Source organism: Lontra canadensis, unplaced genomic scaffold (assembly GCF_010015895.1).
Source record: "Lontra canadensis isolate GAN:19392208 unplaced genomic scaffold, GSC_riverotter_1.0 scaffold25, whole genome shotgun sequence".
NCBI classification, from domain to species: Eukaryota; Metazoa; Chordata; class Mammalia; order Carnivora; family Mustelidae; genus Lontra; species Lontra canadensis.
In genome coordinates, this window is record NW_022631019.1 from 6,756,565 (window position 1) to 7,005,982 (window position 249,418).

A 249,418-nucleotide genomic window follows, 5' to 3' on the forward strand; every position below is an offset into this window, starting at 1 on the left:
TCGGTATGTCTCTATGTGCTCCTTTACACGGTCTTGCTCATGGTATTTTCTTGGAGGAACAGACCACTCAAAATTCGACAAGACAGCATGAAAAGAAATGCCACAAGACCAAAGCTAATGGACTGAGATTTTACCTGTTTGCTCATAAAGTACAAATGCTCCTTTCCTGAGTAAATATGACACAAAACATTTAAATAAAGGAGTATAAACAATGAGGTTTATAACCCAAATCAGTTATAATCTACCAAAACCTAGATTAAACTTGATGTAAAACTTGTGATAAGAAAGTTTCTTTTCTTTTTAAATACACGAAGTAGTAAATAAATAGAATCTTTAAAAAAAAGTTAAAAAAAGGGGGGGGCACTTGGGTGGCTCAGTGGGTTAAGCCTCTGCCTTTGGTTCAGATCATGATCCCAGGGTCCTGGGATTGAGCCCGGCATTGGGCTCTCTGCTCAGCGGGGAGTTTGCTTCCTTCTCTCTCTCTGCCTGCTTGTGATCTCTGTCTGTCAAATAAATAAATAGAATCTAAAAAAAAAAAGTTTAAATACATGAAGTAGTAAAAGCACCAAATTTTCTAAGATCATGGTCAAATCACAGGGTTAAGGCAATCGGGTATAATCTAATCTAGGCCAAATACTTGCTTTTACCTAATTACCTACTTTTTTTTTAAAGATTTTTTTATTTATTTACTTGACAGAGATCACAAGTAGGCAGAGAGGCAGGCAGAGAGAGAGAGGAGGAAGCAGGCTCCCCGCTGAGCAGAGAGCCCTAAGCGGGGCTCCATCCCAGGACCCTGGGATCATGACCTGAGCCAAGGGCAGAGGCTTTAACCCACTGAGCCACCCAGGCGCCCCCACTAATTACCTACTTCTTTGATTACCATGGCAGGTAACAACCTCAGTTTCAACTTGGTATGGTTTATGTGTGTTGGAGGAGTGATGTCAGGCCTGAAAGAACCAGGTTTTCACATAAGCAAAAAAAAAAAAAAAAAAAAAAATCCTTAAATTCTCTTAAGGAAAAGAACAGCCTCACAATGACAATTTAGCAGTAATGAAGACTACTCAGATGGTTTAGAGTAAACATACATAATCGAGATAACCTAAGCTCTTAAATCATGTATTGAAATTATGACTGTAACACAAAGTCACAGGTTCTTGTGGGAAGACTTCCAAAGTTCCCAAAGTGGCCAGACACTGAGGGCAGAGATCTGTGGCTGGTGCATTATCTTAGGGAAAACCCTTACCTAATCTTCCTCTTTACTCAAAACAAAAACAAAAACAAAAAACCCAAAAAACAAAAAACTGGTGACTCTCCTTAACCTTTTTTTTTTTTTTTTTTTTTTAAGATTTTATTTATTTATTTGTCTGAGAGAGTGAGGGCAGAAGCGAACACAAGCAGGGGGAGTGGTGGAGGGAGAAGCAGGCTCCCTGCAGAGCAAGGAGGCTGATGCGGGACTCGATTCTAGGATCTGGGATCACCACAGCAGATGCTTAACCGACTGAGCCACCCAGGTGTCCCGCTCTCCTTCACCTTCTTTACAGAAAATAATTTTACTTGCTTAGTTATTTTTAATTACAGTCCATTGTGAGGCCATAAGGAATATGGTCTTTCCCAGAGGAAAACCACCAAGCACTACGAGGCTTCCAGCGGACAGCCTCAAACCTCCCAGCTTCCCTGTGCCTCTGCGTGGACAGCAGACTCTCTGCCGAAACTCTTGAGAGTGCAGCGGCGCGGTGGGCAAGAGGCTTTCAGCAGCTTAGTCTCCTTGCAGTAGGGCAGGGAGAGAGACTTCAAAAACAAAGTGAGTTAGGATGTCAAAAGGCCACACTCCAGGGGAATATCTAGAAGAACCATATTTTTAACCTGTTTTTTGTAATTTAATGAAAATATTAAATACTAGTTAACCCAGTTTCTAAATCTTTTTAATTCCAGGGCTAAACAGAGTGGAAGCAATTCCCATGTGTTCATGGGGGTCTGTGGGAATGCTGACAGTTTTAATTTACATATTAATGCTGAAAAACATTTTGAGACGCAAAGAAGGGCATTCTTTGGCCTTAGTAATGAATAGAGTAAGGGGAAGGGGGGGGGAGGACAAAAAAACCACCCAGACAGGAAAGTGGTTGAAAAGCCCTGGGCAAAATGGTCTGGGTTTATTTTTTCTGTAATAATTTCAAACTATCCATCACTCACTGTAATAAGATACCAACCAGTGGTGGATTTGTACAGTCTTTTATTTTGCCTAAGATGACTGTTCTTTGGCAGAGCCGTCTTCAAAAAAATGCCTAACAATCAAAGTTAACAATCTATCTGTCTCAACTCCAACTCCTTCCTGGGAACAATTCATTCTACTGCTTGGTTTCCTCCTTTACCACCCACCCACCCAGCATACCTATCTTACCACTCACAGGAAAACACAAAGGATTGGAACATAGAAATTTTCTTTTTTTAAATTTTTTTAAAGACTTTATTTTAAAGGAATGTTTATACCCAATGTGGGACTTGAACTTATAAACCTGAGATCAGGAGTCGCACTAGACTGACAGGTGCCCCTAGAAATTGTTTTAATTTATTAACTTTTATTAAACAGCCCAGTTGTACACTTGCTCATTGGAATTTACTTTTGCTTCAACCCCAGTTCTTTGAAAAATGCAGGAATTCTTTTCATTAAAATATTAGCTTGACCTAAGGATAGCAAAAAGTGAGCTGCCTTACCATTAGTTATTGCAAACCTCCCAAGAAGTTGAAAAAACCAGGAAATTAAATATAGTAAAATATGAACAGGAAACATGGTTTGCAAATCATTTAATAACTATAATTATACAGAATTTTCAAATTATTCATTTTATTTTTCTGAATTATACCAAATTTGTGGAACAAAACCTATCATATGGCCCTTGAAAGAACTGTTTAACAGTAGATTAGCTCCAATGCAAAACTTTTTTCTGCATTAAGGAAGAGAGGGGAATCCACAGTAATCCTATGTGGTACGTAGGTCCTACCCACTCATCCCCATGGAACAGAAGAGGAAAATGAGGCTCGGAAAGATTAAGTGACCTACCAAACGTCGCATGGCCAGGAATGACAGTGTCTTGCGAGGCACTGCAAACTTGGCGACTTTTTTTTTAACTTTGCAACTTTTAAAGGAAGATTAATTTTAAGTTGAGTACTAATCATTACTTACAAAATGAATACACTAATGTGATTAACGATAAAACATTTCACTGATGTTAGTCTTACAGAAAGTGTAAGAGAAACCAAAATTAAGGACTCTGGATTCATGGAGGCCCTTTTCAAATACCAAATATTCCTAATTTTCCTTATCCTACTACTGGAGGGAAAGGGGGAATCATGTTATGGCTTAAAAAAACAAAACAAAGAAATCCCTCCAAATACACATACAGACAGCAATTCCATTCCTAGGTATATACCCGAAAGAGCTGAAAACAGGTATTTAAACAGAATTACACAGATGTTCATAGCAGTACTATCTGCGATAGCCAAAAAGTGGGAAAAAAACAATGTTCAAGAGATAAATGGATAAGCACAGTGTGGTATCCATGCAGGGAAGTATTGTCAGCCATTAAAAGGTATGAAGTGCTGTATGTGCTACAACTTAGATTAACCTTGAAAGTACGACGCTAAGTGATAGAAGCCAGACACAAAAGGTCCCATACTGTAGGACCATTGCTACGAAATACCCAGAATAGGTAAACCCAGTGACAGAGTCAGAAAGCAGATTAGTGGTTGCTGGAGGGCTAGGATAAAGAGGAGGGCACGGGGTCTCCTTTGGGGTGGTGAAAATGTTTTGGGAATGAGATGGTGATAGTTGCACAACATTGTGACTGTATTAAACACCCTGAATTGTACACTTTAAAATGATGAATTTTATGTTATGTGAGTGTCACCTTGATTGAAAAAAAAATTGTAGAATAGGGGTGCCTGGAAGGCTCAGTCAGCAGAGTGTGCGACTCTTGATCTCCAGACCATGAGTTCAAGCTCCACATTGGGTGTAGCGATTACTTAATAAAACAAACAAACAAAAAAATGCCGAATAATGAAATGATGATTGACCATAATGTCCTAGATGAATAGCAGATCATTTGCTTCTTCTTGGTTTGTCACAATTTCAATGAGTTTTTGACTGGCGTAAACCCATATATAAAAAGTTACCCATTAAAAGTTCCAAATAAGGCATTAACGAAGCTGAGGTCCCTAATTTGTCCAGTTGGCAGAGCACCTAGTAGAGTTTACAGTATACAAGAAGCTTTAAAAATGTTTTAAATTTGTATAAAGTGCAAAGAAAAAGAAAACTGAGAAATATATGAAAAAATATAAAGTGGCCAGAGGCTAGACTATAAGCTAACATACACATGCACGGGGAGATCTCCGTATTTGAGCATGCAGAGAAACATAAACTCAAGAGTACGCTTTTCCTCGTAACTTATTTTGTGTTACTCCGCAAACTCAAGAGTAATAAGTAATAGTTTACAGTCACCACCTTCTGGGTTTCAGCAAAGAGGTCACACACATGGAGGGCCTCTAGCTGCCACTCTCAATTGCTTCCCTGGTGAAACAACGGGCAGGAGGTTAAGTTACTCCAGGAGACTCTCAACAGGGCTCCCATTGTTCCAAGCTCAAAACTCAGAGATACAATGGGCCCCATTCATAAGGAGGCCTCACAGGCTGGGGAAAGGTCCCTTAGTGACAACTTTCTGTTGGGACATTGAATTTTTCATAAACACAGACTTGCCCAAATATGTGTTAATTCGTTTTTAAAAACAGCACAAAATACAGAAATAAAACTCAATGGACACAAAGCTGAGAGTCAGAACACCCAAGTCTTATCACCAGCTTTGTCTTGGATGAGACTTGGAGCAAGTCAACTTGTTCTTTCTGAGCCTCAGCTTTCTCGTTTATAAAATGAAAAGGATTTCTAAGATCACTTAGAACTCAAATTCTATGAACACACATGAGGTCGACTGATGTTGGTACACTCTTCACTCCAATAAGTGGGGATAAATTATAAGCAAAAATAATCCTTAGTTCACATCTTTTCATTTACTGTCAGCACTTAAAAACAAGGAAGCTTAATAAAAACAGGCAGAGAAACTGTTTTCTGTTCTCTCTAAAGAAACACACAAGCCATAATGAATAAGGTCTAACGGGTCTCTCATCCCAACAAGTCTGGGATGACTGAGGCGGGCAGCCCTACACAAAGCACAATGATGAAGGGTATAACCAGAAGCCACAAGTATGTTTTCCTGTCACCTTTTCTTAGGTTATCAGTGCATTTCAAGAATCTGTTGATTTCTTTGCAATGATTCAAAACCCCTAGAAGACAAATGCCATTTACAGCAAGAATGTGATCAGTGTCTCAAGCCTCCACACCATGTCATTTCTTTGTTTTTTCAACTTCAAAACTTGCCAATGCAAGAACTTTGTCTCCGGAGCCTAAGGAGAAAGACACGTGATAGACAAAAGGTTATTTCATGTGCATTTATAATTGTAGGTACCAAGGGGAAAATCTCTCCCATAGATAATGAAACAGGAAATGAAATTAGCTTGAATTATCAGAGCATTGCCTCAAAACCTTCCCAGTGAAATTAGCTTGTATTACCAGAGCATTGCCTCAAACCTTCCCAGTGCCGATTCCCAATTGCTTTCTCCTGCACAAACATCTGACATGCATGAGGTGATTTACTGCCTACAAATCCTCATTCTAGCTTTAAATGAAAAATGGAATATATAAAATTTGAGTTTACTTTACTTTTATATTTACTTTTAGTTGACAAGTATTTTTAAAATACTAGGTTATATTGATTTAATTATTTTTAAGTAAAAAGTATTAGGAAATAAACCCAATAAAAGGGATTTATAGAGAAAACACTTCTGGTTTTACCTTTTAACTCAAGAAAAGGCCATCCTGTTATCTCACCCATGGTATACAGTGACCTGGAGCAGTAACACACGCTCGGCTTGCACAACTACGAGGGTACTCACCAAGGTCTGTGGAGACTTTCTCAAACTGGCTGAGTATAGCACCTGCATTTGCTGACAGGAAGGCCTCATCGTCCGAAGTCAGCTAAACCAAACAAAACAAAACTAAGCCCATGGGAGTGGATTCAAATGTTAACAAGTGGTTCTAAGAAACACGGTTAGGAATGTCTCAGGACCACAAACTGGATCACAGATCAAGAAGTTCTGTACCAGACACTTCATACCTTTTAATTTAATATTAAATTAAATACAGGTACCTTCTCTCCAAGTTTCCTGAGAGCTGTTAGTATCTCCACTTTCTGTTGCATGTACAGGCCTCTGTCCAGCTTCCCTACCATGAGATCTCTGTCCATCTGAAACGGATGAATGCAAAGTACATGGTACTTAAATTAAAAACACTCTGCCCATAAAATCCAGCTTTTCAGATCTACTACTGCTACTTTTTTTTTGTTGTTAAAGTAATCCCGCAACCCAATATGGGGCTCGGACGCACAACCCTGAGAGCAAGAGTTGCATGCTCTTCTGACCAAGTCAGCCAGGTGCCCCCAGAATTACTACTACTACTTCTTCTTCTTCTTCTTTTTTTTTAAGATTTTATTTATTTATTTGACAGAGAGAGATCCCAAGCAGGCAGAGAGGCAGGCAGAGAGAGAGGAAGGGAAGCAGGCTCACTGCTGAGCAGGGAGCCCAATGTGGGGCTCCATCCCAGGACCCTGGGATCATGACCTGAGCCGAAGGCAGAGGCTTTAACCCACTGAGCCACCCAGGCATCCCCCCCTTTTTTTAAGTTAAAGATTTACTAATTTTAGGTGGGGAGGGAGCCCTGCATCTGGCTCCCTGCTCAGCAGGAAGCCTGTCCCTCTCCCACTCCCCCGTTCTTATTTCCCTCTCTTGCTGTCTCTGTCAAATAAATAAATAAAATACTCTTTATTTATTTATAATATAGATATAAATGTAATATATATAAATATAACTATAATATATATAAAATATAAAATATTATTTATTTATTTTAAATATTTTATTTCTTTGTTTGACAGAGAGAGATACAGCGAGAGAAGGAACACAAGCAGGGGAGTGGGAGAGGGAGAGGCAGGCTTTCTCTTAGTGGGGAGCCTGACATAGGTCTTCATCCCAGGTCCCTGGGATCATGACCTTAGCCGAAGGCAGACACTCAATAACTGAGCCACCCAGGCGCCCCTAAAGTCTTTAAAAAAAAAAAAAAAAAAGCTTCCCAAGGTCACCTACCTTCACAGTAGAGCAGCAATACCAATCCTGCCAGTCTGACCTACGTTTGTGCTCTAACCACTACGCTACTGAATTACCAGTGGTTGCAAACAACTTGTTAATGTCTTAATTATATTCAAGTCTATAAATAGACTTTCTCAAGTACCAGGTTTATAGAGATGTTTGAAATTCTTAGATAACAAAGGCCACGTACACAGAGAGCAATATCGCTAATGGATTCTTGCTGGAATTTCAATTCAGGGCTCCAAGTGCATGGTAAAACCTTAAAGGTGGGGTCCAAGTAGAAGCAGTTAGTAGCACTTTTAACTGTCATATGCTGTTTAAACCTCCATATTCATTACCAATAATAATTGCTCTAAAGACTAATTCTGTCAGAAAACTATGCGTTGTGGCTCTAAAATCAACTGATCAGGGGCCCCTGCAAGGCAAAGTCAGTTAAAGGCCTGACTCTTGGTTTCGGCTCAGGTCATGATCTCAGGCATGTGAGATCAAGCCCTGCGTTGGGCTCCAAGCTCAGGGAGGAGTCTGCTAAGGTTTCTCTCTCCCTCTGCCCCTTCCCACATTCTCTCTCTCTAAAATAAATAAATAAATATTAAAAATAAAATCGGGGGCACCTCGTTGTCTCAGTCCATTAGGCGTCTGCCTTCGTCTCAGGTCATGATCCCAGGGTCCTGGGATCGAACCCTGCATCAGGCTCCCTGCTCAGTGGGGAGTCTGCTTCTCCCTCTCTCTCCCCCTGCTTCTACTCTCTCTTTCAAATAAATAAATAAAATCTTAAAAAAAAAATCAACCAATCAATTTTTTTCTAACAGACTAATTTTTTCAGAACAGTTTTAGGTTCACAGTAAATTGTGTGAAAGGTACAAAGATTTCCCGTACACCCCTCACATCTGCTCAGGCATAGCCTCCCCATCATAAACATGCCCCACCAGAGTGGCTCATTTGTTACAACAGCTGAACCTATGCTGACACATCATAATCCCCCACTTCCATAGTGTACACATTAGGGTTTACTCGTGGTGGTGTTACACATTCTCAACTGACTGATTTTTAAATTTCAGAATAACATAATGAAATTCTGGAGCTGAGAAAACAAATATACCCAGCAATTAAATAAAATTGAAGAAACTTTACCTCTGCTAACCTTGTCCGAAGCTGACCTGGTTGTTTCTTTGCAAATAACCTGATGACCTCTGGGGTTTTAAAGGCCTGGCTGATAGCTGCCTGGATAGCCTAGAATACAGAAAGGTAAAAACTGAACAAAATAGTCCAATGAATTAAATATTACAATAATTGATTGGCGAGTCCTCAAGTACAAATAGGTCTTCCTTGTTCATCAAATATTGTTATAATTTTAGTTTCCACAAAAGCAAAAATGAACTAAAAAGCTGCACAGCAAAGGAAATAGTCAATAAAACCAAAAGGCAGCCTGCAGAATGGAAGAAGGTACTTGCAAACGATGTATCCGATTAGGGTTAGGATCCAAAATCTACAAGGAACTTAACAAATTCAACACCCAAAAAAACATGCAACCCAGTTAAGAAATGGGCAGAAGGCATGAACAGAAACTATTTCAAAGAAGACACCTAGGTGGCTGACAGACACATGAAAAGATGCTCACCATCACTCATCATCAGGGAAATACAAATCAAGACCATGATGATACCATCTCACACCTGTCAGAATGGCTAGATTTTTTTTTTTAAAGATTTTATTTATTTATTTAACAGAAAGCAAGAGAGAGCAAGAGAGGGAACACAAGCAGGGGGAGTGGGAGAGGGAGAAGTAGGCTCTCTGCTTAGCAGGGAGCCTGACAAGGGGCTCAGTCCCAGGACCCCAGGATCATGACCTGAGCTGAAGGCAGAGCAGAGAACTAATGACTGAACCACCCAGGAGCCCCAGAATGGCTAAAATTAACAACACAAGAAACAGCAGATGTTGGCAAGGATGTGGAGAAAGGGGAACTCTCTTGTACTGTGGGAATGCAAACTGGTGCAGCCACTTGAGAGAACAGTATGGAGGTTCCTCAAAATATTAAAAATAGAACTACAATACGATCCGGCAATTGCACTACTAGGTATTTACCCAAAAGACACAAAAATACAGATTTCAAGAGATACATGCACCCCAATGTTTATAGCAGCATTATTAGCAACAATAGCCAGACTATGGAGAGAGCCCAAATATCCAACAACTGATGAATGGAAAAAAGGGATGTGTGTGTGTGTGTGTGTGTGTGTGTATATACACACACATATATGTATATATACACACATACATACACATATATAATATGTGTGTGTGTGTGTGTGTGTATATATATATATATATATATAAAACAGAATATTACTCAGTCATCAAAAAGAATGAAATCATAAAATTTGTAACAATGTGGATGGAGCTAGAGTGTATTATGCTAAATGAAATAAGTCAGTCAGAGAAAGACAAATACCACAGGATCTCACTCATATATGGTATTTAAGAAACAAAACAGAGGAACATATGGGAAGGGGGAAATAAGGAAAGAGGCAAAAGAGCCAGAAGAGATTCCTAATGATAAAGAATCATTTATCATTGATAAATGATAAATGGGAGGGAGGTGGGTGGCGGACGAGCTAGATGGGTGATGGGTGTTAAGGAGGGCACATGTTGGGATGAACACTGGGTATTATACATAAGTGATGAATCACTGAATTCTGAATTCTACTCCAGAAACCAACATCACACTGTACGTTAACTACCTAAAATTTAAATTAAAAAAAAAATTAGTTTCCTTTTGCTATTTCTGCGCATGTCACTGGAGCCAAATACATACCTAAATGAAGATCTGGAAGCTTATGCTGCTCTACCTGTATGCAGAGACTCAGCACTCATCTAGAAGTCAAACCCCCAGAGTTTTTTTCTATTTTAAACATACTTACTAAAAAAGAGAGAAAACCACCTGTGTCACCAGTGTAAGTAAATTATGCTTACCAGCTGCATTCCACTTAGTTCATCGATCAGAGTCATATTTCCAGACATGATTTTCTTCAGGGAATCATTAAATTCACTTAGCTGCTCCAGAGTTTCCTTTTTGGTTTCTTCATACTCGTCTGTATCGAGTTCCTCTCTGAAGTGCAGTGAACATAACAGAGAAAAGCACAGAATTCCAAGTGAAAAAAGCAATCTTAATATTTGTACCCCAAGACTTCAGCTACATATATTTACAAAAAATATGTTGCGGGAACAAAGCTGAAAGGAAATGACAAAATGCTAATAACAGATGGGTTCAGATGTTGGTAATATGGGCGTTTTCCTGCAATGTGGTTACTTTGATAATTAAACATTTTTCTTTTACCAAAACGAGGCACACTCAACAAACCACATAACAACTTCCTTTTAAGCCGTCTATGAATCAACGCATAAGCCTGGGCAAGACATTTAACACAGCCAAGCCTCAGTTTCTTGATCTATAAGCCACAGACGATACAGTACCTACCTTATAGGGCTGCTATGAGCATTACATGAACTATAGGAAGTCCGTGACAAACAACAGGTACTTGACAAAATAGTGGGTACTTTTATCCCCATCCTTAGTGGCAGGTAAAATTTTGTGCATCGTGAAATACAACAGCAATGTATTACCTGTCACCTGAGGAAGAGGCTATTTTTTTTTTTATTATGATCAGTTAGCCAAGAGGCTATTTTTATTCACTAAGTGAACAAGCCATTTATTAAACATTTACTACAAATGATGGCAGCTACCATTTCTTGAGCACCTATTCTGGGCCAAGCATCATTTTGGCCTCTTCATTTGAAATACCTCCAACCACCTCTTTTTCACCTCTGTTGAAAAAGGCCATGAACAGTTTTGGTCCTTTGAACAGTTAAGGTTGAAAATACACTAGAAGGTCAAGTATATACCAGGCAGGACCACTTTAAATACTAAAGAGAGACAAGGTAGGTGCTGCTATTTCTACTTCAAAGCACTGTGAAGAACACGGCAGGGAAAACCAAAATCACACATGGGCCTGCACCCACCGCCGAGAATCTGGCCGAGAAAAAGCCACCGGACAGCAGAGCAGCGTTCGGTTAGACAATTACCTGCACTCCTCCAGATCTTGTAATTGCTGCATTAGTCTATCCAACTGTTCTTCTAGATTCTGCTTTAATTTGCTTGTCTCTGTCTTTCCTCTGGAAGCCATTTCGATCTCTAAGTAGAACAATAAGCCCACATATGGTGTGTATTTGGTTATTTGAAATGATTTAACATACTAGTACAAATTAAAATGGGCTATACGCTTTCTGAGCAACAGGTGTGGGAAAGACAGTTGTGCAAAGAGAATTTCATTTTACATATAAAAGTTTAACTAATACACTAGTAACATCCCACAAAAATGACCGGCAGGCTTCCTAACTGACTTGACAAGTTAAGCAGAAATCTTCACTAGTGGGGCACCTGGGTGGTTCAGCGGGTTAAGCAGCTGCCTTCAGCTCAGGTTATGATCCCAGGGTCCTGGCATTGAGCCCCTTATTGGGCTCCTTGCTCAGCTGGGAGCCTGCTTCTGCCTCTCCCTCTGCCTCAGCCTGCTGCTCCCCTGGCTCGTGTTCTTGCGCTCTCTCTCAAATAAATAAATAAATCTTTAAAAATAAATACATCTTAAAAAAAAAAAAGAAATCTTCACTATTGGTCTATCTTACTTTAAACAAATCTGATAACTGAAAACACAGTTTTACAAAGAAATAGATAAGGTGTGACTTTGTGTTACAAGAAGCTTTATTATAACACTCTTTTTTATTCTTACCTATTACTCTCCAGGACTCAGAACACTCCTAGCCTTACTGTGTTGGTCTCATGTGCATTTACCTTATGGGCATTAACAAGTTTGATATGATTTCTTCTTTGGAAATCTGCCCATGTTCTACTGGGTTATCTTTCCCTTACTGATTTATAGGAGTACAAAGCCTTTGTAGTTACGTTGCAAATATTATCTCATCTCTTAAATTTCACTGTTTTTGTCATGACAAATTATTATTTTTAAAAATATTTTATTTATTTAAGAAAGAGAATAAGAAAGCACAGGCAGAGGGAGGAGAAGCAGGCTCCCCACTGAGCAGAGAGCCCGATGTAGGGCTCCTCCCAGGACCCTGGGATCACAACCTGAGCTGAAGGCAGACACTTAATCTACTGAGCCACCTAGGTGCCCCACAATAAATTATTTTAGTGGCCAAATCTATCTTCTCCTTTAAGGCTTCTTTTTTTTTTTTTTTTTTTTTTAAAGATTTTATTTATTTATTTGATAGAGAGATCACAAGCAGGCAGAGAGGCAGGCAGAGAGAGAGGAGGAAGCAGGCTCCCTGCCGAGCAGAGAGCCCGATGTGGGGCTCGATCCCAGGACTCCGAGATCATGACCCGAGCCGAAGGCAGCGGCCCAACCCACTGAGCCACCCAGGCGCCCCTCCTTTAAGGCTTCTTAGTTTTATGTCCCATGAAGGCAGCCCTAACCATCTCAAGATTTAAAAATATATATCTACTGTACCTAAGAGTTACATAAATTTTTCTTTTTTTACATTCAGCTCTTTAAGCCACTTGCAACTTTTGTTAATGCTGTAAAATAGAAGTCTAACTTTTATTTTCTTTCAAATGGGGAGCCAGTTACCCTAACACCATTTACTAGTCAGTACTTATGCCACTTTCATTGGTTGGTTGCTTGTTTTAAGCAGGCTCCACATCCAGCATGGGGCCTGACGCGGGGCTTGAACATACGACCACGGTATTGAGACCTGAGCTGAGATTAAAGTTGGATGCTTCACCAACTGAGCCAACATGGTGCCCCTACTCTACTTTTTATATAGACTCAATAGAAACAGAGTCAAGTTGGTTTCACTGACGATGTTCTGGTCCTAAAACAATACCTTGCTATTGTAACTGTTAGCAGTCGAGCTGGTGTACATTGGTAACTGATAAGGAGTTGCCTTTATTACTGCAGAATTTTCCCTCCAATAACTCTTGGCTATTCCTATGCATTTTCTCTTCTGGATGAACTAAAGATTCAACTTGTGAAATCCCCTTAAAAATGCAACAGAAATTTTGATAAGGATTACATTAAAATTAAAAACTAATACGAAAAGATCTATATCCTTGTAATTTGAATCTTCCTATTAAGCAATATATTATTCCATTTATCTCAGCTTTCTTTCATGATCGTTAATTTAAAAAGTATTGTTTTATTCCAAAGGTCTTGAATATTGGCTATTCTTTTTGTTTTGTTTTAGCATTTTATTTTTTAAATTTTATTTTTTCAGTGTTCCAAGATTCATTGCTTATGCACCACAACCAGTGCTCCAGGCAATATGTGCCCTCCTTAATACCCACCACCAGGCTCACCCAAACCCCCACCCCCCTCCCCAAATATTGGCTATTCTAAGACATTTTGTATTTTTTAGTTAATACTCAGAAAACACTTTTTGCTATTAAAATTTCTGATTATTGTGGGTCACCCCGCTAGCTCAGTTGGTGGAGCATGCGACTCTTGATCGCAGGGTTGTGAGTTCCAGCCCCACATTGGGCGTAAAGTTTACTTAAAAACAAAAATTTCTAATTATTGCTAGTGTAGAGGAAAGTTACTGCTTTCGGTGTGTTGATAATGTACACATTTACCTTAACATTCATAGCATTTAAGTTTTTCCATTTATAAAAATTGAACTTACATTCCTTTCAGGAAACACATTTTGCTTAATATTAGATATAAACATTCATTAAAACCTAAATCCTGGGGCGCCTGCTGGCTCAGTCAGTGGAGCGTACAACTCTTGATCTTGGGATCACGAATTCCAGCTCCAGGTTGGGTGTAGAGATTACTTAAATAAAAATTGTAAAAACCAAACCAAAATAAAACAAACAAACAAAAAACCCTAAATCCTTGGGTAACTTTTTTTTTTTTTTTAAAGATTTTATTTATTTATTTGACAGAGAGATCACAAGCAGGCAGAGAGGCAGGCAGAGAGAGAGGAGGAAGCAGGCTCCCCGCTGAGCAGAGAGCCCGATGCGGGGCTCGATCCCAGGACTTCGAGATCATGACCTGAACTGAAGGCAGCGGCTTAACCCACTGAGCCACCCAGGCGCCCCCCTTGGGTAACTTATTAAAGCACTTAACATTTTCCTATTATTATCATTTATTCCTATGATTATTCCTAGTATTATCCTATTATCATCATTAGCAGATGATCTGGTATGTGAACTTCAATGACAGGGATTCCTTACATTACACTCAAAATAGAATATAATCAATGAAAATCTATTCTTACTACTTTATCTTTTAAAATTGGCTTATTGGTGCGCCTGGGTAACTCAGGCGTTAAGCGGCTGCTTTCAGCTCAGGTCATAATCCCAGGGTTCTGGGATCGAGCCCCACATTGGGCTCCCTGCTCAGTGGGACGCCGGCTTCTCCCTCTCCCACTCCCACTGCTTGTGCTCCCTCTCTTGCTGTGTCTCGTTCTGTCAAATAAATAAAAATCTTAAAAAAAATAAAATAAAATAAAATTGACTTATCTACAATGATTAAAGATATGTAAATATAAATGAGCTACATTATAGCCAGAAGTGTAATTTCACATATAATAGGTTAGCCAGAAGTGTAATTTATTGCACATAATTTATTATAGCTATGCTTCATATATAATTCTTCCTGGGAAACATACAATTAAACTTTATTTCATAGCTGTTGAATTTTCCAGTAAAAGTAAAGCCAAACCTAAAAAGTATTTTTCGGGCTCAATTTCCTACAGTCTAACCACACTGAAGTACTTGCTGTCTCAATTTTAGTGTATATGCTGCTGAAACTTGCTGTTTCAAAACGTGCCACACATTTTTACCTTCTCTTTTGAGCCATTTTTTTTTCTGCCTATCAAGCCAAGGTAATCCATTCTTCAAGGTCTAGCTCAAGGTTCAGCTTCCTTTCTTGGTTCCTTCCCAATCACTAAATTGTTATTTTTGAGTTAGGGGTTTTACTTTTTTTTTTTAATAGGTTTTATTTATTGAGTTAGAGGGATCGCAGGAGCTGGGGGGCAGGGAAAGGGAGAAGTAGGCTCCCCGCTGAGCAGTGAGCCACACAGGGCTTGATCCCAGGACCCCAGGATCATGACCTGAGCCAAAGAAGATGCTTAACTGACTGAGCCACCCAGATGCCCCCACTTCTTCTTTATACATCAGCATCCAGCATAATGCTGGACAGACAGAAAGTACTGGAAAAATAAGTGGTATATGAATAATGAGAGCCGACTGCTTCTTCCACGACATTTCACATCTTATTCTCCATTCAGCACTTATTTCTGCCTTAACTTATATGTGATTTCATTACAGCACATTGTTTACTGGTCTTTCTCTCCAGTCTATAAACTCTGGCAGAGGAGTCTGATGTCTCCTTTTAGCATCCTCAGCCCTAAAAAGAGAATAGATACTCAGTAACCGGATACAGCGTATAAAGGCACCAGATATCTTAAGGAGATGAAACTACTTTACATAAATTTCAGAGAAGATGGGGGCCCTCTGAAAGCCTTAACTTGGTGCCGCCCGTTATTTGAAATTTATCCCAGAAAGATTAACTCGCTGGCACCACCTAGTCTCCGACAAAGGCGGTGCAGCTTTCCCAGAAACTGCCGAAACAGCCTTCAAAACCGGCCACCTGGAGCGGAAGAGGCGCTCCCTTCATGCCCACCTTGTCTCTCAGGACTTCGAACTCTGCACACTGCTGGCCGGTCCCAAAGTGCCGAAGCCTCCCGCTGCTGAAGTTCTGAGTGTCATACACTTGAGGAAAGCGAAATGGTTCATCAGGACTACGAGAGGCTCAGAGTGCAACCCCCTTGGAGGAGGAGCTGGCTGGGAAACAGGGAGCCATGAACAAGTACTTTCATTTACTTTCCAGAGACTAGCCTACAGCAGTCCACGTAACTCCCCCCGAGCAGCGTGCGTGCGACACGCACCCTTCTCTTTCTAGGAAGACACCATGGGGGATGGCGGAGGGGGGCGAGGAGGGACGGACGCCGTTTTCTCTCTCGAGGGCGCCTCGGGCAGGGCATCCTTGCGGAAGTGTCCCCTAGCGAGGCTGCGGGGGCTCCCGAGGAAAACCCTGCACCTCCACGTGTCCGCAGCGCGGCTGTCAAAGCCAGAAGCCCGGGTAAGAGGAGGGCGGAGAGCACACGTTTTCCCGGCTGGACGTGAGCAACTACGGACCTCAACCATCGGGACGCGACACCGAGCAGCTCCGGCCACCACCCCAAACCCTGTGTCCATGGCGGAACTTGGAGCTCCGGCTCCTGGGTCCTGCGGCGGCCGCGCTCGACTAGGCCCCGGCTGCCACCAGAGGTCGCCATGAACCCTCGTCCCCGAAACTCTTGCGGACCTCCCAGACCCGAACCCGGACAACCCCCTTGGGCACTCAGGGTCCCCCCTCCGGCTGCGCCACCGCCTCGGTCTCAGAGATCGGGGCCAGGGGCCCCGCCTACCTGAGGGTCCTGGCCCGGCGGACGCTCACAGTCGGAGCACTTCCGGCGGACGCATGCACTTCCGGCCTCCACCAGCCAATGAGGGTGCAGCCATGGGTGTTCCCTTGTCCGGCGTCCGGGCCGCGGGTCGTCTCCGGGAGGTCTTCGGGCGGGTCGACCCTGAGAACATGGTAAGTCCCTTGGCTAAGACCGCTGAGAAACCAGTCTCTAGGGGAGTCAGCGCAGGACTCTCTGTCGGGAACTTGAGGGAGTCTAACGTGGTGGAGTCTTGGAGGGGCGGATATAACGGTCCCCGAGGCGAGGTCATATTCCAGTTTGGGGCAGGAGTCTTGCGCCTTCATTCTTTCCAACTTTCTGTGGAGCCGGAACCTCGGTAATTTTCCCTCTGTCCTCTGAACAGCTGATTCCTCTTGGGGGAAAAAAAAATCCTTTCTAGAGGTTTCTTGAGCGTGGCGGAGGGGGGAAGGGGCGGAAGAGGAAGTGTTCCATTTTCTGAAAGACTTCCCTCCTGGGAAATCCGTCTTTCCAAATCCGTGAAGACCAAGTGCCCTTTCCCGGAAGCGCTTGGACGCTCACGGCCCTTGAGGACCCTGCGGGCTGTCGGCCGGGCAGCTCTTTTAAAGCTACTGAGAACCGGGGCGGCAGCCGTTTCCCCAGCTGTTCCCGGCCCCGCTCCTTGAGTCCCGAGCCTCCGGGTCAACCTCAGGGTTGACGGCAGAATCGTTTCAGAGAACGTGGGCTTTCGGGCCAGTTCGATTCCAGGCACCCCAGATAGACTTCCAGCTAGAGTTACCCTGGGGGTCCGCCAGAAAGAAGGACTTCTGCAGGGGGGGGGTGCGCCTGGGTGGCCCAGTCATTAAGTGTCTGCCTTGGGCTCAGGTCATGATCCTGGGGTCCTGGGATCGAGCCCCCACATCGGGCTCCCTGCTCGGCGGGGAGCCTGCTTCTCCCTGTCCCACTCCCCCTGCCTGTGTTTTGCTCTCACTGTGTATCTCTCTGTCAAATAAATAAAATCTTTAAAAAAGAAAAAAAAAAAAAGAAGAAGAAGAATGACTTCTGCCAGTTCTCATTGTAGGATTTCGGACTTCTTACCAAAACGCTGTTTTTCAGAGTTACAGTTTGGAGGTGACACTGCTGCGGCAGCCCAACTTGGAGAAACCGTTGTCACGGTTGGAATAGTTCCGGTACCTTGCAGAACGACTCGGGTTCGCAGCTTCTTCTTTGTGAAAGTAAGCTGACTGCTGTGTTAGCGGGATCGTCTCCGATTTTTGCTGTCGCGTCGCTTTGGCTAATGCAGAACTCTCAGTGACAAATAGGGTCAGTGCCAAACAAAACGGAAAAAATACACTTGTTTCACCACTGGAAGAACTTGCTAAATAGACATTTGCTCACTGCGTGTTTCCCCTGATTTAAAAAAAATATATATTTATTTATTTGAGAGACAGAGAGAGTGCAAGCAGGGGGAGGAGCAGAGGGAGAAGCAGACTCTCCGCTGAGCAGGGAGCCCGATGCGGGCTGGATCCCAGGACCCCAGGATCATGACCTGAGCTGAAAGCAGACGCCCAGTTGTCGGATCCACCCAGGCGCCTCTCCTTCCCCTGATTCTAAGGATAATTTGATGTCCTGTTCAGGCGTTTGGGTTGGTTTAGCGTGTGCAGTCATAGGAGCTGTGGAGGACAGGCCTTACCGGATCCACGCATTCTGTTTGCCGGCTCTTTGTCAGTGCTTTGATCCAATTCAGTGCTTCTATGCTGGGGGTGCCCCTTGGGTTCTTGTTTAGAGTTAATGGATCATGAAAAATATTCCTAGTGCAGAAGTAAGAGAAATTGGGGGCGCCTGGGTGGCTCAGTGGGTTAGGGGCTCTGCCTTCGGCTCTGGTCGTGATCTCAGGGTCCTGGGATCGAGCCCCGCATCGGGCTCTCTGCTCAGTGGGGAGCCTGCTTCCTCCTCTGTCTCTGCCTGCCTCTCTGCCTACTTGTGATCTCTGTCTGTCAAGTGGATAAATAAAATCTTTAAAAAAAAAAAAAAGAATTAAGAGAAATTGGTTTGGGTTCCAGTTGTCAAACAGAGACAGGATCCAGGCTCTGAAGGGGTGTGGGGAAGGAAGAGGAGAAACTGGGAAAATAGGAATAACATGTTAAGTAAGTAGTCACTGGTGAGAGCACCGGGGGGAGATAACTTCAGAGCTGGGAGTCATAACTGGGAAAGTAGATCAGTGCTACGTGGCTGCTGGAGGACCTCTTTTAAATGTCTATCGGTACATAGCTTGTACCATTGTGAGTCTTGTGTCATGGTTAAGACTGAATTTTTAGTGTCAAGGTTGTTACACGAACTATGAAATCTTGAGCAAGTTGATCAATCTCTTTCAGCTTTAGTTTTCTCATGTTTGTTTGAAAAAGGGATGGTATGGGTGCCTGGCTGCCTCAGTGAGAAAGACATCGTCTCTTGATCTCAAGGTTGTGAGTTTGAGCCCCACATTCAGTGTGGAGATTACTAAAATAAACAAACAAACTTTAAAAAAATTGGGGGGGGAGGTGCTTGGGTGGCTCCCTCAGTTAAGTATCTGACTTTGTCTCAGGTCATGTTCTCAGGGTCCTAGGATCCAGCAGAGCCGGATCAGGGAACTCCGGTCCCTGCACCCCCACTCATGTGCATGTGTGTCTGTCTGCCCGAATGTGTGTCTGTCCGCGCCCATGTGCGTATGTGTGTCCGCGCGCATGCGGTTTTTCTCTCTCTCTCAAATAAAATCTTTTTTTAAAAAAAGAAGATCATAAGGGGCACCTGGGTGGCTCAGTCGTTAAGCGCCTGCCTTCAGCTCAGGTCATGATCACAAGGTCTGGGATTGAGGCCCGCATCGGGCTCTCTGCTCAGCGGGGACCCTGCTTCTCCCTCTCCCACTTCCCCCTGCTTGTGTTCCTTCTCTTGCTGTGTCTCTTTCTGTCAAATAAATAAATATGATATTTATTTATTTGACAGAGATCACAAGTAGGCAGAGGGAGAGAGGGGGAAGTGGGCCCCTGCTGAGCAGAGAGCCTGATGCGGGGCTCAATCCAAGGACCCTGAGATCATGACCCGAGCTGAAGGCAGAGGCTTAACCCACTGAGCCACCCAGGTGCCCCTATCTAATTTATTTTTAAACATAAGCTCTGTGCCCAATGTGGGGCTTGAACTCACAACCCGGAGATCAAGAGTTTCAAGGTCTATGAACTGAGCCAGCCAGGGAATTCTCAGAGAGTCTGGAGAATTTTTTAAAATTTAATTAATTTATTTTAAAAGATTTTTTTACTTGAAAGAGGGAGTACGCAGTGGGGAGGGGCAGAGAGAGAGAGGGAGAGAGAAATCCAAGCAGACTCTGTGCTGAGTGGGGAGCCCGACATGGGGCTCCGTCTTATGACCCTGAGATCATGACCTGAGCCGAAACCAAGAGTTCAACACTTAACCGGCTGAGCCACCCAGGTGATGTGTTGGGAGAGGTTTATATTGAATGTGACCTTCCTGCCAACAGATAGTTCTTTTCCTCAAGAAATAGAGTTGTCTTCACTTCCTCAAAACGTTAAGAGCATCTGTGATGACCTAGCTTCTACTTAAACTACCTCACAGGAAAAGAAGACAAACATTATGTTGGTCACTTAGTTATTTTCTCTGGACAACTTTGACTGTCCTGATGCAGAAGATTGTGTCACCCATGTAGAGGAGATTGTGGTTATTTTTACTCTAAAATTTCCCACTACATTTTTAAAGAACGAATTGTTTGAATACACCATCTAAATCCCTGTATCCTCTTAAAATTAAACCTAAACCTTTGTTCATTACTAAGACCTGTATTTTACTTCTTCCTTCTCAGTGCTTATCCATCCAGCTGACGGTAATAGTTTCACGAAACAAAAACAGAGGTTCAGAAAGTCAATGTCACGATCTTGAAAGTATTTAATAGAGTATCTTTATGTGGGGTGAATTGTCATGTGATATCAGTCCGGTGATTTGGGTTGAACTGTTCCTTTTTATCCGTTGTCAGTGCTAATTGATACTTCAAGACAACTTTCTTTCAGATGACTGGTTTTGCTGTGCTTCCTGTTTTTGTAGCTCTGATGTCAGCTGACCATCTGACCCAGAGCAGCAGGGTAGGAGATGAGCTCCTGCTTGCTGGCAGCGGTCAGGTGGCAGCTGCTGGGACAGGCTCACCTGCCGGAGCCATCTGTGTGAGGCAGGAGACCAGAGGGCTCACGTGCCAGCATCAGACTATTGGTTTAGTGTCTGGTGGTGCGCAGGCCACGCTAACCAGCCAGCTCAGCGCCAGGCTGGAGAAAAGCACTGTGGGATGAAGCACGGGATCTAATTAAATGGGTTGGAAATCCTGTGAAAAGGATGGCTTTTTACTCCTTTGCTTCGTGGAGCTCTTGCTTTAGGAGGAACCAGGCTTCCCTTGCACTGTGACAGCTCTAGCTGAGCAAGGACTTCCTCGAAGCCTTTGACAAGGAGAGGCTACTTGGGATGTTTGCTTACCTGCAGAAACCAAGCTGCTCACTGACAGCAGCACAGACAAGTAGTAAAGTTCAGGGGTCGTTTTTTCCTGTATTCGGGAAGAAAAAGCACTGTGAGAAATACTTGTCTTTGGTTGGAACCTATATTTACAACTTTTTTGCCAAAGGATTTAAACAGTGGCACCAGCTTAGGAAGAGATGGAAGGCTTGCTGCTCGCCGCGCCGTGTGCAGGCCAGCACGTCCACTGTTGATTGATGGCTTATCTTTTCTCTTCTTCCCCGTCTCTCTTTTTAGTCTAGCAAAGTAGATTTCATCCACAGAAAGAAAAATCTTTCATGGAATTTTTAAAGTTCCCTGATGATATGTGGTTTTTTTTTTTTTTTAAGATTTTATTTATTTATTTGACAGATCACAAGTAGGCAGAGAGGCAGGCAGAGAGAGAGGAAGGGAAGCAGGCTCCCCGCCGAGCAGAGAGCCCGATGCGCGTCTCAATCCCAGGACCCTGGGATCACAACCTGAGCCGAAGGCAGAGGCTTTAACCCACCGAGCCACCCAGGCGCCCCCTGATGATATGTTTTAACTGTGACGTGTTTAATTAGGAATTCTGCATCTACATATCTCTATTTTTAGTGTGAGGAGAAAATAAATATTGAAGACTGATGGTTTATTATATACAGACATGCTTTCAGATTAAGGTGAGCCCTTGAGAAATTCAGTATTTAAAAACACACACAGGGTGCCTGGGTGGCTGAGTTCATGGTCCCAGCATCCTGGGATCAAGTCCAGCATCGAGCTCCTTGCTCAGCGGGGAGCCTGCTTCTCCTTCTGCCTGCTGTTCTCTCTCTCTGACAAATAAGTAAACAAAATCTTAAAAAAAAAAATTAATAAAAAAAAAAATAAAAACACACACAGTCAGTTGCCAAAACTGTTAACACCACGGTACAGGCTCCTTCACCAAAGGATCCCACACCAAATACAGCAAACATCTTCTTCAGTGCCTGCGGGACTGGTTCCATATGCGTAAGCAGCACAGTGAAACCTAGAAGGAGAGCAGAACTGTCTGTTTACTGGGTGTGATTATCTCAGAAATACATTCTTTTTTTTTTTTTTTTTAAAGATTTATTTATTTATTTATTTATTTGATAGAGAGATCACAAGCAGGCAGAGAGGCAGGCAGAGAGAGAGGAGGAAGCAGGCTCCCTGCTGAGCAGAGAGCCCGATGCAGGGCTCGATCCCAGGACTCCGAGATCATGACCTGAGCCGAAGGCAGCGGCTTAACCCACTGAGCCACCCAGGCGCCCCTCAGAAATACATTCTTGAATGCAAATCAAACAGAGGATGTTTCCTCGCTTCCCTCCTGTGGGACACAGATGCTCAAAACCTTGCCAGGCTAAGGTTTTCCTTTGACATGGGTTGTGTTCTTATTATTGGCATTGCTGGTGATAAGAACACCGACTGCGGGGTGTCTGGGTGGCTCAGTCAGTTGGACGTCTGCCTTCGGCTCAGGTCATGATCCCAGCGTCCTGGTGTTGAGCCCTACATCAGGCTCCCTGCTCAGTGGGGAGCCTTCTCCCTCTCCCTCTGCCACTCACCCTGCTTGTGCTCTCTCTCTCTGTGTCAAATAAGTAAATAAAATCTTTAAGAAGAAAAACAACTGACTCCTTTTTTCACGATTCCCTTATTTGATTTTATTCCATTTATTTATTTATTTATTTTTAAAGATTTTATTTATTTGACACAGAGACACCGTGAGAAAGGGAACACAAGCAGGGGAAAGTGAGAGAGGGAGAAGCAGGCTTCCTGCTTAGCAGGGAGCCCGATGTGGGGCTCAATCCCAGAACCCTAGGAATATGACCTGAGCCAAAGGCAGCCGCTCAACGACTGAGCCATGCAGGTACCTCGATTTTTAAAAAATTTTTAAAAAGATTTTAATTATTCTTTATTCATTTGAGAGAGAGAGTGAGAGCAAGCAAGCACAAGTGGAGGGGATAGCCAGAGGGAGAAGCAGCAGCAGACTCCCCACTGACGTATGTTGACATGGGATTCAATCTCAGGACCGAGAGATCGTGACCTGAGCCGAAGGCAGACACTTAACCATCTGAGCCACCCAGGCGCCCCATCTAAGATTTTTTTTTAAGTTTTGTTTATGTATTTTAGAGAATGTGTGCAGTCGTAGAGGGCCAGAGGGAGAGAGAGAGAAGCAGATGTAGGGCTCAATCTCATGACCCTGAGATACGACCTGAGCTGAAATCAAGAATTGGACGCTTAACCATCAGAGCCATCTAGGAGCCCCTAAAATTTGTTTAAAGATTTTATTTTATTAAGAATCTCTACACTGAGCACAGGCTCAAATTCACAACCCCAAGATCAAGAGTCGCATGCTCCGCCAACTGAGCCAGCCAGGCACCGCTAAAAAAAATTTATGTAAGATTTTATTTATTTATTTGACAGAGATCACAAGTAGGCAGAGAGGCAGGCAGGCATAGGGGTGCATGGGGTACATGGGTGGCTCAGTGGGTTAAGCCTCTGCCTTCAGCTCAGGTCATGATCTCAGGGTCCTGGGATTGAGCCCCACATCGGGCTTTGCTCTCACTGTGTTTCTTTCTGTCAAATAAATAAAATCTTATAAAAAAATTTTTTTTGAAATCTTAGACATAGTTGTTTTTTTTAATAGGTTTTTTTTTTTGAAGATTTTATTTATTTATTTGGCAGACAGAGATCAGAAGTAGGCAGAGAGGAGGGGGTAACAGGCTCCCTGCTGAGCAGAGAGCCAGATGTGGGGCTCAATCCCAGGACCCTGAGATCGCGACCTGAGCCGAAGGCAATGGCTCAACCCACTGAGCCACCCAGACGCCCCCTCATACTTAAATTTTAGGACAACAAAAACAGTTACTAAGGAACTTATAAAAAATTTCCTTCACCTGAATTTTAAATGTGAATTTTTTCTTAAGTTTCAGTCTGAGCTCCAGAAGAGTGGGAAGTCCTATATTAACCCAGTTTTGTTTTGGCAATGTCTGGCAAATAATAAGCACTTAGTACATGCTTGATAAATGCTTACTTACCAATTGTGAAGAAAGTAAAGATGATATTGCCAACCAAGTTGGTGAGGAGAGGTTGGCCTGCAGTATCGGGAAGATGTGGGCCTGAAATCAATACACTGGGTCATACATTAATTTATCAATTGTTAGAAGAAATTTGCCCTCTAAGCACAGTACCAGGAGGCACTAAGCATTGAATTCTTATCCTAATTCTGGCCTGAGGTTCATTTGGCTCCAGGCAACTCATTTAAGAACCTTGGTTCCTGGGGTGCCTGGATGGCTCATTGGGTTAAAGCCTCTGCCTTCGGCTCAGGTCATGATCCCAGGGTCCTGAGATGGAGCCCCGCATTGGGCTCTCTGCTCAGCAGGGAGCCTGCTTCCTCCTCCCTCTCTGCCTGCCTCTCTGCCTACTTGTGATCTCTGTCAAATAAATAAATAAAATCTTAAAAAAAAAAAAAAAAAGAACCTTGGTTCCTTTACCAAAACTGCAAGTTAATAGTGCAAAACCAGCCCACAAGTGATATGAAGAGTTGTTCATATTTACAGTCGCACAAATGATGCTTACCATCTCTCAAATTCATGTTAACTGGATATTTTTGTGAGAAAAATATCTTGTGGAAATTCTGGCCTTCTGGAGTAAGGAAATAGGCCTTACTACACACAAAACTCCTAGAACAGATGTGGGCATGTTTAAATTAGGCTAATTACAGTGAGTGTCACAGTTTCCCTTTCTTGTCATGTGGATTCTTGGTTTTCAGATTGTTTTAGGATTTCCACATTTTTAGAGCTGCAATTTTTTTATTTTGAATGTATCAAATGGCATTCGCTTCATTTGTCCAACTATTAGCTGACTCTTTCTGCCAAGACTAACGTCCTCCATAGAATCTGAAATAATGTATCAAGTCATAATCTGGTCACATATGCCTGTGTCACCCTCAGCCCTGCAGACGTTAGCTCGTGCGAGGCTGTCAGGACTGGTCTCTAGGGCATCCAAGGTTTGAAACATTGGTGCCTTCATTGTCTCCCATTTAATGGCTATTGTACCAGAAGAAATTGTGTTAAGTCAAACTCAGCCTGCCCTATTCCCCAGTATCCTTTTGGCATTGACTTTTCAAAAAGGTGAAGCAGGTGACTACCAATGACAATAGGGGCAAAAACAATGGGGCAGTCCGAGGTTAGACGCGGAGCGGGGGTCTCCGAGCACACCCCAGCCATCTCCGGAGGTAAGACAGTCATGCTGAGCTGCCAGGTAATGGGGTTAGCTGGTGAGAGAGCTTACCTTAGCAGAACAAACAACTGGAGGCCCAGAGCGGTGGTCCCAAACAAGAACACGGTCACTTGTCTGCATGGGACAGACGGAGTTACAATTTACATTTTTTCTTCAGTGATAGAATGGCTTAAAGAAACCAAATTTTGGGGGCATCTGGGTGGCTCAGTCAGCTAAGTGTCTGCCTTCAGCTCAGGTCATGATCTCAGGGTCCTGGGATCGAGCCCTGCATCAGGCTCCCTGCTTAGTGGGGAGCCTGCTTCCCCCCACCTTCTGCCTCTCCCCCCAGCTTGTGCTCTCTCTCTTGCTCACTCTCTCTCAAATAAATAAAATGTTAAAAAAAAATTTAGGTTCTGTTTTATAACGTTACATCAAACAGTGGAAGTAAAGTTTTTAAACAATAAAGATAACTTGGGATCATCCCATTAGAGCAAATTATGTCTACTCATATGGCCCTGCGAACGGTAGCTGCTGGTCATTGAGCTCCTGCTGTGCACCAGGTGCTGTTGATACTGGTCTCTTAGGAATCTTTTTTTTTTTTTAAAGATTTTATTTATTTGTCAGAGAGAGTGAGCGCAGAAGCTGGTGGAGCAGCAGAGGGGGAGGGAGAAGCCGGCTCCCTGCTCAGCAGGGAGTCTGATGCAGGGCTCGACCCCAGGACCCTAAGACCATGACCTGAGCTGAAGGCAGACGCTTAACCAACCAAGCCACCCAGGTGTCCTTGGTCTCTTAGGAACCTTTAACCTCCGTTCCTTTACCATGACTGTCAGTTAATGCTGTAAGACAACCCACAAGTAATAGTAAAAGTTAATACTCACCATTCGTAGACAAATGTGTCAAACATTTTTTATTCACTTTCTCATTTAATGTGCATAAATTCCAGAGCACCTGGGTGGCTCAGTTGGGCATCCAACTCTTGGTTTCGGCTCCGGTCGTGATCTCAGGGCCTCGAGATTGAGCCCCATGTCAGCTTTCATGCTCAGCAGGGAGCCTGCTTGCGGTTCTGTCCGTCGCCCTCTGTTCCCCCTGACCCCACGCTTGGTCTCTTTCCTCTCTCTCAAATAAATGAATAAATAACATCTTTTTAAAAATATGCACAAAACGCTATGAGGTGGGGACTTTGGTTCCCCATTTTATTAATGAGGAAACCAAGACTCAGAATGTTGAAGCGTCTTGTCCAAGGACAGGTAGCGAGAAGCGACCGAGCTAGACCTGTGAACCAGGGCCGAGGGTCCTAACCACACCTCTGCACTGTGCTTGCTCTGTCTCTGGTCAGACGGCTCGCACTGAGCATGACTCAGTAAACCCAAACTACCACAGCTTATACAACCACATGAAGGCTGCTGTTTCTGCTCATTTTTGAAATTCTGAGATTACGCATACATAGTTTCCATGCATATAAGAAAATCTTCCACAATAACTAATAAGTTCTTTTCACCGTAAACTGTATTATTTACCTTGATTATTTTATTAATCAGGTTTAGCACTGAAAGACCTTAGGGTATTTGTAGAAATCAAATCTACCCTCCAAACACAAAGATTTATCTCCACTGAAAGCACACACACACACCAAAAAATTTAAAAATATACTCCTGGACTGGTAATGATGCATTGTTATAACTAGGATATAGTTATAGGCTTAATGTGACTCTTTTGGAAGGAATAGCATCTTTTCAGGGGTATAAATTCCGATCACTTGTCAAGTCAATCACATTATTTTAACAGTCAGCCAACATAGATTTAATCATATTGAGCATTTATGAGATGACAAGAAAAGATAGTTAACTATTTTTTTTAAATGTTAACATTTTAAAAACTGGCTTAATGTTTATACAATGTTCCATTAATGTTTACGTGTCAGTTTTTAAAATTTAAAGTCAGTAATTACTATGTCAGATATACTTCAGTTTTTTATAAAATGATTTAAAAATTGAAAATAATTTTAAATAAATAAATAATTAAATTTATTTTATTTATTTATATTATAAATATATTATATTTATTTATATTATTTATTATTTAAATAAATAAATAAAATTGAAAATAAATTTTAGTTAAACATTGAGACTGTCTCAGGAAGAAATGGGCTGTTTGTCATCGCAAGCTGGGGAGGGACACTTACAGCCTGAGCCGGTACGATCTCGGCAGCCAGCAGTGCAGGCGATACACCGTGTGGGCCAGACAGAAGTGAATCATGGGGACGCTGGTTGTTGTGCACCTGGAGCAAGGCACAGGATCCAGAGCATCCCTGTTAGAGCTCCCAAACCACTTCTTCACCCATCTGTCCCCAGCTTGTTCCCCTTTCCAGTGCAAGTACTCTGGTACCCTGCAGTGACCCAGAGGAAGTGGTTTTCAGCTACGATAGACGCTCACTGTAGCTTAATTCTTCTGTGGTTTTGAAGGTCCGAGCTCAAGTTGGCTGTGTTCACGGGGAATTAATAGAACAGAGCTGGATATTTGAGATGCGTTGTGAATGTGACCAGGGAGAAAGCTTTCTTTAGCTGAGCGATCAGCTTCCCCGAGCCCCCTCCCCAGTCTGTCTGCTGGGGAGGTCCTGGAAACCTGAGTGCATCCCTAAGGTTAGGGAAGGGCTCCACGCTCTTTGTTCTGTCCTTCCTGAACAGCAGGCAGCTCCCTTGGGGACCCATACCTCCTGTTCTTAGCTTTATTGTCCTTGCTGCTCACAGCTCAATATCCTGGGGTGGGCGGGGAGGTTGCAGAGAGGAGTGGTGCCTGAAACTTGAGGTGGGCGGGGCTGGCCAGTTACCCTGGTTTCCCTGCGGGCCTAGAATACTCTTGGAGATGTATTTACCACCACCCCGTAATACCATAGGCACTTTGTATGGAATTGGGGGATAGGAATGGGAGGCGTGGGAACGAGCCTCAAGTGATCCCTGGCATCATCCTTAGGCCGATAATTGAAAGGTAGGACGTTATTCCTACGAATCAACACTTTTTAAAAAAAAAATCTGTATGGAACATTACCGACCTTTCTGTCCTTCGTTTCTTAACAACGTTAGTGTCCCCCTGATCCCTACCAATATGCTTTGTTGGGAGAAGACCTCAAATGTTTATTGAATAAATATTTCTTATTTCCATTCTCACTGTCTACTTAAATTAAGGCACTCATGACTTTTTTTTTTTTAAGATTTATTCATTGGAGAGAGTGAGACAGTGACAGTGAGAGGACAGGAGCAGGGAGAAGCAGGCTACCCACTGAGCAGGAGCCCGATGTGGGACTCGATCCCAGGACCCTGGGATCATGATCTGAGCTGAAGGCAGATGCCCAACCAACTGAGCCACCCCGGTACCTGGCACTCATGACTTTCAACTGGCCTTTCTGTCTTGTTTTGCCCCTTCCAAGTAATCCCCTAGCATCACCATCATCAGTATTGTCACTTTCCTCCCAAATAACAGCTAACACTTATTTTTACACTCTGCTAGGCAGTATGAGAAGCACTTTGCCATTGATCAGAGTAAATTCTCAGAGTAACTGGAATTGGTTGTCATTGTCTCTATGTGACAGATGAGGAGACTGAAGACACATAATGAAGTGATTTGGTTAAGTTGGTAAAATCGAATAAAGGGTTTTTTGTGGGTTGTTGTTTTTTTTTTTAAGATTTTATTCATTCATGAGAGACGCAGTGAGAGAAACAGCCTCCCTACTGAGGAGGAGCCCAATGTGGGACTCGATCCCAGGACCCCGGGATCATGACTTGAGCCGAAGGCAGACACTTAACCATCTGAGCCACCCAGGCGCCCCCCAAATGAAGGTTTTAAATACCCACATCTTATTTTTCTAAAGCGGTTGTTTATATAGAACCCTGTGGTCGTTCCATCCTGTGGTCATTCCATTGCTCAGAGAGCTTCAGGGGTTCTCAATGCCTCACATTCCTCAGCTCCTCAGCAAGGAGGGCTTATTTCCATTCTGCACAACTCAGTGTATCTTGCATTTTTCTTCTTCCTTTTTTTTTTAATATTTATTTGACAGAGAGAGATCACAAGTAGGCAGAGAGGCAGTCAGAGATACAGGGGGAAGCAGGCTCCCCGCTGAGCAGAGAGCCTGATGCGGGGCTTGATCCCAGGACCCTGAGATCACGACCTGAGCTGAAGGCAGAGGCCTTAACCCACTGAGCCACCCAGGTGCCCCTGCATTTTTCTTCTTGATGAGAGCGCCTAGGAGTCAGGAACCTGAGATGCTCGCCCTGGTTCTGCCACTTCCTGGCATAGAATCCGAGCAGAAGTGCATTGGTCACCCTAGCACTTGGGTCTGAACACTAGTGGGCTACAAATGAATGCTGACACGGGTCTTCCGAGCACTGGCCAGTCTGAGAAGTGCACTGCAAGGTGTTGTATAGTCTTAATTTCCATCTTGTTTTCAACCCATTTTTTTCTCTGAGATGTTGTAATACTGAAAAATTAGAATGTCCAATGGTAGAAGATTAACTGGAAAAATGAAATACCTAAGAGTAGCTTAATTTTGTAACAAGTTAAATGACTTTGGCCAAATTTTTGTGTGTTTGCGTGGTGAAGGTTAAATGATCATGTGTGTGAAAGAAACCATTTGACATGTCAAAAAGTGTCATACAACTGTTTGTTTATTGCCATTTACTGTAGTTCTATGTTAATTATAAAAATACTCTGACCTCTACAAGTCATTCCCCAAAGTTCCCAAAATTGCTTTCAGCAATTCGGCGTCACTGGAATTATGTTTATAAGCTCTCAGAACGATTACTTTGAAACATCATTTGGATATGTAAGAATATATATATTTTTTAAAGATTTTATTTATTTGTCAGAGAGAGAGAGTACACACAAGCAGGCAGAGAGGCAGGCAGAGAGAGAGGAGGAAGCAGGCTCCCTGCCGAGCAAGGAGCCCGATGCGGTACTCGATCCCAGGACCCCAGTATCATGACCTGAGCCAAAGGCAGCGGCTTAACCAACTGAGCCACCCAGGCATCCCTGTAAGAATATTTTTTAAAACTTTATAACAACAAAACTATTTTTTGATGGTTAGTAAGCAGTGTTGATCAAAAAAGATAACCCGGAACTGAGTGGTTTGACTTCAAGGGATAGAAAGGTTTATTGTGTCAGGGAGCAAGAATTCCTTCCCTCTCAGGTCTTTCTAGCTTAGGGAACTAGGAATCAGATTGACATGAGAAAGATTACGTGGAGAAAATCAAATTTAATGGAGTGCATATGGGGAATCCACAGAGACATGGAAATTCCAAAGACAGGCAGAATGAAGCACATTATGTCATTCTGCACTAAGGAGAGGGGAGCGGGGGTCTACGACTCCAGAGGAAAGGAATGCGCCTCAGAGCAGCAAGAAGAGCGGATGTTTGGTCATTAGAGGATTGTCCTGCCATACGGTTGGGTCTCAGATGAAATTTATCTCTGCTAATGACCCTTATTGTGGGGAAGACCCCAATTTAGATTCTTGTATGTAATTAAGGGAGGGACAAAAGTTTCTCTTGAGCCTGCAGGGTCTCAACTGCCTTCCAGTCAAAATAATCCGCATGGGGACTCCTGGGTGGCTCAGTGGGTTAAGCCTTTGGCTCAGGTCATGATCTCAGGGTCCTGGGATTGAGCCAGGATTGAGCTCTCTGCTCAGCAGGGAGTCTGTTTCCCCCTCCACCGCCTGCCTCTCTGCCTGCTTGTGATCTCTGTCAAATGGGTAAATAAAATCTTAAAAAAAAAAAAAAATAATCCACATGCCAGAGTGGTATTCTGAACCCTTGCAACGGACTCCCAGCACAAGGAATGAAAAAGACCCCCACAAAGATACCACATTATGCCACTTTGGGGCACCTCCCACAAACCTGCCAAAAAGAAAAAAATCATGTAAAAAAGGAATAGGAGTCAGAATGGCATTAGACTTTCAACAGTAGTGTTGGATGCTAGGAAACAATGAAGAAGTGCATTCCTAATTTTATTCTTAATATTTTTTAAAGAATTTATTTATTAGAGAAAGAGAGAGAATGAGCAGGGGGAGAGGGAGGGGAAGAGGGAGACGTAGACTCCCCGCTGAGCAGGGAGCCCAAATGGGGCTTAATCCCAGGACCCTGGAGTCCCAGGACCTGGGATCATGACCGAAGGCTCAACTGACTGAGCCACCCAGGCGCCCCCAGGCCACTGTTTTGAAGGGCAGGTTGTCGGGGAGTCCTATTTATTTGGTAGTTGATAATGTCATTATAACAGTTAACTGTGACCTTAGTTGTGCATCACAAAACTTCGGCAGTGTGCAAGAAAGAACATTCATTTTTGCTCATGAGTGGAGGGTCAGCTTGTGCGTTTGTCAATGTAAGCCCAGCTTGGTTGATCTCGCCAGGGCTTGCCTGTGTGTCTGAGCATGTCGTCTGTGGTCTGGCCGGTGCCGGGTGGCCCCCGCCGCATAGCTGGTGTGGTTGGCTGTCCGTCAACAGGAGTCCAAGCTCTCTCCTGCGCAGTCTGTCATCGTCCAGCAGGCTGGCCCCGGATTGTTTTCATGGCAGAGGCAGGCGTCCAGAAGAGTGTGGAGCTGTGCAAAGCCTCAAAGGCCTGGCTCAAAACCAGCACACTGTCATGTTTGCCACATTGTTTTGTCCAAAGCAAGTCACAAGGTGGGGGAAGGAGATCCCATCCCTGTACAGCAGGAGCTGCAAATGTACCCTGAAAAGGAAGGGTGGAGAATGGGGCTGTCTTTGTCATTGAAGCCACAGGGTTTTGTCCATCCACTTGGAAGGTGGAAAGACGTCCAAAGACCTAGAACTGAACTTTTTTCCTTCTTCCTTTGCAGACCACAAGCAAAGTGTCAGAGTTTTCCATTCAGATCAACAACTTCAAATTCTTAGCATGGAAAATTCAGAGAAGACAGAAGTGGTTCTCCTTGCTTGTGGTTCCTTTAATCCTATTACCAACATGCACCTCCGGCTATTTGAGCTAGCCAAGGACTACCTGAATGGAACAGGTAGGAACAGTAGCCAGGGCACTACCCCAAATACGGCGCTCTGGCGTGTTGGGTATTTTAAGCTGAAGGAGTTTGAAAAAAATGGCGGAATCAGGAAGGTCCCTCTCACCTCCTCCCTGCCATTCTCCCCTGAAGCAGCTCATAAAATCCTGATGTGAGGGGTGCCTCCATACTCTGGGAGCAGAGGAGTGTCCTTATTGCTAAGGGCAGAGGGATGCCGGGAAGAATCCAAACTAACGGAGCGTGCTGAATTTCCCCGAGTTTACGGCACTTGACCTCGTACTCTGCCCTATCACGTGTCTCGGGGCCGGTCCACTCTTCACTAACCTGGCGTAAAGCCACTCAGGGTTAGCTGTTTCTTGGGGTCTTCATTTCCTGACGAAGGCACCATGTCACATAAACCTTCTATTAAATAAATGTCTACATTTTTCTTCTGTTTTTCTCTTTGTCAGTTCAGTTTTTCGGAGCCAGCCAGGGACCTGAGGACGGTTGAGGAAAACTTACTTCCTCCCTTACGTAGTATGTTTTGTTACATAAGTGATCATTCGTATGCTGCTAGATTGACGGATGGGAGCTCACGCTCACTAATAATCCTAATAATCAGGGGCCTAAGATAAAAAGATGAAATCTGTTTTGCCCATCACATCGACAAAAATGTTTAAACTTGTTAGTGTCAATTATGAGACGTTGGGGAGAAATGGGCTCTTATATACACTGTAGGTGGCCAGTACAAATCGATTAAGGCTTTTTACAAGGCAATTTGGCAATATCAAAGTGTACATTGTGTGGGGAATGGGGAGTTAGTGTTTCGTGGGGACAGAGTTTCAGTTGGAGAAGATGAGAAAGTTCTGGAGACGGACAGTGGTGAGCACTGCACGGCCGCGTGACTGTACTTGATGCCCCTGAACCGTGCGCTTAAGATGGTGAATTTTAGGGCGCCTGGGTGGCTCAGTGGGTTAAAGCCTCTGCCTTCAGCTCAGGTCATGATCCCGGGATCCTGGGATCGAGTCCCGCATCGGGCTCTCTGCTTCGGCGGGGAGCCTGCTTCCTCCTCTCTCTCTCTGCCTGCATCTCTCCTGCTTGTGATCTCTGTCTGTCAAATAAATAAATAAAATCTTTAAAAAAAAAAAAAAAAAAAAAAGATGGTGAATTTTATGTTCTGTTTCACCTCGTTCATAAATGAATGTATGAATGAAGCAATCCCTGTTTTGGAAAGGAGGGGGTCTGGTATAAAACCATATTGATGATAATATTTCCTGTGCATAAAATCGAACTTGTTTCACCTCACATCAAATCTGACTCTTCATACAGGAAGATACAGAGTTATCAAAGGCATAATCTCTCCTGTTGGCGATGCATACAAGAAGAAAGGACTCATCTCTGCCCACCACCGAGTTATCATGGCAGAACTCGCCACCAAGGATTCAGAATGGGTGGAAGTCGACACCTGGGAGAGTCTTCAGAAGGAGTGGGTGGAGACGGCCAGGGTGCTAAGGTATTCACAGCCAGGTCGGCTCTGTCAGTTCTGAGGGATGAGTCGGGCGCTTTTTGCCAAGTTCCAGTGCTGCCTGTGTCTGTGAAATGCAGATTTGCGAACTGACTTGCGTTGGGAGGGCCTCCGGACTATGGTTATTTCTTGGGTGTGGAGCACAGCAGCAGAGCTCAGGGCTTCCTAGACTTTATGCTTTTCCTGTGTTTTGAGCTGTTTGCATGCTTGTTACTCTGTGTATCTCTACGCGAGAGGATACATAGAGAAGCCTGCGTGGCCTGTCTGTGCCCCAGACGAGAAAGACAAAGTCGTTCAGACTTTGTCGTTTATCTTCTTAAGTATAAAGGAGAGAGGCAGGTAATTTAAGCGAGAGAAGCCGTGGTGCTTGGTCGTGGGTGGCCCTGATTTTATGTGCTGTTTCCGTGACCACATAGGGGGGTTGTCCCAGATCTCTGTGTTCACACCTTTGAAACAGTTCCAGGTGAGGATTCAGAAACTGCAGTGAGTGACACCTAATTATTGCTTAATATTATCTGGAGTATCAGAGAGCTTTCTGAAAAACCTTCCTGTGTAATGTCTGCTCTTAGAGTTCTAATGTCTGCTCTGGTTCTAAGCATATCAGTTAGGATTTCAACAGGAAATAGGAACCACTCTGAGTGTTTTTTGTTTTTGCTTTTTTAAAAAGATTTTATTTATTTGTTTGTTTGTTTATTTGAGAGCGAGAGAGGGGGAGGAGCAGAGGGAGAGTCCCCACTGAACACAGAACCAGCTGTGGGGCTTGAGCCCCCAACCCTGAGACCATGACCCGAGCCAGAATCAGGAGTCAGATGCTCAACCGACTGAGCCACCCAGGCGCCCCAAAAGCAGACAGGTAGTTAGGTGCTCGTGCAGAAGTGTCAAGGGGCTTGTGGCAGGGAAGTAGGCTCTGTTCCAAGGTCATACCGCCTCAGCTGCAGTCAGCGTTCAGGAAGCTGTTCCTTCCTCTGCTGCCACAAATGCTGCTGTCCTGGTCTCCTAAGGTTGGACAGTGGAATATGGAGTGTGGCCACCACGCTCATGCCTTCAGAAAGCTGGCGTCTGGGACACCTGGGTGGCTCAGTTGGTTGGACAACTGCCTTCGGCTCGGGTCATGATCCCGGAGTCCCGGGATCGAGTCCCGCATCGGGGTCCCAACTCCATGGGGAGTCTGCTTCTCCCTCTGACCTTCTCCTCGCTCATGCTCTCTCTCTCAAATAAATAAATAAAATCTTTAAAAAAAAAAAAAAAAAGCTGGCGTCTGCCTCCCTTCTTCCTTCTGAGTTTCTTGTGAGTGGATCTCATCAGCAGAATCTCTGTCACATTGAGAACATGCCGCAAGGACCTCTGGGAACTGTGTTTAGGGCAGGACTGGACACCGAGCCCGCAGACGCTGTGCAGCACAGCCGCTTAGGAAGAGGGACTTCAGGCTTGGCAGGGAAAAGAGTCTGCTGTCTTCCTGGACAGCAGTTCTCGCGTCGGACACCAGGCTTCTGCACGCCCGCCTTACCCAGCCTTCACCCTCTGGTGCCACGGCAGCCTCACTGTCCATTACATATTCACTCAGCTGCTCGAGAGGGGAGGGAGTTAGGGGCACAAAGGACCCACACTTGGCTTCCCAAACTGTAGCTTACGTTTCCTGGGTAGCTTCGCAGTTGTAACGCGGTGGGCCTTCTGCTGCCACTCCAGAAGAAAGCTATACACAAGTTCTGCCTGTGGTCCCTTCCTTTTAGGCTTCAGGAGCTTGTCCCATCTAGGACCTTGTCCCATCTAGGACCTTATCCTTGGCCTTGTGGTTCTCCATTACTAGGTCAAGCCACACCCTTCAGTGATCAAGAGCGTGGGCTCTGGAACCAGACTGCTGGGGCTCAGATACTGGCTCTGCTACTTATAAGCTAAATGGCCTTGGGCAGGGGCACCTGGGTGGCTCAGTCGGTTGAGCATCTGACTCTCGATCTTGGCTCGGCTCTTGATTGCATAGTCATGAGTTCGAGCCCCACACTGGGCTCCATGTTCGGTGTGGAGCCTACTTTAAAAAAAAAAATGGCCTTGGGCAAATTAGAGTTCTCCTCTCTTAATGGGGATAATAATTCTGACATAATAATGGGCCATAAAGTAGTTGCTTTATAATAACCAAACCATTCACTCGATCAGATTGTTATTGAATGACTCCTGTGTCCCGGGAGTCCACCAAGAGCTCGAGTTACAACTCTAAGCCTTCAGTTCTGTCCACTGTGGGAATAATAATACGATAATATTTATGGCATGGGTTGTTGAAAAGATTTAATCAAATGATCCATCCAGAGGACTTAGTGTAGTACTTAGCACATAATAAATAACCAATGTTAGCTCTTGTTATTATGACACACACATAAAGCTTCGCATAATAATAGCCACCATCTGTTGTGCTCCCAGGGTCTCCTTGCTTTCTCTTCCCAGTAGCCGGTCCCCAGCACCGCTGGCCAGCGTCCTGGGTACTGGTCAGCATTCATTGTGACTGGTTAGCCATCAGGAGTTCCGGTGGTTAAAGGTTGTTAATATCATACAGCTTTAACTTCGGGTCAGAGGCTCTCAGGCATTACCAGAGAGACAGAATTTTAGTTGAATGTTGTGAGAAGAGAAATGTGCTGTTGCTTTGTTGTTTTATAGACACCATCAGGAGAAACTGGAGGCTGGGAGCTGTGATCACCAGCAGAATGCGCCTATGCCGGCAAGGCCCGGACAGAAAAGGAAGTGGGCTGAACAAAGACAAGATATTAGCCAAAAGAAATTGCTAGAGCCAAAACCAAGAGGTCTGTTTCATCAAGACTTACCAACTAGAGTAGATAAGATTCTAGAGCTGAGCAAGCCCCCTTTGTATTTTCATTTCATACTCAGTATGTGTGAGTGCCCAGAAAACACCCGTTGTTGGTTTTGTGAAGGGAGGGGTGGGGACAGAGAGGAAAAGGCATTTTGAGCTTATTTCTCCTGCAGTGGTCCTTAACTTCTGTGGTGTCCTAGATCTCTTTTGAAAGTCTGACTCTGATCAAAACTATGAACCCTGTAGCCAGAAAGACACATTGTTGTGTTCATTTTGATGCAGAGAATTATTAGCCAAGCAGACCCTGAAACTGTGTTTTCTTCTTCTTCCCAGATGTGCCCAAGATAAAGTTGCTGTGTGGGGCAGATTTATTGGAGTCCTTTGCTGTTCCCAATCTGTGGAAGAGTGAGGATATCACCCAAATTGTGGGAGACTACGGGCTCATATGTATTACTCGGGCTGGAAATGATGCTCAGAAGTTCATCTACGAGTCGGACATGCTGTGGAAACACCAGAACAACATCCACCTGGTGAATGAATGGGTCACCAACGACATCTCATCCACAAAGATCCGGCGAGCCCTCAGAAGGGGCCAGAGCGTTCGCTACTTGGTACCAGACCTTGTCCGAGAATATATCGAAAAGCATGATTTGTATAGTTACGAGAGTGAGGAGAAGAACGCCGGTGTCATCCTGGCTCCCTTGCAGAGGAAGCCTGCAGACACTAACTCAAATCGTACAGCATGAGGTTTTGGACTTCCAGCTTGGGAATTTGAAACAGTCTGGCTGCTAGGAACTGGGAAGAGGAATTGTGATCTTATGTCATAAACTAAAGCTATCTAAAAGTCTGCAAAAAATCAATAGTAGATTCAGATCAGGTTTCTCATTCTGTTGGAGATTTCTAAGATGAATGTGTCCATTATGGTCTTCTTTTTCCCTTCTTTTTTTTAAGAACATACAAATCCTTGAATCTTTAAAATGGGATTAACAGCACGAAAACCAGAAGACATTCAATTTAACTAAAAAGAAGAAGTCAAAAAGGACATCTTGGCTTTACCACATAAGAGGAGCAAAGCGGGAAAAGCAAGAGTCCGTTTAAAATGCTAAGTTTTGGGGCGCGTGGGTGGCTCGGTTGGTTAAGTGTCCGATTCTTAGTTTCGGCTCAGGTCGTGATCTCGCAGTCATGGGATCAAGCCCTCGTACCAGGCTCTGTGCTCAGCACAGTGTCTGCTTCAGGTTCTCTCTCCTTCTCCCTCCTGCTCACTCTTTCAGTCAAATAAATAAATAAAATCTTTAAAAAATAACTATTTAAAATCCTAACTTAAGTTATAAAGGTAAAGAACATTTTGCACATGCCTGTTTCTAGGCATTCTTCGCCAACAGTGGCCAAGGAAATAATTCTTAAAATAGTGATTTTGTAAAATGTACCCGTGACCAGTCATCTTCAGCTGTCCGAAATACAGGCTGTGAATGTGCGTGGTAGAAACTGGACACTAATGGTTCAGTCTCTGGCACACGTCGGAAGCTGGCCAGTTACGCTTTGCCAAGACACATCTATCTGCCTGGAGCTCCACCTTTGGAGCTGAGAGAAAGGTCCAAGCCTTCAAATGTTCAGAAAGGTGCACCGGTGTTTCTGCTGCCCACACCAGAGGAACTGGGGAAAGGAATTGTGATCCTGTTTCGTAAACTAAAACTTAAGAGTTTGGTAAGAACCAAGAGTAAATTAAAATCAGGTTACAGGTTATGCATGTTCTCAGCACAGCCTCTGGTGGCTCTGGCCCTCTGCCGTCTTGCCATCTTCAGGAATAGCCCCAGAGAGGACATCACGCTACCTGGAACAGAGAGAACCACAGAAAATGAGGGAATTTACTCAAGGATTTTATTAAATATCAGTGCTCTTAGCCTTTCTTTTTTTTTTTTTTTAAAGATTTTATTTGTTTATTTGACAGAGATCACAAAGTAGGCAGAGAGGCAGGCAGAGAGAGAGGGGAAAGCAGGCTCCCCGCTGAGCAGAGAGCCCGATGCGGGGCTCGATCCCAGGACCCTGGGACATGACCTGAGCTGAGGGCAGAGGCTTTAATCCACTGAGCCACCCAGGTGCCCTGTGCTCTTAGCCTTTCTTAATAGCTTAATAAACCAAAGATGAACGGAGATCCAGTGAACGTGGGAAATGCCACACTGGGTGAGCTCAGCGGCTCCCCCAGCTCAGAATTTCTGGCACTGACAAATGGCTGGTTGGAAGAAAGTTCCATGATCTCAGTCTAAAACTATTGAATTTCTGAAGAGCCCTGCTATTTCTGTTCTATCCCCCTGTGAATCTGCCATTTGTGAATTTAAGCAGAAAAAGGGTGTACTTTCTTACCCTTACCCTTTTCTATGCACTTTAACCAAAGTAGAACTCCTAAATAATAACTGAGGGCATTATTACGTCACAAACGCAGTTACAAATGCAGGCTTGTTATATAGTTGGGTGTTGACCAAAGTTTTGTGGAGGTTTTACCAACAGGTAAAGCAACAAGACTAGAAATAGCTTTTTACAGAGTGTTAGGATTTATGAAATCATCCTGTGATAGAAACAGGACTAAAATTGCTCATGAAAGAATAATTTACCCTTTTGCAATTTATATTCACACTTACACCATTCGAGAGGAAAGGTTTATGACTCCGTGAAAGGAAAAAATACTTAAAACTGTGCAGTTGTCCAGTCAAATCTGAGTGCACAGTTGCAAAGGGACAACGCGAAAGCCGGCCAACATACATTCTGCCGCTACTGACTTCCTCTTACTGAAGCCGGCAGGCCAGCTCGACAGAGACCCGGGAGGCATGCAGAGCCTGCCACCAGTAGGCTTCGGTCTCTGCTGACAGAGGGACTCGGATCGTGGAGATGATGGCCATTTCTCCCCGTCCTTAGCTTTTAGGAGTTGAGAGTTGAAGCGTTCCTGAAAAAGAACCATCTGTTGAAGTGATCCGGAAAAAGAACCATCTAGAAGCAGATGACGCTACCAAAGTGTGTAACTTTGATTTCTTCTCCTGGAAAACTGCGCTTAGTTCATCTGACGTGTTTATGGAATGCAGAAGGGTTCCAATGCTAGGAACTTCTCTCTTTTATTTTGTAGAAACTTACACCGAGGTGCCTTGCTACCTAGAAGAGCCCCCTGCCCCGCTCAGCTGTGAGTATATTGAATTCGGGATGCCCTCGGTAAAGCATTTGAGGACCTCTGAGGAGACTTGGTCATAGTGAATGATCTTATTGTTGGCCTATTTCTGGATCAGTACCTTTGTACGCGGAACAAGCTGCTTTTAGCTTTGTCCTAGTACCAAGGACGCTGCTACTGCCACAGCATAATCATGTAGTTGTGAGTGACCTCAAGGGCAGAATTTCCTGTTTTGATAATGGAAATTAGAACAATGAACTTCACAGGGGAATAAATGTTAATGATTGCTGTGACTTCCATTGAGGAAGAGGAAAATATGCCATTGTATTTCCTAGTATGGCTTTTTCCTAATCTGCTCTTGTAATGTGAATTTTGAGTTTAGGAAACGTGGAAAGCTGGTGTGTGGTGTGTTTGATGCGCTGCTTTTTATGTGTTGTATTCTTTTGCCTCTTACATTGTGGAATTCTAGTGCAGCAGAGGAACAAAAGTCCTTTACTGGCAGCTTAATTCCGTTGAATGTACAACATCTGGGGAGATGTTTTGTTGTTTATGTCTTTAGGGGACAAGTGTGAACAGTAATCCATTTAGATGAGAGGAGCAGGTTCTCCTTGATGATCAGGGGAGAGAGACTGAGCCAGAGGCATGATATAGGCTCATCTTCTTGCATCCAAGGATGCTCTTTCTTTTTCTGCCATCTTGAGGGTCTCCCCACAGGGTGGAGGGAAGCCTTCTCTGTCAGGGTCAGCATGCATGGTAGTGGTGGGGGTGCTGTTTTTCTTACCCCAACCTCTGAGTCACTTCTGTCAGCCCAGAAGTCACTATATTGTGAGATGGGCTCCTTTAGCCTTGACTTTCAGGCACCACAGGACATCCCTTCCACTGCCATCCTCATACTCCTTCCCACAGGCCCCGTGATCTAGAACACCCATCCCAGTGCCCACCCACCTGTGAGGATGTACCGTGTCTACCTCTGAAATCTGTACGTAGCTTACCTGCGGTGCTGTTTGAACTTCAGAACGCCAGCACTGACTGGGCACCTACAAGGTGCTGGGCCGGTGTGAGTCATGAGGAAATGAGGCACAGTTAGGTGACTGCTGTAAGTGACACCCCTGAGTCTTGAATGAACAGTGTGTCGTCAAAGCCTGGGCTCTTAACTTCTTAATGCCTTATGTAACATAATACTCTTCAGAGAATGACGTTTTTGCCAAATCTTGAAGTTTTCATCCACCCCAAGCAGATGAGTACAAATAAAGAACCCTTTGAACATGTGATAGTCTGACGGTGACATGTGGTGTGTTCTGTCCACACAGGAGGACCAAGTGGACCCTGTCCGGTGTTAGCGGTTCCTTGGAACAGGGGTGGTGGATGCCCAGAGCGGGGAGGTGGTGGGAGCCGTAGTTCACTCTCGATCTGCAGAAACAGAATGAACATCACCCAGATGTCCAGGGCGGTACCACGATGCCAGCCAGCAGCACTGTCGCCTGCAGGACAGAGCAGAAGAAGATTCTGCCCCAGAGGCGGGTTTCCAGTCGGCACATGGGGCGGGGCGTACGGTCACCGACTCCCAGAGTCTCTGGCAAATAATGCAGTGATCGCTGGGGTCCTTCCAGCTGTGAAATGTGACCGTCCGGATGGAGAGTTGGCACTGGCTCCTCATCACTCTGAGCTGCCACCTGTCCCTTCTCCTGCGTGTGACCAGGAAGCATTTCTTGGAACACTATTATTTTGCAAAGTGCCAAGGGGGGCGCCCAAGTACGAGGCAGTCTCTGCCATCAGGTTGCCGAGGTCAGGTGGTGAGAAGAGCGGGACTAGATCTAGAGCGTCAGCAAGGGACTCCAGAACCCCCGCTGAGGGTTTCCTGAACATGGTGCCCCGGGCCCTCCCGGCCAGGAAACCGGGGTGGAGGGTCTTCCAGGGAAAGTTCCTCACACTAGGAATTACTTGTCATTTATCTGAAGGTCAAGGAGTCCCATTCCTGTTCTGTTCGGGGGACTTTTGTTTTCCTACCTTGGGCAGCCTTAGGTGGAGGAACAAGCTGGGGGGAGGTACTGAGAAGAGGCACCACCCTCACGTCACATTAACTGGTGCAGATCTTCCTTCTCGACCTGGACCAAGCTCCCTGATGGCAATGCTTCCCTGCCTTAAGGGGTGGGAGGATGGATGGCATGAAGTGTCACAGTGCCTCTGCCTTCCTTTGCTTGAACCAGTACCAGACTCTGCTAGGTGACACAAGAGTGGGTCCACTGCCAAGTGCCCCTCATTCATTCCCATCCATTCCTGTCAAGGAGGGGTAGCATTGGTACACAGGTTTAGGATCTCACCTTGGTGATAATCTTATGATTTGCAAATTGGTCAAATAAATTTCACCCGTTTCCAGAGATAAATTTTGGTCCTAGTCTAGAAGAAAAATCGAGAATTGTGGAGGAGAAAATAACTCTTATCCCACAGCCAAGCTCAGTCTATGTCCACTTCAACTGAACTTCAGCTCTACCCATACTAGATCGCCCTTGCTCAAGCTGGCCAAAAGCCATACCGACCAGCACAGATGCCAAAATTATTCGTAGTTATTTCTGTGACTTTCATGTTCAGGCCAACATTTAGAACAATAAGATTTTAAGGGTAGGAGGCAAGTGTGACTTTTCCATGTCCTGTTCCCTGAGTTTTCAGGAATGTAAATAGGCTTCATGCTCTAGAAATCTGGTCAGAGTTCATCGTTCTGTGTCCATCAAATGGCAAGATATAGCTAATCCAGGATTTGATATCAGCCTATTATATTCCCCAAAGGAATCAATGTCTTACAGTTGGGAGAATCAATAGCCTCATTCTAGGTGAGGCAGGGCTACTCTGGTTTCTCAGTAAAAATGGCATTTCTCCTTTGGAAAAGCCTGAAGCCTTTCATTCCACAGACATTTATGGAGCACTTGCCAGGCATCGTGCTAGGCTCTAGGGATGCTGTAGAGGCAAATGAGAAGAACGTGGTCTCTGCTAATGAAAAAGAGGGTCAATAAACCGAAAAAAGATAATTGTGGATTATGATAATTATGAAGGAAGTAAGCAGAGCTATGATACAGAGTAAATGGATATGAGAGATGTATCAGAAGACTGTCCTAAAAAGGGGACTCAGAGATTATGGAAGAGAGTCAAGTATTTTCTTTTGTCCAAGTTCTAAACCAACTGAAAAATAAGATGGCAAAAAGCAACAAATGAAGAATGAAAATAGCATTAAAAGATTTCTTTTAAGTAACCTCTACACCTAAGGTGGGCTCGAACTCATGACCCTAAGATCAAGAGTCACGTGCTCCATGGACTGAGCCAGCAGGCACCTGGAAAATAGCATCGTTGCAACTGAGAAAGTCTGATAAAGGTTCAAAGTTGAATCTTGCTGTGAGGGTCAAAGCGGAATAGGTAACCATGACAGATTATGTCTTTTCCAAATGGCTATTACAGGATCTCCCACCCCACTTGCCCTTCTTACAATGTGACATTGAGAAATGAGTTCCCAAGTCCCCTCCCTTTGGATTTGGGTATTCATGTGACTCTGGCAGAAATGATGTCATGTGACTTCGGAGACTAGATCATTTAAGACAGTAGGGCGTCTTACTGGTTCTCTTGGAATGGTCCCTCTCAAAACCCAGCCATCCATGCTGTGAGGGAGCCCAAGCAGCTGGTGGACAGGCCCCCATGGGTAGGAACCTGGCTTCTGGTTCCAAGCTAAGATAGCCAGCACTAATTTGCCAACGGTGAGAATGAGCCGTTTTGGAAGTGTCTTCTTCTGCCCTGTCAATTAGAGTCAAGCTCCCCAGCTAATGCTACATGGAGCTGGGATGAGCTGTCCCCTGTGAGCCATGCCCAAACAGCAGATTTAAGAAGTTAATGATTTTTGTTACTTTTAAGCCATTAAGTTTGGGGGAGCCATAATAGCTTACACACTAACTCCCCTAGTCTAGACTTTGGAACAGTCTACCAGAGGGACATTTTGGGTTTATAAAACAAATACATGCTCAAGTCCATGTCAAAAGGAGAGAAGGAAAAAAATGGAAATACCCTGCATTTAGAATGATTGATAGATCAGCTCTACCTAGTAGAGAAAAATGGTTCAGTGGCTGTTGTCCCTAAGGCAAGCAACACATTCTGGATTTTCCTGGAACTTTTCCACTTGTGGCAGTGAAAATCCCAAGTGTTGGGCACTCCTTCAGTCCTGGGGAAACCACGATGGGTAGTACCCTTGCTGCCCCCAAGCAGAGAACTCCTTCCACTTGCACGAGAAGGAAGTAGGTTTGGAAAGAGGCCAGGGTGTTTAGGGGAAATTCTCCATGGAGAGCACAATTAGAAAAGACTGTTCCCCTAATTGTGACGTTTGAACTGGAAGCCAAAAGAGCTAACCATGAAACAAACAAACAAAAAAACAGAAGAAAAACATCCCAGGAAGAGGCAACACCATATACAAAGACCCTGAAGAAGGAAACAAAACTGGTGTGATTGGAGTTCCTGAGTTGGGGGAGATAGAATGTAACACTGTTGAAGAAGTATCCAGAAGCCAAATCAGGAAGGGCTTTTTGAACCATGGGAGAGAGTGCAAATTTCCTTTTAAGAAAAATAGGACAAGGGGCACCTGGATGGCTCAGTGGTTGAGCATCTGCCTTCTGCTCAGGTCAAGATCCTGGAGTCCTGGGATCAAGCCCCGCATAGGGCTCTCTGCTCTGCAGGAAGCCTGCTTCTCCCTCTCCCACTCCCCCTGCTTGTGTTCCCTCTCTCACTGTCTCTCTCTCTGTCAAATAATAAAATCTTTAAAAAAAGAAAAATAGGACAAAACTGGAGGGTTTTAAAGAGAGGAGTGAGAAGATCTGAATTACATTTCTCAAAAGCTTGCCCTAGCGGCAGTGTGGAGAACGCTTTGATGGGGTCAGAGGGGAAGTAGCAAGTCCAGGGAGGAGGCAAGACATGATGGCAGCTTGGGTTAGGATAGTAGAACCAACAGGACTTGCTGACGGATTGGAACAAATGAGCAGAGAAGAGTGAAATCCACAGTTATCTACCGGGGTTTTGGCGTGAGCTACCAGATGACTGGTGAACCAGTCATGTGGTTTATGGAGACGAGGAAAGTGAAGAAGAACTATTGCCTGCCACCCTGGATGTGCTGTTTGAGATGCATATCAGACATCCAAGCGGGGACATCAAGTGGGCAGTGAGAGGTGGCACAGGAGGTCAGAAGTCAAGGTGCCTGGGTTTGAATCCAGACTCTTCCACAAACCGTATGACCTTGCACAAGTTATCTAACCTCTCTTTGTCTCAGTTTTTGTCTGTCAAACGAACATAATAAAGTAACTACCGGAGAAGCAGAATTTTGTGACAAATGATAATATACACAGTAAGCACTCAATAAATGTTAACTATTAATATATTTGAGTCTGTGGCGCCCGGCTGGCTCAGTTGGTAGAATGTGCGATTCTTGGTCTCCAGGTTGTAAGTTCAAGCCCCAACTGGGTGTAGAGATTCCTTAAAAATAAAATTTTGGGGCACCTGGCTGGCTCAGTTGGTAGAATATGCGACTCGCAATCACAGGGTCATGAGTTCAAGCCCCACAGTGGGTGTGGAGCCTATTTAAAATACAATAAAATGAAAAAAATCTTTACTATATAAATATATTTAATGATTCATATTAATAAATAATATAAAGAAAAATGTATCAATATTTAAAATACATATAAATATAAAACTTTATATTTAATATATATTAAATATAAATATATATTTGAGTCTGGAGCTGATGGGTGAGGTCAGAAATAGACTCTAAATTTTGGAGCCAGCCTATATGGATGGTGTTTGTGGCTAATATTCTGGGTTAGCCTACATTCCCAACCCTCTTCTCTATTGCCTTTCTCTACTGTCAAGACTGAACCCGAGTTGTGAGATTCCTCAGGCTCCCTTGCTGTTACAAGTGGCATGTGACATAGCTCTGGCAATGACCGTGAGCAGGAATCTAATGAAGGGATAATGGCAGATGGTGCTTTGCCCCTTCCTCCTCACCTGGAACGTGGATGTGCTGGCTGGAATCCCAGCAGCTAGTTCATGACGGTGAGGTAACCAGCAGGCAAAAAGACCAGCGGGCTCACAGCGATGCCACTGCCACCTGTCGGAGCTGCCAGACGGTCACTCGTCCCAGGACGGCTCGATGGGTGCGAGAACAGTCCTCTGTGTATACTGAGAGACCACAGAGTTGGGTTTATGGGCCAGAAACGCTAATTAATGCCATGAGCCTGAAAGTTTCTTTTGGTTATTATTCCCAGCGGGCGGAGAGAAGCGTGGCCGGGAACACGGCGTGCGGCGCGCCTGGGCTCAGAGTTCGCGGGGAGGAGGGGAGGCGGGGGAAGCAGGCGTGGCCACGCGGGGGCAGAAAACCCGGGGCGCGCGGAGCCCGCAGGGTTACCCAGCGGGGGCGTCCGAGGCTCCGCTCCTCCCGGCGCCGCTGTCCCCTCGCGGTCCCCACGCCGGCCCGCGTTTCCGGCCCCGCAGACAAGCCGAGTTCCCGCCGGCCGCGGTCGCGCTGTCCCGCCATGCCCGTCGACCTCAGCGGCACCTGGAACCTGCTCAGCAGCGACAACTTCGAGGGCTACATGGTGGCCCTAGGTAGGGCGGGAGGGGCCGTCTTGAGGTCGGCGCGGAGGCCGCCGGGCCTGGCCGGGGCGTCCGTCTCCCGGGGCGGCCGGCGCCCCGTCCCCTCTTCCGCTGGTCTCCCCTCCCGTCTCCCTGTCCTCCATCCCTCCCGTCCACCCTCCGTCCCCCCCACCCCGTTTCCCAGTCTCCCCGGCCTGTGTCCCTACCTCCGACCATGCAATGTCACCCCAATCCCCTGTCCCTCCATCTCCCTGTCTCCCCGTCCCCCACCCCCTTCTCCCTGTACCCCCTCTTCCGTCCACCCCGCCCCGTCCATCCTCCATCCCCCTCCCCGTCCCCTTCCTTTCTGCTCCCCCGTCGCGGGTCTGTCCGCTTCTGCCCCCGTCGATCTCTGTCCTCCCCTGGCCAAGTCTCCCGCCCCACCGCGGACCGCTGAGGCGCCAGTCACCTCGCAGGAGGACTCGGGGGGTCCGAGGGCGTCCTACCAGCGAGAGGGCGTGCGGGCCCCTCTGCGGCGGGGCTCTGGGTGACTCTGCTACGGAGGTCGCCGGCCCTCCGAGTCCCAAGCTCCGGGCGGCACTCCGCTGCACGAGGTCCCCGCGCCCCCCACCAGGCGACTCTGGTGCCCTCTAGAGTTCGGGAACCGCTTTGGAAATCTTTAGTTTTCTGACTTCCCCTCTCCCCTGGAGGGCGTGAGGGGGAACAAGAAACCCAGACCCCTTGGTGGTCACCCACGCTCAGCCCCAAGGGTGCAGTGCCAGCCCTGGACGGTGGCGCATGCCTGGAGGTGTCACTTCTACCCCCACCCTGCCCGGCCCTGCTCCCTCCAGCGCATAGCAGGGAGCCTGTTCTGCGGGCTGGAAAGGGGCTCTGTGGTCGCCTGCGGTATGTAAGGGTTGGCAGGGTCTGACCCATGACCTTGCTTCCCAGGCGGCTTCAAGAAGGCCTGGTAGAATGCCTCTCTTATGGATTCCCAGTTTGTACTGCTCTCACTGTCATTGTTCAGATGCGGGCATCAGAGCACCTCTGTACCCAGCACCTTCCCCTAAGTGATGCCAGTCAGTGGCCAGAGCTGCTGGGAGCCTGGGGACCCAGCAGCTGTCCCGGTTTCTCCTTATCTGACACTGGGTCTGTTTTTCCATCTATAAATTGAGAGGGAAGGAGGGGTCTGATTTGTTTCTTTAAAAAAAAAAAAACATGGTAAAATATACATAACATAAAAAATGGCCATTTAAACCCTTTTGAAATGTCCAGTTCTGTGGTCCCGGTGTGTTTTTAAGAGTTGGGTGCTTTTGGTAGGCTTCTGTTCCCTTCTCACACTAAGTAGGGAAGTGGGGGGCCTCTCAAGCTAACTCTGATTCAGGCCACCATAAAACCCTGTAGCGAAGGAAGGGAGTATTTTGCTCATCCCATCCTAGGTTCGTTGGCTGGGGTCCTGTGAATTAGATCAGAGAAAGACGGATTAACCGCCGAAAGTCAGCTGCACCTGTGCCATGAGGGCACCTGGGAGCCCTCCGTGTTGTGCAGTTGGAACTTGAACATGGCTGTAGAGCACCTTAGCAAGGAGTAACTCTGTAGAGGAGTGATAAGACAGAGACTTTGAGTTTGCAGGGGGGCAAATTGTGGGGAAAGTAACAATACAAAGGGAGACCAACAGAAAATAGGGGCTGGTTGGGAAGGTTTATCATGTAGTTCTTCTGGGGCCATCTCCCAGCTGCTAAGAGTCTAGAGTCGTCTCCCTACTTTCTGCCTGTCCTGGAACAGAGGGGAGAGGGGACAACTTCACAAACTTATGTCCTGCTTTTAGGCAAATGGAGGAAGGCAGAGAGCTTCCTTCTGTCGGCTTCTTCCTGGTTCCCTTCTCCCCAGTATGCCAGAGTGGCAATATTTTGGGGTGTCTTATCCTGCTCTCCCTTCAACCTGAATCTCATTTCCTTTCTGTTTCCAATTCCTAAGTAGGAACGAATGCTCATGTTTCCCGAAGGTGGTAGGTCCTCATACGTTACTTACCTGTCCACCTCCAAATTAGTGGTGACATGTGGTGACACATGACCATAAGTGCTTTCTTCCCTGATTTATCCGTCTGCGATCTGGCTACTTGTGTGGGGGACAAAGGCGAAATGTCAGGTGATGGCTTTGAATGTTGCCTTGCTGTGTACTGTGTCTGTGACAATCTCCCTGGCTTTTAGGGCAAAAGGGAATGGAGTCAGAGTCACCATTCCAAGTATAGGAAGACATCCTGTGCTAAGTCTGTCTGATATTACAAAGCAGCCTCCCGCACATCAGAATAAGTGTTTTTCACACCATGTTAGTACCATCCTTCACCTGTCCCCACACTTTCTTGCTTTTCTGTATGCTCTCCTATGATTTCCTGTTTGATACTTTTTTTCCCCATGATGTCAGTAGAGGCTTAACAATGACCTGCTACTGTATTTGATCCTAGAAGCTAACAGGCTATTTATTTGTTTACTCAACATATTTATTTATCATGCAACTCCCTTCCCAGAGGACTAACCCGTGTAGTACTGAGTCAGCATCCTGCCTCACAACCCCTATTCTGACTTTCGGTTCAGGTTCCAGAAAGATACTGGATTTTGACAACACACATAAGTCTTACTTGCAATCTGTTTTCCAAAAGAATTGTAAGGGCGCTAAGGGTTTCTGGAATAGAGAGGCCTTTTAGGGTAACAGAGCGCCACACCAGAAGCCCAGCGAGCTTCACTGTTGACTGTGGGTCATCGAATCAAAGTTACATAACTTGTCAGTTCCTTTAGCTTCCCCTTTTGTTAACCGAGGTCGTTGGGCCAGATCTGATATTCTAAGTATCTCAATTACAAGAGATCGCTTGCATTTTATACGATAGCTGAAATCAGACTTAAAACCTCTTGCCAGTTCCTCACAAGTTGGGAAGAAAGCGATCGGAAAGACAAAGGAACACAGACTCCAGGGTCTACTCGGTCTCCCTGAGGCAGATCAGGGGCTCAGGACCAGCAGAGGGTAGGGTTTTGTTACTCAGAACTAGCTGGATTTTTTTTTTTAAAGGTTTTATTTATTTGGCAGAGAGAGAGAAATCACAAGTAGGCAGAGAGGCAGGCAGAGAGAGAGGAGGAAGCAGGCTCCCGGCTGAGCAGAGAGCCCGATGTGGGGCTCGATCCCAGGACCCTGTCATTCTTAATGACATTTCTTGTCTAGCTTACTTTATTGTAAGAATACGGCATCTAATACACATAACATACAGAATGTGTATTAACTGTTGGTGCTATTGGGAAGGCTTCCCGTCACTAGCAGGCTATTAGTAGTGAAGTGTTGAGGGAGTCAAAAGTTATACAAGGATTTTCAGCTGAGCACACAGATGGTGTGGAGGGGGGGACTCCCCTAACCCTTGTGATGTTTGAGAGTCAACGGTACCATAAAACCTATTGTCCCTATTGATGTATATTCTTTTTTAAAAATAATTTTTTAAAAGATTTTAGTTATTTATTTGACACAGAGATCACAAGTAGGCAGAGAGGCAGGCAGAGAGAGGGGAGGAAGCATGCTCCCTGCTGAGCAGAGGGGGCTCGATCCCAGGACCCTGGGATCATGACCTGAGCCAAAGGCAGAGGCTTAACCCACTGAGCCACCCAGGCGCCCCCCTATTGATGTATATTCTAATGCCAACTTATGCAGAAGTATTTAGACCTTTCCTGATGACTTTTGCCTCTACTAATGGCAAACTAGTTTATTTATACTAACTCTCCCAAAGAAAATAGCTAAATTAAGCTAGACCAAAAATATATATGTTTTTTTAACAGACTGTAGTTTCACTGTGAATCATTCTTGGTCGTCCAGAAAAATCTCAAGACCTGAACTTGAATTCAGGTTCTTCCAGACAGCTAGTAGCATCTTTTTTTCTTTAAAGATTTTATTTACTGATTTGTTAGAGAGAGAGAGAGAGAAAGAGAGCACTCACAGTCAGGGAGAGCGGTAGGCAGAGGGAGAAGCAGACTCCCCACTGAGCAGGGAGCCCTATGTGGGACTCGCTCCCAGCACCCTGGGACCATGACTAGAGCTGAAAGCAGATGCTTAACTGATTGAGCCACCCAGGTGTCCCGGAGACAGCTAGTAGCCTTAAAAGCAGTTAAAACAGAACAAAATAAAACAAACCAAGGGGGTGGGGAACAACTCTCTTTGGAGGAAGAGAGCAAGGTGTTGAATTGTTTCTATGTGTATATGAACTTCTTAAGGAATGTGAGAGAGTGCCAAAATGATAAAGAATTATCATGCCAAGGTCTAGGAGAGAATAAGGATCCAGAGAGGGGAGCCCAGCACTTAGGGTGGCTCGTCCCTTCAGGGTGCTTGTCCGACTAAGCTGCAGTCGGGGGAGCTGCATAGGATTAGGGCAGGGGGCGAAAGTGGGAGTCCTGAGTCAGCCAGGGGTAGAGACCCTGTAAACCCACATTCTGGGCTGGGATTCTGAAAAGCTGCACCTGAGAAGCAAGGGAGGGAGACCTGGAAGTAAAGAGCTTTTGAACAGAGTGTAGTTTCACTGTGAATCATCTTGATGGCCCAGAAAAATCTCAAGACTTGAACTTGAATTCAGATGCGTCCAGATAGCTAGTGGCCTTGAAAGCAATTAAAAAACCCTCTTTGGAGGAAGAGAACTATGTACAACTCTACAGAAACAATACCCAGAAAATAATCACAGTCAAGCAAGTACCTAAGGAGACAAAAACACATGACAAGAAAATTCTGGAAGGTGTTGGCTCTGTCACGGTGATCGTGGCTCTGTCTGTTGCCGTGACTGTGGGTGTTTGCTGAAGTCCAAACACGCTGAATTGCACATATTAAACACATAACTGCTTTTTGTACATCAATTTTATCTCAGTAAAGCTGTTAAAAAAAATTAAAGGACCCTGATAGCAAGAATCCGTAGAAACAACCAACAACAGAAACAGGGTCTCCAGACACTTGCATTATCCGAAATAGAACAAGAAGCAGTTAGGCTGAGCTTAATCATGGCAAGGAATCAGAATCTATACAAAGTAACAGCAGAATTAAGAAAGAAACAAATAGAAATTCTAGAATTGAAACATAAAAAGCAAACTTAGAAACTTAGCAAGCACTGTTCTCAGATTCTCCTCTGTGTCCCGTGGTTTCCGAGATAAGGATACCCCTAACCTCCGTTGTAGAGAAGGCCACCCTGGTATGAGGGTCTTAGGACTTGCCTGAGGGGAAGGTCCGAAAGCTGTTCTCGCACATACCACTCCTCAAATTCCTTCAGCTCCAACTACTCGATATGCCAAGCTACCATATTTTGGGGGGAGCATGACCTAAGCCCCATCAAGAACAGAGTTTCTGCCCAGGAGGATGAAAAAGTTCTAGAATTAGGTAACGGTGGTGACTGGACAACATTGTGAATCTACTTACCACCCTTGAACTGTATGCCTTAAAAACGGATAAAATAGTAAATTTTATGTTACGTATATTTTATCGTGATTTAAAAAATTATCAAAGAACGTTCTATTGCAAGAAGACTTTAGTAGAAATCCTATAATAATCCTATATTATGTTAAAAAATTAAAACTCCTTTTAAATGCAGTTGTTTGTGTTGATTAATAAGTACATTTTGTGAATTAGCCTTCTCTCCTGTCTTCACCATCTCTTATTGATGTGAGAAAGAAAGGCAAAAGAAAAATTCAATTTCCTTTCTTCCTAGAGCCCATTGTCAAGTCCTTGAAACAGGTAGAGTGACCTTCCACTGGGAGCTCAGATACCTCAATGCTGACACTTGCTAAAGGTGAAAGGCAATCTTAGCTGACTCCCAGGATCCTGTATGTCTACTTTAACATATAAAATTCCTTTGGAAACTTCCTTTCTCTCTGCCCCCCAAGATCCAAATTGGCGATCATCCTCCAAGCATGTGACCCACCGGTATACATCTGAAGGATCTCATGATTGAGTTTTTACTAGACAGTAATAAATGACCTTCTCCTAACAATAACTAGCCCCCTCAGGTTCCTGGAAACCTTGTTTCTGAAATACCTGGGAGACTTACTCTATCCCTAAACCCCTCCCAACTTGAAAGTATTTAACGGGCCACTCCTCGTGACCTCAGTGCAGTGCTTTCTGCCCACAAGCCCAGTCCCTGTGCTTTAATAAAACTACCATTTTGCACCAAAGACATCTCAAGAATTCTTTCTTGGCCATTGGCTTTGAACCCTAACATCTTTCCTACATCATTATGACTTTACACAGTGAACTAAAACATGTTTCTTTGTTTGCTTATTTTAAGATCTTATTTATTTATTTGACAGAGAGAGACAGAGAGAGAGGGAACACAAGCAAGGGGAGTGGAAGAAGGAGAAGCAGGCTTCCCGCTGAGGGGAGAGCCCGATGCGGGGCTCGATCCCAGGACCCTGGGACCATGACCTGTACTGAAGGCAGATGCTTAATGACTGAGCCACCCAGGCACCCCTAAAATTTTTAAAAAATTTTATTTAAATTTAATTAATGAACATCAAGTGTATTCTTAGTTTCAAAGGTAGAGTTCAGGGACTCCTCAGTCCTCTATAACAAATGCTGTCTTAATCCCAAGTGTAAATTCATGAAGCGGATAAAGGCTGAGTTGTGGTGCTTGAGTTTGGGTTGGGCCCGAGTGCTGTCCCCTGGGCTTCTTTATCCTCTTCTCTGCCCCCTGGGACTGCTTCTTCCAGGCCCGACTGCAAATCCATTACCTGAGGTACAGTCGGCCAAAGACTCTTCCCTGAAAGCTGCTCAAGTTTTTTTTTTTTTTTAAATGTTTTTTTAAGATGTTATTAATTTATTTATTTGACAGAGGTCACAAGTAGACAGAGAGGCAGGCAGAGAGAGAGGGGGAAGCAGGCTCCCCGCTGAGCAGAGAGCCCCATGTGGGGCTTGATCCCAGGACCTTGGGATCATGAGCCGAGCCAAAGGCAGAGGCCCCAACCCACTGAGCCACCCAGGTGCCCCTCAAGCTTTTTTAATCAAGTCTTTGGATAGAGTTCTGCCAGGACAGCTCCCTACAGATCCAATTTCGGCACCAACTGGCACTGAAATCATCAAAGAAACACTAGCCATGAAATGCAATGATTCTGAGGACACCTGCCAAATTCTTCACTTTTGCATCTTGAGTAAATGTTGAGACTTCTTTTTTTAGAAGTTTTTTTTTTAAGATTTTATTTATTTAATAGAGAGTGAGAGAGAGAATGACAGGGGAGAGGGTCAGAGGGAGAAGCAGACTCCTCATGGAGCTGGGAGCCCGAAGTGGGACTCGATCCCAGGGTTCCTGGACCGTGACCTGAGCTGAAGGCAGTCGCTTAACCAACTGAGCCACCCAGATGCCCCGAGACTTCTTTTTTTAAAAATTGTTTTTTGGGGCACCGGAGTGGCCCAGCCAGTTGAAGCAGCTGCCTTCAGCTCAGGTCATGATCCCGGGGTCCTGGGATTGAGCCCCACATCGGACTCCCTGCTCAGTGGGGAGCCTGCTTTTCCCTCTCCCACTCCCCCTGCTTATGTTCCCTGTCCCACTGTCTCTCTTTCTGTATCAAATAAATAAATAAAATATTTTTAAAATAATAAATAAATAAATAAAAATTGTCTTTTAAGGTATTGACTTTGCTACCCGCAAGGTAGCCAAGTTGCTGAAGCCACAGAAAGTGATTGAGCAAAACGGGGATTCCTTTAGCATCCACACATACAGCAGCCTGAGGAACTACCTTGTTACATTTAAAGTCGGAGAAGAATTTGAAGAGGATAATAAAGGCCTGGATAACAGGAAATGCAAGGTAAAAAAAAATGCTTTTTTCAAATGATAATATAAGGCTCTTGATTTTTCAAGATTAACTTGGCCTTCTTAGTACCCGCTGAGGACCTGCCACAGCAAACCAGACTCTTGTCCCCTCTCTCACGCAGAGCTTGGTCACCTGGGACAATGACAGACTCACTTGTGTCCAGAAGGGGGAGAAGAAGAACAGAGGCTGGACCCATTGGATTGAAGGGGACAAACTCCATCTGGTACTTGCCACACTGTGTTTGTACATCTGATGAGATGAAACCATGACTGTGTCCCACCATTCCAGCCCACTGTTTTCAATCTGGCCTGTCACCTTCTGGTCTCTGGCGGAGTATTCTGCTTTTTCATTTACGACAAAACATATTCCGGGTTTCAAAATAATTTTCCTGTTGAATTCATGATGTGTTAATTGAAAAAAATATGGAGGAGCGCCTGGGTGGCTCAGTCGGTTAAGCGTCTGCCTTTGGCTCAGGTCGTGATCCCAGGGTGCTGGGATCGAGTTCTGCATCGGGCTCCCTGCTCTCTCTCGCTCTCTCTCTTTTTCTTTCAAATAAGTAAATAAAATCTTAAAAAAAAAAGAAAAATAAGAAAATTTATATACGTGTATATTACATTACCTATATATATATATAATAAGGTAGTAAACTGGCTTCATACTATTCTATCAGGTTGGTGAACTATCATTTTTAAAAAACATTTCCATAATCTCAGTGTCCAGGAGTATTGTTCTGGGGCATTTTCTGCCATTGCTTAAATTCACATAAATAGAACCTTTTGCATCCGTGGATTTATTTCCTTAGGGAGAATTCAGAGAACCCTTGTCGGAGGCACGCACATCATTGCCGCTCTCTACTTAGCTGCCTTACTCGCTTCCGAAAGGTCATCTCCTTGCTGATGCCACCAGCACTTCATGAACATACAAGTTATAACTCAAGCTAATCAATAATTTCTGAATATAATTTAGAAGGTATGGGGGCGTCTGGTGGCTCAGTCGGTTGAGTGTCCGATTCTTGATCTCAGCTCAGGTCTTGATCTCAGGGTTGTGAGTTTAAGCCCCTCATTCGGCTCCGTGCTGGGTGTGAAGCCTGCTTAAAAAGAGAGAGAGAGAGAAGGTATAAAATTGCACATCAAGGCTTAACTACAACTTTTTATTTTATTTATTTATTTGACAGAGAGAGAGACAACGAGAGAGTGAACACAAGCAGGGGGAGTGGGAGAGGGAGAAGCAGACTTCCCACTGGGCAGGGAACCCGGTGCGGGGCTCCATCCCAGGACCCTGGGACCATTACCTGAGCCGAAGGCAGAGGCTTTAACCCACTGAACCACCCAGGTGCCCCCGATTTTGGCTTTTTAAATGAGAATTGCTTCCTGCCATATATATTAGAATGGCTTACATTTTTCAAGTGATGATTTTGGGCTCAATTACTGTGCTAAATCTTTGCATGCAGTATCTGACTTGGTCTTCAAGACAGTCCTGTGAAAGGGACACATTTTTTCCCACTTACAAATGAGACTAAGATTTAGAAATTCCCCATGGCTGCCAAGTGGAGATGCAAATCTAGGTCTGATAAAAATGTGTGCTTTCAACTCTACACCTTTTTGCCTCAATGTCCATGAAATCCAAGCCAGAACAGTGAAAACAAAATTAGAGCCCTTATCTTAAAATCCTAGATTGAGGGGCGCCTGGGTGGCTCAGTGGGTTAAAGCCTCTGCCTTCGGCTCAGGTCATGATCCCAGGGTCCTGGGATCAAGCCCCACATCGGGCTCTCTGCTCAGCAGGAAGCCTGCTTCTCCCTATCTCTCTCTCTGCCTGCCTCTCTGCCTACTTGTGATCTCTGTCTGTCAAATAAATCCTAGATTGATAAATCTTACACTCTTCTGATGATAGAAACAAAATTAAGAATAAATAAACAATATGCCGTCACAAAAATGTAATATGGAACTTCAAAGAAAACACCAAATACGTTTGAGGATATTTAGATTTGTTGGCGGTAAGAAGTAATGTTCAAATGGCATGCATCCTTTCATGGCATATCTGTGAACTCTGCCCAAGCCGAGAATAGAGGGACCCTTCTTCTGAGGCCACTCACAGGACAATCCCTCCATGCTGTGATATAACATGAAATAAATATTTGGCCTTTGTGCCTGATTCCTAAAACCCTTGGAATCTCCAATGAGTGTCTCCTGTAAGCTAATGAGATGATTGGAGATTGGGGTCTCCCAGATGGCCAAAGGTTTAGTCAATCATCCCTACATAACGAAACCTCCACCAACACTCCTAAACGAGAGGGTTTTGGAGAGCCTCGTAGTTGGTGAAAACATTGATGTGCTGGGAGGGTGGCGTTCCTGGAAGCGGCCTGGAAGGTCAGCACACACACCCCCATACTGTGTCCTATGCATCTACTTGGCTGTTCTTGGGTTGGATCTTTTATAATAAACCGTAAATGTAAGTAAAGAGTGTTTCTGTGAACCATTCTAGCAAATTATTGAAACTGAGGAGGGGGTTGTGGGAATCCCGCTCGTAGCTGCTGGGTCAGGAGTTCGGGTGGGCTTCTTGTGACCGATGTCTGAAGTAGGGGCCGTTTTGGGGACTGAGCCCTTCACCTGTGGGGTCTGCGCTAGCTCTGGGTCATTAGTGTCAGAATCGAATTGAATTGTTGGACACCCAGTTGGAAAAGACACCGCAGATTTCGTGACAGCACTGTTGTGAGTAATAATAATAATAATCACCCACTTTGCCCACGCATCTTCTTTCTCCTCCTGTTCCCCCTTGTCCCTAGGAAATGTTCTGTGAAGGCCAAGTGTGCAAACAGACGTTCCAGAGAGCCTGAGCCGTATCCAGCCCCAGAGCCCACATGCAACTGCAGCTTCATGTTGAAATCTATCCCCAAATGAACAGATGTTCGTCTGTCCTGGTCTGGCGACAGGAACCTGTGGTGGGAGAGCTGTCCCACAGCCTGTACCAGAAGCGATTTACTCAGACTGTGGCAAAATGGCTCCGTTTCAATAAACCTGTCCAACGATCCCAACTTTTTTTCCTCCTAATTAGTGTATCCTATTATTTGAAAAAATGCACCACGACACACCAATGAACAGGATGTAATTCCATCTTCAAAGTCTAGTGAAGAAAAGGACAAAACAAGCATCAGAACTGCAGTGTTAAGTGCGGGCAACTATGAGAGCTCAGTGGGGGGACCTGACTTCTGGGGACAGGCAAGGGACGGCAGGGGTTGAGGGTAGTGGAGGGGGGTCTCTAAGCTCAGAACTGAAGCATGAGTGGGCAGGAAGCATTCTAGTAAAAGGCTGGGGATAAGTTAGAGGGTGTTCGAGGAACTGAAAGACTGCGTTTGCTGGAGCGTGGGTGTATGTGGGTGGAGTGGTAAGAGAAATCAGAGGAGGCTGGAAGCAGTCAGGGAGCCTGTCATGAAGAATCTGGAAGGTGGGGTGACAGAGCTAAGATTTGTCCCCAAGGTCATAGGGAGATGGTGCCTGGCTCTAAGCAGATCTGCACATCCAGGTTGGCTCACAGAAGGGAACCCCAATTGCACAGGGGAGAAAGGGCGGTAGGTGGGGGTTGCAACTTGGGAGCCAGTTTAGAAAGCACTGCTAGAAATCCCCGTGTGAGCTGGTGATGGTCAGGGGCAGCCGGACGGAGCCCCAGTCCCAAATACAGTGAATGGACTCAGGGCTGCAGAGAAATAGCTAATCATTTAGGACGCAGAGTCCATAGTCCAAGGTGGTCCAGTCTATGAGCCGTAGGGATGATGGAAGGGGAGGAGTCAAGGAAGACACCCTCTTTTGGGTTCCTCCAGCTGTTAAGAAGGGAGGTCAGAGCCAACCAGAAAGAAGGCAACACAACCAGAAGAATGAGCTCTGAATTTTGAGGGGCCTGTGCTCAGTGTGAGCCAGGCTGGTGGGAGATGATGTCAGGGACTTGATCCCAGGACCCCGAGATCATGACCTGGGCCAAAGGCAGGCGCTTAACTGACTGAGCCACCCAGGCGCCCTACGACTTTATTTGTAAATAACCTCTACACTCAAGGTGGGCTCGACCTTACAACCCCAAGATCAAGAGCAGCATGCTCTACCGACTGAGCCAGCCAGGTGCCCCAGTGACATTGTGTTCCAAGTGAGAAGAGAGAAACCGGAGGCCCAAAGGGGTACACTAGCAGGCGTGGCCAGAGGGGCTGGAGAAACAGGGTGGCATCTGGGAAGCGAAGGCAGGAGACGTTTCAGGCCACCAGGGAGTGGTGGCCGCGCACTGAGATGCCCCAGGCAGCAAGAAGTCAAGCTGGATTGGTCTGTCCCCGGAGAGGTTGGTTTAGGGGCAGGGCTGGTGCTGAGCCAAGCACACCGGAGGTGAAGCAGGGGAGGTGACCAACTAACTAACAGAAACCGACTTGTTACTTTGACCTTTTAAGCAGAGACTTTAGAACCAGAGAAAGTCAGAGGGCAACTGTGGGTTCACTTAGATAGGGTGACCCCACCAAGCAGAAAGACTATGAAATTGTTTCAGGATTGAATCAGGTAGTAAGTGTATTAGCTGAGCTGACAGATGGACATCCAACTTGAGAACCAGGTGGTGAGGAAACATTTCTTTCTTTTTGGTGCAAAATGGTGGTTTAAAGCCCAGGGACAGGACCCGAGGGCAGAAAGAGCTGCTGCACTGGGGTCTTGAGGATGCTGATTACATACTCAGGAGTTGGGGGAAGTAAGGAAAAGTTGGTTTCAAAAGAGCTTTCATGGGGCGCCTGGGTGGCTCAGTGGGTTAAGCCTCTGCCTTCGGCTCAGCTCATGATCCCAGGGTCCTGGGATCGAGTCCCGCATCGGGCTCTCTGCTCAGCAGGGAGCCTGCTTCCTCCTTTCTCTCTGCCAGCCTCTCTGCCTACTTGTGATCTCTCTCTTTGTGTCAAATAAATAAGTAAATAAATAATCTTAAAAAAAAAAACAAAACAAAACAGAAAACCTTTCATATGCCAAAGAGGACCAACCTACAAGATACCCAAGGCCTTGCCATTGTCAAGTTAAGGTTGTTTTCTCTTCTAGCAAGTTATTAGCATTCAGTTGGGACATCCCTGGAAGAATGTCACACATGTCTCACCCAGGAGTGGGGGTGGGGGGAGGTTTCAGGGGGTCAACATGTGTTTTATGTGCAGCTAGCCTTGTGTTCCCTCATCATTTCCCCCCTGAACAATTTTGACCCTTAAATCTTTAAGGTTGCTGAAGGTGGAAGGTCCATCTTCTGTAACATCTTCCTACTGAATAGGGGCATAGAGATGTCCCTGCCTAGGGGTCAATATTGGTCAGTTGGGGAACACATAAGTGGATTAAAAAGGGGGAGGCAGCTGAATCCAACGAGGTCAGCATATATGAACCTCCCTGAGAAGGGATTGTCTGTTGGTTGGATTGTAGGGATGGAGTCTTGACACCAAGCAGAGAGATATTGAAAAAGATGATGCATTAAGATTAGTGTGGCTCAGGGCATCTGGGTGGCTCAGTGGGTTAAAGCCTCTGCCTTCGGCTCAGGTCATGATCTCAGGGTTCTGGGATCGAGCCCTGCATCGGGCTCTCTGTTCAGCGGGGAGCCTGCTTCCTCCTCTCTCTGACTGCCTCTCTGCCTGCTTGTGATCTCTGTGTCAAATAGATGAATAAAATCTTAAAAAAAAAAAAAAGATTAGTGTGGCTCTAAGAATGAGAAGTCCAACAAAGAGATCCTTCACAGTTGACCATAATTTTCCTCCCATCCAGGAGTTAAAAGCAAAAAGGACCAATTTGATATTCATGTCAGTTAGAAACCCAGACATATTTGTGGGTATCCAGAATGTATATACAGCATTCTGCTTTTATGATAGTGCAAGTTCTACCTTAGTATTTAAGAGAAATGCCATTTTAAGTGTCATTTAGAGCTTTGACCAGGTACTTAGTAAGAGCTTCCATGTGCCTAACATCCTTCGGTCTCAAAGAGGGAAAAAGGATAGATGCTAGGTGGTCATACCAGTGTTAATGCAGAACACATTCACCATCATTTTAAATTTGAAGGTTTGCTGGGTTGGTAATTGTTGTTTAAATACTCATATGCCCATGGGGTCCTGTTATCCCTATGGAATAACAAATAAGATTATCTATATTGAAATAGGAAAGCTATTTCTCTGAAGTTATAAGTTGTCTAGCTTAGGCAAACAACATTCAAAGACGATCAGAACTAGAACTTAACATCTACAAGGGTGAGTTATTGAAACAACTTCTCTCGAAAATAAGCCTCATTTTTCATCAGAAATTTATTTCTTGAACTTTGAAGAACTTGCCATCAGACATGCCTGCAAGACCTGTAGATTTGGGCAGAGTCCTCTCCTCGAGGTCCCCATAATATCCTGAGGTTCCCACACCTGCCAGGAAGTGACATTCTTGACTCACCTGGTGAGGCTGCTGGGAGCTCTGTAAGGAAGGTGTCAGGCCAACAGTTCCAAGGGGCTTTATGGCTCCAGGTTTCATAAAGTCAACTTAGTTCCTCAAAGCTGTTCAGTCATATCTGAGTCTATGCATGTCTCTCTCAAATATGACATTCCAGTCCAAGCCTTGCTAAAACAACCAGCATTCCAAGGGTGTCCTGTTATAAGAGGAACAGATTCTTACTGAACTTATGCAAATGATTATGATTGCCATGGAAGAAAGAATATTCCCTGAGACCTTTTGAATCAGAGGGCTCAGGTAGAAAAGTTAAATGTTCAGTTTACAAATGAATACTTTATCACGTTTCTGTAAGTTCATAGATTTTTTTTAAAGATTTTATTTATTTATTTGACACAGAGAGAAAGATCACAAGTAGGCAGAGAGGCAGGCAGAGAGAGGGGGGAAACAGGCTCTGCCTTTGGCTCAGGTCATGATCTCAGGGTCCTGGGATTGAGCCCCCCAGGGCTCATATATATATATATATATGATTATAGTTTTTTGTTACTCTTGGTCGAAACATTGCTGGTTCTCTAATGTTTACTCCTCCAGGTTAAGGAAACTTTCTCTTAAGAGATCTATGAACTTGGGGTACCTGGGTGGCTCAGTGGGTTAAGCCTCTGCCTTCGGCTCGGGTCATGATCCCGGGGTCCTGGGATCGAGCCCTGCATCGGGCTCTCTGCTCAGCAGGGAGCCTGTCCCCCCGCCCCGCCTACTTGTGATCTCTCTCTCTCTCTGTCAAATAAATAAAAAAATCTTAAAAAAAAAAATCCATTCATTTCAATCTTAGTCCATCCTGACCACACCTAAAATTCCTTTCCAAAGATATCCCTTCACAAACCTTCTACAACTTTCTTTCGCATTCAGATTTTTGTCCCAAGCCATTTCTTTCCAAATAACCATCTTTTAAAAATTTTTTTATTTATTTACTTGACAGACAGAGATTGCAAGTAGGCAGAGAGGCAGGCAGAGAGAGAGAGAGGAGGAAGCAGGCTCCATGCTGAGCAGAGAGCCCGATGCGGGCTCGATCCCAGGACCCTGGGATCAGGACCTGAGCCGAAGGCAGAGGCTTAACCCATTGAGCCACCCAGGAGCCCCCCAAACAACCATTTTATTTAGAACACAATTACCTTCTTTAAGTTTCAATAAAAATGCGTCCCCATGGTTTGTCTCCCCCTGTGGACTCTGAGAAACAAATTGAGGGTTTGGGAGTGGGGTGGAGGGGGTGAGTCTGGTGGTGGGTATTCAGGAGGGCACGTATCGCATGGAGCACTGGGTGTGGTGCATAAACAAAGAATTCTGGAACACTGAAAAAAATTAAATTTAATTAAAAAAACGCATCGCCATTCGTTATATCTTTCTTTCTTTTTTTTTTAAAGGTTTTTTGTTTTTTTTTTTAAAGATTTTATTTATTTATTTGACAGAGAGAGATCACAAGCAGGCAGAGAGGCAGAGAGAGAGGAGGAAGCAGGCTCCCCACTGAGCAGAGAGCCCGATGCGGGGCTCGATCCCAGGACCCTGAGATCATGACCTGAGCCGAAGGCAGTGGCTTAACCCACTGAGCCACCCAGGCACCCCTCGTTATATCTTTCTTACATGTCTCCTACTTTTCTCTATACAGAGTTGCTTCCCTTATTTCTATCAGTCTCAACTGCATTTAGCACTCCTAGAAGCCTTAGTCTCCAGGGAAAACTAAGAACACCAGAATTCTTTAGGTGGCAAATGTAGGAACCGGTTAAGCACAAAGCGTGTTTACCAAAAGAACCAGATATTCTTCATTTCTTGCAATGAGTGGTCAAAAGCACAAACCTGCATTCAGTTGTCAATGATTCAGCACGTCATCCTATTTGGAAAAGACCTAGATGTGCAGTGACTTTAATCCCATGTATCACTGAAGCAAAACCTTAAGTCTCAGGTTACCAAAGACTTGGAAAGCTCTCCGAACAATTACCTGTGAAAACTTGGAGACAATTAACCACCAGTTTAGTCATCTTTTTGCTAACAAATTGCAACAGAGATCACACGAGCTTATCTGACCTTCAGTAAATCTTGGTAGAATGAAGATTTTACATTTAGTGCTAATAACTTTTAAGACATGTCTATCTTAAACCAACAAACTTACGTTAAATACTGAATTCTATTTCCCCTGGACCCACCCCTGTTTTCAGTTTTTACCTGAGACCCTGGTGGGGAAATCCGGAGTGGGGGGTGTCAGGTCCGGGCAGGGTAAAGGGGGAAGGAGCCATGGGGCCCGAGGCTGAGAATGGTCTAGAAGCCAGTTATGCAGGCCGCACCCAAAGGGGAGATAGAAGAGACAAAGTGCTACCAGAAGGCAGAGAACGGCTCCGGGTTGTGGAGCTCTCAGCTCCAACAGAGGAGCAGACGCCATGTTTTCCCGCCAACAAGGAGGAATAGGCCTTCCACGTCCAGGCAGAGAAGACAGGAATTTCCCCGAAACAAAGGGAGTTTTGGTCCCTGCTTGGGAATATTCCCTAAAGTCCCCGTCCCGAGGAAGACAACCCAGATGACTCCAGTCATAGCCATTCACCCGGGAACCGAGTGAGGGAGGAGCCCCCATGTCTATTTAGGAAAAACAGTGAAAGAGAGAGAGTCAAGAGTCCGTTGTCTGGGACTGATGGTGTGTCCTCCAGCAGCCTGGGTTTACCCAGAGGAGGCCTATTGAGATAATTGTCATCTGGTATGTCGGAGGTGGGGGGCTTTCCAAGCCGACACTTTCTGCAAGAGGCCCTTAGGTCGGGGTCTTGGTGCAGAGCAATGAAGGCCTCTCTATGAGCAACGAAGGTGCCCTGGGCCCATTTGCCCTGTTTCCTGCGGAGGAGATCTCACCAATAGATCCCACGGAGGCCATGCAGTGTTCCAGGAGCTCAGTCCTTTCCTAAGTTTTGCAATCCGAATTGTTTCCAGGGGGTTAAAACGCACCCCAAGGGGGAGTCCTTGGGAACCGAAGAAAAGAGTTGGTGCACTACGTAGAAAATCCTCCCCCCACCTCGATTCCCAAAGCCACGCGATGCGTCCCTGAACAAAAGCTGTGATCACTGCCACCATTAAAGACCCCTGTAGGAGGGAGGCTAGTGTCCCCCCTGCTTCCCTACTGCATCCTAGGGTGCAGCTGGGTGCCTGGCATATGGACTGAAATACCGCACTTGCCGTGAAGGTCACACATTGACCTGCCTTGAAGGTATTTTACCTTGACCTTGCTTTGAAGAGCCTGCCATTTTTAACCCATGGGGAACACTAGAAAAGTTTTACAAGGGGAAATCACTGAATTTTGTGATTTAAGTAGTTAGTAGAGGACATTGACACAAAACAGTAAAGACAGAAATCCATCCTGATTCTAAGTGACATTCCAACACATGTGGTCCTAACAACCAGCTTTCCTAGGAAATGTCCTGGTTGGGTTTTAATTCAATCGGGTACTGGTTTCGGCCAGCTCCCAGTGGAGGCCCCCCAGCGGGAAGCGGGCTAGACCAGTGATGTGGAGGGGATCACGTTAGATCAATCAGGAGGAAACCTCACATGGGAGTCTTAAAATGGGCAGCTGTCCTGGTGGCTTAGGTGGCTGTCCCATACCCAAGACAGATGACTTTGTATAAGGACAGCAGTAAAGAGAGGGCATCAAGTTTCTGGGTCGTAGTACCATTCCGGCCAGGGTGCTGACTTCTAGCCCATAGAGGAGCCACAGGCTAGAGGATTGCTGCCTGAGCAACCGGCATGAAAGCTTCCAGTAAGACCACACTCCTCGCAGGGCCCCCGAAACGAGAGGAAAGGAAGAGGAGAGAAGGTACTCGCCAACTTTGCACCGAAGCTGAGTCCAGACATAACAACTCAAAGCCCCTCATTTGGATGCCAAATGATGATGGGGTTTGGGAATACGGGTGAGGTTCAGCCAGATGAGGTTGGGAGCCGCCAACCAAGAAAGAATTCTGGAGACGTCCTTGGTGCAAAATGGTGGTTTGCTAAAGCACAGGGTCAGGACCTGGGGGCAGAAAGAGCCCAGAAAGCTCCGGGGCCGGGGGCGGTGGGGGCTCCCCTTCCCAGAAATCTCCCCAACATAAGGTCATTGTTTTGAGGCAATTTGAAACAACAGACTCTCGTGGGAGGCAAAATTTTATCGGCGTTTATTAATTTATCCAAATATGAGTAAATGTGTGAATTCCTGGAATTTAGCAGTGAACAAAAGGAAAAATTTCTCCCCTCGTGGACCTTTCATTCCCATGGGAGGAAACAGATAAAAATGTAAGTTAAAAATACAGCAAATCAGGGAGCCTGGGTGGCTCAGTGGGTTAAGCCTCTGCCTTCGGCTCAGGTCATGATCCCATGGTCCTGGGATCGAGCCCCGCATCAGGCTCTCTGCTCCGTGGGGAGCCTGCTTCCTCTTCTCTCCCTCTCTGCCTGCCTCTCTGCCTACTTGTGATCTCTCTCTCTGTCAAGTAAATAAATAAAATCCTTTAAAAAAAATACAGAGAATCAGGGGTACCTAGTGGTGCATTCAGTTAAGTGACTGACTCTTGGTTTCAGCTCAGGTCATGATCTCAGGGTCGTGGGACCGAGCTCCATATTCGGCTCTACGCTCAGTGAGAAGTCCACATAAGATTGCCTCTCCCTCTGCCCCTCCCCCTGCCCACTCTAAAATAAATCAATCTTTTAAAAATATACAGAATAATAATAATTTAAAAATATACAGAGGGGTGCCGGGGTGGCTCAGTGGGTGAAAGCCTCTGCCTTCGGCTCAGGTCATGATCCCAGGGTCCTGGGATCGAGCCCCGAATCGGGCTCTCTGCTCGGCAGGGAGCCGGCTTCCTCCTTCTCTCTCTGCCTGCCTCTCTGCCTACTTGTCATCTCTATCTGTGAAATAAATAAATAAAATCTTAAATATATATATATACAGAATATACATAACTATAAAGTATACAGAATAATACTAATAAATAATATAAATAAATTCCTCAATGTCACACTTTTCTGAATCCTTCTTAACCATCTTATCTGAAGAGCACCACCGACACCCCGAGTTCCTGTTGTTATTATTCTGTAGTGTTATTCTTATTATTTATTATTAAATAAGGGAGTAACTGTGAATCCTTTTCCAGAAAGAAGAGAAGGGTGCCTGGTGTCCTAGCAGGTTAGGTGGCTGACTCTTGGTTTCACCTCAGGTCATGATCTCACCGTGGTGAGATCAAGTCCTGAGTCAGCCTCCCAGCGCAGTGAGGGGTCTGCTTGGGATTCTCTCCCTCTCCCTCCCCTTCAACCCCTCCCCTCGCTCCAACTTGGGCAACTGCTTGTGCACGTGCAGTCTCTCTCTTAAACAAACAAATAAATAAATAAAATCTTAAAAAAAAAAAAAGAGAAAAGAAACTGAACCGAAACCAGCTTGTAAATCTAACCACTGGTTCGTAGGGAATGTGGGGAGAAAGCGGGACGTGTTACACCGTCCGTCAAGTCCAGAACGTGAAAATTCAATTCTAGATGACAAATAAGCAATGACGTCACCCAGTAACATAGCATGATAAAAAACAGGGGTAAGGAGAAGTGTTCTAAATTAAAGAAGGGGGAGCCTTATCAGTCAAATGCAATATGGGGAGCTCGTGTATGTCTTGCTTAAAATAAAGCAAACAGAAAAAGACCTAGCTTAGGGGTACCTGGCCGGCTCAGTTGGAATAGCATGAGACTCTTGATCTCCGGGTTGTGGGTTCAAGCCCCACATTGGGTGTAGAGATTACTTAAAAATAAATAAACAAAACAAAGATTTCATGTTTCTTTATTTTTTAGATTTTATTTATTTATTTGACAGACAGAGATCACAAGTAGGCAGAGAGGCAGGCAGAGAGAGAGAGGGGGAGGCAGGCTCCCTGCTGAGCAGAGAGGCCAATGGGGGATGGAACTCTGAGATCTCTGATCCTGGAACTCTGAGATCATGACCTGAGCCAAAGGCAGAGGCTTTAACCCACTGAACCACCCAGGCACTTCTTCATGTTTCTTTTTAAAAAAAAAAAGTATTTAGATACTTACAGAAATTTGGATATTAGATGATATAAAACTATTGATTTCTCCATGTGTTAATGGGGCGTGTTTTTTAAACTTACCTTTTAAAAACATGATGACATATTTACATGTAAAATTATACGTCTGGAATTTCCTTTGAAATATTCTAGCAAAATAATCCAAAAAAAAAAAAAGGCAAAACATTATGCATATAGATGAAACAGGGTTGCAGAGTTTTTAATAATTTTTTGGAGCTGGGTGTATGTGAGTGCTGTGGACAGAATTGTGTTCCCCAAAAGTCATGCTGAAGCCCTAACCCATCGAGTGACTGTATTTGGAGATGGGACTTTTATGAGGTGGTTAAGAGGAAGGGAAATCAGGGGGGTGGGGTCCTGACCCTATTGGATCAGTGTTCTGGAAAGACTCCAAAGAGCCTTCTCTGTGTCTCTCCCTTAACCGCTTCCTCTGTCCCTTCTCTCTCATCCCCCTCCTCTCTTCCTCCTCAGGTCCAGAATTTTTTTCAAGATTTTATTTTTTTATTTGTTTTTGGGGAGGGGGCGGGGCAAAAGGAGAGGGAGCAAGAGAATCTTAAGGAGGCTCCACGCCCAGCGCCAGGGAGGAGGCTGAAGGAGCTTTGTCTCACCACCCTGAGCTCATGACCTGAGCAGAAATCAAGCACCCCATGCTTAACCACTGAGCCACCCAGGTGCCCCTTATTTTTTGTAAATATTTTTGTTTGCATGTGTGGAATCTCTATGCCCAAGGTAGGGCTTGAACTCACAACCCTGAGATGTAGTGTTCTGTGCTCTGCCCACAGACCCAGCCAGGCACCCCAAGAAAATGTTTCCTTAAAAAAAAAAAACAAACAATTCCTCACTGGGGCGCCTGGGGGGCTCAGTCAGTTAAGTTCTTGGCTTCAACTCAGGTCATGATCCCGGGGTCCTGGGATTCAGTCCTGGTCAGGCTCCCTGCAGGGGGAAGCCTGCTTCTCCCTCTCCCTGTGCTCCTGCTTGTGTACTCTCTCTCTCTCTCTCTCTGAGATGAATGGATAAAAATCTTAAAAAAAAAAAAAAAAAGTTAAAAAAAATAAAAACAATTCCTCCCTTAAGCAGCACACAAGATCAAAGTGCATGGTTGTTTTCTTTCAAACTTTTAGGACTTTTAGGACTGCTGAGATGTTTCTTTGGGCTTTTTTTTTTTTTTTTTAAAGAAAATTTTCGGTGTTAGAAATCAAGTGGGAAATGCCTGAGACTCTCACTGCCCTCGCTCTCCAAGGAAAGGACCGGCACCCACCTTCCAGCTGGCCCCAGACACCGGGCACTCAGTGGGAGCATCTCGCTCCAGCCGGGCTGGCCCCAGGGGGCGCGCCCCCCGCCCACCGCCCCTTCTCCCCATCTTCCCATCTCCACCCTCCCCCTCTCCCCGTGCCCTGACGACCCACCCCACCCCACCCCTGGCCGGGGTCTTCCCCGCCCCCTCCCCGAGGCCCAGACGCCCCGCCCCCTCTACCGCAGTCCCCGGCGGGATTGCGCGGCTCGCCCTGCGGCTCAGGCTCTGCCTGAGCCCATGCGGTCTGACCCCCGCTGCTGCCGGGCACCCTGCGCCGCCTGCGGGAGACTAGCTGCAGGTGCAGGTGCAGTGCGGGCTCCTGCGGACCGCTCCTAGGCGGCTCCGACGCTGCGGGGCCTCGCCGAGAGCGCCCCCTCCTGGTCCAGCCTCACCTGTCTGCGGGTCCATTGCGGAGGGAGGAAGGGGGCCCTTGGTCTGTTTTTTTTGTTTGTTTTTTTCTTTTTTCTTTCTTTCTTTTTTTTTTTTTACTTTTTATTTTTTTTAGTTTTTAGATTTAGAGTGTTTTGTTCACATAATGAAATTTTGTCATTTTTAACATTTTTTAAGAGTACAGCACTTTTTTTTTTAAGATTGTATTTATTTATTTGACACAGAGAGAGAGATCACAAGTAGGCAGAGAGGCAGGCAGAGAGAGAGAGGAGGAAGCAGGCTCCCCGCTGAGCAGAGAGCCCGATGTGGGGCTCGATCCCAGGACCCTGGGACCATCACCTGAGCCAAAGGCAGAGGCTTTAACCCACTGAGCCACCCAGGTGCCCCAAGAGTACAGCACATTTGCTTGAAATACACTCCCTTTTCTCTGCAGCCATCCCCATCAACCACCTGCAGAACTTTTCCACCTTCCCTTTTTTTTTTTTTTTTTAAGATTTTATTTATTTATTTGACAGAGAGCACAAGTAGGCAGAGAGGCAGGCAGAGAGAGAGGGAAACAGGCTCCCAGCTGAGCAGAGAGCCCGACACGGGGCTCGATCCCAGGTCCCTGGGATCACGACCTGAGCCGAAGGCAGAGGCTTAACCCACTGAGCCACCCAGGCGCCCCACCTTTCCACCTTCCAAACTGAAACTCTGTCCGCATTGAACATAACCCCCCATACCCCTGTTTCTCAGCTCCTGGCAGCCCCATTCTGCTTTCTGTCTCTACCTCTGGCTCTGACTACTCATCTGAGTGGAATCATAGTATTTGTCTTTTGTGGCTGGCTGATTTTGTATAGCTCCTGTCTTCAAGGTTCATCCCGTTGCAACATATGTCAGAATTCCCTTCCTTCTAAAGGCTGAGTAATACTCTGCTGTACCGTTGGGAGACAGCACGATTCCATGATCCACTCACCCCTCTGGATGCTTGCTTTGTTCTCACCTTGAGGTGATGGTGAATACCGCCGCTGTAAGCGTGGTTGTACACATGTCCACTGGAATCCCAGCTTTCAATTCTTTTTGGTATATAACTCCCAAGTGGTATTTCTGGGTCATATGGTGATCCCATGGTTGACTTTTTGAGGACCTGCCACACTGTTCTCCCCCACAGCGCACAAGGGTTCCCATTTCTCCCCGTCCTCCCCAACACTTGTTTTCCGTTTGGGGATAATAGCCATCATAATGAGTGCCATTTTAAAAAAATTGTGGTAAATGATAGGTACCCCATTAATGGGTCTGTGATCAAAGGAGCGAGACTGATATAAAGCAAAGGTCAAGCAAAGCTTTATTTCGCGCCAAGCATTGAGAATCAAACCGACTGGTCGTGGCCATCTCTTACAAAGAGGCGACCCCTCCCAGCCTCACAGATTAACTTTTATAGAGCAAAGGCCATGTGGTTGAGCCTGGCCACACACAGGTGGCCAATGAGATTGCAACACACAGAGAAAGCTGCACAGTCATGCTAGGTCACACACAGGTGGCCATTGAATTTCAATTTACCCCATAGTAGCTATTTGAACTAGCCTATCACCTTGGTCAGAATTGGCACCCAAAAGGCGGGGCCCACACTCCTTGGTAGCTAGGGAGACAGTATGCGTGCCCCACTGATTGGCTGTCTCCACCTGGCCTAACCCGCCCTTGTACGTGGGCTTTGCTACCTGGGACTGGATTCTTGGACTTGCTTTTAAGTAAGTTCCTCTGGGAGGGGCAGGGTCAATCTAAGTTTACTGCATAAACAACAAAATGGCTCCCTGTGGCTAAGTAGGCCCTTACAGTAAAAGGGGCACCTGGGTGGCTCAGTCGGTTGGGAGACTGCCTTCGGCTCAGGTCATGATCCTGGAGTCCCGCATCTGGCTTCCTGCTTGACAGGGAGTCTGCTTCTCCCTCTGACCTTTCTCCACTTATCTTCTCTCTCTCTCTCTCTCAAATATATAAACAAAATATTTTTTAAAATTGTGGCAAGATACACATAATATAAAAATTTCCATTCTAACTCTTTTAAAGTGTAGAATTCAGTGGCAGTAAGTACATTCGCAATAGTGTACAATGACCACCGTCCAGTTCCAGAACTTTCTCATTACCTCAAATGGAAATCCCTTACCCATTAGTGGTCAGCCCTTCCCAAAGCCCTGGCAAGCATTAATCTACTTTCTGGTTCTGTGGAATGCCCTATTCTGGATGTTTCATATAAATGGAATCATACAATATGAAAATCATGGCCTTTTGTGTCTGGTATCTTTTTTTTTTTTTAAGATTTTATTTATTTGACAGGGAGAGAGAGGAGCAGAGGAAGAGGTAGAAGCAGACTCCCCATTGAACAGGGAGCATGATTTGGAACTCGATCCCGGGACTTGGGGATCATGACCCAAGTGGAATGCGGAAGCTTAACCGACTGAGCCACCCAGGTTCCCCTTGTGTCTGGTATCTTTAATGTGACACTATGTTTTCAAGGCTTATCCGTTTGTAGCATCATTTATCAGTGCTTCCGTCCTTTTTATGGCTGACTAATATTCTGCTGTTTGGATGTCTTCATAGCTCCGACTCCTATGACAAAACACCATAGATTGGTGGCTTGAACAACAGACCAACAACAAAAGAACATTCCACTCACAGCATTCTATTCCTGGCCCATCCCCCAATCCATGTTCTTATCACATGCAAAATACATTTATTCCATCTCAAAAGCCCCCAAATTCCTAACTCATTCGACCATCAACTGCAGAGTCTCAAGTCCAAAATCTCACACGGGGCCATCATCTTAATGAGTTAGAGGTGAGATTTGTGGTATGTTCATCCTGAAGCAAAATTCCTCTCCAGCGATGAACCTGTAAAATAGGATGAGTTATGAGTTTCCAATACCCAGAGCAGTAGACAGGCATAGGATAGACATTTCTATCCCCTATGGGAGAAATCAGAAAAAAGAAAGGTGTGAGGAATCCCAGTCAAGTCCGAAACTTAGCAAGACAAATTCCAAGAGATATTAAGGCTCAAGAGTAATCCTCTTCGGTTAGATACTCTGACCTCTAGACCCCAACCCCAAGGCTCTGCTGAGTGGCCCCATGTCCTGAGGCTCTGGGCTATTAGAACTGAGGCAACTGCCCCTACCCGGCCCCAAGAAGGGAGCCCTGATGACATCTGAATAACTTCCAGGGTCAGTGTTCTCTTTTCTTTTTTTTTCCTTTTTTTTTTCCCTCATTAAGTAAGCTCTATGTCCCAACATGAAACTTGAACTCATGACTCTGAGATCAACAGTCATGTGCTCTATGGGCTGAGCCAGCCAGGCACCCCATTCTTGCTCATAGCTGCATAGCAGTATGACCTGGTCCTGTAGGATCTCAGAAGCCAACAGCCTTCCTTCCAGTGGTCCTGCTTCCTCTGTCCCGCTTAGTTTCAATGGGAACTGCCTTTGCAGGCATAATCCCTTCTCTATTCCCGACCTCTTTTGAGATGGTTGATTAGGTCCAGGCTTCACACCCACACTAATCTTGTCAAACGGCCAGTGAGCCACATCCTTGATGTTTTCTTTTGATTACGCACTTTCTTGTCTGTTGCAATATGACAAGGTGAGACTTTTCCAAATCTTCAAGTTCTCGTTCCTTCTTACCTAGCAATCCTTCTTCAACTCTTCTCCTTCCTCTTGTGTTTTACTCAAAGCCATCAGGAGGAACCAAGCCACCCCTTCAAAACTTCGTTGAGAAATCTCCACAACTGGATAGCCAACAATTCCATCACTCAGCGAGTTCTGCCTTTGGCAAAACACTAAAAAGCGTGCACAATTCAGCCAAGTTCTTCCCACTGTATAACAAGGGTTGCCTTTTCTCCATTGCCCAAAAACTTGTTCCTCATTTCTGCCTGAGACCTCATCAGAATGGCCTTGGCCACACGTATTTCTACCAACGTTTTTGCTCATGAGAATGTGGAGGCTTTCTCTCCAGCTCACCTCTTTCCCTCCTATGCTCTCACCACCAGAATCACTGTGAGCGGTCCTCTGCGGCAGTTGGACTTCTAGCTTCAAAGCCATTCCTGCTTTTGTAGGTACTTCCTGCAACAGTACCCCACCCATCAGATTTATTTATTGAGAGAGAGAGAGAGCCCTCGCCAGAGAGCACGAGCAAGGGGCTGGGAGAGGGAGAAGCAGGCTTCTCTGCCAAGCAGGGTCGGGCTCAATCCCAGGACCCCGAGATCATGACCCGAGCCGAAGGCAGGAGCCCAACTGACTGAGCCATCCAGGTGCCCCAGGACTGATTTCTGTCTTAGCTTGGACTGCTATAACAAAGTACCATAGGATTTAAACCATAGACATTTATTTCTCACAGTTTGGGAGGCTGGGAAGTCCAAGATCAAGGTGGCAGACTGGGTGCCTGGTGAGAGCCTGCTTCCTGGCTTGTAGACAGCAGTCTCTTTTGCATTTTACTGTTTGTGAGGTTCTTTCTGACACAAAATATATGGAGTGTTTTCCCACACCAACAGCCCATTCTCAGATTCTCTGACATCCACTAGGTGTACAACAAATGTTCAACTCAATTCTGATATTATCGACCTGGAGCGAGCATCAGACTCTGCAGGTTAAAGGGCTCAGTCCTGTGGGACTGCCTCTACTTCCCGTGTCAGCTGCAAATGGGGTGCCCAGGCTGCCTACACGTTGCCTGGCTGACTACAAATGTGGAGGGTCCCATGACAGCTGCCTGGAATGACTCACAGAACTCAGAAAGCACTCTACTGACTATTACTGGTTTGTTAGAAATGCTAAAGCAGCCGAGTGGAAGAGATGTTTAGGGCTGGGTACTGGGGGCGGTGGGCTGGCATGCAGTTGCCATGTCCTCTCCTGATGTATTACCCTCCCAACACTTATTTTTTTTTAAAGATTTTATTTATTTACTTGATGAGAGAGAGAAGGGTCACAAGGAGGCAGAGAGGCAGGCAGAGAGAGCGGGGGGCGGTGGGAAGCAGGCTCCGCTGAGCAGAGAGCCCGATGCGGGTCTTGATCCCAGAACCCTGAGACCATGATCCGAGCGGAAGGCAGAGGCTTAACCCACTGAGCCACCCAGGCGCCCCCCTCCCAACACTTTTATGTGTTCACTGGAAGTTCTCCCGAAACTCCAGAGTTTTTACAGACCTCCAACTCCAGTCCCCCACCTTCTCCTGGAGATCAATGGGTAGAACAGAGGGCTTCCAGCCTCTAGTAAAGTGGGAGCTGTCCCTGCTCTGAGGCTATCTCTGGGACTCACTCCAAGTCACTTCTTTAGCATAAACTTAGATGGGCTCAAAAGGAGCCCTGTAGGAATGATGATAGACACTCCTATCATTCAGGAAATTCCAAGGGTTTAGGAATGCTGTGCCAGGAACCAGGGGCAGAGACTAAATATATATTTTTATATCCCACTGCTCTAACCTCAGTTTGGAAAGGCATTTTGGAAGGGAGACTGGAAAACTATAGGGACTCCATGAAAAACTGTTTTTTTTCCCCCACTCATTTTCCTGCTTCTCTTCTTGCTAGGACTTACACGCCCACCTTACACTGCCTTGTAACACAGATAATGTGTGTCCTCCTTGTAAAGGACCAGGATTTCACAATATCTCCCAGCACAGTGGATAACAGCCAAGGTGTGACCAGGCAGCATCAGCGGAGCGTTTTCCAGACCATTGACTCACCAAGACTTAGTGACTTACGGAGAACACCTAAAACTGGTCTTTTTTCCTGGATGCCTGAGGAGACACGTCACCAGACCACAATCCTCAATAAAAACCCTGGATCCCAGGCAAAGACAAGACCTTCTTCTTTTTCTTTCTGGTCTTCCAGACTCTCTGTCCATATCTACACACTCTCTATATCATTCATAAACTCTGCTCTCACTTCCTCTCATTCAATTTCTATCCCGTGTGAAGCCAGGGACCCTTTTGGCTGGACCTGCCAGATCCCCCTCTGGGTCCTCAGACCCAGCCAGCCTGCATCAGAACTAGCCAGTGAAACAAGTGAGAAAACGTAATATGTGAAGGATCTCCTAGTCATCTTAAAATGCAAGAGGCTGGGGCACCTGGGTGGGCTCAGTCAGTTGGGCGTCTGCCTTCAGCTAGGGTCGTGGTCCCAGAGTCCTAGGATCGGGCCCCACACTGGGCTCCCTAGTCAGCGGGGAGTCTGCTTCTCCCTCTGCTCCTCCCCATGCCTGTGCTCTCTCACTTGGTCACTCTCTCAAGTAAATAGATAAAATCTTTAAAAAAAAGTGCGAGAGGCTACCTTCATGGTGTTTTACTGTAGTTAACTATTGGAAGCATTTTGTCACAACTGCTTAGACTGAATTCAATTCAGCAGACATTCAAAGAGACTCAGAATGTTTAGAGAACATGAAACAAAAGCCATGAAAAATGAATGACAAATTCAATAGAAATTATTCTCCCATTAAGAAATGAATTATAACCAGAAAAAATATTTTAAGTCATACCAAGAGCAGCAACAAGAGAATTCATGTTGAATAAGTGTGATGAATAGGTTCTGGTGTTGTCTGATGACCCAATGAATGGCAAGGGATGAATGAAAATATTTAAATTTTTTGTTCATTTGCATAAAATATGCCAGTGAGTTCATAGGAACCATAACACGACGCCAGGGCGGCAAAACCAAAATGGCTGATGCCCGTTGTCAATTCAGAGCATTACCGCGAAGCACAGGGTAAAAAAACTTGAAATGCCCTGAAATCTTACAGATCATCTCTGAAACTTCATAGAGATATCCACGAATTTCAAACAGTCCTAAAAATACATTGAGCCCCAACAGGGGCTCAATCCCACACTCTGAGATCATGACCTGAGCCAAAGCCAACAGTCAGAGAGAGCACAAGTAGGCAGAAAGGTAGGCAGAGAGAGAAGGAGAAGCAGGCTCCCCGCTGAGCAGGCAACCCAATGTGGGGCTTGATCCCAGGACCCTGGAATCATGACCCGAGCCAAAGGCAGATCCTTAACCAACAGAGCCACCCAGGCACCCCTTGTATTCATTTTCTTAAAGGAGACTGCTACTCCCAATTCATGCCTTAGGTGCTACAATAATGAAAGGCTTATTTATTTATTTTCATTTATTTGTAAAAGATATTTGTTTTTGAGAGACAGAGCATGAATGGGGGGGAAGGGGAGAAGGGGAAGCAGGTTCCCCACTGAGCAGGGATTCCCGATGTGGGGCTCGATCCCAGGACCCCGAGATCATGACCTGAGCCCAAGGCAGATGCTTAACCGACTGAGCTACCTAGGTGCCCCATTTTTTTGTATTTTTAAGTAATCTCTACACCCAATGTGGGGATTGAACTTACCACCCTGAGATCAAGAGTCACACACTGTACCTACTGAGCCAGCCAAGCGCCCCACCAATAGTGAGTTTTGGAGTTAAAAGATGCTTTCTGGAAACTATCAGTAATAACAAGTAAGTTTTGCTCAAACATGCTAGCAGAAAGATTAATTTTTGGACCTAAAAATTATCTTATGAAATTGTCATATGGAGAGGCAAAACTGCAGAAAGAATTATTACAGAGGCAGACAAACCATAAAAGACCCAATCTCAAAAAACAGACTGAGGGTTGCTGGGGGGAGGGGGGTCGGGAGAGGGTGGTGGGGATACGGACACTGGGGAGTGTACGTGCCATGGTGAGTGCTGTGAAATGTGTAAACCTGGCGATTCACAGACCTGTACCCCTGGGGATAAAAATACATTATATGTTTATTAAAAAATTTAAAAATTAATTAAAAGAATTTTTAAAACTAGAATTATTATAGAGGCAGTTATGGGACATCTGGATGACTCGGTCGTTAAAGTGTCTCCCTCTCCTACTCCCCCTGCTCGTGTTCCCTCTCTCGCTGTGTCTCCCTCTGTCAAATAAACAAATAAAATCTTAAAAAAAATTATTATAGAGGCAGTTAATAAAATTGTCCTTCTGAATTTTTAAGTTTATTTTTTCATTCTAAATATTCATATTTGAAACTAATTTTGTGCTCATTTTAAAAAGATTTTATTTATATACGTGTGTGTGTGTATACATATATATATTTTTTATTTATTTGACAGGGAGAGAGAGAGCACAAGTAGGCAGAAAGGTAGGCAGAGAGAGAAGGAGAAGCAGGCTCCCCGCTGAGCAGGCAACCCAATGTGGGGCTTGATCCCAGGACCCTGGAATCATGACCCGAGCCAAAGGCAGATCCTTAACCAACAGAGCCACCCAGGCACCCCTTGTATTCATTTTCTTAAAGGAGACTGCTACTCCCAATTCATGCCTTAGGTGCTACAAAACCCAGGTCCGTCCCCGTCCTGGTACCATCTAAAATAGCATCTTACTAACACTATTTGTTTAGCAACTTATTTCTCAGACAAAGCTGTCTAGAAATCACTGAGGCAGATGATGGGACTTTCTTCTGGTAGGAAGGTATGTACTTGGTTCTGCTGAAGTTAACTCTACCCGAGCTCCGGACATGAAATCTGTGACATGTGACCAAGACTAAGTCCCATGGTGCTTCTTGTTGTTGTCACATGTGGTCCAAGGTGATCTAATCTGAGTGGATTTTAGGATTCCAGCTGGGAATGATGGGAAAAGATGATTGCTCTTCCATGCAGGGCTTGAGTATGTCCCGGCCTGGGGGCGATTTGAACACCCTGAAGGAAGCCAGCCAGGAGAAGCAACAGATATAGCGGAAAGCAGAAAGAGGGAGCCAAGAAGAAACTTGGGTCCACTGTTCAGCTTCCAGAGCAAACCCAACCTGAAAGTCTACTTCTGGACTCTAGTTCTGTAAATCAGTAAGAGTCACTTATTGTTGAAGGCAGTTAGAGGTATGCTTTCTTTTCTTTTTAAGATTGTATTTATTTAGATGCAATCTAAATAAATTTAGAGATTTATTTAGAGAAAGAGAGATACAGAGAAGTGTGCACACAGGAGCCGGGGGAAGAGCAGAATGGGAGGGAGAGGGAGCATCTCAAGCAGACTCTGTGCTAAGTATGGAGCCCAACAGGGGCTCAATCCCACACTCTGAGATCATGACCTGAGCCAAAGCCAACAGTCAGATGCTCAACTGACTGAGCTACCCAGGTGCCCCATAGGTGTGCTTTTCTTTTCCTTGCATAGAAGGTGTCCTAAAAATGAAACACAGTGTGGTTACAGAGAAGCACCTGGAAATTCCTAAGCCTTATTGAATATAAATGGTGAGAAATAGGCAGTAACTGATTCTTATTTTTCCTGGCCTCTTTGTCTTAGTTTATATGACTCAGATATTGATAAGGGTAATGATCATGATAAAAATACAGATATGTTCTCAATACTGGAACATGGGGAGGAGTGCAAATATGACCAAATAAAATCCTTCAAGCCAGAATTTCCACTCTGCATGTCATGCTTTGTTTGTTAGACTGGTAGATACCTGGGAGTTGGTCCATATTCTTTTTTTTTTTTTTAAGATTTTATTCATTTATTTATTTGACAGAGAGAGAGATCACAAGTAGACAGAGAAGCAGACAAAGAGAGAGAGGGGGAAGCAGGCTCCCTGCTGAGCAGAGAGCCGGATGCGGGACTTGATCCCAGGACCCTGAGATCATGACCTGAGCCGAAGGCAGCGGCTTAACACACTGAGCCATCCAGGTGCTCCCGTTGGTCCATATTCTTTGCACATTTTTGTTTATCTAAAATCTTTCATAAGTAACTAGAAAATATTTTGGTTTAAACAATGGGAGGAGACTCAAAATCCTATGAAGTGTTCATGGGAAGTGTTAGCCCTGTTTTACAGATGAGGGACACTGAGTTACAGAAAGGGTAAGTGGTTTCCTAGGAGGGTCACGAAGTAGGTTAGTGACAGAGCTGAGAGAAGAATCACAGGCTTTAACTTCTGTACTAAACATGTCCTGGATTGGCTTAATGTTCTCATCATGGCAGTCGGTATTAATGTCCTTTGCTGTAGACGATCAGATCTTTCCACTGTAAACAGTCGGAATCTGCAAGATTGGGTAAGAGTCAGGCATGACTCACATTCAGAAGTGAGCATCTCAGCTACGTACACATATCTTCGGTAGTCAAGGATGGGTCTAAGTGGGGAAGGGTACGGTGTATAAAGAAAGGCTGAAACGTTGAAAAAGTAGGCAATGACAATAAAACACTTCTATAAGGCTTACTATGGGTCGAGCAGTTTTCAAGGTACTTTACAGAGATCATCTCATTTAATTTTCACAATATATGAAATAGTTACTATTCTTACTCTCATAGATAAGCAATTGAAAACTTGGGTATTGCGATTTGTGAGAAATATATATCTGGTCATTCAGATGACCAAAATAGATTTCTTATATATATTTGGTCTTCATTCTCAGTTCTGATGCATAGCTCCCAAACCCTTGGAAATTCCTAAGTGTTGAGTGTGATGAATGTGTCTTTTGTATCATTAATGAAGATGATGTTTGGATCTCACCCAAGGTGGGGGGCTGCTTACCAGGGTGACCAACCAGGTGATAGGAGGGTTGGAAATTTCAGTCTTGCGTCCCAACCTCCAAGGAGGGAAGAGAGACTGGAGGTTGAATCGGTCAATTAGTCAATCCCGACTTTGCAATGAAGTCTCCATAAAAACCCCAAAGGACTGGGTTTGGAGAGCTCCTGGGTTGGTGAACATATGGAGAGTAGAAAGAAGGGTGCTTCTGGAGGGGGCATGGAAGCTCTGTGCCCTTTCCCCAGATGTCACCCTGTGCATCTCTTTGTCTGGCTGTTGATTCGTATCCTTTAATAAACTGGTAAACATGTTTCCCTGAGTTCTGTGAGCTGTTCTGGTAAATTAAAAGAACCCGAGGAAGGGATCGTTGGAATGTCCTATCTGTAGCCGGTTGAGTGAGAGGCACAGGCAACAGCCTGGGGCTCACATCTGGCATCTGAAGAGTTGGGGCAAGGTTGTGGGGTGGGTGGGTGGGAGTCTTGAAGGACTGAGCCCTTCACCTGTGGAATCTGATGCTATCTCTGGCAAATGGTGTCATAATGGACTTGAGTTGTCAGACACCCTACTGGTGTCTGAGAGTTCCTTGGGTTGTGTGCATGGGAACACTCCTCTTACCTCAGAATTGAGTCCAGGACCCAAAAAAGGGCACAGATTTTCTTACGTTAAGTAACTTGTCCAAGGTCCCAATTAGTAAAATGGGGAAGTCAGTTTGAAATCAGGTAATCTGGCTCTGGAGTGTGCATTTGTAGTCCTTTGCTGAACATATCTTCCATGTCATGAATCATTTCATCTTCGATCAACCCTGGTGCTTCATAAAATGTTGCATCTTTGTTCCTCATAGATGTTTCTCTTCTGCTGTTTGGGCCACCAGAACACCAGGAAACCATTTCTATGGAGGAAACTTTTCTCTTTCTCTCTTTTTTTCCTTCTTTATTTCTTTTGTAGGTTCCATGCCTAATGTGGGGCTTGAACTCACCACCGTGACATCAAGAGTTGCGTGCTCTACTGACTGACCCAGCCGGGTGCCCTGAGAAAACTTTTCAGTTATTAATTTCTTCATTCCTTCAGTAGAGCCTGTGTCTACTATGTGCTCAGGTGTGCTGTTTGGAGCCTAGGGACACTGAACGTTTCTAGGGAGTTATGCTTTGCAAATTCCAAAGCTCCCTGCATATGGCAATCTCATCCCCCTATTCCAGGTCACTGCTCCCAAATTCAGAGGTGGTGGTTCTGACTGTAGAAGTGATATAAGGAAAGAACTTGACAACAAGGAAGCTGAAAACACAACTCCCCATCTTTGGATACTGTGAGTTCCAAGTTCTTTCTTGAGGTTTCACATGGTAGCTTCACCCCATCATCTCCCAGACTAGGGCCTGACAGATGTACCAGAATCTGGTTGGTTGGTTTGTTTTAAGATTTATTCATTTTTTTGAGAAAGAGAGTGTGTGTAAGCACAAGTGCGGGGGAGGAGCAGAGGGAGGGACAGAATCCACAAGCAGATTCCCCATGGAGTGTGTATCCTCATCAGGGCTCCATCTCATGACCCTGAGAGCATGACCTGAACCAAAACCAAGAGTGGGCTGCTTAACTGACTGAACCATCACCACACCCCCAGATTCTGGTTTTGATCTGCCAACCACTCAGGTCAAATCAATAACATGATTAAGGTTACTGTTATAGAGGTCCCTTATACCTCAGTAAGGTTGAAGTTTAAAACAAAACAAAACAAAACCCATCCCCCAAAATAGCCCTCGTTCAGAAATGTACAAGCTCGGTGCTTCTGCTGTTCATAAAGAAGCTTCACAGACTTTGACTCTGTCTAGGTCTCTAGTGTTTTGGCTCCGAAGAGCACTGATGAAAGATCTTTCTACAAAATCACTACCAGATGTTGGCCCCTTCAGAAAACTAGCTGGATAGGCTCATCTTTAGCAAAGGAATGTCTCCTAGCAGGCATCTCCATTATCTACCCCTTCTGAATGCACTTAAAAGAAAAACAAACAAACAAAGATTAAAAACAAAGAAAGAGAAGAAGATGGGTAGAAGGAGGAAAAACAGCATTTAATTTTGCTGGTAATAAAAATGTAATTTCTTGGAATGTGACTCTTGTGTTTCTGAACATTTTAACAGCCTTATTGAATTATAATTTACATACCATAAAATCCACCCATTATAATTCGATAATTCTTAGTAAATTTATACAGATGTGCAACCATCCCCACATACCCCGACATTCCAGAGAACGTCCATCATTCCAGAAAGTTCCTTCCAGCTTGTTTGCCGACTATTGTTATTTTATAACCTCTTTGTTTGGAGTCTCAGACAGTGAACTCAGTGAATATACTTATAATGGATGTTTTTTATATTCATTTTGTTTCTGCCCAGGGCAAGAATCCCTACTTTATTTCCCCTGAGGTCTGTTGTAGGATACTATTTCCCCTAATTTTCTTACCCTCCCTTCCTTTGAAAGGTTCTTAGTTCTCCACAGATGACAGCTTTACTTTTAGTATTTACTCCGTGTGCTCATTAGCATTTCATTATATCTTTGGGGTCCAACATTTTGGGCCCTTTGTAGAATAGTCTTCTAATCGGTAACAACAAACCAGCTTTTGGTTGTGTGTATAAAGAACAGGTACATTCCTAGTCCTCTCCATGCCATGAAAATGTTTTCTGCAAATATAAGAATCACCAGTCATGAAATCACAGGATAACCTTTTTTTTTTCCCCATGAGGACATGTACATTTATCTTACCACTTTAAAAAGTCCTTTAATATTGAGAATAGCAAAAAAAAAAAAAAAATATATATATATATAGAGAGAGAGAGAGAGAGAGAATAGAACGGCAGAGTGGGTGTTGGCAGCCCCTAGAACAATGAGTGCTGACAGAGGGCATGGAGCCCCAAGCCTTAGATTGAGCCCTCCCCCTTGTTATTCCTGAACCTGGTGAGTGGACATTGTGGTTGCCTCCCTAATACCCATTTTGTCCTTTTCCCATTGTGTCACAGCCATAGGCTTAGAATGGGATTGGCCACCTAGGTCTGAGAGAGGGCCGCGCTTGGTTTGATGGTGGTTGCCATTTTCCACATCCCTAGAGATTGGTTCAGGGTTGGGTAACAGGAGCACAGTTGACCCATTCAGAGTGAAAGATGTTTATTTATTGATGGTAGGAAGAAATTTCATTCTCCCTCTATGCCCCATTCCCTGCTTTCCACTCTTTCTTCAAGACAGGTGGGTCAATAAAGTCCTTTGGTATCTAATGTGGTTTGGGTTGGACTTGCTACTTGCATTGTAAGGAGTCCTTGTGGACATGCCTTACAATAACATTGTAAGTATTAGTATCCAAATTCCATAGATTAAAACACTGAAGATTGGAGAAGCTTAATTTGCCTAAAATTTGCTTTAAAAATTGACGTGATTCTAGAGCCCACGTTATTTACCACTGTGCTTTAGTAGTTCTCCCGACCTGTGTAAGTGCTGCTGTTTTCTGCACATTGAATGATGCTGGATACCATCCCCAGATCGAACAAACAAGATATATCTATTCCATATATTAAATACGTAACTTGGAGTGCAAGCACATGAACATAAATAAACTAAGAAACTTCCTATCCAAGCACATGAATATAAATAAACTAAGAAATATATGAGAAATTGCCAGGAAAAAAAATCATTCCATTATAAAGAAGAGACTGTTGTTTTTGAGTCAAGAAAAAAGGAATGCATATGCTCAGGTGTGCCAGGATACAAAACCAAAAATATTCATAGCAACATTGTTTATAATTGCCAAATCTGGAAAGGATAAAGCGGCTCTTTTCCACTCTGGCTGCCTAAGGGTAGACAGCCTGCCATCAAGAATGATGCAGTCGATGTCCAGATGGAAGTTCATGACCAACCACTATTTCAGCAGAAACAATCAGTCATCGACATCTCTCATCCTACAAAAGTGGCAGTACCTAAAAGAGAAATTCGGGGGAAGCCAGCCAAAACGTACAAGACCAGATGTCATCTTTATATTGGGACTCAGCACCCATTTTGGTGAGTTGCAGGGACAGCTGGCTTCAGCATGATTTACAATTTCTTGGACTAGGTGAAACAGTAACATGAACCTAACCCAGATTTGCAAGACATGGGCTGCATGAGAAGAAAAAGATCTCAAGAAAACGGTGAATTTTTACACTAAAACAGAAGGAAGAAAGTCAAGGCCAATGTTGGTGCTTGCAACAAGCAGGAACAATTCTGCAGTGACTATGCCGTGTTTCATGGAGCAGATTAACAAGCTGAGAAAACGTAAAAAGAGTAAAATGGGTGAATAAGTTGTGGCGTACTATTCGTGCAATGGAATACTTAATAGCAATAAATATGAATGGACTACGCAGGCCAAATAAAATAACATGGATGGATCTTATAATGTTGAACAACAAAGATTATAGAAAAATACTATAGTATAATTTCATTTATAGACACTTCAAAAATGGGCAAAACATACAGTTTATTGTTTGGGGATGCACACATCAATGGTAAAATTATGAACAAAAGCAAGGAAATAATCACTGTGGAAGTTAGGATGGTGACCCTCTAGACACAAGGGACAGGGTTGTGAAGGTGAGTGGGTGACTGTGGTCTGGCAATGTTATTTCTTTGACCAAGGTGATGAATACACAGGTTTTACTTTATGATCACTTTTGTGTCATATCTGTATGTGTTTTGTATTTCACTAGGAAAGGTTTTTTTCAAAGCAAGAAAAGGATATCCTTAGAGAAACAGGCAAGAGTTGAAAATCCTCCTGTGAGGGGCACCTGGGCGGCTCAGTCAGTTAATTAAGCATCTGCCTTCGGCTCAGGTCATGATCTCAGTGTCCCAGGATGGAGCCCCACGCTGAGCCCCTGCTCAACTGGGAGCTTGCTTCTCCCTCTTCTCCCCACATGTGCTCTCTCTCACTATCTCTGTCTCTCTCTCTCTCAAATAAATAAAATATTTTTAAAAATCTTCCTGTGATTATTTGCTCTGCTATTTTACTGTTGGTATAATTTTTCAGAAACAAAGACATATCTCTGTGATGAAGTCCAGTTGAATAGAAACGTACCACAATATCATTTGGAAACACATTTCTTTTTTTTTTTTTTTTTTTAAAGATTTTTTATTTATTTATTTGTCAGAGACAGAGGGAGAGAGAGTGAGCAAGCACAGGCAGACAGAGAGGCAGGCAGAGGCAGAGGGAGAAGCAGGCTCCCTGCCGAGCAAGGAGCCCAATGTGGGACTCGATCCCAGGACGCTGGGATCATGACCTGAGCCGAAGGCAGCCGCTTAACCAACTGAGCCACCCAGGCGTCCCTGGAAACACATTTCTCAGAATAGTGCAGACTAGAAGTGCATTCTGGAACCTCATTTTAAATATGTCGTCAATGTCAGCTGTACTCAAATTTTTTAAAAAAGGAAAAAAACATGTCAGCTAGAGATAAAGGAAAACAGGTACTAAATATAGCAATGGTTAGCGATGTTCAAATAACATAGGTTAATTTTTAAGTTTTTTTTAATGGCTCTTTATACACATATAAAACATTGATAAAAACTTGGGATTTTTTTTATTGGGGGGAGGGGCAGAAGGAAAGGGATAGAATCTCAAGCAGACTCTTTGCTGAGCGTGAAGCCCTATGTGGACCCCAATCTCACAACCCTGAGATCATGACCTGAGCTGAAACCAAGACTCGGATGCTTAACCAACTGAGACACCCAGGCACCCCAAGAGAGAGAGAATCTTTTTTTTTTTTTTTTAAGATTTTTATTTATTTATTTGTTTGACAGACAGAGAGAGATCACAAGTAGGCAGAGAGGCAGGCAGAGAGAGAGAGGGGGAAGCAGGCTCCCTGCCGAGCGGAGAGCCCAACTCAGGGCTCGATCCCAGGACTCTGGGATCATGACCTGAGCCGAAAGCAGAGGCTTTAACCCACTGAGCCACCCAGGCTCCCAGAGAGAGAGAATCTTAAGCTGGCTTTACACCCAGCATGGAGCCCGACATAGGGCTCACTCTCACAACCCTGAGATCATGACCCAAGCCCAAATCAATAATTAGATGCTCAACCAACTGAGCCACCCAGGTGCTCCAAAACTTTCTATTTCTATGTGGTTGCATAAAATAGAAGTGTACCTTAGGTTTTGGAGTTTACACGATCGACTCACTGTCTTCTAAACAGTTGTATCACCTCTCCAGTTCTTCCTTTTTTTTTTTTCCAGTTATTCTCATACACACACACACACACACACACACACACACACAGTATGCTGAAAGCTGGGGGTGCCAGGAATATGCTCTTTGTCCTTTTGCTCCCATCCAACTTATAACCTTCTAAAATGAAACAAGTTCTATTTTTTGGGTAGTTTTCTAAATTCAGTGTACAACTTCTTCCTGCCTCTCTTGGATCTGCTGTGACATCAGTCAAGTCACATTTGAAGCTCCTGGAAATATTAAGAGAGGAGGGGAAAGAGGCACAATTAGTATTTTTGTTTGTTTGTTTGTTTGTGATAATAGGTACCTCTCTTCTTTCTCCAGACCCCTCGAATCTGATGTAATGGATTTATTTCCACGTGAGGGGGTGACCTTCCTCCGTGTCCCTTTCTTATGCTAGCCGACACATTTATCAATCTTTTTTAAGCAAAAAGAGAGAGGAAGGTAGGTGACCTATGAAAATATAGCAAGAGGTAGAGTTTCCTTCAGATAACATTTTTCTTTTCACTTAATAAGGAAATAAAGATAACAAGTTGGTGAGTGGGTTCATCTGATTAAAAACATTCAATCTTATTTTTATTAAATTGCAACTACTCATTAGGTTTTAAAAACAACAAAACTCTTCTAATATTAAATTTTAAATATAATATTAATGGGAAGATGTTATCAAAAAGAGGTGGAATCAGTCCATTTGGCTGTAAAATGAAAGTGGGGTGGGGGGCACCTGGGTGGTTCATTCAGTTTAAGCGTCTGCCTTCGGCTCAAGTCATGAACCCACGGTCCTAGGATCAAGCCCCACATCAGGCTCTCTGCTCAGCGGGGATCCTGCTTTTTCCTTTTCCCCTGCTCCTTCCCCAGCTTGTGTTCTCTCTCTCTCTCTCCCTGTCTCTCTCTCAAATAAATAAAATCTTTTAAAAAATGAATCATCATGTTTTAAAATGTGGGTACATACCAATACAAGTTGAGATCACTGTAAGGAGGCTGATGGGTAGGTTTCCTTCAGAATTCCAGCCTGCTTCAGTGAGTCAGAGCTCCATCCTCCAAACCAGAAGGAATAATCTCTTCTTTCTTTTGGACTTTCAGTGCTTCCCTTAAATGTCTTTTATGGCGCTTACCACGTTCTACAGTGTGTTACGGTTCTGTATGTATTTTCTCTGACTCCCTGACTGTAAGTATCTAATGGGCCGGGTTAGACCTGGGGTAACCTGATTCTCCAGTCCGTCTTTGTGTCTGACACAATGCTTTGCCCAGTTAGTGGTTACTGGACGGGAGAATAGATGAGAGACTGAGTCAGTGGCGTTTTCCCCCCGGCTTTGGCGACCACATCTGCTGAGTGTATTTAACAACCCCAGATAAGAGGCATGGCTGTGTAATCCCATGGAGATCAAATCCTGCGCCAAGTAAGAGGAATTCTGAATCCTAAGCCCAAGTGAGAGTCAGAATAGACAGATTTAGAATAGTTAACTTTTAGAGGCATTCAGTCAATCATAGGCACTCCCTGTGATTATAGCCAGAAAGGACAGAGAGCTGCCAACAAACAGGAGGAAAAAAAAAAAGGCACGCTGCAGCATTTTATGCAAGAAGAAAGTTAGACACCCAGAAAATTGCTAACATCAAGTCAGCAGCAATAGCACCAAGATCTAGTACTTAAAGGCTTTGTATAAAAAAAAAATTGCTACTATTTTCCTTTTAAGAGGAAATAGCTTTTTCCAATTTATAAGATAAGGATATGCTTCTTCGGAGGTAAAGAATTCAAAGACACCAATAGTGCACAGAATCTAGCAGTGCTCCGTTTTCTCTCTACTTTTTCCTAAATCTTCGTATTTTTCCCCTCTCTACTAATAAATCTTGATAACATACAAGATATGTTATTATTTCTCCCAATCTTAAAAACAAAAGACCTTTACCCACTTCCTTCTAATGTCTCATGTTTTTGTTTTGTTTTGTTTGCCCAAATCTTCTTGAGAGAGTTGTCTATCCTTGTTGTTGTTATTATTATTATATTATTATTATTTTTAGGTAGGCTCTACATCCAACATGGGGCTTGAACTCACAACCCTGAGATCAAGAGTCACATGTTCTACCAACTAAGCCAGACAGGTGCCCCCCCATCACATTCTTTCTGTCTTTTTTTATTTTTTAAATTTTACTTAAATTCAATTAATCAACATACAGCATATTATTAGCTTCAGAGGCAAAGTTTAATGATTCATCAGCTGCACATAATACCCAGTTCTCATTACATCATGTGCCCTCCTTAAGGCCCATCACCCAGTTACCTCACGCCCCCTCCCTTCCAGCAACCCTGTTTGTTTCCTATAGGTAAGAGTCTCTTGTGGTTTGCCTCCCTCTCTGATTTTGTCTTATTTTATTTTTCCCTCCCTTCCCTTAAGATCCTCTGTTTTGTTTCTTAAATTCCACATATGAGTGAAATAATATGATAATTCTTTCTCTGATTGACTTATTTGCTTAGCATTAATAATACCCTCTAGTTGGGACAGCTGGGTGTCTCAGTCAGCTAAGAATTTTGCCTTCAGCTCAGGTCATGATCCCAGGGTTCTGTGATCCAGGCCTGTATCGGGCTCCTTGCTCAGCAGAAAGCCTGGTTCTCCCTCTGCCTGCTGCTCACCCTGCTTCTGCTCTCTCTCTCTCTCTGACAAATAAATAAATAAAATCCTAAAAAAAAAACAACAACAAAACAAAAACCTCTAGTTCCATCCACATTGTTGCAAGTGGTAAGATTTCTTCTTTCCCTTCCTCCTCCTCCTCCTCCTCCTCCTCCTCCTCCTCCTCCTCCTCCTCCTTCTCCTCCTCCTCCTTCTTCTTTTTGATGGCTGAGTAATATTCTATTGTATATACAGGACCACATCTTTTTTAGCCATTCATCTGTTGATGGACATCTGGGCTCTTTCCATAGTTTGGCTATTGTGGACATTGCTGCTATAAATATTGGAATGCAAGAGTCCCTTTGGATCACTGCATTTGTATCTTTGTGTGCAATTGCTGGGTCACAGAGTAGCTCTTTTTTAAAAAACTTTTTGACATATTTCCATACTGTTTCCCAGGGTGGCTGTACCAGCTTGCATTCCCATCAGCAATGTAAGAGGGTTCTCCTTTCTCCGAATCTTCACCAACATTTCTTGTTTCCTGACTTGTTAATTTTAGCCATTCTGACTGGTGTGAGGTGTTATCTCACTTGGTTTGATCTGTATTTCCCTGATGCCGAGTGATGTGAAGCACATTTTCATGTGTCTGTTGACGACCTGGATGTCTTCTTTGGAGAAATGTCTGTTCATGTCTTCTGCCCATTTCTTGACTGGATTATTTGTTTTTTGGGTGTTGAATTTGATAAGTTCTTTGTAGATCTTGGATACTAACCCTTTATCTGATAAGACATTTGCAAATATCTTCTCCCATTCTGTCAGTTGTCTTTTGGTTTTGTTGACTGTTTCCTTTGCTGTGCAAAAGCTTTTTGATCTGGATGAAGTCCCAATAGTTCATTTTTGCTTTTGTTTCCCTTGCCTCTGGTGACATGTCTAACAAAAAGTTGTTGCCACACAGGTCACAGAGATTGCTGTCTGTTTTCTTCTCTAGGATTTTGATGGAGTCTTGTCTTACATTTAGGTCTTTCATCCATTTCTTTTTTTTTAATTTTTTATTTTTTAATTGATGTATAATGTATTATTAGCCCCAGGTGTACAGGTCTGTGAATCACCAGGTTTACACACTTCACAGCACTCACCATAGCACATACCCTTCCCAATTTCCATAACCCAACCACCCTCCTCCTATCCCCCTACCCTTGGCCACCGTCAGTTTGTTTTGTGAGATTAAGAGTCTCTTATGATTTGTCTCCCTCCCGATCCCATCTTGTTTCATTTATTCCTTTCCTACCCCCCAAACCCCCCACGTTGCCTCTCAACTTCCTCATATCAGGGAGATCATATGATAACTGTCTTTCTCTGATTGACTTATTTCGCTCAGCATAATACCCTCTAGTTCCATCCATGTTGTCACAAATGGCAAGGTTTCATTTCTTTTGATGGCTGTGTAGTATTCCATTTATGTGTATACCACATTTTCTTTATTCATTCTTCTGTTGATGGACATCTAGGTTCTTTCCATAGTTTGGCTATTGTAGACATTGCTGCTATAAATGTTTGGGTGCACATGCCCCTTTGGATCACTACATTTGTATCTTTAGGGTAAATACCCAGTAGTGCGATTGCTGGGTCGTAGGGTAGCTCTATTTTCAACTTTTCGAGGAACATGTGGGTCTTTCATCCATTTCAAGTTTATTTTTGTGTGTGGTGTAAGGAAATGGTCCAGTTTCATTTTTCTGCGTGTGGCTGTCCAATTTTCCCAACACCATTTATTGAAGAGACTGTCTTTTTTCCATTGGACATTTTTTCCTGCTTTATTGAAGATTAGTCGACCAAAGATTTGAGGGTCCATTTCTGGGCTCTCTATTCTGTTCCACTGATCTATGTGCCCATTTTTGTGCCAGTACCACACTGTCTTGATGATCACAGCTTTGTAATAGAGCTTGAAGTCTGGAATTGTGATGCCTCCAGCTTTGGTTTCCTTTTTCAGCTTTCCTCTGGCTATAAGAGTCTTTTTGGTTCCATACAAATTTTAAGATTGTTTGTTCCAGCTCTGTGAAAAATGTTGATGGCATTTTGATAGGGATTGCACTAATGTGTAGATTGCTCTAGGTAGCATAGACATTTAAACAATATTTGTTCCTCCAATCCATGAGCATGGAATGTTTCTCCAATTCTTTGTGTCTTCCTCAATGTCTTTCATAAGTGTTCCATAGTTTTCAGAGTACACATCCTTTACTTCTTTGGTTAGGCTTATTCCTACGTATCTTATGGTTTCTGGTGCAATTGCAAATGGGATCAATTCCAATTGCTCTTTCCTCTGTCTCATTGTTAGTGTACAGAAATGCAACTGATTTCTGTGTATCCTTGCATTCTTTCTTGAGCACACTCCAATCAGGTTCCTGCCCATCATTCCACCAACCTGCACTGTAGGTCACCAAAGAACTGCTTGTTGCTAAATTCAGTGGACAGTCTCTGTCTTCATCTCACGGGATCAACAGCATTTGAAACACTGGATCACTCCTTCTTTCTTTAAATCTTTGCTCACTGAACTTAACAACTCAGTCCCCTGGTTTTCCTCCTATTCAAGGCCAGTCCTTCGCAGTCTCCTCTGCTGCACGCTTAACCGCTCTTGGCTTCTTAATGTTGGAGGCCCCAGGGCTCAGGTCAGACTTCCTCTCTTGCTGTTATCACCCCCGTGGTGATCGAGTCCCATTTCATGACTTTAAATTTATGCACCAAGACAAACAACTGATGTCCCTGGTGCGGACCCTCCCCCACCCCCCCCAAATTCGACCTCTGTTATACCCAGCTACTTACCTGACATCCTTGCTTCACATTTTCATACATAGCCTAGATTTAGTACAGCCAAAACTGCAACCATTATCTTCTCCTCAATTCTACTCTACCCACAGTCCTCCCCATCTCCGTGAATGGCAACATCATCCCATCACTCATAGTTGTGGGCATCCTTGACCTCTCTCTCTTCTATTTCATTCTCACATCCACTCCCAAATTCTTTTGGCCCTTCCTTCATAATATATCCAGAACCCAACCACCTCTCCCCACCTTCATTGCTGCCACCTTGGTTTGAGCCCCAGCATCTCTTCCTTGGACCATTCCTCTCACCTGGATCATTGCGCCTTTTGTATAACTGGTCTCTGTGCTCTTTCTCTTGCTCTTCTCCTGTCTATTTTCCACCTGGCAGAGTGGTCCTTCTAAAACCCAAGGGGATCATGGGGCGCCTGGGTGGCTCAGTGGGTTAAGCCTCTGCCTTCCGCTCAGGTCGTAATCTCAGGGTCCCGGGATCGAGCCCCACATTGGGCTCTTTGCTCAGCGGGGAACTGCTTCCCTCACCCCCTCTGCCTGCCTCTCTGCCTCACTTAGGATCTCTCTCTCTCTGTCAAATAAATAAATAAAATCTTAAAAAAAAAACCCAAAAACCTAAGGGGATCAGTTCACTCCTCTATTCAAAACTCCACAGCAGCCCCATCTTAGAGTCAAAAGCCACAGATACCATCTTCTACTTGCCCTAACACTCATTCTGCTTTGGCCATACTGGCCCTGCCAAGCTTATTCCTGACTCAGGGCCTTCCGTTCCCTCTGCTCTGAATGCTCTCCCACCGGCACCCACTTGGCTCACGTCTTCACTCCCTTCAAGTCCTTCAAATGTTACTTGCTCTAACCATGCTTCTTAAAACGGAAACACCAGCTCCAGCATTATTCCCCTTTTCGCATCTATTTTAACCTAGGACACTTATCACCTTTTAAGAGACCGTACAATTTAAAAAAATATACTATACAATTTATTTACTTATTGTCTGTCTTCCCACTATAGGATGTAAGCTCCACAAAGGAATTTTTTGTTTTGTTTTGTTTTCCCATGGACATACCTCTGTACCTCGTCAGTGATCAATAAACACTTGTTGAAGAGTCATGTACTTTTCTAGGTACTGGAATTTTAGCAATCAACAAGGCAGGCCAGGTCTCTGACCTCCAAGGATTTTCATTCTCTTGGTGGAAGAGAGTGTGGGGAGGAGGGAAGGCTATAAATAAGTAAGCAAGCAAATGAAATGTTTTTCAGATTTTGATTAAGTGCCATGAAAGAACTAAATGGGATATAATAAAGGACTGAGGGAGAAAAGAAGCTGACTTAGGAGTGGCTGGTCAAGGGGGCTCGCTCATTCATCGTTAGAACATAAGCCCCATAAATATTCCCACCTTGCCTATCTTGTTTAGAATGGTGATGGGATTTTCCAGGGTGGGGGTGGAGCTTCTCAGTTTGGACCCTGATGAAATATAGGACCTAAGTGTTGGAAAAGTAGAGATTTTTAAAATCATCTTTTTTTTTTTTTAAAGATTTTATTTATTTATTTGACAGACAGAGATCACAAGTAGGCAGAGAAGAGGCAGAGAGAGAGGAGGAAGCAGGCTCCCAGCTGAGCAGAGAGCCCGATGCGGGGCTTGATCCCAGGAACCTGGGACTATGTCCTGAGCCGAAGGCAGAGGCTTTAACCCATTGAGCCACCCAGGCTCCCCTAAAATCATCTTTATCAGGAGCCATGGGTGGCTCAGTCAGTTATGCATCTGACTCTTGATTTCATTTCAGGACTTGATCTCAAGGTGGTGACTTCAAGCCCCACATTGGGCTCCATGCCCAGTCTGGAGCCTACTTAAAAAAAAAAAAATCATTATTACTAATAAAATAAGGTAAAACTTTACCCCTAAATAAGAAACGCTAATGTTAAATGAGTCAGTGGCGCACCTGGCCAACCACAGGCGTCCCTAGAGGGACGGAGCCTGCCCAATGTGCTTATTTCCTGACGGAGAGCAGACCAGCATTTCCACTCCATGCAGGCAGGCAAGCACTAGGGTATTGGAGAGAAGAGCCACGTGGCACTGAGTCTAGCATCTGCAGTTGTCACTCCAAATTCAACAAGCAGCTAACTTCTTCCTGCCCTGGGCAAGAGGGACTTGAGACAATAGAGTGCAGCTGGAAAGGGCACTCACATTCTGTCTTCCATGGAAGCATAAGTGTTTCCTGCTAGCATGCTATGGCAACAGGGAAACTCAGATTCCCTGCTGAGGGGAGGGAAGTGGAACTGAGGACTCCAGCTGTTGCCCTCTGGATTCACAGCAGTGTTTGCAAGAGGCCAAGCTTCCCTGGGCTCATCCCACCTGCGGGGTGCGATGCTCATTCAGGCCCACTCCTGCAAGAGGTGGGGTTTTTCCAATGGACAACTTTGACCCATCAGCTTGGCCAAATTCTCTCAAAACTGCTCTGCAGAGTGAGCCTTTCTACTCTACTTGATGCTACTTCCTTTCTGATGAGGGAGCAGAAGGCTAGCTGAAGACAAAGCACACGCTGAGCCCCTGCAACCTCCCCCCTCCCCCACTCCTGGGAGGGAAACGTGTGACATTCTTCCAGGGATGTCCCAACTACATGTTACCAACCTTAACTTGACAATGCCAAGACCTCTGGTATCTTTTTTATAATTATTTTTTTTAAATTTTTAATGTTTTTTAAAGATTTTTATTTATTCATTTGACAGAGAGATCACAAGTAGGCAGAGAGGCAGGCAGAGAGAGAGGAGGAAGCAGGCTCCCCACTGAACAGAGAGCCCAATGCAGGGCTCCATCCCAGGACCCTGAGATCAGGGCCTGAGCCAAAGGCAGAGGCTTAACCCACTGAGCCACCCAGGTGCCCCAGAAGACCTCTGATATCTTGTAGTATCTTGTAAGTCGGTCCTCTTTAGCATATGAAAATTCTTTTGAAACCTCCCTTTTCTTTATTCACCCCCCCCCACCCCAGTATATAATCACCATCCTCAAGACCTCGGTGCAGCAGCTACTTCTGCCCACGGTTCCTGTCCCTGTGCTTTAATAAACCACTATTTTGCACCAAAGACATCTAAAGAATTCTTTCTTGGTCATGGGCGCCGGACCTCACCCCACCAAACCTCACCTATATTCCCAAACCTCATCACTCTATTTTCCCCTTTCCATGGTAGCGGACCCATATGCAGTCTGAAAGCTCTCCTCACCTCCATTACCCCTTACCCTGCACATGCACTTCCCCAAATAAATCTCTTACACATCTCATTCTATCCAGGGGTCTGCTTCTCAGAAGATCTACACAAACATGCATGGTGTATGTACGATGCAAGGTGCTCAATAAATATTTGTTAAATGAATTAATGCATAAATGAGACGACATTTGAGCTAAGACCTGAAGAATGAGAAGGAACAAGCCTTGCAAAAAGCCAGGGGAGGAGTTTTTCAGGCAAACAAGATGCCGAGTACAAAGTCCTCTAGGAAAGAAAGAGCTCATCTTAGTGAAGAGCAAAAACCAGTGGGGTTGAAAAAAAGGGAAAGGGGAATGTGGTATAAGATGAGGCAAGCAAAGCAGAGGTGACCAAATGCCATAGGACCTTACAGGTCATGACAAGGAGCTTGGGTTTCATTCAATGAACAATGGAAATCGCTGAGGGATTGTGAGTGAGTTAAAGGACAGGATCTATGACTTAAGAAGGTCATACTGCTTTCTGACGTGCAGGTTGAAAAGGGACATGAGCAAAACAGGACCAGTGAAATCGCCAGACAAGACATGATGGTAGCTTGGGTTCTAGGGTCACAGGGGAGTTGGAGAGAAGAGAACGGTTAAGTTCCTGAGCCTCTGGAGTACGTCCAACTCGAATCTGCTGACAGACTGTGTGAGGGAAGGAGGAGTCAAAGATGATGCCAAGGTTTTGGGCTTGGGGCCCTGGATGGCTACTGATGACATTTGTTCTGGGGCAGGAGGAGAGAACAGGTTTGTGGAGGCCATCTACTAGGCAGCCCAATATGGATATCAATATGCAGCTGGACACGGAACTGGGATTCGGGGAGGGGTTTTGGCTATAGGTATATACTTGGCACTCAGCATCCGTACATGCTCTTTAGAGCCGCGGCCCAGAGACTTAGGGAAGGGACGTCATCAGGGGGGAGGGGCCTCAGCACTGCACCCTGTGGCCCTACGACATTTATTTATTTTTCTAGTTTTCCTATTTATTTATTTATATTTTTATTTATATATTTTTATGCTTTTGTGGGTTGTTTTGTTTTTAGATTTTAAGCAATCTCTACACCCAATGTGGGGCTCGAACTTACAACCCCAAGATTAAGAGTCATAACGCTCTACTGACTGAGCCAGCCAGGTGACGCTCTCTAGTATTTAAAAGTCTGGGGAGACGAGGCAGCAAATGAACCTGAGGAAGAGCTTCTGGGGGAAAACCAGAGTGTGTGGGGCTCTGTGTGTTGAGCAAACCAAGTGTTCACCTGTGTTGGGAAGGCCAGTGAGTATCAGACATAGAAATGGAACTAGTTTTGGCCTCATGGAGGTCGTTGGTGCTTCTGACAAGAGAATTTTCTCAGAACGGTATAGGAGTAAGGGAGGGAGTGGGAGTAATAAAAGATATCTTTTTTGAGATATTTTATTGTCAAGGAGGCAAAGAAAGAAGGCATAGTTCAAAGGAGGTGTAGAGCCAAGTTAGGTTTTTTTGTTTGTCTATTTGTGTGAGAGAGAGAGAGAGTGTGGGTGTGTGTGTAATGGGAAGGGATAGAAGGAGGCAGAGAGAAAATCCCAGGCAGGCTCCTGCAACCGAAGTGGAACTCGATCTCACTCCCCTGAGATTACGACCTGAGCTGAAATCAAGAGCCCGTCGCTCAACAGACTGAGCCACCCAGGTTCCCCAATTCGGGTTTATTTAAAGTTCATCTTCCTACGGCAGATAATGTGTCCAGCAGGGAGGGAGAAAGCGATGGTGCAGAACAAAGGGAATAAATCCTAGACCAAAGTCCTTAAGAAGGTGGAAAGGGAAGGAATCCAGAGTCCAGGTGAAGGGGTTGGTCTTCGATGGCAGTAGGGAAAATGGAATACACTGACAGACGTAGGTAGCTTTGCAGATACAAAGGGAGGTCACCTAGGAGCACATCTAGCTTTGCAGATCACTAGGGAGCTACGTTTTGATCCAATGAATTGTCTATGTTCTGGCATTTGAATAAATGCTGCACTAAAAGATCATAAGTTCCAGGAAAAGTAAAATAAAACCCTTACACAACCCCTCTCCCTTTATAAAATAACAAAATCTGCCCACAGTACACCTTTATTCTGTTTCATGTTTCAGTATGTCCTACAGTCTCTTCCTTTATCTGTTACTGGCATTAAAAAGTATTTTTGCGGGGCACCTGGGTGGCTCAGTTGGTTAGGTATTGCACTTGATCTCAGCTTAGGTCTTGATCTCAGGGTTGTGAGTTCAAGCCCCACACTGTGCTCCATACGGGGCATGGAGTCTATTTAAAAACAACAAGTATTGGGGCGCCTGGGTGGCTCAGTGGGTTAAAGCCTCTGCCTTTGGCTCAGGTCATGATCCCACGGTCCTGGGATCGAGCCCCACATTGGACTCTCTGCTCAATAGGGAGCCTGCTTCCCCCTCTCTCTCTGCCTGCCTCTCTGCCTACTTGTGATCTCTCTCTCTATGTGAAATAAGTAAAAAATCTTAAAAACAACAACAACAACAACAACAACAAAAACCCCAAAAAAACAACAACAGGTATTTTTGCTTACTTCCAGGTAATTCTAAGAACTAATTTGTCTTGGGCCCTGATGCTTGGTAGTTCCCAAGGGAGGGAGACATTATTTTGCATGGTCCAAAGGGGCTGATGTAATGTTCAAATGAAAGACACTGAACAAAACAATGAAAATATGGGGTAAGTATTAGGGACGCCTCTGGGACCCTGTCATTTATGCTACAGTGGGAAAGCGTCCCTTAAGGGAAGTGAGCACTTAGGTTAAAACACAAATGTAAAAAGCACAAAAAAACTGTATTCATCCTATAAAACACCCTGGGAATGTAGTGGTATGTGACCAAAGAAGCGTCATCTCTAATTTTTGCGATTCTACAAAATTATATTGGCAGGAAGTATTGCTGAGCTGAAGAAAGAGAAAGGGAGTAGAGTTCCCTTGTAAATGGTAAAAACATAGATATTGTGTACTTGTAACACAGAGAGATATTTGGGTGGCAGGGCAAAAGTTCAAGGAAAGGGGCACCCGGGTGGCTCAGTCGGTTAAGCATTTGCATTTGGCTCAGGTCATGATCCCAGGGTCCTGGGATTGAGTCCCATGTTGGGCTCTCTGCTCACTGGGGGGTCTGCTTCTCCCTCTTCCCCTCTTCCTCTATGTTCTCCCTCTCTGTCTCAAATAAATAAATGCAGTCTTAAAAAAAAAAAAAACAACCCTATTAAAAAAAAGATTTCAAGGGAAGCAAGATTCCTAATCATTTTCCTGTTGGACTTGGGGAAGGCCCTTTAACCCTAAAAGTTTTACTTTCTCCAACCGCAAAACGGGAAGGGTAGTTTTTATGATATTTCAATATTGTTATGGACTAAATATTTGTGTCCCCCAAAATGCATATTGAAACCCTAGCCCCACTCCATCAAAGTGATGGTATTACAGAGCTGACCCTTGAACAATGTAGGGGGCACCAACCACCACCCCCAGTCTAAAGTTCATGTATAACTATTGACTCCCCCAAAACTGAACTATTAATAGAAGCCTTCCCAATAACATAAACAGTTGATTAACATACATTTGGCATGCTATGTGTATTATATGCTATGTTCTTTTTCTTTTTTTAAGATTTATCTATTTATTTATTTTAGAGCACATGCACGGAGCTGGCTGCAGGGTTTGATCTCAGGACCCTAAGATCATGACCTGAGCCGAAATCATGAGCCGGGTGCCCAACCAACAGAGTCACCAAGGCACCCCTACTGTATTCTTACGATAAAGTGAGCTAGAGAAATGAGGTTATTAAGAAAATCATAAGGAAGAGAAAATACACTTAACAGTGCTTTCATTGAAAAAAATCTCCGTAAAAGGGGACCAGCACAGTTTGAGCCCTTGTTCAAAGGTCAGCTGTACTTCCGGGAGGTAATTCGCATTAGATAAGGTCATAAAGGTGAAGTATTCACGAATGAGGTTAGTGCCCTCATAAGAGTCACTAGAGAACTTGTTCCCTCTTTCTGCTCTAAGTCACATGAGGACACCGTAATTCAGCAGTCTACACCAGACCCGATCACGCTGGCACCCTGACCTTGGATTTCCAGCCTCCAGAACTGAGAAAGACATTTCTGTTGTTTCTAAAGCCACCCAGTCTGTGGTGTCCCATTACAGCAGCCCAAACTGGCTAAGACAACATTAAATGATTAAACGTGCCCTGTACAAGTGAATGTTATATCAAAAGTGAAAACGACAAGAGAAATAAACATAAACTGGACTACATCAAAATAAAAACTTTTGTGCTGCAAATGACACCAGCAAGAAAGTGAAAAGACCACCCACAGAATGGGAAAACATGTTTGCAAATTGCAATCAGACCTGTAGGTAGGGCAAGGGGGATGAAGGGATGGGCCAAGTGGGTGAAGGGGAGTCAGAGATACAGGCCTTCAGCTATGGAGTGAGTCACAGCAACAAAAGGTACAGCATTGGGAATACAATCAGTCCTGTAATGGCATTGCATGGTGACAAGCAACAGTCACACTTGTGAGCACAGCATCACGTTCTGAGCAGTCGAATCACTGCATTGTATACCTGAAATTAAGTACCTCTGTGTCAGCTGTACTCAAAAAAGATTTGCAAATAGCACATCTGATAAGGGACTGGGATCTAGAATATGTAAAGAACTCTGACATCTGAAAACAGGAAAAATACAAGTGACTCAATGAAAAGTGAACTCTGTTTGGCCAAAGAAGATAGACAAATGGTTGCTCAACACACAAAAAGAGGCTCAATTTCATCAGCCCTTAGAGAGCTGAAAAGCAGAACCACAATGAGACCCCAGTTCACACCTACAAGTGTGGCTGTAATAAAAAAGACAGACAGTAACAAGTGCCGGAGAGGAGGTTGATAAATGGGATGCTCATACATCGCTGGTAGAAATGCAAAATGGGGGGCGCCTGGGTGGCTCAGTGGGTTAAGCGGCTGCCTTCAGCTCAGGTCATGATCCCAGGGTCCGGGGATCGAGTCCCACATCGGGCTCCTGGCTCAGCACAGAGCCTGCTTCTCCCTCTCCCTCTGCCTGCCACTCTGCCTACTTGTGCTCTCTATCTTTCTGTCAAATAAATAAAATCTTAAAAATGCAAAACGGTGCAGCTGCTGGGCAAAAAATTTGTCAGTTGTTCAAGAAGTTAAACATCTACAGGGCACCTGGCTGGCTCGGTCAGTAGAGCTCACAGTTCGATCTGGAGATGGTGAGTTCGAGCACATTGGGTGTAAAGATTACTTAAAAATAAAATGTTTTTTTTTATTTTAAGCTAAATATATAACCCAGCCATTCTCGTTCTAGATATATACCCAAAAGAAATGAAAACACGTCTACATAAAAAACTTGTACATGAATGTTTATAGCAGCATCATTCATAATAGCCTGAAGGTGCAAACAACTCAGATGTCCATTAACTGAAGAATGGATAAGAAAATGTGACATATTCATATAGTGAATATTATTTGGCATGAAGGAAATACTGATATATGCTACAACACAGATAAACCTTGAAAGTATATGCTAAATGAAAGCAGCTAGACACAAAAGGCCACATACTGTAGGATTCCACTCATGTGAAATATCCAGAATAGGAAAATTCACAGAAACAGAAGGCAAGGGCGCCTGGGGGGCTCAGTCAGTTAAGTGTCTGCCTTCAGCTCAGGTCATGATCCTGGTGCCCTGGGATTGAGTCCGGCATTGGGCTCCCTGCTCAGAGGGGAGCCTACTTCCCCCTCTCCCTCTGCCTGCCTCTCCCCCTGCTTGTGCTCTCTCTGTCAAATAACTAAATAAAATCTAGAGAAGAAATCAAAACAGAAAGCAGATTGCTGGTTGCCCACAGGGAGGAGAGGAGACATTAGGGAGTGACTGCTAGTAAGTATGTAGTCTTTGGGGGTGGGCAGTGATAAAATTGTTCTAGAATTAGTGATGTTCGAACAACTGTGAATATACTGATCTTTGTATACTTTAAATGAGCGAATTGTATGGTATGTGAATTATATTACAATAAGGATGTTTAAAAAAAGAAGTGAGACATGAACGTATTAACATCAATGTCACTGTGAGTTCAAATTCTGGCTTACATAGAACTCCTTTCCTGGAGAGCAGATAATATGCAAAGCCAGCAGTGGTCTCATTTTACTCACAAATTCCTTGCATATCTAGCTGTCAGGTTACTATTCTAAGCAAGTACCAAAGGGGGTAAAAAAAAAAAAAAAGAAATTCATTTAATTGTATAATACGATCTTTAAGATTATGGTTTAGTAAATCCAATATAGTATATTCTTCAGGATGTGGCAAAACCTAGAATTTCATGATACTGCTATGCGGACCGCTCAGTTTAGATTTTTATATTACAAAATATTTGTATTCTTCAGAGAACAGATTGGTGATTGACAGAGAGGGGTATAGTTGGGCCAAATGGGTAGGGGGTCAAAAGGTACAAATTTCCAGTTATAAATCCTGGGGATGTTATGTAGGGCATGGGGACTATAGTTAACAATACTGTATCACTGGGGTGCTTGGGTGGCTGCCTTTGGCTCTGGTCATGATCCCAGAGTCCTGGGATCGAGCCCTGCATCAGGCTCCCTGCTCAGTGGGAAGCCTGCTTCTCCCTCTCCCATTCCCGCTGCTTGTGTTCCCCTCTCGCTGTGTCTCTGTCAAATAAATAAATAAAATCTTTAAAAAAAACCCCTGTATCATAGACTTGCTATATGTATACAATACTGTATATCGTATTGAAAATTGCTAAGACAATATTTAAAAGTTCTCGTCACAAGAAAAAATATGGTAATTATATATGGTGACAGATGTTAACTAAACAATTTTGGTAATCATTTTGCAATATATGGATACACATGCCAAATCATTGCGTTGTAATGCAAATCAAAACTACAATGCGGTATCATCTCACACCTGTCAGAACAGCTAAAATCTACAACACAAAGAAAAACAGGTGTGGATGAGGATGCGGACAAAGGGGAAGGAACCCTCTTGCACTGTTGGTGGGAATGCAAACTGGTGCAGCCACCGGAAAATAGCATGGAGGTTCCACAAAAGGTTAAAAATAGGACTACCCTAGGATCCAGCACTTGCACTAAGGGTGTTTACCCAAGAATACGAAATACTAATTCAAAGGGATACCTGATGTTTATAGCAGCACTATTTACAATGGCCAAATTATGGAAACAGCCCAAGAATCCATCCACTGATGAAATGATAAAGAGATGGTATATAGGGGTGCCTGGGTGGCTCAGTGGGTTAAAGCCTCTGCCTTCGGCTCAGGTCATGATCTCAGGATCCTGGGATCCAGAGCCCCGAGTCAGGCTCTCTGCTCAGCGGGGAGCCTGCTTCCTTTCCTCTCTCTCTGCCTGCCTCTCTGCCTGCTTGTGATCTCTGTCTGTCAAATAAATAAATAAAATCTTTTAAAAAAAAGTTAAAAAAAAAGATGGTATATATTTACACACACACACACACACACACACACACACACACACGACTAGTACTCAGCCATGAAAAAGAATGTTATGGGGCACCTGGTGTCTCAGTGGGTTAAAGCCTCTGCCTTCAGGCCCAGGATCCTGGGATCCAGCCCTTGCATCAGGCTTTCTGCTCAGCGGGGAGCCTGCTTCCTCCTCTCTCTCTGCCTGCCTCTCTGCCTACTTGTGATCTCTGTCTGTCAAATAAATAAATAAAGTCTTAAAAAAAAATGTTATCGTGCCATTTGCAACAACATGGAGCTAGAGAGTATTATGTTAAGTGAAGTAAGTGGGTTAGAGAAATAAATATCATATTTCACTCATGTGTTGAATTTAAGATAAAAAACAGATGAGCAAAGTTTAAAAAAAAAAAAGAGAGAAAGGCAAAGATAGAACCAGACTTTTTTTTTTTTTTTTCCGACTCTTACCTCCACGGTTATCAGAGAAGTGGGTGGGGGGATGGGTGCATAGGTGATGGGGATGAAGGAGTGCACCTGTGATGAGCACTGGGCGTTACATGGAAGTATTGAATCACTATATTGTACACCTGAAACTAACATTACACTGTATATTAGGTAACTGGGATTTATTTATTTATTTTTACTAACTGGAATTTAAATACTTAAAAACAAAAGAAAGAAAAAACCCCAAACCCCACGAATCATTATGCTGTACATCTAAAACGAACAGGATGTTCTATGTCAATTATATCTCAATTAAAAACTTGAGCAGGTAAGGATGATTTCTCTCCATTGGCTTGAAAAGCCTTTCTGGTACGTGCGCAGATACTCCAACATTTTTTAGGTCTCCCGATCATTTGCACTTCCAAATTTCACCATCATTCTGGAACACGTTAAAAAAAAAAAAAAAAAAGGCAAAGCAGGAACTCTCGAAAAGCCCAAAGGCAAATAAAATGAAGTTGTACTCGTCTTCGTTTTCCTCCAAACGGGCTTTCTCTGCGGACGTGGACAAGTGTCCAAGGGCTTCTCAGGCCGTGAGCGGACAACGTTAGAGAACCTTGGCCCCAGAAGCAAGACGTCCTCCCTTTTCCTTTACTTGTCTGCATCGTGGAGTCGCCAAAAAGCAAGCGCCTGGGAATAACGGAGGCGCTGCGGTGTCCCCCAGTCGCCCAGCTTCCCGCCCCGCCAGGCTCTCCCGGGAGCCTACCTGGACCCGCCTGCCGCACCCGCCACCCCCGGGCCGTCGCCATGGCACCGCGCCGCCCCGCCCGCCCGCAGCCCCGCTCGCCCCTCCCCCGCGCGGCGCTGCTGCGGGGGAGGGGGTGGGGCGGGGGCGGGAGGAGACGCAGGCGAGAGGAAATCGGCGGCGCGACGCCCGCGGCCCATTGGCTGCCTCGTCCTGGGGCCAGGAGCCCCGCCTCTGTGGCGGGGTCACGTGATCCCTTTCAAAGATGGCCGCCCTGTTGTTTTGATGAATAATACTTGGTGGGGCGAGGGGGTAAGAGTAGGGGTGGAAGGGTAGGAGGATTTACTCTTCCATCCAGAGCATCGCGAGTCCCGTCCTCCCCCTCCCCCCTGCCCGGGCTCCGGCGTGGAGGCGGGGCGTGGCCGGCCTGCTTTGGGAGGGGAGGGGCTTCCCTCTTCAGTGCTGGGCTCTGCCTCGGCGGTTCTGGGGTCGCCTTACCTCGGGGCATCCACTCTGCAGTCGAACAGTTCCCGCCTGGGGCAAAGGGTAGGAAGGAGAGCAGGATCTGCTGGAGGAGGCGCACCTGCCGCGCCACCACCACGAAGACACAGCAGGCTCAGGGCACGAGACGTGCTGGAGACCCGAGTCCCTGGTCTGGGTAACCTGGGAAGCAGAGGGCAATAGTGGCGCCTTAAGATAACCCTGTAGAGCAGCCGCGGTGGTGGCCAAAGGAGGCTGCTCGGGGCACAAGCAGCTGTAGGAGTCTGTGGGGCGATTGGAGTGACCGACGCCAAGGCGGTTCAGTGCCTCTCGTGTTCTTATTTTTTAACCTCTGACTATGCAATTCTGAAACCTCCCCCATTCGGGGGACCAGACAGCCCGATAGACACCTTCCACTCTCCTCCCGCCCTGGTCTCAAGAACAGAAGGATCTCTCCCTAACGCCTTTCACCATTAAGAGGAAAGCGATGGAGGAGCTGAGCGCTGATGAGGTGAGGAGGTTGGGGGACACCTTGGGAGATTAGTTGGCAACTCTTTGGCGCTTTGGACAGGGATGGTATTGCACCAGTGGTGCCTGGCCTTTGGGTTTGGGGAAAGAATGGAGATGACATTTTCCAAGAATAAAATGAGCCCCCGAGCGGGTCTCCAGTTGTATTCTCCTGTATTACCTTGCCTTCTTTCTTCGTTTTGAACTCCATTTGCTTCTTTTCGAGTCTTTTAGGGTCTGAAGAAGAGGAGAGCATATTGAGGCGTTCATTCTTTTCCTCGGGGTGTTTAAGCAAGAAGGGCTAGATTTACATCAAGTTAAGTGTGTGTGTGCGCGTGTGTGTGCGTGCACGCGCGCCTTACTGCAGAGATTTAAAGAATAATTTTGGGTGGGATTACAGTGTATGGGTGTATGTTTTTAAAGGCAGTATTTGAAATCCCCAGTATGTGTGGCTGTTGCGTTGTATAAGTTGATTAAACATATGTGTTTGGGGGTGGCCTACAGACAGATTCTTTGATATGTAACAAAATATATTTTTTCTCAAAAGCCTAGTGAATTCCATTTAAAATCTGTAACGTAACAAGAACTGATGACCCCTGGCATACTTCTCTTTCATTCAGCCTTTTTCTAGTTTTTTTGGCCCTTTCAAACTTGTCTTTTGCTGTAGCAGACACTGAACAGGAAGCAAATGGTAGCAAATGACTTTGTAAACTTCCCCTATTATCATTTCTGAAAGGAGTTTTACAGATCTCTTTCTTGATATTTTAAAGATTATTTATTAAGGTTGTCATGAAAACAGTGGCAATTAGGGTACAAGGAATTTTCTGTGATTCTACTCACTTTTCCCTTCCTTTTTCCAGATGAGGAGCTTCCCTTTCAGGACCCCTGCTGGCTTCCCTCTCTTCCATCTACCTCCTCATTTCTTTCACTAGTTCTTAAAAAACTTCCCTAGAGTACTGGGAAAGTAGCCATCCATCAGGTCGGCTAAACTACAAGACTTACATGCTTCAGATTTAGCTAGAGTAGTTAATATATTTACTTAGGGACTACATTTATCCAGAGATGGGACTTGCAAGTGGTGAGTTCAGATGTCACGTGGGAGGGGAAACATAATTTTGTGGGTTGTGATGCTTGGCTATTTGGAGAGTCAGGAGTGCTCATTCTGTGTTATGGACTTTGTTTTCTCAAATACATCAGGAATGTAATCTGACTAAAATTAGAAGACTGTTGAACGGTTTCTTTCATTCCGGTAGGAATTCTCAAGAGATCCCCTTAAAGGCACTTTGTTTTAGGTAATTTTTAAAAATCTGCTCCCCCCTTCTTCAATAGTAATTCTAATGGGTAAATCAAGGCAAAGAGATTCTGTTTTTTAGTAGCCCTTTGCTTCCAGAAACTATTTATTTTTCTCAACGTTCTCAAAGTTGCTGCTGGTTCAGAGGTTTTTCATACCAAGAAATCGTCAGACAAATAAAGCGTAGAGACCAGTTAAAGATATGCATAGTCTACACTGTGGCACTTCACTTTAACCAGTCTTGGAGGGAGTTGTAACTTTTTTGTGACTGTATAGGAACAAATGTAATCATTGTGGAGGAGATTTTCAAGGTCAACGGAATAGTGAAATCAATGTGAAAAATTAAATTTACTAATATTAGATCAACATAAAATTACTTTCAACTATTACGTGGCCTGAACAAAGAGGAACAGTTCAATAATTGGTAATTCAGTCTCAGCTGAACCTAGAACAAATTAAGTGTTTGTTTTCGTTTTTGTTTTTGATTCATTTCCTTAATTCTGGGATTGAGTGAACGGTTCTCAACAAAGACATTTCCAGAGGTTTTGCCTTTGTATTGTGACTCTATTGGTGGAAACTGTGTCACAGATACGGTAGGTGGCATTCATTTGGTTAGAAAATAAGACATTTCTCTTGCTGAAAATTCAAAAATACATCTCGGTGAAAACAGGTAAGACAGTGATCTTTCGATCTAAATCAGGCAGTTAGGTAAGGGAGAGTTTTATATTCAAACAAAATGAAAACGTCTGCAGATACAGTCCCTGCAAAATAGAGGTCGGTCCAAACCAGACTGGTAGCTTTAGAGGATTTTAGATTATGGGTCCCTCTCATAGATCACCTGAAATTCTTACACTTCTCTTATCTTGTGTAGAGTAGTTCTTTAAGTTCCTTGGTGCTTGTTATTTATGTGGCACATTACAGTGACTTCATTGCTCTGGGGAGCAGATCCATGACTAAGTTCATTCTCTTCAGGAACCCACATTCCAAGGCTTCATTATGCACATTACATTCTGTCCGTGGCCTACTCCTGTGTTCTCCCTACTGAAATGATGCTATGAGTAGGGCAGGACAGGTATTTTAAACTGTTTTTCAGCTGTGGTGATGAAATTGCATGGAAGTGATTTGCTTTTTCCTCTTTTCTCTTTCTTTCTTTCTTTTTCCTTTTTTTTTGGGGGGGGCTAAATCTTCTTTATGACCTAGTTCATCTTCAAGATGGCTGGCTGGGATAGTTAGGGTGTGGTCAAGGTTTTAGAAGAGTGGTAAGTCTTCCTTCCCAAGTGCAGAATATGTGACCTTGCACTTTTTAGCCCTATTCTTTAAGTGGAACAGGAGCGGTATTTCTTAATAGCCTCAGAAACCTGCTCAGGGCCAGCCACTCTACAACCATTGTCTCATTCCTTACAACAGTGTGACCAAGAAGATCCTTGAATTTTCCTTGTTTTATAGATGAGGCAACTGAGATTTAGGTTAACTGACTTGTCCATAGTGATTTGGCATAGAATTGGTTGAGTTGGAATACAAACCTGATCTAAAAATTAGATCTTGTGCCTGATCTAAAAACTCTTTTTGCTACATTTTATTGCTTAACAACTGCCAGTAAATTCACTGCAGCTTCCATGTACATATCCTACTAATGTGCTTGATCTACATAGTTTTTCTGTAGGAGTGTTGTTTCTCATGAATACATTCATGATGTGATCAAGTTTATAGTCTTTTCGGTATTAACCCTTCACCAGGCCCCCTCCAAAATTGTTCACTCAACAAACTTTTTTTTTCCTAAGGATGCTGTGTATCCTCAGTGATGTGTTAGGTAGGTTAGGAGAAAGTCCTTTTTCTTACAGAAATTGTAGTTTAAGCAGGAGGTGTGGTAGAGGTCGAGATAGGTAGGAAACAATTAGGGTACTAAGTGCATTTGTGGAGGGATGCACAAGACAGTAAGAAAAACAGGAAGGGACCCCTGGTGGGGCAGTGCTGGCTGTAATGGAGACTTTCAAGAAAAAGTAATGCTGAGCAGTCGCCAGGCGACAGGCTCTTAGAAGTGGGTGTGAGAGGGGGGAGCCCAGGAAAACGCAAGAATGAGGGCCTGGAGGCAGGATTTTGCTAGGGGAGTGGCTGCAGGTAGGCAGGCACCAGATCTCGGAGGGTCTCAGAAGTACTTAGGAGTTTGCACTTTGTCAGTAGGACTGTTAAGAAGCCTCTGAGGAGTGTGAAGGGCTTAGAAAGGTGACTGGCAAGGTGTAAATGTGGGTTGGAAGAAGGTGGCTGCAGGCCGGGAGACAGATTAGGGGCTTGTGTTGTTCTCTAAAGTGAGCAGAGCAGTAGAGTCGGAGGAAGGCATTGGCAGTGGGGATGGAGGAGGGCAGACAGCAGAAATACTGAGGATCTGAGTTAACCCACTTCTAACGATCAGGTTGATGAAAAGGAGGTGGGGGTGGGGGAGGAGAGAAAAAGATGATTCCTTGGTTTCTAGCTTGAGAGAAGAACAGATTGAGGGAGAATGAGGAATTCCAGACAAGGAACAAGCAGATTTTTGGAACATTGAAAGACGAGCCAACATAGAGACTCCCACCCCTGGCCTTTCCACTCTGACCTCTCCATCTCTGTGACCTTTTCTTTTTTGTAACAGGCCTCAGAACCTAAGCTCACTTTTTTCCCAGTAGGTGATTGCTGCCACTCTATAACTAGGTTTCTTCCTGTAGCCTGGTAGGAAAGTGGGATATAGCCCCCACTTCCGTTCTTCACCCTTTCTGTCCTCCTTAGCCAAGAGACAGAGAATGATTATGATACCAGCTAACATTTACTGAGCGTTCAATATGTGCTAAGCATTTAATAGCAGGGTTGGTAATATCACCCCATTTTACAGATAAGAAAATTGAGGCTGGTAGAAATTAACTAACTTGCTAAAAGATGCACAACTAGGAAGTGGATTCTGGATTCTAATCCAGAGTTTGATTCCAGAGTTCTTTTTTTTTCATCAATTTATTTGAGAGAGAACAAGAGCAAGAGGGATCACAGAGGGAGAGGGAGGAGCAGACTCCCTGCTGAGCGGGGAGCCGACAGGGGACTCAATCCCAGAACCCTGAGATCATGACCTGAGCTGAAGGCAGATGCTTAACGGACTGAGCTGCCCAGGCACCTTTGATTCCAGAGTTCTTAATCCCTTCACTGAACTACCTGAAACCAAATAATCTAAGCAAGTTTATGATGTTTATAGCATTTTAACTGTTCCTTTTGAGATGGGAAGTGGAAGCCCAAGTTATTGTAAAAATGGAGCTCATCGTATGGCCCCCTATTCTTGTAGGGGAAGAAGACAGACTTGTGACAAGAGGCCCTTGGGTCTCAGACCTTTGCTTGGTGCAGACTGCGTTTGCTCACACGGTGTTTAGACTATGTGTAAGTGGACGTGTCTTCCCATCAGCAGCTCATTGAGCTGTATTTGCTGTTTACTAGCTGCGTGTCAGCTGCTGCAGGAGCCTGTTCACATGGCGCTTCATTCCGGTGGGAGGAAACATGATAAACAAACATGTACCCTTAGAATGTCATGTGGCGGTAAGACTACCGAGAAAAACCAGATTAGCAAAAGGGGTGGAGAGTAATGTGGATGTGGAGCGTGTACAGTTTTAGGAGGTGGCTTTTTTTTTTTTTTTTTCAAGATGGTATTTATATATTGGAGAGAGAGAGAGGGAGAGGGAACATGAGCAGGGGGAGGGGCAAAGGGAGGGAGAGAATCCCAAGCAGATTCTGAGTGTGGAACCCAGCACAGGGCTCCATCCCAGGATGGGATCATGACCTGAGCTGAAATCAAGAGTCGGATGCTGAACCAACTGAGCCACCCACGTGCCCCAGGAGGTGGCTTTTGAATAGAAAATGCAGGGATAACAGGGAGCCATCTGAGGGGAGGAGTGTTCCCAGGTACAAGGAACAGCAGGAAACAGGGCGCATCCTTGGTCTGCTCCGGGAACAGCAAGGAGGCACGGTGTGCTTGGAGGCCGCTGAGCCAGGACACAGGAGCAGGAGGAGTCAGTCACTCATTCGTTGGGCAAAAATCCGAGTTCTTCTAACTGGGGTTCCGTTGTGAGATGGCCTTCCCCACCCCTTTTTTCCCTTCGCGTTTTAACACCTATTGACATCGGGATGCTTGTTACAATGGTATCATCACTGTTGGCCAGGCGGCAGGTCTGACACACTTGTCATTTCCTGTGTGTGTACACACCTGGTTCTACCTGTTTATACTACTGCCCCTTCAGTCCAGTGGCAGTGCCGTGGGTGTTAAATTTAGTTGCCATTGCAGTTGCCTTCCCCCAAATCACACCTTGATCAGCAGTGATGAAAAAGCAAATGTTACTTTGTATGCAGGAGGATCAGCCGAGCGCTGTCAGTATGATACTAGTAAAGAAAATGTTTGTGGTTGGAGGAATGACCATGATTCCATCTTTTATTGCAAAGCACAAACGAAATGTGTTAGGGAGCTTTAGAAAGGCAGCAGTCTGTACCTTTATGAAGCTGGGCGACATTTTGAAATTGAACATACAGCTGGAAGGATTGCCTTTCCTACCTAGGCGGCGTGGCTCAAGATCACAGACACTCCACGTTCCTCAGAGAGAAATCTCAGAGCAACGGGAGGCAGGTGTAACTGTTTACAACTCTGTCCTGATCTGTTGCTAAGCCATTTCGTTGTGGTTTAATGGGCAGCACTTTTTTTCCTTGGCAGTGCAAAAAATAACAGTGCAGCTTATTATAATCACTGACATCTTTTTTTTTTAAAGATTTTATTTATTTATTTGACAGAGAGAGATCACAAGTAGGCAGAGAAGCAGGCAGAGAGGAGGAAGCAGGCTCCCTGCCTAGCAGAGAGCCCGATGCAGGGCTCGATCCCAGGACCTTGGGATCATGACCTGAACCGAAGACAGAGGCTTTAACCCACTGAGCCACCCAGGCACACCAAATCACTGACATCTTAAATTTGGTGAAATATATGTCCAGTCTTGTTCTAGACTATGAGGGTATACCAATGAAAAATTCAGGCAGAAACCCTGCCTTCATGACTCTTAAGTTCTGATTTATGTTTTTTTTTACTGTATTTATTTAAATTTTTAAAACTAAATCCCTATGCCCAGCATGGGGCTTGAACTCACAACTGCAAGATCAAGAGTCATACGCTCCACTGACTATCCTAGCCCGGCGCCCCATTCTGATTTATGTTTTAAAAGAATCATATGTTGTGCAGTGCATAGACAAAAGGGGAAAGAGTGAAAGCAGAAAGGAGGCGGTCCCAGGAGTCCCAGGGCAGGGTTCGCGTGAAGAAGTAACAAAGGGTCAGAGAGCGGTTGGTCAGGTAGGGGCGGGAACCCGTCGCACGGGGGGATGGTGGGGGACATGGCGTGTAAGAGTGGAGTCGAGAATGGCAATAGCAGTAGTTGGGATGTCACTGGGCGGACCTGCAGTTGCGGCTGCTTATGCCAGATCGAGGTTTATTTCTCTCTAAATAGGAGGCTGGGGCTGCTGAGGCAGCTTTGTGTTCATTAGGGGCCCAGGTGCCTTCTGTCTCATTGTTCCAACTTGCCTAACATATGGCTTCCATCTTTTGGGCTATACATGTCTGCATTCTAGCAGGAGGGAAGAGAGGAGAGAGGAAGGAGACATCATATTCCTTCGCTTAAATGGCACAACTTGGAAGCTGCATGATCATTTCTGCTCGCCACCCATTGGCTAATGAAAAATACAGGCAGAACCCAAGGCATGTGGCCACAGCTCCTTGCTGAGACGCTGAAAAGTACGGGTTCTCCTGGGTAGCCATATGTTCGTCAAAAAGTTCTCTTATGTTAGAAAGGGAGGACAGTCTAGGCCTTTCTTTCCAGACCTTTCTTCCCAAATCTAGAACACACTACACCTTTCCAAAGGAGACAGCCCTCAGTCAGCCTCAGAGCCCGGAATCTCTGGCTGATTGATACACAGCCTAGGAAGCTTTAGACTGAAATATAAGGTACCTACTGGTGTCCCCTTACTGGTGTAGGGACACCTACTGGTGTCCCCTGCCTCCTGTACTGTGATTCGGTAGGATAGGATAACGGAACTAAAACTCCGGTTTGGGCTAGGGAAGAATAGGGAGTACAGACCCTTCACTGGTCCTTAGTCATTATTAGCTCCTGCCAGGCCATGTTTTGGGGACTTCCTGCCTTGGCAGTGGTAGGAGTTCCTGACTGCTCATTTAGCAGTCCTTGGTTTGCTGCTCTCTTGGAGGAACTCCCTTGTCCCTTGCCCTTTGTGGTGGTTTTTCAGTATCTGTTTTCCTCTGGGGACGTGTCATTGGAGAATATCCCCTTCCGGGGGATGAACAGTTTCTCTAGCTTCTTTCTTGCTGGATATGGAAGGAGTTGGCTTTATCAACCCTTTTTAGCCCCCAAATTTTCAGATTCTGAGTTGGTTTAGACTGTAGGCAATGGACATGCCTTAGGCAGACCTGTATTCCCTTTTATCTCTGCATGCAAATCGGCAGGTTGTAGCTTGAATCTGTCTCACTCTCATGGGACTTCTTGCTTAAAAAAAGTGGCAAGAAGCCAGTAAGCTCCCAAATTCTGAATTGTTCAACCAGTTCCCCTAGAATTACAGGCCATGTTGGCATGCAGGCAATTTTGGAAGATGTCACGGGTTTTACCAAATATTTTGGTGTGGCCTAACAAGGGTCACCAACCTTCTGTCCTGCAATATCTGTGCCCATGCTGACCCCCAAGCCATTGCCACATAATTGTAGTCTATTTAGGTTGACTACTTCCATATTCCAAATTCTGTGCATTTGTTAAGATACTGGCTCAGCTGCTGCAGCCTAGGCGTCCAAAACAATAATGGCTTAAACAAGGTAGAAGCTTATTTTTCTTTCAAGTAAAAATCTGAGTAGGTGGTTGAGAGCTGGTTTAGTAATTTCACGATTCCTAGGGAGCCAGACTCATTCCGTTTTGTGATCTCATCCCCAGTGTGAGGCATGTAGCTTGTAGTCCAATATGGCGGCTCTAGCACCTGCTCACGCATTGGTGTTCCAGTACTCAGGGACTAAAGGGGAGGGGAGGACATGTTCCTGTCCCTTAAGGACATGATCAGAAAGTGTCACACATCATTGCTTACACCTTCTTGGCCAGAATTTAGTCACATGGCCCCAACCAAATGGTGGCTGACTATGTAACAAGGAGGCAACTAGCAGGCTCTACCATAGTCATATCAAGAGTTTAAGCCTACACAGCTTGAAGAATGGAGTTGTCACCTACTGCAATGAGGAATATTGAAAGAAGATTGGAGGAAGAAACTAAGTTATGTTTCAGTCATATGATGACTATATTGCTTAGCAATTCTCCACATGGAGATGTTAAGTAGGTTGTTGATATGTGTTGGGTTTGCAGCTCAAGGAGGAGGTTGGGGCTGGGATACCAATCGGGATGTGTCAGTATATGTAAAATCATGAGAATGGGGGCACCTGCGTGGTGCAGTTGGTTAAGTTGCTGACTCTTGGTTTCGTCTCAGGTCATGATCTTGGGGTCATGAGATGGAGCCCCACATTGGGCTCCACACTGGGCAGGGAGATCTCTCTTAGATTAGATTCTCTCTCCCTTTCCTTCTTCCCCTTCTGCTTGTGCTTTCTCTCTCCCAGATACAGAAATAAATCTTCAAAAAAAAAAATTAAAAAAATCATGAGAATGGACTGATTGCATAGGAAGTGAGTGTAAATAGAGAAGAGAGGAAGTGAGATGACTGAGTCTTGAGCTGCTCCAGTGGTTAGAGGTGGGGAGGAGATAAACAGGACCCAGAGAAGGACTGCTGAGGGACAGCCACTGAGGTAGGAGGAAGGTCAAGAGATCATGGAGTCCTGGCATCCAGAAGAAAATGTTTCATGCCAGAGGGGAATGTTCAACTCTGTTTAGTATTCAGTAAAATAAGTTAGAGGAGGACTAGGCCTTGATGATAGGGCTTGGTGATGCCGAGGTGGTTGGTGACTTCGACAAGGCTAGTTTCACGGCTGACCAGAACTGGTTCAAGGGAGAATGGGAGGGGGGGATAGATAACTGAGGAGCGAGGGACAGGCTCCAGGGAGAGGCCGAGGAGTCCTCAGAAAACGGTAGAAGTGTGGATTTAAGAAGTGGGGAGAGGGTGCCTGGTGGCTCAGTGGGTTGAGCCACTGCCTTTGGCTCGGGTCATAGTCTCGGGGTCCTGGGATCGAGTTCCACGTCAGGCTCTCTGCTAGGCGGGGAGCCTGCTTCCCTCTCTCTCTCTCTGCCTACTTGTGATCTCTCTCTCTGTCAAATAAATAAATAAAATCTTAAAAAAAAAAAAGAAGTGGGGAGAGAGTACTTGGTGAGCACATCTTTCAAAATTTGCCTTTTACCATTCTCTGTTACAATCATCAATGCCTTTCCTCAGTCAGTAGATACTTACTGTTTCCTCTTCTCCCTTCTTCCCCTGAAGTAGGAAGGAAAGGCGTAGAGATACATTTTGTATATTGTTCCTAGCAGGATGTTTGGGGCCTGAAGAATGTCGCAAAGACATTTTTTACTATAATCAGAAGAACACTAGATCATATTATAGTTAATTTTTAAAACCTTTAATAAAAAAAGGAGTGGTAAATATGTAGATGGCAAATATTAGCAATTCTGTTTGTTTACTTCGAACAAGTATAGGTAGGATGTTTACTCTGTGCTGGGTACTGAGGGGCACACAGCTGGAGATACACCATCCCTACTATGAGTGAGACCTGGTCTTTGCCTTCAGTGAACTCATAGTCCAGTGGAGAGACCAGGCACAGGCAGCTGGAGTGTAGGTGCTGCCCCAGATGGTTAAGTGAAGGGAGTTAGTTCTGTGGAGGGAGCAGTTCATGCTGACTGTTTCCTCCAGGAGGATCGAGTTAGTCCTTAAAGATGCTCAGGAGTTTGGACATTGAGAAAAGTCTGTGGTGAGGGTCAGTGTTTCAGTTCTCTCTTACTCTGAGCAAACTCAGTTAACATTCATTCTTTTTTTTTTTTTTTAAAGATTTTATTTATTTATTTGAGAGAGAGACAGTGAGAGAGAGCATGAGCGAGGAGAAGGTCAGAGGGAGAAGCAGACTCCCCATGGAGCTGGGAGCCCGATGTGGGACTTGATCCTGGGACCCCGGGATCATGACCTGAGCCGAAGGCAGTCGTCCAACCAACTGAGCCACCCAGGCGTCCCAGTTAACATTCATTCTTTTGAAGTTAATTGTGGAAATTACTGGAACCACTGAGGAAAAATTAGAGATGGTGAAAAAATCTGATAGGGTCGGTATTTGCTGATCTCAGAAGTTTTAGGGTGTATCAGGCCCAGACAGAGATGTCACCCCCTAAACCACTACAGTATGGGCGGAAGCTGAGAGACGGGTGGCTGGGGGAGAAGTAGAGAAAACAGAAAAGGTGTTTCATTAAAATTGCTTCTCCTATCCTGATGCCAGTCACACTGCATTGGAATTGTCTGTGCGTGTAATGTACCAGCTGGTGTGACACAAGCTCCTGACCGTCCTCGTTCACTGTTTCTTACCCAGCTCGTAGCACAGGGCTTGGCGCACGGTGGCCCACAGTAAGTATTTGTTGAGGGGCTCCTGGGTGGCTCAGTCGGTTAAGTGTCTGACTTCAGCTCCTGGGTCAGATCTGGATCTCAGGATCCTGGGATCCAAGCCTTGCATCGGGTTCCCCGCTCAGCAGGGGGTAGTCTGCTTTTTCTCTCCCTCTGCCCCTCCCCCTGCTCATGCGCTCTCTCTGTCTCTCTCAAATAAATAAGTAAAATCTTTAAATAGAAATTATTTGCTGAATGCATGAATTGAATACAGGGTGCCTTTTTGTGAGTCCCAGTTCTTGTTGTAGGGGTTTTTTTTGGTTTTGTTTTGTTTTAAGATTTATTTATTTATTTTGAGAGAGAGAGAGAGAGAGAGCGAGTGCAAGCCTGAGCTGGAGAGGCAGAGAGAAAGGGAGAGATAATCCCTCGCAGAGCAGGGAGCTTGGCCTGGGGCTCGATCTCACGACCCTGAGATGATGACTTGAGCCAGAACCAAGAGTTGGCTGCTTAACCAACTGAGAGACCCAGGCATGATTGTTTTTTGTTGTTAGTACATTAACGGGCATCATTTAGGTAAAGGTAGGCAGTTGTAACTAGAGTCAGATAAATGTGAGTTTTAAGCAAACCAACCATTTGGAGGACCTCGAGCAAAGTACTTTCTGAGCCTCAGTTTCCTCAGCTTGTAAAACGGGGTAGGAACACCTGTCTTGTGACATTGTTCTTCAGAACACTTGGAGCGACATGTAAATTTCCCAGCGCGGTGCCCTGGCAGGCTGGATTCCTGGGACATACGTAAGATTGAATTGTACAAAATTAGAATTTAGTGGCTGCCCATACAATATCTAGAAACTTCCTTGCATGCACAGCACATCTCGGAGATACTGCAGGTTTTATTCCAGACCGCCGCAGTGTAAGTGATGCCAAACAGAGCACGTATCAGAATAGAGCCAAACAGATTTGTTTCCCAGTGCATGTAAAAGTGTGTTTACAGTACACTGTAGTCCGTTAAGTGTGCAACAGCATTAAAAGTATGTATATTTTTATAAAAGTATGTATATCTATACGCATATAAATATAGCATAAAAGATATATACCTTAATTTAAAACTATTGCTAAAACACACAAACCGCCATTTGAGCTTTCAGTGAGTCGTAATCCCTGATCACAGATCACCATAGCAAATATAATAATGATAAGTTTGAACTATTGTACAGCTTACCAGAATGTGACGCAGAGACACAAAGTGAGCAAATGCTGTTGGAAAGATGGCGCCAGTAGACTTGTTCGATGGGCGGTTGCCACAGACGCTCAATTTGAAAAACGTAGCATCTGCAGAGTGCAGGAACGCAGGGTGCAGTCAAATGAGGTTTGCCTGTAATAATGCCAAGAGTGTAAAAGGCCAAATTGTCCAGGTACGGTAACGAACAGGCCCCGGCTTGTATGGAAGGCTGGGTCGGAATTTTCTCTCTCTATTCCTTAAACTTCTCTTCTCACCCAGTATTCAGCCATACTGGGCTCTCCCCCCGCTTTTTAAATATATTACTTATTTATTTATTTGACAAGCAGGCAGAGAGGCAGCAGAGGGAGAGGGAGAAGCAGGCTCCCCACTGAGCAGAGAGCCTGACGTGGGGCTCGATCCTAGGACCCCGGGATCATGACCTGAGATGAAGGCAGACGCTTAACTGACTGAGCCACCCAGGCGCCCTGCCTCCCCTCCGCCTTTTTCTAAAATCAGGAGTGATCGGGTGGCCTGAAGGAACGAGGGGGTAAGAGTGGAGCCAGGAGGTTTGAAAGGGGGAGAGCCGTGCAGACAGGACCTGAGGAGTCCCAGAAGCGATGTCACATATCGGACCTAAAAAATAATACCCAGAGTGACCCCGTCTCCCTAAACCAGAGGACTAACTGAGTCTTCTGAAGGGCCTGCTGGTCCTGCAGTGCCGGGAAGGGGGCATGGATCTCTGAACTGGAGGTCGTGGGGTTAACTGCTCACCAGCCGCTCCATCCTGAGCATCTTGTCCTGTTCTTTGAAGACAATAGTCCGGCTGGGACGAGAGGTATCTTTTGGGGGTGTAGTATTAAGAAGTGCTGGGCCTTGACTTAATTAGCTTTCTAATTAAACATTGTGAAATGTATTTAGTGCACACTGTTTCTTTGTTCCCTGTCAGTGTTTGGTGTAAACTCTAGATGTGTACTAGTGTTGTAATTTAATTAGTCCAATTTTCTGAGCAGATAAAGTAGTACTTTGCTTTTATGGGTCTTTGGGGAGCTGAGCTCCTGGCTTCCAAGCAGAGCACAGTGAACACCTGTCACCTACCAGGCGTTCTTCTAGAAGCGTATCAGGTCAGGGTCTTCTGTTAGACCCATGTCTATACTCATCACCAGGGCTGGCGGTTCCGGGCATGTGACCTGCAGTCGATGGTTTAATGCACACGTGGTTCAGTGCCCTGTTGTTGATGTCTTGGAATTCTTAATAAATCTTTAGCAGGAGGCCCTGCATTTTCATTTGGTGCCAGTTCCCGCCAGTTCTGTAACCGGGCCTGCTTTGTCTCTTGACTTTCTCTGTGCAGGTGGATAAACGTCTGAGAAGAGTTTGCCCAGATTCCAAGATTATAGGAAACCATACTAAAATTGACCGAAGAGAGATGTTCATGTTCTTGTGCAGAAAATGTCAGTGTGTGTCTGACTGTGATGCCATGTCATTAATAGAGTTTCTTGAGATCTTTAATAATTTTCTATTTCTGTGTGATACGGCATCTTTGGATAACTTATTTCACTTCAACCAGCGGATTCATTTTTTTTTTTTTTTAAATGAGGGTTTTTGACACAGAGGCATTTACTTTTGTGTTATCTTTTTCATGTTCTACATCTTATCTCTCCAATCTCAATAGGACTTCTTTTGTATTTTACCCAGTGCGGTATGTATCTTGATCATGCTTTCACAGTAAAACACTTCCTTCTTTTTGTGAAATATGGATTGTTGTATTTAAAGCTGTTACTCATGTGGGGCACCTGGCTGGCTCAGTCAGAAAAGCGTGGGCCTCTTGGTCTCAGGGTCGTGAGTTCAAGCCCCACATTGGCTGTGGAGGCTACTTAAAGAGAAAAGGTAAAAAAGTAAAACTGCCACTCCTGTTGGTTTTAACATTTAAAAAATTTTAAATTAAAAAATGTCCTCCAAAGACTGGTTTTTTAAAGTATTAGTGTTTCTCTGTAAATATTTATCTGTGTTGGCCGATCAGGTATTAAGACTGACCAAAAATAATCATGTACTGGTGACCAATTTTCAAAAGGAATAAAGTACATTTAATATTCGAGCTGGACAATTTTGTATATATGTACGTCCTAGTAGGGGAAACTTATTTCTAAGAAAGAAATTAAAATTGATGGAAAATTTAAAAATACCTGGCAACCTTTATAATCTACTCAGTAGAACTTTCTGTTTATGATTTGATTTTACTCATTAAATTATCATGTTTAGGGTATTGAGAGATATGAAAAACCAGAAAAAAAAATTTTTTGAGGTGCGATCAAGGGAAGATATGCTAAAAATAAACAAAAACAAAAACAAAAAAAACCCCAACCGCTTTTTCCATATTGTATATAGATCTGCCAGAGGAATTTAACACGTTGGTTTCAGCAGTCATTATTTCGTGGGCCAGTTAAAAAAATTGTAGCCCTGTTGCGTTTCAGAGGCCAGTTATGTAAAGTAGATGTTCTGTTGTTTTCCATGTTTTGTTTTAGGATGCTGACAAGTGACAGCATGCATACCTTTGTGTTTGATGAATATTAATGAATGAATGAACCTTTTACCTTTGTATTAGTTAATCTTCTACTTAGGAGAGGTACTGACCTGGTATCATTTCTGTGGAGTTTCATCGAAAGAAGGGCCACAGTTTTTTCCCTCAAGGACAGTTTGGGGCAGATGACGTGTTCATCTGCGAGGGCTGTGCTTGTTCACTCATGTTTACTTTGTTCAGACGTCCTCACGCTCAAAAGAGTTTGAGGATTTATGGCCCAGGGAAATGGGAGTAAAGCAGTCTTTTGCCTTGAGATGGTGTGACTACAATGGCTTGTGATTGGGAGAACTTCAGCGAATGCCGAGTGCAAGAAGTGCTTGTCATCCTTTCCTCTGTTAATCGCCTACAGTAAGCACATTCACGCATCCTGGAATGAGATGGTTGTGTGGAAATGTGGCCATTGCTGATTTTATTTACTTATATAAAAACATGTTAAAAACATCTTTTTAAAGATTATTTTTTTGAAGATTAGAATGAGAGAGTGTGTGCAGTTGCAGAGGAGAGGGGCACAGGGAGAGGGAGAAGCAGACCCCCCACTGAGCAGGGAGCCCTACGTGGGGCTCCATCCCAGGACCCTGGGATCATGACCTGAGCCGAAAGCAGACGCTTAACCGACTGAGCCACCCAGGTGCCCCTAAAAAATTTTTTTTAAGTAGGCTCTATACCCGGTGTAGGGCTTGAACTCATGACCCCGAGATCAAGAGTTGTATGCTGCAGACTGAGCCAGCCAGGCGCCCCACCATTTCTGATTTTTAGAAGGGCCTGTTGGCGTTGGCCGAGTGATGATGCAGAACCTGCAGGAGGAAGTTAACCTTGACAGTTCACATTAGGAAGGAAACCTGTTTTCACACCAAGAACTTGATGGGCACGCGGCGCCCAGAGGGGCGTTCTCTCTCCCTGAAAGAGCGCACTGCACACTGTCGACTAGATCTGCTAGATTATTGGCTTTGAGTGTTCAGACTGGGCGGGAATGCAGAGCTTTGGTGTAGTGATCACAGGAAATGTGTGAACCTTCCTGCAGAAGAGTGTACCCTTGGGTCTCAGCAATAATTATTTTGTGGGTGAGTTTAAGACACTTTCCATATACCTGGGTTTTAAAAAATTCTTTAGAAATATTTAATGCTATCCGTTCCACTTGGTCCCTTTTAAGTGACCAGAATCCATTTTATGGAATGTGCCAGAAGTAGCCGCTGCTTGGGCTTGTTATCTTGTCTCTTTAACCAGTTGGGATTAAAGATGAGAATGGGGTTACCCACATCATCTCTATCACTTGGGATATTTTTGGTGAGGACATAAAATTGTAGTTGCAAGAATCATTTTTTCAAAAACCAGGTGTAATGAAAACAGTTCTCCTCTCAGGATGCGTCTCTGCGGACTTAGGATGTTGGCAGACTTAGGTTCCTGCTTCTAGTAGTTTCTCCTGCCAGTTTCGTAGTCGGTCAACAGGTCCGATGCTAATTTTTAGTAGCTGTGCTCCATATTCCTACTGCTTGGGTGAGACAGAGCCCTGAGCCCAAGGAAAACAATGTCTGGGCTTAAAGATGGGAAAGAGGAAAAGGATGAGAAAACTTGTAGGCTGAAGTTATGAAGAAAAGTAATGACTGTTTATTGTGTGTCGGGTAGACACTTGTCATTTGTCTAACAAATATTTACTGTGGCCGTCTGCACTGGGCATCGTATTAGTTAGTGGGGAGATAGATGGCCATGAATGTAGTACATCAGGCCTCTGACCTCTTGGAGCTTACATTGTGCTTGGGGGAGACAGACTGTAGACGGATAAAAATTCAGGTAGTAGGTTCCGTTCCCTTTATCTCTGATGACTCTTGCTAGATAAGGGATATTTATGTCATCGCCTTCTAAATGGGGAAGGCTCAGAGAGGTAACACAGCGAGAAAGGGGTACAGCTGGGGTTGTGACCGGAGCTGGCCCCATGAGAGCGTGTCGTGTAGAACACTTTGTGAAGATGGTGCCACACGGCGACAGTTCAGTCGTCTGCTGCTTGGCCCCTCGTCTCACCTGTAAGTGGAATGCTTTTTTAAAAAAGGTTGCTGTAATGGCAGATGTTGATAAAGAGTCTAGAATAAGTCTTTATTCTGATAAGCTATTTATTATTCTAATTTGAACTAATTAGAATAACTAACTAAGCATTACAGGTGGGACTCAAGAAAGCACCTTCGGTGACTAGGCAGGTTATGCCTTTGGTTCTTAGCCCTTGCCCACTGGCAGAGTGTGGTTGGGCCCACTTACTGTTTTCCATGTTACTGATCAGGCAGAAAGTATTGGGGTGAGTAATTGTTGCAGTTTATAAAACTCCTTGTAATGGAAAAAATAGAATCACTGGGTTACATGGGGGAATTCTAAGGACCACAGCCTTGTTGGCTCTCTAAGAACATAGCAGTTCACAGTCTTGTTTCTGATGACAATAGAACCATTTCTTTGGTTCTGTTGCAGCCAAGGCAGTAGGAGTTCAAAAGATGACAAGTTTGAAAGTTGTGTAGTTGGCTAGTAATTGCTAGAACTTGGCCTTTGTAAGAATTTTTTATTTTATTTTTGAGAGAATATAGGGCTATACTAGAATAGGGCTTGTGGAGGAAGTAAGGTAACCTGCCTTGTCTGCTCTCCTTTCTCAGGGAAGGGAAGCATGGCCAGGAGCTGAGTGCATGGGGGTAGAGAGAGGTGCTGGAGGACGGGGGCACTGGCAGATGGATATAGGGTGACCGTGAAATGCTCACATCCAAACTAGAACTCTTCTGAGAGGGAGAATGAGACAGGAGCCTCCAGAGTCCCCCTGTCCTCTGTGACACTTCGGGGGTGGTGGGAAGCATTTGGGTCAAAGCATTAGTTGCTTTATAAATGTTGTGACTTGGGGGTCAGGCCTGGACATGGTCATAATATCCTTTGGAGAAGAAATCAGGCTCTTTGTCACTTCGAGTCAGCGTTGTTTTGAGCTGGGTGAGTAATCTGGAAAGGGAGGCAGATGATTGGAAAATGAGGGTTGCAGAGGGGACAGTGCTCCTGTGTTCTTCTCTTTCCACTGTGCCCTGATGTGCCCCGTGGCAGTTCTCAGCTGACTGGAGGGCTTGGTCTTTCATTTGTCAGCAAGGGCAAGGGGGTCGAGGCTGTCAGATCCTTGTGTGTCAACACTCACAGTGCATGGTTACTTGATGACAACCAGTAGCCGGTTCCTCTGTTCTGACGTCTCCCTTTCATGCTAGTGGAGGCAGGATTAGAGTACTCTGCATTCTACCAGGAAATGTACTTTAGGTTCATCGTATTAGGAGGCAAAAATAAAAAGGAAAATAGGACGCACTAGGTAAAAAGAAAATCTTTGTTCCAAATCACACTTTCCAAGGATACCAATTCTTTTTCTAGGTTAGGATTTCTTTTTTTCCAAGCTAAATCTTCTACTGTCCTTTCTTTCTCTTAGAATCACGGAGTTTTAGAACTTGAAAAGATTTTAGAAATCTTTGTAGCCTGCCTACCTTCATTCAAATTGATTTCTTTTATTACAGATTTGGTAGCATAGATACACTGAATTCTGTATGAGTCTTCATAAGAAGATTTCCAAATTAAGAATTAAGGCAAAAGCAAGAATTACCTGTAATCCTGTTATCCAGAGATAATCACTGTTAGTTTTTTTAGGCTTTTATTTTTTGGCGTTCCATTATTTTCTCTGTGTTGTTAAAAAACAAAATTCAGTGGAGTAAGTTTAAAGATCAGGTTGGCTTTATTCAATGAATCATGAATGGGGCAGCATGCCATCTAGCAAATGGAAAGGAGTTCCCAAGAGCCAAACAAAATGGCAAACTTTTTTTTTTTTTAAAGATTTTATTTATTTATTTATTTGACAGACAGAGATCACAAGTAGGCAGAGAGGCAGGTAGAGAGAGAGGAGGAAGCAGGCTCCCTGCTGAGCAGAGAGCCCGACGCGGGGCTCGATCCCAGGACCCTGGGATCATGACCCGAGCCCAAGGCAGCGGCTTTAACCCACTGAGCCACCCAGGTGCCCCCAAAATGGCAAACTTTTATGGGCAGAAGGGGTTTAGGAACAAGGAAAGAGAAGAGCACCTCATCCTTCTGTGGGGGCCAGAAAGGGTCTGTCAGTCAGATCACCTCCCTAGTGCTGTCAGGAAATTCCAGATTGACTGGTTTAAGATTACGCTCCCCGCAGAGGTTGAAACTGTTAGGTGAGGTGTTAAGTCTTGGTTTGCTGATACCGGCTTAGCACAAGTGACTCCAAAATTATGGGCCTCTTGTCTCTCTTTTGTCACTGTGTATATATGAGGTACCCTACTGTTCCTTACTCCTGTATCTCCGCTCTTCCTGAAGCCCTCCCTCCCTGAGCATGACAAGCTCGCCCTCTTGTAAGACTCAGCTGCCTTGTCACCTTCCCCTGGAGCCTTTCCCTCAACACCCCACATTCCCGCAGACCCCCACTCTGGTTTGGCTTCTGCTCTTACCATATTGCATTAGAGCATTCTGCTTTTGTGTCTGTTTCCCCTGCTGCATTGACAACACAGAACAAGTCACATTCATTTTTAACTTTCAAAGCCCATTTATTTCTGCCTGAAACACTGGGACTTGGTGAATGTTTGTGGAACCAGTGAATAAATCATTGGAATCATATTGTGTGTGGCTATATATATATTGCATTTTAACTTAACCTCGTTTCCTTGCATTCTTACAAATTAAAACATCAGTTTTAATGGCTGCAGGTTTTTCCATCATTAGGTGTACTGATTAAGCTTTTCCCTAAATGTAGGGAATTCAGGTAGTTGTTAGGGCTGGCTGGCTGGCTGGCTGTCTTTCTTTCTTTCAAGATTTTATTTGGGGCACCTGGGTGGCTCAGTCAATTAAGCCTCTGCCTTCGGCTCAGGTCATGATCCCAGGGGTCTGGGATCGAGTCCCACCTCGGGCTCCCTGCTCAGCCGGGAGCCTGCTTCTCCCCCCCCCCCGCCACCGCCCCTGCTCCCACGCATTCTCTCTTTCTCTCTCTCTCTCTCTCTTGTGTGTTCTCTCTAATAAATGAAAGAAAGCATACAAGAGAGCATGAGTGGGGAAGAGAGGGGCAGAGGGTGGGGGAGAAGCAGGTTCACCGCTGAGCAGGGGGCCCTACTCGGGGCTCAGTCCCATGACCCTGGGATCATGACCTGAGCTGAAGGCAGATGCTTAACCAACTGAACCACCTACGTGCCCCAGTTTTTCCTTTTTAATATATATATGTTTTTAAATGTTATTTCTTTAGTTTTGAACTTTAAAAAAAATTATTTTCATTTTTATTTTTTTATTTTTTTAAGTAAACTCTACTCCCAGCGTGGAGCTTAAACTCACCACCCTGAGATCAAGAGTCACTTGCTCTACCAGCTGAGCCAGCCAGGAGCCCCTCTTTTGAAATATATCTGACTGTGATGAAGCTTTGTATATGAGTCTTTGTCTGACTTTTTTTTCTTTTTTAAGACTATTTATTATTAGAGGAGGTGCCCATGTGTGAGAGCGCGCATTGTGGGGAGGGGCGGGGGAGAGGGAGAGAATCTCAAGCAGACTCCCCGCTGAGCGTGCGGGGCTCCGTCCCAGGACCCTGATCATGACCTGAGCCAAAACCAGGAGTCAGCTGCTCAACGGATGGAGCCATCCAGGTGCCTCTAATTTTCTGATAATTTCCCTAAGGTTTCTAGAATCCCTAAGTCTAGAAACCCTAAGGTTTCTGGATCTGAGGGTGTGGTCATCTTTAAGGACTTTTCTAGAATGTAGCCAGATTACCTTCTAGAAGATCAGTAGGGCTACTACCTCAGTGTCAAGAGGGTGGGTAGTGTTTTAGAGGGCTGGTGTTTTTGAGGTCACCTCTGTGATCCAGCGTCCTTTTCTGAAGCTGCCGCGATGTGGGCCTAGTGCCGCACGTGAGGGGGCTCCATCTGAGTCTCGGTCAGGGTTAGGGTAAGAAATAGGCTGTGAGGACATGTGAAGAAAAATAATGGGAAGGGAAGTGTAGTGTCAGTGGGCACAGGTGTCAGTGGCTACTTTTCTTTGTACGGTAATTGCAGAATGACAGGCTTTGCTCTGTCACTTGTTTTCTTTTTCCTTCTTTTAAACCATTTACTAATCTTTTCTAATCCAGCACTTACTATAACAAATTACCTTTTTTTTTTTTCTTGGTCTTTTCTTGAAAAACATGTTTTGGCTTTTTTGGCATGCCAGAAATGATCATAATGACAGCAGTAATAGCTAAGGTGTCCAGCACTTCAGATGTGCTAAACACTTCACATGGGTGACAACTGTGTGACCTCAGGAAGGGACGGTATGGTCAGGGTTCTCACTTTATATGTGCACAGGGAGGGCGATGCTCAGTCACAGGCCCAGGGCCGGTTGAGCTCTCCCTGCCTGCCCGATGTCCAGAAAACAGGGGTCTTGCTTGAGCAAAACGCAGTCCTAGGCAGCCAGAGTTACCTAGGAAGACACGAGGGATGTGTCTTTGCCCTTCCACCGCCCTCCAGACTGGTCTACCGCCCCCCAGAAGTATTAGATCCCCCCCCCCCCCCCCCCCCCACTTTGCTGAAGGGACAGCCCCTCCACATTCCCACTAGGTGACATTGTCTTCTGCTTTCCAAAGAAATCATAGTAGTCAGGCACTTTTTCCCTGTTCCTTTTACCTCCCTCCTTCGTTCCCACTACTTTCCATGTTCAGGTCATGAAACCTGCCTCTTACTGATAAAAATAATAACTGTGGTAGTGGTAGAGGGGAAGTATTTATGGGGTGCCAACCCCTGTTCTAAGTGCTGGATTTTTTTTTTAAAGATTTTATTTATTTGACAGATCACAAGTAGGCAGGCAGAAAGAAGAAAGGGGGAAGCAGGCTCCCTGATGAGCAGAGAGCCCGATGAGGGGCTCGATCCCAGGACCCTGAGATCATGACCTGAGCGGAAGGCAGAGGCTTGACCCACTGAGCCATCCAGGCACCCCTGAGTGCTGGATTTTTGTGTTTTCTGTGTAGCACAGCATCTTTATCGGTGTTCTTTTCTGTCCTGTTTTGCCTTGTGCCCGGCTTTCTGGGTAATCATTCAGTCTTCTGTCTTCCTTCTCTATCCCTTTTGATTCAGAAGCTCTCCAGCTCACACTGGTGGTAAAAACAGCAGGATGCCCCCGCTGGTCCTGTCCTCTCCTCTCGCTATTGCTTTATCCCTGTCCTCCCCTTTCACAGACCCCCTCATTTTCCAGAGCCTTTCCTCCATGTGCTTGTTTGCACAGTTTCCCCTTCATTGCTGCATCCATACTGCCCTCGCTAAGATTGCCAGACCCTGGGCACTTCTCAGAACTTGTCCTTTAACCTCTCTTTGGCCTGTTGATCTCTTTGACCCTGGTGATTATGTTTTTTTGGCAAGCGTCTTCTGGATGCCATGGGTATATGGCTTTCTTACTTTCCTGTGTCTATTGCAGACTGCTCTTTCCCTATACACCCTAAAGGATGTTTTTCAGGACTCTGTTCTTGGTTCTCCTTTTGTTTCCTACCTTCCAGGGGCATTTGTTGAATGAATGAATGACTAGCCTGTTTGGGGGCATTCGTTTTATTTATTCTCTGAGCTCTGTGGTCCATGCTTAGTTCTGAGTGTTAAGGAGGTAGCCAAGTTGTGCCCTCTTGGTACCTAGAGTTTCTGCCAGTACCTACTGTACTGAGTACCTGCTGAGTACTTACTGATGACCCTCCAGTCCCCTTGCCGGTCCTGTCCCCTGCTTGAAATGTTCACACAGATCTCCAGCTCCCCCAGCGTGGTGGATAGAACATGGCTTTTCAACCTGCCATGCTTCCTTGCATGGCTCTGCTTGCGGGGCGGGGGAGGGGGGGGGGTCACTGGAAAGCCACTAAACCTCCCCGGGGCTCAGTGCTTATGGAGAGTAATGCTGGGGGCATGTTTTAACAGCGGATTGAATGAAGACTATGCAGCCCATGCATGCCCTGAGAGAGTAGTTTTTAATCTTTTCTAGAAAGGGACTCCTTTGAAAAGCTAATGAAAACTGGAGGCCCTCCTGACCCTCCGGTTTTGAACCTGCCCTTGGTACTCTGTCTTAAATCAGTCCACAGCAGCAAGGGTGATGTGTGGGTCTCCTCATGGGGGCCCCTCTAAAATTGCTTTCTCTGAATCGTCCTGTGGCAGGAAGCCTCTGCGGGTATGTGGTTTGTGTTGTCAGTCACTCACTGTGTTGATACATGCGTGTAACGTGTATGAACCTCTCTTCTGGCTTAGTGTTATTTTTTGTGTCCTCATTTTACTTCTGTCCTAATGTCCTTGTCTGTTTGATTTTAAGATAAATTGAAAATATGTCTTATGTGTTGTTAATCCTGAATCTAGTTGCTAGAACAAGGAAACGGAAACCATATCCATACCCATGTCCGTCTGTCCATCCGTACCTACCTGGGTCAGCTGCCCGTAGGACAGTATTCTGTCTGGGCGTTTTTCCATGCACCTCAGCGCAGAGTGTAGTCGGAACTCACCTCCTCTTCTCAAAATGTCCTTTTGTATTCTCAGTTTTAGGGAATGGTACCATCTGTTTAGGCCTGAAATCTAGACTCCATTCTTCCTCACATGTCACTCACAAATAATGACCAAGTTCTGCTGATTGAACACATGAAGTATCCCTGGAACTGTCCCTGCCACGGTCCCCGTCACCCAGGCTTGCTTTGTCCCACTCCAATCCGTTCCCCACGTAGTAGACAGAGTGATGTGTTTTTAAAAGAAAATCTGACCCAGTTACTCCCCTGCTTGAATCCATCAACATCTCTTCCTCGTCTTTCTGGAAGAGTCAGTCTTAGGATAGTATCAGACCTCACCAGGAGCTTGTCTCAGCCTGCCTTGTATCGTGCCGTGGCCGCACACACTAACCCCTAAACAACTCAGAATTCCCCCAAATGCCGTGTGTTCTCATCGAGCCTCCCAGCCTTTGACAATGCTCCTCTGTCCCATCACCTGACGAACTCCTCCGACCTGTCTTGAAACTCCAGTCCGGTGACGTGCATGCATAGCGTACGAGTTTGTATGTTGCTCGATTTTCAGAATTACTGCCTCGGTTTGCCATGCTGTTAACATACAGTTGGCGTAACTGAATTTGAATCCTGAAAACCCACTCTGGAGAAAAGCGAGGTGATGCTCCCGCGCAGGCAGATGACCGAGAGCGCCCCTGGGGAGCTGAAGTAGTCACACGCGTACACACAGGAAGTGATAGAACGACTCACGAGCCTAAGCGGAAAATGAGATTTATTTTCAGGGTGCGGAGGTCTTCTTTCTGAGCCCAAGGACGGAAGGACGGCTGGGCCACAGGAAGAGACCGGAACCTGGAATCCAGATGCCGCCTTTGCCTTGGCTTCTGCTTCGTGATACTCAGTGCCTTGTGCACACTGTCCGTGACCTACCCCGTCCTCACTCAGCAGCCCCTGAGACTCCGGCCTCGCGCCTGCTCTGTGCTGCTGAGCCCAGCTAGAGAAAGCACGAGCCGTGCTGGTGGATCTCGTTTTTCACCTCAGCTTCTTACTCCGGGAATTTTCAGATCTGCAGAAAGGTTGACCGAGTCACCCAGATGCATCAGTTTTTGGTGTTGCCTTCTTGCCGTGTTCACTTCGGTGCTCTCGGTACGAACGTGCGTGTATACATGTGTGCACACACGCGGACCTGTCTACGTATGTTCATGTGTATGTACGTACGTACACATACCTGTTGGTTTTGGCAGGACTGTTTGAAAGTGGAGAACCATAAAGCACAGATGGGAGATAGGAGGTGGTAAGGGAAGGCCTCACTGGGAAGTAGCATTTGAGCCAAGAGCTGAAGAGGGGATGCTGGGCAGTTACTTGGGGGGGGCCTGTGCGGTAAGTGACCGTAACATCACGTATGCGGTGAATTAAGTACACTCTACTGTACCAGACGGTGTTCTTGCTGGGATAGTCACTGCCCCTTCCCAGGGGAGGGCTCTCTTTCTCTGCCCAGCTGCCTTAAGTTGTGCCCACGTGCCTTGTTCTGGCCAATGAAATGGGAGCTGAAATGACCGGGTCCCTTCCGGCCAGTCCAGCCTGTGGCCCGTGGAGGCTCCGCCGTCATCCTGGCTGTCGGATCGAGGGTGATCTGGAGCAGAGCTGCACTTCCACGGAATGTTTTCCAGGTTTATAGGCATGGCAGGAAATAATGATGATATCGTTTTCTTCTTCAGAAATTGTGGGAAAGGAGAAGAGGGGAAAAAATAGAAACTTATTATGTGTCCTTGCCATTTTCATTTACGTGTAATTTGCACTTAATAATAATATCCGTTGTAATGTAAATATGCCCAAATGGAATTATTGTGTGTGTCCTTTTGCAACCTGCGTTTCCAACTTAATTTTAAAAAGTACTGTGGTAAAACAGTGCATAAAAATAGTTCCCCTTGGGTCGCCTGGCTGGCTCAGTGGGTGGAGCCTGTGATTCTTGATCTCGGGATGTGAGTTTGAGCCTCACATTGGGTGTGGAGATTGCTTAAAAATGAAATCTTTAAAAAAGAAAATCCTCCTTTTAAGAGCAGGAGATCTTGAAGTAAATAGAAAACACGTTGGGGGTGCCCGGGTGGCTCCGTTGGTTGAGCGTCTGCCTTTGACTTGGGTCATGATCTTGGGGTCCTGGGATCCATTCCCCGCATCGGGTTCCCTGCTCAGGGTTGAGCCGGCTTATTCCTTTCCCTCAGCCTGCTGCTCCCTGTTTGTGCTCACTCGCTCTCTCTCAAATAAATAAATAAAATCTTAAAAAAAGAAAACATTGTTTTCTTTTAAAGATACAGCATTATTGAGCTCCCCGTGTGTGCACGCGTGTATGTATGTACTGTGTGTGTGCACATGTGTGTGTATGTATCTGTAACGTCCCCATGAAGTGATAACAGATACCCCATCCTGAGCTGGGGTCTGAGTTGCCCTCCTTTGTGTCTTTTCTGCTCTCATTGGGTCTCGTGCAGACCTTCCCGTGCTGTATCCCAATTGATGGTTTTTGTCCACGTCTTTTCCCAAGTGGATCTGGAAATCCTTGAGGGTGGAGCTTACTCCTCGGGTGTGGTCCGCTCTTGAGCACCTGCTACGGTGACCTCAGAGCGCCTAATCAGCCAATAAAGGACTGAATCTGGGGGGAGCAAGATTATGTTCACAAAGTGTCATTTTTGTTTGTTTTATTTGCTGGTAATCTGTATACTTTGGACCAGAAAATAGAAATGTTCTTTATTTCAGTGTGGGCGCTCATCAAAGAGGGAGCTTACAAATAGTCCAGTGTTCATAGAGTTGGATACAGTATCTGAAATACTAATGTTAATGTATACGCTCATTAACTCATAACTGATAATGAACAAGTACTGGGTCTTCAGCGGAATGAGGCCGCCTCTATGTGCAGGTCCCTGCAACTTCAGAAGGGATTTTCTGCTGTAAAGATCAGTGGGGTGTGGTTCATATGGGGCACTCCAGAGTTAGACTGTCCCGGCTCTTTTTTTTTTTTTTTTTAAAGATTTCATTTGTTTATTTGACAGAGATCACAAGTAGAGAAGCAGGCAGAGAGAGAGAGAGGGAGAAGCAGGCTCCCTGCTGAGCCAGAGATCCCAATGAGGGGCTCGATCCCAGGACCCTGAGATCATGACCTGAGCTGAAGGCAGAGGCTTAATCCACTGAGCCAACCAAGCCCCCCAACTGTCCCGGCTCTTATCTCCCCCTGACTGTCCCGGCTCTTATCTCCTTTTTCATTTTCTAGCTGTGTCACCTTGAGCAAGTCACCTTATCTCTCTGAGCTCAGTTTCCTCATCTGTAAAATGGAAAGATAAATAAATGGACTGATCTCTTTGGGTTGTTAACTAGGTTTATAAACTGTGAAGCCCTTAGAATAGCATCTGGCGCATGGTTTAAGGGTCGAGTAAGTGTTAGTCATATTATTAAAAATTAATTGTTTTGTCTTTGAGTTTCCAGCACCCTTCTGGAACTCGTTGTCAGTGACTAACCTTGCAAACTTTATTATCTGAGTGCTCAGTTAGCTTCCTGTCCGCAGGAGAGCTGATGGGATTGTATTGAGAAGTAAGAAGAGATTTACTTGTGTTCATTTGAAATCTCTGAAGGAGAATTTAAGTCACTTCTTGCCATAATGTTAAGATTGAAGCAAAAAGAATTTTTGCAGGGGAGCCTGGCTGGTTCAGTCTGTAGAGCATGGGACCCTTAATCTCAGGGTCCTGAATTCAAGATCCACGTGGGGAATGGGGCCTATTTAAAAGGAAAGGATTTTTCTGTATTTTTGGCCTAATGTATATAGTGTGACAGCAGATTGAACTTGATACATTTTTTCAAATGGGGGGAGAGATTTAGATGGCAAGAGTCTTGGAGCTTTTGAGTGAAGATTAATTTAAAATAGTGAATTTTTAAAAGGCAGCTGGTGAATTTTGGGTCACAGAGGTGTGATGTTCACTTTTTTTTTTTTAAAGATTTTTAATTTTTATTTATTTATTTGACAGAGAGACAGAGAGGGAACATAAGCAGGGGAAGTGGGAGAGGGAGAAGCAGGCTCCCCGCTGAGCAAGGAGCCTGATGTGAGACTTGATCCCAGGACGCTGGGATCATGACCTGAGCTGAAGGCAGATGCTTAACTACTGAGGCACCCAGGTGCCCCTGATGTTGATATTTGAATGCATTTACTTTGAGATACAAAATCAGCAATAATCAAAATCAGTGGTATCTCCAGGACACCATTCTTTTTTTTTTTTTTTTTTAATTTTATTTTTTATAAACATATATTTTTTTCCCCAGGGGTACAGGTCTGTGAATCGCCAAGTTTACACACTTCACAGCACTCGCCATAGCACATACCCTCCCCAATGTCCATAATAACCCCACCCCCCCTCCCAACACCCTCCCCCCAGCAACCCTCAGTTTGTTTTATGAGATTAAGAGTCACTTATGGTTTTATCTCCCTCCCAATCCCATCTTGCTTCATTTACTCTTCTCCTACCCCCTTAACCTCCATGTTGCATCTCCTCTCCCTCATATCAGGGAGATCATATGATAGTTGTCTTTCTCCGATTGACTTATTTCGCTAAGCATGATACCCTTTAGTTCCATCCACGTCGTCGCAAATGGCAAGATTTCATTTCTTTTGATGGCTGCATAGTATTCCATTGTGTATATATACCACATCTTCTTTATCCATTCGTCTGTTGATGGACATATAGGTTCTTTCCATAGTTTGGCTATTGTAGACATTGCTGCTATAAACATTCGGGTGCACGTGCCCCTTCGGATCACTACGTTTGTATCTTTAGGGTAAATACCCAGCAGTGCAATTGCTGGGTCATAGGGTAGTTCTATTTTCAACATTTTGAGGAACCTCCATGCTGTTTTCCAGAGTGGTTGCACCAGCTTGCATTCCCACCAACAGTGTAGGAGGGTTCCCCTTTCTTCCAGGACACCATTCTAAGGAGTAAATATTCAAACGTGTTTATGTTGGAATTTAATTTTTTTAAGAGTATTGAAAGATGCTTCTGTGGAACGACTGTTTACTAAATTTAAAGCAATGTTTTTTGGATTTACCGCCCCCCCCAAAAGAAGACCCCGCTAAAAATGAGAGGAAGAGTTGGGCCCATCCTGTCAGAGCCTCTGCCCCACGTCACTGCAGAGGCCCTTGCTGGTTTGAACAGTAGCTGTTTTGAATCTATTTTTAGTTGATCAGGAACGTGAGAGTAGGAAATGCATCCGAATCGAAAAATTCTGGGGAAAGCCCTATTTTAATGCCACTTGTGAAATGTGAACTCACATGGTCAAGACCAGAAAAACTCTAGAAATGAGATTTCATGATCTGCATGTTTGGGTTTTGAATTGTGGCTCAGGATGTAAGGAGCAGAACTGGAAGCTCCTTTTTTATGCTTTTGCTGTTTTCTCTTTGTGACATCTGGGAAAACTGAATTCTTGTTTAAAAGAGGTTATACCAATCTTACATGCTTAGTTTGTTAAAAAGTAGACTAAGCAAAGAGAAAAAAAATTCAATAATATTTTGATGTGCCGAGCTATTTTTAGTTTATGTCTCACATGTTGTGATGTTCTGTTTGTGATAAAAGTGAGGTCACATCTCTTAATAGTCAAATTAATGAGATGAGCCCTCATACCTTCACATGCTCACAGCCATCTCCCAGCAGTCTCCTGTCTAGATAGTCCCTGGGTCTTCCGGCCACCCCTGTCTTAGAAAGTGGTCCATCTCCCGAAGGGCACGGTCCTCCATGGAGTACAGTGTAGGCAGCCCAGAGCACTGGCCCTTCCGTGGCTCCTTCTCCTCTTCCCAGTAGGTCTTTAAGATGGGGGCGGGTGAGGACGGGTTTTATCAGTCATCTCCTACCAGTTCGTGTCATGCACGGACCTGCCTATGTCCCTCACTGCCCTCCTCTGTCTCTGTTAATAGTCACACTGTATTTCACAAAGTCCTGAATCTTCACTCTGCTTTCTTTCTCTCTCTCTCTCTTTCTTTCTGACCTGTGTTTGCGGAGTGCTGGGGGGAGGGATTGGGGAACGCCAGCGCAGTGGAAATCTTTCTTGGAAAACTTCCTTCCTTCAAGCCTGCATATTGCCATGAGCCAGGACATTTATTCTATGTTCACCCAGAAGAACCATTGAAATATAACATCTCAGGCTGAACTTGACACCAGATTGAAAAGTGGCTTCATATATATATATATATATATTTTTTTTTTTTTTTTAAAAACACCATGTGTGCTTTTTCAAAGTAATGATAATATTAATTCCTGAACAGTAAATTTTATGTGCAAGACATTTTCTAGCACTTTTCATTTATTCTTTATTAATTCAGCAGCTGCTCAGAGAGCATCTTCCGTGTACCCGGTACTCTCCTAGGCACCGGTGAGGCATCAGAGAGGAAACTGAGAGAAGTCCTTGCTTCGAGAAGCCTAGAGTCAGGGAACGGTGAATGAGCAGTGCGTAAAGAACATCACGTGTATAGGAGGTCAGATACGAGCCATGGAGAAAAGTAAAGTAGGGCGCAGGGCACGGATGCTGGTTTTCCCACTACTCTGTGGAGGCTACAGTTTTTACCCCCATTGTACAGATGTGGACATTGAAGCCCAGAGAGGGTTAAGTGACTTATCTTGATCCTACCTAGGTAGTAAGTGGTAAAAGTTGAACTTGAATTTGAAACCAAGCATGGGCTCCTAAGTTAGCTGCCTTTAAGGTACTGAAGCTCAGCTTCAGGCAGACCTGCCCAAATGCTGGTTTCTGTAAAAATTTTAGTCTCTCTTCATCAGGCCTTCCGTTGTATGGGTGTGTATAGATAAGCACATTTTAAAGATTTTATTTATTTTGGAGAGAGAGAGCAGGAGGAGGAGCAGAGGGGGAGGGAGGGGAAAAGAATTCCAAGCAGACTGTGCACTGAGGGGGGAGCTCAACGTGGGATTCAGTCCCATGACCCCGAGATCGTGACCTGAGTCGAAACCAAGAGTCAGACACTTGAACCAACCGATCCACCAGGGGCCCCTAGATAAACACTTTTTAAAAATTAAAGTACTGGGTGCCTTGGTGGCTCAGTTGGTCAGGCGACTGCCTTCAGCTCAGGTCATGATGCTGGAGTCCTAGATCGAGTCCTGCATCGGGCTCCCTGCTTGGTGGGGTGTCTGCTTCTCCCTCTGACACTTCCTCTTCTCATGCTCACTCTCTCTCAAATAAAACGAATAAAATCTTAAAAAAAAAAGTTAAAAAAATTAAAGTACTACTTTAATTTGAGTATCAGATATGTAAGATATTTTAATTACTACTTATTTATTTTATGCTAAATGAAAAAAAATATAGAATCCACACAAAAAAATGTAGCACTTGTAGGCCTTGAAGGACAAGTACGATTAATTTTTTTAAAAATTGAACCACGTTTGGGACACCTGGGGGGCTCATCCAGTTAAGCATCTGCCTTTGGCTCAGGGCATGATCCTGGGGTCCTGGGATCGAGCCCCACATGAGGCTTCCTGCTCAGTGGGGAGCCTGCTTCTCCCTCTGCATGCCCTTCCCCTTGCTTGTACTCTCTCTCTCTCTCTGACAAATAAATAAATAAAGTCTTTAAAAACAATTGTATCATGTTTGAGGGGCACTTGGGGTGGCTCAGTCAGTTACGCGTCTACCTTCGGCTCAGGTCATGATCTCCGGGTCCTGGGATTGAGCCCCACATCGGGCTCCCTGCTCAGAGGGGAGCCTGTTTCTCACTCTGCCCCGCCTCCCTCTCTCTCTTGCTTGCTCTGATTCTTCTCTAGTAAATAAATAAAATCTTTTAAAAAATTATTTATTTATTTATTTATTCTAAAAGATGTTATTTATTTATTTATTTGAGAGAGAGGGAGAGAGAGGGAGAGCACAGAGGGAGAAGCAGACTCCCTGCTGAGCAGGGAGCCCAACGTGGGCTTCGATCTCAGGACCCCAAGATCATGCCCTGAGCCGAAGGCAGACTTCTCACCGACTGAGTTGCCCAGGCGCCCCAATAAATAATGTCTTTAAAAAAATGAAATTACGTCACGTTCGAAACATAGAGAAGACTCCATTCGACATTGAGGTTGTGAGGAGCCAGGTACATACCTGGAAGCCACTGCCCACACGGCAGGCTTGCGGCCCAGGGCATTTCCACACCGCGCTGCGAAACTGGCGTCAGTTACAGATCAAGACCGACAGCGGCAGCCTGGGCGCCTGCCCACACCTCTTCTCTCTTCCGCGAACCTGATACAGATGGAATCACGCGGTCTGTGCTGGCTTACATCTCGCTGCTTCTGCTTCATACTGTCGCGAGCGGCACCCGGACTGCCGTGTGGACCCGAGCTCCCTCACCGGCTCGCCCCCGGGTTCCAGAGTGGGACGCACCGCCCTTACTTTGTCCTCAGCTGGAGTTGTCAGGGCGCTTCTACAAACACACGCCGCCCCGTCTAACTGTGACAGCTGCTGGGCAAGCTCTGTAGGGGGCTTATTATCCCCGCTTCCCCTCCGGGAAGGAGTTAAGCATGTTACCCAAGACGACAGCGAGCATGGCCAGTCTGGGGGGACACCAGCACGCAGGCGTCCTGCCGGATTGTGGGTTCCTGTCCCTCCGCCGCAGCCACCTTTCCTGTCGCGTCGTGCATGTGACACCACTGGGGCCTGCATCCACCTGTGTTCAGACACTTGCATCTTTCCTGCTCTCCTCGGCAGGGTGCGCTCACTCCCCTCCCCTCCCCACTTTTGCTCTTCTGTTTTTTTTTCTTTTTTTCTTACGGTAGAAAGTCTCCAAAATCGGTGTTCGCAGTCTCCCAGGCTTGGTTGGAGCTGCTGCAGTCAAGCTTTCCGCCCCTGCATTCCTCCAAACAGGCCTTGACCAGGCCTTCAGCTCCCACCTCTTCGCCAGTTCCGACGGGCATCTGCCCATCTTCGTGTGGCTCGCCTGTCCGCGGCATGACGTTACTCGCCATGCAAGTCTCTGACTGGTTTCTAGGAAGGCGGGGTCAGTCCTCCCGGTGAACCCGGAGGCCTCCCGACACCATTCTCGGTCTCCTCTTTGGTGTCACCTCCCCTCCCTTCCCCCGCAGCAGTTGTTGGTGTGTTGGCGGGCTTCGTCCTCGGACTCCTGAATCACCGTCTGCACGTGCCGCCTTGGTGACCTCATCCCTGCTCATGGCTCTCCGTGCTGTCTGGAAGCCAACAGCTCTGCAAGGGTCATCCTAACCTGCCCTCTGTCCTGCACATCAGATCCTGTTTTCATTTTAATTGCTATTTAATCACTATTTATTTATTTTTAAAAGATTGTATTTGTTTGAGAGAGAGAGTGCACAAGCAGGGGAGAGGCAGAGGGAGCAGGAGAACTGGGGACTTGATCCCAGGACCCTGTGATCATGACCTGAGCTGAAGACAGACGCCTCACCGGCTGGGAGCCACCCAGCCACCCCCTAATTACTATCTTATGCTCAATTAAAAGTCATAGAATTCACATGAAGATAACGTCGTCTGCGTGTTTAATAATCATGTTTCTAAAATAACTTTTATCTCCTCCCTCCCTCCATGTTTCCTACCATCGTCTTTGTCTCAGTAAACTGATTTGGTGAGTTGCTCAGGCCCAAGACATCGGTGTCAGCCTTCTTACCTCCTTTGGTTCTGTCCCGCTTCCACCCGGTCCATCCGCAAATCCCGTGAGCTTGTGCTCTGCCTTCAAAGCGTATCGCGGCTGATCACCCATCACGGTCCTCACAGCCACCCACCCAAGTTCAGGGTGTCGGCGTCCTCCTAAGTGCCCTCACTGCCTATTCCCTTTCTCCCCTAGCAGCCACAATAATACTTTAAAATGTAAGTTGAATTATGTCACTCTTTTATTCTCCATAGCAGCCAAAATAATAATTTAGAAATGTAAGTTGAATTTTGTCACTTTTCTGGTCAAACCCCCCTGGCAGCTTCCCAGTGTTTTCGCCACGGCCTACGAGGCCCCTTCATGCCTCTGATCTTATCATCTGCTCTCTCTCTCTTACTCGTTTTGCCCCAGCCACACAAGGCTTGCTGACCTTGAACATGAGCCACCCACACCCCCCCCCATACTTCCCAGATACCCACCTGGTTGCCTTCCTCTCTTCCTTCATGTTTGCTGATGCCCCCGTTAGCAGAGACGCCTTCCCGTCTACCTTACGTAAAAATCACAGCACCCTCTCCCCACGTGCCCTGCTGTCCCTCCCTCCCCTACTTTATTTCTCTCTGATGGTGCTCATAACCCGCTGGCATTCTTTTTGCCTGTTTGGCTCTTGTCCTTTTGGCCTCTGCTAAAATCTGAGTGCCACGAGAGCAGAAACTCTTAGTTTATTCTCCTGTACTTGATGAGTATTTTATTCGTTGAATGAGTGGCTGTCTGAAGAGGAGTCAATGTCAGACGTCGGAAACTCTGAGCTTTGACGGTTCAGTTAAACATCCTTCTGTGTGGCTTGAATACTTCGTCTGTTTTGATTCGATGTATTTTTTCCCATTGTTCAGTACGTACAGACCTGTTATGTGCCTGGCACTGTGCTCAGTGCTGGAGATATATCCATGAAAACAACACAGACGTGCTTTTCTCATGGCGCTTCCATTCTAATAAGGAAACAGATAGTAAGCAAGACAGTAAGAAATAGATAATGTAATGACAGGGGCCCCTCGATGGCTCCGTTGTTAAGCATCCAGCTCGGTTTCAGTTCAGGTCATGATCTCAGGGTCATGGGATCAAGCTCCACATGGGGCTTCACGCTCAGCATGGAGTCTGTGTGTCCCTCTCCCTCTGCCCCCCACCACAGGTGCATGGGCATGCACGCCCTCTCTCTCAAATAAGTAAATCTTGGAAAAACCAAAAGAAATAGATAATGTAATTATAGACCTTGCAGAGTGCTTGGAGCGTGTGATCAGAAGGCTACAGCATCAGTGCGTGTGGAGGGAAGGATCATGCTAGGTAAGTAAGTGATCAGGGAAGTCCTCTAAGAGGAGGTGATACTTAAGCTGAGAATGGAAGGAAGAGAAAGAACCAGCCATACCAAGAATTAGAAGATTGTGTCTAGGCTTAAGGAATTGCAAGTGGCTGAAGGTAAACGAGGGCTAATGATGGGGCCGGTGTGGCTGGCACCTCGTGTGGTTTACCATGAGTCTGGAGAGACCTCCAGGGGCTCCCCAGGACCTGGTGATGACTTGGTTTTGATTCCAAGTGCAGTGGGAAGCCTTGAATGGTTTGAGCAGGGGAGGGTGGTGTGTGTTTAAAGAATTACTGTGATGGCTGCGTGGAGAAGAGATTGTAGGAAAAAGTTGGATAACATGCTTTCTTATCACTTAGGATTTTATTCTATACTTAGATTTTGAAAATCTCCCCAGCCCTTGGCAACCACTATTTTACTTTCTGTCTCTGTGAATTTGGCTACTCTGGATACGTTGTAAGTGGAATCATACCGTGTTTGCCTTTTTGTCACTAGCCGATCCCACTTAGCCTCATGTCCTCAAGGTGCATCTGTGTTGCCACACGTGTCAGGACATCCGTTTTAAGGCTGAATACTGTTCGTTGTGCCTGTGTGCCACATTTTGTTGACCCGCGGATGGACACTGGGGTTGCTCTCACTGATAGCGCTGCTGTGAACCTGGGGGAATAGCTCCCTGTTTGAGTCCCTGCTTTCAGTTTTCTTGGGTACTTCCTAGTAGTGGAATTACCGGCTCCTATGGTAATTTTCGTTTTAATTTTTTAAAGACCCACCCAACTGTTTAAAAAGTGGCTGTACCACTTGACATTCCCACTACCGGTGCATGAGGGCTCCAGTTTCTTCACGTCCTCACGAACACTTGTTATTTTCTGTTTTTTTCCGTGGCAGCCGTCTTCATGGGTATGAGGTATTATCTTCATTGTGGTTTGATTTGCATTCATTTCCGAAATCTGAAACTTTGAAAGTCTTTAAAGAAAGGAATGTGGAGCCTTTGCTTTGACCAGGCCAGAGCGGACACGGATTCCTTGTGCCCTTTGGCAGAGGGCCTGGTGAGAAAGGGTGGTGGCCTAGGTAGGGTGGTGGCTGAGGAGCTGAGGGTAGAGGGTGGACCAAGGTCGAAGGAGCAGAGCTTGGTGACAAACTGGGTGTTTGAGGAGACGAAGGGAAGCGAGGAAGCAGTAAACACAAATCCTGGGTCTGTGGCTTGAGTAATTGGATCGGAAATTTCTGGGCCATGTTCCCCACCCTCTACCCCAGGTAAGTGTTCATGAGAGAAACACTTCAGGAATTTCTTTCATCTGTTAACAGAGCAGGTGTGGGGCTTGACAGGGAGATAAGGATGAAGACTAGAGGGCCTCCTGATTCTCAGAGATTTGGTCTCAGGACTCCTTTACATTCTTAGGAAACGGTGAAGATCTCAAGGAGCTTTTGTTCAGGTGGGTTCTATCCATTGAATTTGCCATAATAGAAATAAAAAGTGAGAAACCTAAAAAATAATAATAAAAACATTGTATGTTAATGTAAATAATGTATCTCTAATGAAAAGACCACATTTTCCAAAACAAGCATATTTTTTTAAATGATTTTATTTATTTATTTGAGAGAGCGAGAGCATGAGAGGGGAGAAGGTCAGAGGGAAAATCAGACTTCCTGTGCAGCTGGGAGCCCAATGCGGGACTCGGTCTGGGGACTTCAGTATCATCACCTGAGCTGAAGCCAGTCACTTAGCCAACTGAGCCACCCAGGCACCCCCAAACAAACATATTTAGTGAGAAAAGTTGATGTTATCCTCACTTCTGCAAGTCTTTTAAATGTCCGATTTACTAGAATACAGCTGAATTCTCATATTAAATTCCGTATTTAAGTTGTTGCAACATGACATGTTACATGGTCTCTGGAAAACTCCACTGGACCATTGAGAATGAGAGCAAAAGAGGCAGATGTCTTAGTGATATTGTAAAAATAGCTTTGGCCTCAGCATGCCCTCTTGTAAGGGTCTCAGAGATCCCCAGAAATCCCCAGACTATTGGAGTAGTGGTGAGGGCACAGGCTGTGCAGCCAGATGGTGTGGGCTCACGTTCCAGCTCTGCCGCTTACTAATTAAGCAAGGATGTAACCTCTGTGCCTCAGTTTGCCCAGATGTAAAATAGGCATAAGTGTACACAAAAGCTCATTATAAGGATTAAATGAGTTTGGCTTTATAAAGTGTTGAGAACATTGCCAGAAGACAAAGTGCTATGTCAGTGTTTATTTTAATTTTATTTTTTCAGTTTATTTTTTATTAATTTTTCTTAAAGATTTTATTTATTTATTTGACAGAGAGGTCACAAGTAGGCAGAGAGGTAGGCAGAGAAAGAGGGGGAAGCAGGCTCCCCACTGAGCAGAGAGCCCGATGCGGGGCTCGATCCCAGGACCCTGAGATCATGACCTGAGCCAAAGGCAGAGGCTTAACCCACTGAGCCACCCAGGCACCCCGATTTTTTATTTATTTTTTTGATTTGTAATCTCTTCCCCCAGCATGGGGCTTGAACTCCCAACTCTGAGATCAAGTCGCATGCCTAACCAACGGAGCCATCCGGGCGTCTCTCAATGTTTATTTTTAATCAGTAAGACCCAATCTTTCCTTCAAGGGATTTAATATAATGAAGTAGATGAACAACCAGACAACTTCAGGATTTTGTGGAAGTTCGTTGATAGGTGTATTTGCAGCTGGGACATAGGAATGGGCTCCTCAACTTTGGGGTCAAGAATCAGAATGTCTGGGGTGCCTGAGTGGCTCAGCGGGTTAAGCCTCTACCTTCGGCTCAGGTCATGATCTCAGGGTCCTGGGATCGAGCCCTGCATCGGGCTGTCCGCTCAGCAGGGAGCCTGTTTCCCCCTCTCTCTCTGCCTGCCTCTCTGCCTATTTGTGATCTCTGTCAAATAAATAAATAAAATCTTAAAAAAAAAAAAAAGGAATCAGGATGTCCTTGGTTGTCTGAACAACAGAAGGAACAGGTTGTCTGCAATGTCAGGATGACAGATGCTTAGTTCAGATGCGGTCCATCCCGGTCAGCACTGTCGTAGGATGACTTTTTCATCTTCCTTTTTAGTGATGAAATGAGTGTAGCAGCCTAGTTGGTTTGCTTCTTGGATGGCTGCGTAGAGCCAGAAGCTTATCACAGTAGTTAGATGTCCTCACTGCATGGGACAGCAGGTGGTCAGTGAGAGTTTATTGCCTGGTTGTAAATTAATGATTATCAAAATGTGAGGGAAGCATTTTCGGAACCCACTGGGATTTTGTGGCAAATATTTTAATCACTGGATAACTCTGGGGTATTACTATAGGGAAGAAGTAGCAGATTATATTTTTATTGCAATTAAGTAAGAAAAATTGAATTGTTTTGCTCCTGAAAGTGAGGACAAAATTTCTGTCTTAGTGTAATGTTTGTTACTTTTGCTTTAGTAAATTAAATTGGGTATTTATGAGGCGCCTGGGTGGTTCAGTCATTAAAGTGTCTGCCTTCAGATCAGGGCCTGATTCCAGAGTCCTGGGATTGAGCCCCGCATCAGGCTCCCTGCTCCGCGGGAAGCCTGCTTCTTCCTCTCCCGGTTCCCCTGCTTCTGTTCCCTCTGTCACTGTGTCTCTCTCTCAAAAATAATAATAATAAATAAATTGGGTATTTATTTAAAATCTCACCTGTTTAGGGGAGCCTGGGTGGCTCAGTCGGTTGAGTATCTGACTCTTGACTTCTGCTCAGGTCATGATCTCATGGGCCATGAAATCAAGCCCTGCATTGGCCTCTGCATTGGCCTCTGCATTGGTGTGGCGCTTTTTTGGAATTCTGTCTCCTTCTCCCTTTGCCCTTTCCTTCTCCCGCTTCTCTCTCTCTCTCTCCCTCTCTTAAAAAACAAAAAACAAAACAAAAACAAACCCAGAAAACCTCCCCCAAAACAACTGACCTATTTTGAAATAACCAAGTTACATGGTTTTATTTAAATAATAAGCTTCGGTGTGTTTAAAAGTGTAGTATGCTTGTGGCAAATTCACGCTATCACTTAAGAAAGTGTGATAAATGGGGATCATAAGGCAATGAGATGCAGTTTTTAAAAAGCGAGGTGGTAGTCCGTGAAGGTACTGGTATGCCAAGTTATTACTTGTTTTGAATGAGCCCTTTTTTCTCAAGACCTGTTTGGCTGTTAAGCGCCAGTGTGGTTTTCGATGCTTACTGACAGCCTTCATGTTGTTCTTGGGCAGAATTACGTTTCTACGGTTGAGTTACAGAATGTCTTTTCTCCCCTCTTGTAGATCCGACGGAGGCGCCTTGCACGACTTGCTGGTGGACAGACCTCCCAGCCGACCACCCCGCTCACCTCGCCCCAGAGGGAGAACCCTCTGGGGCCTCCCATAGCAGCATCAGCCCCAGGCCCCTCCCAGAGCCTTGGTCTCAGTGTCCACAACATGACCCCAGCTACCTCCCCAATAGGTGCATCAGGTAAGCCTTACTCTCTTACAGTGGGCCACGTTTATAATCTCCGTCATAGCTTTCTAGGAAGCTTGCGATGGTGACATTTTCACAGCAGGGTGAAATGAATTAAGGACAGCAACTTTTTAATATCCTGCAAGCAAAAAACAAAACAAAACAAAAATTCTGCAAGGAGTAGTTTAAACGATTAAGATCATTATATCGTGTTTTGTTCATCTCTGTTCATTTTGATGGTCATCTGTTAAAACTAATTGTTTTCCTTTCCATAACTTTCGTCGTTTGTTTCATACAGGCGGCTCGGGTCTTCATCTCTGATGGCAAAGCCATTAAGGCTTAATTTGGCTCAGCTGATTTTATGAGTTTGGTTGGTGCTTTTCTTTTATGATAAAATCATCTGAAAATGCAAGATTAGAATAACAGCCAAAATAACAAACCTCGAAATATGAATTTCCTTCTTATTTACTTTGTCTTCATTTTACTTCATTTTACATTTCATTACTTTGGCTCCATTTTACATTGTCTTATAAGTCTTTCTCTGAACTTTCAGAGTATAAAAGTTTACATGACGGGATGTTTTAGAGCTATCTCATTGACAGTTGATTAATGTGAAAACTTCTTTCTTTATAATTAATGGGCTCACAGTTGATATCCACGACTGCCTTTGTTGGAAAACAGTGATATTGATGCATGCTGTATATTTGAAAATATCTGTCTTTTATCAAGTGAACTTTTCTACTGAGCCTAAGAATTATTACCATTATAATGAGTATTATAATTGGGATTCTAATTTTGAAAAAGCAGGTGCGTTCAGATGTGCATTCATCACCATGTCTTTGAATAATGATGATTGTTAATATGATTGTTTTATTATTTTATTTTATTTTATATTGTAAAATAATAATAATATTATTATTATTATTTTATTTTATTTATTATTTATTATTTAATATGATTGTTCGTTCTCACAGTCACGTCATGCACTCCCTTCGTTGCCTTCCGCATAATCCGTCTTTCTGAACGGGGTAACTCGTCACTTAAAAGCATTTGCCGAGTTTCTGTTGCCATAGCTCTTGCGAGGCGCCGCTGTGGACCGCTCCGCCATGTAAATATAAATGCTTATCCATCCTTCTGTTGATTGGAAAAGTGAGAGATGCTTAGGCCACATCATCAGTTAGTAATTAAAAAATGCCTTTGCCCGAGGGGTCTTCCTGTACACCTCTGAGAAGCTGCGATGGTCTTCTGGTAGGGGATGGGTTCGGGATTCCGGTTGGGTTTTTACCTTTTCCTTAGAAACAGTGCTTCCAACAGTGTCGTTTGTCTCACCATGGCCAGGTCCCACCTGGAATGCTGGAGATTGTTGGGGGAGAGCTAGTGGGGTGGGGAGGGGCCTAGATCGCACCGCCTCAGTGGTGGGCAGACCGGAGACCCGAGCTCGTGTGCGTCTTGCCCACTGCATCTGCTCACAGCACCATGCCCCTTTGGGACTACCAGGAATCATCACGGCCTGTGCCCTGTCCTGCTTGTCAGCCACCGAGACTCCCAGGTCCTCATCCCTTACTTCTCGGTCTCTCCTTTCTGTATGGCTTGCTATATACACCTCTCTTCCCCCACCTCCAGCTCTGAAATGCTCACGGTCAGTCCCTGGCAGGTTCCTTCTCTGTGGACAGTCCTTCCCCTTGGGGCTCTCCTGAATTTATACCCCTCCTCTCTGTTGCTTTCTCGTTTCTTCTAGACCAGTCTTCCTCCACTCTAAGAACACATTGATTTGAACCTTGTGTCATCAGACTGTGTTCCCCACTCCTGTCCTTGTCACAGCTGTCCCCTGACCCCACTCTCCCTGCCTTGTGTGGTCCACTCTCTCCTCAGCACTGCCTGTATCGTGATTCATGGTGACTTTAGTAGCCATGTGGATGACCTTCCAGCACTCTGCCCTCTCACTTTTTTGCACTGCTTTCCCTTAGTGACATTGTCTTCCATCTGACAACAGCCACTTACGGCCACGGTCGTGCTCTAGACCTTCCATCTCAGTGACTTCCTGAGCCCCACCTTTAGCTTTTTGGCTCCTCCCTCTATGCCACTTTCTTCACTTCTTCTCCCCTGGGGTCCCCACTTCCCTCCTTGCCCCATTTAAATTCCACGGTCACTCATTGTCACTCCTCTCTCTTGCCTCCCTCTCGTTTTGTCTTATTTCCTTGGTTAAACCATGCTCCTAGTTGTTTGGTTTCCTCTATAAAGATTTTATTCATTAATTCATCCATTTATTTATTTTAAGATTTATTTATTTATTTGAGAGAGAGACTGCAGGTGCATACATAGGCAGAGGGAGGGGCAGAGGGAGAGAGAGAGAGAATCCCAAGTAGATTCCTTGTTGAGTGCAGAGCCCAATGCAGGGCTCCACCTCACGACCTTGAGACCATGACCTGAGCTAAAATCAAGAGTCAGATGCTTAACTGACTGAGGAGCCCAAGTGCCTGTAAAGATATTATTTTTAATCAAACTCTGCACCCAATGTGGGGCTTGAACTCACAACCCTGAGATCAAGAGTTCCATGCTCTACTGACTGAGCCAGCCAGGAGCCCAGGTCTGTGCTTCTGGTTTCAGATCCTATTTCCTGGCTTCTTGCTGTTTCATGCCGTGGAACAAGACTAGAGAAAAATCCAGAACCGTGCTGTTTGTCTCATTTCAGATTTGTGGTCACGCACTCTCACAGGGAGTTCGAACGTATTTCCGGTTTACTCTCCCTCTCCCAGGTCTGCCCTCCTTTGGTGGGCAGCACCTCGTTCTCCGTGCAGCTCTGGGCTCAGGGCACCTGAGAAAACAGACACAGGTGAACGAGAATCTCCGTAAGATCCCCATCGTCGCATCCTCCTACCTGCCTGTATGAGTGGCCAGTTCTTGTTAAGTTAAGTTCTTGTTAAGCTTGAACTGTCCCCCACTTACTGAATTCTGTCCCCAGATTCCACCTCCTCTGTCCTACTCAGAGCCATTGCCCCAGCACTTCCCATCTTTCCTGCTTCGTCAGGTTTTCTACCTCAAGTGGAAAACTTTTTTATTTTTTTTTAGCAGTCATTATACATGCTGTTCCTTCTCCCGTCATGGGAATACATAAAAAGGAACTCTTCCGATCTCATTTCCCCTGCCAGCTTCCACCCCACTGGCTCTGCATCACAACAGAACTTCCAGTGCGACTTGTCTAGCCTCTCTCTCCTTCGTCTGTCCTTGTCTGTCCTTGCACCCACTGCTGATTCGAATCCAGCCGAGTGAGGCCTCCTGCGGTCTGCTCTGAGTCATCGTCTCAGCCTCAGTGGATGGGGCTTTGGCCCTCTTCTTGAAATACTTTCTTCTCTTGGCTTCCAGAGCTCTGCATTCTCATGGCTTTCATCCTGTCTCTGTTTCTTCTTGCTGCTCGTTATGGTTCTGTTTCATTTCTCTGACGTGTAAGTGTCAGGGGTCTAGGGCTCAGTATTTCACGCTGTTGCCCCCTCCATCTGTGTTAATTCCCTTACTGATTTTATCTGCTTTCCCAGCTTTAATTACTGTCTCTATGCTGCTGGTTCCAAGGTTGATTTCTCCAGCCCAGAACTGTTCCCTGAGCCTCAGACTCCTATATCGTCTGAGAAGCATCTCACAGTTACCCCGTCTGAAATTGAGCGTCTGGTATTTTCTCTCATCTGATCTCCTAGAATCCCATCTCAATAAATGGCACCTCATTTCTTTCTAGTTGCTTAAGCCTACAACAGTACCTCTTCTTTTGATCTCATCTTCTAGATCAGGGGTCAGTAAATGTTCTGTAAAGGGCCGGGTAGTAAATATTTCTGGTTTTGCAGGCCGTACAGTCTCCGTCAACAACTATTTGTTTCAGCCCCCGTAGCACAAAAGCAGCCGTAGACAGTATATAATGAGCATGGCTGTGTTTCAATAAAACTTTATTTGCAAAAACAGATAGAGGGCCAAATGCGGGGCCCAGGGCACCAACACAGCTCACCTGGATTATTGAAATGGCCTCCTGACTACTGTCTCCGTGTCTATCCTTACTTCACTTCAGTCTCTTAGGGTAGCACCAGACTGGGTCCCCCTGAAGCGCAAGTACAACGTTGCGTTCCAGCAGGGCTGTTTGTCACAGCGAGCTCATGATGTTGCCATCACAAACTGCCGGAAGACTTGGACAGCTCCGGATGGTTAGTTCTGGGCAGTGCACCTCTGTGCTGTGAAGTCCTCGTGTTTCTCACATAATCACCATTATTCATAATCACAGTGAGGTAGATATTCTTAGCTGTGTGCCTGGCGGGTTGGATAAACAAATTTTCACGAGTTTATTAAAGAAACAGTTTAAATGAAACCAAAAACAAGCACCTCATAAGGTAGGCCACATCTGTCTTTTGTTGGCTCCCTCGATTGGCTGCCTGCCTCATCAAGAGTGAAAGTCACCGTCCTCACCCTGACCCGGGGCTCTGTGTGACATGGCCATGTTTTGTCTCTGACCTCCTTTCCCATTGCGAGCCTCCTCCTTGTTGCCTTGGCTCCAGCCATACTGGCTTCCTTGCTCTTTCTGGAACATTCCAGCCATGAGCCCTATTGGAACCTGCCTTTTTGCTATCTCTGCTTGGAAGGCCCGGACCCTAAAAATCCACATGGCTTTTTCGTTCAACTCTTCAGATGTTTATGCAAGGGGCACCTTCTTTGGCCACGGTCTGTGAAGGTGCCACCTCTGTCTGACATGGATGCTACCACTTTGAGCTCTGTTCCCAGCTGATGCAGGACCTACACGACTTGTAGATCCCTTTTTCTCCACTTGCCCTTAAGATGTGTGAGCCACAGGGCAGGGACTTGGATCCATTTTACCGACTGCTGTATCCCCGTGCCTTTAACAGAGCCGGGCATGTTAAATCTGTGCATCTAGTGAATTAGTAAGTGACTCACAAGAGAAAATGCCAAAACAACATAAGCATACATAACTTAAAAGAAAATGTCAAGAAGACTTGATAGCTTTCCATTAAAAAAAATGCAAAGTGGGGCGCCTGGATGGCTCAGTGGGTTAAGCCTGTGCCTTCGGCTCAGGTCATGATCTCAGGGTCCTGGGATCGAGCCCCACCTCGGGCTCTCTGCTCAGCTGGGGGCCTGGTCCCCCTCCCGCGCTTGCCTCTCTGGCTACTTATGATCTCTCTCTCTTTGCCAAATAAATAAATAAAATCTTTTAAGGGCCACCTGGGTGGCTTGGTCATTGAGCATCTGTCTTCAGCTCAGGTCATGATCCTGGGGTCCTGGGATCAAGCCCCGTATCGGGCTCCCTGCTCTGCAGGAAGCCTGCTTCTTCCTCTCCCACTCCCCCTGCCTGTGTTCCCTCTCTTGCTGTCTCTCTCTGTCAAATAAACAAATAAAATCTAAAAAAAAAAAAAAAAAAGCAAGGAGTTGCCATGAAGATGAAGGCTAGTGCTTGTTTTCTGTTGTCCTTGCTGGTAGATGGAGCGCCAGTGGGTAGATTTATTGTCCACTGAATATGAAGGAGAGACTTCTGTTCCAGAATCAAGAAGTGCTTTCTGCAGACGCAAATCCTGGGTAGAGTGGCACCATGTTGAGGAGTTCCTGGCCCAGGAGTGACGTGGCGGCCCCCTCCTTAGTTAAGCTGCTTGCCGCTACAGGTAACTGGAGCAAGGGTTAGGGAGCAGCAGCGTGTTCTTCTAGTTGCTTCTCCCATCGGGCGGTCCCAGCTTCTTGCAACAGCCCCTTTCCTAGGGCCACCATAGCAAAGTATTGCAGACCTGGAGGCTTGGAACAAGAATTGTATTCTCTCACAATTCCGGAGGGTCGAAGTCCAAAGTCAAGGCGTAGGCAGGGCTGTGCTTCTTCAGAAGGCTCCAGTGAAAACTCCTTGCCTCGTTCTGTTGGTTGCTGGCTGTGCTTGGTGTTTTTTGGCTTGTGGCCACACCACTCCAATGTCCTCTGTCTTTTTATGGCCTTCCCTCTGTGTGTGTCTGTGCTCAAGTTTCCCTCTTCTTGCTAGGACACCAGTTACTGGACTAGGCACCACTCTAAGCCAGCATGACCCCATCTTAACTTCATGACGTCTGCAAAGACCCTGCTTCCCAGTGGAAATATCATTTATGGACTTTTTATTTCCCCCCCCCCCAATCACCATCCCTTCCTCCCTTTGAAACATAAGGTCAGAACAGGGACCTCGTCAGTGCTGTTCATTCCCTTATCCCCAGAACCAGCCCTAGAACCACGCCCCAGAACCATGCTGGTAGGTAGTAGGTACTAGTTAATGCCACTAGTTAAACGACTGAATGGGTGAAAAAATATTTTGTGTTGGGAATGTCAGATACAAAATAAAACTCCAGTTCTATTGATTGATTGATTGATTTTACTTTTAACTAATCTCTATACCCAATGTGAGGCTCAAACTGACAACCCCGAGATCAAGAGTGGCATGCTCCATGGACGGAGCCAGCGTGGCACCCCTCGAGTTCTAGAGAACATTTACTATAACATTATTCCTTCACCATAACTAGCTCTAGCTGTCTCTTTGCTTCTCCTGGCACCCTGAGCAAAATTTTAAAAATCCCTAAGCCTATTTTTTACTAAAATTTTACCAAGAAGTTTTTATAGAACATTCTGGACATACATGATCGATAACTTCCACAAATGTCGACATAGCACCACCTGTGAACCCCTGATAGGATCTCTGGCTCTCTACACCTCTTTTCCATACTAGCAGGCCATCGCTGTTCTGAATTTTGCATTTATTATCCTCAGATATTTCCCAATTTTTTTTTTTTTGTGCTCTGCTAATATGACATTGCTTTTGCCTGCCTGAAAACGTTGTAAGTATGAGTAATTTCCTCCAGCTGATTGCCTCTTTTTTTACAGTCGTCATTGATTACGTTGCTTTTACGTGTCAGTTCGGCCTGTGTTTATTTAGGGCCGGTGGCAGGCTGGGCCCAGTGCTAGGTCATGGAAATGCAAAGACGAGCGAGTGAGGCTCAGTTTCTTTCTTGGAAGAGCTTACCATCCAGTACCGGAGAAGGTGTTTTTTCATTTTCTTTCAAGAATCGCTGCTCATTCAATTCCCGGGAGGACAAACTGGTTTTTAGTTCCTTCCCCCACTCCGCCCCCCCCAACCTTAGATTGGTTCATGATTGCCCAGCCTTCGGAAATTCTTAACCCCCTTGGACGATTTTTATTTTACAGTCTTCTTTTGAAATTATACTTCTCTTCCTTCTGTTCCCTTTGATGTCCACCCCCTGACATCGTGCGTATAGCCTTCCTGGATGTCCTGACCTCTCCAAAGATGTGGCCACCCTTGCACAAGAGTTCCTCAGTGAATCCTTTATCAGCTGGTTTTATCTTAAGAGAGTTCTTAGGTCTAGTGGAGCGAGTTCCTTGGATGCCTTTTTTACCCTCTGGAGCTGGAGTTCCTTTTTTTTTTTTTTAAAGATTTTTATTTATTTATTTAACAGAGAGAGAGCAGGAGCACACAAGCCGGGGGAGTGGCAGACGGAGAGGGAGAAGCAGGCTTCCTGTTGAGCAGGGAGCCCAATGGAGGGCTCGATCCCAGGACCCTGGGATCGTGACGAGCTGAAGGCAGATGCTTAACTGTCTGAGCCACTCAGGCGCCCTTGAGCTGGAGTTCTTAAGACTGTTGTCTTTTTTTTTTTTTTTTAATTAATATATAATTGTTTGTTTCAGGGGTACAGGTCTATGAATCATCAGTCTTACACAATTCATAGCACTCAGCATAGCACATATCCTCAGCAGTGTCCATCACCAGCCCTCCCATCCCATCCCTCCCACCTTCCTCCCCTCCAGCAAACCTCAATTTGTTCCCTGAGATTTAAAAGTCTCTTACGGTTTGTCTCCCTCCCTGGTCTTTTCATGAGCTCTTCTGGCAAACCGATGAAGCCTTGGGTCGGCATCTCGAAGTATATTTTTAAATGCAGATAATAAAACACAAGATTACAGAGGAAACTAGTTGTATAGAAATATAGTGATCACAATATTTTTAAAGATTGTGACATAGTAATTTATGTGCTTCTGTGTTAAATGCTTTAAATAAAAGATCTAGCAGCTAATCAAACAGCTACTATAATTTTGACCCCCTGAATACTGTTTCCATCTGCTGTGACGAGCCTCTCCTCTGGGAGCAGAAGTGAACGGCGGGGCCTGTTTGGAATGAGACAGAAGCCAAATGATATGTTTGGCCTCTGGGCTAGTTCCAGGGTTTGGATTAGAAACACAGAAGCCATTTCCTCTGTCTCCCTGCTAGTCTTTAATATACTTAATAATAATTTAACCTAAATTCTTGTGTTTGAAAATGGTCTTTGTCCTGCTTCCATTTATGCATTTGGACACTTGTTTAATGCCTTCTGTGTGCTAGGCACTGGGTTAGGAGCCAGGACTGCCAGCCAAGATGGGGGCGTGTCAGAGGGCCCGTCATCCGGCAGGATGGGACGTCCTCACGGAGGCTCACGCACCGCCCCTGACACCGCACGCCTGTAGTCGTCTCTGTCTGCCCCAAACTCCCGCCTGTGGTGGTCAACTCTTTGGGAGAATTTTCCCCCAAGGATTTATCTGATTGAAAATTCTGCCTTAAAAACAACACCACCAACACAGGATTATTACTTCTGAAAGTAGGGAACTTCCTTCCATATCCCATTACAATTGTTATTCTAAACCCCCCAGATTGGTTCGACGTGCTAATTATGATCTGTTTTACATTTCGTTTTTTATCAGTTATCAGTGATCTACTGAATGCTGTAAATTCGTGCAGCCTTCATTTACTACCTGTGTCTGTTTGGTTCTGTGCTAGGTCACATCGCTTATGGTCTAGTGAAAGAAGACAGACGATTTTTAAGAACTATAAAATCTGTCAGGTGGTGAGAATTATTGTGGAGAAACTAGAGAGTTGTGTTGCCAAGGGAGGAAGGCGTTGCTATTTTCAGTTAGAGAGTCGATGGTAGGCCTCATTAAGAAGATGACATTTCGAAAGAAGCCTGAATGAAGCTGGGGAACAGACCAAGTGGTTATCTATTAGGCGTTCTTTCCTGACAGAAGGAAAAACAAATGCAAAGGTCCTGGGGCAGAAATGGGCTTGGTGGTGATTGATGTAAGGCTTGGGATGGCACAGTCATCTTCAGTTCCCCTCAACTTCCTCCTCCAGTTCTGATACAGAACATATTAAATAACAGTACATTGGTAGAAATTCCAACAAAATCACACTTTTATAGTTAATTGTCTTTGGCTAAGAATGCTGTTAGCAATGATAGAACCTTTCATCCTATCCTTGATTGCCAATCTGGTATTTAAATCATTTTTTTTTTTTCCTCCTTCTTCAGAAAGAAGCCCTATTGTTTCTGCTCGGTCTACAGCTTGGGAGAGGGCAGGGAAGAGGGCTTGAGGGTGAGTCAGAAGCAAACTGGAGTCAGAGGCTCAGGCAGAAGTTCAAGGCCAGTGGGCTGCAGTGAGATCCCTGCAGACTGCCCAGCTCAGGAGGCTCCTGGTGGTGGTTGAAATCCTTTTCGCTTTCGTTGTAACAGGTGTATCCTTTACTGGCATGGATAGCTCATCTCACTGGAGCGGCTTTTTGGTCACCCAAGGGGGGACATTTTAGATGTATTTTGGCCACCAAGGGGGGCAGAATGTTCTCTACATTGGGCTGGCTTTGTTATTATAATGGGCTGCATTATGTAGCATCATTCCTAGGGTCCTGATCCTTACTTTGTGAGTCTGGAAAAAGTGCTGACAGCTTGTCAGTGAGAGATATGTAGCGCTGGGAAACAACTTCCTGTTTCAGCCTGGGATCGGTCCCTCTCTTCTCCTTCTCTGTCCCCATTTAGGCTAACCTGGTCCTTGAACTTCTGTTGCATCGGACTCCAAACTACCCACTAGCACTCCGCCCACACGGTGGGACACAAACATTATGGCACTCCTGCTTTCCCTGCTTAAGTCAGGCTTGCAAGTCTGGGGAGGGCACAGAGGTCAGTCGTGTTGGAGAGATCAGACACGTCACCTGCTCAGAAGTCTTGTCTCTGTGTTTGCAACTACAGTGTAGTCCGGGAGCTTTCAGGGTCCTCTGTGATCAAGCCCCCCTTCATTTAACTCCACGTTCTGTTTTCAGAGCATTTCTGCTCCTATTCTCGTCGCCATCACAATGGAGACACGGAGAACCCTTAGGAATTGTGCTGCACAAGCCATTCTTAGTTTCGTGTGCATTTATCTTGTTTTCCTGACTAGATGGAGCTGTCTTCTATTTTCCCTTCTCTCTGTTGAGCTCATAGTAGGTATGTGTCCAGGAAGTCATTCTCTGGTTTTGATTTGGGAATATGCTGGCACTTTTTCTCACCATCTGTCTCCAGTCCCCCAAATGGAGTCTGAGGGAGTGTGTTTAAGAAAAATTAATGTTTTGACATACACCCTTCTAAGACTGAACCATGAAAAAAATAGAAAATCTGAATAGACTGATTACTAGTAAAGAGATTGAATAATTAATCAAAAATCTCCAACAAACAGAAGTCCAGAACCAGACAGCTTCACTGGTGAATTCAAAGAATTAATACTGATCCATCTCAAAGTCTCCCCCCACCACACAAAAAAAGAGGGGCGCCTGGGTGGCTCAGTTGGTTAAGCCACTGCCTTTAACTCAAGTCATGATCCCAGGGTGCTGGGATCGAGTCCTGCATCAGGCTCCTTGCTTGGTGAGGAGCCTCCTTCTCTCTCTGCCTCTGCCTGCCACTTTGCCTGCTTGTGCGTGCTCGCTCGCTCTCTGTCTCTCTCCCTCTCTCTGACAAATAAAGAAATAAATAAAACATTTAATTAAAAAAAAAAATGGAGGAGGGAACATTTCCAAACTCCATTTTATGAAGCCAGCCACTACCCTGGTGCCAAAATCAGAAAAGGACACCACAGGAAAAGAAAATTGTAGACCACGCACCTGGGTGGCTCAGTTGGTTAAGCCACTGCTGCCTTCGGCTCAGGTCATGATCCTGGAGTCCCGGGATCGAGTCCCGCATCGGGCTCCCAGCTCCACAGGGAGTCTGCTTCTCCCTTTGACCTTCTCTCCTCTCGTGCTCTCTCTCAGTCTCTCTCCCTCTCAAATAAATAAAATCTTTAATAAAAGAAAAGAAAATTATAGACCAGTATCCCTAATGAATATAGGTGCAAAAATCCTTGACAAAATATTAGCTGACCAAAATCAACGGTACATTAAAGGAACATCCGTATACTGTCATCACGTGGGGTTTATTTCAGGGAGCTTAGGGAAGGTTCATTGTTGGCACACCAGTCAGGGTGATGGCCACATTAGCAAAACGAAGGATAAAAATCATGAGCTTTTAGAATAAGTGCTCAATGTCCATGTATGAGAAAAACTCCCAACGGAAGTGTAGAGGAAATGGACCTCAGTATAATGAAGGCCGAGTTCAGTAAGTCCACAGCTAATGTTCCACCCCCTGGTGAAAAGCCTAAAGCTTCTTCTCCAAGATTATGAACAAAAGAAGGTCCCCACTGTTGCTGTTTTTATTCAGTATAGTTTTGGAAGTCTGTCCTATAAGAGCAATTAGGCACCAAAAAAAAAAAAAAAAAAATCCAAATTGGAAAGAAGTAGAACTGTCACTATTTTCAGATTTGAAGATGACTTGATACTGTATGTATAAAACCCTAATTACTCCACTAAAATACTGTTAAAACTGATAAATGAATTCAGGAAGGTTGTAGGATATAAAATTAATATACAAAAATTTATTGATTTGGGGGTGCCTAGGTGGCTTATTGGGTTAAGCCTCTACTTTTGGCTCAGGCCATGATCTCAGGGTCCTGGGATTGAGCTCTGCTCAGCAGGGAGCCTGCTTGCCCCCCCCCCCTGCCGCCTGCCTCTCTGCTTACTTGTGATCTCTTTTTCTATCAAATAAAATTCTTAAAAAAAATTCTTGTTTTGGGTTTTTTTTTTTTTTGAGATTTTACTTATTTGTTTTTGAGAAAGAGCACACAAGCAGCGGGGAGGGGCAAAAGGAGAGGGAGAAGTACCCCTGCTAAGCGGGGAGCCCAAGATGGGGCTCGATCCCAGGACCCCGGGATCATGACCTGAGCTGAAGGCAGATGCTTAACGGAGTGAGCCACCCAGGCGCTCCAACAAAAATCTCTTGTGTTTCTATACAGTTATAACAAACTGTGGGAAAAAGGAATAAAATAATCCCATTTACAGTTGTATCAAAAAGAAGACAATACCAAGGAATAAATTTAACCAAGGAGGTGGGAGATATGTACGCGGAAAACTACGAGATATTGATGACAGAATTTAAAGAAGACATAAATAAATGGGATGATCTGTGGTAATGGATTAGAAGAATCAGTACTGATAAAATGTCCATACTAAGCTAAAGCAATCTAGATTCAGTGCAGTTCCTGTGAAAATTTCAATGTCATTTTTCACGGACAAAGAATCCTAAAATTTGTAGGGAACCACAGAAGGCCAGAACTCCTCTTCCTGAGGAGGAAGAACAAAGCTGGAGGTATCACATTACCTGGTTTCAAACTCTTATAAAGCCGTAGTTGTCAAAGTCATATGGCCTGGTATAAGGACATTCACATAGATCAGTGGAACAGAAGACAGAGCCCAGAGATAGACCTGTCTGTGTACGGTCGGTTAATTTACAGTAAAGGAGCCAAGAATGTGCAATGGGGAAAGGACAGTCTCTTCAGTAAACCGTGCTGGGAAAACCGGACACCCACATGTGAAAGAATGAGACTCGACTATCTTACACCATACATGAAAATGCAAAATGGATAAAGACTTGACTGTAAGAGGAGAAACCATGAAACTCCAAGCAGAATACGTAGGCGGTAAGTTCGTCGATGTCAGTCCTGGAGATGGTTTTTTGGATTTGACTCCAAAAGCAAGGAACAAAGGTAAAAATGAACATGTGGGACCACATCAAAGTAAAAAAGCTTCTGGAGAGCAAAGGAAATCATTAACAATGAAAAGGCAACCTAGAGAATGAGAGAAAATAATTGTGAATCTTGTATCTCATAAGCAGTTAATATTTAAAATATATGAAGAACTAGACCTAACTGTGAGACCTGACACCATAAAAATCTTTGGGGTTTGGGGCGCCTGGGTGGCTCAGTTGTTAAGTGGCTGCCTTTAGCTCAAGTCATGATCCCAGGGTTCTAGAATCGAGCCCTGAATCGGGCTCCCTGCTCAGCAGGAAGCCTGCTTCTCCTCCTTCTCCCACTCCCTCTGCTGTGTTCCCTCTCTCGCTGTGTCTCTCTCTGTCAAATAAATAAAATCTTTTTTAAAAAAATCTTTGGGGTACTTCTGTTAACTAAAGATGAGTCTCCTTTGGTCTCTGACAGTTTGTTAGTCTTTCCGTTGTTTTCATTATCTTGACAACTTTGAAGAGCTTTGTAGAATTTTCTCTTAATTTGGCTTTGTCTGATGTTTTTCTCATGATTAGACTGGGGTTTGGGGTTTTGAGGGAAGAAAATCACACATGCCAAGGGCCCTCTCATCACTTCCTCTCTGTGTGCACACTGTCCATACTGCACCCCTGCTGGTGGTCACCTTCACCACCTGGTTAAGCTGGTGATTTTGGGGTCTCTCCACTGTGAAGTTAATGACTTTTTTTCCCTTTCCAGACTCAGTTCTTTGAAATCGAGTTCCTAAATCCAGCCCACCCCACCCAGGCAGTGAGAATTAAGCTTTGCCTTTTGGAATGGGGAATGGCTACATGGAGATATGTTAGGTGGAATTCTTCTGTAAGGGACATTTGTCTCTTCTCCTTACTTACAGCAGTAAGAACTCATGTATGTTTATTTTGTATTTTGAGTTTTAATTCAAATTGCTGTATTTCTTTTTGCATTATTATTTTACACAAATCATTCTAGCGTTGGCCATTGGGAGCTCTTTTGGGTTGACTCCTCTGTTTGACATGCTTATCTTTTCATTTTTTTGAGTATTGTCTCTTCGGCGCTGTAAGATGCTACAGGCTCAACCTGTTTTTTCTTGCACTAGCCCTCCACTCAACCAGTTCTCTAAGGAGCTGTCAAGGTCTTTTGATTCTTTGCATGATTCACCCTTTTGATATGAAGGAAGGGAACCTATCTCTTAAATAAGAAGATTAGGGGCACCTGGGTGGCTCAGTGGGTTAAAGCATCTGCTTTCTGCTTTCGGCTCAGGTCATGATCCCAGGGTCCTCTGATCAAGCCCCACATCCGGCTCTCTGCTCAGCGGAGAGCCTGCTTCCTCCTCTCTCTCCCTGCCTACCTCTCTTGCCTACTTGTGACCTCTGTCTGTAAAATAAATAAATAAAATCTTTTTTAAAAAATAAATAAATAAATAAGATTAAATCATTTTTCTAATTTGTGTCATTGGTTTTCTTCTCTTAATATTTTAGGTACCACTGTATTTCTTTGCAGGTTTGAAATGTTCTTCTATTTGTGTTAATTCACAAGAACAAAATGTTTTCACTAGGAAGTGAGCTGCTGACTGAATGTATCCGTCGGCTTTATGGAGTAGGATATACTCATTAGAAGCACTTCTGAGGGCTCACGTTTGGTATTGGCCAGATAAACTACAAGCGTACTTTGTGTTTTCTGGGAATGTTAGTTAACCCTTCAGCTTAGTTCATTGTCAAGATCTGTGTAAATTAGTCTTAGAATTTTAATTAATAGTAGAACGATGGTTCTTTTTATAACACTAATATCTTTTTAAGGTTTGCTTTTATAATTGTAGAATAAATGAAACATACAGCTTTGGTGTAAAATAGCTGTGATCACAGAAGTGTTCCGCAGTTTGGGATGGCGGAAATAGCAGCATTTTCTTTGGAGTCAAGAGACATGTATTTTAATCTTGCCTCTTTTTTAACTTGTTAATAAGGGAAATTCTTAGACTTCATAGATCTCAGTATTCTCATCTGTAAAGGAGAAGAGGATTGGCCAAGACCTTTAAAGTCACCCCCCACCACACACACACCTTTTTAATAGCTTTATTGGGGTTTTAAGGTTCCATTTGGCAATTCTGTTTCTTTTTATACTAGAATTTAGCAAGCCACTCTGTGTGTGTGTGTGTGTGTGTGTGTGTGTGTGTGTGTGTAAAATACCGGACTAGATCTAGTGTTACAGCATTCAGGAAAATACTGTGGTACTGGAAGGAAAATCTTAGAGATTTAAAACCCTCCTTATTATTTCCTTTAAAATTATGGCCTTCCCACACAGAATGTATAATTTTCCTTTAACAAGCTTTTATTAGTGATAAAAGTTTGGACAGCGGCCATCTTGAAAGTTCGTGGTTCATCTTCTATTAAGCAGACATGGCTTTCTCCATTCTTTGTTACATACACCCTCACTTTTTGAAGACTTGTTTTTATTTTATTTTATCTTTTTTAGATTTTATTTATTTATTTATTTGACAGAAACAGCAAGAGAGGGAACACAAGCAGAGGGAGTGGAAGAGGGAGAAGCAGGGCTCTGCCGAGCAGGAAGCCCAACGCAGGGCTTGATCCCAGAACCCTGGGATCATGATCCGAGCCAAAGGCAGACGCTTAACAACTGAGCCACCCAGGCACCCCGAAGACTCATTTTTAAATTGATAATGCACAGAATTTCTCATCTTGTAAAGGAGGATTAGAGGAGATTATGTCTGTTTTAATTCTTTAATACCTGCCTTTATGGAGATGAAGTGGGGGAAAATCTCTGTTCCTTGAAACTTGGCTTCCTGACAACAGTTTCCCAAGTTAGGAGCTGGAGAGAAGGCGCGCTTTGGAAACAAAGTGATGTTTTGTGCTGTTGCTTTGATTAGGTTTTAGCCACAATATTTAATTTATATTGATTCTAAATAAACTCAAAGACACCATCCATTTTTTTAAGTTTAAGAAAGCGGAGGGGTCACTCCAGATTCTAGATGGGATTGAGGAAGGCTGTGATACATACTAAATTCCAGGGAGAATTGCCCCACTGAAGATCACATGGAGGGTTCAGGACAAAAAGAATTCGGATGATATCCTTGATGTTTTATTAAAATATTACAAACACAGGGGCACTTGGGTAGCTCAGTGGGTTAAAGCCTCTGCCTTCGGCTAAGGTCATGATCCCAGGGTCCTGGGATCGAGCCCCGCATCGGGCTCTCTGCGTGGCAGGGAGCCTGCTTCCTCCTCTCTCTCTGCCTGCCTCTCTGCCTACCTGTGATCTCTGTCTGCCAAATAAATAAATAATCTTTAAAAAAATATTACAAACACAGTATTCTGTACTGTCTGGTGTACTCTGGGATTGTATTACTGTAGGATCATTGTACTTGCAGTGTAGTTTAGTATGCTGTGTTACAAATACAGGTTTTTTTAAACAACTTACTCTATTTAATTTTAAAACTGGTTTTACAAGGTAGAAGTTTTAAAGTTGCTTAATTGCTATTCCATAAAAATTGTTGAACTTTATTATTACTGATTAATTTTATTTACAGCTGGGTGGGACTCAGTCGGTTAAGCATCCAACCCTTGGTTTCAGGTCAGGTTATGAGCTCAGGGTTGTGAGATGGAGTCCCACGTTGGGTTCAGTGTAGAGTCAACTTGAGCTTCTCTCTCTCTTTCTCCCTCTGCCCCCCATCCCCCTCTCACACTTGCTCACTCATGTGCACACTCTCTCTCTGTAAAGAAATAAATTCTTTAGAAAAATTGTTAGACCTTTCATCGTGCTAGGTAAAATAATATTCTCCTAAGGACCTTATTGAGGCTGTATTATTTATTCCTTCAGTAAATAGTTATTGAGAACTTACTTTGGGTTACATTCTTGAATTTGGGAATTGAAAGTTTTTCGGTCTTCTCTAGATTTATTTGTGAGTTTCTGCCACGTTAGGTACTTTCTGTATTCTCCTTGAATCTATTTCAGAATAGAGGATTTAGTTTCTCTTTTCTTGCATGAGTCCTGCAGAGGCTTTAACAAACAGAAACATGTTAAAACCCACTATCAGGAATGGATGAATGTTTTCTGACACTCTTCAATAAGACAGAAAAGGGCGGCAAGTCTACTTTCTTGTGATTCTGGGAGTGTTCAAGTTTATCCGCTGGGTTCTTGTTTCAGCTACAAATGGTAATTCAAGTTGCTGTTGTTGTGTTTTTTGTTTTTGTTTTTAATGTCTCATTTTAAAATTTAAATTCAGTTAATTAACATATAATGTGTTATTAGTATCAATCTCATTTTCTTTTCCGCAACGTAAGTATACATTTTTTAAAGTACTTACAATTGCCTGGGTAAAACATTGTTTTTTCGTGGAAAGGTATTTGTGGAGTTGGAGTATTTTTTTAATTTTATGAGAAAAACATGGTTTCAAAGACATGGGTAAGAAATAATCTGCCCTGTACTCATGGCTGTTATTCTCTATACTGTAGGCTCTGTGAAGGCAAGGACAGTGTCAGGGCTTTTATTTTCCCCAAACCATCTGATGAGATGTTCAGTCAACAAATGAGTTGATCTGTATTTAAGGACATTGCTTAGATTGGCTCTGTTGGCATGTTTTCAACATTTTGTTATAAAAATCTTAAGCCTAAACCAAAGGTGAAAGAATTTTGCAATGAACACCTGTATATACACCAAAGATCCTACCATTAACATTTTGGTGTATTTACTGTGGCACACATCTATCCATCTGTGTATTTCTACAGCCATTTATTAATTTACCTTATTTTTGGTGCATTTCAAGGATTTTTCTGGACCGTCACAGAAGCTAATATGTATCAGGGGCCATGTTTGAATCGGTGAAAGAGAAAGTGATGAGGAGTCAGGTTTGGCTCTCAGATGTAGCTGTGTCACTGACCTCGTATGACATACATGGATAAACTATGATTTCTTGCTAATGTTTTCGTGATTTTAATATTAAACATGAGCATGATCTCCCGATGGAGATTCCTTATCTGCTGACTGTCGTGATGGTAGGAGTGCTGATTGTGTTGTTTACTGTCGCCATTACAGATGGCTCTAATGTTACTTTGCGGGAAACTTAACTTTTCATGTCTTTTCCCGCCAGGAGTAGCGCATCGAAGCCAGAGCAGTGAAGGAGTCAGCTCTCTCAGCAGCTCGCCCTCCAATAGCCTTGAAACCCAGTCTCAGTCTCTCTCACGTTCCCAGAGCATGGATATCGATGGCGTCTCTTGTGAAAAAAGGTAAAGTAAGGCATTTTCCAATAAGCTGTCGGGTTTACGGAAAGGGAGAGATTCAGTCACTTTGGTCTCTAGTCCGCTAGTCCCAAGTGCCAGCCCAGAGATTTATGCCAGTCCTTAGCAAATTAGTGCGAGATCTGTGAGGTTTATAGGTCTTCGTATTATTCGGAAATAGTCTTTATGGAAGTTTTCTTGGTCTTGGCATTGAAATGTCTTTTATGAAATAATGCTATAAGTGGTAAAAAAATTATTTTAAATTTTTCCTAATGTCCGTATTTTGTACACACTGTGTTGGCGGGCGTATGTCAGTCCCTAGAAATTTCTTCAAAGTTTTACTGACTAGTGAAATTTTTAAGTTTCGAAGGGTACAGACAGGTAAGCCACATACCTTAGGAGCTCCATCAGGGTCAGGATGTCCTAGAATAGGGTCTGTCTGTGCTGTCATAGTGCCATGAGTGGGTGACAGAGTGGCTGGGTACTGAGTCCTTTATTGCTCGGGAAGGCCAGAACCCCCCACCTCCCACCCCAGGACCCAGCTCCTCTGCCCTGAAGCAGCTCCCACAGATCATATCAGTGGACCGACAAATGCTATTTTCTATGTGCATTATGAGGTAGAAAAGGTTAAGAAGCAGTGGCATAGGGCTTTGGCACTTGGTGGGCTTGGGTTGAGGAACCAGATCAGAGATCACCTTACATTAGGTAAGAATTCAGAAAGGACTGCATTCTCAGGAAAAAGATCAAGTAGGAAAAAATCCGACCCCACAGAGTAAAAACAATCGTGTTCTTATTACCGTAGCTCTGAGTAGATAAATTGTTAAAAAGCCAAGTCATCTCTGCAGTTTCATGGCCAGTGGGTGACTTCACTGGGTTGAGCACCTAGATTTATGCTCTTGCTATAGTCTGAAAAGCCTCAAGATGAGAACTACTGTCATATACAGTAGAGCCAGGCCTATGCTGTCTGAAAGGCACCTAGCAGAAGCAAACATAAATCATCCATATCTTCAGAGAATTTCCTTAGAGAAATTGCCAAGAAGTGTGAGCTCATGGTCAGAAATCACAGAATGCACTAGATAAAAGCCAGCATGAGTAAGGGACCCAGAGCAGAAATGACAGAAGTATTCACCTGGAGATTTTGGGGGTTTGGAATTACTAGGTGTGGAATACAAAACACACATGTTTAAATAAATTACAAAGGGAACTGAAAACGTGAATAAGGGGAAAGCAACCATAAAAACAACCAAGCACAGTTGAAAAAGAATCGTGTCGAATCTCTAGAAATGAAAAGATCACTCAGATTGAAAACCTGATGCAAGAGTTAGACGTAGCTAGATTAGACATAGCTAGAGAATTAACGTACTGACTGGTAGAGCTGAAGAAATTACCCAGAGTGTGCCACAAAGAGAAAATAATGAAACCTGTGCAGTGTATTTAGAGACATAATGGACACACGGCTAAGCTAGACCTCAGGGAAATTCAGAAGGAGAGAGTAGGGAGACTTAGAGCAACTCCCCACACCCCGCTTTATTCTATGCTTTTTTTCCTCTATTGGTTGGGAAGCCATTTTCAAAAAGATAAATGGCTACAAATTTTTCTAGAGTTGATAAATGATACGACTTCTCTGATTCAAAAAGCCCAGAAACTCCCATGCTGATTAAACCAAGGGAAGCTCATATCTGGACATTCTGTAGTAAAATTTCCAAACATTGAAGACAAAAGAGCTTTAAAACAGTCAGAGAGAGCAAAGAGTTTAGCTACCAAGGAATGATAGATGCCTGAATGACGGAGGTCACATGGAGGCATAATAGTATCCAAACGCTGAAAAGTAAATCAGCTGCCCGCTGGAACTTGTGTGCCCTCGTGCACCTGTCTTTCAGGTGCAAGGGTGAAATAAAGACATTTATCGATTCAAAATAAAAACAAGTGCACAAACAAAAACAACCTGATAGTCTGCCCCCAGAAGAGCCCAGCTTTTAGCAGATGTAGTTGAAGAGGAAGGAGAGTGGTCCCAGGACTGATGTCTGCGATGCAAGCTGGAAGAACGAATGAGGAAAATAAACGTGAATCTAAACAAAGACCGGCAGTGTAAAACAGGAGTCACGGTACAGAAAATAACACTGGGGGAGAGAAGGAAAACAGTGAGTTAGACGGAATGTGCTGCACAGCATAGTAGGGAAGCCAGGAGCAGGGTGGTTAGAACAAGCTCTGAGGTCCCTGGGTACTTAGGAGAGGGGTGAAAGTACTTGGCCAACTTTTACATATTGATGTAAGGATACTTGGTAAAACTTCAAGGGTAGCCACTGAAAGAACAGGAATGGAGTATGTCTTCCAAACCAGTCAAGGGAAAATACGGAATGGGAGTTGGGAGCTTGGGAGAATTTAAGTCAATTCAAAAGGAGGGAAGAAAGAAACACAAGTTTTTAAAAAGGGACAAATGAATAGAAGATCAAAAGAAATGAAAATTGGTCAGTCATCATAATGCACCACAGTGAAAAGGCTTAGATTGGGGTAAAAACAAAACAGAACTCAGCTTTATCCTTGTTTACAGAAGGCACACCTGCAACATTAGGTTAGATCTTCAACCTTTCACTGAAAGCAAAAGAAAGGGAAAAGCCTATCCCACACAGATACTAAACAAGAGAAGACTAGGGTAAACATATTCGTAGATTAGATTTTAAGGCACAAAGTATATTAGAAATAAGCACTGTGTACTGTTTAACAGTTTCCAAAATATATGCACTTGGTAAGAGGACAGCAACAGCAGTAAAGCACACAACAGTAAAACTAGGAGAAAGCAACACATAATCATAATGGGAGATTTTAACATTCCTTTCATCCATCAATAAATCAGAAAGAATGAGCATCAGTAAGCATATGAACAAATTAAACCACACAGCTAAAAGCTTGATGTAATTGACAGATACAGAACTTGGCACTCTACAGTTGGAGAACACACATTCTTCCCTAATCCCCAACGACCGGAGAGTTTCTGTGTGATGCGTCACATAGATCATGTTTTCTGACAAGGACATTAAATTAGGTGATTAATAGAAGGAAAAATCCTAAAAATTTCCTCATAGTTGGCAATTTTTAAAACAGAGCACGCTTCTAAATACAGATCAAAGAAGAAATCGTCATGGGAGTTTGAAAGGATCTAGAACTGAACTGTAAGAGATATTCCATGTTACAAGCTGTATGTCGTAGCTAAAGTGGTCCTCGGAATAAAATAGAAAGCTGTAATATATTATAAATGAAACAGGGAAAAAGAGAATATAAATAAGTCTCAGAAATAAAAACCCTTTGTGGGAAGACTCTTTCCCTGCATATGTGCATGGCTGACCCCTCTCTGGTCTGTATTCATGTGACATTTCTCAGGGTGGCTCACCCCATTTAAAATGGAAAGGCCTGGGGCGCCTGAGTGGCTCAGTGGGTTAAGCCTCTGCCTTCGGCTTGGGTCATGATCTCAGGGTCCTGGGATCGAGCCCCGCATCGGGCTTTCTGCTCGGCAGGGAGCCTGCTTCCTCCTCTCTCTGCCTTCCTCTCTGCCTACTTCTGATCTCTCTCTCTGTCAAATAAATAAAAAAATAAATCTTTAAAAAAATAATAAAATGGAAAGGCCTGCACCCTCAGTTGCCCTTTCCTTAATTTTTCCATAGCAGTTATCATTGTACAATATGTTTCACTTATTATGTTCACTGGTGTCTTTCTCCCTCTAACTAGAAGGTAAGCTCCATGACACAGGGGCCGTTTTGTCCCTTTTGTTGGTCCCTCGACCTCTCTGACAGCTAGAACAATGCCTGCATAGAAAAGGGATCTCGGTAATGTTCGTTATTAAAAAGAATTTCGTGAAAAAAATATAAATGCGCAACATGCAAATAAACATGAAAATCTGGATGAAAATCAAATTCCTGGAAAAATGTTCTCCCAAAATGGACTCAAGAGGAAAGAGAAAAACTGAATGATCAAAAACCAATGAAATAAATTGAATCAGTATTTTTAAATTTTCCAAAGTAAGCCCCTTGCTCATATAATTTTATGGGCAGATTCTGCCATTCTAGTTATACACAAATTTTTCCTGATCATCTTAAAAAATAGGGAATAGTTACCAACCCAATTTACAAAGCTTGTAGGACCTTAATATCAAAACCAGACAAGAATAATATAAAAGAAAAAAATTACATGGTAATCATGTTCATGAACGTACTTGCAACAATCTTGAAATACTGACAAATCAAATATTATAACACATAAACAGCAGACAAAGCTTCTGTGGGGCTGGATGCCAGGATAGTGGTTACTGTGGGCTTGCTTGGTTGTGGAAGGGTCACCCGGGTGCTCTTGGAGTGCTGGTAATGCTCTGTTTCTTGATGCGGGTGCTGATTACGTCAGTATGTTTCTTTTGTGAAGCTTTATTCAGCCAAACACGCAACGTCATCCATGGATAGGTCTGTACGGATATTTCAGTTATAAGTTTAAAGTAATAACATAACATGAGCAACTTGGGTTTATCTCAAGAATGCAAGGGTACAGCATTAGTGAATCTATGAATATTATTCCGCACATTGTATATGGAAGAGAAAAGCCGTATAATCTTGGTAGTTGGAAAAGTTTTATAAAAGCCTCAGTCCGTGATAAGAATCTTCGCAAACAGGAAACAGAAAGGTGCCTCCTGAATTAGCAATATGGCAGAGACAGAATTCAGCAAGTAGATGGGGGCCAAGTGACTAGTTTTGTCCGGTAGACTGTGAGTGGAAGTGACATGTGTCACTTTCAGGTGAAGGCAGTTGAGCCGATGCCTCCTCCATCCCTCTCTTCTCTTGCTCCAGTGACCTTGGAGGCTGTGTATTGCAGATGGCATAGATTAAAGATGGAGTAAGGATGCTTCACTCTCACCAGACTTTGCGTAAGCAAGAAATAACCATTATAGTGTTAAGCCTCTAAGATTTCCAAGTGTGTGTGTGTAACCACAGCATAGCCTACCGTATTCTGACTAATATAAAGGATGTCTCTCAAGAAACTACAGCAACTCGCATAGTCTGGGATGAGAAATTAGAAACACTCCATTTAAAATCAGGAAAAAGAACAAAGGTGGTCGCTCTTTTTATGTCTGATCAACACGGGGATCCTACCCAGTGCAATCAAATAAGGGTTAGAGTGGAAGAAATGAAGTAGTTACTATTTGGAGAAGAAATGGTTTTCTACCTAGTAAATCCTACGTGTAAGTAAATAAGTTATTTCTCAGAGGTTTCAGAGTTGTATTACTATGGACTAGCAACAGGAAATTAGAAAACTTAACTTTTAAGTGGTACCATTCCCAATTTCATTTAAAAACATATGGTACCTAGGTATAAATTTAGCAAAAGAAGTGGAAGACTTGGAGAGAAAACAGTGAAAGTTTATTGAAAGACCAGGGGTGCCTGGGTGGCTCAGTCAGTTGAATGTCTGGCTCTTGATCTCTGCTCAGGTCTTGATCTCAGGGTTGTGAGTTCAAGCCCTGCACTGGGCTCCATGCCAGGTGTGGATCCTGCTTCAAAGAAAAGATTTATTGAAAGACCTTGAAGAAGATCTAAAAACTTGGAGAGAGATGCTTATTATGGACTCAATAATGTAATGAAATCCTTTCTCCCAGTTTGATCTCAAGAGTCCGTAAAATTCTAGTGAAAATACCAGCAGGATTTTTAAGAAATCTGTGAAACTGATTCTTAAGTATGTGTGGATGAGCCAGAGGCCAAGAATGGCTGAGACTCTCCTGAAGTAGGAGAGTGAGGTGGTGACATTGACCCAGCAGATATCAAGATTGACTGTGAAGTTTTTGTTACGGGACAGGCAGATTATCTAATGGAACAGAAATGAATATCTGGAAAAAGACCCATACGTGTTTACATGGCCACTGGACTGGGAGAGGTGATTTCATATGAGCTTAAAAAGGATGCTCTTTTCCATAAATGGTGCTGGGAAAATTATTTATTTAATGTGGGAAAAATGAATATATGTGCTTAACCAGATTTTTGTAATCAGGCTCTGATTGTATGTGTGCCATTTAAAAATGATATGTACAGAAAATAACCTCTAATTTGCTTTTGAAAGTGAGCCTGAGAAAATGCCAACTTAGGAAAAATATTTCCAGCAAGTGTAAAGACAGAATGTTTACCTAGTATATGAAGAGCCCTTAAAAGTCAATCAGAGAAAATATTTATTATTATTTTGCCTTCTTGACTGATTTTGACGTCTTTGCTTTATTATTTTGTCTTCTTGACTGATTTTGACTGATAGTTAAGAACTTCTCCTCAACCAGGAGCTATGACATTGGGTGGGTTTATAAAAGGTAAAAGCCTTATTTGTTTTTTATACTTAAAGCATGTCCCAGGTGGATGTGGATTCAGGAATTGAAAATATGGAGGTTGATGAAAACGATCGAAGAGAAAAGAGGAGCCTCAGCGATAAGGTTGGTAAGAGATGAAGCCCTTGCTTCTGTTTGTAGAACAGGTAATATAAATGCCCTTTTGGTTCTCCCATCTGCACGATTGATCAGAGTGAGCTGCCCCAGGTCAGCAAATTCTGTTGAGGTGACTCTTTTTGGGGGAGGGGGGGAGATGGGTAGCTAAGATTGCTATAATGGAAGGAGAGCTCACTTCTTTCATCCGGGCAGATCCTGAAGTTAGCTTGGTTTCAGATCCATATTTCTGTCAGTAGATGGAGTTGGTAATGAGAAGGAATTTAGCGCTAACTTGAACTTTTTCTGTTGGTCTTTTGCTTATGCAAGTAGGTCATCAGATCTTCCGTAGTATTCAGAGGAAAATGGCTGGGAATCGAAGCAAGAATACGTGAAGTCCAGTAGCACTTAGAAGCTCATATAAAATATGAGGTCTTCATATTTTGTTACCATGTGAGCTTAGTTCCCTGTAGTTAGACAAAAAAACGTGTTCTGTTTGGGTGGGTGTCCTGGGGGTAGACCTGGCAGAGACCGTTGCGTCACTTCCGGTGTGGTGATAAGGAGGGTTCCGCAGCACGGGGTGGTCACCTGGTGGACTGTGGGCCTTCTAGTGGCGCGATGCTTTATTTTGTAGAGTTCTTACCTGTTTCCAAAATTCTTTTATATACATGATATTTTATCTGTGACAGAAACTAGTGAGTAACATTAAATTCTGGAGAAGTTTTTGGATGAAAATGAGTTCTGTGCTGGTGTTATCCTGGTTCTTTGGTGTTGGGGAAAGTAAACAAACAGGATGTATATGCATCCTTTATCTAATTCCTCCCTTGGTGATTGCAGTAATGTCCCTGCTCCTTTGTCCACCCCCGTAGATAGCTGTAAGCGGATGAAACCTCCATGTGGTGCTGAAGTCAGAGTAACAAGCTTATTTTCCCCTTAGTCAGTGGGTGAACAGTCGTATGCATTTCCAAAATATCCCGATTAATAAATGAGCGACTTGAACTTAACCTGCAAATCTTCTCCTTCACAGGAGCCTTCCTCGGGTTCAGAAGTGTCCGAAGAGCAGGCCTTGCAGCTGGTCTGTAAGATCTTCCGAGTCTCCTGGAAGGACCGGGACAGAGATGTCATCTTTCTTTCTTCTCTTTCTGCACAATTTAAGCAGAACCCAAAAGAAGGTAGGAATCTAGCTTCGCTGTTAAGAGAAAACAAGAGTGTCAGTCAGATCTTTGCCCTTCTGTTACCCACACTCACTTTCTCTTGCTTTGGGGTTAAATGTTTTGACTATAGATACAGTTCTTGATGAGGACACTGCTGTTTGGCCACTGTCCACAGATCTTACTGATAGACAATTTTTTTTTCAACTTTCATGATTTCTGTAGCAGAAAACTATATAAATAAGTGAACGTTCTCCATTATTTCAGAGTTGAAGTTAATGTCTCTAATAAATAGGAGTCCACTGGACGGTCTCCAGGGATGCTGGGAGAGGTGCTTGGATGACCTGTACTAGCTTGAAGGGCCGATCAGGTCATGTGCAGACCGTGGAGCAAATCTCGATCAAACTGCTTAGCAGGCTGGGCACCTGGGTGGCTCAGTGAGTTAAAGCCTCTGCCTTCGGCCCAGGTCATGATCCCAGGGTCCTGGGATCGAGCCCCACATCGGGCTCTCTGCTCGGCGGGGAGCCTGCTTCCCTTCCTCTCTCTCTGCCTGCCTCTTTGCCTACTTGTGATCTCTATCTGATAAATAAATAAAATCTTTAAAAAAAAAAAAAAAACAAAAAAAAAAAACAACTGCTTAGCAGGCTAAAACATTGATATTTTGCTGTGTTTCCAGGATTCTATTTTAAGAGGCTACCCTAAACCGTACTTCTATAACAAAGCAATAAAACGTCTAGCAAGATGGCAGCATTTCGGGCACTGACACTCTTCTTTACAGAAGTCATTTGGAATGCAGAAGAGATGGGATGGTGTGCTGTGTGTTCCTTTCATGTCACTCGACCATGACCCTGCTCCCTGATGTATTCCCGGTGCCTAGAAGTGTGCCTTGCACTTAATAATCCCTCTATAGAGGTACTTTAAATGAGTGAAATGAAAAGAAGATTGTCTTTCCCTTTTTTGTGCTGCCCATCTTCCCTGGCAAGAAAAGTCCCTCATGTTCCTGGGAGATGGATAGTTCACTTCTGATTTTACTGGGATCTTATTATTATTATGGTTGTAGATGTGAGCCTGGCACCTGTGTGTTTCAAAAGCCTGCCACTTGTTCTTCTTCTTCTTCTTTTTTTTTCTTTTTTTTGGAGTAACAGCTACTTTTTAAGAAAATTTTTATTCCAGAGAGAGCAAGAGAGTGAGCAAGTGTGAGGAGTAAAGAGGGTGGGAAGAGGGAGAGGGAGAGCACGACTCTCTACCAGACTCCCTGCTGAGCAAGGAGCCTGACACAGAGCTCGATCTCACAACCCCGAGATCACGATTGGAGCCAAAATCAAGAGTCAGACGCTTAGCCAGCTGAGCCTCCCAGGCGTCCCCTTGTTATTTTTCTTTTTTTTTCTTTCTTTCTTTTTTTTTTTTTAAAGATTTTATTTATTTATTTGACAGAGAGAGATCACAAGTAGGCAGAGAGGTAGGCAGAGAGAGAGGAAGGGAAGTGGGCTCCCTGCTGAGCAGAGAGCCCGATGTGGGACTCGATCCCAGGACCCTGAGATCATGACCTGAGCCGAAGGCAGAGGCTTTAACCCACTGAGCCACCCAGGCGCCCCACCTTGTTATTTTTCTTATTGTAAACCTTAAGATTCTTAAATCTGTCTTGTACATATATAAGTGACTATTTTTAATAGCCAGATCAGATAAGGTTCACAGTGTTACAGCTCTCATGTATTTAGTGATATTTAAAATGTATCTGAAGACCTGCCGTAAAGCATTTGGGAGCTTCGAAGAATAAGGAAGGAGTTAGAAAATAGAATTTGTTCCAGAAGGCCAGATGGTGACTAAATATTAGAACCTTCATAAAAGATTTTGAACCTGGCATTTAGTAGTCTTACTGTGTGTAATACATAGGTAGATGAAGAAACGTGAACCCAGCTTTGTTTCTAGTACGATAAACAAATCTTTGTAGTTACACAGTTAATATATATGAGCAGTGATTCTCATTGGGTGCGCTCCAATTTTCTTTTCTTTTTTTAAATATGTTTTGTATTTCGGCATGATTTTAGATTTACAGAAGAGTTTTGGAGATCGTTGGCAGGAATTCCCATACACCCTTCACCCAGTTTCCCTAATGTTTCCATCTTATGTAACCATAGTCTAGTTGTCAGAACTAAGATATTACTATTATCTGAACTCGGGCTTCATTTGGATTTCACCGGTTTTCCTGCAGTGTCCTCTTACTGTTCCAGAATCCAATCCGGATGCCACACTGACCCTCTGGTTCCATTTGGCTGGTTCAAGGACTGTGTGTATGAGGAAGCATTGTAACCTCTTCTTTATTCTGCCTTTCCAACAGTGTTCTCTGATTTTAAGGACTTGATTGGCCAGATTTTAATGGAAGTGCTAATGATGTCTGCTCAGACCAGAGATGAAAATCCCTTTGCCAGTCTGACGGCCACGTCTCAGCCAATTGCAGCGGCAGCTCGGTCACCAGACAGAAATCTCATGCTCGCTACCGGCTCCAACCCAGGAACTAGCCCCATGTTCTGCGGCGCGGGTTCCTTCGGCGCCAGCTCTTTCTCAAGGTCAGTGCGCTTCCTTGTGCAGAGCAGAGCTCAGTAGTAGAACAGCCAGGCAGCGTGTGAGGGCAGGGACCGCTCCCTGCGGGCCTTTCAGTCAGATGGCGGCATGTGTTGTATTCGGCGGGGGCACTCCGTCGTGGCTGGAGGGCTTGCCTTTTCCAGGTGGGGTTGTCTGGCTTCCCGTGGTTAGGCAAGTGGCTGGATATAGCACATTATTCTTTGGAGAGAAGGCTTTAGTGTACTGTAAATGTAGCCTCAAGATGGGCACGGTAGTCGGGTTATAACCATTTAGATGAGTATCTGAGAGAGTCGTACACCTGAATGCTTAGAGATACGAAGTGTCATCATACTGTTCTTGAAAAGCGTGAGTGGTTTCCATTTTAGTGATTTACCTCAAGTGTGTCTTCAATTTTCTCTTCTTTCCTCTCTTTCTCAACTGATTCAGCCTCTATGAAACTAGCCCAGCTCCCAGTTCAAGTTTCTGGAGCGCGGCGCCAGTGATGAGTCCGTCCTTTGCCTCCTCCCCTGCCCGTGCAGCCGGCCTGATGGCTGGGCCTGCCACTTCCCTCAGCCCCCATGCCGCGGCTCCTGGGTCTGCCACAGGAAGCCAGCCCTCATCTCCACGGTATCGCCCCTACACCGTCACCCACCCGTGGGGGTCTTCAACTTCTCCTATCCCGCGGTCCCCCGGCATCTCCATTCTGTCCAGCTCGCCCAGCCTCCCCGCCCTCGCTAGTAGCCTTCAAGCGGTGCCCGCCAGCTCTCCCAGACAGAGACCCAGCAGCCTAGGGCCACCTTCCCTGGCCGCGTCGCCCAGTGCCGCAAGCAGACGTCCCTCAGCCCTAAGGATCTCTCCTAGGTATTTATTCAGCAGGAGAGCTGGGTGCGTGTTTGCAGTGCAGGGAGAGGCGATTAACTCACTTTGGAAGGACTGGTGTGTGACGCTGACCTCAGTTACGTGTGTTTCCCTGTTTGGGGTTATTAACCTGTGTGTGTAACCAGTCTGGTAGGCTCGCGCCCGAGTCCGTGCTTCTGCCAGGCTTCGATAACCCTAGAAGTTGTGGGTGTCCGTTGTGCATCCCTTAGTCTGTTCTTACCCCTCACTCTTCCTCCTTCCTGTCCAAAAAAAAAAAGGAGTCACTTTCCGTTTTTTGAAATCTATCTAGTTCGTGTGTCATTGCTCATTACAGATGAAGCGCAGAGGTTGTGGGCAGTTCGACTTGAGAGTTGGGGCTCACAGAGCACTTTTTAGCCCTCCGTACTGTGGTCGATCATAGTTGGAATACAGTTAGCCCCGGGGGTGGTGGGAGCAAGTCTGGGCCTGTGCCCATTATCTCTGACCACTGGTCTGGGCCCGTGCTTGTACCTTCACCCTCTGATTTGAGCCTGTTGGAAAGGAGCCCTAACAGAATGCCACTAATCCAATGTGCCCAGCCCCCCGCCATGTACCTGCGTGCTTCTGTCATTGAGGTGAATTGTTTTACTGCATGTCTGTAACCAGAACTTTTAGCATAACATTTAATTAAAAAGCGATAGCAGTTACAAAAGATTTCCACTTCTTGTTTTTTCCTTTGTTCCCTGATGACCTTTTTTGCTTCTGTTGTGGTAGTATGTACGACAGTCCTTTCTCCTTCTTCTTCCTCGCGCTTTCTGGCGACAGTAGTGATGAAGATGAAGAAGAAGATGGTGATGGTGATGATGAAGGTGGTGGTGGTGGTGATGAGTTTTCTTGTGTCCAGTTTGGGTCCAGGTATCGGAGGAATGGAGTCTCACCCCTGCATGTGCATAGGTGCTTAGGAACTAACTTTTATAAGCCCTCACTAGGGGCGTGCTTCGAATCTAAACAGGGCAGGTGAAATGAGACGGCCTGGAGAGGCAGGATGTGGGGAGCTTGCATGGAGTGAGTCGTTAGGACCTTATCCCGGGGTGAAGTGGCACCTAGGGAAGTCTTCCTCGTTGTTGCCTGGTAAGTTTGGAGGAACACTTATGTGTAATCATTTGTCAGAGACACAAACAGCAGATTAAAGATGAGTCATCAAGCCTAAGGTCTGAAATGAGGGACCCTTCGTTCATCTATGGAGGGTTTTCTTTTGGGCTGCCAGATGTGAGCAAACCGTACACAGCGGGGGCATGTTTCCTTACATGCGGTTGCATGGACTGCTGCTACTTAGGAATGGCAACGGTGTGTGTGTGTGTTTTTCCCCCTCTCCTGCCCCAGCCCGGTGTGACAATCTGTTTAAGAGTGTGTGGGGCCATCCCGTCTGGTATAACTGATTCTGCTTTCACTTCTAACCTTAAATTTCACTGATCACCTCCTTGACCGCAGTGAAGCTAGACCCTTGTTTAGACAGCCTCTGGAATGACAGTCAAGGCTGACACTTAGTTCGTGATGCTGCTGAATGTTCCCCCCCACCCCCAGAAGGTGTGTGAAAAAAGACTGCTTGGGTTCTCTAGGTGACTTTGGGCAAGAAGATATAATAGCACCTTCTTTCTGAACCTCTGACTCATTGTCTTACGATTTTGCTCTTAAATTGAAGTTTCCACTGGACTGATTTGGTAGTTGTGCTCAGCACTGTTCAAAAATAACTCCAGGTTATAAATAGAGCCGGCACTAGGCCTTAGGTATACTTCATTAAATTTGATAGCGTTCAGAAGAATCATTAGAGAGAGTACATAAAGAGAGAAAGGAATGTTGGTGCAAGGTTGGATATCGATTCAGGAAGGTTGATATTTGTATTGGGTTGAACGTTGTGTTACTGTTTCTCAAGTAAATTTCCCGAAGGTGGAAGTGTCTTTTTCACGTGGATAAAATCCTACTGCATGATTACGGTAATGCAGATGGCATCCTTTTTAGGAATCCGTTTCCGTACATGATGGAAGTGCTTTGTTAATCGGTTTTACTGTAAATGGTGAAAGAAATGCTCTCTCTCCCTCTCTCCCTATCTCCAGCTTGCGCTCACGAAGATACCAGATTGTGTGCTGCTTTTACTAGCACTAGGCTCCTAGCATCCCGGCCTCGTCTCTGATCTAGATTCTGCAGTTACAAGGAGAGATAACTGTGTAATGATAGCTCTAAATACTGAGCATCGCGGGCCAGACCCCGTGCCAGCACCCTGCACACATTATCCCTCTGTCCTCACAGCGGCCCTCCCAGCTACCATAAGGAACCCCGGGGACAGGGAAGTCAGTCGCGTAACTAAGTAGGTGGCAAGGCCGGAGTCCAGAACTCACCGCACCACCACGCTGTGCTCGCGGTAGCGCTAGTGCTGTTCTCGTCCCTCACTGGCTACCTCACTCCTGAGTGTTTATGCTTTTACTCTGTTCTTGGCAAGGAAGTGCCAGCCTTTTACTCGGTAATTACAAAATTCCATTCAGTTGGCAGGTCCTTTGCTGGCTGTTAAAATGGAATCTGATCTCTCCAGATTTTGGCAACTTCATAACTTTCTGAATCGCTTTCAAGCAGAATGTGAGAGGATGTAGAAAAATACATAACTGATTAAGCAAATAGGCACTCAAGAGTGCACGTAGGGCCAAAACCAAGAGGAGGTCACAAAAAAACTTGTTAATTTGAGTGATCAGGAAGAACCAGGTATTTTCTTGCCAATCGATCTTCCCAGAATTTCATTTACATTCAGGTGAGCAGTTTCTGCGCCTGCGCCTTACCCGGTGAGATGAGTGTTGTAGAAGGAGCAACAGGGGCCGCGTCTGTCCCCCTCCGGCCCCCCATCCTGCTCGCCTGGTGACCTTGACAGGTTACAGATGTTTTTGGAAGTAGTTGGGACACACGTTCATATGTTAATTATCTGTGGTGGGGCCCAGGAGGATTAACTTAAGAAAGGCACAACATGGCTCCTGTGACGTCCTGTAGCCCTCTGTGAGAGGAGCTTTTTGAGTTCTGAGGATCGACCTGATGCCGGAGTGGAATGAGTAGAGTGAGAGAATCGTCTTGTAATGAAGATAACGTAGCATTTGCTCCGAGGAAAGTTTTTCCAGGTGTTTGCTGGGAAAGAAATCTATTTGTAATTGCTCAGATATTTCAGCGAAGGAGGGTCGGGAACCCGTGTGAATAGAGCAAGGGACAATTAGCAAATGGTAAAAGATGGTCATATTTACCCTCTCGTTTCTGCTGCCCGTCACTGCTTGGAGATGAAACATGGACACACTCCCACCCTGTGTGTCTCCAAACCCTCCAGTGACGTCCCTGCTCACACAGAATAAAACGCAGAGCCTTGCCCTGACCCACGAGACCCTTGGTCTCACGTACACACACGTGCACACGCCACACGTGCGTGCATTCCTCCTTTCCGACCTCACGTACCTCCCCTCGCCTACACCTTCTGCTGCTCGCCACCCTGTTCTTTTTTTTTTTAAGATTTTTATTTATTTATTAGAGAGAGTGAGTGAGAGAGAGAGCATGAGATGGGAGAAGGTCAGAAGGAGAAGCAGACTTCCCACGGAGCTGGGAGCCCAATGCCGGACTCCGTCCTGGGATTCTGGGATAATGACCTGAGCCGAAGGCAGTTGCCCAACCAACTGAGCAACCCAGGTGCCCCTTGCCACCCTGTTCTTGACGTCACTTGGCATCGTCCCTGATGCTTAGGCCTTCGCGCTTACTTCCTCTCTTTGGACAGCTGTCCCCAAGATGGCTGCATGGCTTGTGCCCCTGATGCCCTCAGGTCCCCGTCTACAGACCATCCTCCCAGAGGGTCATATTACACGTTATATAAAGCACACACGCACACTTACCGCCCATCTCTGTCACCATGCTCCGCTTTCGTTGTTTTCGTAGCATTCCTGTATTGTTTCAGACTGTCCCCCACTCTAGAGTGTAATCGCCGTACCAGCAGGCTCTGTTCCATTCCGTGTGCTGCCCCCAGAGCCTACAACAGTGCCTGGAATACACGGCACGCCGTGAACCTTTGTTCAGTGAATTCACACTGCTCGAACCCCACTGCTCTGACTTTGCCTTGCACTGAGAAAACACTTTCAAGTCTGCATTCAAAAAAGTGGGTTACGTAGGAGAGAGATTATTCATGCTATTATAGAAGAAATTACCAAGGAACATGTTTTCTCGGTGCATTTCAAATGGGATTCGGCTTGCACAGATCTCATGCACGTTGGCTCCCCAGAAGGATTTACATTGTGTTTCCAAAAGGATCCAGGTATATTTCTATTATGGGAAGTAACCACTTTGTTAAATTGGACTGTCGATGTAGTTACCAGAAAACGGCTCACACATTGTCCCAGAAGGAGGTGTAAGTTTGTAGATACTCACAGGACTAGAATGTGACATATTTCCAATGTGGTATTCCATGTGTCACAGTTGTTAAAAGCATCATGACTTTCAGAATAACTTGTTTAGGGAAAAATGAAATGTTATTTTAAAATTTTAAGGATGTTTATTGCTAGCATGAACACATGCACACAAACACTACACCACTGCCTCCTTCAGCGTGGCATTCAAAATTGGAGTCCGGTGCTTTCACCTTCAACCTGAAGATCGTTGTGTGTTTTGATCGTTGAGACCTGTGTGAAGCGTTGTTGAAACCGGCCACTGTTCGTGCCAGGGGATTGTGGTTTACTTCCCCACCTTTAGGGCCAATCTTAAAATCGGTAATCTATGGACAAATGCTGGAGTTTATTCTGCATTTCCTATTTGGTTAAATTTTATTTCATTTTTTTGGTTGTCTTCAGTTCTTGAGAGTTAGCCGAAGTGTTTTTTGGTGTCTGACAGATGATCCCCAAAATATACCAACTTCTTTTAGCTATGAAAATTCTCTAATATATTCTGGGTGCCTTTCATTGCATTGCCTGGCATGAGACAATCTTCTGCATACATTGTCACTTTTCATATTTCAGTGAAACAGCTGTGAAGATACCTCAGTTGGCTTTGAGGTGTTTTAAGTTAAAATTCAGTGGAATGTGTCAGCTGAGGATGGACCCTAGTTTTGGTGGCCACTGCATAAGCCCACTGACTTCATGCAGGTGTTTGCGTGCTGGCTGTGGGTACTGACCCAGCTGGCAAGGACTTACCGGCATCAAATGTAAGACGCTTTTCATCAGAAGTGTAAAAATGTGAAAACTTTGGGTCTTATTATCAAGGAAATGTATAGTTGAAATTTTCATTTTAAACATGAGGCAGATCAGTTTTCATTGTTTACTGCGAGAGGCACTCAAAAGAAAATTAACCTTAGTTGGGTCTGGGGAAAGCCTGTGTTGGTCAAGTTCATCTTTGGAAGTGCAGTGAATAATGGGCTGACATCAGACAGAAGAGGAAAGAATCACAGAGAGCTTGAAACTGAGATGGTACAGTAAGAAAATATCTCCCTTTCCCCTTTCTACTTTTGGGGATTTACCACACTTCTCATATTTGTGGGTGAGTTTTGCTGTTTCTTTCTGATGGTTGCTTTTTGTCCCACTCCCCCCCCCCCAACAATGCTTTCTTCTCTCTTCCGTTCTATCAGACCTGTAGAGCAGATTGTAGGAATTCAGATTTACTGGACTCTGGCCTGAAAGCCTTGGATTTAAAACTGGCATTGTTTTCATCTTTGTAATTTTAATACCATACTTTCATCCAAGGTCAAACCTCTGAGCACCAGGGGTTTGAGCTGCACAGATCCACATATATGTGGATTTTTTTCAATAAATACGGTGCAGTACTGTAAATGTATTTTCTCTCCTTTATGGGTTATTTTTTTTTTAAATTTTTTATTTTATTTATTTGACAGAGATCACAAGTAGGCAGAGAGGCAGGCAGAGAGAGAGGAGGAAGCAGGCTCCCCATGAAGCAGAGAACCCAACGCAGGGCTCGTTCCCAGGACCCCAGGATCATGACCCAAGCCGAAGGCAGAGGCTTTAACCCACTGAGCCACCCAGGCGCCCCTCCTTTATGGTTTTCTTTTCTTTTCTTTCTTTCTTTTTTTTTTTTTTTTAAAGATTTTATTTATTTATTTGACAGACAGAGATTACAAGTAGGCAGAGAGGCAGGCAGAGAGAGTGGGGAAGCAGGCTCCCCACTGAACAGATGTGGGGCTCGAGCGATCCCAGGATCCTGAGATCATGACCTGAGCCGAAGGCAGAGGCTTAAACCACTGAGCCACCCAGGTGCCCCTGGTTTTCTTAACAGTATTTTGGTATTTTTAGCTTAAGAATAATATTTAAGAATATACTGTAAGAATATAGTATATAATACACATACAAAATACATGGTAATCGACTGTTAATGTTATTAGTAAGGCAAAGTAGGCTGTTAGTCATTAAGTTTTTGGGGAATCAGAAGTTAAATGCAATTTTCAGTTGCATGGAGTTGGCACTTCTAAACCCTGTGTTGTTCAAGGGTCAGCTGTATTTTTCTAAAATTCTGAGGTCAGTTATGCATATATTCCAGAATTAGTCATGTATATCTATGCATCTACCTGCATAACGTGTTGTTAATACCTCAATCCCTATTAGTCCTGTTGGTTTCTAGCCTTTAATTGTCTGCCCCAGTCGAAGTAGGCATGGGTGGGTTTTTCAAGGTCATGCTGTTATTCCCATCCTTTGTCATCTTTCATAGGTAATTTTTTTTGCTAAGTTTATGCTTTCTCATTTCCTTTTCATTTCAAAATTCCTAGCCTCTCTGGTGCCATGATTACTCTCTTCGTATCTTTCGTGTGTATCAAATAAATTTGTGAGCTAAACATCAGATTTGGTATGTGACTTCTTGATGGCTGATCTCCACTTTAATTTCCTCACACCTAGCCCTTGAGAGAACGTTTGGCTTTGGTCTCGGTGAATAGTTAATTGCTAATCATAACAGTGCTTCGTGCAGTGTCCTGCTTCTGTTTTACAAAGCACTTCGGTTAGGTTTCTTTTAAGCCTCCCTGCAGAGGAGAAGAGAAGGTTCTAGGGTCAGGTGACAGGCAAGCAGCACAGCCGGAATAGAACCCGAGTTGGGATAACCCTACACAGGATTTTTGTTTTGTTTGTGTTTACTGTACAACTTTGCCTTTCTCATGGAGAGTTTTGGAAATTTTTACATTAATACAAGTAGGTTTATGTTTCTTTCTTATAACTGGACGGTTCTCCTCCTCTGGTCCTATTGCCAAAGGCTGGCTGAAGGCTTTTGAGGTTATGCCAGAAGTCGTGAGAAGGGGTCTTCTTGTTCGCCTTCATTACTTTACTCCTCCTGAGTTCACTGACAGCAGTAGCATCGTCTGTCTCCACCTCCGAGTCAGCTTGAGTGAAGCTGGTCGGTTTGATTTAAATCCATGTGCTAGCCCTTCTAATGCCAAGCCCAGTAACAGTTCCTAGTCCTCCTGGCTTTGTCAGTGGCCATTCCCAGTAAGATAAGGTGTTGGGTCTCTGATCCAACTCTCTTCTTAGGTCAGTACGGTGTTTAGAAGGTGAGCAGTCCGCTCCGGCCTCGGCTGCATGGGTGTCTGTGCATTGTCGTGGGTGCAGGGATCCTAACGGGCTTTCTGCTGCAGAAATGCAAACTCTGTCAAAATGATTCATTGAGAAGAGGTAAGAATCACCAATTTTCTTTTCTCTTCTCCGAAGTTTGGGAGCCTCTGGTGGGGCAAGTACCTGGGATTCCTACAGTGACCATTTCACCATTGAGACCTGCAAGGAGACAGACATGCTGAACTACCTCATCGAGTGTTTTGACCGAGTTGGAATAGAGGAAAAAAAAGCACCAAAGGTAATACGAAACAGATCCAGTTAAAAAACCCATCAGAACCTGGTTATTTTTTGATAAATGATCATTTGCCCCCTTTGGCAACATTTCTTCCCTTATTCAGTGAGGAAAGTGGTTCTCCAGCATGTGTTATGTGCCAGGCGCCATGCTGGGAGCTCAGGGCATTAGCAGTGAACAAAACACACAAAGAGCTCATAGAACTCACGTCCTCGTGGCAGGAAGAAGTGATGGGGGCAAGTGCCGTTGCCACCAGGGTCTTACATGGCCCTCACAGTTTCCGGTAGACTGTGACTAGTGTGGTAATAACCGCTCACGGAGGGACCGCCGACCCTGGGCTCCGTGAGCTCAGATCTCACGGTTGTTCGGTTCACCTAGTGTAGGCAGGAATTGTTTTTGTTGTACGAAGGAGCAAATGCATCTCGGAGACACTGAGTGATTGTCTGCAGTCACATGAAAGTCACAAAATCGGGATTTAAACTCCCGAAGCTATGCTTTTTCTTCTCTGTTTCATGCTGACTTTATTATTATTTCATTCCCTGTTCGTTGTCCACTTCTAGTTTCCCAGCCTAGCCCACTTGTCCCCCTGTTAGTCACGTATTTGTGACGGGCCTCTCCAGGGTTTGTCGCACTGAACCTTAGCGGAAGCGGAACATGGGCGCCTCCCTCTCCCGCTCTCTCTGCTCTGACTGTGGAGTTGGGCGGAGGCAGCACACGTGGACGATGTAGTTACTCTAGTTTGTTTGTCACGAGTCAAGCAAGAGAAAAGCGTGCCGCGTCCTGGAGATGGACGTCTCCTGATTCTTGTCCGTTTTCAACAGTGCAAGCTTATTCTCTTGGTTTATGCGGTCCTGACCTTGGCCTTCTCTTTCAGACGTGCAGCCAGCCGGCAGTCAGCCAGCTTCTGAGCAACATCCGCTCGCAGTGCATATCCCATACTGCGCTAGTCCTGCAAGGTTCCCTCACGCAACCAAGGTAGGAGGAACCGGGTGCGCCCAGGGTAGCAGGGAGAGGACTCTGTCTGTCAGCAGACGTCGTGCTGTCCAGCCGACTTGCCTCACCTTGGATAACGCACTTTCTCACCTGCAAGATGAAAGGGGCTGACTGGATGACCCAGGAGGTCCCGTTCCTTCTCTGTAACACTAGGAAAATGAAACACTCTCTGTCTGCTTTACCTCTAGACCACTGTTGACGTAGGTCAGCATCAAGGCTCCTTGAAGTCAGGGGAGAGCTTTGAAAAGAATGTGCAGGTTCTCACTTTCCTACAGTCAGTTTCTGTTACTCGGTGATAAATAATAGTGGGAGAGCAGTTCGTTCGGGAATCCCCCAAAGTACAGACTACATTATTGATTGTTTCGGAGGGTCCCATCAAGGTTTTGAGTTCAATGAAAGAGTATTTATGTATTTCATTTCTTTTACTTAAATATCTGAAGGAAAAGTGATGCGAAAACACCTAAGGAAGAAATGGCAAAGTCACAACATTTATTTGTTCTGGTGCTCTTATATTACTCTCTGTTCCAGAACCATCTGTGTGTGAAACTTGTCAAAAAGAAGGAAAAGGTGGGGGCACCTGGCTGCCTCAGTCAGGGGAGCGGGGGACTCTTGATCTGCCAAGTTAGAGTTCGAGTCCCACATTGGGTATAGAGATTACATAAATAAATGAACCTTAAAAAGGAAAAAAAAAGAAGAAGAAGAAGAAAGAAAGGATAAACATGGATCAAAACCTCAAGAAATATTCTGTGGTTAAAATTAACAAGAGTTTTATTTAAAAGTCCTCACCCATCGCTGATCTTTTTCTTTTCAGTTGGCTGCGCCATAAACAAATAAGTAAAAGAGACCTATAATGCTTCATTTTTGGGGTAATGCTTTATTTTTGAAGGGCTTGACTGTAGGAAAAGATGGCTTCTTTGAAACTTTCTGTAGTCTCTTCATTCAAAAGACCAAAAATCGATGATGAACAATTTAAGAAGGTTGGTCTTTTGCCAAAATTGTTGTGTAGAATATTTGAGAGATTTAAAGTTTGACGTTTGACTGGACACTTCTGCTGGTGTGACAGGCCGTGCGCCGTATTGTTGCACACTGATGAGCTGAGCCATCGCGGTTTGCCTCTTGTGGGTTCGCAGGTCCATGCAGCAGCCGTCCTTCCTGGTGCCGTATATGCTGTGCAGGAATCTCCCGTATGGCTTCATGCAGGAGCTGGTGCGGACCACTCACCAGGATGAAGAAGTGTTCAAGCAGGTGAGGCTTTGGGAGCTTCTGTGCCAAGGCTGATTTCTCAAGACACCCTCTACTGAAAACTTCGGTTTCAGAATTTGAACACACTTGTCTTCTTTGCTCGGAGAGATCTACCTGAGATTTCTCTCTTGAGATAACCAGATTGACAGCTGCATGGTTCAGATCGTTTGTCCATTTCAAGCCATCAGGCATCGAGTGTTGTAAGCAGTGCTGAGTGCCCTGAGAGGTAAGAAGTCACCTGAGGCTCTGTCCCTCATTTCAAGGTGCTTTCAACACAGGCATGCTAAGAGATGGCACACGACATGACATGCATTCGCCAGTTGAGTCATGTCGAAAATTAGTTCTCCAGGTTTGCAAAAAGGAGATTAGTAAACCAGCGACCGAATTAGCTCAGTGCAGTCTGCGTACCACACAGGATCTTTTATCTTCTCGCCACTCAACTGGGAATGATGTCTCATATCTTGCTAATTACTTCTTTCATTAAGTATTCATGCAGTTTTTATTTCTCACTGTGTGAAGTCAAGTGAAAATGCAGATTTGGGATATTTAGGAATAAAGCTATTTATTTAGTCCGAAAGGTTTCTTCTGAGGTGAAACTTTGGCATCACGCTTGGTCACTGTGTTCCGGCCTGTGTCGTGACATGAGCACTTGGCCACAGCAGCTCTCACACAAGCTGTTTCCAGTGACGGAAGGATTTTTATGACACTTTCTTATAATTTACCGTATGATTGTTTCTTTCTACACAGAACAGAGGCAATAGCTCTAAGTGATATGATTAATTTTTTTATACCTAATATTATTTGTAACTATTAATTTGAAATCTCAGGAATTGTGTTTTTAGCAGTTTCTAAAATGTTAGTAAAAGAAGAATCCAGAAGCAAAACTCCTAGTTAAGTGTCATGACCATGTTAGGAATTCATCGACTCCTTCTCTTAGATGATGGTCTTGTTGACTGCAAGAATACTCAAGGCAGCAAGGGCGCCTGGGTGGCTCAGTGGGTTAAAGCCTCTGCCTTCGGCTCAGGTCATGATCTCAGGGTCCTGGGATCGAGCCCCGCATCGGGCTCTCTGCTCAGCAGGGAGCCTGCTTCCCTTCCTCTCTCTCTCTGCCTGCCTCTCTGCCTACTTGTGATCTCTGTCTGTCAAATAAATAAATAAAATCTTTAAAAAAAAAAAAGAATACTCAAGGCAGCATAGTGAGCTTTTCCTATGTGGAGAGAGAAAAGTGAATTCTGATGAAAATAAACAACCATTAGGCTCCTGAGTGGCTCAGTCAGTTAAGCGTCTGACTCAGTCTCAACTCAGGTCTTGCTCTCAGAGTTGTGGGATCGAGCCCCAGGTCGGGCTCCACTCTGGCATGGAGCCTACTTAAAAAAAAAGAAAAAAAAAAGAAAACAGAATAAATAACCATCTTGGAAGGTTTAAGGGGAGCCGTCTGTTGTGTACGCGATGTGCATTAATTGGAGTACTTTTCTGCGGCCCCCGGCTGGCTCACCAGTGGGGCGTACAACTCTTGATCTTGGGGTTGTGAGTTCGACCCCCACATTGGGCAGAAATAACTTAAAAAATAATATTTAAAAAAAAATGAGGGCGCCTGGGTGGCTCAGTGGGTTAAAGCCTCTGCCTTTGGCTCAGGTCATGATCTCAGGGTCCTGGGATCGAGGCCCTCATCGGGCTCTCTGCTCAGCGGGGAGCCTGCTTTCTCCTCTCTCTCTCTATGCCTGCCTCTCTGCATACTTGTGATCTTTCTCTCTCTGTTTCAAATAAATAAATAAAATCTTAAAAAAAAAAAAAATGAGAACACTCTCGCTGTTGTACAAGACATCATTTGAGGAACCCAGAGTAGCTTTAGCTCTATAAAATCGGCCCAGTGATCAGCTGAAAGGGCTGTGTTATGCTTATCTTATTCATAAAGAAACTGACACAAACGTTGTGAAGTGACCCCTTTGCACATAACATAAAACGAATCAATCCAGTGGCTTTTAGTGCATTCACAGTGTTGTGCACCAACTGTTTGTTTTTATTTTCCTCTAGTGGCTGGGGCAGATGGGGGTGGGGCAAAGAGAATCTTAAGCAGGCCCCACAGGGAGTGTGGAGCCGGGTGTGGGGCTCGATCTCACAACCCTGAGATCATGCCCTGAGCCCAAATCGAAGAGTCGGATGCTTAACCAGCCAAGCCACCCAGGTGCCCCCCCACTGCTTCTTTTTAATCAGGGCATTCTGATTCCTCTTCTGCCACTCAGTCCTGAACACTCCTTGTCTGTCTTCGTATTACCATGTGCTTTTTCCTAGAGAGAAATGATGAATGAGTGGCAAATAGCACTTCACCTTTTTGTCTGAAGAGTTGGGCAGATTTGAACTATTAAATCTTTGACTGAAACTTCAGTCTTCTTTTAATGTTTGAGATGTTCACAGATAAATAGAAATAAAACAGTAGCTAGAATTTAGGATTGGAGATGAACATTTGTGTTTTTTGTCATTGATTAAAAGTGTTTATTTGAAAACAAGAGAATCGTTTAAAATACATAAGTCAGGGGCGTCTGGGTGGCTCAGGTGGTTAAGCATCTGACTTCAGCTCACATCATGATCTCGGGGTCCTGAGATCAAGCCCCACATCGGGCTCTCTGCTCAGCGGGGAGTCTGCTTCTCCCTCTCCTTCTGCCCCTCCTCCTGCTCATCTCTGTCTCAAAGAAATAAACAAAAATCTTTAAAAAAAATTAAGTCACATGAATATTATAATGCTTGACTATTTGATAAATATTATAGCTAGTCTTGTCTATTATAAATTAAATCCTACCTGCAAAGAGGATAAGTCTCTAGAAAACACTAAGATGTTTTCTTCATAGCATTCTGGAAAAATGTATTAAGATTTTTCTAGATGACCAATTGTGAAATTTATTTTGGTGATTTGGGAAGTTCAGTTTTGTGTTTCTTGATTGTAATACTGCCACTCCCCCATCGCCACACCTAAGCTTTACCTGTCCATTTTAGTTAGCTTCTGACAGCACATTACTTCTATCCTGATGGTTTTGAGTTGCAAAAACTGGGGTGATCTCTTCCAGAGCTATCTTTTTATCTCAAGACACTCCACAGACACTTTGTAATCCAGGGCACTTTTTTTTTAAATCCTGGGCTCCTTAAATGACCAGGCTGCACAGTACAGTGGGATGAAATTAGTAGGAAAGGGAATTTTTCAGATTTCCTAGGGGCTTTATAGAGCACTCCCTTGTCAACTTGTTGACATTTGGGTTTTCAGCTGTTGTTTATACCATCTTCTCCTTAATGTTACTGGTCTGGAATCCCAACCAACTCCCTAAGTGAGTTGGTCAGTGAGTGCATGGTGGCATTTGTAGATGAGCTACGCTGAGCAAATTGTGCATGGTGACAGCGTGCCCTGGTGTTGATGGTAAACTTGGGAAAATAAATCCGGGTGCCCTCGAGCTCTGGCGTCATGTCCGTGCATACATTTTACCACAAACGGAGGTAAGTCATTCCAGTCAAGTTTTCTTCTGCATACTCCGCATTTACCAGCTACCTCTTTGCTCTGTGTAATTAAAGTTAACGAAATGATGATAATATCCATTACTGGTGTGTTTTTCCTGTTCTCTTCAAAATAGGGAACGATGGAAAGAATCAGAAGGAAGTGGGAGAGTATTTTAAATACTGATAGAGTTGAGAAGATACTGGAACATTTAGTCCAGTTTCTTCATAGATTGTAGGTGCTTGGTTATCAGAAACATAGTCATTGTCGAGATGTGGAGAATTCAGTAGACTAGAGTGAGGACCCTTGGGGACTCCTATAGCGGGCTCAAAAATTGTGAGTTTCTGTTGAGTCACTCGGAGTCCTGCCAGAGAATCGGGGCTCCCCAGATCCTGTTACCTCCGGAAAATCCAGCTATATATATTTCTTTATGGTTAGCCTTGTGGAAGGACAGAGCCACACTCCGTGGCCGGATGCCAGACTCCTTTCTAAACAAAACAGCTTTTCCTTGGGGACGGTGGAAATGCTTAGACATTCAGACTCAGCACTTTATTTTAGCACGCCTCCTGTTCTTACGTTTCCCTAAACTTACATTTCTGATTTTTTTTTCTTACAGATCTTTATCCCCATTTTACAAGGCCTGGCCCTCGCTGCCAAAGAGTGCTCCCTCGATAGTGACTACTTCAAGTACCCCCTCATGGTAAACCTTTGTTCTTTCTCTTTAGGCCGTTCAGTAAATGCTTTCTCCCAGCTGATTTTAACATGGACTTTTCTTTCAGGTTATCAGCCTTGTTTTCACACTTAAAACCTTAAAGCACTGTGCTGGCCGCATAGTGTTTGGTGTGCAGGGATGCGTCGGTGAAGACAGGGAGGTAGCAGCCCGGGACATATTCCATGCATGCGAGCCTTAGGCAGGAGTCAATGACACAAGCGCCGGAATGCACTTGGCCTCACGTTGTAGCTTAGGAAAAAGACGATTCTTGGTGGATCCTTCTCCTCCTGGCAGCAGGCATGCCATAATCGGGATGAAGTTTTGTTATTTAAAAAAAAAAACCAAACTATTACAAATACAAGGAGAAGGACAGAGTTATACTAGGAAGAGTAACCCAGCTTTATGAAGTGACTTTCTAGAAAAATCTCAGAGTAGTTTTCTTGTCTGCCCTCCCCATTTCCTTCAGGCTTCCTGTGGGAAACAGTCTGCTTGGCTCATTCACGCACCTACAGCAAGCGTAAATTGGACAGACCTTTCCCTAGACGCTCATGGAGGGCCCTGACTGCTGTGAACACACTGGAACCAGAAAGAAAGGAAAAGGCCCTTTTCTTTCTGAATTGGCTCCTTGGAAATTTGGAGAGAAAAATACTCGGACATATGACTAAATATTTTTCAGTCTAGGATGTGAAGGAAAAAAATAACAAAATACAAAATCAGCTAACTCAGTGAATGAATACAATCTTGTATCAATTGAGGCCCTGATTAAATCGATCTTTTTACGGACTTGATTCCGTCTTACATTAAGTCAGTGCTCACTGAGGACCTCTTCTGTGCCAGGTACTTGGCCAATTAGACAAGGCACCTCTCCACTAAGTGCCCCTGACCCACTACGGAACTCAAGTCCACAACAGTGCGGATGACCACACCGTGATAAATGCTAACACGGGTGAACATGAAGGGGGCCTGTCTCTGTTTTAATCAATCAAAATGGAGTTAAGAGGCGAAGATAGTGTTGGGAAATTAGAGAGCGAAATGGGATTCTTTTTAAAAAACAGCTTTGAATGAGTTTATGTCAGGGCTCTTTCTACTGCCCCTGCCGTTCGGGTTTCTGAGAAAATTCTGTTAATCCTTCGGCACATTATTCTGTCTGTGCCAGATAAGAGGAAGTGAAACCATCTGATTGTTTGAGTCCAGTGATGAAATATCCGAGTGCACATTCGTTCTCAACGAATGATGTAAATGTTCCTTCGCGGTACTGTTAGCTTTTCTGTTGCGGTATGAACGGCTCGATGTTTCAGGAAGGAGCTTTCAGTGTCAGATAGCAACAAAATGTTCTTCTCGGTCAAAAGACAAAGACCTCCATTATGGCAGACAATAGCTTTATTTTATACCATCACTGATGCTTGTCCAGCGGGGAGAGTGCAGTTCGAGGAGAGATAATGGGAGCAGGAGGAGGAAGACCACCGGAGCTGGAACCAGAAACAATTGTGATTGTTCTCTGGCCCAGTGCCTCCCCACATTGCCATACCTTCGAATCACCTGGGGATCTTTAAAATTAAACACCTGGTACCTGCCTCCCACACACTGTGGTTCCACTGGTCACGGGTATGGTGAGGATGGGGCCTGGCATTGGATTTTTCCAGCTCCCCCGGTGATCCTGGTGTGCAGCACTGGTTGGGAACTCCTGCCCTGTGCGGTGAGAACTTTTCCTTCTCGGTGCACCCCGGAGACCTGTCAGGGCCTCCCTGCATGACTCACAAGCAGCTTCCGAGGGCCGGCTCGGGAACTTTGGTAGCTATGTTCAAATCACAGAAAATGGAGCTCACTGTTCAAACAGTGTTTGATTGGAACACACCGGCTATGTTAAACTGTGTTTATGTCCCTAAAACCTAATTTTCTTGATTCTCTAATATGAGAATGATTACAGCTCCAAAGGAGAAAACCCTGGAGTTCTCAGAAATATCCGAGATCTTGAAGCCAAGTAAGGCTTTTAAATATGTTCTGAATGTGGTAGCTTATTAGATTGCAATGATAAATAGTCCTGTTTCAGCACTGGCAAGATGAGCTGTCCCAAGTTGATGAAGTGTATCTTTTTTTTGACATGGAAAGATGTTAAGTGAAAAAAATCACTTTTTGTAAAACTAAACACATTTATTTCAGTGTGGATCAGCACAAAAATATGGCTGGAAAGCTGTTAACTAAAATACCAGCAGAGGTCATCTCTTCGGGTGAGGTTTATGAGTGATTCTTAGTTTCATCTTATATTTCTGTTTCATCTGAGTTTTTTAACAATGTGCAGGTACATCCAAAGAGTAGTGAGGCTCTCAGTGTTTTGGAAGGAATGCTCATGTACTTACGGCAGCATCAGAGCTGCTTCTTGGTATTACACGTGGCAGTCAGTTCAAGATGGAATACCTTCAGGGGCACCTGGGGGCTCATTGGGTTAAAACCTCTGCCTTTGGCTCGGGTTATGGTCTCGGGGTCCTGGGTTCGGGCTCCGCGTCTGGCTCTCTGCTCAGCAGGGAGCCTGCTTCCCCCTCTCTCTCTGCCTGCCTCTCTGCCTATTTGTGATCTCTCTCTGTCAAATAAATAAATAAAATCTTAAAAAAAAAAAAAAGATGGAATACATTTAAATGCCACTTTCTGCAGGGTGCCTGGGGGGCTCAGTTGGTGAAGCATCTGCCTTCGGCTCATGTCATGATCCCAGGGTCCTGCGATCGAGCCCTGCATCAGGCTTCTTGCTCGGCAAGGGGTCTGCTTCTCCCTCTCCCTCTGCCCCTGTCTCAAATAAATAAATAAAATCTTTTTTTAAAAATGACACTTTTGGGGGTGCCTGGGTGGCTCAGTCCATTGGGCGGCCACCTTCAGCTCAGGTCATGATCCCAGAGTCCTAGGATTGAACCCTGCATGGGCTCCCTGCTCAGCGGAGAGCCTGCTTCTCCCTCTGCCTCTGCCGGTTGTTCTGTCTACGTGTGCTCTCTTTATATCTCTCTGTCAGATAAATAAATAAAAAATATTTAAAAATAAAATTTAAAATGACACTTTCTGATCTTATTTCTAGGCTTTAGGTGAGCTTTGTGAAACCAAGTTTGGGAAGACCCACCCTGTGTGCAATTTGGTGAGTGACTCCCTGATGGACTTGCACCGGTTCTAGGGATGTGTAACTCCGAAGATACCCCTTAAGTAACGTTGTGTGAAAAAAACATCTCCTAGAGGACATTTAGGTTAGATGCAGGTAACACGTCTGGGTGACTCTCAGTAGTGAAATTGCTTAACCCTACAAGTGATTGCCTGGGATGAACTTATTTACGTCCTTCCATGATCTTTGTATAAATATTGTGCAAGGAGGAAAACAAGTCCTGTGGAAAAATGTACTTGAGTCCTTTGATAGTGTAAAAATAGTTGGTCCGAGCGCTATCAAAGAGCTTCTCAAAACATAAAAAATCAAAAGACCGTCCTGTGAAAACGTAGAGGAGTCCGGAGGGTTTTCCGCCTCCATCTGAGATAGGAAAAGGCAGCAGGGGTCCTAACATGTTCGTGAGCTTTGGGGTTTTGTGTGTTAACTGTCTGCCCGGTCCTGGGGGCTGAGACCCCGCTGAGAACAAGTTGGCTGTCCAGAACTCTGCTCGTCACACTTCTCCCTCCCTTGCCGGCGTAGCAGCCTGACCTGCCTCTGCCGTTTCTTGCCCAGGTGGCTTCTTTGCCATTGTGGTTGCCTAAATCCTTAAGCCCCGGCTCTGGGCGGGAGCTGCAGAGACTGTCCTACCTGGGGGCTTTCTTCAGCTTCTCGGTCTTTGCAGAAGACGATGTAAGTACAGTGACCCTTTGTACTTTGCTGCTCTGACGTTCAGTTTCCTTCCTTAAATGAACATTGTATATCGATGGAATTTTCCCCTTCTCTTCCCAGGCTAAGGTGGTTGAAAAGTATTTCTCAGGGCCCGCCATTACCCTGGAGAACACTCGTGTGGTCAGCCAGTCACTGCAGCATTACCTGGAGCTGGGAAGGGTAGGTGTTGAGGGAGTGAGTTCAGAGGATGAGTAGTGGAGAGGCTGGGTATGAGTAACCGGTGTCTTGAGTAACAACTGCCGTAACAGTAGCATGTGGCCTCCCTGAGAACTGGTTCGGCCTGGAAGCTACGGTTCCAGCCCACTCGTAGGCCTTTAAAACCTGAGAGTGAGCGAGCCCCGTTCGTTTGCACATAATCCCTGGTCTCTCGTGCCTCTCCGGAGTGGATTGGTATGCCCTCCGTCCTGAGACTTCCCGGGAGCCAAAATTAAAGGCTAACGGTAGCATAATTAAGGTAATTTTGATCCTGTCCCAAAAAGGGAATAGAAAAGGTTATTTTATTAAAACTGTAGTAACTGCTTGCCTCCCCCACCCCCACCATCTGCTTGCGTGCAAATGGTCTTGACACAGTTGAATGTGGACACCCCTGTTCCTCTGGTGGTCGGGCGCTCTTCAAACGAGTGGAAGGAGGAGAGGAGAGGAAGAAGAAGCCCAGCTGTTCTTGAAGTCAAAAGGAATCATTTTTAAAGTCAGGTCTTAATTTTTTTCTTCTCCCTTTCTAAAATCAATTCCAGCAAGAGCTTTTCAAGATTCTGCACAGTATTCTGTTAAACGGCGAGACCCGTGAGGCTGCTCTCAGTTACATGGCAGCCGTCGTCAACGCCAACATGAAGAAAGCACAGATGCAGGTAGGGTTCGAGAAGCCCGCGTTCACTGATTGGCTAAAGTCACTCATCTGGCTTGTCTTCACTCGGCATCTGCCAGGCCTTGTTCTGGGAAATGGAGACACGGTGTTGAGCAGGAGAGAATCTTCCTACCGCTGTGCAGCTATGTTCCACAGGCTATGACGCAAATAAAGCACGTAGAGAACCTGGAAGTAGCCGTGGAGGTACCTGAAGGAGGGTACGGGAGTGAGTTTCGATCACGTGGTGGGGAAGACACCTTTAGGGAGGTGACGTTTGATCAGAGACCGACTGATGTGAAAGTCAACCATGACAAGGCTGGGAAAAGAGTTTTCTAGACGCTTGTAAGGACCCAAAGTGGGAATGATCTAGCTTTCGAACAGCCCCATATGCAGAGTTCAGTGGCTCGAAAATAGTGTGCAGGAAGGAGGATGGCGGGTCGGGGACTCCCATCAGGCTACGGCTGACGTGGTAAGAACTAGAATGGGACGCCCCTGGGGGTTTTGCAGCAAGGAAGCCGCCAGATGTAGCTGTGTGGAAAACGGGCTAAGGTGGGAGGAGCGACAGAAGCAGACCCGAGGAGATCTGGTGGGGAGCCTGGTGGCCTGGACTACCTTGCAAGGGAAGAGAAGTTAAAAGGGCATCTTTCCTATATTACTAATAAGTAGTGAATGAATGATGTGACCTTTCTATTGAGAAGAAGAAAAGTGTATAGAGAAAAGTGTGGCCCTGCATCAGACTGCCTGGGTTTCCTTCTCTGGTCCCACCATTTACTAACGGTGGGACCTTTGCTGTTTATTTCTTTGTGCCTCAGTTTCCTAAGTGCTAAATAGGGGTAATAATAGTTCCTAACTGTGGGGTTACTATCCATAAAGCTGTTAGAACAGTGCCTGGTGCGGCGTGGACACACAGTTGATGGGAACTACCATTATTATAATTGTTATGTCATTAACACAGGACGTCTGTAGTGACGTCAACCAGAAAAACTATTAGTCAGGGGCGCCTGGGTGGCTCATTCGGTAAAGCGTCTGCCTTAGGCTCAGGTCGTGAATCCAGGGTTCTGGGATCGAGTCCCACATCAGGCTCCCTGCTCAGCGGGGAGCCTGCTTCTCCCTCTGCCTGCCGCTCCCCCTGCTTGTGCTCGCTCACTCTCTCACTCTCGTTCTCTCTCTGACAAATAAATAAATAAAATCTTAAAAAAAAAAAACGGCTGTTAGTCCATCAGTGCTGAGTGAAACTAGGGTTTGATGCTCTTGAGGGGAAATAAAGAAGAGGAAAGGAAGCAACATTAATTGTGTTTCTACTTAATTCATTTTGAGGATCTTAAGCAAGTCGTTTAGCTCTCTGAGCCTCAGTTTCCCCCTTTGTAAAATGCGAATAGCAGTATCGCTGACTTCCATGGGCTCTTCTGAAGATTCAGGGAATGTATAAAATGCTTCACATGGGATTAAGACTCCGTAAAGAGCCCCCTCTGATAGAATGACAATGGTGGGGGCGCCTGGGTGGCTCATTGGGTTGGGCCGCTGCCTTCGGCTCAGGTCATGATCTCAGGGTCCTGGGATCGAGTCCCGTATCGGGCTCTCTGCTCGGCGGGGAGCCTGCTTCCCCCTCTCTCTGCCTGCTTCTCTGTCTACTTGTGATCTCTCTCTGTCAAATAAATAAATAAAATCTTTAAAAAAAAAAAAAAAATGACAATGGTGATGATATATTTCCTCTCATTGACTCTGGGGTGAATGTCTGGTTGCCTTTCTTACATACTTGTGCCAAAATTTCTTTTTAAGTCATTATTTTAAATTCATTTTTTCCGTACTCCACAGACAGATGATAGATTGGTATCTACGGACGGATTCATGCTGAATTTCCTTTGGGTGCTGCAGCAGCTAAGTACAAAGATCAAGTTAGAGACGGTGGACCCCGCGTATGTGCTCCACCCAAGGTGCCGGATCGCTCTCCCTAATGATGAGACGAGAGTGAACGCGACAATGGAGGACGTGAACGACTGGCTGGCGGAGCTGTGTGAGTGACGTTGCTCATTGTGAGATCATTAAAACGCTGCCCTTTTATTTAAACACGTCTCGTAGATTTATTTTATTTGGATGCTAGTGGTTGCTCACAAATTGTTGTTTTCTCTCCAGAAAATTAATTTAAGAGCCAGAGATACACAATAAAAAGTAACGCATTGAAAACTTCTTATTTGGCCGCCTGGTGGCTCAGTGGGTTGAGCCTCTGCCTTCAGCTCAGGTCATGATCTTGGGGTCCTGGAACTGAGCCCCTCATCGGGCTCTCTGCTCAATGGGGGCCTGCTTCCCCCCTCCGCCTCTGCCTGCCTCTCTGCCTACTTGTGCTCTCTTTCTCGCTGTCAAATAAATAAATAAAATCTTTAAAAAAAAAAACCAAAAAAAACTTCTTACTTGGCTTAGCCAAAGTCAAATAGATATATAGAACAAGTGGAAGGAAATACACTATTCAGACTAAAATCAAAAAAAAAAAAAAGAAGAAGAAAAGAAAAAGAAATGTAATAGGGATGCCTGGGTGGCTCAATTGGTTAAGCAGCTGCCTTCGGCTCAGGTCATGATCCCAGGGTCCTGGGATCGAGTCCTACATTGGGCTCCTTGCTCAGTGGAGACCCTGCTTCTTCTTCTCCCTCTGCCTGCCACTTCCCTGCTTGTGCTCTCTCTCTCTCTCTCTGTCAAATAAATAAATAAAATCTTTAAAAATACTCATATAATAAAAATGGTAGCAGAGACTTAATTATAATATAGATTTTATATATACCAATTAAAGTTCTCCTGAAATATTTCATAGATCTTGATGCATCATTGGTATTAAAATATGAATATTTTAAAGTGTTAAGTTGTTGATCTTTTTCCTTTCTATGTGATAAGACATATTACTGATGGATATCAGAACCCTATGGCATTTATTTTTTAAATATTATAAAATCGTTCAGTAGGATGGGGGTTCCATGCCTGCCTGGCAGCATCGTGATCAGATGGGTGCACACATTCTAGAGAAACATGTAAACTATGATAAGAACTAAATCTCTGATGAGCAATAAAGTTAGTGTTTGATTAGTACCACTTGAATAAGTAGTAACTAGTATTGTCTTGGAATCATATCATGGACTAGTAAATTCCAGAAGAATCAAAGGGTTAAACATTTAAAAAATATATATATAGTATATATATTCTTCATATATATCCTTTATTTTATATGTATTTTTATATTTTATACATATAATATAAAAATAAAGAAAACATGAAAAAACTGAACAGAGGATTTGACCCAGCCATGAAGGAAACAGAAATTTATAATGATTTAATAAATGAAGCATCTCATCAAAGATGATACATATATACAGTATCTTAGATAAATATGCTTTTTGTAGAGTGAAATGAAATGAGTATGCAAAATTAAAGAAAGAAGCAAAGTATATCTTATGTTTGATAGAATCATGTCTTTTACAATGTAAACCTGTTATAAATGTATAAGGCCCAAACTGAATTCTACCAAGAGACAGTTTTCTTTTGGGGGACAAAAATGTAAGCAGTATATATCATAGAAAATAAAAGATACTTGCTGGAAAAAATACACATACTAATAGGAATTAGATACAAATTGAAAGAAATTCAGGTTATTGTTGTGTATCTGTAAATTATCCAAAACAGGGGCGTCTGGCTGGTTCAGTCGGTGAAGCTTGGGGCTCTTGATCTCAGGGTTGTGAGTTTGAGCCCCTACATTGTTTGGTGTAGAGATTACTTAAAAATAAAGTCTTTAAAAATAAATAGATAGATAATCCAAAAACAAAGTGATAAGATAGAATATAAGTTTGTGAAGAAATAGATGGAATTTAATCAATTTATTTAATGAATTCTAATTTATACCAAAAATTATAATACTGTCATTCTCAATAATTTTACATTTTAGAATATACTGCCAATTCTGGGAGTGGGGTGAAGGAGTGATTTTTCATACAGATCTTCCAAACACTATTTATAATAGAGAAGAATTAGAAGTGGCAGACATGCCCACGGTATGGAAACGGCTTTGGAATCTGTAGATTAACAGTCTACCGGTATTTTGAGATTCAAGGTGATGTTTCATGGCCTGTGTTGAATTATGGGAATGGTTATATAAAATACATCAGGAAGACTCGTAACGACAGGTTGTTGATGTACGTCTATGCAAACATTTAATCAGATGGGGCAGAATACCTAATCATTCAATGGAGCTCGTGCTGCTTATAACTTAGTCTATATTTTTTAAAAAGCATCCTTAAGCTTCTTGAAAATTCAAGTGTAATTCTGTCTTAATTGTGCTTTTCCCCTGATTTAGTCTTGGTAAAGCCTTTATTTAGGGAATCATGTTATTTTTCCTAGATGGAGATCAGCCTCCATTTTCTGAGCCGAAATTCCCTACAGAATGCTTTTTTCTTACCCTGCACGCCCACCACCTCTCCATTCTGCCAAGCTGCCGTCGCTACATCCGCAGACTCCGGGCCATCCGGGAGCTCAATAGGTACGTGTGTGACCCCATGTCCTGGGATTGCCCGAGGTACAAAGCAAGCAGTTCTGTTGTGACCAGTGGATTTGAATGCCAGGAGTGAGTATATTGCAATGAACCATCTGCTTCTGGTTCCCTGTCCACGGTCCTCCGTCCACCAGAGTTCTTTATGTGGCAGAGTGACCCAGCCTTGGTTTCAGACAGATCTCAATACTCAGTATGTGGTTTTAGACTTCCCTTAACTTTTTTTACTGAGTGTGGTGTTGACCAGGAGGCCCTTTAAAGGATCTCCTGGGTTCCAGTCATTCTCCTTCTCTGGACTCTGAAACAGTAACTCTAGTTTCCTTGATAAAAAAGATCATTGATTCCTGCCATCATGGAATTCCCTTTTTTGCATGTTGGCCTGTGGCATAAGGAACCCAGAATGGCCAGGTAGTAGCCATCAGTTTCCCATTCATTAGCACCATTGCTGTGTTTCTTGACCTAAGCATTTTTCCCCATGTGCCAATGCCTCCAAATAAACAAATCACAGAAATAAGAACCAAATACGTTTCAAACAGGTCTTCTGGAATAATAATAGTGTGGCCCCTGCATTTAGTCCAGGACCTATGTACATGTCTGGCTATGAGAAAAAGTATGTCATATCGCTATCTGTAACTCTGTATCTCTGTGTATCTATCTTGCTAATCACCTATTAATGCTCATGGTTACTCTGTAGATGCTTTAAGATTTTCTTTCTACACTTATTTGTGTCATTGGTAAATGATGTCAGTTTTCTTTCCTACACTTTTTTTCTGTGCCTTAGCATACTGGCTATAATTTCTAGTAAAATCTTGACTAGAGGCAGCTTTCTTCAAATTTTTCTATTCTAATTCAATAGGGGAGAGGGTTTTTTTGTATGTCCTCTGTTACCAGATGAAGAACATTTCCCATTATTTCTAGTATTTTTAAAGTTTTTTATTCCTAACAGAAGTTGAATTTTACTAAATGCTTTTTCCAAAGCTATTGAAAAGATCAGAAATTTTTTTCTCCTCTATTCGGTTAATGTGGTTGAATTATATCAACTAGTTTTTTGATGCTAAACCAGTCTTTCATTCCTGGAATAAACTCAGTTTTTATATTATTGCTTTTATAACTCATTGGATATTCAGTTTGTTAATACTCTGTTTAGGATTTTTGAGTCTATGTTCAAAAAGAAAGATGGGCCTACCATTTTCATTTCTTGATATGTCTTCCTCAGGTTTTGGTATCATGCTTGCCAATGATGAGTTGGAGAGTATTCTCTCTTTTTATGTTTTTTGGAAGAGTTTATTAGGGGCACCTGAGTGGCTTAGTTGTTAAGCATCTGCCTTCTGCTCAGGTCATGATCCCAGGGTCCTGGGATGGAGCCCTGCGTTGGGCTCTTCCACTCCCCCTGCTTGTCTGTCTCTCTTTCTCTCTCAAACAGATAAAATCTTCTTAAAAAAACAGTTTATTTTATAACAGTTATTTCTTTCTTAAATATTTGGAAACATTCATTGATAAAGCTAACTGGGCTTAGAGTTTTCTTTATGGGAAAGTTTTTGATTATGTGTTTTATGCTGTTACTAGATATATGACTGTTTACACTTTTATTTCATCTTGTGTCAGTATTTCTGTGACATCTAAAGCTTCAAAATTTCTAGGCTTGAAGTTGTTCATAACATCTTTTTATCGTTTTAATGTCTGCAGGGTCTTCATTATTTCCTTCTATATGCTTTTAGTTTAAATTTGCTTTTTGTTGTTATTTCGTTGCCTCTTAAGATTGGTACGTATATCATCCATTTTCAGCCCTTATACGTGTATTTAAGGCTGTTCCTTTCCCTCAAAGCCCAGTTCTAGCTGCAGCTCTCAGTTTTGGTATGTCACATTTTACTGATCAGTTCAAAATATTTTCTAATTTTTATTATTTCTTATTTGACCAGTGGGTTATTGGAAAATACATTGTTGAAATTCCAGATTCTTGGGGGATTTGTCTGTTTATCATTTGTTATTGATTCCTAGTTCAGTTTCACAGTGGTCAGAGGACATGCTCTGAATTGTGTCCTTCGAACTTCATTGAAATTTGCTTTATAGCCCAACAGGTACATGAGTAAATGTTCCGTGGAGACCTGAAAAGAATGTGCTTTCTGTGTCGCTTATTGCACGGTCCGTTTGTCAGTTAGGTCAGGCTTGTTCGTCTTTTATTCAAATTTTCCTCCTATCTGCTGATTTTATCAGCTTATAATATCAGTTATTGGGAAAGGCTTATACGGTTTCAAGCTGTGATTGTGAATTTGTCTGTTTCTTCATCTTGGAGCCCTGGGATCCCATCTCTTTACGGACTTTGGTTGATCCGTTTCAATGGTACCATCGACTGCGTTCACCCCCAGGCGACTGTGGATGGTCACTCTTGTGCTCAAAGATGTTCCCCTCACCTGTGTGCTTTCCAACACTGTGATAGGAGAGATGTCCTCTAGAATGCGGGGGGCGAGAGGCAGGTTTGGGAGGAGGGGTTTTCTGAGCCAGTCACCCGGGGTGTATCTGTCTGAAAATTCTCAGCTTCTTAAACTTTAGATTCCTTCCTCTGAATTCTGTCAAGGGATACCAGGGAGCCCAGCTTCACTCAGCGTAGGTCCCTGTCATTGCCAAGTTTGAGTCCACTAGCTGGCTGCACATTTCAAACCCCTCCCAGCTACTCAGTGACTGTCTTGAATCCAGGGTCTCTGGTGGATGTAGTGGTGTCGGTGAATTTAGTCCTACACAGAAGGGTGTTCGGATAGTTCACTGTTGCGGATCAAGCACCTCCAGGATCCGTTCCACACACTCCCGCATTCTCTCCCCACAAACGTGGTAGGTAGAACAGCGATGTCGCAGAGATGCTCGCATCCCAGCCCATTAAACCTGTAGATCTGTTACCTTCCGTGGTAAGGAGCCAAGGGTAAGAAAGGGAAGTAGTATGTCCAAGTGCTTTGAAATCTGTAGCGGCTTGTTTGACAAAACAGATTTGTCTCCACACTGGTTGTCATTACCACTGACTTGGAAGCTAAACAAGGCTTCCTTGCACTTTGTCACAAGCCTGTCCCGTGCGGCTCCCTAGAGGCGGGCTGCCAGGCCAGTCAGCCGTCCCGCGGGGCTTCTGAGCGTCTTCCAGCCCCACCTCCCTCACCCCAGGCTGCAGAGACAGGTGCCGTGTGGCAGTTTCCGTGGCTGCAGTCAGTCTGTCAGACCGTCGCAGTTCTGGGGAGGGCTCAGGTATGTACCCAGAGTTCGCCTTTGAACCTGACCTGGCAGGAAGCTGCTCCACGGTTCATCCTGACCGCAGAGCCTCTGTCACTGCCTCAGGCAGAACTCCCCCGCCACTGTGCTTCCAGAAACACTGTGTGGCTGCCACCCCCAGCATGCTCTTCTGCCTCCACCGAGGGGTCACCTCTCGATGGAAGCTTAGGTCGTGGGCAGATTCACCAGCAGCAAGGGAGTCAGGGAAAGTGTAGTTCCCCAAAATTTGCCAACCTCCAGTTTTCTATAATTGTCTTAACAGAGAGGGGTTGATAGAGCATTAGGTGAGCCAATCTCTAAAATACGCCGCATATGGCCCGACTGGCAGCTGATATTTGGGTGGGCATAGGAAGGAAGTGAAGGAGCGTGCCGCAAAGATCATTTCAGAGAAGAGCATTCCACGCGGAGGGAAGGGTCGCAGAAGAGGGAAGGGCACTGGCAGTGTTGAACCAGCCTTTGGTGTGGGGTAACTGACCAGGCCTAGTAACCGTGAACCTTCAGGTGGGACTTCTTTTTCTCCTTCCTAGGAAAATAAGGGAACAATGTAAATAATGTATTTCTTTCCAAAAGAAATGACTAAATGTCATTAAATGTAAAGTACCATCAATTTTAAGACATTCATTAGATCAGGAACCCTAAGAAAGGTTCTGCCAACGAATGACAGGAAATACTCTGACTTTCAAGGTGCTGAAGGGTGGGAGGAGATGTCTGACGGTCCTCAACATGGTCAGCAAGTAGATAAGAAGCATCCGCGTGTCTTCTTGTGTTTGACCTTTTGTCCTTGGTTTCAGAACCGTGGAAGATCTGAAAAACAATGAAAGCCAATGGAAAGATTCCCCGCTGGCAACCAGACACCGCGAGATGCTGAAGCGTTGCAAAACTCAGCTTAAGGTTTGTACGGCTGATCGGGATCGCCGCAGCCCAGCTGCGCAGCAGCCGTTTTCCTATCAGAATGTGTGCCTGGGCTGAGCCACTAGTGTCCCTTTGCCTCTGTCGTTCTTTCCCCTGAAGATAAAACACAGGACTTTCAAACCAGTTGATGATCTCACCCCGGTCTCCCTGCAGGATTTAAATCAGGACAGAATCTGCAAGTGCTTTGCCAGTGGCAGTGTGAATTCTTCCTGGTTTTATCGTCCTCGGTTGGCCTCCACCTGCCTCACTTAACCCTTCTGCGAGGTTCTCCCCCTCCACTGCCCCCCAGCTCTGTGACCCAGTGTCCCAGCCATGCATTTTCACAGTGTGTAACCGAGTGGATTTGTGGCCGTGGGAAGACACCCCCCCTGCCTTGTCCCTCCTTCATTTGTCATTAAAAATGATCCACTGCACAGAACCTAACTGTGGACAGGAAGATTTCTGCCAGTGAGACGGATGCTGAGCAAAGGCTGTACAAGGGAGTGTAGACCGCTTACTTATGCATTTATCTTGTGTTTTTGTTCAAATTCTAAAACTGAGTATTAGCGGATTCTGGTTTCTGTTGGTTAGTAGGAGGATATGTGGACATTTTAACTTTGATTTCTGGTGCAAGTTAAGGTAGATTTGCTTTATTTACTAATACACAAGACCTGCTGAGGTGCAGAATACACCAGGAGCCCTTTTCTGGTGTCTGTAGACCCCCGTGAGCACCCCACAGACCTATCAGAAGGAGCCTGGAAACTGTTCAAATGGACACGCCGATGCGCATGCGTGCCTGGGTTTCCTTCTCACAGCTGTCCTCTGAGACGGGTGCGGGACCATCAGTGGACAAGCATTTTGTCCAGGGGCAGAAGTGGTGACCTGGAATTCAGATGCAGATCTGTCTGGCTTCTGTCCACTAACCGTCTCTGTCTGACGCCCATCAACCCTGTCCCCCAGTCAAGCTATTTCAATCTGACAGGAAGAACTCCTTTTTGAACCTGAACTATGTGCTCAGCCTTCCGCCCAGTGGTTTGCATGGCGTACTTCTGTATCTCTCAGAACAAGGAAAGCTTTGGGGACGTGACCAGCATATTGTAGTTAATTAGAGACGAAGTTCACGAAAACCCTAGATCCTCAAATCTCCTGGCCCATTCCCTGGCCAGTCGACACCGCCGGCACTTGGCCACCGACTAATCTGTGGGTTGGGGGCGTACCTCCTTCTGCAGAAACTGGTACGGTGCAAGGCCTGTGCTGACGCTGGTTTACTTGATGAGAGCTTTCTGAGAAGATGTTTGAATTTTTATGGCCTTCTCATCCAGCTGCTGCTCCGCATCCTGGACCCCGCCTATCCCGAGTGAGTGTGCCCCTCTCTCCTCCCCTCCGCCCTCCCTGTCTCGGCTGTGTTGTCTTCACCGTCCCTCAGTCAATAGCTGAAACCCAAACCCTTACTTTATCAAGAATCTGTTCTTCAGTTTCTAGGTTGTACCTGTATAGACTACAAAATCCGTAATATTAATAAGTGTTTTCCCAGTGATTACAGTTAAGAAGGGAGGTTAATTAAACCTCCTAGTTTAATTCTGACCTGGTCCTTTTTTTACAAATCGGCTAGATTGATAGAAAAGGAAATCTATACGTTGGAAACTAAAACCTGGAGATAACAGAGTATTGGGTCCTTTCAGGGACTGGGCGCAGGAAGATACCCAGCCAGTTTTACTAGTTTATTGTTTCTATGAAGTCTCTGGATCGACTGATGTTGGGAAGTTTGGCCCAGCGCCCTCTGCAGGAGCCGAAAATATTGTGCAGCTCTGTTGTCTCAAAACAGATTGGATTGCGTAAAATGACCAAATATGACCCTTCTGTTTCCCTCCTATTTTGCTATAGTAACCTTAACGGAAAAGCAGTAAGAAGAGAAACATCTCCTGCACACCCTAATTCATCCACTGTCTTCATTCTTCCCTGTTCGTTTCAGGCTCTGGTCTCCTGGCTCATGTACCTTCTCCGTATTTGTGTTCTAGGAGGCTTTCCCCCCAATAAATTATTTAACTTGTAATGGCCGTGTCATAGTCCTTAGGGTTTCAGGTGCCAGGATTTTATGGTTTTTTGGTTGGTCGGTTGGTTAGTTGGGGTTAGTTAGTTGGTTAGCGGGGGGGTTAGGGGGTGGTTTCCAGGTGCCATGGTTTTGTTCTTTAACTTGTGCTTTTATTCTCTTTGACAGTATAACACTGCCTTTAAACTCAGATGTCCCCAAGGTATTTGCAGCATTGCCTGAGTTTTATGTAGAAGATGTTGCTGAATTTTTATTTTTTATTGTACAGTAAGTGCCTTTGACATACTACATGGTTCTAATTGGTTTTTGTACGTGGCTTGTACATTGTATTATGAACTACATTGCAGCCCTCCATTTTATGCCTGAAATTCTGTGTAACTGCTGTAAGCGAATGCTGCCTGGAGACTGGAAAAATAAATCCAGCTCTGGCACTAAGCCAGTTCCAATAATATCTTCAAGACAGGAGCAGGATTAACAATGCCGATAAGAATGTACTCCCTGAAAACTGAGTTGAATTTCTAATAATTGAGTATGTGTTTCTGAGAAACAGAAGGAGCAAACAGTTTATAAATATCTAAGTGAACATTCAGAAGCCAGAAATACCCACATCTATATTTTGTACTGAAATTTTTCTCAATTATAACACTGGAGAAAGCTTACAAGGAAATGGCTTGAGTTTAAAACTGGAATTTGAAGTTTGTTTGTTTGCTTGCTTGTTTAATTAAAACAACTACCAGAAAAAATTTTTAGGGGCCCCTGGCTAGCGCAGTCAGTGGAGCATGCGGATCAAGGTCGTGAGTCTGAGCCCCACACTGAGTGTAGAGAGTACTTAAAAATAAAATCATTTAAAAAAAAATTTTTTTTAAGGTTTTTTTTTTTTGTTAAAAAAAAACACAAAAAACTCTTTTATGAACCTTACCCCATAATTTAATCATGGTGGCTTTGGTTTATTTCCTAAAATAATGTAAGTTACTGTAACATGCTTTAGCCAATAGACACAGTAGATTTAAAGTCTGTCTAGTTGTAAAGTCAACAGTCATTTGAAACTCAGCAAGTTCAAGGGAATTCATCTTGGCTTGTAGACCTATTGGCCCCTTCCCTGCTTGATGACCCCAGCATCTACCTGGCTAGAGCTTCTGGGAGCTTCATTTCTTACTCTTTTTGCCTTTCTCCAGATACTCTCCTCAGGTGCTTTATGAACCCTGTACTCAGGACATTGTGACGTTCCTCGTTGTGATGTTGTGTAACCAGAACTACATCCGAAATCCGTATCTGGTGGCCAAACTGGTCGAAGTCATGTTTATGACCAACCCTGCCGTTCAGCCACGAACCCAGAAGTTTTTTGAAATGATCGAAAACCATCCTCTCTCCACCAAATTGTTGGTCCCTTCACTGATGAAGTTTTATACCGGTAGGTTCCGGGTATTTGGGTAGGCAAGGCCCTCTAAAGCCAGTGGGTGGGAATTGCTCTAAATCTGGTAGCTAATATCCTGATGGCCTCTTCCAAGTGTAACCTGCTTAACCCCGCCACTGGCAAAACAGGTTACTGTTGCTTAGTTTAGATCAGTGGACGTATCCCATGGACCATTCTGCGAGCTGGTCCCTGATGATGGGGCAGGATCCACTGTAAGTCAGATGCACTTGTAGCTACTTTTAGAAATCTGTCGTATTAACTCAGAGTTTCTAGAGCATGAGTAAAACAAGGAGCTTGTTAAAAATGTTTATTTTTGAGCCCCACTCAGATCAGTGGAATCAGGATATCAGGGAGTCTTCTCTCATTCACTAAATCTACAAAGGTTTATTGAGCACCTGCCGATGGCCAGGCGCTGGGTCCCATTGGCGAGCAGACAGAGCATGCATCAGACTCTCCAGGAAGGTCCTCCACTGCCGGATGAATTGGATTCCGAATTGTTATGCTTCGTTTGGCTTTTGAACTACAGTGTGTTTTCATCAAGCTGATGACCTTGAGACCCGTTGACCTGTCTGCCAGCAAAAGCATAGGATTGTACTAATGGCACATTTTCCTTCCACCTGGTACATGTTGCAGGAAAGGAAGTACATCTTGTCTGTCCTCTGTCGAACCTAGCACATCCTGGGCACTCGGTGTCTTTAGCATTTAGTAGAGTGTACTTGCCGCACTCTTGGGAGAAACAATGGCTATCCGTGAGTGCGGCTGCTTGCTGTTCCTGCAGCCGCAGAAGTTTGAGGATTCCACTGTGTCATGACAGCCCTCAGTGGTAACCATCCTTTCCCTGTTGACCAAGACCTGCTCCTGCTCCTTTGGAGCTGGTGCCATCCCCTCTCTCTGCGCTACTGAGGGTTCCAGTGGTCCGTCTGCCTCCTTTGTCCTTTGTCACCACTGCTTTGTAACATCTAGTAAGAGTTTGGCTGGCTGGCTGGCTCCGTTGGGAGATCATGTGACCCTTGATCTGTAGTTTCTGAGTTCAGGCCCCACGTTCAGTATAGAAATTACTTAAAAAAATGAAAAAAAAAAAAAAGGCTTTTTTTCTTCCCAGCCTACCGATTTGCTCTTAATGCTAAAGCAAGTAGACACGCACTTGAAGTTTCATTAACATCCTTGCTTTGGCAACAGCAGAGGGAACACTCCTGGGTAAAAAGCTTCTTCTTTGCTCCCCTTAGTCCTGGTAGGGAAGACCTCCCTCCCTGGTAGAGAGGGCCATTCAGGTACAAATGATGAGTCACATGTGTACGGGACACGACCTCATTCAGTGTCTTGCACATATCAGGCTTAGTTGGAGATAATTCTGCATTTCTTAAAATAACAGTAAGGTATCTCTTTTTACCTCTTTCCTTCTCTCTCTCTTTCTTTCTTTCTTTCTTTCTTTCTTTCTTTCTTTCTTTCTTTCTTTCTTTTTTAAGATTTTATTTATTTGTCAGAGAGAGAGAGAGAGTGCACAAGCAGGCAGAGTGCCAGGCAGAGGCGGAGAGAAAGCAGGCTCCCCGCCAAGCAAGGAGCCCAATGCGGGGTTCGATCCCAGGACCCTGGGATCATGACCTGAGCCGAAGGCAGCAGCTTAACCGACTGAGCTACCCAGGCGTCCTGTTTCTTTCTTTTTAAATTTATTTTTTAAGATGAGAATACCTAGTGCTTATAACATAGTTGTAGCGAATTACACTAATCTACAAATACTGTTTCATCTCCCCATTAGCTGGTGTGCGGAATCAGCGCTATGAAATTCTCTGAGAATGTAAATTGGTAAAACCTTTTTTTTTTTAAACTTTATTTGACAGACAGAGACAGTAAGAAAGGGAACACAAGCACTCGGAGTGGGAGAGGGAGAGGGAGAAGCAGGCCTCCCACCTAGCAGGGAGCCTTGATCCCAGGACCCTAGGATCACCTGAGCCTAAGGCAGATGCCCAACCACTGAACCACCCAGGCACCCGCTAAAACCCTTCTGAAGGGCAGTTTGGCAGTCCACACCAAAAGCCCTAAAAATGTATATATCCTATGTATCAAGGTCCAGTAAGGAAAATAGACAGTTGACTCTTGAGCAATGTAGGAGTTAGAGACCCCTCCCCGCCACCGTGCAGCCAAAAATCCACTTTCACCTTTTGACTCCCCCAGATTCATTAACAGCCTGCTCTTGACCAGAATGTTAGATTTGCTGTGTAGCGCCTTATCGGTAACATCAGCCATCAGTTAACACATCCCTTGTACGTTATATGTATTACACACTATATTCTTAAGAGAAAGTAAGCTAGAGGAAGGAAAACGTTATGAAGAAAACCTTAAGGAAGAGGGACACCTGGATGGCTCAAGTCAGTTAAGCCTCTGCCTTCAGCTCAGGTCACGATTCCAGGGTCCTGGGATCAAGCCCCACATCAGGCTCCCTGCTCAGCGGGGTATCTGCTTCTCCCTCTCCCTCTGCCCCTACTCGTGCTCACTTGCTCGCTCTCAAATAAATAAAAATAAAATCTTTAAAAAAAAAGAAAAAGAAGAGTAAATACATTTATGGTCTCGTGTATATATTTATTGAAAAAAATGTGTAAGTGGCCCCGTGGAGTTCAAGCCTGTGTTGTTCAGGGAGCAGCCATATAAAGAACTAGTCAAGTAGATATTGGAGGACAGAAAGGCAAATGAGAGCTTTGGCATAAGGCAGGTTACGAGTTCAGGAAGCTGCCATCATCTGTCTCCAGAGCTGGGGGAACCCAAGGAAGAGGCTGGAGTTAGTAAACTAGCTCAAATGAGGACCAGGACAGAACGGGGACCTAGGTCTCCGAGGAAGGGCGCTGGCCAGCTGGTGTCTCCGAGGAGCGCAGTCTTACTAGTTCTGCCATGGTGGACCTGAGCTGGAAACTGGAAGCGGCTGGTGCTACTGGGAGAAAGAACCACTGTTGCAGACAGGAGCAGCCAGCCTCTGGCCAGGGACCAGGTCCCTGCTCGCCTGTGGTTTTCCAGTTCTCCTGCAGCGCCCCCTATTGGCGAACCCAACGGAGGTCCTGCTGGCAAGGGGAAGCCTGCAGAGCCCCAGCCCCAGCCTGGCGAAGCCTAGTAAAAAGGGCGGATTGGGGGCCGAGAGACAGCAACTAAATAAATAGCTCACCCTTGTGCATGCAAACTTAATTTCTAGTCATCTGTTCCGTGGGGGTAATTACGAATGCGTGTGCATGTTTACAGTGATACTGCGGCATCATTTATAATGCAGTGCAGGGAAAAATGCTAAAAACAGCCTAAATTTCTTCCAGCTGTGGATGAATTAAGTAAATTACAGTTTATCCATAAAGTGGGTCTATATGAGCTGTGAAGAATAATGTTATTTACATTAAATGGTTAAGTCATCAGAAGTAAAGAAAATGCCAAGTAATGAAGCAGTATATACAGTAGGACCTCGTGTTGGTAGACATCTGTACGATAGAACGTATACCACAATAGTAACAGAGAGATGGTTCGTTTTGAATGGTAGAACTGTGAATGGATTTATTTCTTTTCCTTTTTAAAAAATTATCTAACTGGGGCACCTGGGTGGCTCAGTCAGTTGAGTGTCTGTCTCCGGCTCAGGTCATGCATGATCCCAGGGTCCTGGGATCCAGTCCCGTATCAGAGGACTAGGGAGCCTGCTTTTCCCTCTGCCTCTCTCTCTCTCTGTCTCTCATGAATAAATAAATAAAATCTAAAAAAAAAAAATCTGAACTTAGTTACTCTGCAGTAAACATGTATTGTTAGTATTAAAAGTAAAAAGTGTTTGGTTAAATGTGTTTTTTAAAAGTTTTTATTTATTTATTTGACAGACAAGAGATCACAAGTAGGCAGAGAGGCTGGCGGGGGTGGGGGGGAGAAACAGGCTTCCTGCTGAGCAGAGAACCCGTTGTGGGGCTCAATCCCACAACCCTGGGATCATGACCTGAGCTGAAAGCAGAGGCTTTAACCCACTGAGCCACCAGGCGCCCCTAGTTAAATGTATTTTATACTCAGTAAGTGCCCTGGGCCTGTCACTGTGGCTTTGGAATAAAGCATGGGGGTGCAGGGGGGTGGGCCTCTTAGGAAATGCGTGCTGGTTCTGGCAGAGCCCCACTAGTAAGATCTGAGAAGCTCCTTTTCCCCTTTGCCACCAAGCGGTGTACCCTCTGGCCCTGGACCACGTCTGCAGTCCTAGAGAGATGATACCATACTAATAATAGCCACCACTTATTGAATCCTCACTAATCCTTTCACTTAATCGGCACAGCCATCATCAAGATGGGTGCTATAAATATCTCCCGTTTTCCAAATGAGGAGCCTGAAGCTTAGAAAGGTCCAGAAGCTTGCTGAAGGTCAACAGCTAGTGCATGGCAGCAACTTCAGCAGGTGGGCCTTAGCATAGGTGCTCCTGACTGATGCATTGTTACTGCTGTGGTAGCAGGGGACCAGTCCCCAGAGAGCCCTCCCGTGGGACACCACAGACAGCCCCCCACTCGTGCATCAACCCCATAATAAGTCCTGCTGAGGGGCGCCTGGGTGGCTCAGTGGGTTAAGCCTCTGCCTTTGGCTCAGGTCATGATCTCATGGTCCTGGGATCGAGCCCCATATCAGGCTCTCCGCTCAGAAGGGAGCCTGCTTTCCCCTCTCTGCCTGCTTGTGATCTCTGTCAAATAAATAAATAAAATCTTAAAAAAAAACAAAAAGTCCTGTTGATTGAGGTCTAGAGTCTCAGACATGAACTAGAGATGGGCATATGGACCAAGCTCCTCTTTTCTACTCCTAGAGAATATCCTAGCTTTGGAAATACTTAAGATCAAATTTTTGTTTCAAAAATAAAATTAAGTTCCAAAATCAGAGTACTTTATTTATACCAGCAGTCAGTTCCTTAAAGAACAGCTTTCCCAACCTGGCTACTCAGAACTTAGAAGAACACTGAGCTCTGAATCAACAAAGCCAGCATTAACCCAAGTAGATTGAGTCTCTGACTGCAAATATTTACAACGCTCCTACTGTGTGTCAGCCCTGATTTTGATGCTAAGGTGGGGCAGATGGCTCGTGAGCCCGGTGTTCTCGTTGAGAAATAGACATGGAATCAATAAATAAGATACTTCCAGACGGTGGGTGTGGGAGTGGCACGATGCTGCTTTAAGGAGTGCAGTCAGGGAAGGTCTCTGAGACGGTGACTTTGGAGTAACATGAGACGGAATCACATGAAGATCTGCGCGCAGCATTGGCAGGCAACCGGGACAGCAAGTGTAAAGGCCTTGAGGCCTGGGCAGCTTAGTGAAATCGAACAAGAAGACCTACAGGAGGGAGCACAGCGAGTAGCAGGGCATCAGGCCCCCCAGGATCTAGTTCATTTCAGGCCTTCTAGAACTCGAACTTGGGAAGTCGAACTCGGGCTGCCGCAGTTTCGAGGGAGCATGAGGAGTGAAGTTTTTTAAATGTTGGCAGTACTTGGCTTCTGCTGTGCCCAGGAAGTGGTAGAGGTATTATGGGCGATATTGAGGGTATGAGAGGCTCTGTATCAGCCCCCCAGCGTCTTTCCCAAGTAGACTCCGTTTGCTTCGGCTCTCCACACTTCAGTTCACACTATTTTTAATTAAAGATTTATTTATTTGAGAGAGTGAAAGCACACCCGAGCAGGGAAAGAATCTTCAAGTTGACTCTCCACTGAGCGCAGAGCCTGATGCAGGGCTCAGTTTCACCACCTGTGAGACCATGACCTGAGCCGAAACCAAGAGTCAGACGCTTAACTGACTGGGCCTCCCAGACGCCCCAGTTCACACTTTTTCCTGCAGTTAACAAAATGACACTTAGTTCATTGTAAAGAAAGCTTGACCTAATGAATATGCATGTGTGCTTTTAGGTCTTTGTATGATAGGTGTTAATTATCTTATGCCTCTCATTTTTAAATAACCTTTCTTGTCACCAAAAAAATATGTTCATTGCAAAATATAGGAAATACCAAGAAGAAAAAAGAAGTTATTGATAGTCTCTGCACTCAGAATCTCTGTTAACATTTTGGTCTGTATTTTTGCCAGCCAGTATGTATGTGTATGTATGTATGTATGTATGTGTATGTATGTATGTATGTGGTATCTGTGTGTGTGTGTGTGTGTGTGGTTTTAAATATGATTGGCCCCATTCAGTAACCTGTGTTTTTCACTTCCTGTATGACAAATATTTTTTCATGTTCTCCATTGGGCATTTGCATTTATGTTTTTTCTCTAATACAAATAGTAGTGTAGAGAGTATCCTGGGAGATCAGTCTTCGAACCTGCCTGCATGTGTTTTCTGGAATAGAATTGGTGGGTCAGAGAGATGGGCTTGTTGGTGGTTTGTGATCCAAATTGTCACATTGCCTTCAAGAGTTTGTGTCCCTGTTCATTCTCATGAGCAGTCAGAAGGTACCTCTCACCCAGATTCTCACACGCAGTTTGGTCATTTTTGTAAAACCTGCGAAGTAAAAATGGTATCTTATTTTAATTTACATTTTTATCTTTTTCTTGAGCCTTATTGTCTTTATTTGACAGCTTTCCCTCTTTTTATTTTTAATTTTTTTCTATTTTTTTAAAGATTTTATTTTTTTGACAAAGAGAGATCACAAGTAGGCAGAGAGGCAGGCAGAGAGAGGAAGGGAAGCACGATGCGGGGCTCGATCCCAGAACCCCGAGACCATGACCTGGGCTAAAGGCAGAGGCTTTAACCCACTGAGCCACCCGGGTGCCCCTCCCTCTTTTTAAAACTTGTCGTAAACTCAGGAACTTCTCGTATCTCAGCCCTTTGTCTTTTGGATACCTAAGTCTAACCTTTGTTCCATTTTAATTAGCAGGACGGGAATGTCGGTGATTGGTAAATTAGTGATGAGCACATGGGATTTTACCGAGCTTGTCTCTATTTTGGTACATGTTCGAAAATGTTAATTATCAGAAGTATTTAAAATAATACAGGCATATTTCAGAGATATTGCAGATGCAGACCCAGACCTCTGTAATAAAGCAAATACAAGAATAAAGGAAGTCAGATGGAGTCTTCTCTTTCCCAATGCATATGAAAGTTATGCTTACACTGCTCTGTGGTCTGTTAAGTGTACATTATCATTCTGTCCAAAATAACGATGTATATATCTTACTTTGAAAGTATTTTATTGGGGCACCTGGGTGGCTCAGTCAGTTAAGCATCTGCCTTCGGCTCAGGTCATGGTCCCAGGGTCCCGGGATCGAGCCCCACGTCCGGCTCCCCGCTCCGCAGGGAGGCTGCTTCTCCCTCTCCCTCTGCCCCTCCCCTCGCTCATGCTCGCTCACTTGCTCACTCTCAAATAAATAAAATCTTTTAAATAAGTATTTTATTGCTGCATCATCTGAGCTTTTAGCGAGTCATCATCACTGATCGCAGGTCACCGTAACAAATACAATGATAATGAGCAAGTTTGAGATATTGCGGGGATTACCAAGATGTGACCCAGAGACACGAAGTGAGCAAGCGCTGTTGGAAAAATGGGGCCGATAGACTTGCTTGAAGCAAAGTTGCCACAAACCTTCAATTCGTAAAAAAAAAAAAAAAAGAAAGAAAGAAAGAAAGAAAGAAAAAACAACTTATAAAACGCAGTAAAATGAGGTAGGCTGGTAGTCACATTTAAGAGGTATGTGACCCTTAAGAAAGTTCCACCCGTTTTTTTGTTTTGTTTTGTTTTTTCCTGGTCATTGATGAGTGGGCGCTGTGCCAGGGGTGCTAAGCCGCTTTGCGAGCCCAGTTCATTTGGTGTTGTGTCATTGCCAGACCTTCACTGTGAAGCCTGTTTCTCCAGAACCGCCTCCTCATTTCTGTCCTGCCTTACGTGTGAGAGATAGGGGCACAGTCTTGTCACATCCTGTATTTACAGATTTGCATGCACTCGGTAATATCCTGGGCACAGCGACTGCTTTTAGAAAGGTAGATGGTCCCCATGCTTCAGTCCCTCTCTCTGTCTTCTCTAGACGTTGAGCACACCGGAGCCACCAGTGAGTTCTACGACAAGTTCACCATCCGCTATCACATCAGCACCATTTTTAAAAGCCTTTGGCAAAACATAGCTCACCATGGCACCTTCATGGAGGAGTTCAAGTGAGTATTGGGCGCCCGATGTCACCGCTTGTCGCTTGCGAATCACGGGTAGGGTGATGCTTAAATCTTTCCGAGCTGGTTCTTCTGGACCGTTGGCTTGGTCTCAGCCTCCTTTAAGTTTTCTAGATCATTCTGCTACATGTGAGCAGGGTTAACTAAATGTCTGTGCTTGCAAGATATCGCCAAGCTTTAGAGCTGTCAAGACACTTTGGGGATGGTATGTATACATAAAGAATCTATAAATATTCTGAGATGATCCATGAAGTGTTTTTTGGTGTTTCTGCGATTACAGTGTTAAGTGAAGTTGTCAGAGGACTGGAATGAGATTGTAGAGTGTTCTGGAATATGATGTCAAGCTTTAGATGCAAAATGTTAGGAAGACTTTAGATTTGGAAGGAAGGTTGGGGTTATTTCAAATGTCATTCTTTGTAATAAGGCCCTAAATCTTGATTAAGGATTTTTTATTACCTACCTGAAATTTTAGTGGCTCCTTAAATCTGGACATTAGTCATTTCATCTAAGTTACCGTAAAAAGAAAGATGCTTTTTAAAAGAAGGGAGATGAAAATGTTGAACTCTTGAATTGTTCTTCAGGAGAAATTTTATCCTGTCTGGTTGGATCTTTTGCAGTCCCTGCTAGATGACTGAGCAAGTCTCACTGTCACTTGTTAGCTGAGTTACTAGTCAGTATGATTTCGTATTACCAGTGGAGAACCGTTTGTTAGATAGGTTTCTGTAACGTAAGCTCTTCAAGTTCATTCTCTTTCTGAGAATTGCTGTTATGGTCAGAATTACGTTCCCACAAACCCTGGCACCAGCTTAGACCACACAGGCCCATGGCTTGGTCTGCTTGGTGCTGGGTGGAAGTGTTTGCCCTGAACTTTGCTTGTTCCTGAGATCCAAGCTTCCCACCCTTGTTCGCAGGAACTTCTCCTCCCCAGGCATGGGCTTCCCACCCCTGATTACACAGCAGTAGATCCTAAAGTGTATGGAGATCTTTGCTCTACTAATCTTACAGTTACAAAGCCTCATGGTGCATCAGCATCTGAGTGCGCCCGTGAGCCCTCCACTGTGACGGGAGATGCAGGACAGTTTTATAGACTGGAGGCTTCAGGTTCTAGAAAGTGAGTTAATATTCTCCTGTATCAATATCGCAGCTTCTAGCTTTCCTTCACTGCGACTTTATAATAAGGAATCACTGTATTGGTAATTCTCTTGTCTCTTATATGTGGGTAATTGTGCTTTCTTGGTGAGTTTAAAAAACCTATTTTCTAGTCTGGAGGAGTGTCTTTTTTTTTTTTTTAAGATTTTATTTATTTATTTGACAGGCAGAGATCATAAGCAGGCAGAGAGGCAGGCAGAGAGAGAGAGAGAGAGAGAGGAGGAAGCAGGCTCCCCGCTGAGCAGAGAGCCCGACTCGGGGCTCGATCCCAGGACCCTGGGATCATGACCTGAGCCGAAGGCAGAGGCTTTAACCCGCTGAGCCACCCAGGCACCCCCGAGGGGTGTCTTTTCTACTTAAAGTCATTGAGACAATGAGCCAGGGACGTGCTGGTAAACCTGCTCTCTGAAGCGGGGGAGAAATTCAGCATTTGCTGGCTTTCCAGGCTGTACGTACTCAACACTGGGGCCAGACTTAAGCTCTCATTGGAATCTGCTCACAGAATCGTGAAGTACTAGCAACTGGCTCTCTTGACCAGGCAGGGTCCCCCTCAGTGCACCGCTGCAGTGAGCGTCTCACAGTTAGCTAAAAGGGGTAGTAACATCCAAGGAGAGACTTCACAGACCTTGACCTCCGCCATATTGGAGTGGTGCCGGGGCAGTGGGCAAGCTTCCGGGGCCCGTTTTCTTTGGGGTCTGCCGCCACCTTTGGCCTCAGGGCGCTGTATGACCGTGTCTACTGTAATTGCCTTTTCAGTTCGGGGAAGCAGTTCGTCCGCTACATAAACATGCTGATAAATGACACGACATTTCTGCTTGATGAAAGTCTGGAGTCTCTGAAGCGGATCCACGAAGTGCAGGAAGAGATGAAGAACAAAGACCAGTGGGACCAGCTGCCCCGGGTGAGGACGCGGGGGGCAGCTGTGGCCGGGGAGCTGCCTCGGGCCCTGGGCAGAGCTCTGCTCCTGGGCTGCACTCATGGGGCCCTGGTGACAGGGATCTGACTTGTCGCTACCTGTCCCCTCCCACCTGTGGGCTTCCGAGAGGTTCCCTCCGAGGGTTGCGGGAGGGGTAAACATAGACACCTGGTCTAAAGCCAAGAAATGAACTGAGAAGGCTTGTCAAATGCGTCCTGAAAGCTTTCTTGCCTCCTTGATGTCAAAGGGCTTTCTTGGAGAAGCGCTCTTGTTGTCTGAATGTGTTGATGTCAATTTCCGAAAGTAGGAAGTGAATCCCTAGGATGCGGTGCCGACCATGCGCTTGATCTGCTCCTGTGATTTCCTTTGGACAACGGTGTGCCTCCCGTGGGAGGTTTTTCCTTCCAGTTGATCTTGGTTTTTGTGTTCAGTTATTAATGGAAGAGAGGGTCGTCTTGCCAGGTTGCATGAGGAACTCCTGCCGCACCGGTGATGGCACGCTGACACGCTTTTCTGACATTTACTGTAGCCGTGTAGATGGTCTGTTCTGTGCCTGGTGTTCTCAGGCTCAGAATCAGAACTGCTTTCCAGAAAGAGTTCTCTGGGAAAAGTAGGGAGGACTGTTTTTTTCTTGACTAGCAATAGCATCCTCAAAACAAAAATGCTATCGAGCTTCTAACGCCTAAGATAAGGTAAGCACATATGAAAGCACATTTCGGAAAGGTTTTCATTCCCAGTATTCCTGCGGCTTTGATGGGAAGTTTACATCTTGCTGTAGCTCACATCTTACACCATAGACTGAAACCTCCTGAGGGCTTTGCCCAGGGCCCATGAGTGCTGGATTCCCTGAGTCCGAGCTTCCACGCTGCTGGAACCCCTCTCATCACATTCTTGAGACAACGTGGTCATTGTCCTCTCTGTCCTGTATACTGCCCTGGCACCTGCCCGAGTCCGGCCTACCCTCTACCCTCGTATTTATGTCTAAACACCCATTGAATTGTTTTGCTACTGTGCCTCCAAAACCTCCCTCCCGTGCCTCCCCACGTCCCACAGGCGGGAGGCAGCCCAGGCTCGATGCTCCGTGGCCTCCCTACGTACAGTAGCTCCAAGAGAGCCTTCCAAGCTTACCTCGCATTCCGGTCCGTTGGATCCTGCCGGGACCAGTCCCCAGGCCCTTGCAGAACTGTCTGGGAAACAGATGAGGCCGGTTGAAAGAGCTCCAGATTTGGAGTCCAGGCTACCTGGGTTTGAAAACGGACACTGCCATGCCCTCAGAGTTCTGTATCCTTGTCCGTGAACCAGAGACGATCCCTGCTTTGCGGAAGAGCAGTGAGGAGGATTGCTGAAGGTCACCACGTAGTTCGGGACTGTTGAGCCCCTGTTTTTCTGTGTGCCTTGAGACACTCCTGTCCACAATTCTCTATTCTCCATTTTTCTGTATTGAAATCCTGCCCATTCTTTGAGTAAGGTCTTGGCTTGATCGTCCCTCAGGGTTGGACTACCCCAGTCGGTGCAGCTGAGGGCCTCACCTTTCTCGGTACCTCTGTACCCTCGTTATGCCAGTCGTGATGCTCGGCTCAGACCGGCTCATGCCAGAGACAGTGGGAGACAGGCCTGTGGCTTGATACCTTACCCACAGTCCGTGCGCGCTAGCATTTGCTCATGAGACAACCGAACAATTCCTGTTGACTTCTCCGTGTTCATGGATGAGAGACGTCATAAATAATCCTGAACGATTGCTGTTCCCAAAGTCATGTAGACCTTGAAGTCCCTTTCTGCCGTCCACCTCCCTGCCTTGCCTGCTCCTCACCGCCCTGTCCTCCAAACGCTGGAGCATTCCGCTCGCTGCTCAGCCCTCCGGCGCCCCCTCCGCTCCCCACGCTCGCTGCTGAGGCTGGGGTCTCTCGGCGAGGGTGCTGGTTGGGACTCGGCGGTGGCAGGCGTTCTTTATCCCGAGAGACCGCACCATCCGTGGTAGGACATTTGACATCTTTGGCCAATGAGGTTCCCTCCTCCCGAGTCATCAGGCAGCCAGAAACACTCCCACACACCTGATACCCCCGGCTCAAAGTCACTGCGAGGGGATCTCATCTGTTTAACGGTCTGTGTCTTATTAAAGCTTCCAGAATGTGTCTCCTCAGCTCCTGTCTCTCCTGACTCCAGACCTGCCGCACCTACCCGCCGTTGACCTGCCCCTCTGCCCGGTGGTCCAGTAGGGTCCCTTGATGGTGTCCTCCACATCTCCTCGTGTCTGCCCGCCTCACTGAGGGACAGCCACACTCTGTTAGATGCTTGGACTCGACACTTTGGAGTCTTCCTGATTCTTCTCCTTCAACAAACGCCTCAAGACTCAATCTTCAGATACCTGTGTCTGACTCTTGTCCCACAGCCCTCTCTCACCTGGCCTGCTATAGCCTCTCTGACTGGCCCCGCGGCCTTCCTGCTGTCCGGGTCCATACCGCAGGGACGCTGTTAAAACTTGTCTGCTTATTATCACCACTTGACTCCGAACTTGGCCACGCTTCCCTTCTCACTCAGAGTCCGGTCCCGAATTAGAGCGGGCCCCCGGCCCACCATTTTCCCTGTCACTCTCCCGAACCACGTGGGCCTCCTCGCCCTTCTGCTGACCCGCGTGCTCGTCCCTTGGCTGGGAGCACTGTTGCCCCAGATTTCTGCCGAGTCTCCTCCTCCAGACCATCCACCTGCATGTCATCTCCTTGGAGGCTGTCCCTGGCCACTCTTTCTCTCTTCTTTTCCTGCTTTCTTTTTCTCCGTCGCTGTCAGACTTGTTATGTGTCCGTGTGGGTGTTTGCTGATTGCTTCTCTCCCTGCCTGCAATCCAGGCTCCATGAGGCCCGCGAGCTCACCGGTCGCGTTCCGCGCTCCAGCGTCTGAAGGGGGGCCTGGCCTGGACCGGGGCCTGGAGACCGTGTGCGGAGGAGTGCGTGTGACACGCAGACACGCACTGCACTAGTTCTCACCTTGTTCTTGTGTCTTCCTGCTTCAACATGTGTTCTGTAGGCGCATTCTGGGCCAACGGGGCAGTGGGCAGGTTACCCAGCATCGCTGCACCACCTCCCCCACACAGCCACGCAGACGGCCCTACCCCAGGCTCCCCATGCAGGGTGTCAGCTGCTCTAGTTACTTTCTGAGCCGGGATATAAGAATTTCCGTCTTTACTGCTGTTTCTGGGGATTTTCTCCATCTCAGAGCCTTCAGTGCTCCACTTGGCTTTACCCAGGAGTCAAACACACCTTATTATCTTGTTTCCCAGCCCAGGGCAGAATTGGAGGAGGAGGACGGTGCCAGAGGCAAGCATGCTGACGGTTGTCAGGGGAGACAGCCTTGAGAGCAGGGCGAGATGAAACTCAAAATCTTAGCACTCTGTGGGCACTTGGTGTAGAGGCAAAACCTCTGGGCCTTGGTATCCTAGCATAGCACAACTCATGTTTTTAAAATAATAGTGACTACAGGTTGTTACTCAGGGAGACAGACTATCTTTGATAAGCAACCGCGTGTATCAGGCGGAGGGAAGGTCCACTTACTTCATCCCACACAGAAGCTGAAGGTGACTTCTTTTATCACTGGAAACCGGGGCTCATGTAAGTGAAATAATGTGCCAGGGTCACCTTACCCAGAGTCCTGAGAGTTCTCATGCTGAAAAGAATAAACCTTAGTTACCTGGAAAATTCTCTCTTTTGGGTTCTTCTCATTCCCTCAGCATGTGGGTTTTGCTGTGCACTTGTCCTGTTTTCCTTCACACTTGGCGTGCTGGTGAGCTCCTGGCCGGGGCTGACCTTGGCCTGGCCTCTGCTCCATGTTTCCTAGGATCAGCAGCAAGCCCGTCAGTCCCAGCTGGCTCAGGACGAGCGTGTGTCCCGCTCCTATCTTGCCCTGGCAACAGAAACCGTGGACATGTTCCATATCCTCACGAAGCAGGTCCAGAAGCCCTTCCTCAGGCCGGTGAGTAGAAACTTCGAGGTGTTTTATTTTGGGTATCCGATTTCATGGTCAGGTTCCGGCCTCTGTCGTGAAAAGTAGTCGTTGAGAGCCTGGACGTTTCAGCTCCAAGTTGCTAAGTGAAAGCTCCATGCTGATTTTGTTCCCAGTTCTGAGTGCTCTGGCGCTCTGGGGAGAGACCGAAGTCTGCTAACGCTTTCTTCCAAGATAACGTAATTCGCTTTCTGCCTACATAGCACATGGGGTTATTAATGCCGAAGCTGTGACATATTTTTATCGTTATTGATGCCTGTATTTTATTTGTAGGAAAAGTAGAAAGTAGCATCTGTTAGAAATTAGAGTATAGTAAGTAGAAATCATTGATAATGGGTAAGAGCTTTGGTTCTCCTGGTTGTAGCTTTGTTACGCTCAAGAAGCCAGAGGGTAATGAGAGCCATGATTAGGGTTTATGACAGATCGAAGGTAGTCAGGATTTTTGGCCTTGTGCTGTTAGTGAGACCTGGGTCCTGCTTCTGAAATAGAAACCGAGTGTCCTAACTGAAGACCACTGCTTTGCACTGGCCCCCTGCTCTCCCAGTGCCACACAGCGTGGATGCTTCATGGTGTGGCCAGGACAAGGGTGGGGAGGAGGGCAAGGAAGGGGCCAGGGAGCTGGTTGTTAATTGCCTGGAGATACGGAAACAGGTTTACAGTGGAACGTCATTTTATTTCTCATTTCCTCCATTGTCCACGTTCAGCCTTCCGCCCCCCATTCTCACCACACGCTGGCCTGGGTGCCTCTCAGCGATGCGTCTCTCCTCTGTCTATTTTCCATTTCACAGCTCTTCGTGAAAGAGCGGTGGAACGTGAAACAGAGCCGAGCTCACTGTTGAAAGCATGCAAACGCCACAACTAATTTAAACAAGACAGTTCAGACCCTTGCTTCCCTGGGGCTTGCAAATGGAATTTCTTTAAACTTTTCCTACAAAGCCCCGATAGTAAACACTTAGGCATTGTGGGCCACACCGTCTGGCACGGCTCCTTAACTTGGCTGTTGTAGCACGAAGGCAGTTACAGACAGTGTATATAAACAACTAAGTGTGGCCTTTTCAATAAAACTTTATAAAACCAAGCATCGGGCCAGGTTCGGCCTGCAGGTAACAGTTGGCCAATCCCTGCACTAAAAACGTGTCTTATTTTCTGTTCAGGAATTCCTAATTCAGTGAGGCTTTGATTATTAGGAAACTATAATAAATTATTTGAGATGGAATTGTGAGTGATTTTACCTCTTACCTGCTTCTTGGTGAATTTGGAGTGATGCTTGTTTTTCTCATTGAAAGCATGAATTTAAAGAAAAGGTTGCCTTCTGCTCATATTTATAGATATTCCGCCAACCTGTGACATTATTAGGTGTTAGAACTACTGGATTAGAGATGGAGAATAAAGAAAGTTTTGAATATAAACGTCCTTCAGCGTTATGACTCACAGAACTTCTCAGGGATTCTTTAAAGATTAATCCAGCCAATTCCTGTTCCTCCACTGAAATGGGAGTTTTGGTCCTTCCCGCTTGTCTCAACAGCATGAAATGTCCTCTTACCCTGTGATTCCCTAGGAACTTGGACCCCGATTGGCCGCAATGCTGAACTTTAATCTTCAGCAACTCTGTGGCCCCAAGTGCCGTGACCTGAAAGTTGAAAACCCCGAGAAGTACGGCTTTGAACCAAAGAAGCTGTTGGACCAACTGACGGATATTTACCTGCAGCTGGACTGTGCCCGGTTTGCCAAAGCCATTGCCGACGACCAGGTCAGTGCCCGGGCGAGCAGGCCGTTTTGGGGGGACCCTGGGCCTCAGACTGCCGACCCGGCTGGCCAGAGCTCGTGTCTCTCTGGACTTCCCGGCAGACCCATCTGTCCCAGGGTTTTCCCCACTTGGAGTCAGGGAAGGCGACACTTTCCAGCTTGCGGTTTGGGAAGTTTTTAGTACATAAATGGAAATAATCACTGCGTGGGCCGGGGGAACTGGTCTGGTATAAATGAAGCTGAATGAGCTCTTTCCTTTGGGTGTAAAAACACTGATTTGGCTCCCAGATCCGTCTGCAGCGGGGTCCTAGCCTGTCCTGCCAAGGGCCTCATGCAACAGATCCATCACCTTCCCACCAGGGTCCAGCCTTCGCAGGGGACCAGGTCTGCTTCCCAAGCGCCCCGCGTCAGTGCTGCTGTTACTGTGACTCCCGGTTTCAAACCTCACGTGGTCTTCCCAGGCTTCTCTCTGCTCTGTTCTGCATGTCCGCTGTGATGACACCCATTCTTTGTCATTTCCACAGCTAGTCCAAGCACCTCCCCACCCCTGACTTCCAGCGGTCTCATAAAGGGCTCCCCCATCCGCCATGTGCTTCTGGCCTGCATCATGGCAGTGTCCTCAGAGCTGACGCTTATCCGTTGAATACCAAGTTTAAGCCACTTGGCTTGTTTTTGTTGACTTAATCCTCACAAAATCCTCTGGTATAGGTTCTGTTAGGTTCCTCATTTTCACATGAGGAAACTGAGGCACAGAGAGTTGAAGCAGCTTGCTCCAGGTAGCACAGGGAGTATGGGATAGAGGCAGGGTTCATACCCGGGCTGTCTGACCCGGAGTAGGTATTCCCCCAGCTTTTCTGCCCTCTACTTAAAATACCCAAAAAGTCCCATGCTCATCTATCTCTCCATCTTTGTTCACCCTATCTGTCCAGATATCTCTCACGTTTCAGGTTAACCAGCAGTAGGGATTCTAGGAGGTTCTTTACCCATCTCTCATCCAAAGGAATGATAGTAAAGTAGAGGAGTTTTAGGTACTATTTTTTTAATAATAGTTTTACTGAGATATAATTCACATATGTGGGTACTTCTGGATGTAAGCAAGAGAGTCGGTCTTGCCAGAGTGCCTACAAGGGGAAACACCACATAGGTGTTTAAAGTGGGTTTTTTTTTTTAAGTGGTCTAAAGTGGGTTTTCCGTAAAAAGTGGTGGTATAGGAGGGGGTTAGGAGTTTGCAGTTACCGTGGGGGGTTGCAAAGATGTTTTTCTAGACTACAGCTCCGTAATACTGCACATCCTGACCTATGGACGGTAAGTGGCAGTCTGTAGTCCGATGGAGAAAGACGAAGACATGCCCCCATCCGGATGGGGGTGTCTGCTTGGACGGTAGGCCGGCTGCAGCCAGGCTGCAGTAGTCCGGCCAGAGGCCGGGGTGTGAGAGGTCCCCAGAGACTTGGAAGGCTTGGAAGAGTTGAGTCGCTCGGTGTTGCTGGTAGGCCTTGCTGTGGCTGCCGGCTCAGGCATGGGGAACAGGACCGTCCTGCAGTGTGGATAAACACAGCACGGCTGTGAGATGGTGAAGACCCAGTGGGGGACAGCGTCCGGTGATGCCCGTGGAGTGTGGTGGGGCCTGTGGTGGCACCAGGCTTGAATCATAGACTGCAGCTTCTGCACTGTGGCCCGTAGCTTTTCTTGAATTTCTTTTTTTTTTTTTAATTTTTTAAAAAATATTTTATTTATTTATTTGACAGAGATCACAAGTAGACAGAGAGGCAGGCAGAGAGAGAGGAGGAAGCAGGCTCCCCGCGGAGCAGAGAGAACGATGCGGGGCTCGATCCCAGGACCCTGAGATCATGACCTGAGCTGAAGGCAGAGGCTTTAACCCACTGAGCCACCCAGGCGCCCCTTTTCTTGAATTTCTAAAGAGCCCCGCTCTGCTAGACTCGGAAAGCAAATACGCATGTGCCACTGTCACCATGGACAGGAAAACGTATTAAGTGTGATGTTTGTTCTGATTGTTGGGCATTTCCCATATATAGTGGCTGTAAGCTGATTCGGGCCCTGATGATCGTCTCGGAAGAGGGTTTGGGGGGCTGGGAAGGAAGGTTGGAAGTCCAGAGAGCTCCAGAGGAACAGTAGGGGAATTTTGTTTTCTCCTTTGGGAGCAGTGGTCTTGGTTTGATCTGGGATGTCCGGGAAGACCAAGGAAGAAGAAAATGGCGGCCCAGCAGGGAAAGAAACTCAGAAGCTTCTCTCCCGGTCAGCCAAGAGTGGGCTAAAGACAAGTGTCCGGAAAAGGGGACAGGGGGACCGGCGTGAAGAGCCGCTGAGCCTTATACTCACAAACTGGAGGAGAGAGCCCGTCGCCAGAGCAGGACTGGAGGGCAGCTATCCTGGAGCTGAGGGAGCCCGGGACAGGGGGGCCCTAGGGAGACCGTGCACCACACTGATGGCCACGCAGGACGGGCTCTCACGGGCATTCTGTGTGGACTGCTACTGCCGTCCGTTAGCACTAGGGTCTGTTCAAAAATAAAATAAAGAGGGGCATGTGGGTGGCTCAGTCAAGTGAGCGCGTGACTCTTGAACCGGCTCAAGTCATGATCTCCCAGTCATGAGATGGAGCCCTGTGTTGGGTTCCACACTTGGTGCGGAGTCTCCTTAAGATGCTCTCCCTTCCCCCTCCGCACCTCCCCCTGCTCGCACGCGAGGGCCCTCGCTCTAAAATAAATAAATAAAATCTTTAAAAAGTAAAATAAATGAAAATAAAGAATAAAAAGCCCATCTGAAGTCACACTTCTGCTGTCCATCTTTCCTTTTTGTTTTTTTGTTTTTTGTTTCTTTTTTTTAATTGAGGTGAAATTCACATAACGTTGAAGCATGCAGTTTGGTGGCATTTAGTGCATTCCCAGTGTTATGCAACCTCCACCTCTCTCCAGTTCTAATAGCTTATCCAAATACCACCCCCGGGAGGAAATGTCACACTCACGAAGCAGGCATCGTCCATCCCCCGCCCCCCATCACCCCAGCCCTGGGCAGCCACTGATCTGCTTGGTCTCTTGATTTTACCTAATTCGGGATTTACCTGTTTGCCTCTTCTGGGCATTTCCTATAAATGGAATAATACAATATGTTACTTTTTGTGTCTAGCTTCTTTCATTTAGCATAATATTTTGAGTTTCATCAGTGTCCCGTACCTCGTTCCTTTCTTACGGCTGGATGGTCTCTGATTACGTGGAGCTCCCCTGATGGGTTTCTCTCTTCATCTATCGGTGGTCCTTTGAGTAGTTCCCACTTTTTGGCTGTTAGAAATGGTGCTTCGCTGAACATTGGTGACCAAGTATTTGTATACCTGTCTTTGATTCTTTGGGCTATCCACTCAGGAGTAGAATTGTTGAATCCTAGCAGTAATACGATGTTGAACTTTTCAAGGACCTGCCCCACTGTCTGCCACAGTGGCCGCACCATTTTCCATTCCCACCAGCAGTGGACAAGGGGTCTCGTTTCAATTTCTTCACATCCTCACCAACACTTGTTATCTTTTCTTTTCTTTTCTTTTCTAACAGCCACCCTAGTGGGAATGAAGTGGTACTTCACTGTGGTTCTGATTCACATTTTCATAACAAATTTTATGTGCTTCTTGGCCATCTGTATGTCTTTTTTGGAGAAATGGCTGTTCACGTCCTTCACCATTTTTCAGATGGGTTGTTTGTATTTTGTTGTTGAATTGTAGGAGCTCTTTATATATTCTGGATACAAGACCTTTATCAGATACATGATTGTAGGTATTTCCGTGTTTAATTTTAGAATGATTCTGTAAGATCGTTGAGGACAAGAACAGCATCTTTGCTGCATCTCTGACCCAACCCACATGAGACTCGAAGCAGCAGCTCAGTAATGTGCCTTTGCTCTATGCATTGATGCCATTGCTCCAGGAGGCTGAATGCCATGTCCCCTCATCACGGGTGGCCTTTGATTTCTGATAATGCCCACCACACTGCTCTTAGAAGTTGACTTAGAAGTAAGCACAAGTCAGTTGGTTAAAAACTCATCGTCGTCATTTGTGAAATAGGGTAGGTGATGTTTCATGACGATAGCAAGTGGCCCCTTGTTACAAAGAGAAGTTCAAGGTGAAGTTGTCTCAGTCGCAACGCCCAATCCACAATACATGCCTGTGCACGGTATTTTAATTTTGGCCTCCCAACATCTTCCTGTAATCTTTTGGCCACTTATCCCCTGTGCCTCTCCCCAAAGGGATGGATGGAGGCTTTGGCTTCCTGGCTTATAAGAAGGAGAGATGTCAAGTAAGGTATTTGCTGAATCCGTGTAGTAATTTAGTTTCAGAAAACTATACTGGAGGCTCTCTGAACTTTTCAGGATTGGACAGGATGGCTTTTAGGATTTCTGCCAGGCTGAGGCTAGCGGATGCCCTTTCATCTGCGCGTGGGTGCGTACAGAGAGAAAGCGAGCATGTACGCTTACTTAGAAACTGAAGTTAAAGAAGAAAGGTCGAGGAATTTCAACCCCATGCTCTAAAAGAATACGGGTATTGACATGAATTCACCCCATAGACGTTCGTCTGAATCCTTGGATGGGAAGCGCCACTCAGGGGTGACCAGGCCGTCGTTCGGAGTCTTAAGCTTGATCCATCTCCTCTTCTGTTTGCATCACTGTCACTGAATTGACAAGTGGCCAGTGTTTTTGCTATAAATGCAAATTAGGATATGCTGTGATATTTCCGAACGGCAGTGATGTATCTGAATTAGGCACATGTGAGGTGGGTGTTACACCCCCGTTTTATGCCGGAGGAAACTGGGACCCAGAGGGGTTTGCCTGAGACCGCCCAGTGGGTAGACAGTGGAGCCAGAATTCAAGTCCCTATTCATCTGGGTCTTCATGGGCACTTGTCCTCCACCAGCCCCTGTGCTCCTCTCAGCAGAGCACCTGACATTTAACAGTGTGGAGCTGAGAGCTCTGGAAGAAAGACTGACCATGAACAGGATAAAGCTCCTTTTGATTACGAGCCGTGGTGGGTTGTTTTCCCATGTTGACCTTTAGGGGAAAGAGCTGACACTTGTCGCAGGCCACAGTGCCTTTCAAAGCCTCAAACAGACGCGATTTTCATTCTCTTTTTAATATTTAAATTTTAGGGGCGCCTGGGTGGCTCAGTCAGTTCGGTGTCTGACTCTCGATTTCAGTGCATCATAATTTCAGGGCCCTGGGTTCGAGTCCTGGGTCGGGCTTCGTGTTCGGCAGGGAGTCTGCTTCTCCCTCTCCCTCTGCCCCTCCCCTGCCCATTCATTCTGTCTCTCCCTGTCTCATAAAGAAATTTAAATTTTAAAAGAATCTATGTTTGCTGTAGAAGTAATTCCAGAATTTAAAAATTCCCCTCCTTTGCCTCAACCCTGAAGTCCTGCTCCGCGGTAATGACCTTGTGCGGTCTAGTCTGGCTTATTCCGGTTTGTATAGCATGTGTTTGTAGCCACGTGAGAGTGTTTAGATACACGGTACCTTCTCAGGGCTTTTTTAGAGAGACACAAACGGACCATACTCCGGGCATTTTCTGCCGCTTTTTTCCTACTTAAAATACACGGATGGCTCCCATTGTCTTTCCTCGTTGGCAGAGATCCTACAGCAAAGAGTTGTTTGAAGAAGTGATCTCGAAGATGCGGAAGGCCGGGATCAAATCGACCATAGCAATCGAGAAGTTTAAGCTCCTGGCCGAGAAGGTGGAGGAGATAGTGGCCAAGAACGCACGCGCGGAAATCGACTACAGCGACGCCCCCGACGAGTTCAGAGGCAAGTGGGCCGCTCTCCTCCTGCTGAATTCTCTGAATGACCAGGAGACGTAACATGAAGAGACAGCGGTCTGTGCTTTCCACTTTTGTATGGTGTGCTAGAGTTACTCCTGGAGACGCAGTGTCTGAAATTACGTTTGCCTACTTTTAGTTCCGTTATAAATTAAAAAGGGCGGGTCCTTATCTTGATATCAAACCACGTAACGACCACGCACGTAACGACCACGCACGTGCCAAGATCAGCCTTGCCTTTGCGAGAGGGGATTTGCATTTCCAAAGGAGAATCCTGGAGGTTCTGAGATGAGGGGCTCCGGCCGCTGTCTCTCCTGCAGAGCCCTGGTCCTTTGCCTCTGTTCCTCCCCGTCCCAGCTCTGGTTGGCCAAGGGTGCGTCGTCCCTCCCCGGGAGGCACCGTGGGTGTCTTTATCTTATGCCGACGTCTGGCTGCCCTCGGGGGCCTGCTTGGGCCAGGTGATTGTTGTGTCTGTGGATCTAGACCTTTCCCTGACAGGAGGGGCTTTGTCTCATTGTCACCTTTCAGTTCTGGGCGCTGAGATGACAGTTCGCTCTGCTCTGTCTCCGCAGACCCTCTGATGGACACCCTGATGACCGACCCCGTGCGGCTGCCGTCCGGCACCATCATGGACCGCTCCATCATCCTGCGGCACTTGCTCAACTCCCCCACAGACCCCTTCAACCGGCAGACGCTGACCGAGAGCATGCTGGAACCAGGTAGAGGAAGGCGCAGCCTCGGGCCCCGGGCCCGCGTCCTGGCCCAGCCGTGGCGCCCGAGTCCCTTGTCAGAGAGCCATCAGAAGGGGCCGATGTACCAAATCCAGAAGCTTCCATAGCTTACGGCACTTCATGGAAAAGACACAAAGCATTCTTGGCTCTGATTCACTGTGGGAGGCTGGTCCTTATGTCCTGCTTCTTCTCCGCCTTCCTGTCGGGGGCTAGTGAATGGCCTTTTCTCTCCGTTTGTATAGAACCGCGGGCTCCATCTCCTAGCTGGAGCCCTCCAGCCAGGGGCCATTAATCCTCTCCTTTTCTTTCCCAGTGCCAGAATTGAAAGAACAGATTCACGCCTGGATGAGAGAGAAACAAAACAGTGATCACTAAACCGTCCCCCGTGCCCACCCTCCGCGAGACACAGCCAAGGCCGGCCAGGCAGGCGGGAGCGGCGTCGGCGGTGGAGACGCCCTTCCGATGCTTTTCAGCCCCGCCGGGCAGGAGACGCCGAGAGCCCCCACCCACCTCCCCCAGAGTGACCAGACGGTGGAGACCTGCGAGGACGTGGATGGCAAGAGGAACCCCATTCCTGTACATATATTTAAGTGACACACATGGTCAAAAGCTTGAGGGACACACTTTACGATTGTTTGTGTAATAAAGCTCGTCTTCCTATGTCACCATTTGGGGCTTTTGCAACGGAAGTCTTTTAGCGATTGATGACCAGTGGGTCTGGGCAGCATCCTAAGTTCATCTCCCCCCACCCCCACCCCAAGCCCAATACCCGTTGATTTGATTGTGATTAGAGAACCTTGGACATTTTGCTGCTAAAGAATCCTTCCCCCTCCTCCTCCCTTCCTGACCCTACTTGCACTGCTGTGGAATTTTTTAAGAGAAGCAAAAACAAAAATATACTCCTTCCCCCCGGCCCTCTAGACATATACTCTGTGAGAAAACCGTGCCTGCGACAAAGTGTTAATCCTGGGATCGTATTTTTATATCATATTCACATATTTGTTTTTTTAATTGGTGTTAGATGACATGATTAATAAAAAAGGCAAGATATTTTCAGAATTCGAATTTCAGTTTTTATTTTTTTTTTTTTCTTTTGAAATGTCCATTTAAAGTTTTTTTATTCTCAACAAAATGAAGAGAACCTGTTGCCCTGGTCCTTGGCATAGGCCTCTCGTAGGAGCCCGAGGAGCAGCTGCAGGGCAGGAAAAAGTATTCACGTATATCAGGATTTTTACAAGACTTACGGTTTTGGGGGGAGGCGCACGCCGGGCGGGGGGCGGCAGTTCCAAACCGTTACAGTTATCCTAGGAGGGAAAAGAAATTCCTCAACTCCGGAGTCTGTGAGTTCGAGGCAGGGGGTCATCTATAAGACGTATCCTTTGGGGCTTGCCCTTACCAAAGCAAAAATGGGGCACAGGAAACGGGGACGCGTGTCTCCCTGTAAACACACACACAGACACACCCACACACGCACAGAACCATAAGACTTTTTGTATTACTGCTCCCGACTTCAACATACTTGAATTCTCGCATTTCCTGTGGGGTAAAAAAGGATCTGAAACCATAAAGTGTTTTGAGGAAATTAAGCTACAAGAACAGACTTTCTTTTTTTCCTTTTTCCTCCCCCTCCACAGACAATGTCCTCTGTTCGATTCCTAACGCAAACTACAATAAATGGTGATACGCATTCAGAAGGAACCTTCTTTGAGTCTCTTCTTTTTGTGGAAAGCAGAGGGGTGGGTGAGGAACCAGAGCCAGGGGAGCCTGCCCGTGGTGAATCCCGTCTGCAGCCAATTAAGAGTCGCTATTTTTAAAATAAAACTTTCTCGCGTTTGTATCAGTCCCGGTTCTCATGTCGCCGATTGCGTGTGCGAGGGGCTGAGCTGTGTCGCGTTCGGTCTCTGCTGTCCCCAGCATGGTCCCCATCGCCGGTACCTTTCCCCTGACTTCTCCAGTTCTCCCTCAAGGCCAGCCCGTGGCACCTGTGCAATGCAGAAAGTGGGCACTTGCAGAGCCTTTCCTTTGCCACACAGAGGCTTCTGCCCACATATGGCTTCGCCCTCAAAGAAGGCGATTCTCTTGGGGCGCCTGGGTGGCTCCAAGTCTTGAGCCGCTGACTCTCGATTTTGGCTCAGCTCATGACCACAGGGTCCTGGGATCAAGCCTCAAGCTCTGCAGGGGAGTCTGCTTGAGGAGTTTCTCCCTCTCTCTCTGCCCCTCCCCTGCTCGCATGCACGCTCTCTCTAAAATAAATCTTCAAAAAATAAGACGAAACTATTGTCTTGGGTGGTTTATAAGCGCATCAGGGTGTGAGGTGCAGAGAGGTTCAGTAACTGGCTCAAGGTCACCCGGTCAGTTAGTGGAAGAGTAAATGTCCAGGCTCCAAAGTCCGTGCCCCCAGCCCCGTATGACTTCTCTTGAGCAGACGGATAGTAAATCAAAATATATAATGCATTCGTTATCCCTCCATGCAGATACTTCCACTAATTTAGTTCACTTTTTACTAAACTTACATATGTATACATCTATAAAGCTGGGTTTCGGAGCGCCTGGGTGGCTCAGTGGGTTAAAGCCTCTGCCTTCAGCTCAGGTCATGGTCCCAGGGTCCTGGGATCGAGCCCCGCATCGGGCTCTCTGCTCAGTGGGGAGCCTGCTTCCTCCTCTCTCTCTCTGCCTGACTCTGCCTACTTGTGATCTCTGTCAAATAAATAAAATCTTAAAAAAAAACCTCTATTTGGGGGGCTTCTATGCCTAATCGTTTATCCATCTTACGAATATGTATTATTATATCCTCTCTAACCAGATTATAAAGTCTTCACAGCACAGTTTCTGTTGTCTGCACGTCCCGGTGAATGTGATAAGACGCTGCCGTATCCCTCCGTGTACCCTCAGCATTTTGAATACCCAGAATTCAGAGGTTTCAAGGATCTTCCTCTGGGTAGGACATATCTTCTGTCTGTACCATTTCTAGGGGCAAGATAATTCATGTTTCTGTTTTTCAGAGTCGCAAGGTTACTATTTTATAGAAACTTGTGTTTGATGCAATCGGTTAATTACGGATACTAAGATAAATTCCGAAATATTTTAAAAAGCAGGCCTTGGCTACAAGAAAGATGGTCAGATACGAAGGAAGATCCAAGTATCAGATGAGCCGAAGAGAAATAATCCTTGACAGAGAGATGATTAAAATAACTTCTTACTCGTTTTGTGACTCACTCTTACGTGGAATTTTAAAAAGAGTTGATGAAATACCTTTTGAAAAAGATAGCCGAGCACGTTATTTTGTGCACGTTTTGCAGCCTTTGGATTTGATGCAGAAAGAAGTGAATTGAACTGTGTTTTGTTTGGCGCGGAAAGGAGACATAAAGAGGCCTGGTCTGACGAGGTTAAGTTTTCAATAGAAGGAGACCTCCGCAGTGGCCTGTGAACTTGGCTTTGATATCCACTGGTGTTGGGCCAAAGGAAACCACGTTGGTTGTAGATAACTTGGCTTTTGTGGGCATATTCTAGGCACAAGGCAGTCTTTCATGTAATAATTCACTTAATCCTCAACAACTGTCCGGCGGAGATGGTGTCAGGGAGACGGGCACGTGACACTAAGCCACGTGACTTCAGAGGCTGATCCCTCCAACACTCCCGCTGTGTGGCAGTATCCCAGAATGGCCCAACCTCAGAATGCCCAAGGACCTACGGAGAAGCAGCATGCCCTTCTGGAAGGGGCTTTGGCCTTGGGGTCAGCTCCGGACCCACCCCTCGTGGGAACTGGTGAAATAACGTCAGTCCCAGTGCTTGGCTTGCCAGCCACTCGCCGCCGAGCCCCAGTTTGTATCTCCAGCCCAGGCCTCTCTCCCGTGCTGCATACACCAGTCATCTCTGATGCCCTCCGAGTTCTGGATTAAGTTCCTGTTTCACCCCCCAACCCCCTCCTCTTTGTCTCCCCATCATGCTAAATGGCAACTCCATCCTTCTCGATCACTTGGACCAAAACCTTGGGAGTCATCTTGATTCCTCCCTTGTGCTCTTCTCCTACCCATTCTGCCCACGGATTTCTCAGCTCTACCTGCAGAATGGACCCAGAATTCAGCTACTCTTCACCAGGCCCACGGGTGTGACTGGTCTGAGGCATTAGCCGTGACCTGGCTTGCTGCGATAGCTGCTGACTGCTCTCCCTGTTCCCCCCTTGTTCTCCTCTCTCATAACAGCAGCTGGAGCGGTCTTGTTAAAACTTGCCTAAGATCAGGGGCGCCTGGCTGGCTCAGTTGGTGGGGCATGCAACTCTTGATCTCCAGGTCATGAGTTCAAGCCCCCCATTGGGCGTGGAGATTACTAAAACCAAGAAACAAACAAACAAAAGCCACTTGACTACGTGTCCACGCTCAAACCTTCCATGGCTTCCCAGTCCCCTAGAAATAAAAAAGATTTTATAGTAACCTAGAAGGCGGCATGCTCCCTCTCCATCATCTCTCTGAACCTACATCCTAGGTTCCTTCCTCCAGCTGCCCCTTCCTCCCGCTTCCTCCAGCTGCCAAGCCTCCCTGGCCTCCTGCCCTCCTTATCTGGCAGGCATGCTCCCCACACTGCGAGCGCCCTTGTATTTGCTCCCTCTGCAAGGAATCCTCTTCCCATGGATATCCACCTAGTACACAAACCCCTTATGGCTTTAGGTCTTTGCACAACTATCACCTCCGTGAGTCCTTCCTTGTCCTTCCTGTTTAAAATTGCACTATTTGGGGCACTGGGTGACTCAGAGGGTTAAGCCTCTGCCTTCAGCACAGGTCGTGATCCCAGGGTGCTGCATCGGGCCCCGCATCGGGCTCTCTGCTCAGCGGGGAACCTGCTTCCCTCTCTCTCTCTGCCTGCCTCTCTGCCTACTTGTGATCTCTGTCCAATAAATAAACAAATCTTTAAAAATAAAATAAAATTGCACTATTTGCTGTCCCTTGCTATTCTCTTTCTTTGCATTTTCACCTTAACATTTATCATTCACTAAATTAAGATATGACTTCTTTACAATCTATTTCCTCCCACTACCATGTGTGCCCCAGGAGGGCAGGATTTTAGTACCTGGAAGGACGCCTGGTGCACAGGGTCAGTGCTCAGTCCGTGTGTTGCATGAATGATCTCTTCACGTACTTGTCATTCCGGTTGTATCGTTTATTTGCTGCTGCAGAACCAGATCACCCCAAATTTAGTAGCGGGATGTGGTAACGGTGATTTTATCTCCGTTGGTTCTGGAGGTTCCAGGAAGAAGCGTCCAAGAGGACCCGGCAGGAGCTGTGACACCTTTTACAACGGAGGCTTGGAAGTCACACAGTGTGACTTCTGTCTTAGTCGTAAGCCGGCCTGGATGTAAAGGGAAGGAATGTAGAAGCCACTACGTGACAGGAAGGTTGTTAGCCTCACTCTGTAAGAACAGCTTCTGAGATGGGAGATACTGTTCTGGTCACCTTGCAAAATGAGATCGACCACATTTCCCTCCCCCCGACAATTTACAGTCTCCATATATGGAGAATACATCCATCTCTTCCCCCCAAAGACTCCCAGACTTCACCCCATTATGGCATCCCCTTGACGTCTGATGTCTCATCATCCAGAACATGTCCAAGGGCAGGGGAGTCTCTCTGATGTGATTCTTTAGGTCCAGTCCCTGGAGGGCTACTCCTCTTGATTTAAAGTTCTGTGAACTAAAGATACAAGTTATCTACACACATGCACGCACACACACGCACGCACGCACGCACACACACACCACACAATGATGGGACAGATATGGAAAAATCATTATAGATGCTCCTATTCCAAACATTGGAAAATGGGAACCCCAGAGTCATTGGTCCGTCGTAATTCTGAAATCCCGCTGGCACCTGTCGCAGTTCCTTAGAGAGGAATCCGTCCTACAACCTACTAATTGTTCACCGAGCCTCTCAGCTCCGCCCTCTGGGCTCTTGGGTTTTGCCCCTGAACCTTTCCTCCCTCATCCATAACAAAACCAAATTGCAACCAAGTATGCAGTACACGTCTCAGTCTGTTTCCTGTCCGTAAAAAGAGATTGGGTTCAGAAGTCTCTTTCTACATTGCGCTTTCTCTGCCGCCCTCCCTCTAAGTCAGAGGTACATTCTCCAAAACAATTCCTTTAGGATTTGGTGGGTTTGGTATGATTCTCCTTGGAGTTGACTCTATTAAAAGCTACACCCACAGACTTCTTCCGGATCAACTCTTCCCTATTTTGGATTTCTCGTGAAGTCCTTAAATCTTGCTGAGATGTTAAAGGGGTTTGTAGTCACGTTCTTGTCCGTGTATGTGATGGTTTCTAAAGATCTAAGTGGCTTCTGGAGGCAACAAGAAGAAGCCAAGCGACACTTTCAGGGTTTTGCCTGGCAATCTCCTGACCTCGATCGTTGAGTTCCCTCCTCCACATACACTTCCTCTGGCATGGACGACGGCATTACCAAAATTTCCACCATCGCATGAGAAGGGGCCTCCTTCCTTTGGCTTCCAATAACTTTTACTCATTTTCCTTTAAAGCCTCTTTGATGCCCTTTAGGCCAACTACCAGCAGCCTCAAGGCACCCCCGTCTTCTGTCCAGTGTTCAGTCCCAAAGCCAAGGCCACATGTGTTCAGCTTTGTTTCACCTGCTTCCAGGACCTAATTCCTGCTGCTAAACGATCACCCAAATTTAATGGCTTAAAACACCCACTATTAATTCATTATCAATTGTCATGGTTCTGGGGTAAATTACGCTCAGCGGCCAATTCTCACTCCGGGACTCCATACTGAGTCACCTGAAACGCTTCCGTCCATCTGGCCCTCGGCTGGAACGTCTACTTGGGGCCTCTCTGGGCTCTTTGGCTTCCAGACGCGGCCTGGTGTCCAGGTTCTAAGAGCGAGCGCTGCAAGAGGGCCAGGCAGAAACTGGTCTTGACAGCCCAGTGGCAGACACAGGCCCGCCCAGGTTCTGGGGGAGGGAGCAGAGACCCCAGCGCTCCAGGGAGGAATGTCAGTGTCACGTTTCAAGAGCAGCAAGTGGATGAGAGATCTCATTGCAGTGTCTTAGAAAACAGGCTTCAGCCACAGGGTTTCTCCCTCCCTTCTGTAAATGGGCAATTCTTACCTTTTTGTTTTCCTGCCCCTTTTCTTGCTGTTTTATAGGCATTCTTGTGTATTTTTCTAGAACTTACTCCCTAGTCCATTTTAGATGTTGGGACTATCCTCTCTCCATCTGTTCTCTCTCGGATAGCTTTGTTGTGATCTCTTTTTTGTTTTTTGTTTTTTAAAATTTATTTATTTGACAGAGTTCACAAGTAGGCAGAGAGACAGGCAGAGAGAGAGAGAAGAGGAAGCAGGCTCCCCGCTGAGCAGGGAGCCCTATGCAGCTTGATCCCGGGACCCTGAGATCATGACCTGAGCTGAAGGCAGACGTTTAACAACTGAGCCACCCAGGTGCCCTAATTTAATATTTTGAATAAGAAACAGGTACACATAGTTCAAGATGAAAAAAAAAACAAAAAACAAAAAAAAAACCTAAAGAAGACTGAGGGAAAAGACTGCCTCCTCTTTTCTACTCCACCCCACCCCGGCCTCCATGCCCTTGCCCTGTTCCTGGTTTCCTTTCTCAGGGGAAATGGCAGTCCCACGCCAGGCTGCACCTTGCTTTTTTTCACGTAAAATACCCCTCAGGATCCACTCTCCCAGCAGTACCTCTACCTTCTTATTACCAAGCCATTTACTGATAGGACATCAGCTGATTGCAGCTGGGACTGGCTCCGGCAACTCCACCGCCAGCAAACTCGTGAACACATCATCTCAGCACGTGTGCAAACATACGTGAAGATAAACCTGTAGCCATGGATTTGGAGGATCCAAGAGTATACACGTGTCTATACTTGTATTTCAGTCCATTTGAGAAGTATTTGCCAGGTTACGCCACCACGCTCTGAGGACAGTTGTCCGGGTGGTGGTGTTCCTTGGGAATCTATCTGGCATGTGATTAAGTTTTGTGACCCTCGTAGCTCAGTGTGTGTCCTCTGTTTATGAGGTATAGAATTTTACTTGTATTTATTATTTACAGCTTATTGATTGTATTACTGAAATCCCCTCTATTTTTGCTTACTTCTTTGGCTTCAGCTTGATCTGTTATTTCCAGACTCCACGACGAATGTCGATCGCAGATGTTCACTTTCGTCCTTCTCCCTGTGGTTTTATCACTAATGGCTTTGTGTCTTCTGAACCGATGCGATAAAGGATACACTCATGATTATATTTTCTTTTTTTTTTTTTTAAAGATTTTTAAAATGTATTTATTTGACAGAGATCACAAGTAGGCAGAGAAACAGGCAGAGAGAGGAAGGGAAGCAGGGTCCCCGAGAAGCAGAGAGCCCGATGTGGGGCGTGATCCCAGGACCCTGAGAGAGACCATGACCTAAGCCCAAGGCAGAGGCTTAACCCACTGAGCCACCCAGGCGCCCGTAATTATATTTTCTTGATTATCTTTCCTTTTGCCATCTCTCTGTCTGTGATGAAGTTTTTCATATTAAAATTGCTACTTTGGGGGCGCCTGGGTGGTTCAGTGGGTTAAAGCCTCTGCTTTCGGCTCGGGTCATGATCCCGGTGTTCTGGGATCAAGCCCTGCATCGGGCTCTTTGCTCAGCGGGGAGCCTGCTTCCCCCCCTCTCTCTCTGCCTACTTGTGATCTCTGTCTGTTAAATAAATAAATAAATAAAATCTTTAAAACAAAATAAAATAAAATTGCTACTTTGGTGTTACTTTGGTTGATATTTGCCTAGTATATATTTCTTTGTCCTTGTTTCCCCCCTCCCTGTTTATTATGAAATATTATACCTATTTAGAAAATGCATAAAACATAGACATACAAATGTATTAATTACTATAAAGCTTATATTGGTGTAATACCACTTAGGCAAAGAAACAGAACATTTCCTTATCCCAGAAGCCCATTTACTGTTCTTCCCACGCCCAGCCCCATCCACAGGTAAGCATTACCCTGATTTTTACGGTAACCAGAACCTTTCTGTATGGTTTTGTCACTTAGGTATATATTCCTAAACACCATAGTTTAATTTTGCCTTTTTTGAAATGTTACATTAATATATTTAAAGGTACAGCACAGGATGCCTGGGTGGCTCAGTGGGTTAAGCCTCTGCCCTTGGCTCAGGTTTTGATCCCAGGGTCCTGGGATCGAGCCCAGCATGGGGCTCTCTGCTCAGCAGGGAGCCTGCTTCCTCCTCTCTCTCTCTCTCTCTCTCTGCCTGCCTCTCTGCCTCCTTGTGATCTCTGTCTGTCAAGTAAATAAATAAATAAATCTTAAAAAAAAAATAAACAAAGGTAGGGCACTTGGCTGGCTCAGTTGGAAGGGAGTGCAACTCTTGATCTTGGGGTTGTGAGTTCAAGGCCAACATTGTAGAGATTATTTAAATAAAAACTTTAAAAATATATATACGTATTTAAAGTTTATATATATATATATATATTTAAAGATTTTATTTATTTATTTGACAGAGAGAGAGAGATCACAAGTAGGCAGAAAAGCAGGCAGAGAGAGAGAGGGAGAAGCAGGCTCCTTGCTGAGCAGAGAGCCCGATGCGGGGCTCGATCCCAGAACCCTGAGATCATGGCCTGAGCCGAAGGCAGAGGCTTAAACCACAGAGCCACCCAGGCGCCCTCCTAAAGGTAAATATTTAAATCTGGCTTTTCTTGTTTTGATCTTATACCATAAGAGTAACCAGTATTTCTGCATGACCTGTGTGGGTCTTTCACTTTCATTGCTAGATAGACTTCATTGTTTGAATATACCAGAATATCATGTAGCCCTTTCAGTGTGGAGGGACCCTGGGTTGTTACCAGCTTGGGATTATCACAGCTAACGTGGCTGTGAACATTCTTGAATATGTTTGAGGGTCCATCTGATGTTGGATTTTGGATTTTTGTCAAATGCATTTTCTGCATCTGTTGAAATGGTAATATGGTTTTTAAATTTTAGGCTATTATGGTGAAGTAACAGCAATTAATTTTTGAAAGTTAAACAAACCTTGCAATCCTGGGAGACATCCCACTAGAATATCACATATTATTCTATTTCTATATTGTTGGAATCAATTTGCTAAAGTTAAAAAAATATATTTTATTTATTTATTTGGTAGAGAGAGAGAGAGAGAGATTGAGAGGACAAGTTGGGGAGAGGCAGAGGGAGAAGGAAACTCCCCATGGAGCAGGGAGCCGAACATGGGACTCGATCCCAGGACCCCAGGATCACGACCTGAGCCCAAGACAGAAGCTTGACTGATTGAGCCACCCAGGCGCCCTCAATTTGCTAAAATTTTTTGAAGAATTTTTGCATGTCTGTATATCTACCATTTGTGTCCTACGGGATATTGGTTTATAGTTATCTTTTCTTGTAGTATCTCTTTCTGGTTTTAGTAGCTTCCCCATTTACTTATCTCACAGGGAAGATGCCAATTTTCAGATCCCTATGTTGCATAACACAGTGACTCAGCATTATAACCTGTGATGCCATTTCCACGCATGTGTTAAGGGTTCCCTTCCTGGTGTCTTCTGATGGAGTTTCTCGATCTGGTTTTCCAGGTCACGAATTCCTCCTTCGTATGCATTTTCCTATTGAACCCTCTCTCTTCAATTAGCTGTTTGGGTTTTTTTATTTTTTATTTTATTTTATTTTTTTTAATAAATTCCACAGAACATCTTTTCTTTTCTTTTTTTTTTTTTTAAGATTTTATTTATTCATTTGACAGATATCACAAGTAGGCAGAAAGGCAGGCAGAGAGAGAGGAAGGGAAGCAGGCTCCCTGCTGCGCAGAGAGCCCGATGTGGGGCTCGATCCCAGGACCCTGGGATCATGACCTGAGCCGGAGGCAGAGGCTTTAACCCACTGAGCCACCCAGGCGCCCCTAGCCTATCTCTTTGATTTATTATTATTTTTTAAGTAGGATCCATCCCCAATGTGGAGCCCCGTGCAAGGCTTGAACTCACAACCGTGAACTTGAGACCTGAGCTGAGATCAGGCGTCAGACACTTACCTGACTGAGCCTCTCAGGCCACCTCTTTGAAGACATCTGAAGTTCTTATTGGGTCTTCCCCATTAGTTCTGCTTCCTCAGCTATTAGTTTTTCCCTTTATTTCTCTGATTTAGAATATGGCCGTTTTGCTCCTTAGATGTGCAATTATTTTCACACGAGCTCATATTCCTCTGGGGGGTCAGAAACTACCTGGGTGATAGTCGTAGTATGTAGTAAGCAAGGCTAAAGCTCGGGCCCCAGTGTCTGCCCCCGGGGGGGGCTGTCAGAGGGTAGAGTTGGTGGCATTAAATTATAGGTCTTGTAAGTCCCCACGGGCCTTCCCTACAGGTCACCGTGCCCTTCAAGAAACCTTCCTGTGTCTCTTTTGAGCAGTTGTTTGGTTTGGCTTGGTTTGGTTTGACGTAGGCTCCCAGCCCAACATAGGGCTTGAACTCACGCACACTTGAACTCACGATCCTGAGATTAAGATGCTCTCTTAATGCTCTACCAACGGAGCCAGCCTGATGTCCCAACAAGCAGTTCTTTTCTTTAGAGGCCTCTTTGCTTGGATGTCATCTCCTGGTCCTGAGATTACTGGAGAAGGGAACGGCTTGCATGTGGCAGTCCTCCGGCATGAACGACCTGCTCCATCCCGCAGCCTCCTGCAAACAGCTCCTGCACCCAAGCAGGGCCAGGAGAGACAACACGGGGAGAAAAGGGAACACAACAGCCCTTGCCCAGCCTCGCTTCTCCCTGGGGCCGACACCCCGATCTGCTCCCTCCTGTCATCACCACCCCACGCCTCCTCCAGCCCAACCACCATCTCTCCCCTCTTGCATTTCTCCATTTCTACTTCCGCAGGCTCACCTGCCTCCCTCTCGACTCTGGCCGCTCCATGGCTGGGTTCCGTGTTGTACATGACAGCCACATGCCATCGCCCAAGAACCCTCGTGGAGGATCCTATTACCCATGTCTTTCTCCAGATTGAAACTGAAATGCAGACGGGTTACAGGATTTGCCTGCAACCACACAGCTGCTAAGTCAAAATCTGAGGCTCATCGCTTCCTCTCTGCCTGGCAAGGCTAGAACCCGCTCTTCGGAGTCGTTTGTCCCCCAGATAAAGACGTGTGGACGAGGGCTTTGCTTCAGCCATTTCAAACCCCGTGGGATCCTGGGATGGACAAAGGAAAGGGGTTGTTGCTGATCTCCAGGAGACAGTCCCCTTTAAGTCCTTCACCCTTCGGTCTCATGTATCACTTTTTATGGAGGTTTAAATTATTTATACTGTTTTGTTGAAAGCTAAGCATGTTGGGTAAATTGCTGCTCACTGGAGGGTAGAAAGTGGACAGGCAGACTGGATTGTGATTTAGGGAAAAAACAAAACATGGTATCTCTGACCCTGGTACCCTGAGGTTCTTTTGGTGTAGGCTCTATGTGTGTGTGTGTGTCCATGTGAGAGAAAGAGAGAGAGAAAAAAAGTGAGCATGTTACCTGTCAACATTATATGGCTGGAAGGAAACTGCTGATGTAATGGATTTTTTCTTAAAGAAAAAAAAAATCAAGCTCTCTAAAGAAAAGCACATTATAAATAAATAGGGTTAATTTCTAGCCAAAACCACAGAGTCAGCTGTTTATATAAATATTATAGATTTAAATGCTTAGCTTCTTCTGTGGAGGCTGACTCCTTGTCTTAGAAGGCTGCTTTATTGTCCTTTCAAACCACAGCCTACTGGGCCCATCAGTGATGTGAAAACATTTTTCTTTTCCAGTCGATTTCTTTAGGATGATTGAGAAATACTATGGCAGCCAAGGGGGTCCCATCCTCAGGTCTCCGGCCACTTACTGCCTTATGCCCTTACATTTGGGAGGAGAACATTGAATTTAAGAGCATTGCCCATTATGGCCACTCATTTTCAAATATTCATTTAAATGGCCAAAGGGGGAGGGGGAGTGGATAAAATGAATGAAGTTGGTAGACGGCTGACTATCACAGGCTCAGGGTATAAACTAGAAGGTTTAATGAGTGTTAAGAGTATGAACAGAAAGTCCCGTTCCTACAGAGAAAAATGTGGGCTCATTTGCAGATTAGGATGAAATTCAAACCCCAAATCCCAACTTTCCCATGAGATGCTTTGTCTGGGAACGCAAATAGTCAGGAAGGTAGCAAGTGAGGGGAATAAAAATCAAGTTCTTAGCTCTTACTCACTTCCCTTTTGAGAAAATGGAAGACAAGAGTCCCGATTGAAAGGGAAAAAAAGGAAACAAACCCTTTGAAAAGATAAGCGGCTTCTGCTTCTCTGATTGCCCGGAGGGGACTGCGTTTCTAATTGCTGCTATAAACTAAGTATATCATCTTTTCTCTTTTCACAAAGTGTATCTTCTCGTGGAAGTGCACACATTCTTGGCCGGGACGCAGGTATGACCTAATTTTGATGTCAAGCGTGTAGGAGAATCAGCTTTCAAAGCCGGGCTTCCGAAGCTGACCTGTTTGCAGCTGGGAGCATGAATCTGGTTGAACCCACCACTCAGAATGCTCCCCGGCCGTTGAGAGGATCCCAGTGCTTTTTCTTTCTTTCTTTCTTTCTTTCTTTCTTTTTTTTCTTTTTGTTAATTCTTAGTCCCCTTTCTGTTTGTTTTAGGTGTTCTAAGGGGCCCAGAGTCCTGTGCTGAAGAACATGGCGTTTGGAGCCAGATGTTCATGGATTTGAATCCCGACGCCACCCCAACTTAATGATTGTGACCTTGAATGAATTGCTTCATCTCCGTGTGAGTTTCCTGGGGCGACTGTAAAATAAATCAGGTCACTTGCAGGGTACCTGGGGGGCTCAGTCCGCGAAGTTGCCGACTCTTGATTTCAACTCAGGTCGTGATCTCAGGGTCCTGTGTTGGAACCCCGGGTCAGGCTCTGCGCTCAGTGGGGAATCTGCTTGGAATTTCTCTCTCTTTCTCCCTCTTCCTCTGCCTCTTCCCCAGCTCACGTGTGCGATCTCTTTTTCTCTCTCTAAAATAAACAAATCTTAAAAAAATAATAATAAGGGGCGTCTGGGTGTCTCCGTGGGTTAAGCCTCTGCCTTCAGCTCAGGTCATGATCTCAGGGTCCTGGGATCGAGCTCCGCATCGGGCTCTCTGCTTGGCAGGGAGCCTGCTTCCTCCTCTCTCTCTGCCTGCCTCTCTGCCTGCTTGTGATCTCTGTCGAATAAATAAAGAGAAATCTTAATAATAATAATAATAATAAACCAGGTGACTTAGAACAACATAAATTTCATATTCTTTCTCATGTCTAGAGGCCAGAAATCCATAATCGGTATCACGGGCCCACTGAGCTGTCTGACCTTCCAGAGGCTCCAGGGGAAAATGTGTTTCTTCCCTCTTCCAGCTTCTGGAGGCTGCTGGTGTTCCTAGGCTCCAGGCTGCATCCCTCCAGGCTCTGCCTCCTGTGGTCACACTGCCATCGTCACGTGTGTGTGCACGTGTGTGTGTGCACGCCATCAAATCTCCCTCTACCTCCCTTTTATAAGGATACATAGGATTGCAGTGAGAGCCAATCGGGTTAGTCAGGATAATCCCCGTATCTTAAAATCCTTAATACATCTACAAAAACCCTGTTTCCTTATAGGTAACATTGACAGTTTCCAGGGATAAGGACCTGGTATCGCCGGGCGGCCATTTTTCAGCCCCCCACAACATTTTTCAGCCCACCACAACCTAAATTTCCTCATATGGGAGCAATAAAAGTGCCACTTTTACAGGACCAGGGCAAGGATTAAACGAGGCAATGAACATGGAATGCTTCCCATAGTTCTTGGTTTAGTGTGCATTCTCGGTAAATAATCAGCTGCCATCATCCCTACCCCTACCATCATCATCTCCTTGGTTTCTTCCCCTCTCCTGGAGAGGATGAAAAAGTCCAGTAAGCACAGAATGCTGAGATGAGATAGTGGGACCTGGACACACTTTAGAATTCATCTAATCTGACATACGGGTTAAAAACTGAAGTCTAGAGGCATTGACTTGCCCAGGATCCCTCGCTAGAATGAAGCAGATTTATTGGGTTGTAGCATTTTATTTATTTATTCATTCATTCATTTAAAGTAGGCTGCACACCCAGCATGAAGCCCAGTGTGTGGCTTGAGCTCATGACCCTGAGATCAAGACCTGAACTGAGACCGAGAGCTGGATGCCCAATCAACTGAGCCACCCAAGTGCCCCTCATTGTAACATTTTATTTTATTTTTTATTTTTTTTAAAGAATTTACTTATTTATTTGAGAGAGAGAGAAAAAGAGAGAGAGGAAGAAGTAGACTCCCCACTGAGTGGGGAGCCCAATGGGGGGCGCGATCCCAGGACTCTCAGATCATGACCTGAGCCGAAGGCAGACACTTATCTGACATCCCAATCCCAGGTGCCCCTCATTGTAACATTTCAGTTACTATGACTCTATAATCAGTAGATAGGGAAACCAAAGGAAAGGGATGACAGGGATCACTTGGGGAGAGAGAAGGAGAGCGAGAATAAAGAGTCAATGTGAAGCGTGAACTAGGTAGTATCTTCATTCCCACTGTAGACATGAGGACACCGCAGGGGTGGGGGCGGGTTATGTGCTCAAGGCACACAGCAAGTGATAGAATCAGAATCCAGACAGTTGGACTGTAAAGACCAGGTGCGCCCACCCCTCTCTACTCCCTCTTCCCGGTAGATGCTTTCTCAGCCTGAGTTATGTGTTCATCTCAAGTGGTTACCCTGTAAGTGGGAGTAAGAAAATACAATTTCCCTGAGACACTGGCTGAGAGCTGGAGCTTTGGAGAGGGCTATGTCTTCAGGACCGTCTCCTTGGACTGGGGATTTGGGAATGGTGGAAATGGCGGGGTTATTTAAGATACCCTGACCCTCCTGAGCACTGGTCAGCTGCGGGCACTGTGCTCCCAGCTCTCCGTTTTGCCCAGATCCTCCCTATTCTCGTGTCCCAGGCATCGCTCCTGGCGTCTGGACTCTCTGCAGCCGTAGGAAGCCCATTTCAGGCACCATGTTCTGCCCATGTGTTCCGGGGCCATCTGTCACTGCAATTCCCAGAAACAACAATTTGGTTTCTTTAATCATGGCTTGAAGACCAAAGTTAATTGATATAAGATTGTTCCTAATTAGTAAAAAATGCCTGTTACAGAAAAATGATATATACATAAACTGCAATTCAGAAGAGGGGAACCCATGTGGAGTATTCTTATCTGGCTGAAATGATAGGTCCCCAGTCATGACCAGGGGAAACAGCCAGACAGGCTGATTATAGCTGACTGTGTTTGCAAAGAGCCAACAGCTGATTAAAACAAATCCTTGCACTAATCGCTGGGAACTAAGGGAACACACAAAATTAAAATTTCCCATTTTCTTAGTCTTTACAAAAATATCAAATATCAGTGTTTGGTTCTTGATTCATTATTTCTGCATGTTACCGTGTTTGATATTCGCCACAGGGACCTCAGCAATTTTTTTCTAATTTCATGGTGATGTATATATTCCTTATAAACTGATACTCAGTTCAGTATAATTGAACATAGGAGGCAAAGGAAAAAAAAAGTGACACCCATTGGTTTTGCTACTGGCTTTAGGGACTTCAGAAAATGTGATCCAGGCTGAAACTTTTTTTTTTTTTCTTCAAGGCTTCCCGAGAAGACTAGAAACTCCTTTTCAAAAGTGTAAGCTTTGTCCTACTCCACACATTTTTGAAATTACCTTTCCAGATTTGCGTTTCTATCCTGCAGACTCTTCTGGGCAGTCTCAGGATTCACTTTTTGTATTCATCTGGCTTTGGGAGATAGCCAGAAGTCATTTGGATCCGAACGTTGTCAGGTGGCTATGTTTTCTGAGATCCTACACAGGTTTTTTAACTTTAATCTCTGTTGGACTAAGGCTCGCTTTTCCCAGCAGCTCATTCCCCTACTTTCCCCTTTCCTATTTGTGCCTATCAATCTCATTAGCAAAGAATTCAGGCACTCGGGCTTGTTAGAATTCGTGGTGAAAAGGAACAAGACAGGCTTGAGGAACGTTTCAAATGAGTAAGAAGCATGAGTTTTATGACATCTCTTTTGGCTGATTTTCCTTTCTTTTCCCTTCTGGATTCTGGGTCGTTGAAGCCACCAAATAAAAAAAAATCAGTCCTCAGCGAACTGGAGACTTTGCTGTGCTCATCAGTTTCCTGACCCGGAGGACGAACCCGTGCTAAAGTATCTTCCCCTTTTGATTCTCCGATTCCACATAACCTCAGCAGAAGTCATGTCACTGTAAGTTAATATTAATGAGTTAGGTCAGATTGCCTCCTAAGTATTCACTAAAAAAAAAAAAACAAAACCCAGAGCCTTTATTGATTTGTCTCCAGCTCCGCATTGTTGTTACTTAATACAGTGTTCAATACAACCTGTACACACACAATAATTTCTATCTATCTATCTATCAAAGGGACATTAATTAATATTTATAAGGACTTTGTATTAAAAAACAGATACTTTCCAGCTTCAGCACAGTAGCCTCCCAGGTCCAAACATATAAGCAATTCCTATTTTTAAATGCGAAACATGAGCCAAGACTTAAGTACATGTGCTACCCGACCTGGGTGAAAATACCCAGCAGATAATTCTCTTTATGGGCAAGGACAGTCCTGCAGGGGACTGCGGTCTTCATTCTCCCTACATTTTCATCAGCGCAAGTGGTGGCATGTGGCAGCTTTAAAGGAATATGGCCTCTCTGAGTCAACTGGCCAAGAGGTAGTAACCTTTCGCAGGGCAGGCTGTGGGACGAGAGCGTCTTAAAACCAGGTCAGAGAGAGGATTATGGCTTATGGCCTCCCACTCACTCAGCCCCTCCGGCTCGCCCAGCTGCCACGGGTGAGTCCTGGCCCCTCGGATCCAGCTTCCGACCCCGCCCCACAGAGGATTACTGGTGGGAGCGCAGCTGGGATGCCTTTGGACCATTTTTAAATGATGAAATATTTTCTAACAGGCCTTCTAGAGACTAACATCACGGGCACCCACCGATGCACTCATCCCACCGCTCCCTCCCCTTTCTCTGACCATTTCCATCCAGTGTCTCCCCACGCACCCCCCGCCGAAATAAAATATTACAGAGACCGTTGAAGCTTTCTGTGTCTTGCTTGCTGCTTCCTTTCTTTCCCCTCTCCTAGGGTAACCTCTATCTTGAATTTGTTGATGATCATTATCCGTGCAGGTTTTCCTACTTGACTCTGCAGGGATGTGGTCCTGGGTGCTCCACTGTTCCTCTGCACATGTTTTCAAACTTTATGCATAAATTATCCTGCAACTCTTACCTTTTTTTTTTGCCCAGCTTTATGTTTTTGAGATTTAGTCATTGCGCTAGCTGTTTGCTTACTCTTCCTCGGCCCTGTGCCCCCCCGCCTTGATATTGTTTTATTCCTCAAGCTCCTTTGCCAGTCAGTTTCCCTTTGGGTTCTTCCAATAGAAGGCGTGGAAAGGAGGAGGGAAGTCTTAGTTTTCCTTTGTCTTGCTCTTTCCCTTCTTCTGGTGCTTTTTTTAAAAGATTTTATCCATTTATATATTTTGTCAGAGAGAGAAAGCACAAGCAGGCAGAGTGGCAGGCAGAGGCAGAGAGAGAAGCAGGCTCCCCGCCAAGCAAGTAGCCCAATGTGGGACTCGATCCCAGGACCCTGGGACCATGACCTGAGCCGAAGGCAGTGGCCCAACCAACTGAGCCACCTAGGTGTCCCATCTTCTGGTGCTTTTTCCTAATACTGCCCCCTCTCCTCCCTGCCCCAAGCCCCCCACTCCCCCCACACCCCACCCCCACACCAAGCCCCCCAGCTCCAATCCTGGCCCCTCCCTCAGTCTCCTCCCTTCCAGAACACCCCATCCTCATTTTTTCTCCCAGTGCTAGGAGCTTAGCACCTTCCTGCAGTTTCTAGTCTCCGAATTATCATCCCTTCTTCCTTTTTTATTTTTTTCTCTCCAAGCTTGGGACATCTGCATAACCAATTCCTCCATTAAACCTGTTTGTCATGACTACTGTGGTTTCTAACTGGGCCCTGACTGCTGCATTAATTTTAGTTGTTGCCCAGTATTCCCTCCTATGACCCTCTCACAACTGATTCATCCGTTCTTTCGTCCGTGGGCGTTTTGATTTTTCCCTATCGCAAACAACGGAAAGATCGCATTCTTGGAACTGTTTCCTCACTCACCTGTGCAAGAGTTTCCCTAGAGTATGTACTGGCATCCTGGCTTACAGAGCTGTCCTCATCTTCTGTTTTCCTGGCTGTTAACAGATTTTCCAAAATCGCTGTTCCATTGCCTTCTCTTCCATCACCGGGTACTGTCATGCTTGCCGTTGCTGGCAATTTGATGGATTTGGCATGGTCTCTCATTTCCATGATTTAAGTGTCTTTCCATTCTTTCCTCTTTGAATTTGCCTACTCATGGTCTTTTGAGCCCTGTTTTTCGTTAGGTTGCTTATATTTTTCATATTGGTTTATATTACTGTAAATTGATTGGATTTCTTTATATATTCTGAACACTGGTTATATGTGTTGTAAATATATTTGTCTAACCTATGGCTTATTGTTTGCTTTGTTTCATGGGATCTTTTATTGTATAGAAGTGTGTGTGTGTGTCTGTGTGTGTGTGTTTAATTATAGTCAAGTTCATCAGTCTTTTTTTAGTGGTTTTTGTTTCTTCTTTAAAATATTTTTCTTCGGGGCACCTGGGTGGCTCAGTGGGTTCAGGCCTCTGCCTTCGGCTCAGGTCATGATCCCAGGGTCCTAGGATCGGGCCCCATGTTGGGCTCTCTGCTCGGCAGGGAGCCTGCTTCCCCCTCCCTCTCTGCTTGCCTCTCTGCCTACTTGTGATCTCTGTCTGTCAAATAAATAAATAAAATCTTTAGAAAAAAAATATTCTTCTTCATTGGGGCCACCTAGCTGGCTCAGTTGGTGGAGCATGTGACTCTTGATCTTGGGGTCATGATTTTGAGGCCCATGATGGTGTAGAGTTTACTTAAGACAATAGAGTAAATCCATAAAACTTTTATTTTTATTTTATTTTTAATTTTTATTTATTTATTTGACAGAGAGAGAGATCACAAGTAGGCAGAGAGGCAGGAAGAGAGAGAGGACAAAGCAGGCTCCCTGCTGAGCAGAGAGCCCAACTCAGGGCTTGATCCCAGGACCCTGGGATCATGACCTGAGCCGAAGGCAGAGGCTTTAACCCACTGAACCACCCAGAGCTGCCCCTCAATAAAACTTTTAAAAAATGTATTTTTTTATCTCAACATCATAAAATATTTTATATCTTCTACTAAAATATTTAAAGCTTTGTTTCTCTGATTCAGGTTTGTATTCCACCTGAAATTTATTTTTTATATGGTATAAGGAGCACATTTTTAACCATATAGTTAAATAATTATTCCAGCATCATTTATTATCATGTATGGTTTACCATTTTCCCACTCAACAGACATTTGTAATGCCAATGCTGTCATATGTTGTGTTACCATATGCGTGTGGTCTGGACTTTATTCTGTTCCATTTCTGGACTTGTATATTCTTGTGCCAATGCAAGAGAATTCTAATTAGAATGATGTTACAGAAAATCTTGCTAACTTATGGGCAAGTCCCCACATCTCGTTCTTAAAAATTGTCATGGATAATCCTGGCTTCATTCTAGCATACGAATTTTTTTAAATGGACATGGAATAGACTTATAAGTTTTAACATCACCTTGTCAAATTCCATGAAAAGTCCTATTGCAGTATTCATTGAAATTACATTAAATTTATAGATTAAACCTGGAGAGGATTGACAGCTTCATAATATTTTCTTCCTGTCCAAAAATAAGGACTATCTCTGCCTTGACTTTCTGGTGATTAAATGAATTTTTATTGTAATTAATTTATTTTTTAAAAGATTTATTTATTTATTTGTGAGAGAGAGAGAAATCACAAGGTGGGGGGAGGGGCAGAGGGAAAGGGAGAAGCATGCTCCCCGCTGTGCAAGGAGCCCAATGTGGGACAGGATCTCAGGCCCTGGGGATCATGACCCAAGCGGAAGGCAGCCATCCAGGTGCCCTGATTTTATTTTATTTTTATTTCATTTTATTTGAATTCCAGTATAATTAACATACACTGTTACATTTGCTTCAAGTGTACAATGTAGTGATTCAACAATTCTATACATTACTCAGTACTTCTCACAGGAAGTGCACTATTAATCTCCTTCACCTATGTCCCCCATCCCTCCACTCCCCTCCCCTCTGGTAACTATCAGTTTGTTCTCTACAGTTAAGAGTCTTTTCTTTTTCTTCCTTCTTTTCTTTCCTTTTTCTTCCTTTCTTTCTTTTTTCTTTCTTTCTTGTAAACTCTACCCCCAGCCTAGGGCTTGAACTCATGACCCCAAGATCAAGAGCTGCATGCCCTGCTGACTGAACCAGCCAGCCGCCGCTATTGGTTTTGTTTCTTAAATTCCGCATATGAGTGAAATCATGTGGGATTTGTCTTTCTCTGACTGAGTTCTGTCACTTCGCATTATATTCTCTAGATCTGGCCATATTGTTGTAAATGGCAAGATTTCACTCTTTTTTATGGCTGAGTAATGTTCCATTGTGTATATGCATGTATGTGTATATACATATATGTACACACATGTATATACACACGTGTACCACCTTTTCTTTATTCATCCGTCAGTTGATAGACATGTGGGCTGCTTCCATAATTTGGCTGTTATAAAGAATGCTTCAATAAACATAGGGGTACATATATCCTTTTGCATTAGTGTTTGTGTATTCTTTGGGTAAATACCCAGTAGTGGGATAACTAGATCCTATGGTAATTCTATTTTTAATTTTTTGGGGAAACTCCATACTGTCTTCCACAGTGGCTGCACCAGTTTGCTTTCCCACCAATATCACATGAGGGTACCTTTTTCCCTACAACCTTGCCAGTACTTTTTGTTTCTTGTGTTTTTTTTTTTATTTAACCATCCTGACAGGTGTGAGATAATATCTCATTGTAGTTTTTTTTCTTTTTTAACATTTTATTTATTTATTTGAGAGAGAAAGAGAGAGTGAGAAGGGAGAAGGTCAGAGGGAGAAGCAGACTCCCCATGGAGCTGGGAGCCCGATGTGGGACTCGATTCCAGGGCTCCGGGATCATGACCTGAGCCGAAGGCAGTTGCTCAACCAACTGAGCCACCCGAGTGGCCCCTATGTCACTGTAGTTCTTAGTTGTATTTCCCTGATGATGAGTGATGTTGAACATCTTCTCATGTGTCTGTGGCCATCTGGATGTCTTCCTTTTCTAAATTTTTTTAAAAGAGATTTTATTTTTAAGCAATCTCCACATGCAGCATGGGGCATGAGATCACAGTCTTGAGATCAGGAGTCAAAAGCTCTACTAACTAAGCCAGCCAGGTGCCCCTATATATGTCTTTTTTGGAGAAATGTCTGTTCATGGCTTCTGCCCATTTTGTTTAAGTTCTTAATGTATTTTGGACACTAACTCCTTATCAGGTATATCTCTCCCATTCAGAGGTTGTCTTTCAGTTTTGTTGATTGTTTCTTTTGCTATGAAGAAGCTTTTTATTTTTATGTTGTCCTGATAGTTTATTTTTACTTTTGTTTCCTCTGTCTCAGGAGATCTAGGATAATGTTGCTATGATACGTAGGTATTCTTTTTTTTTTTTTTTAAGATTTTTTATTTATTTATTTGACAGAGAGAGATCACAAGTAGATGGAGAGGCAGGCAGAGAGAGAGAGAGAGAGGGGGAAGCAGGCTCCCTGCTGAGCAGAGAGCCCGATGTGGGACTCGATCCTAGGACTCTGAGATCATGACCTGAGCCGAAGGCAGCGGCTTAACCCACTGAGCCACCCAGGCGCCCCGATACGTAGGTATTCTTGAAGTGTTTCACCAATATATCTATAAAAATTTTTCCATAAGTGTCTTGCTCATTTTTTGTCAACTGAACCTTCCATATTTTATAATTTTATTGCCAAATTTAATGATTTAATGGGATCTTTTAAAATCACATTTTCTAATTTGTTATTCTTACTGACTTTGGATTTTTGTATATTGATCTTGTATCCAGAAACCTTATTAGTTGTAGTAGCATGGGCACGTGCATCACATTAATATATCTTTTGATGTCGTTATTTTCTTGTGTTCCAGGGATAACCTAATGGGGCCATGGCTAAATTCAATTTTCAAGAACTTGACAGCTCTTAAAAGGTGCCTTTGTTCAAAATCTGTCATTTATATTACAGAGAAATTGAATGACCCTGCAGAGTAACTTCATCTATCAAAGGGTCAAAAGGCTTATGCAGAGCTGGCTATTTGGGCCTTCAAACCTAGAACAGCCTTTATCTACTGACCCTTCTCGGTATGCTTTTGCTTAATTTCAGTGACGATTACCACCACATTCCCTTCACTCAGTTTTAGATTCTTTTTAGACTGAGCTCTGAGAGCTCAAACAATACTACCTACCATCCAGGTTTTTGTAACTCTCCATGGTGCTTATCATAGTGCTTATACAAAGAGTTCCAACCTAGGAACAACTTGGTATCTATTGATGACTTGATGAGCTTCTCTTCATTAACCCATTGGAATTTCATTTTTGTTCTGGATTTCAGGGAGCTGGGAGCTGAATTTTGTGCTCGGTGGTAGCACATTCCCTGACTCTGGTTTTTTATATTCATTTCCTTTCTAGGCACTGGGCTTATTCATACAGACTTTCTCTCCCACCATATAGCCTCTTATTATTATTATTTTTTTAATATTAATCTTACTCCTATGTTAATGCTATACAATTTTATTCCGTGTATGCTTCCATGGAAGTTATGTCAAATCCTTTTGTGGGTGGGTGGAGTTTAAATTCTAAATAAAATGAGAAATGTTCGATAAATGTTGACTGGATGGAGCGTATGACGACTTTAGTGGGGATGCAAATTTTCCAAAATCACCAGTGTCAAAAATTAATTTTGATGTTTTAGTATCCGCTTATAAGTAAAACACCAAACCCATATTGAATTCGGGGGGTGGGGGGAATCCAAGTTTACTGTTAGGAAATAAAAAAGCATCTCACACCTTATAAAGTAACGGGATTTGACATTGATAATTGCACATATATGCCGTTGAGTATTTTATTTCACTAGGTACTGAACTGGACCGCTCGTGAACAGTCGTGGGCTTTTCCTTCTGAGCTGAATCTAAATCTGATTTTCGGAAAATCGCTACTAGAGTGCTCGTGTTGCTCGGGCTGCTGAATCCCAACAACCCTCCTTCAAGGGCATGTCCCGGAGGGGAGCTCGGGTCATTAGCTCAGGGACGATACAAAGCGTTTTGTTCTTTTACTCACGGTCCTTACCCGGTCTCCCAAGGAGACGAGTTGAATGCCCACTAAGTCATGCTTTTCCATTACTCATTCCTCCTTTTCTCCCAAGGTGGCGTGTGGGAGGTGTTGTGATCGGGCTCGGTAAGAATAGGCAGGGACGCTTGCGGGATAATACACTCATCCCCTCGCGTGTTTCAGTCCTGACTGCGCCGCGTTTGGAGGCTTCACGGAGCGAGCAGCTTTCCAGACGCACAATGACTGCACACCCGGCCGCCTCCCATATCCCTCTCAGCCCCTCCGCAGGCGCCTGGCCCCCCAGTCCCGCCCCGCCCCACTTGGCCAA

The 249,418-nt window shown here is 45.0% G+C and overlaps 4 protein-coding genes and 1 long non-coding RNA gene across 9 annotated transcripts; 3 read left to right on the forward strand and 2 right to left on the reverse strand.

Moving 5' to 3' along the window:
* Positions 1-5,038: 5,038 nt before the first annotated feature.
* Positions 5,039-16,102, reverse strand: LZIC (leucine zipper and CTNNBIP1 domain containing). The gene is given in 8 exon segments (XM_032863353.1): positions 5,039-5,410; positions 5,413-5,451; positions 6,001-6,082; positions 6,255-6,350; positions 8,380-8,478; positions 10,219-10,354; positions 11,329-11,437; positions 15,942-16,102. Coding segments are annotated over 7 exon segments (597 nt in total). The 5' UTR covers positions 11,430-11,437; positions 15,942-16,102; the 3' UTR covers positions 5,039-5,366.
* Positions 16,103-16,781: 679 nt separating this feature from the next.
* On the forward strand, positions 16,782-37,948 carry NMNAT1 (nicotinamide nucleotide adenylyltransferase 1). The gene is given in 8 exon segments (XM_032863354.1): positions 16,782-16,898; positions 17,839-17,887; positions 17,890-17,925; positions 17,928-17,957; positions 32,294-32,464; positions 33,776-33,959; positions 36,618-36,760; positions 37,102-37,948. Coding segments are annotated over 8 exon segments (1,143 nt in total). The 3' UTR covers positions 37,515-37,948.
* On the reverse strand, positions 20,892-28,007 carry LOC116871032. Of its 2 annotated transcripts, XR_004383330.1 has the most exons (7): positions 27,841-28,007; positions 27,638-27,733; positions 25,528-25,590; positions 24,273-24,353; positions 22,119-22,249; positions 21,232-21,298; positions 20,892-21,039 (listed from the first exon to the last, which is right to left on the reverse strand). It is a non-coding gene; the product is annotated as an uncharacterized LOC116871032 (long non-coding RNA). The 2 variants fall into 2 exon arrangements; XR_004383331.1 differs by lacking the exons at positions 27,638-27,733; positions 27,841-28,007 and adding an exon at positions 26,334-26,433.
* Positions 37,949-46,381: 8,433 nt separating the features above from the next.
* RBP7 (retinol binding protein 7) lies at positions 46,382-57,377 on the forward strand. The gene is made up of 4 exons (XM_032863356.1): positions 46,382-46,549; positions 54,146-54,324; positions 54,452-54,553; positions 57,113-57,377. Exons 1-4 carry the CDS (start codon positions 46,477-46,479, stop codon positions 57,161-57,163), a joined length of 405 nt encoding a protein of 134 aa, XP_032719247.1. The 5' UTR covers positions 46,382-46,476; the 3' UTR covers positions 57,164-57,377.
* A 45,382-nt stretch (positions 57,378-102,759) lies between these two features.
* UBE4B (ubiquitination factor E4B) lies at positions 102,760-226,406 on the forward strand. Of its 4 annotated transcripts, XM_032863357.1 has the most exons (29): positions 102,760-103,496; positions 141,858-142,044; positions 160,043-160,178; positions 166,530-166,617; positions 167,633-167,777; positions 170,095-170,323; positions 170,766-171,179; positions 171,930-172,070; positions 178,862-179,003; positions 179,872-179,972; positions 181,121-181,235; positions 185,330-185,413; positions 188,487-188,543; positions 189,117-189,233; positions 189,333-189,431; positions 190,007-190,120; positions 191,932-192,130; positions 194,494-194,632; positions 198,685-198,784; positions 200,014-200,141; positions 201,003-201,101; positions 202,010-202,245; positions 210,234-210,360; positions 212,278-212,422; positions 216,266-216,400; positions 217,989-218,180; positions 223,792-223,966; positions 224,550-224,696; positions 225,022-226,406. In XM_032863357.1, exons 1-29 carry the CDS (start codon positions 103,473-103,475, stop codon positions 225,081-225,083), a joined length of 4,077 nt encoding a protein of 1,358 aa, XP_032719248.1. In that variant the 5' UTR covers positions 102,760-103,472; the 3' UTR covers positions 225,084-226,406. The 4 variants fall into 4 exon arrangements, with proteins under 4 accessions (XP_032719248.1, XP_032719249.1, XP_032719251.1 ...); XM_032863358.1 differs by lacking the exon at positions 171,930-172,070; XM_032863359.1 differs by lacking the exons at positions 102,760-103,496; positions 141,858-142,044 and adding an exon at positions 164,999-165,075 and having other exon boundaries at positions 160,084-160,178.
* The last annotated feature ends 23,012 nt before the right edge of the window (positions 226,407-249,418 follow it).

What these genes read in the sequence shown, in the direction of transcription:
- RBP7 (XM_032863356.1), top strand. Translation starts at nt 46,477, where the DNA reads ATGCCCGTCGACCTCAGCGGCACCTGGAACCTGCTCAGCAGCGACAAC. An exon ending in GGGCTACATGGTGGCCCTAG is followed by an intron (nt 46,550 to 54,145) that starts GTAGGGCGGGAG and finishes TTGTCTTTTAAG; the next exon opens with GTATTGACTTTGCTACCCGC. An exon ending in AAGGGGACAAACTCCATCTG is followed by an intron (nt 54,554 to 57,112) that starts GTACTTGCCACA and finishes CCTTGTCCCTAG; the next exon opens with GAAATGTTCTGTGAAGGCCA.
- UBE4B (XM_032863357.1), top strand. Translation starts at nt 103,473, where the DNA reads ATGGAGGAGCTGAGCGCTGATGAG. An exon ending in GTTGCAAAACTCAGCTTAAG is followed by an intron (nt 198,785 to 200,013) that starts GTTTGTACGGCT and finishes CTCCTTCTGCAG; the next exon opens with AAACTGGTACGGTGCAAGGC. An exon ending in CGAGAGCATGCTGGAACCAG is followed by an intron (nt 224,697 to 225,021) that starts GTAGAGGAAGGC and finishes TTTCTTTCCCAG; the next exon opens with TGCCAGAATTGAAAGAACAG.